This window comes from Macaca fascicularis, chromosome 3 (genome assembly GCF_037993035.2).
Source record: "Macaca fascicularis isolate 582-1 chromosome 3, T2T-MFA8v1.1".
NCBI classification, from domain to species: Eukaryota; Metazoa; Chordata; class Mammalia; order Primates; family Cercopithecidae; genus Macaca; species Macaca fascicularis.
Window position 1 is genome coordinate 180,488,577 of NC_088377.1, and position 288,358 is coordinate 180,776,934.

Below are 288,358 nucleotides of genomic sequence, written 5' to 3' on the forward strand. Positions count from 1 at the left end.
ATTACTACCACTACTACTACTACTGCTACTACTATTACTATTATTATTAGGATGTAACATGTTGTAATATATTTTACCAATTATTTAAAAATCATTCTAACAAAGCCACTTACTCAATTTTATTTCTCAATATGTTTTCGTTTTTAATCAAATCTCAAGTTACCTAAGGCCATGTATATAGTAAGAAGCGCAGATGAATGTGTATTCAGTGCTTTGACTGCAAAGTTAAGTTATTCCTATCCTATACTTTATTAGTTTTACCATTACTGCTTCTACTACAATGATGATGGTGATTATTAGGGGATGCCATATCATATTACATTCTAGCAATTACTTTTAAAACATTCTAGCAAAACCACACCACTCAATTTTATTTCTTTCTAATTTTTTGTTTTTAATGGACATCTTCATCTAGAGGGATGTTTTCAGTTACAAAGCATTTAGGTTGCACAACCCATTAGTTTGGGTAAGTTGCATAGTATCTTTGGGCAACACTAGTGGGGAAGCTCTATGTCTGGGTCGGCACATGTGTGTTTGGGGTGGGGTTAACTGTGAATTAAACATCACCATGTCTTCTGGGTTTCCACCTAATGTGTAAAGGGCTTCGATGCCCATAAAGCAGTCTAGCGTCATTTGCAATTAGACTTAGATTAGTCATAAATGTATACTGAAACTCTAGTGCAAAAAAAAGTTTTAAAAAAGTATAATTGATATGCTAAGGGAGAGGAGGAAATAGTATGATACAAAATGCTCAAGGCTGGGGGCGGTGGCTCATGCCTGTAATTCCAGCACTTTGGGAGGCCAAGGCAGGCGGATCACTTGAGGACAGGAGTTCGAAAGCAGCCTGGCCAACATGGTGAAACCCCATCTCTACTAAAAAACTATACAAAAAGTAGCCAGGCATGGTGGCGCACTCCTATAATCCCAGCTACTTGGAAGGCTGAGGCTAGAGAATCTCTTGAACCCAGGAGGGAGAGGTTGCAGTGAGCCAAGATTGTGCCACTGCACTCCAGCTTGGGCGACAGAGCAAGACTCTGTCTCAAAAAAATAAAAAATAAAATAAATAAATAAATAAAATGCCCATAAACCAGAGAAGGCAGAAAAGTGGGGATTACAAAAAAAGAGAAAGAAACAAAGGACAAGATAATTAATAGAAAATAGTAACAAATATAGCAGACATTAATTCAACCAAATAAATAATCACTTTAAATTTGTATGGTATAAATATATCAATTAAAAGGCAGAAACTATATGAGTGACCAAAAAAAAAAAAAAAAACAACTATATGTTATCTAAAAGAAACATACTTTAACTGTAAAGACAGATAGCTTAAAAGTAAAGGATGGCAAAAGATATACCATGCTAACATTAACCAAGAGAAAACTAGAGAAGCTAATATTCATTTCAGACCAAGCCAACTTCAGAGCAAGGAAATTTATCAAGGATTAAGACAGCCATTATATAATGATAAACAGGCCAGTTCTCCAAGAAGACATAACAATCCTTAATGTGCATGCAACTAACAACAGAACATCAAAACGTGTGAGGCAAAAACTGATAAAAATGCAAGGAGAAATAGACTAACCCACTATTATAGCTGGAGACTTCAACACCCCTCTATCATTAACTGACAGATCCACAGGCAGAAAATCAGTAAGGACATAGTTGGACTGAACAGCACCATCAATCAGCTGGATTTAATTGACATTTATGAAATACTTTATCCAGCAACAGCAGAATACCCATGATTCTCAGGCTCACATGGAGAATTCATAAGACAGACCACATTCTGGGCCACAAAACATACCCTAACAAATTTAAAAGAATAAATACCACCATGTCACTCAATCATTATGTTACACCAAATAACAAGACACCATTAATCTGAATGTATCTTATTTGCCATGGAGAATGAAACAGAGTTTATCTCTTAAAAAGCACAAAACTAAACAATTTGCTGTGAAATAATGTTTCTGCTACCTATTAAAAAAAAATCCCAAGGCTGATAAATCTAAAGAAATGGTAACATATTCACTGGGAATTATTTTTTTCCAGAACCAAAAAGGTTGTCAATTTTTGCACATCAACAGACTGACCTGAATCTTGGCCTGTGTCCTATGCTTTCCCTCCATTGCACAATAGGGAAATACTCTTGTTCCTCTGAAGGCCAGTTTCCCCGCTATACTCTGAATCCCAGTTCCTCTCACATTCTCCTTTGTCTTTTGCATTATCTGTAACCTCCCCCACTCCATGGATCACTCCCACTAGCACATACAATTCTCCGAGCTCTCTTTTTTTTTTTTTTTTTTTTTTTTTTTTGAGATGGAGTCTTGCTCTCCCAGGCTGGAGTGCAGTAGTGCGATCTCAGCTCACCGCAACCTCCACCTCCTGGGTTCAAGTGATTCTCCTGCCTCAGCCTCCCGAGTAGCTTGGATTACAGGCACCCACCACCAAGCCCGGCTAATTTTTGTATTTTTAGTAGACACAGGGTTTTGCCATGTTGGCCAGGCTGGTCTGGAACTCCTGACCTGAGCCAATCCACCTGCCTCAGCCTCGCACAGTGCTGGGATTACAGGCCTGAGCCACCGTGCCTGGCCAGATTTTTTTTTTTTTTTTTTTTGATATGGAGTCTCGCTCTGTCACCCAGGCTGGTGAGCACTGACATGATCTCAGCTCACTGCAACCTCCACCTCCTGGGTTCAAGAGATTCTCTTGCCTCAGCCTCCTGAGTAGCTGGGATTACAAGTGCCCACCACCATGCCAGGCTAATTTTTGTATTTTTAGTAGAGACAGGGTTTCACTATGTTGGTCAGGCTGGTCTCAAACTCCTGCCCTCGTGGTCTGCCCGCCTTGGCCTCCCAAAGTGTTGGGATTACAAGCGTGAGCCACCATACCAGGCTCAGATTTTTATTTTATTTTATTTATTTATTTTTTTGAGATGGAATCTTGCTCTGTCGCCCAGGCTAGAGTGCAGTGGCACAATCTCGGCTCACTGCAAGCTCCACCTCCCGGGTTCACGCCAGTCTCCTGCCTCAGCCTCCTGAGTAGCTGGGACTACAGGTGCACGCCACCACGCCTGGCTAATTTTTTTTTTGTATTTTTAGTAGAGATGGGGTTTCACCATGCTAGCCAGGATGGTCTCGATCTCCTGACCTCGTGATCCGCCCACCCTGGCCTCCCAAAGTGCTGGGATTACACACCTGAGCCACTGCACCCGGCCAGCAGATATTTTTTAACTTAGAACTTTAACTGGATTAAATAAAATTTTGTTGATTTTTGGCTCTGTGTTTTAGTCTGTCAATACCATTTTCAATTCTGTTCTGATTTTGCCATCCATCACAATCTTTCTAAAATTGTGAGACATCTGAAAATTCAGTAATTCTGAACCCAACGATGTGACAAGTATACAGATATTTATCCCAACTTCTGAAGTTCAGGGGCCAGTTACATTAGAAGGTGAAACCTTAATTATCCTGAAAGGGACTGAAGCGTGGAGGACTTTGTCACAGGCAAAAGCATACTTTTGGCCTTGCGCATGTCTGGGTCGAGGGGAAACTCACCCTTTGCCCTCTGAAGGTTCACTGAAAAATCAACTGACAAAAAGCAGATTATTAAGGACAATGACACACAAACTGATTAGCATGCACGGGGGAGGAAAATTACTCAGTGATTGCCATACCACACAATGGGTACAAATGGTTCTAGACCCTTCTTCTTAGAGGAAAGGGAGACGGGGAAGTGCAGGCCATTTTGGGGGGTAGTAAATGATTTTTAAGGGAATTCATTGGGCTTGAAGAACATACAATGGCCTGGGACAAGGTCTGTTGGGCCTGCGGAGCAGACAATGGTTTGTGTCAGAAGTCTGTCCAGTTGCATTGACAGACTTAGTCTTTCTTCCTGCGATATGAGTTCAGTTAACAAGACCTCAGGGAAGGGACCAGAGGTCACTTTTCTCTTTTTCGTAAGTCCAGATATTAGGCGGATAAGGGAACCTCAGAGAACAGCTTCATCCGGTATTTCGGGAGAGACGGATGATCGAGAGACAGGAGGCAGCGGGGTCAGAGAGAACTTGAGACCTCTTCTTGAGGTCAGCATGTCAGAGTGCCATATTTTGGGGTATTGGTTCCTGAGCCCCAACGCAGAAATATTACACTGGTGCAAAGTAATTGCAGTTTTTGCCACTAAAAGTAATGATGAAACTGCGATTACTTTTGCACCAACCTCATAGTTGGTAAGCTACTTCTGGTTCATTCCTGTCTGGTCGGTGGGTGGGGGAGTCACAGCGGGACACCAACCATGGCAGGAAATGCCCTCTGAGGAGTTGATAGGTGCCCAGTTAGCAGTTAAAGAGGGCCCTGCAGTCAAGGAAGAGACATTGATACAAACGTTTTCCACAAGGGTCCCTAAAAGGCAGTTTGTGAGCTGCAGTCTCACCGTCGTGCAGCATTAAAGACAAAGGCTCGAAACCAAAGGTCGCTTTCTGGACCCGACTTGCCTAGTCACGAAGTTCTCATCTCAGCTACAAACCCTGGGAAGCCTCTGCAAAATTCCATGAGCTGTATCAGGAGGTCAGTGGGGCACTGCCCCCCAACTGGAGTACAGGATAGGCACACAAGGGTGGGACTCCCTAGGATGCTCTAGCTGCCGGGCGCCATTTCCCTCCAGCAGTTAGAAAAACGGCTGCTAGAAAGCCCCAGAATAGCTTCTGATCTTTCTTTCCAGATTGCATCTCACACAAATTCTTATCCTTTTATCGCCACCCCACTGCCCTTGTGTACTCTGGAATCCAAACCAACAGCTTACCAGAAGGTTAATTAGAAAGAAAATCATCCCCATCCGTCCTGATTGCCAAACAACATTAAGTTGACTTAGATTTATTTATTATTTTAAAAGTTTTTTGTTTTTGAGCCAGGACCTCACTCTGTTGCCCAGGCTGGATTACAGTGGCACGACCTCGGCTCACTACAACCTCTGTCTCCCTGGTTTAAGTGATCCTCCCACCTCAGCCTCCTGAATAGCTAGGACTACAGAGGTGCACCACCATACCCAGCTAATTTTTGTATTTTTTGTAGAGATGGGTTGTCACTATGTTGCCCAGGCTGGTCTCAAACTCCTGGGCCCAAGTGATCTGCCTGCCTCCGCCTCCCAAAGTGCCGGGATTACAGGCGTGATCCACAGCACCCAGCCTTTAACTTTTTTTGAGACAGGGTCTTGCTCTGTTGTCCAGGCTGAAGTGCAGTGATGTAATTCTGGCTCATTGCAGCCTTCACTTCCCAGGCTCAAGCAATTCTCAGCCTACCTCAGCCTCCCAAGTAGCTGGGACCACAGATGTGCACCAATACGCCTGGCCAATTTTTTATATATATTTTTTAGTAGACATAAGGTCTCGCTATGTTGCCCAGGTTGGTCTCGAACTCCTGGGCTCAAGCAATCCAGCCGCCTTGGCCTCTCAAAATGCTGGGATTGTTTGTTTATTTATTTATTTATTTATTTATTTATTTATTTATTTATTTTAAAAAGACCAAAATTTACTAACATTTTAATGCCAGTGTCTCTGGTGGTAGAGTTATACAGGTTTTTATTTCTTTTATTTTTGCTAATCCACATTTTGACCAGGAAAGGAAGAACAAAAAAAGGTTAAGTGAATAGGATTTAAAAAGATATAATTCGGCTGGGCGCGGTGGCTTGCACCTGTAATCCGAGCACTTTGGGAGGCCGAGGTGGGTGGATCACCTGAGGTTAGGAGTTTGAGACCAGCCTGGCCAACATGGTGAAACTCCGTCTCTACTAAAAATACCAAAATTAGCTGGGCATGATGGTGTGTGCCTGTAATCCCAGCTACTCAGGAGGCTGAGGCAGGAGAATCACTTGAACCCGGGAGGCAGAGGTTGCAGTGAGCTGAGATCACACCACTGCTCTCCAGCCTGAGCAACAGGGTGAGACTCTGTCTCAAAACAAAACAAACAAACAAACAAACAAAAAAGATATAATTAGGCCAAATTGAAATTAGTGATGTTCTAATTTCAATTTGGCCTAATTACATCTTTTTAAAATTTAAAAAAAATTTAACTTTACTTCTAATTTGCATATTAAACTTATCTCACTAGGAACCCAGAAAGAACAATATCTGGGAAAAGTTATACCGAAACCCAAGCACACACTGGTTCTCAGCCTTCAAACCGGGGCAGTGATCACTCCTGTCTCTCATTTACAGCTTCGGGAGGATCCAAGGGGAATAGCTACTTCTGGATTCTGCTAAATACAGAGCATCCCTGCTGCTCTTCAAAAGCAGCCACAGTGCAGAGCTACTGTTGGAAAAAAAGACCAACACTCATTTGTTCTGAAATGCAGGAACCCTGTTTTACCTTTTTTTTTTTTTTTTTTTTTTGAGACAGAGTTTTGCTCTTGTTGCCTAGGCTGGAGTGCAATGGCACAATCTCGGCTCACTGCAACCTCCGCCTCCTGGGTTCAAGTGATTCTCCTGCCTCAGCCTCCCACATAACTGGGATTACAGGCGCCCGCCACCATGCCCAGCTAATTTTTGTATTTTTTGTAGAGACAGGGTTTCATCATGTTGGCCAGGCTGGTCTCAAACTCCTGACCTCAGGGGGTCCAACCGCCTCAGCCTCTAAAAGTGCTGGGATTAACGTCCTGCACTAATGTTTTCTTTGAAACAATCTTGGAATTTTAAAATGCTTAATGAAAGAAACCACTGATCTGGGGTATACTCTAATACTATATCCCAGAACGAAAATCCAATACAGGCATGCCTCGTTTGATTGTGCTTCACTTCACTGTGATTTACAGATATTGTGTTTTTCACAAATCAAAGATTTGTGGCAACTTTAAGCAAGTTTATTGGTGCTATTTTTCTTTCTCTCTCTTTTTTCTTTTTCTTTTTTTTTTTTTTTTTTTTGAGATAGAGTCTCACTCTGTCACCCAGGCTGGAGTGCAGTGGTGCAATCTCGACTCACCGCAGCCTTGATCTCCTGGGCTCAGGTAATCCCTCCTGCCTCAGCCGCCCCGAGTAGCTGGGACTACAGGCATGTGTCACCACACCTGGCTAATTTTTTAGTATTTTTAGAGACAGGTCCCACTATGTTGCCCAGGCTGGTCTCAAACTTCTGGGCTCAAGTGATCCTCCTGCCTCAGCCTCCCAAAGTGTTGGGATTATAGGCGTAAGCCACCATGACCAGCTCGGTGCTATGTTTCCAACAACATGTGCTCACTTCAGGTCTCAGTCACACTTTGGTTCTTCTTGCAATATTTCAAACTCTTTAATCATCTGTTATAGTGACCCGTGATCTTTGATCTTTGATGTTACTACTGTTTGGGGGCACCATGAACCATGCCCATAGAACACCACGAACTTAAAAACAATAAACGTTGTGTGTGTTCTGACTGCTCCACTAACCACCTGTTCCTCATTGCTCTGCCTCTCCCCAGGCCTCCCCATTCCCTGAGACACAACGGTATTGAAATTAGGCCAATTACTAACCCTGCAATGGCCTCTGAAGTGTTCAAGTGAAAGAAAGAGGTGCACATCACTCACTTAAAATAAACCAGACATGATGAAGCCTGGTGAGGAAGCCGTGTTGAAAGCTGACATGGGCTAAACCTCTTGTACCAAACAGCCAAGTTGTGAAAGCAAAGGAAAAGTTCTTAAAAAAAAAACGAACAGTGCCGCCGTAGTGAACACACAAAGGATGAGAAAGTGAAACAGAATTATTGCTCCTATGGAGAAAGTTTGAGTGGTCTGGATGGAAGATCGATCTGGCCACAACATTCCCTTCAGCCAAAGTCTAATACAGAGCAAGGTGCTCTCTAATTCTGTGAAGGCTGAGAGAGGTGAGGAAGCTGAAGAAGAAACGTTTAAAGCTAGCAGAGGTTGGTTCATGCATTTTAAAATTCCAAGATCGTTTCAAAGAAAATGCTAGTGCAAGAAGTTAGGAGAAAAACAGGGCTGGTTAATCCCAGCACTTTGAGAGGCTGAGGCGATTGGATCCCCCTGAGGTCAGAAGTTTGAGAACAGCCTGGCCAACATGGTGAAACCCCGTTCTCTACTAAAAATACAAAAATTAGCTGGGCCATGGTGGCAGGCGCCTGTAATCCCAGTTACGTGGGAGGCTGAGGCAGGAGAATTGCTTGAACCCAGGAGGCAGAGGTTGCAGTGAGCCGAGATCGCGCCATTGCACTCCAGCCTGGTCAACAAGAGCGAAACTCTGTCTCAAAAAAAAAAAAAAAAAGAGACTGGTTCATGAGGTTTGAGGAAAGAAGCTGTCCCTATAACATAAAAAAGTAAAGTAGCAAGTGCTGAATTAGAAGCTGCAGCAAGTTAACCATAAGATCTAACTAAGATAACTGATGAAGGTGGCTACAGTAGAGAACAGATTTTCAGACTGGGCATGGTGCCTCACGCCTCTAATCTCTGCACTTTGGGAGGCTGAGGCAGATGGATCAGGAGTTCGAGACCAGCCTGGCCAACATGATGAAACCCCGTAAAAAAAAAAAAAAAATTAGCCAGGCATGGTGGCACATGCCTGTAATCCCAGCTACTCAGGAGGCTGAGGCAGGAGAATCGCTTGAACCTGGGAGGCAGAGGTTGCAGTAAGCCGAGATTGCCGTTGCACTCCAGCCTGGGTGACACAGCGAGACTCCATCTCAAAAAACAATCAAACAAACAAACAAAAAAACCATACAGCAGATTTTCAGTGTAGATAAATAGCCTTCTATTGAAGAAGATGCCATCTAGGACTTTCATAGCAAGAGAGGAGAAGGAGAAGTCAATGCCTGGCTTCAAAGCTTCAAAGGACAGGCTCAATCTTTTTAGGGGCGAATGCAGCTGGTGAGTTAAAGCTGAAGCCAGTGATCATTGAGCATTCTGAAAATCCTATGGCTCGTAAGAATTATGCTAAATCTACTCTGCCTGTGCTCTATAAATGGAACAACAAAACCTGGATGACAGCACATCTGTGATCACATGGTTTAAAGAATATTTTAAGCCCGCTGTTGAGACCTGCTGCTCAAGAAAAAAAGATCCCTTTCAAACTATTTACTGCTCACTGACAGTGCAACTAGTCACCCAAGAACTCTGATGGAGATGTACGAAGAGATTAGTGTTGTTTTCATATGTAACACATATCCATTCTGCAGCCCATCAATCAAGGAGTAATTTCGACTTTCAAATCTTACTAAGAAATTCATTTCAGGCCAGGCACAGTGGCTCACGCCTGTAATCCCAACACTTTGGGAAGCTGAGGCAGTCGGATTGCTTGAGCTCAGGAGTTCCAGACCAGCCTGGGCAACATGGCAAAACCCTGTCTCTACAAAAAATGCAAAACAAATTAGCTGGGTGTGGTTGCATGCTCCTGTAGTCCCAGCTACTGCGAAGGCTGAGGTGGGAGGATCACTTGAGCCTGGGAGGCGGAAATTGCAGTAAGCAGCAATCATACTACTGCACTCCAGCCTGGATGACAGAATGAGACCCTGTCTAAAAAAAAAAAAAATTCATAAGGCTATAGGCTATAGCTGCCATAGATAGTGATTCCACTGATGGATCTGGGCAAAGTCAATTGAAACCCTTCTGGAAATGATTCCTCACTCTAGATGCCATTAAGAACATTCAGGCCGGGCACGGTGGCTCAAGCCTGTAATGCCAGCACTTTGGGAGGCCAAGGCGGGTGGATCATGAGGTCAGGAGATCGAGACCATCCCTGGCTAACATGGTGAAACCCCGTCTCTACTAAAAATACAAAATATTAGCCGGGCATGGTGGTGGGCGCCTGTAGTCCCAGCTACTCGGAGGCTGAGGCAGGAGAATGGCGTGAACCCAGGAGGCGGAGCTTGCAGTGAGCCGAGATCGCGCCACTGCACTCCAGCCTGGGCGACACAGAGAGACTCCGTCTCAAAAAAAAAAAAAAAGAACATTCATAATTAGCCAGGTGCCGTGGTTCACGCCTGAAATCCCAGCACTTTGGGAGGACGAGGCGGGCAGATCACCTGAGGCCAGGAGTTCAAGACCAGCCTGGCCAACACGGAGAAACCCCGTCTCTATTAAAAATACAAAATTGGCCAGGCAGGCATAGTGGCTTATGCCTGTAATCCCAGTTACTCAGGAGGCTGAGGCAGGAGAATCGCTTGAACCCGGGAGGTGGAGATTGTAGTGAGCCAAGATCCCACCATTGCACTCCAGCCTGGGCAACAAGAGCGAAACTCTGTCTCAAAAAAAAAAAAAAAAAAAAATTCATAATTCATGGGGGGAGGTTAAAATATCAACATTTATAGGGGTTTGGAAGAATTGATTCCAATCCTCATGGATGAGGAGTTCAATACTTCGGTGGAGGAAGTCACAGCAGATGGGGAGGAAACAGCAAGGGCACTAGCAGTGGAGCCTACAGATGTGACCGAACTGCTGCAATCTCATGGTCAAACCTCAACAGTTGAGGAGTTGTTTCTTCTGGATGAATAAAGACAGTGGTTTTCTGAGACGGAATCTAGTCCTGATGAAGATGCTGTGAACATCGTTGAAATGACAACAAAGGATGCAGACTATCCCACAAGCCTAGCTGACAAAGCAGTGGCAGAGTTTGGGAGGACGGACTCCAGTTTTGGAGGAAGTTCTACTGTGAGTCAAATGCTATCAAACAGCATTACATGCTACAGAGACACCTTCCATGAAAGAAAGAGTCCACTGAAGTGGCAAACTTCATTGTTATTCTATTTTAAGAAATTGTCACAGCCACCCCAACCTTTATCAACTACCACCCTGATCAGTCAGCAGCCATCAACATGGAGGCAAGACCCTCCACCAGCAAAAGGATTAGGACTCACTGAAGGCTCAAATAATTGTTAGCATTTTTAACGACAAAGTATTTTTAAGTTAGGGCATGTATGCTTTTTTAAAAAGAAAAACCAGAATGCTGTTGCATACCTAATAGGCCACAGTATAGCGGACACATAGCTTCTGTATACAGTGGGAAATCACAAAGTTCATGACTTGCTTTACCGCAGTGTTCTGGAACCGAATTTCCATGATCTCCGGGGTATACCTGTACTTACACTAACACGTATTTTCAAGATAATGATGGAACCAGCTACACCCAGGCACTCAGAAACAGCTTTACGAGTTTTCCAGATAGGTTCTGTGTCTTACACTTCTGTAATGCTATACTTTGGCACAAGTACAATAATAGTTCAGCAACACAAATGTGGTTTGCCTAGATTTGTGGCTATCATTTTTCAAGTCTTCAAAAGTAGATAAATCAAACTCACCCGCCCCCGTTTATTCCAGGATGGGCAGAAGGGTGTGGCAAGGAAAGTGCCGAGTTCTGTAGAGGGAGAAAGTTACTTAATAGGGCGCCATCCAACGAGAACTTTTCATTAATAATCTAACTCAGACACTGAACAAAAGGATCTCTGTTCTTGTTATTCTTTTCTTTTTACCTTAAGCTCTGCTTGGCAGGTGCAAAGAGGAAGAGGAGAGAGGGCCAAGAAATGCCAATTATGGCCCAAATCCATATTTATTTATTTATTTATTTATTTTTGAGACAGAGTTTCATTCTTGTTGCCCAGGCTGAAGTGCAATGGCGTGATCTCAACTCACTGAAACCTCTTGCCTCCTGGGTTCAAGCGATTCTCCTGCCTCAGCCTCCCGACTAGCTGGGATGACAGGCGCACACCAGCAAACCCGGCTAATCTTGTATTTTTAGTAGAGACGGGTTTCTCCATGTTGGTAAGGCTGGTCTCGAACACCTGTCCTCATGTGATCCACCCGCCTTGTCCTCCCAAAGTGCTGGGATTACAGGTGTGAGCCATCGCACCTGGCTATATTCATTTAAACTGGGGGTTCAGGCTCTGAGCACGGGACCAGCCTGCCCTTTCTTGTAAGCCTTAGCTGTTTCTAGTAACTCCCTGCTCTTCCGTCATTTCAAACCTCTTTACATTCAGAGCACATAACATCTTGTAGGGTCATGAGTTCTACCAGTTAGTTTCCACTATTTTTGTTGTTTTCCATCTAAAGTTAGATTAAAACATAACATAAAATTATTTAAACGGTTATAGTTATTTCTTCAGCTATGTATAAAATGTTAAAATATCTGACCATTGTGTGTATATTGTCTTTTTAAAAGATTTCTTTTCTGACCGGGTGCAGTGTGGATCGCACCTGCAATCCCAACACTTTGGGAGGCCAACGCGGGTGGTTCACTTGAGGCCAGGAGTTCGAGACCAGCCCGCCAACATGGTGAAATACCATCTCTACTAAACATACAAAAATTAGCCAGGTGTGGTGGCGCACGCCTATAGTCCCATCTACTTGGGAGGTGGAGGCATAAGAATCGCTTGAACCTGGGAGGCAAAGGTGACAGTCAGCTGAGATCACGTCACTGCACTCCAGCCTAGGGGACAGAGCAAGACTCTGTCTCAACAACAACAACAAATCCCTTTTGATAACTTATTTTTGGTTTTGGCAAATTTGCTTAGACTTTTATATAATATCCTGTTCTTAGTTCTTTTTAACCTCTTTAAACATCTAACGTATTATTTATCTCTTTCATACTGGCCTATTTTCTTGGATTTTTAGGTTTAAATTCTCCTTTTGGTTGATCCCACCAGCCCTCCTTCTTGAAGGTTTATTTTATGCCAAGACTTGCAATTATTAACTGTGGTTTCAAAGTTAGCAGCTTGCCCTGAGAAGTACTGGAGCCCCTGGGTTGTGGATGCACAGGACAGGACTACATGAGCCTCTGCAGAATGTCTGTGGGCTTTACCTTTGCCAGATTCGTGTTTGTTATTTTTAAATACTTTTAGATTTAGAAAAAAGATGCAAAAATGATTTAGAGGGTTTCAGGACACCTTTTACATAGCTTCCTCTAATATTAAAATCTCAATCACCATAATACAGTTAGCAAAACCAATACATTAATCTTTCTACGATACTGTTAACTATAGACTTTGTTTGGATTTCACATTTTCCCACTATATTCTCCTTTGTTGTTGCTGTCATTCCAAGATCCTATCCAGGACTTTGTGTCATTTAGTTGTCATATTCCACTGTGTTTTGAGTTCTTTTTCCAAGTTTTGTTTTTTGTTTTTTTGAGACAGAGTTGCACTTTGTTCCCCAGGCTGGAGTGCAGTGGCACGGTCTCAGCTCACTGCAACCTCTGCCTCCCGGGTTCAAGCAATTCTCCTGCCTCAGCCTCCCGAGTAGCTGGGATTACAGGCGCCTGCCACCATGCCCGGCTGAATTTTGTATTTTTATTAGAGATGGGGTTTTGCCATGTTGGCCAGGCTGGTCTTGAACTCCTGGCCTCAAGTGATCCACCCGCCTCGGCCACCCAAAGTGCTGGAATTAAAGCGTGAGCCACAGCGCCCATCTCCTTTTCTAAGTTTCAAGGGGTTCTTGGTTTCTTGGGTTTTGAAAACAACTCCAGGGTTATCCTATTACCTTTCAAGACTGTGTGGACTTTGGTCTTCTCATCTTTCTAAATTGTGAGGTACTAATCTTTTAATTCCAAACTGAATTTGCTCTTAGTGGATTTATCCATTTGCTAAGTGGGTAGCAGTCAAACTACACTGAGTAGAAAGGATTAGCACAGGCAAAAAGGAGTGAAAACAAGTCTGCAAATTCCACACACTGAATAGAATACCTTCAACTTAATTTCTTGGACAATGAAAGTGAGGCAGGAAAATGGGGTCTGGAGTAGGGGACATAAGGCCGAGTCACAGTTCAGCTATGAGAGGAAACATCCTCTCCATAGGGTGTACGCTGAGTAAATGACTGTGTGACTTTACTTAATCCTCTTCATTTACATAGGGTGTACACCAAGTAACCAACGGAAACCCCTAGAGGGTATTTAAACCCCCACAAATTCTGTAACCGGGCACTTGAGCCCCTATGCTCAGGCTCGCTCCCACACTGTGGAGTGTATTTTCATTTTCAGTAAATTCCTTCATTCTTTCCTTGCTTTGTGTGTTTTGTCCAACTCTTTGTTGAAGACGCCAAGAACCTGGACACCCTCCACCAGTAACAAAAGTACTAGGTGTTCTCACCAGAGGCATGAAATTAGAGAACAGAAAGATCATCTCATCCAACATTTCATGTTTTACAAATGAGAAAACTATCATGTTGCAAAGGAAATCAACAGAAAATATCACTTTGACACCAATTCATAGCATTTATTGACATTTCCATTTAAAACGCTAGGAAAGCTGTATAAATTGTAAACATGGAAACCAAATACTTGCATAAATTATTTCAAAAACTCTACAGCACATTAGAAAACAGTGCAGCTACTGAAGGAAACACAAAACTGACAAATAGAAGGGAGGGGCCGATTATTAAATCATATACCCATACTGAGATTTCAGTGCCTGTTTGAGACCAGCAAACCATGATTGTCAAGTTTAAGTTGCAGTATTGATGCCACAGGTGGCCTCAATTTGCTCTGCACATTTCGTACATTAACGCTCATAATATAGGGGTGAGTGTGCAGGAAGAGCCAGAAAAACATGGACCTTGACAAAGGACAGGGAGACAAGTCAGCACCCCAGGGCAGCTCTGCCGAGCAACCTTTCCTGTTAACGCTAGCCCGGGCTCCCTGCGTCCCACAGATGCTCCGGAGGAGGGCAAAGTCGAGGGCGTTCCTACTCCCCTTTTCTGAAACAAGTCCTCTGGTGCTTAGGGCAACTGAATGAATGAGTGGAGCCTCAATTCCTCTAGTATCTCCCTCTTCTTTCCCCACATTTGCAGGAGGAACAGTACAGGGTATGTGACTTGAACTAGGCCCTGTGCTATTCCCAACCTGTACACTTAGGGACTCGAGTTATGAATACTTGAAATCCGGTAAGTACAAGAAAGACTATTCGTGATGCTCCAAGTAGCTCAGAAAGGTTCTGTGTAATCACGGACTGCAAGAGACTCAAGTCACTCAAAATTTCACCTGTCCCTTTTACTATTCACTCTGTTTTTGTTTTGTTTTGTTTTGTTTTGTTTCAGAGACGGGACCTCACCCTGTAGCCCAGGCTGGAGTGCAGTGGCGTGATCATAGCTCACTGCAGCCTCCAACTCATTGGCTCAAGCGATCCTCCCGTCTTAGCCTTTCGAGTAGCTGGGACTACTGGCACATGCCACCACGCCCAGCTAATTTTGAAACTTTTTTTTGTAGAGACGGGGTCTCGTTATGTTGCCCAAGCTGGTCTCAAACTCCTGGCCTCAAGCAATCCTCCTACCTCAGCCTCCCAAAGCGTTGAGATTAGAGGCTTGAGCCACCATGCCCAGCCTATTCACTCTTTAGAAATGTGAAGTGACCCCTGAAAAACCTGGAGGAAGAAGGAAAAGTAAGGATCCTGGATAATTACCCTGTGGGAAGCCATTTTAACTATACTGCATTAAGACATTCATTGCTTCTGTCACTTTCTTACTGGCTCCTAACTTCGTTTCATGTTTCCAAAGGCATTTAATATTCTTTTCCTAAATTTCAATGCTGCTGTGTTTTAAGATAAATTATCAAGTCTACTGTCACACACACAAGCCATGGACTTAGCAATGTGCCATGATGTTGCAATTTTCAAGTCATCTTCAGAGTGGAGAAAGTAGTCCTATTTAAACACTGACAATCACCTCCAAGAATATCAAAAGAAACCTGAAATGCACACACTCCTCGTTCATTAGGTAACAAGTGTTAAGTCTATCATATTTTATGTTACAGCAGCTGCTCATAGAAACCCTGTTAGAACGTGTTAACATGTTAGATTCAATGTAAAAATGAAGTTCAGTTGACTATGCCATAGAAATGTGTTTTGTGTTCACATGCTCTGTCTGCTGGTACAGAAGTGGACTTCCTCCTGCTCCTGTCCAGGGCAAATGTGGATAAGCAGGCTCTAGCACTGGCGTTGGAACCTTGCTCCGCAGGTAGAAATGACCACGGTGAAAACTCCACTTGAGCTAAAGTTAGCGTGGGAGTTAAAACTGGAGTCCTCCTACCCCTGTGCCCAAAACCTTAACCAGCTTTCCTTCCAAACGACAAATTCATTCACGTCTGAGAATCTCGTGTGAAAGGGGTGAGAGAGACTTACATAATGACTAATTTGTGAATTACTGCCAATGCACTGCAAATCAGTGTCCAAGTGACTGGTTTGGTCACTGGAGCACTTACAAAGAGGTTGTGCAAATGAAGGAACTTACCCTGTCCACGGGAAATGAGAGACTCCTATAGCACAGAACTAACTGCTTGCTGGTTTGAGCCCAAAGCCTTTAGCGCCTACCTTCACCTGTGCTTTGCCTCACAGTCCACATGCCGGGAAAGATCTGGCCGGCAAACACCCACTGCTTAAAAGTCATCTGCCACCCAAATCAAAACGCTATGAAATTAATAAAATTTGGAGAAAAATGTGTAGGTAGCAGTAAAGCAGCTGAATATATATATAGAGATAACCCACTATGCTCCACAAAGGATGTGGCATGGCCAAATGGCTGCTGAGATCTGCTCTAAACAATGACCTCAGTGTCATTCTCATCATTTTCGTCCTCTTCCCTTGCCCCACCAACACTGGAGCAGCACTTCCTCTGTAGATCTTCACAGCCCTGGACATTTCCTTGCTGTATGACTGCAGAAGCATCCTCCCAGCACCTCTTCCTTCTCTTCTAAAACTCCCTCAATAGTGCAGACAGGGATTCTGTCCCCGTACTAAAGTGGATCAAGTTCATTTTCAGTGACAGCTTCACTCCATGCCTGCAGCCTTTCCCAGGCCCACTCTCAGCTCTTCCTTCCACGCCATTTGCCTGGGTAGCTGCCCTGCCTTCAAAGTCACTTCAGAAGTTGACGTCTCCCCAAGATACTGCATTTCCAAACACGCAATCTCCACAGCTTCTTCTGGGTGCCTAACGCATTTATGTATTTTGAATGAATTTTTTTCTTTTTGAGACACAGTCTTGCTCTGTTGCCCAGGTTGGAGTACAGTGGTGCATTCTCAGCTCACTGCAACCTCTGTCCCCCGGGTTCAAGCAATTCTCATGCCTCAGCTGGGACTACAGGCATGCGCCACCACAGCCGGCTAATTTTTGTATTTTTTTGTAGAGACGGGGTTTTGCCATGTTGTCCAGGCTGGTTTTAAACTCCTGATCTCAAGTGATCCACCTGCCTCGGCCTCCCAAAGTGCTGGGATTACAGGCATGAGCCACCGCACCTGACCTCTTTGAATGAATTTTATTGATGCTTAAACCATGTTATTTATCTGTATCTTCCATCTTCTACACCCACTCGTACTATCTTAGATTCTAAAATCTCAGAAGGCAAGGCTCATGTCTGCTGGCTTATTTGGTGCCAGAGACACCAGAAAGTCGGGAGCAGAAAGATGCTTAATAAATGCAATTTGAAAATTGGTGAAGGAAGTGAATTTAAAGCAAAATGGGAGTGAGGAAAATGAGTCACACCGAGCTTTCAGTTTTGCTCGTTACCCATGTGTGAACCCACGCACTGCAGGAGCGCAGCGCTTCACATCGCTCATCCCAGGGCGTCCACACAGACGCATGTTACATTTTCACAGTGCTTTATGCGCTCTCCTCACGGGACATCTGTACACATGATTACATTTGATTCTCACAACTAGGGAGCCTGGGAGGAGGCGGGGGAGGTCTGTTCTTGTTTGGCTGATGGGAAGAATGAAGTTCAGAGAAGGAACCAGACACAGTCAGTGAGTGACAAAGTAGACTCTGGAAAAAAAAGAAAATCATTTCTCCAAACATTATGACTCAAATTTACAGTTTGTGTTACCACTAGAACTTTTAAAATAGGAAAAAATAGACATAAAATTCAACTGTTCATTGTAGAGTGCTTCCATAAGTGGACTCCAAAGCCACACACTGTCAACACGAGGACCCTTCTTTTCAGTGGATGACATGAACTGAATGTCTGAAGACCGCTAGGGTATGGTGCTGCCCACACAGCTAGTTTGTTCTGAGTTTGGTGACTGGTAAAACTGTTGTGGCAGGCGTCGAGAGGAAGCAAATACAAACTGCGTGTGCTTTATGACCACCAACAGAGTGCTGGTGATCCGGGGGTCTGCTCACACCACACCACAACCACCGGCTGTTTATTATACATCATCTTTGGTCTTGACATCTGTTTAAAAGTGTATTGTTTCTAAGAATACAAATACAGTTACAATCCCTTTATGGTAGTTAGAAAGACATCAAAATTGCTTTTATAGTCAGCCCAATTTGAAACAGAGCCCTCTTTCTGCAACGCTCAAAGGAGGTCACCATTTTTAGTACACTCTGTGTGCAAGCGCGTATGGCCCCGAGCAGCACTGGGAGAGAAGGGGCCATTTATCCCATTTGCTGTCACACGATTTGAATTCATTACAAGGTGTCCATAATAAAATGCTGCTTGCATCTCTGAAATTCTTAATAAGATATTCAGGAAACCTGGTATTTTTGAGTGACATACAAAGAGAATCGTTCAGTTTGGGGACAGTCGGGTATTAAATCAAGACCAAGAGAAATTTTGTATTAAACCAAAACCAAGTCATCAAGCCCAGAAGGGGGCATTCTCTCCAATGCTCCTTGGAACCTCCGAGGATCGCCTGATAAGATGCTGCTGGTTCTTTATTTAACGTCCTTGAGAGATTTACTCTCCTGCACTCTTTCGCTTTCCGACGTGTCCAGATGAAAACTGGCTACATCTTAACTTCCCAGAACCAACTTTCCTCATACTGTAAGACTCTCAATCTGTACAACAGGCTTCATTAATGAAGGGCTGAAACATGGTTTTGAAATCCAGTGATTACACTCTGGAAACCCGTTTTAGCTGTTTCAGGGGTCTTAAAACTTGACACAGATACACAGGTTTTGATTAGTCAGAGCCCCAAATTTTAGCCCCTTATCTGTTATTTAATGAAAAGTACAGTCATGCACACATCAGGATGTTTTGGTCAATGACAGTCTACATATTGATGGCAGTCCCATAAGATTATAAAATTGTATTTTTACCATATCTTTTCTATGTTTAGATATGTTGAGATACACAAATACTTACCATTGTGCTCAGTACAGTAACAGGCTGTACAGGCTTATAGCCTAGGAGCAATGGGCCATGCCACACAGCCTAGGTGTGCAGTAGGCTATACCATGTAGGTTGTGTAAGTACATTCTAGGATGTTAGCACAGCAACAAAACAGCCTAATGACACATTTCTCAGAACGCGTCCCCATCATTAAGCAATGCATGACTGTCTTCGTTGATCTAATAAAAACAGGTTCATAGTGAAAGTCTCTTAGCTAAGCCTGCTTTTCTTCCGAGTTTCACTCAGGTACCAGAAAACAGAATGGCCCTTGCCACTGTTTTCTTTGCCATTATTTGGAAAGTGGGGGAAATGTTTATTTACATCAGGAGTAAATCTTAAGCGAGATGATCCCCTCTTAGGCCCAAAGAGCATAAGACAATTTTAAGAGCCACTCGACAGAGTAAGAGCACAATAAAATCAGAAATGAGACGCAACTCTCTCCTTTCCCTTGTGGTCTCAAAGCTCTTTTACATTTCTTGATTCATTACACAGAGGCTGAACTGAACTCAATTTCATTTCCAGGCTCTGAACACAGGGAATGTGACTGGTAGGGAGGTATGTGTAACAATGTGGTGGTGCTGGGAATTCTTAAATAACTTTTGCTTATGGAAGATTTCTCATTCAAACATAATCTGTGAACAAATCAACAGCAAAGTGGAAGAAAGGATCAGTGAGGACCTCTTGAAAGCCTCATTCTACAGGATTGGCCTGAGCGATGGGTGCTGACCTGGGACGTGACCAGGAGTTGTATATGCCCAATTAAGAAACAGCAAATACAATGAAGAACGTAGATCTCAACTTTGATCTGTATTTTGGATAACCAAATAAATATAAAGCTTTTTGCCCCGCTTTGGGAGGGATTTTTTTTTTTTTCTAGAACAAAATGAAACCTTCAACATATTCTTCCACTGAAAAAGCCAAAGTTGCGTTTCAGACATGAAGGTGAAGGGCCCTTGGAGCTTAGCACCAGAATAAGGAGGAAGAATGCGGGTGATGGCTTCGTTTGGAGTCATCAGGCTCTACAACCTATCATTTGGTTTCTCACTAGTAGCTTTTTAAAATTCCCAAACAGTCTTAGTATTCTCATTGTTAATGTTACTATTAAAATAAGTTCCTATGGAGTAAAAGAGAAAAATCAAGCTGTTAATAAAATGTCTTCAAACCTCTTTTCAGAAAACAAAGCAGCAGGTTCATTGTACACGTACCAGTCTCAATGCCACAGGAACGCTTGGTTCCTTTCATCCCTATGCTGTCTATAAGTTCAATCTCTGCCTTTAAAAAAGAGACGAATGCAGTCGTTTTGTTAGCTTAGGTTTGAGTTTTGTTTTTGTGAAGTGCTGCTGGCTTTTGGCCAAAATACGTACATTTCAACCGAACCCAAGTGGTCAACTGCCAGCCCAGTGAAAGGCTCGTGAGCTGTCATGTGACATATGGCATCTTCTAAATTGCAACTTGCTCCCTCCCTTAGGCAGGCTGCCCAGGAGTTGCTCCTTCCTCTTCCAAACACCCACTCAGTTGATTTCCTCTTGGTCTTGCTTCCACGGGAAGCGGATACTTGGCAAATCTGCGAGGCGAGGCCGATCAGCTATGGAAGTTCTGCACGGTGCTCTGTTTCTGGGAGAGCCGGAGGAGCTCCTCGCGGATCGCTTTGATGAGAGAGGCTGAGGAGTGGCCGGGCTGGAGGTCTTCCGTGGAGCTGGTGGGGTAACCCAGCCCAGGGCCCTGCAGCCCCCGGTGGGGGAGGTTTCCGGGAGGAGCTGAGGGCTCCCTGCTTGAAGTCCTTGGCACCTGAAATAGCGGTGAAGAAGAATACTCTTGATGTCCGAGCATGTGTGTCTGAAAAACATGGCAAACGTCACTGTACTTCCTACGGAAGAATAAGCCGAGACGTCAAGTGCAAACTGGCTTTAGGAAGGTTCCCAGGACCGCCCACGTCCATCCACCAACTCAGCCCTCCAACAGGGCCCTGCTGCCTATGCCGCAGGTGAGGGGTGAAGACACCAGGGGCTGGGGAGAACAGGAAGGGAGGGAGGCTGCAGTGCCCCATGAGGTGAAAGGTCGGGTGATATCTGAGAGCTGAAGGAGGTAAGCGGATCCACGCAAGGCTGACAAGGGGAACAGCTGCCTCTGCCCTGGACTGGAGCCCACGCAACCATCTTCCGCTTTATCTAGCTGCTGTCTCCTGTCTCTGTGTGTGTGCCTACTGTGGGCTCTGCAGAGCTTGTCTTTAAAAACTTACCTGCACTAAAGCATAAAATAGTTTTGCTGATATTTGCAGCATAAAGATTTGGCATTAGTTTCACAAGAATTATTACACTTTTCAGATTTTTTTTCATGTTTTTTTCCCTCCCAGTGGGAAAAAATGTCTCTTTGCATTTATATGTAAGAGTATTTAAATCTGCATACGAGAAAACACGCTAGGATCAAGTTATTTGTGAGCCAAACGTGGCATTCCAGCTCTAGGTTCTTTCTACGTTTCACTTCTCCAAAGAGTGACCGAGCAGTGCTCCAAAGTGGATGTGACGGGAAACCCTTAACACCCCATGCCAGGCACGGTGGCTCACACCTGTAACCCCAATCCTTTGGGAGACCAAGGAGAGAGGATTGCTTGAGGCCAGCAGTTCAAGATCAGCCTGGTCAACATAGTGAGACCTTGTCTCCATTTTTTCAAAAAAACAAAACACCAAACCAACCCCAAACACCTCATGAAGCTAAGCTGGGCAAAATGAAGGCAAAAAAAGAGAAATGGCAGCAAACTTAAAGCGGATAGCTGAGACTCTAAGTATAACAATGTCTCCTTTAGGGAAACGCCTTATTCTGAAGTTAATGTCCTTTCACTGAGTAAGGGCGTCCAGCCATGAAAGGAATTGAGTGTGTGTGTTGGGAAGGCACAGAAATGCAGCGGACGCTGTAGCGTAACGATCAAGAGAAAACAAAAAGTAATATTCTGGGTGGTATTTTCAAACTTCATTAATTTATCCCCCCAGGATATACAGTTCTTGAGAAAAGCAAATGAAAGCACTTGTAGGAATTACCGATGCTCATATTGAGTGAGTGAGTGAACAGAAGTCTCAAAAAGAAAACCTGTGCCTTAAAATATCCCCAACTGTGTGCTTATTACAAAATTACCTACGCATGGTCATAATACGAATGACGTTAATAAACCCACAGTGAAACACAAATGCTGCGGAAGAGCATGAATATTTATACAGCAATCTCACCAAACATCAACTCCAGAGTTGTCACCCATAGATTTAAATTTACTACTAAGCTTGAACTCTGCCTCGAGAAAAATTATACTTCCTAAAAGCTAGATGCTAAAAACTATAAGCCAAAACACAAGCAAGGCGGGAAAACGTGAGAGAAGTTAAAACTTTTTTAAATGTAGGTTTTAAAAAGGGACCCCAAAGCAGAAGCTGTTAAATTGAGGGATTATGTCTTTTTTTTTTTTTTTTTGAGACAGAGTCTCACTGTCACCCAGGCTGGAGTGCAGTGGCGCGATCCCGGCTCACTGCAACCTCCACCTCCCGGGTTCAAGTGATTCTCTTGCCTCAGCCTCCCAAGTAGCTGGGACTACAGAGCACACACCACCACACCCGGCTAATTTTTTTGTGTGTATTTTTAGCAGCGACAGGGTTTCACTATGTTGGCCAGGCTGGTCTCGAACTCCTGATCTGACTTGGCCTCCCAAAGTGCTGGGATTACAGGCATGAGACACTGCGCCTGGCCTATGTGTAAATTTTAAATGATGACCTGAACAGGAGATACTCACGGCCTCTCTTCGCCCTGCTTCGTCCTCCCCATATGAAGGCCAGCCTGGCCCCCCGTACTGGCTGCCTCTGCTTGGGGGGATTTCCACTGGCTGAGCTCCGATTCTGCTGGCAAGCCCCACCTGTGTCAGGTGCTGGATCTGGGAGCCTGGAAGGAACACGGTGGAGTGGCCTGGTCAACATTTATAGGAGAGTATGGCTGCCGAGGAAGGCACTGCCAGCTCTGATCACTACACTCCTTAAGGACAAGGGATCAGGACTTGGTACCAGTTCTGTCTCCAAAAATCTCACCTCAACTGCCATACTATCAGCATTTCCTGAGGGTCCCATAGGTAGGAAAATGTACCACGAAGCACCATGGACCAAGCAATAAAAATAAACAAATAAAAGAAGAAAATCCCATTGCAAAAAAGTCTGAAACAGAATTCTTGACTCCCTGACATTCATCCCTAAGCCTAAGCCTGTCCCCCATTTCGCCCTCCCCATTTCCACCCAGGGCCGTGCAGCCCTACTTGTTCAGATCTAAAAACCTATACTCTATGCCCAACTCCTCTTTCCTGCGTGCTTCCTACCAGCCCATCAGAAAGCCCGCGGGCTCCTCTCCTGAAGCACTGCATGAGGATGACCGTTCCTCCCTGTGATGGAACCACCATCCCGCCCCTGATGCAACTGTTTCCCCACGGGTTCCCCACGTCTAGTCATGGTGTATTCCCTCCAAAACACCCTGTCAGAAGACACTGTCAGCTCTGACCACTGCACTCCTTAAGGACAAGGGATCATGACTTGGAACCAGTTCTAGCTCCAGAATGGCATTTCCTAAGAGCAACAGACCATGAGCTTCTTGGTTCCTGGACTCTGATTTTCTTTTACTTCAGAGGCTGACAGAAATGCCCTTATTTTCGTGGCTAGACATTAGCACTGGGGATAAACGGCACCAAGAAGGCACTTCCATCCATCTCTGTGGCAGTTACCAACGAGGAACAGCTCATTTACTAAGAAAGGCGTGAAAGGTTTGGGAGCCACCATGAAGCTGAAGCCTGGCTCTTTCTTGCTTGTGGCTTCGAGATTCACAAGGAGCTGGATATACAATACGCTTATTTTTTTTTCCTTAAAAGGCAGGATATGTATCTATTTAAATCCAGCATATTAAAGTATATATTCATTATAACCCATATTGTGTCTGTAATGTAGCCACAATACAATTAAAACCACTCCCCCAGCCTCACTGGTGAGGTGAGCTGATGGCAGAGCCAGAGGACTCTCTAGAGCTAATTACCCTCCTACACCCAGACATCCGCAGCCTCCTGTTGCCATGGCAGCCAGGTAATACACAATATTTTTCTCCCACATCAACTTCTGTCATATGGAAATACACCTATACTGCAAATTAAGGGAGAAAAGTGATCCTTAAGCACTGTGAAATAGAATACTTATTTCCAAATTTGGAAATTTCTTCAAATTCACCAGTGATGCTCAGACTGGAACCACAAAGGCTCCAAGCGTCCACAGCTAAAGGAGGCACCTCCTCCATCTTTAAGTCTATTCCTACTCTAGTTCTTCAATTAACAACCTCAATTCTCTCAATTCTTTCTTTTAAGAGATGGGGTCTCACTATGTTGGCCAGGCTGGTTTTGAACTCTTCCTAGCCTCAAGTGATCCTCCCACTTTGGCCTCCCAACATGATGGGATTATAGTTCTGAGCTATAATTGTTGGTACCTGACCAACAACCTCAATTAATTAACCACATTGAAAAAAAAAAAGAACTCATCAATGGCTTTATTTGGATATTTAATGATAACTAAAAGTCAGGAAAAGCTGTCCTGGCTCTGGGCAGAGCAATGCACTCTACTGGAGCACCAGGTCAGTTACTGAAAAATCCTAACGGTATTAAAATAATCAGGACTGCCAGCACTCCTGGCCCAACAGATGTTGTTTGAGCAAATCTTGCAAAATGCTATAAGAGCAGCACAGTGTTCCCCATTTCCAAAGGCTCAACCAACTGCACAGGGAGAAAAGCACACCTTCTGTGTAAAGCCACTCCAGTAGCTGAAACCATCATTCGATTTTGTATCCTGTGTTGTTCACTTAACAATACAGCACAGGCTTCCTCCATGAGTCAGCATTGAGCCCAGCAAGCCCGCGTTTGCGTTCCAGCTCAGCCACCGACAAGCCACGTGACCCTGAGCAATGGGCTACAGCTACTGCTGAGCCTTGATTCCTCACCTCTCCAGCGGGATAAAAAATCTACCTCAGCCAGGTGCAGTGGCTCACGCCTGCAATCTCAGCACTTTGGGAGGCTGAGGCAGGCGGATCACCTGAAGTCAGGAGTTCACGATCAGCCTGGCCAACATGGTGAAACCCCATCTCTACCAAAAATACAAAAATTAGCCAGGCGGAGTGGTGCATGCTTGTAATCCTAATCCCAGCTACTCGGGAGGTTGAGGCAGGAGAATCGCTTGAACGCAGGAGGCAGAGGTCACAGTGAGCTGAGATTGTGCCACTGCACTCCAGCCTGGGCGACAGAGCAAAAACTCCGTCTCAAAAAAAAAAAGGAAAAAAAATCTACCTCAGAGGGTTATTTCAAGGATTAAAGACATAAAACAAATCAAGCATCAAACACATGGGAGGCAACTGGTAAATCTCAAATTCCCCTTTTCTGGCTTTTCATGACTTCTTCATCTTCAAGCTACAGGACTTACTCAGGGAGGCCCTCACTCCTTAGTATCTGAGGAAACTAACAATTCTTTGCTATTATGCAAACAATGCTGTGACAAGTATCTTGGCACATGTCGTTTTTCAATATTTTGGATTTTAGGAGAGTGAGCCTGGATTTCCAGAACTGGAATTAACAAATCAAAGGCTCTGTACGCCCTACTGCCAAACTGCCTTCCAAAAAGTTAATAATTTATGCCACCACTGAAAATAATAGTGACAACAGTCATGGCAGCTAATATTTACTGAAAGTTTATGCTATGCTAGGCACTATTTTGGGCACTTCTGTCATCTTCTTTTATCAGCTGAACAACCAAGGAGGTAGGTACGGATATTCCTAGTACACACAGATGGAGAAACTGGATGCTAACTTTACCATACCACATTATTATAAAAAGAATTTCATGACTGAAATGGTGCATTATGGTGTTAATTTGCAATTTTAAAATAATTTTAAAACTGGACCTTTTTCCTCTTCCCACTGACCTTTTCAGGTTGGCCCACTTAATTTATCTGAGGTATCTTCTACAATAAAAATACTTCTTGATCATGAGGTGCTGTAAATTTCTCCTAGGTACTCTATTTTCTTTTTTTGAAAATAACTGGCAATTTTCAGACAAATACATGTTTCATAATTTTCTATAGTTAAAAACATAATCCTAATAGATCTTAACATTTTCTATTATACGTTTTTACATAATTTCATCTAATAGAAATTTTAAAATAATTTCCTTTTGAATGTTTGATATGTATAATTTCTATATTTGTTCAGATTTTAAACTAAAAATTAATACATCTGAATTTTGCTTAGTATACATGCCAGGCAGGGAAGTTCAAATACCTAACATTTCGCAGGGGAATCAAGACTCACCACAAAGCAAAGCACCTGTAAAGTTCAGGAAAACCTAGAGGATTCCAGGATATATTATTTGTTTTGCTGAGTAACAGACAATGCAAAATAAAAGAATTTCCTAGAAAAGCCATAATGAAAAAATATCCACCAATTATTGCAAATTTGGAATTGGCTTAAACTACTTGCTTTTGTTTTGTTTTGAGATAGTTTTGCTCTGTCACCCAGACTTTGAGAGTTGTTCATTTCAAGCTGAAAAAAGCACCTTTTTGAAAACGAAATCTTGTTTTCATGCCATCCAAAGTGCTCAGACCTAGATCTTTCCATTTACAGTAAGGATTTGGAAACATTTTTCCTGGAGGAAGTGTGCCGTGAATTTCACATGAAGGGCCTGGTTCCAGAGCCAATCAGCAGACAGCAGCTTTAGGAGCTCGGCCTCTCTGTCTCCTCTCTCTCCACCTCCATCTCAGTCAGGATCTGAGGGGAAACAGCCCTGAACAGCGACAGAGACCACTGCAAACTGATACTCTGAGACACCTAAAATAAAATCTCTTTCAATTTAGCCAAAAAGTAAATGTCCCATAGCTCACAAATGGAAGCTAAACAACCACATATACCTGTGGTACCCCCGACAGGCCGAGGCCGGGCCACCGACGGCATCTCCTCCGAGTAGATCCCTCTGGCAGCAAATGGGGCTTCAGCAGACGCCTGTGGCTGCTGGGGGTCAGGGGGCACCAGCTCTGAAGACTGCAGCAAACCGGGGCCAAAACCTGGTCTGAAGGCAAAGCAAACCAGCACATCAGGACTCCACTGCACCCTGGCCTTGGTATTTCATGAGGTCCACCTCCAACCTCACAGAAGGTAACCCTTATTTGTCTACCTGCTTAGCCATTTCCTCTCCTAGAAAGGGAAGAGATGTTTCTCCCGCTCCCCGAGGGAAGGGACTTTTCTATTTGTTCACTGCCCTGCCTCCGGCGCTAAGAACAGTGCCTGCAATACAGTTGATGCTGACAAGGCCAGGGCCTGCTCATCACCAGCATCTGCCCAGTGCTGTGCTTCCTACCCCTGGCTGCACGTCGGCATCACCTGGGGGGCCTGAAAAAATCACGACGCTCACACTGCACCCCAGGCGAATTCAGAGGCACTAGGGGTGAGACCAACACGGCGGTAATTTTTAAAGCTACAGATGATCCTGCTGTCTGTCAAAGCTGAAAAGCAGTGTTCTAAAGCAGCGGATCGCAAACTTTTTTTTTATCTCCAGACCTCTTTTGACTCATAAAAATTACTGAGGACTCCCAAGAGCTTTTGTTTATGTGGATTGTATCGATATTTACCAGATTAGAAATTAAAATGGAAAAAAATGTAAATACTTATTTAAAAAATTTATTTACAAATAACAATTAAACTTATATATGAACATAATATTTTTTGTGAAATTAACTATTCATCAATCCTCCCTCAAAAAAAAGTAGTGAGAAGAGTAGCGCTATATTGTTCAAATTTCCTTAATAGAAGGATTCTCATAGAGTTTGCATCCTGTCAGTTGTTCAATGTTAGGAAGAAAATCTGGCTTCACAGAATACATAGTTGGAAAAGGAAGGAGTATTTTAAGAGCCTTTTCAGATAATATTTTTTAAATATTGCAGGCATTCTTCTTGATACCACACAAAAATTCAACAAGTGTTAGTTCCTCAGGGGTCAGTTGCAATATGGAATCTGAAATGATATTGGTGAACTTTTCATACTCTGTTACCCTAAAACCCACAGCTCCAACTTGCACTTTGAAAGGATCTCTAACCCATGCTTGATTTTATGACATCTGTCATTTGGAACATAGTTCACTGAGTTATGCAAACCTTCTCTATATTGTTACCTCTCATTTTGCAGTATCGAAAAATCTCTTTCATTAATCTTATCATCAAACTCATCCAGAAAAGTCTTGAGGTGCTAGGAAGTTGTCAAGTTCACAGTGGCAGGCAGACAAGTTCCCAAAATTCAAATTTTCACTTGAAAGCTCATTTTATCATTAGCAACAAATACTGGCAGTTGTTTTTCTTGAAGTGACAGGCTCACTTCATTCATTTTCAAGACAGTGTCTGCCAAACACCCGAGTCTGAATAACCACGTCTGCCAGCTGTTTGTTGAAGTAAAAAGCAAAAAAGCAGTTGGTTCAGTTCAGTCTCCACTCAAACAATGGGAGCAAGGGCTTCCCTTCAAAATTCCATATTCCACAGAAATGCTTTCTATGTATTTCCCCTTTTGTCACACAGACTACTAAAGACTTAAGGGTCTAGGTTTAATAAGAGTCTAGGTTTATGATTTTGACTACCTCACCAAGGACATGCTAACATAAATTTTTAATTAATAAATCACATTTTTAAAACTGTGATTACAGAGCCGTGAAGAATATGATGACTACTCATACAATTTGGTGGTACTGCATGGATCCATGCTAAAGACTAGCAGTATTGGCCAGGCGTCAGGGCTCATGCCTGTAATCCCAGCACTTTGGGAGGCCAAGGCGGACAGATCACCTGAGCTCAGGAGGTCAAGACCAGCCTGGCCAACATGGTGAAACCCCATCTCTACTAAAAATACAAAAATTAGCCTGGCATGGTGGTGCGTCACAAGTAATCCAGATACTCAGGAGGCTGAGGCATGAGAATCACTTGAACCTGGGAGGTGGAGGTTGCGGTGAGCCGAGATTGTGCCAATGCATTACAGCCTGGGCGACAGAGCAAGACTCCATCTCAAAAAAAAAAAAAAAAAAAAAAAAAGAAGAAGAAGAAGAAGAAGATTAGCAGTTTCACCCACCATTGCTTTTGCACTTCTGTACAAATGTCAATACAATGGAAAAAAGGAAAATAACATCTTAGTAATACTATGAAAGCTGTTTTGATCTCAGAGACCCCCCCCCACCAAGAAAGGGTCTCAAGCACTCTCCAGGAGTCTGAGAACCTCACCTTGAGAAACACTCTTCTGAAGAAATTCAAGAAAAAAAGATAATAGTCTGCTATAGTTCTTTGCAAACGACACGGAACCTGTAATTCACAGATGTAACCAGTTTGGTGAGAATGTAGGTTGACTTGCACTTATTCTCCAGTGTTGTTTCTAGAGTATATCTCATAAACTGAAACCCAGGCTACCTAGGTTACTCTCTTTAAATAACTGCTGTTGTTTTAGATTGGCCTCAGAGAGGGACGTGTGATATCCCTGACTTTATAGATCCAAGAGCTTTCCATGAGGCATGCTCGTCCTTCAAGACCTGTAAACTGGAGCCCACACCTCACCGAACCACAATCTCTGGACCATCCACCCACGAACTAGCTCTTGTCATTCACTTAATTCTCCCTACTTTCCCCCACCTCTCGCCAACATTTCCATCCGTTTATTCTTAACATGGTTTGCAATCCAACACTCTAAAATCCTTTAAAGTGGGTGTTTATATAATTTATCATCCACACCACAACACTTTTGAGGGTGAAAGCTATTAAAAATGGGACTAACCTGGGTAACTGGACAGGTCATGGTCCCCCATCTCTAACTTCTGCCCTGCATCACCTGAGCTTACCTTGCCAGTTTTACCTTTGCTGCTTTTGGACCACAGAGCTGTGTGGTAGGGGAGGAAGGCTGGAGAAAAGCAAAGCAAACCCCTCTGAAAATGATGATGGTTTAAAAAAAAAATAGAAAAAGTAAGTAGGAAGCAGATAACATTCTTACTTCGGTGTGACTTCTGGTCACTGAAGGGATGGTTGGCTTTGGTTTCTGAGATTCAGTCTGTTTTACTGCAATGACAGCTTTGTAATAAACCAATGTCCACACACAGCTGGTCGACTGGTCTGTTTCTCTAGACTCACAGCAATGCTGCACCATCTCCATCACTTGACAGCAATGTACAATATTTAGAATGGTCCTAACACCTCCTTTTTCTTTCTCAAAGTGTCTGGGCTATTCTTGGCCCTTTGCATTTCCAGATAAATTTTAGAATCCATCTGTCAGTTTCCACATATTAGAAATTACTGGGATTGTGAATGGGATTGCACTGAATCTACAAATCACATGGGGAGAAATGACATTTTTAAAATATTGAGTTGTCCAATCTGTGAACATCTTTCTTTAGAGGTCTTAAAAGTCTTTGGTTAGATTTATTCTGAGGTGTTTTATATTTCTAAGTGTTATTTTAAATGATATCTTTGAAAATTTTTTCTTTCCTGTTTGTTGCTTACATGCAGAAATAAAACAGATTTTCGTATACTGATTTTATATCCAGTTATTTTGAAATTTAGTTGGCTTGCTATTTAGCAATTCTGCTAAATTCCCTAAATTCTAACAGTTTGTGTGTTGACATTTTAGGATATGCTACTACCGAATTATATCATCTGTGAATAATAACAGTATTACTCCTTTCTTTGAATTCTTTACTCTTTTTGTGTTTTTCTTGCCTTGTTACAGTGCAATTTTGAGTAGAAGTCATGTGAGCAGGTATCTCTGTCTTGTTCCCACTCTCAGAGGGCAGACTTTTTCTAACATTTCACCATTCAGTAATATTTGCCAAGATACCTTTTATCAGAATCGAGAAGTTCGCTTCTACTCTTTGTTTGCTAAGATTTTTTACCATGACAGGATGTTGAATTTTACCACCTGCTGTATCTATTGAAATGACAAGATTTCCCTCCTTTATTCTCCTTAAAGTGGTAACTTACACTGCTCGGTTTTTAAATGCTAAATCATCCTTACACTGCCGGAAAGAAATCCAATGTGGTTGTAATATGAGATGCTTTTGTGTCTACTGCTGGTTATGCTCACTGATATTTAGTTTCAATTTTTTAATATCTATGTTCATGAGAAACTGGCCCCCAATTTCCTTTCCTGCAGTGTCCCTGTCCTTCTTGCCCTTGTCCCTGGTGTCAAGGTGATGTTGGCTTCATAAAATGAACTGAGAAGTGTTCTTTTTCTGTTTTTTAGAAGAGTTTGTTTAATACTGATACCTTTCCCTCCTTCAGTGTTTGGTAGAACTCACTGCTGAAGCCCCTGGGCCTGGAGCTTTGTTTGTGGGAAGTACTGTAATTATGATTTCCACTTTAAACATAGTTATATGACTATTCAAGTTTTCTCTTTCTAGGAATTTTTCTATTCCAGAAAAAAAACTTTTTTTGAGATAGGGTCTCACTGCATTGCCCGGGGTAGTTTCAAATGCCTGAGCTTAAGCAATCCTTCCATCTCAGCCTCCAGAGTAGCTGGGATTACAACCACGCACCACTGCATCCAGCCCCAAATTTATTAACAAAAACGGGTTCATAAAATCTCCTTGTTAATGTAAGATCTGGATTAACGCGCCCTTTTCATTCTTCTTATTGATAATTTGTTGCACAGATTATTTGATCAAACTTGTGAGAGTCTATCAATTTTATTAGTTTTCAAAGAACTAACTTTTGGTTTTACTGATCCTCTCTTAATGTGGTATTTATTTTCTATTTCATTAATTGATATTATTATTTTTAGTATTTCCTTCTGTCTACTTCCTTCACATTTAATTGGATCATCTTTTTTTACATCTTGAGGTCGATGCTTAGATCCACTGATTTTTCAGCCACTTTTCTTTCCAATATACGCATTTAAGGCAACACATTTCCCCCTGAACACTGCTATAGCTGCACCTCACAACATCTGACCTATTATATTTTCATTATTATTCATTTTAGGGTGTTTTGATTTCCATTTTGATTTCTTCAGTGTACTGCAGGTTACTTACAAGAGTACTAATTAATTTGCCATCAAAGATTTGCTTTTTTTTTTAACTTTTATTTTAGGTTTAGGAGTACATGTACAGGTTTGTTATATACGGAAACTCAAGTCAAAGGAGTTTGTTGTACAGATTATTTCATCACCTAGGTACTAAGCCTAGTACCCAATAGTTATTTTTCCTGATCCTCTCCCTCTACCCTCAAGTGGGCCCCAATGTCTGTTGTTCCTCTCTTTGTGTCCACGAGTTCTCATCATTTAGCTTCCACTTATAAGTGAGAACATGCAGTATTCGGTTTTCTGTTCCTGCATTAGTTTGCTAAGGATAACGGCCTCTGGCTGCATCTATGTTCCTGCAAAAGACATGATTTTGCTCTTTTTATGGCTGCATAGTATTCCATTGTGTATGCATATCACTTTTTTTTTTATCTGATCTGTCACTGATGGGCATTTAGGTTGATTCCATGTCTCTGCTTTAGAGAATAGTGCTTCAATGAGCATTTGCATGCATGTTTCTTCACAGCTGAACAATTGTATATATACAAAGGAACAATTATATTCCTTTGTATATATACCCATTAATGGAATTGCTGAGTCAAATGGTAGTTCTGTTTTTTTAACATCAATTAAATTCTATTTATTTAAATATACTAAGCAAAACACATTTTATGAAGCATTTTTTTCTGTGACAATTTGGTCTGTGCTGGATCCACTCTGTGCTGCTGTTTTCTGATGCCAGTTGGTAGTTCTGTTTTTCTGCCTTTGAGGAATCGCCACACTGCCTTCCACAATGGTTGAATTAATTTACACTCTCACCAACAGTTTATAAGCATTCCCTTTGCTCCACAACCTCACCAGCATCTGTTATTTTTGACCTTTTAATAATGGCCATTCTGACTGGTATGAGATGGTATATCTCATTGTAATTTTGATTTGCAGTTCTCTAACAATCAGTGATACTGAGCTTTTTTTCATATGCTCGTTGGCCGCATGTATGTCTCCTTTTGAAAAGCGTCTGTCTGTGTCCTTCGCCCACTTTTTAATGGGGTTGTTTGTTCTTTTTCTTGTTAAGTTCCTTACAGATGCTGGATATTAGACCTTGGTCAGATGTATAATTTGCAAATATTTTCTCCTATTCTATAGGACAGACAGCCTACAGAATGGGAGAAAATATTTGCAAACTAGAGCTTCTGCTGTGCAGAAGCTCTTAAGTTTAATTAGATCCCATATGTCAATTTTTGCTTCTGTTGTGATTGCTTTTGGCGTCTTCATCATGAAATCTTTGCTCATTCCTATGTCCAGAATGCTATTGCCTAGGATGTCTTCCAAGGTTTTTATAGTTTTGGGTTTTATCTTTTATTATTGGTTTCTAACTTAGTTCTACCAGGATTAGCAAATATACCCTGAGCGATTTCACTTCTTGAAGTTTGTTAAGATTTGTTATGGTCCAGCATATGGTAAATTTTTAAAATGTGTTTTAAAGGAAGATGTATTTTACAGTTGAGTCCAGGGTTCTATTTATGTCAATTAGGTCAAATTGATTAATCACGTTGTTCCAATCTTCTATATCCTTTCTGTATCTTTATATTTTTTGATGTGTCGCTTACAAGCCAAATATATTTTTAAATCAAATCTAATAACCTTTGTCTTTTAAATATCTAGTTGTTAACACTTAATGTAATTAATTCTAGATCTGAATTTAGATATCTACTATCTTATCTTTCTGCATGTCCTGCAAATTCTAAGTTCTTTTCTCTCCTATTTCCTACCTTCTTTTGTATTATTTTATTCTTCCTTACTATTTTATATTTAAGCATTCTCCTAGTGAGCCTAGAACTACACTAGAATCCTTCACTTATAACAGTCTAACATAAAGTAGCCCTTTTACATCTTCCTGAACAATGGACCTTAGTTCCATATTAACCATAAGTGTAATTATTTTAGAATCTGTGTCTGATAACTCCATTATCTGTAGTTCTGCTTCTATTGTCTATTTCTTTCCTTTTTAAAAAAATTGTATTTTTTTTTCTTATATGCCTGGGGGTGGGTGTGGGGGTGTGTGGAAGGGGGGCTACTGTAGCAATAATGTAAGGCCTAGAGTGATGTAATCTTCTTCTAAAAGGGATGTTCATTTGTTTCCGCCAGGGAGCAACCCCAATCAACTTTCAAAGCTGACCTTTACTTCCTGCAGGGACTGATCTGCTTATGATTCACCCTTATTCCTACAGCTAACCCCTAAGGGTACAAACTCAAAACCTTCGGGTGTTTACCAGGGTCTCCCCTTGTGCTTCCAACCCCATGAGTCTGACAAAGGCTCTGCCTGGCTTCCCAGGTGCTTCTTCTGGAATCCACAGATGTCCCTGGGGAAAAATTGGCCCAAGAAGCAGGGCTCATGCCTCTGAATTTCCTGGATCTTGGTCCCATACCGCTTCACTGCTCTGTTAGCTCTCTGGGGTTTTTAATGTTAATATCTTGTTCAGCTTTTCCAGTCATCCTCAGCAGGAGAGTTGGTCCAAATTACCTAGCCTGTCATTACTGGAACAGAACTTAAATTCCAACTTTTTTCCCCTCCTCTTCTAGTTAGATCAAGAGAATATACAACTCAGAGTTTTACATCTGCTTATATTAGCTAAAATTAGTGAGTTTATAAAGTTTTTAAAAACAGCCTATGTGAGAAAGTGATAATACATTTTGTTTTCAAAACCTTACCTTGGCAATGGACCTGTTGGGGGAGTCATTCCATAATCTTCATATCTCTGGAAGACATACAAAAGAAATTGAAGATTAATACTCAATACTTATTATAAAGTGACAACAGCAAACTTATAAATTCAGCTTTACAGGATCGACTTTCAAGAGAATTATTTTCTCATTAAAACTTAGCATGTTACTGGTACTCAAGTTTCAGTTTGAGGACCTGCACTACCAGACTTTAGAAAACACATAACTCATTTCTAGATCTTTCCTTCTTTTGTATATTACAACTACGAATATGAATAGCTGACAGGCTTTCTGTGCCTGCTCTTCCCTACAGATCCATCTGTATCTTCTGCTGCAAACCTGTATCTTCTGCTAAAGGGCCTCATATCTTTTGCTAAAAGGCAGGCCTGAGTGCCCATAATTAGCACAGTGACTCCAACCACATGGGCCACAAAGGTCAGCGAGACCCAGTGGTGCCCAGTACCTAGTCAAATACCTCAAGCAACTCAAGTATCAAATCCTGCCTCATGTTGTAGAATGCTGCAAAAAAAGAAAACCAGAAACGAGAGAGACTCTACAAGACCAAGGCAGCACCTTCTGTTTCTGACCATTTACTGGTCCCCAGGAGACCCAGCTATACTTTCTGCCCTTAAGTTCCATAACGTGCCCCCGTATCCTTCAATCAACTCTTTTTACTTGAGCTAATCTGAACTAGCCAAGTGTTCTTTGACTAAAACAATATGCCACATGATTTAAAGAAATACACATCTAAGAAATCTGTTGTATTCTTGGTGAAATCAATATATCCTAACCCTAATATACGTGGGATTCTTATTTCAACATTTCTTTTCAATAACTGTGAATTGTTCTTTTTGGAATTAGATATTTCAGAAGAACAGTAACTATGGGCAGAGTCTGTCCGGCTGCAGTCAGTTGGAACCAATGGTCTGTCTAAGTTAGGTCTAAGTCAGCCTTGCTTCTGAAGTTGCTACAACATGACATCTTTCTTTTTACAAGCTGTCATTTACCGAATTAGTATTTTGAGTTAAGCATTGTATGAGCATTAACCCAAGCCCACAACATCACTAAAAAGTACTCACTGCCTCTGTTTTATGAATGAAACCAACTCACAAAGAAATTAGGTGATTTCCTCCTATGTCTTTTGAACTCCAAAGACCATGCTTCTCACCAATCACCCCGCACCGCCCATGGTTTCCAAAACCAGACACTCTCCTGTGAACAAATATCTATTTTGTGAGGGAAAAAGTAGAGGTTTTGGAGTCAGACAGACTGGCTTAACATCCCTGGGCCTATTCCTTTATGCCAAGAGAATATAATGATCTCCACATTCATAGAGTTCTAAGGGGATTGTTAAATATGAAACTGTGGTCAGATTACTTCACCTTCTGACTCTCTCTGCTTCCATCCCCTTGGCTGTCATGTGGAACCTTGTGGAGTTCCCCAACTGAGGCACAACAAGGGAAAGGGAGTTATGGACGAAGGGAGGAAGAGAACGAAAAGAAGCTTCCATTCATTTTCCAAAAAGTTAAAGGGAAATCTGAGACTACATAGAGATTATTCACAGTGCTGGTGCTTTCGGCAGAGTGTGGGTTTTTAAAGCACATTCATATGCAAAATCTTAAAAAAAGTCAATGCTTACCAGTTTACCTACCAAAGTCTCAGGAGGTTTTAGTGGCATATTAAGAGAAAAACAATGAAAAATAGCTGTCCACTTATTATCTTTTGTATCTCTGTAGTGTGAGGATTTCAACTCTATCCTCATCAGAAAAAGAATGTCATATTTCTAAGGACTGCATGCCCTGATGAAAAGTTTAAAAAAAAAAAAAATCACAGAATTTATCTGATTCTGTTGCAGGATGGATCACACCTATATAAAAGTGGGGCACAAAATTGCATTTGAAGGTTTCAATCGGCTATGTATATAAAAATCCCACTTTAATGCATCCCTTTTTTCTATTCAGTATAAAACACAGGCCAACAGAGTGAGAAACGTAAGTGAGATGGTTGGTAGAGTTTGGGATAGGCCTGAGGTAAAGCAACCAGACAGTGAGGCCTGCTTGTAAAGTGTCTCAGCCCAGAGATTTGTACTGGCTACTCACAGGACTAGTCCAGAGACAGCTTACCTTCTCAAGGAAGCAGCTACACCAACTATCAACTGGCCTGACTCACTGATGCATAACTAACACACTTATCCTCACAAAAAAGGAGCAATGTCATCAGATGGCAAATAAAGGCTCATGCAGTAACTGAAGGCACCTTGAAATCCACATTCCTGTGGTTTTTTTTTTTTTTAACCAAAAAAAAAGCAAATAGCAGCAAATAGAGAGTGATCAGGCTCCCCTTGGCAACACTAACTTTATGATCCATTTATAAACACGCTAAAATTCTATTAGATATGCATGGATAAAGCCAATGATCCTGGTTTTCTACCAGATTAAACTGCTAGCATTCTCATCCAACTACATCAGGGTAACATCGAAAATCCACAATAAGAAAGCCACTGAATAATGGTGTTTATTTAAAAATCTTACTGTGGGCTTGAATTTATAAGGCATTATCAGGGAATCTTGAATCTGCAACACCTATGAACAGTGCACAAATGAGAGAAATAACAACACAAATCTGCCAAACTACACCACTGGCTTCTGTGGGTTTCCAGTTTGCAGAAAGCAGATCATGGGATTCTCAGCCTCCATAATTACATGAGCTGACACCTCATAATAAGTAAATTTCTCTCTCTCCCCCTCACTCTCTCCATACAAACACATATGCATACACACACACACACACACACACACAAACACTACTAGCTCTGTTTCTCTGGAGAACTCTGACTATTTTAAATAATAGACCCTACATGTGAATGGATAAAGAAATGTGGTATATTTGTAAATGGAGTACTATTATGTGCTGCTGTTTTCTTTGGGTCTATTATAAATAAATCTGCCATGATGTACAAGTCTTTGTATGAAAATATGTTTTTGTTTCTCCTGGATAAATACTTAGGAAGAGAAAGCTGGTTCATATGATAGGATATATGTTTAACTTTTTAAAGAGACTGCCAAACTGTTTTTCAAAGTGGTTGTGCTATTTTACATTCCCACCAGCAGTTCATAAGACTTCTAGTTGTTTATATTCTCAGCAACATAATTGTAGATTTATTTCTACATGCAGTTTCATCAGTTTTTGCTGAATGTGTTTTGCAGCTCTAATACTAAGCACATAAACATGTAAGACTTTGTGTCTTCCAGATAAACTGACCACTTTATTATGAAATGATCCTCTTAATCTTTAATAATATTCTTTACTATGAGCCCTATTTTGGCTAATATTAACATAGCCATTCCAGCTTTCTATGACTAGTGTTAGTATGGCATATCTTTCTCCAAACTTTTCTCCATACTTTTCCTTTTTACCTATTGGTATCTTTGTATTTAATGAAGGTTTCTTGTCAGCAGCATATACTTGGATCTTGCTTTTTATCCAAACTGACAAGCTCTGCCCTTTAATAGGGGTGTTTAGGCCATTCACATTTAATGTGATTATTGATGGGCTGGATTTAAATCAACCATCTTGATATCTGTTTTTAATTTTCCCCATCTGTGCTTTATCACTTTTCACTTCCTTTTCTGCCTTTTTTTTTTTTTTTTTTTTTTGAGACAGAGTCTCGCTCTTTCGCCCAGGCTGGAGTGCAATGGCATGATCTTGGCTCACTGCAACTCCGCTTCCTGGGTTCAAGTGATTCTTGTGCCTCAGCCTCCTGAGTAGCTGGGATTACAGGCACATGCCACCACACCCAGCTAATTTTTGTATTTTTAGTAGAGACAGGATTTCACCATGTTGGGCCAGCATGGTCTCGATCTCCTGACCTCAGGTGATCCGCCCACCTCAGTCTCCCAAAGTACTAGGATTACAGGCGTGAGCCACCATGCCTGGACCCTTTTCTGCCTTCTTTTGTGCTGTTTTTTATGATTTCATTTTGATTCCTTTGTTGGCTTATTAGCTAATAATAGGTTGCTTTATGGTTTATATTACGCATTTTTCACTTATTACAGTCTACCATTAAGCACTATTATTCTACTTCATGTATGGTATAAGAACATTAAAATAGAGAACTTCAATTTCTCCTTTCTTGGCATTTTGTGCTGCTGTTCTCATATATTTTACTTCTATATATGTTATAACTCCCCACAATATACACTTATTACCTTCATTTTAAATAGTCAATTATCTTTTTTAAAGTTTTAAATAATGAAGAGAGGATTTTAAAAAATAATTCCCCACATACATATTTACATTTCCAGTGTTTTTCATATATGTATGTAGATCCAGGTCTTCATATGGTATCATTGTACTTCTGCCTTAAAGACTTCCTGTAACATTTCTTATAATGCAGGTCAGCTGGTGATGAATTATTTCAGCTTTTATATGTCTGAAAACATTTTTATTTCACCTTAGTTTTTGAAAGATGTTTTTGCTAGATATAGATTCTAGGTTGGTCATTTGGTCCTTTCAGTTCTTTGAAGATTTGTTCCACTACCTTCTGGGCAATGAGATTTCTTCTGCCATCCTTATCTTTGTTCCACTGTATATAATGTGTTCTTGTTCTCTGGCTACTTTTAAGATCTTTTTCACTTGTTTTAAGCAATTTAGACTATGGCATTTTTGGAATAGTTTTCTTCATATTTCTTGCACATAGAGTTCACCAACCAATGGATCTGTGGATCTGCAGTTTCTACCAAACTTGGAAAAATGTTGGCCACTCTATCTTTTTAAAAACAATTCTATTGGGTATGTTTGAGGTTTACAACATTTTACTGGCTACATACAGGTAGTAAAATGGTTACTTACAGTGAAGTAAATTAACATATTTATCATCTCACATACTTTTTTGTGACAAAAGTAGCTAAAATTACTTATTTAACAAAATCCCCAATATAATAAAATTTTATTAACTATTGTCCTCATTTGGTACTTTAGATCCCTAGACTTGTTCATCCTACACATCCCCTACTTTGTATCCTTTGATCTCCATCTCCCAATTTCCTTTCCCCTCCCATCTGTGGTATTTTTTTTTTTTTTTTTTTAAGATTCCACATGAAAGTGAGATCATGCAATATTTTTCTTTCTGTTTCTGGCTTATTTCACTTAGCATAATGTCTTCCAGGTCCACCCATGTTGTAGCAAATAGGAGGATCTCCTTTTAAAGGATAAATAATATTCCATTGTATATATACACCACAACACTTTCTTTATCCATTCATCCACTGATGGACGCTTAGGCTACTTTCATATCTTGGTTACTGTGAATAGTGCTGCAATGAACATGGGAATGCAGATACCTTTACAAAGTGGTGATTTTACCTTCCTTGGGTATATACTCAGCAGAGGGATTGCTGGGTCATATGGCAGTTCTATTTTTTTTTCTGAGATGGAGTCTCGCTCTGTCGCCCAGGCTGGAGTGCAGTGGTGTGATCTCAGCTCACTGCAACCTCCACCTCCCGGGTTCACACCATTCTCCTGCCTCAGCCTCCCGAGTAGCTGGGACTACAGGTGCCTGCCACCACACCCAACTAATTTTTTTGTATTTTTAGTAGAGACGGCATTTCACTGTGTTAGCCAGGATGGTCTCGATCTCCTGACCTCGTGATCCACCCGTCTCAGCTTCCCAAAGTGCTGGGATTACAGGCGTGAGCCACCGCGCCTGGCCTGGTAGTTCTATTTTTAATTTCTTTAGGAACCACTACACTATTTTCCATAATGGCTGTACCAATCTACACTGCCATTAACAGTCTGCAAGAGTTTCCTTTTGTCTACACCCTTGTCAACATTTGTTATTTCTTATCTCTGTGATAACAGCCATTCTAACAAGTGTGAGGCAGTATCTCATAGAGGGTTTTGTATTGTTTGTTTTGTTTTGAGACAGAGCCTTGCTCTGTCACCCAGGCTGGAGTGCAATGACATGATCTCGGCTCACTACAACCTCTGCCTCCCGGGTTCAAGTGATTCTTGTGCCTCAACCCCCTGAGTAGCTGGTTACGAGCATGTGCCACCATGCCCAGCTAAGTTTTGTATTTTTAGTAGAGATGGGGTGTCACCATGTTAGCCAGACTGGTCTTGAACCCCTGAGCTCAAGCAATCTGCCCATCTCTGCCTCCCAAAGTGCTGGGACTAGAGGCATGAGCCACTGCACCCAACCTCATCGAGGTTTTAATTTGTATTTCCCTGATGATTAGTGATGCTGAACACTGTTTCATATACCTGTTGGCCATTTTTATGTCTTCTTTGGAAAAATATCTGTTCAAATCCTTTGCCCATTTTTAAATTGGATTATTTATTTTTCTTCTATTGAGTTGTAAGAGTTTCTAAAAATAAATTTTTGATACTAAGTCCTTATGAGATATGTGGTATATGAGTATTTTTTTCCAGTCTGTAGGTGGCCTTTTTCACTGAAACATTTTCAATGTTTTCTTTTGCTATACAGAGCTTTTTAGTTTGATGTGGTACCATTTACTTATTTTTGCTTGTATAACCTGAGCTTTTGGTGTGATAAGTGTGATATCCAAAAGATCATTGCCAAGGTCAATATCAAGGAGTTTCTCCTATGTTCTCTTCTAGGATTTTTATCATCTCAGGTCTTAGACTTAGGTCCTTTATTCATTTTGAGTTGATTTTTGTGTCTAAGAGTCCAATTTCATTCTTTTGCATGTGGAAATCTAGTCTTCCCCTTACCATTTACTGAAAAGACTATCCTTTCCCCATTATGTCCTCTTGGTGCCCTTGTCAAAAATTAGTTGACCATATACGTGTGGATTTATTTCTGGGCTCTCTAGTCTGTTCCATTGGTCTAGGTTTCTGTTTTTATGCCAGTACCATACTGTTTTTATTACTACAGCCCACTAATTTTTTTCTTCTCCAATATGTAATCTGACTTCAATCCCATCCAGTATATTTTTTCATCTCAGAGACTGTAGTTTTCATCTCTAAGTTTGACTTTTATCATTTAACATCTTCAATCCTTCTAGTTAATGTGTACAATCTTTCCTCTAGCTTCTTGAATCTATGGAACTCCATTATAAGAATTCTTGTGATATCCTGTCTACTAGTTCTTTCTTTTTCTCTCTTTTTTTTTTTCTTTTGAGACAGAGTCTTGCTCTGTCGCCCAGGCTGCAGTGCAGTGGTGCAATCATGCAATCATGGCTCACTGTAGCCTCAGCCTCCCAGGGTCAAGTGATCCTCCCACCTTAGCCTCCTAAGTAGTGCCCAGCTAATTTTTATATTTTTTGTAGAAACAGAGTCTCATTGTGTTGCCGAGGTTTGTCTCAAACTCTCGGACTCAAGCAATCCTCCTGCCTCAGCCTCCCAAGGTACTGAGATTACAGGTGTGAACACCACATACACCTTGTCTACTAATTTTATCATCTGTGTCATTTTCCTGCTTCTTTGCTTGTCTGTTTGATTTGATGCAGACATTATTAATTTTACCTTATTGAATGCTGCATATTTTTGTGTTTCTATATTCTTGAGCTTTGCTTGGGTTTAGATGTTATGGTTTTGTGGTTTTTTAGGTGGAACCAGAGCTGCTTTAAGTTGGAGCTAATTTTGCCTCATTACTGAGGCAAAACTCTTCCAAATACTCTAACTGATATTGCATGAATTATGCAGTTTCCACCAACTGTTGGAAAACGAACCGTATTCAACTGCTGAGCCTGCCATGACAAAATACCTTAGAAATGGTGGCCTAAAACAACAGAAACTCCAGCACTTTGGGAGGCCGAGGCGGGCAGATCACGAGGTCAGGAGATTGAGACCATCCTGGCTAACACGGTAAAACCCCATCTCTACTAAAAATACAAAAAATTGGGAGGCCGAGAAGGATGGATCACGAGGTCAGGAGATCAAGACCATCCTGGCTAACACGGCGAAACCCCGTCTCTACTAAAAAATACAAAAAACTAGCCAGGCGTAGTGGCAGGCACCTGTAGTCCCAGCTACTCGGGAGGCTGAGGCAGGAGAACGGCGTGAATCCGGGAGGCGGAGCTTGCAGTGAGCTGAAATCACGCCACTGCACTCCAGCCTGGGCGACAGAGCGAGACTCCGTCTCAAAAGCGATAACAACAACAACAACAACAGAAACTGATTTTCTCGTAGTTGTGGAGGCTGGAAAGTGTTACATCAACATCTGGCAGTGTTCAGTTTCAGGTGGGGCTTTCTTCCTGGCTTGCAGAAAGTTGCCTGCTCTCTGTGTCCTAACCTGGCTGGAGAGAGACCTCTGGAGTCTCTTCCTTGTCTTCTACAGGCAGCGGTTCTATTGAATCAGGACGCTACCCTTCCAGCCTCATTTATTCTTAATTACCTCCCTAAAGGCCCTCATCTCCAACGCAGTCATGTCGGGGGTTACGGCTTCAACATGTGATTTTGGGGGAGACACAGTTCAATCCATAGCAAGAGCTTATTCCCAGGTCTGTGTGAATTTTGGGTTCTGTGTGAGGGTTGTTTCCACTCATCTTTTTGGGGGGCTCTTTTGGGTAGTTTCTGTGTACCCATAAACTGATCAGTACTCAAACAAAGATTCTCTGCAGATGCCTAGCACCCTGCCCAGGGCATCTCTCTGCTCTCCTGCTCTCTCCCTTGTGAACTCCAGCTGCCTTTTCCTCCCCAGACTTCCAAACTCCATTTCTTCAACTCAGGGAGACCACGGAGCTCCGCCTGGGGTCCTACCTGCTGGGCCATGACTAGAAACTCCAGACGTAAGCTGGGGCAACTGGAGGGCTCAGTTCACTTCTCATTGATTCCTGTCCTTTCTTGCCTAAAGTTTAACGTCAAGTCACTCAGATACTCCTTTCAGTGTTTTCAGTTGTTTCAGGAAGGAAAGTAAACCCAGGCTCTGTTCCTCCATCTTGTCCAAAAGAAGCCTGTCCCATACACTTTAATTTCCGTGCCTCTGCTGTACTTCCCGCCACCTGGCACATCCTTCTTCAACTGACAACCACTAATTACCCTTTAGACTTCCACGGAGATGCTATTTTGTCCAGAAAAATCCTTCCCAAAAGACTTCAAGGCTCTGCTAGACGCCCCTCCCACATCACCTCCTCCGGCCATAGCACCTTCCACGCTGTACTGGAATTAGTTTCGATTGTCCAGACAGCCTCCACTGGAATGCAAGAACTGGGGGGGCAGGGACCTACACTGTGCACTACTCTATCTCCAGCACCTAAGCAGAGTACCCGCGACACAGCAGGCGCTTTGTAAATATATTTGAATGAATAAGCAAATGAGAAAACTTTAAAGTGACCCGATGGCAGCTGTATCCACATTTATTTTACCACCGAGGTTTGTCCTATACCATGCATTTCCTGAAATATTATCAACCACCAGTTGTAATTTTGAAGATATTTGTTGGAACAAGCTATATTTTAAAATTAAAAACAGTAATGATTCGATCGAATGATATTCCCACCCCACATGACAGCAGTTCCCCATACTGTAGGCTCTCAGCCTCCCATACCCTGGAGACAATCTCTTGCTGAAGGCTTTTACTTTTAAAATGTAAACCCATTTCAGAGATAAAAAAGTATTTTAGCATATGTTTATTGCCACCCAATTCCATGTAACAAGGTGGACCCAGTATAAACACTCCCTAATAAATTCATATTGTGACCCACTAGCTTCTCTCCAGAGTCAAATTTTGGCCAATCATTTCATCTGAAATCAGCAGAAAATAACGTTAGCTTTACTTTCTTGAGTTTTACTTCTTCTCCATCTCTCAGGAAGGTAAATTTGAAAGGACTAAGAAAAACGTAAGTGATCACAAAGGCAGATGAAATGCTGAAATGTCAACCTCCAAGATGGAAAGCGACATTTGAAAGTGGTTGTCACTGCCCAGATGGGGACTGGCTGCCTACAATCTCAGAACCTCAGGGGTCTCTCCAGTACCAGGTGGCCATACAGGAAACCGAACGATTTGGATACATTCTCAACTGCAACTTTTCTGGAGACATCAACAAGAATACATTTGACAGTTACCCCACCTCCATTCCGCGACACTGTTTTGAACCCAGAAAGATGCTTCCATAAAATCCCCCTCCAATCCTTCACAAAGCAAAAGCCCTCCTGCCTTGGCCTCCTAAATTGCTGGGATTACAGGCATGAGCCTGTAAACCTGCATAAATGGATACTTCCAACATTAAGAATTAATTTAGTAGAAGATAAAAACTAAGACCCATCATCCGAGTTTTAATTCTTATCAAATGCAACCGCAGTTTTGTGCGGAGCCTGAAAGTGAGGCAGTCAGGCAACAAAGCTTCAACATCTTGCCCACCAGAGAATTCTAGAAGGCCAGTACTTACACTGCAGGGGTTGTTGGCCGTCTGGGCTGGGCTGTAGAAGGACCCCCACTGCGTGGTTCGCCTCTCTTCCCGGGAAGGGGTGCTGTTTGTGGGCAGGCCAGGTGGGACTCCGGGGCCCACACCTGCGGCGCTGGCAGGCTGGCTGCTGGGGGCCACGAGGGCAAAGGCATCGTCCAGGAGGGAGTGCATGGTCTGGCGTGCCTCCTCGATGGACGGCTGGGGTGGGATGTACTGGGAGGCCGGGAAAGGAAGGGCTGGATATCTCCCCAGTTCCACCGAGGATGGTGTCTGCACATCGGCTGGGAGGTCAGGATCCGACTACAGTGGGAAATGGCAAAGGAAATATCACACACGAGTTTTTGTGGCAACCCTAAATGGTTTTCCTGACACTGAGGAAAAGTTCTACCGTTAAGAATTAAAAAATGACAGTTGAGGCTGCGCACACTGGCTCACACCTTTAATCCCAGGACTTTGGGAGGCCGAGGTGGAGAAGCACTTGAGGCCAGGAGTTCAAGACCAGCCTGGGCAACACAGTGAGACCCCATCTCTAAAATAAAAAATTAAAAAAAAAATTAGCCAGGTGTGGTGGTGTATACCTGTAGTCCCAGTTACTTGGGAGGCTGAGGTGGAAGGATAACTTGAGCCTAAGAATTTGAGGTTGCAGTAAGCTATAATCGCATCATTATACTCCAGCCTGGATGACAGAGTGAGCCCTTGTCTCACAAAAATTAAAAAATGACAGCTGAGGAATGTGCATTACATTTCACAGGAAGGAGCAGGGAGGCTTGAATCAGAAAAAAAATTGCCAAAATTCAACAATCATTTTTTCAACAACACTCAACTATTTACAAGGCATTTCAGCACCTGGAAGTGAACACTTTTACTGAAAGCCTCTAAACAGCCAAAAAACTTATTTCAAAGTTTATGTATTGAAAAACACTAGTAAATTTTTCATAGCTAGCAGTCAAAAAGTAGTCTATTGACTATCAGAAAATAGCCTTAAAAGATCAAAACTTTTAAAACTATGCATATTAAAACTATGTATGCGGGCTGGGTGCAGTGGCTCACACCTGTAATCCCAGCAACCTGGGAGACCAAGGCGTGAAGATCATTTCCAGGGAGGCCAGGAATCTGAGACTAACCTAGGCAACATAGCAAGACCCCCATCATTACAAAAGATTGCTGAAAAGTTAGTTGAGGGTGGTGGTGAGTACCTGCAGTCCCAGCTACTCGCGAGGCTGAGGCAGGAGGATCTCCTAAGCCCAGGAGGTCGAGGTTGCAGTGAGCTATGATTGCCCCACTGCACCCTAGCCTGGGCGACAGAGATCTAGACTCTTAAAAAAAAAAAAAAAAAAAAAAAAAAAAAAAAAAAGCCTCTGTATGTGTGTAAGCAATTATAGTGTCTATTTTATGAAAACTATTCAGAACCATTTGTCTTTAAAATGAACGTATCTCTGGATCACAAGAGTCATTAAGAAAGGTTTAAATTGGCCAGGCACGGTGGCTCCTGCCTGTAATCCCAGCACTTTGGAAGGCCAAGATGGGTGGATTACCTGAGGTCAGGAGTTTGGGATCAGCCTGGCCAACATGGTGAAACCTGGTCTCTACTAAAAATACAGAAATTAGCTGGGTGTGGTGGTTCATGCCTGTAATCCCAGCCACTGGGGAGGCTGAGGCAGGAGAATCACTTGAACCCAAGAGGCGGACGTTGCGGTGAACCGAGATGGCTCCCTTGCACTCCAGCCTCGGTGACAAGAGCGAAACTCTGTCTCGGAAAAAAAAAAAAAAAACAAAGAAAGGTTTAAATTGTGTTCTATACCTACTGTTTAAGAGGTAGAAACATAAGTAACAATAAAGATTTTTTAAATCTCATTTCCCAATACTGTTATGAGCAAAACACAGTCCTGACATATGCAGGGTAAACTGTGAGAGACAAAACCAGGAACCAACGAAGAAGAAGTCATCCTTTCTGGTCTCATAGGCTCCATGAGCGCAGACAGCATGACTGCAGCAGACACAGTGAAGAGAGAAGAGGTTCTGCCCGAGGGGCTGGGGACCCCATACCCTCTGTGAGGAAGGTGGGCAGCTTCTATCTAGAATGCTTCACTTGCCACGTGCCTGCAGTTTAGCCCAGCTGGTTGGATCACCGGACTTAAGGGGCCAAGGAAGACATTCCCTTGCCCGTCTGGATCCATGAGTCTATTACAAAGATAAACTACTCTACAGACACATTCTTAACCTTAGCCCCCTATCTGGAAAATGCTTCTATGGGTGATCAGTTATTATTCCTGCCAGCGTGAAGGGCAGTAGGTTCTTAACTCCAAACTGAGAGAGAACCATACAAGACTAGTAAACCCAGTCAGCCCACAGACAGGTTTTGCTTGGCCTGCACACTCTTTTAACTGATAGCCATTATTTTAAACATCTGAAAATTTCACAGTAACACTCAGATTTCTGGGTTCTCTTGACTGAGTCTGAAGCTCTGGCATGACCGGGCCCTCACTCCACACAGAGACCACCAACTGCCGTGAAGCAGCGACTGCCCTCGTGAGATGGGGTAGGCGCTCTTCTCTCCACGGCAGTCCCCGCTGGAGACCTCCCTCTCTTGCCCGTGACACGCTTGGGCTTATGAGTCCATTTCTCCCAAACTGCAACATCCCAGTGGAGGTTCCACTAAATGAGATTTGTCATTGAGAAATTCTAAATGAGAATCCGGGACTCCAAGGTGACCTCTAGTTGACGATGTCACCTTGGAGGGAACCTGTGCTCCTTTCCTTGTGAGGTGGAAAATGGTCCACAGTCACGCCCTTCTCCAATTCTTGATTTTTTTGAGGAGCAGATGAGGAAGACTGGTCAGCAGTGTACCACCAACCTACGGCTCACGTGTGGAAGGAAGGGAGGGTGTGTCTGGAAGAACTGTCTACTGGTAAGTAAGAGGGTTTCTCCAGAAACAGAAGCGATGTTCCTGGCGGTGATTCCGGTGGCTGCCTATGAGGCTCTACTGCAAGGAAGCAAGCAGTGTGGTGACACAAAAAACCGCAGGCACAAACTGAGATTCCACTGTGGGAAAGGACCTCAGACACTTGAGTAGAGTCCCCAGCGGCTATAACCACTGCCAATCTCATTCTCAGTGGCCAGAATTTCAGAGAAGACTAAACTCCTATACCCAGAGAGATGATCTGCCTATGGGAAGGACAGTCCCCTCAGATTCCCATTGGCCCCCATGAATCCTGCCAGAAGGCCAGAAGCTCCTGGGCCAGGACGCTTCCATTTCCTGTCCTTCACCTTCTTGTTTTCTCCTCATTTTGCAGGCAAGACTACAGAACTTGCAGGCCAAGAAGAGGATTTACTCAACTTCCTATATTCTAACATCTATATATAGACTATAGATGTTTCACATATAGATGTGTTCAGATACAGTTTATCTATCAGTCTTCAGAAATAAATGTGCATCTTTTTACTGTTAGTCATCAAAGTTACGGATTTTGGTGCCTATTTTGCAGTCCGTTGTGGGTGTTGTAAGAGGGTGTCCAGACAGCCTGGTTGTCCAGGACAACCTCAGTTTATGCCTGTTGTCCCACGGTAATGATTAATAGTATACCCCTTACACTTTCCAGTGTCTGGATTGGATGACAAATTACATCAAACTTTTTCCAGACAGTAAATACTTTAGGTTTCATGAGTCATATAATCTGTCACAGCTACTCAACTCTGCCTTGCAGCAAAAACAGTCATTGGTATCAAGCCAACAAATGGGTGTGGTTGTGTTGCAATAAAACTTTATTTAGGCCAGGTTTGGTGGCTCATGTCCACAATCCCAGAAATTTGGGAGGCCAAGGCAGGAGGATCACTGAGTCTAGGAGTTTTGAGACCAGCCTGGGCACCAAGGCGAAACCCCATCTCTACTAAAAATACAAAAATTAGCCAGGCAAGGTGGCATGCACCTGTAATCCCAGCTACTTAGGAGGCTTAGGATTACCAGAGCTTAGGGAGGTCGAAGCTGCAGTAAGCCGTGATTGCACCACTGCACTCCAGCCTGGGCAACAGAGCTGGAGTGTCTTAAAAATAAAAAAGTTAAAAGAAACTTACAAAAACATGCAGCTGGCTGGATTTCTACCGAGGCCTGAATTATAATGGTAACCCCCGTTACAAGGAACCAAGGAATATTTCTCTTGGCCTTAGGAGAACACACCCCTGAAGGAAAAGATATTTTTGAGGGGAAAGTGGAAAATTGAAGGTAATTCAAAAACGCATAGTACTTCCCCAGTATAGGCTTGAAGATGAAAAAACAAAAACAAAAAACTCTGTACATGTACCACTGATTCTAAAACAAAAGTTGAGGGGAAAAAAGATAAACTACCTAAGAAAAAATGAGCTCTGAGACAGGCATGATCTTTTAAAGTACGTGTTTCAGAATTCAAAATCTGAGGAAGATTTTTATTTTGGGGACATCTTTGAAAAAAGGAGCCACTGAAGGCAAGCACCCTCTGGGGTGGTGTCTTCCAAGAAGAGGCTGCTCTGCACCCACAGCAGGAGGAATCTCTGCACTCCCCGCTAAGGAAAAAAGAAAACGATGCAGCAAGCCACCGCGAAAGAAGGCTGATCTAGGGTCACCGAGGAAGGCGAATGAAGACAGCCAGGAGAACACAGGTTCGCCCCCATACAAAACTCAATCATTCAAAAAAATCAAAGGGAGGGGACTGAGAGGGCTCCCCACAGATTCCTTTGAGAGAGGAGCCCAGGTTGGCTAGAGAAGTGAAGGGGAAAAAGGGATGCTGTCCCTTCTATCTGTTAGTTCCACACCACGGCAAGTCTCCATTTGGCACAGACAAAAGCTCCGGGTGACAACCCTGGGGAGCCCTCCCCAGATCAAGCCAAACCCCACAGGTGTCCAATTACCCCCAGAACTCAACACAGCACAAGAGCGCCACCTACTGTAAGAGCAGCCATGCACTGCATTTAGAAAGTAACAGGAACTGCTCAATTCCTTGTACTGAGGAAGAGAGTAGTTTCATTTACAGACAGCCCAACTCTCTGAAATCGCCCCGATCCTCATGAGATCAAGAAGGTTGGTCTTTAGGACCCTAGAAATACCATACGTTCCTAAGGAAAAGTCTGGTTCTTTCAGATGATCATAATTCAGTTGTATTTAGGCTCCATCCCAGAATAATGTTTGGCACATTTGTGTAATTATATTTAGCGTCTTTAAGTGCTTGTTCTTTATATAATTTAGGAGAAAAATACAAAACTCAACTAAGAAATGACTGCTCACCATTTCTATGAGCTCTATCTAAAGCAATCACGTTCATTATAAACCCCTTCTCGAAGGGTGTGCTTTTCGCTAACGTGTCTCTAAACAAGGCTGGCTCTGTGAGTGCCTCCGGGAGGAGAAAGGGGCCCGCTGTGGCAAGGAAGGGCTCTCCTGGCACGGAGTTGAGGACACCCTATATTTCCCAGTGCTGCCGGAGTTAGCTGCACCTGGCTCACCCTCTCTGTCTTGGGGTATCTTTGTGTCTGTATTTCTCATGGGTGGTTAAGTGAGGCTGGTTCTCTCTCCCCTACTCAGTGCAGTCTGTGTGTATGCACCTTACCCTATCAATATCTGCCTTTAACACTTCAAGCAAATCTGTCTGGACCTCCTTTACTTTGGAAAAATATAATCCCCTATTTATTTATTTAGAGACAGGGTTTTGCTCTGTCACCCAGACTGGAGTGCAGTGGTGCAATCAAAGCTCACTGCAGCCTCAACTTCCTGGGCTGAAGCGATTCTCCCACCTCAGCCTCCCAAGTAGCTAGGATTACAGGCATGCACCACCACGCCTGGCTAATTTCTGTATTTTTTGGAGAGATGGGGTTTTGCTATATTGCCCAGGCTGGTCTCCAACTCCTGGGCTCAAGCAATCCGCCCACCTCAGCCTCCCAAAGTGCTGGCATTACAGGCCTGAGCCACCATTTATTATTTCTTAATTTCTATTAACCCCTTTCTCCCATAAAAGCAAAATATGTATAAGCAAATATGTTATCTTCTTAGCATTCCAAGGATAGTACAGGGAAATAAAACCCTAAATATCTCTCCTCTCACTAGGAAATCCAGCCGGGCTAGCTCTCAGTACAGCATAAGACTCCTGATCTCAGGGTCATGTCCTCACACCTGTAATCCTAGCACTGTGGGAGGCCAAGGCGGGTGGATCACTTGAGGCCAGGAGTTTGAGACCAGCCTGGGCAACATGTTGAGACCCCATTTCCTCAAAAATTTTTTAAATTAGCTGGGCATGGTGGCACATGCCTGTGGTCCTAGCTACTCAGGAGACTGAGGTGGGAGAATTACTGGAGCCTAGGAGGCTGAGGCTGCAGTGAGCCTGGATCACACCACTGCACTCCAGCCTGGGCAACAGAGTAAGACCCTGTCTCAAAAAAATAAAAATAAAAATAAGCAACAAAACCAAATAACCCTCTAACTAAGGAGAAGGAAAAAAACCTTGAGGATATTTCTCTTTGTTTTCCAGTTAACCTCAAAAAAGTCCCACTGTGAAGTCTGAGAGAACGGGGCTTACGTATAGAGAGGAAAAACACGGAGTGCATTTCCAGAGGTGGCACTCGGCAGCACCCTGGTTGACAGGACTCAACGCTCCCCTCAGAAGGGGTGGCACCCCACCCCACCCACTTCATGACCTAGAGGGCCCGGGTGCATCAGCCATCAGGCATCAGGCACCGACACCACACAGGGCGGCAGCCAGTGCTGCTGCTTCTCCTCCCCTTTCCGCGCATCTTTCTAGGAGCGGCCCCGCCCCGGTTCCAGAAGCCGGAGTCGGCAGCACGCACTGGGCATCCGATGTAGGCCGAGTTGTGGACGCCGGGGGGCCTCCTGTAGGTGCCGTCGCTGTCTGTGGTGATGAGCCGGTCCTTCTCAGCATCGGCAGGACAGCCGTTGACCTGGTGTTTCCGGCGAGGCTTGGGAGAACGTTTTATCCGTGAGCTGCCAGGAAAAAGAGAAATTATCTTCGTAGGAAATCACTATTTTTGCCACTGGCTTATCAACTAAACACTGAGTACCCTGAGTACCCAGGATGTGCTGGCCCCTGGAGACACCCCATAGGATATAAACGCCACGTACCACACAGTCTCTGCTCTAAGGAAGCTCAGAGCCTACCTAAACAGACCTATTAACCCACGTGGAGCAACACAGATACAAAGCCATTTGTAATCATGACATTATTTAACTGTATAGATGTTCAGAAAAGGAGAAGTCAGGGGGAGCTATTAGTCCCATGGGGCTAGAACTAGGACTTTATTTTATTATTCTTTTTCTGAGACGTAGTCTCATACTGTCGCCCAGGCTGGAGTGCAATGGCACAATCTTGGCTCACTGCAACCTCCACCTCCCAGGTTCAAATAATTCTCCTGCCTCAGTCTCCTGAGCAGCTGGGATTACAGGTGCCCGCCACCATGCCCAGCTAATTTTCATATTTTTAGTAGACACGGGGTTTCACCATGTTGGCCAGGCTGGTGTTGAACTCCTGACCTCGTGATCCGCCTGCCTTGGCCTCCCAAAGTGCTGGAATTATAGGCGTGAGCCACCACGCCTGGCCCAGAACTAGGTCTTAAAGAGTGAATGAGACCTGAAGCCAGGGAGGATGTGGGAAGCGGGTGCCGGGGCAGAAACGGCAGGCAGGCGAATGTTCAGGGGCTAGCAGGCCGTCTCCTGGGTGGCAGTTCTGTCCATGTGGCTGACCTGTGGAAAAGAGCTGGAGCGGAGGGGCTGGGCTGGCCTGCGACTGAAGCAGGTCCCACCTGGCAGGCAACAAGAGCCGCCTCTCTTGCTTTGAGCCTCCTCTCTGCTTTGAGCAGAGAAAGACATACATAAGAGCCATGTTTAAGGAAAACGCATCTATGTTGGGGACGGGAGTCTGGGAGACCAGAGGAAGGTAAGACCCCAGACCCTGCAGGCAGCTGTGAGAAAACCAACGAAGATCTGCTGGGCACCGGCCTGGGTGGCTCTGGGAGATGAAAATATTGGAGGTGACAGAGTGGGAGGTGAGGAAGAGCCAAGGACACCACAGAAAGGGCCGGTGTGGGAAGGAAAGGGTGAGTGCAGTTGTAGACAGGCTGAATTGGAAGAGACGATTAAATCCCCAGGAAATGCCTCGAGGCAGGCAGAGGGGCAGAGGTGAGAGAGCAAACAAAGCCGCTGCCTCCCACGCCAAGGTGACCCTCAGCCAGGGGAAGCCTTCCCAGTGGCCTCCACATCCTTCTGTGCATGAACCCCTTCAACTGTTTTCAGAGAGCTCCACGTGAACACGGATGGGGTCCTTCTGTCACAGGTCCTGCAGTAGCAGAGGGGCTCCTGTCCTGCTCCTGTGCCCCACAGCACCTCTGCACGCCCGCCCCAGCCGCCTAGCCGCAAGACCCCAGCCCACCTCTTCCTGGGCTCTATGAACACGGAGGGCACACTGGCCGTGGGGTCCAGGATCTTGTCGATCTGCATCTGCGCCCTGCGGTACACCCGGTGTCGCTCCTTGGTGTCACCCGAGGACAAGTCGTCCACCACCGGGAACTCGTAGTGCCCGCGGCGCTTGGCACGCAGGCGGATCTTGTTGCGATGGTGCTCGATCTCAGACTTGTGCCGCAGCGCAGTCTGAATCTGAGGAAGGGTGAGGGAGAGAAAGACAGCCATGGCGGTCCCGGGAGGCTTCCGGGACACACACTTTGCAAAGTCTTTATTTATTTTTATTTTTATTTATTTATTTGAGATAGAGTCTCACTCTTGCCCAGGCTGGAGTGCAATGGCATGATCTCAGCTCACTGCAACCTCCACTTCAAGAGTTCAAGTGATTCTCCTGCCTCAGCCTCCAGAGTAGCTGGGATTACAGGCAGGCACCATCATGCCCAGTTCATTTTTTGTTCTTTTAGTAGAGATGGGGTTTCTCTATGGTGGCCAGGCTGGTCTTGAACTCCTGACCTGAAATGATACACCCGCCTCAACCTCCCAGAGTGCTGGGATTACAGGTGTGAGCCACCATGCCTGACCAGCAAAACCTTTTAGGAGCGCCTTCCTGCTATGCTCCTCTCACCCACCCTTAACCTGCTGTCTGTAAGCTCCACGGAGTTACCGACAGGGCAACAGGCACAGCCCAGGGAGGAGCAGAGACCCTGCCATCCCACAAGCTTTACCCTCAAGCACTGCGTGGTGCACTGGAGTCTTGTCACCATCCCCCAAAGCAGGGAAAAAAAGTCACTCGAACCTTGGAAATTGGCCAGTGACAATTTTGAAGAGACATCTGATAACTAGAAAAGAATAAATATTTTCCTCCTTTAGAGATCTTTAAATAGGACTGACAGATACAAAGAAGATAATTACCTAATGTCACTGAAACAAGTTCCCTGGCATGAGACCCCCTGCCCCCAGAGTGGCATCCCCAAAGACGGAGACCTGAACTGGGTCGTAGTGTGAGGAGGATCAGAAGCTGAAGTGGCTCTTTCTGAGGAGGGCAGCCCTGGTCGGCCACGCTAACACTTTTCCGCATGTCTGCCACTGTGCCCTACAGTGTCCATGCACAGTATCTGATCTCCAACAAGCGTGATGTTTTACATTAAGAATCCTTGTCAGCAGCTTATGCCTTTAGTAACCAGTTGACACTGTACCTTGCCCTCATTTTCAAACACTGACCAAATCAGAGTGTGAGGTTTTTTTTGTTCTTTTTTTTCTTTTGAGACAGAGTCTCACTCTGTCACCCAGGCTGGAGTGGCAGTGGCGAGATCCCAGCTCACTGCAACCTTCCCCTCCGGGGTTCAAGTGATTCTCCTGCCTCAGCCTCCTGAGTAGCTAGGATTACAGGCACCCACCACCAAACCCAGCTAATTTTGTATTTTTAGTAGAGATGGAGTTTCACTATGTTGGCCAGGTTGGTCTCAAACTCCCAACCTCAGGTGATCTGCCTGCCTTGGCCTCCCCAAGTGCTGGGATTACAGGCGTGAGCCACCACGCCTAGCTGAGTTTTTAAATTAACAGACTTTTAAATAAAAGCAAATACCTCTTTGTTGATTTTATTGGTTTCTGCCACTCGGTCGGCTGGAGAGGGGCGCTGGACGGGAGGTGCCGGGATCGGCTGCATGGCAATGAGCTGGATCTTACTGGGGACCCGCCGGCTAGCCTCCGGGGGGCGGGAGATCCTGTCCACATGCTCGAAGATGGAGGCTGATGAGTGCTGCTCGTTTCCCGAACTGGGCAGTGGTGGCCCTGGAACAGAAGGAAAAGCAAAACATATACACAGAGTCATCTAAAGAAACAGCAAATAATCAAAATTGTGAATTATTCTTTAAAGAATCCTTGGACGGGCCTCTGACCAAAAATACATCCCCAATGCAGTAGCAGAGTGCTTGCAATTTCGCTCTCTGAGCTTAAATAGTCTGGGCTGTATACTGTATCCTCTCACTTCATTAAAAACTACAAGTACCCTGAGAAGAGATGGGAGGAAATCATGATGATACTGTGTCAAAAACTGCAGTGTTTCGTCTAACTGTGGTTCAAAATCTTCAGTCAGAAAGAATGTAGGACAGAAGGAGCCTGAAGGTGCTCAGTAGTCAATAAGCCATTCACAGAACTCTTAGAAAACACATTGATAGCAGCTCTGAACTATTGCTACCATCTGGGAGGGAGCTCGCCGGAGTGATACAAATTCAGTTGCCAAGGCAATGTCGTACTACAGAGAAAACAGAAGACCGGTACACGCAGACAGGTACCAGTTAACAATGGCCAATTCTGGCTTTTCAGTTCTGATGTGGAAAGAAAACGAAGTTGAAGACACATGAGAAGAAAAACCCTGTTGCTTGCAGGGAATTCGTTCCCACTTTATTTTTTTAATTTATTTTTTATTTTTTTGAGAGAGAGTCTCACTCTGTCAGCTAGGCTGGAGAGCAATGGCGTGATCTCGGCTTACTGCAACCTGTACCTCCCAGGTTCGAGTGATTCTCCTGCCTCAGCCTCCCAAGTAGCTGGAATTACAGGTGCCTGCCACCACGCCTAGCTAACTTTTGTATTAATACTTTTAGTAGAGACTGGGTTTCACCATATTGGCCAGGCTGGTCTTGAACTCCTGACCTCAAGTGATCCACCTGCCTCGGCCTCCCAAAGTGCTGGGATTACAGGTGGGAGCCACCGCGCCTGGTGCTAGTTCCTACTTTAAAAACAGGTGAAGAGTACATGTATAAATGGTTACATGGCAAATTTTAGGCCATGTATATTTAACCACAATAATTTTCTTAAAAACTAATCAGAACTGTGAAAAAAAAAAAAAAAGAAATTCAAATGCACCAAAAAAGACAGAAAAGAAACACTTAAAAATGTTAACAAAACCTGAATCTTCACATGATGGGCGATTTTTCCCAATGTCTTTTATTTTTGATAATGAGGATTTTCTGTAATAAGTATTATTTTTATAGTAGAGATAATCCTAACACACTTTAATTTTGAAAAGAGAAAGAGAAAAATGAAGATGGGCTGAGTAGAAAGAGCTAGTTACTCACACTTAAGAAGGTCAACTGGCCAGGCACAGTGGCTCATGCCTGTAATCCCAGCACTTTGAGAGGCTGAGGCAGGAGGACTGCTTAAGCCCAGAAGTTTGAGACCAGCCTGAGCAACACAGTAAGACCTTGTCTCCACCATTTTTTTTAAAATTAGTTGGGTGTGATGGCACACAACTGTAGTCCTAGTCACTCAGAAGGCTGAGGTGGGAGGATCCCTTAAGCCCAGGAGGTAGAGGTTGCAGTGAGTCGAGATCATGTCTCTGCACTCCAGCCTGGGTGACTCCAGCCTGGGTGAGACCCTGTCCTCCCCCTGCCCTCCAAAAGATAAACATCAATTGATGCCTTTCGTCTAATTAGCCGCAGTCACCTCTGGATGCTGCTTTCAAACAAATGGCCAGCAGGCTGACAGAGGGAATAAGCGCATGCAGAAACTGCTTCTAAACAAAAGCCTAACATTTGAAACTTCAAAGCATAAGTGAAAAACACAAAGGTCTCTCCTCAGTGTAAAAAACATAGATGAGCAAAGCAGTAAGAAGCAGTAGTTGATGTTTCATATAAGGAAAGCACGGCATTACTATGTAAGTCTGTATTCTCTCTCAATTTGAATTACATTCATTATCCCAAGCAATGAGAAGTTATTTGTCTGATTCTGAATGAATGATGTCTGTCTTAGCCAGGGGGCACCATTGTCTGGATTCCAGCTATGCTCAAGCTTTCTTTCCTGGCCCCACACCCAGAAGGAACCTGACTATCTGTGCATTTGTGCAATGGAAGCACAGCCAGGCACCACCATTCATCGGTGGCAGCTACTCAAGTTGCAGGCATAATGCCTAAAAGGAGATCATGAGCTTCACCAGACAGGCTAGCCCTGCTAACCCAGACTTATAGAGTAACAGCAAATGTCACAGAGGGGTAGCCCATTAAGCTACTGATACCTAGAAGTGGGATCACTTTCCTCCAGGGTGGCAGAGACCTCTGGGTTGCTGGGAGACAAAGGTGACAGGCATTTAAAAACAAAAAAAGGCCCCTCCCCACTAGACTGTCAGCCCTGCCTGGATACCACTGGAGCGGCAGCCTGAGACTGGGCTCCTGTCCAGAGCCTGACTCACCCCCTCCCACTGTAGTCACGGCCCTTGCTTCATCCTCACTGAACTGTTCATAGACTGCAACCAGAGAAGGAGGGGATGCATAGACCCCTGGGCCACTCTACACAGCTGAGGGACCAAGCAGAGGAGAGGAAATAAGAGGTGCAGAAAGTCTTCCAGCTTCCATACTGCCCAGAACCCAGTCCTTCGACATGGCTGAAAAGAGGGGCTTTTAATTTTTTTTACATATACATATAATATATATCACACATATATATTATATAATTATATCACACATATTATAATTATATATTTTCATTTATAGAACTGTATATGTAATATATTATATAATTAGTAATATATTACTATTATATTAGTAATTGTATATTACATATTATATACTTATATATCATATATTAATATATATTATATATTATTGATTGCTATACATTGCACAATTTTTCTAAAAAAAGCTCCCCGGACAATAATGATTAGTACAAAGTACAATGGACACACAGAGATTAATGCTGTATGAATCCTGCCTTAAGACAAGTAGGAACTTGGGATTAAAACCCCTTTCTTTTCAATTATTTTTTAAAAGTAATGATATAAATTTTACTATATAGTCAAGATACCTATTGTACCTCATGGTAACTATAATTAATAACAATATATTGTATACTTGAAAACAGCTAAGAGAGTAGATTTTAAGTGTTATCACAAAAAATAAGTACGTGAGGTAATGTATATGTTAAATGGCTTGATTTAGCCATTCCACAATGCATACACATATCAAAACATCACAATTTAGCCATAAGAAAGAATGAAATCCTGCCATCCGCAGCAATATGGACGAGCCTGGATGACATTAAGTAAATAGGCCAGGCACAGAAGGATAAACACTGCACTGTGCTCGCTCATATGTGGAAGCTGGAAAGTTGATCTAGAAGTGGAGAGTAGACTAGTAAGGTAACTTGAGGCTGGGAAGGGAAGAGGAGGGACAGAGACAAAGGTTGGTTAACAGATGCAAAAGCACAACTAGAGGCTGGACATGGTGACTCTCGCCTGGAATCCCAGCACTTGGATAGGCTGAGGCGGGAGGGTAACTTGAGCCCAGGAGTTCTAGACCAGCCTGGGCAACATGGCGTGGTGGTGTGCATCTGCAGGCCCAGCTACTCAAGAGGCTGAGAAGGGATGATCACCTGAGCCTGGGAGGTCAAGGCTGCAGTGAGCCCTGACTACACCACTGCACCCCAGCCTGGGCAACAGAATGAGACTGCATCTCAAAAAAATAAAAATAACAGTGCACAGTTAGAGAGGAGGAATGGGTTGAGCACCTATAGGCACTGTAGGGTGACTCTAATAATTTATTGTATATTTTCAATTAGCTTGAAGAGCAGATTTTGAATGTTCCCAAGGCAAAGTAATGATAACTTTCTCTGTGGTGACAGATATGCTAATTACCCTGATTTGATCATCACATAGTATATTCATACATGGAACTATCACAATGTCCCCCATAAATATTTGCAAGTATTATATGCCAACTAAAAATAATACAAGCAAAAAACATATCATGTTGTACACCATAAATGTATATGTTTTCTTACCATCAGTTAAAATATAAATAAAAATCTTAAAAAGAAAGAAAAAGGCTGGGCATGGTGGCTCATGCCTATAATCCCAGCACCTTGAGAGGCTAAGGCAGGAGGATCACTTGAGCCCAGGAGTTCAAAACCAGCCTGGGCAACATGGCAAGACCTCGTCTCTACAAAAAGTAAATAAAAAATTAGCTGGGGGTGATATGCTCCTGTAGTCCCAGCTACTCAAGAGGCTGAGGTGAGAGAACTGCTTGAGCCCAAGAGGTCAAGGCTGCAGTGAGCTGTGATTGTGCCACTGCACTTAAGCAAAATAAATAAATAAATAAATACAGTATATAGGATTGTACGGAATAGGATAATGTTAACAAAGCAAAATGAAAGAGAAAAGTTCAGTCTGAATTACTAAAATGTCAAAGCAAGAGAGCATTTTTAAAGAAATTATTTCATTATCTACAAGTAAATATAGTCAAACCATTTTTTTGTTTTTCCCCCTCGAGACAGGGTCTCACTCTGTCACCCAGACTGGAGTGTGGTGATGCAATGACAGAGCACTGCAGCCTCGACCTCCCAGACTCAAGCGATCCTCCCACCTCAGCCTCTTCAGTAGCTGGGACCACAGGCACACACCACCAGGCCTGGCTAATTTTTTCTATTTTTTGTAGAGGCAGAGTCTCGCTATGTTGCCCAGGCTAGAAAACTGCATCTTTACTAATGTGTGCAACCCACGTTAATATCCTGTGTGACAGCAATCACGTTTATCTCATCGTCACTGCATCACCAACACCTGACACACCACAGGCACTTAGCAAGCATTTGCTAAATGGATGACTCAATGACTGCGGTCATCTCCACTATGTTTATAAAATTTTACCTTGAAAAGATCTCTGAGAATCTGCCTTCATGAAAAGATGAGAATTATACTTTATGATCTCAATCATTTTATAAATGGTATGGTACTCCAAAATTACTTGAAAACCTTCATTGTTTCAATCTCATTTAAACTATTTTGAAAACGCTTTAATTTTTTAAAAATATGGAATGCTTCCCAAATACGCATGTCATCCTTGCACAGGGGCCACGCTCATCTTTGTTGCGTTTCAATTTTAGTCTATATGCTGCTGAAGCGAGCACTGCAAGCTCCTTAGCACATGCAAACGTCAGTGCCAGCTTGGTTTGCATGTGCAATTCTAGAATTTGGAATTTGTGGGATTCAGATGAACAAAGTTTTAACTACTTAAAAATCACACACTTGCACACGTGCAATCTAAGGAGAGCATAAAAGAATGCTGAGTATTTTGCAACGCTTACCTACTTGGTATATTCCTGATGATAAAGGGGAGAGAGAGAAAAACTACAATCATGCACAGACGCAGCAATGGCAGCCCATCTCCTACCTCATCTCTCCCTTCCCATCTTCACTAAGGGGAGCCAGTGGTTATGATGAGTTATTTTAAAGCTGCAATGGCTGTGAACACAGTGACGTTTGAGTAAATAATCTTTTAAGGGTTCATGGATGGCCATGAGGGTATGTGTCAGGGCCTAGTCACCTTCCAAAAACACTCAGCTGGAAAAGGAATAAAGCACAACCTCCAATTTACCAAAACTGAAACAACAGTCTTCTCTCAGCTTCCATTGCAAGGTGGGTCCTTAATACGCCACATGACCTGGGACAGTCATCAACAGCCTTGCCAAGAAGCCTAAAGAGGGCAGGTAGCTGTGCCACCCGCAGGAGTGAAAGGGAATGCTGGTCCCACAGCGACATGGAAGAGGGCTCCAGAATGGATCTCAAGTAGTCTCCCTCCCCACTCCCACCTCCATTCATTTGTACTTCATTGCGACTTTCAACAAAAGCAAGATTTTTATGTGAATTGTAAAATAGGCCGGACAGGTGGCTCACGCCTGTAATCCCAGCACTTTGGGAGGCCAAGGCAGGCAGATCACATGAGGCCGGGAGTTCAAGACCAGCCTGGCCAACATGAGGACACCCTGCCTCTACTAAAAATACAAAAATTGGCCAGGTGTGGTGGTATACGTCTATAATCCCAGCTACTCGGGAGGCTGAGTCATGAGAATCACTTGAGCCTGGGAGGCAGAGGTTGCAGTGAGCCAAGATCACGCCACTGCCCTACAGCCTAGGCAACAGGAAGAGACTCTGTCTCAAAAAGCAAAAAGTTTTAAAAAATAAAATAACGGAAAGCGAGGAGAAAAACTCAGAATATTTTAAAATAGGATATTTAAGTTTCTATGCAAGCAATAAAATACCTACATGGCAGCATTAAAGCTATCTCATAGCACCTTTCAAGAAGTAAACAAAGTTCTAAAAGTAAACTGATATTTATAGTGAGAAAACTATCTTTCTACAACATGAAAATAATGTACAGATTCTGGTATCTCTTCAAATTATAACAGCAGCATCTGAGCTTCTAATATTCACAAAATCATCTAATTCGCTTCTCTCCTTCACATTCAACTCTCCGTCCCAGAGCTGTGATGCTTACTACCTGGCTTCTGAGCCTATGTTGAGAGTGGTGTTTGATTTTTGTTATTCTTATAGAATATACTGGTTGTAATGCCATCAGACGGCGTTAAATGCAGGCACTGAAAGTATTTCTCAGATAAGCAACGAACAGAACTTGATAAAATCCAGAGCTCTTTCCACTCCCCACCAAATATTTCTTTCTGAGGATCAAAACGAGATTCTAATCCTGTCTATCAGAAGCAGTGTCTGTTACCATGGTGCTAAATAATTTTTAAGATTTTGAAAAACTACATACAAAGAAAAAACTCTTCCCTTTTTCTAAGGGGATGTCCTTAACATTACAAAAGAACTAAGTGGAAGGAGCTGGAAGGAACTGCAAGGACCGGCTGGTGCAGCCCCACAGGAGCCTTGAAGCCTGAGCCACCTGCGAGGCCACAAGCATGTCAGTGAGGGGAGACAAGGATGGGTTAGTGCAGCCCCACAGGAGCCTTGAAGCCTGAGCCACCTGCGAGGCCACAAGCATGTCAGTGAGGGGAGACAAGGATGGGTTAGTGCAGCCCCACAGGAGCCTTGAAGCCTGAGCCACCTGTGAGGCCACAAGCGTGTCAGTGAGAGGAGAGGCCCCTGGGCTTCTGTCTACAGTCTGTTCATTTCTAGAATACAGTTCACTCTGCACTGCATTTCCATACAGAGAAATGTATGACTAAATACTATAAGTATAAAAATTACTATTAAGCCGGGCGCGGTGGCTCAAGCCTGTAATCCCAGCACTTTGAGAGGCCGAGACGGGCAGATCACGAGGTCAGGAGATCGAGACCATCCTGGCTAACACAGTAAAACCCTGTCTCTACTTAAAAATACAAAAAAACTAGCCGGGCGAGGTGGCGGGCGCCTGTAGTCCCAGCTACTCGGGAGGCTGAGGCAGGAGAATGGCGTGAACCCGGGAGGCGGAGCTTGCAGTGAGCTGAGATCCGGCCACCGCACTCCAACCTGGGTGACACAGCGAGACTCTGTCTCAAAAAAAAAAAAAAAAATTACTATTAAAAATAATATCCTGGCCGGGCGTGGTGGCTCATGCCTATAATCCCAGCACTTTGGGAAGGCAAGACGGATGGATCGCTTGAGTCCAGGAGTTCAAGACCAGTCTGAGCAACATGGTGAAACCCCATCTCTACAAAAAGATACAAAAATTAGCCAGGTGTGATGGCATAGGCCTGTAATCCCAGCTACTAGGAAGACTGAGGTGGGAGGATAGCCACAGCCTGGGAGGTCGAGGCTGCAGTGAGCCGGGACTGTGCCACTACACGCCAGCCTCTGTGACAGAGCAAGACCCTGTCTCAAAAAAAAAATAGTAATAATAATATTCTGAGGCCTCCCAATTATCTCTGCATTACTGAAATGCAATCCTTAAATAAAAATAAACCTCCATTAAATACAACAGCTGTAGCAGCACATCTATTTAATACAACCTATTACACTAAAAACAAGCTACCTTGCTATCCCTCCAAAAAAATGTTCCCAAGTCTAAAGACTTGTGGGTCTCACTTTGTAACAGGGCATCAGTCTCAACAGTCATACCCTTTAGAACAGGAGTGAAGTTCATCTTATACCTGGCCTATGAAGCTGTATGTGACTCCCAAAGCAAACATGCTAAACCATCTGATCACACTAAACCACCTGCTGGAAGAAAGATCTAGGAACAGAACTAAACATAATGGACTTGGGCCTATGATAAACAAACAACTTTCTGACAGTGACAGCTGTGAATCCTTGAATTGCTTCCTAAGAAAGCTACTGAATCCTGGGGGCAGTTTTTGAGACTCTGGTTTCAGTGTGCTTCCTCCTTGACCTCTAGGGTGAGGACTCTAGAGTGAAATGAGGCTATTAACCTTAAGACGTACCCCAGTGAATCCCTGGCCCCAAAGCAGACACCAATACCACGTTAGATGGTGACAACTGGTGCTAAGAAACCACAGGAATGATGAATTTTCCATTTCTCAGATTTTTTTTTAAGGGTTTAGCATTTGAAGTAGTGTAAGGCCCTAGCCTTCAGACTCTCGTAGGGACTACTTTTAATGGGAAGAACCAGAAGAGTCACAGACCGCTCTGCGGGGCTCTGTGGGACCTGCCATCGTTGACGGCTCCCGGTGTCTTATCTCCTGCGTCCCTCTCGCTGGACTCTTCGCTGACCGTAGAGTCAGCATCTGAGGGAGAAACTCTGCAGACACAAAATGAATTGCAAACGTTAGAAACAAGAAAGAACGAAAAGGAAAAAGTCACATTAATTTATGTGTGGAAGTCAGGCTTCCAGGCAAAACCAGCAGAAATGGAACAGTCCAAAAAATTATTCCATAGCACAGCGTCTTCAAGGATGACATTAACACCACAGTCACCTCCTGAAGACAGATTAATGCGGCTTACTAAATGGCTCAGCAGGCTGCATTTCAACAAATGCTAGACAAGTGCCAGATAGGAAGAAGGTCCCACAGCTACCAGGGCTGAAGGTCCAGTCCCTGGCCCCTAGTCATTTCTGGACCAGCAGTCTGGGTTCAGCATGAGTTGGATCAAAGAGGACTGGGGTTCAGGATTGACTAGGTCTGCAGAATCCTCAGGATGCCAGGGTAGCTCTGCAGTCACCCCAAATAACTCCAGATCTTTGGAAGGTGCTTACACTGAGATTTGATTCTATATATAAAAAGCAAAGGTATCGTGGCACCCAGCTTGCACCAGGGAAAATTCCTTCATCAGTTGGCTCCGATTCCTTAGGCTCCCTGGCTTCAATGACAATGTGGAATGCCAAGACATTCTGGTGCCCAGAAAGATGCTAAAACATTGTATTAACCATGCAGACCACTGAGCTGTCATGACTAAATGTCAACGACAAGGCTACCAGGCAAGAAAAAAAAAAAAAAAACACTTAGCAAAATTTTACTTGCATATGAAATAATCTTCAATGATTCCATTTATTCTTAGCCTGCAAAATAATCAAATAGCATCTCTCTACATAACTCATTTTCTTTTGTAAAGATCATGTTCTGACATCTATTACATTCTTAAAACTAGGCCAGAACCCCTGGGGTAGGTTTTCCGATAAGACAGAAATCATGACATCGTTTCAAATGTTGGTATGATCACACACTTTCTTTTGCTCTTAGCAGGAAATCAGGATTTAGCGTTCCAAAGCTCAAAGAAAGGCTGACAACAGGAGGCTTCAGTAGCCAAAGCCTGATGGTGCTATGATGGAAAGTCAACTTAACGAACCCGACTCTGAACTCTGTCTTCTTTCACAGAGCTAGAGCCCTTCTCATGGGGTCAGAGGGTGAGGAGTGGCTTCCAGGTAGCTTGGAAAACTAATAAGCAATTCTCCGTGTGCTATACTTTGAGAGGAGTAATAGAAATAAATTGGGAAAGGGGAGCGAGGCAGGGAGGAGGCAGTGAAGAGTCTTGTGTGATATCCTGACAAAGGTGACATACATGAGCAGCCAGAGAAAAACAAAGCAAACACAGGAGGATGCGATGAAAGTCACCTGCAGACAAAGCAATGAAGTCACAGAAGCTGCTGGCATCCCAGGCATGGACACAGTGGCCCACAGGCTGAGCATGTACCATGTGCCGTGCACTCCTTCTATGTTATTTCTGATATTCTCTCCATGGGGCCTAGCATGCTCCCCTTGGGATATATACACACGAGCTGGCCAATCCCTAATCAAGTCTGATGGGGACCCTCAAACCATCACAGATAGTGATTCATGATCTTCAACCGTGTGGGGAAAGAAATCACACAGCCTTCTCTGACAGCCCGTGAGAGTGGCTTGGAAACACTATTGGGCTCATGTGTGACTTTGGGCAAGTCATCGGTCTCCCGGGCTGCAGACACATGCAGGGCTGCACTCACCATTAGCCCCTGTGGCATCAGAAACTCACAGCCTGATAACAGAAGCATGCTCTGCCACAAAGAATAATACAGAAAGCCCAATAATAACCTTCCTCTGTGACGGACGTTCTTGGAAGGGATCTTTGACTTGGGGCTTGGCACATCCCCATTTTCCGAGGGCGTGGTATGGTCCTTCAGAGGTCCTGGCAGTGGCGCTGGCTCATGAATAATCAAGATGTCGTCTTTATTGTGCTGACCCAGATGCTGCTTAGCAAAATCGAAGCCCTTCACACTTGGGATCTGCAGCTGAAACACACACACACAAACAAACAAGATTGTTAACCCGGAATCCAAGGCGGACGAGAGGAGCACAACTTCTGACCGAAGACTGTGCTGGCAATTCCACCACTCCAATCCAACAAGCATTGCTAGAACATGGACTGCGTGCCAGGTTCTGTTTATACCCAGAGTTCCGGGAGAAGACAGACACTTGTGAAAGATTAAACAAGAGTACAAGGATTAAATAGCCAGACCCCAGGACAACACCTGACCTGCTGTCACAGCAGCATACCACGTGCCATGTGGCAGGAGCAAGATATTCTTTATAGGGTAATGGGGACCAAAGCCAGGTCTTGAGAACAAAGAGGACTTGGAAACAGAAAGAGGAGGCTACAAAGAGCATGTTCTAGATGATATCAGGAAGCAGAGAACACTGAGGCCTGCGGAGAAATCACACTGGCTATGCTGGACGGGTCAGAGCGTAGGAGCATGAGAGAGAAGTCCAGTCTGTATATGGACGACTCCAAAAACGCCAGCTTCTGGAGCTGGCCCTCCGGGAAATCAGAACACCACAGGCCGATTTCTAAAATCCAAGCACACAGGACACCAAGGACACAGGAAGACAGCCTGGCCATGCCACGCGCATAAAATCAGACAGACATGAGCCCCAAATCTTAGCAGTGAACATGGGAAGGAATGAACAGCTCTAGGGATCAGGCAGAAAGACCCAGAAAACAAATAGACACGAGAGGCAAAGGAAGAGAAAGAAGTCAATGAGGACGTGAATTTTTGGGCAGGGCATCGTGAAGCATGAAAGTGACATTAAGGGAAAGAGGCAAGTTATATAGGAATGATGGCTCAAGACAAAATGACAGGTTTCATTTCAAACACACTTAATTTGAGGCCCCAAAGGATGTCAGCTTAGTGTAGCTGGAGGTGGGGAACCATAGCCTGGGGGAACGTGCAGGCTCAGATGTGACTTCAAGAACCACTCACATAAAGGTGACAGGTAGGGGAGTTGAGTTTTTCAACATAAATACAGATTCTGTGGATAAAGTGTTGGAGAACATCTAATAGTTTGGGGCTAAGAAGAGAAAAAGGAAGCAAGGAAGAAAATAGAATGTGATTTCAGAGAAATAGAATTTGGAAAGTTCCATGTAATAGAAGCAAAGGGAACAAAGAATTTCTAGAAAGAAGTGGTCAAAAGAAGTAATGGGGCACAAAACTGAAGGAAAAAGGGCTCTTCAAAAACATCCCCCACTCAAACCAGTGGATGCAGGATTCCTCTCCAGGGATCCGCAGCATTACCCCACACCAAACCCATGACAGACCCCTGAGGCTGCAACTAGGGATGCCAGGTCTCAGCTTCTAGTGCTGTGGTAAGATATTATGTCATCAAACATGCTATTTGTTGGCCAGGCGCAGTGGCTCACATCTGTAATCCCAGCACTTAGGGAGGCCGAGTTGGGCGGATCACCTGAGGTCAGGAGTTCGAGACCAGCCTGGCCAACATGATGAAACCCTGTCTCTACTAAAAAAAACGCAAAAATTAGCGGGGCATGGTGGTGCACACCTGTAATCCCAGCTACTCAGGAGGGTGAGGGAGGAGAATCACTTGAACCTGAGAGTAAGAAGTTGCAGTAAACTGAGATCATGCCAGTGCACTCCAGCCTGGGTGAAAGAGTGAGACTCCATCTCAAAAAAAAAAAAAGCTATTTGTTATTTTTCACATTTTCTTTTTTTTTTTTTTAAGACAGAGTCTGGCTCCATCAACCAGGCTAAAGTACAGTGGTACAATCTCGGCTCACTGCAACCTCTGCCTCCCGGGTTCAAGCAATTCTCCTGCCTCAGCCTCCCAAGCAGCTGGGATTATGGGTGCACGCCACCACGCTGGGGTAATTTTTTGGTATTTTTAGTAGAGATGATGTCTCACTATGTTGCCCAGGCAAACTCCTGATCTCCAGCGATCCACTCACCTTGGATGCCCGAAGTGCCAGGATTACAGGCATGAACCACAGTGCCCTTGGAAAGACTCTCCAAAGTATGCAGAAATGTGGACAATAACAGTATTTCTGATAACATGAAAAGTGCCACACAGTTTCCTTAATTCAAGCTTGCACAGCACAGGGAAATAAACTGCATAGCAATGGTCGTCCCAAGGGGTCTCCTCCATGGAATGCCAAAAGCAAACCGAAGCCCTCCCTCCTGGCCAGGCATATTCTACATCCACACGGTGACACTCTAAACACTTATCTGGTCTTCATCCCCGTTTCCTGGCGTATACCTCCTAAAATACATGGAGTCTCCAGAGGATGTCTTTTTGCAGGCTAGTGAGTTGACTGACAGTCAGCAGCCCCGAGGTAGCTGCAGGATGGGGGCTGCTCACCACAGAGCCCCAGGCATGATGCAAGGGTCAGGGCATTCAGTCCCACCCCCCAACCTTCAGGGAGGGGAGAGGGGCTGGAGGTTAGGTTGATCACCAATAGCCAATGGTTTAACCAAACAGGCCTATGTAAAGCAGCCTCCAGAAAAACCCAAAAGGGCAGGGTCCAGGGAGCTTCTGGAAAGCTGAACGCTGTGGAGGTTCCTGGAGGGTAGCACCCCCATGCAGGGCAGAGAAGCTCTGCACCCCCAAGTCCCCCCATACCTCACCCTATGCACCTCTTCATCTGTGCGCTTGCGCTTTGTAATATCTGTAAACCAAGAATAAAATCCTAAGCCCCAAACCTACTGAACAGGCCCCCTCTTGGCCAAAGGGACTTCAGAGAAACCTGAAAAACTGAATTATTGGCCATAGCAGGAAGGGAGGTGGGACATGCGTCATGACAGCCCCTTCCTTTTAGAGTTTAGGCAAAACTGAACAGCATTAATATTAAAACAGTATAAGCCTGACAGAACAGATTCTTTGGGTAATAAGATACCAAATTATAAACAAGACTAAAAGCCATGCAAAGGAGTGTTAAGTCACACCCTACAAACAAAAAAATTTGTTTAAATTTTTTTTTAAAATTAACCCGGTATAATGTGGCTTACTTTCTAACCTGACTCTGGTATAGCATCACATGGCAGACAGCAGACCCCTTATCTTAAGCAATCCTTTGAAGTGACTTTCAGTCTTTAGACAAAACTTAACTCTCTCAACCAATTGCCAACTAAAGAATCCTAAAACACACCTATGACTTGTAAGCCCCCTCACTTCAAGATATTCCGCCTTTTCAGGCCGAGCTTCTATATACTGGGTTATTTCTTTTCCAGTAACTCCTGTCTCCTTATAATGTTGATGTAGAGGGCCGGGCATGGTGGCTCACGCCTGTAATCCCAACACTTTGGGAGGCCGAAACGGGTGGATCATCTAAGGTCAGAAGTTTGAGACCAGCCTGACCAACGTGGAGAAACCCCATCTCTACTAAAAATACAAAATTAGCCAGGCATGGTGGCACATGCCTGTAATCCCAGCTACTCGGGAGGCTGAGGCAGGAGAATCACTTGAACCCAGGAGGTGGAGGTTGTGGTGAGCCGATATCGCACCATTGCACTCCAGCCTGGGGGACAAGAGGGAAACTCTGTCTCAAAAAAAAAAAAAAAAAAAAAGGTATATATGTGGAGTCCTGATAAGTAACAATGAGGAAGGGGTCCCAGGTAGGGGAGAACAATCGTTCTGAGAAACGGCTCATCACAGACAAACTGCTGGCACGACATCCTGTTCCCAGACGCCTCATTCTGCTCATAGCCCCAGCAGCATGACCCGTGAAACTTCCTTCCTGCCCCTGTCTCTTGCCCGACAGCCCCTTCTCTGCTGTACTGGCCACTGCACCCTTGCAACATTACCTTCATACTTTCTCTAATAAGTCTGCCTTTCGTTACCTGCGGCTGTCTTGGTAAATTCCTTTACCACCCACAATGACGGCCCCAGCCAGACGCAATGGCAACAGTATCAACCCTAATTGTAATCTGACCACCTCAGGCCATTTACTCACAGCTTCTTGGGTTTGTGCTTTCTCAGACTATGGTCACTCCTACTGGCTCAGAAGAAACCTCTTTAAGGTATTTTACAGAGTTTGGTTTTTCTGTTAACATATCTTTTGTGATAAACTGGTAAACATAAGTGTTTCTCCAAGTCCTGTAAACTGCTCTAGCAAATTAATCAAACCCAAAAAGTGATGGTGGGAACCCCAACTTCATTGAAGCCAGTTGGTCAGAAGTTCTGGAGATCTACACTTGTGACTGGTGCAGGTGGAGGAGGACTATCTTGGGGACTGAGCCCTCCACCTGTAGGATCTGAGGCTACCTCCCAGCGGACAGTGTCGGAAATGAATTCAAGGACACCCAGCGGATAAGTGCTGCTTGGTGTGTGAGGAAAGCCTCCACAAATTTAGTCACAGAAGTCTCCTGTGTTGACTATTGTTGTGTGGTGTGAGAGCAGAGGAGACATAGTTTGAGTTTTTCCACTCACATGCACACACCCCTGCAGAGTCCTGTCAGTCAAAAGACAAAAGCCAAACACATCTAAGGAGTGATTTTAGACAATATATTTAGCATAGACACAAAAGGCTTTGTCGTCTTTGTGCTAACTTTATGCACAAATGAGTAACAACATCAGTGGCTTAGGTTTGTGACCTAAAGTCTTTTTTTTTTCATTTGATGTGGTCTCGCTCTGTCACCCAGGTTGGAGTGCAATAGCACAGTCTCAGCTCACTGCAGCCTCAATCTCCCAAGCCCAAGTGATCCTCCCACCTGAGCCTCCCAAGGAGCTGGGACCACAGATGTGTGCCACCACGTCTGGCTAATTTAAAAAAATTTTTTTGTAGAGACAGGATCTTGCTACATTGCCCAGCTGGTCTTGAACTTCAGGGCTCAAGCAATGCTCCTGCCTTGGCCTCCCAAAGCGCTGGGATTATAGACGTGAGCCACTGAGACCAGCCTTAAGGTCTTTTTTAAGCTAAAATTATTGGATCAATAGGTAGAAGGAATGTCATCTGCAACAATGATTTGTGCCAGCAGAGGGGGACAAAACTTACAGTAAATACAGTTTACAAAAATGAAACAAAAGGCAAAAGCTGACTTCCTCTGTTTTCCAATTAATGAGCTCCTGTTACAGGAGTACACCACTCCCCTACTTCAGCGGTTCATGAGCCCAAGAACACTGTTTTGCAACTGACAGACCCAAACCTGCTGCTCCATTGCATGCCCCATTTATCATTTATTTAAATAAATGTATTTATTACAATTTTTTTTTTTGAGATGGAGTCTCACTCTGTTGCCCAGGCTGGAATGCAACGGTACGATGTCGGCTTACTGCAACCTCCACCTCCTGGGTTTAAGCAATTCTCCTGCCTCAGCCTCCCAATTAGCTGGGACTGCAGGCATGCACCACTACGTCTGGCTAACTTTTATGTTTGTTTGTTTGTTTTTAATTACAGATGGGGTTTCACCATGTTGGCCAGGCTGGTCTTGAACAGCTGATCTTAGGTGATCCGCCTGCTTCAGCCTCCCAAAGTGCTCGCATTACAGGCATGAGCCACCGTGCCCGGCCTATTTATTAAACATTTATTTAAATTAAATTTATTAAGTACTTGTGTAACTTAGTTACATTAATTAAATATTTATTTACATAAAATAAATTCATCATTAGATATTTCTTTAAATACATGTATTAAAAACGTATTTAAATAAAATACGTTTATTTTCTCATCTGTGACCCACGGACTAGCACCCTGAGTTTCAACTGGTCTACCCAAACCCCGGGGGGCAGACACACAGTTTTCTAGGAGTAGGCAGCCCTTTTACAGGGATCATTCCAGATGCACACCTCTGTACAAGCCCTCCCCACACGAGTGATCTTCCTGAGAGCTGTCCAGCATGTGCCTGTGGTCCGGGCAGCATGTTGGCTCCCCGTCACACCTTCCCTTTCCCAAGTCCTCCTACTTTACAGGAGAGAGGCCCGCCTGTCATCCATGCAGCAGCTTCCTGCGGTGCTCTGCCCAGAGATGTAGAAACCTCGGGAACATCAGATAAACTCACAGTTCAAAACGCCGGTCTTGGTCAATCAAGGCACGATAAACTTGCAGTATGGCTTGCTTTCTCTCTTAAAGAAATGAGAGAGAAATATAGCCAAGAAACAGGACAATTGGTTCCATGGTGGGAAAATGTGAACTTAGATACTCTGTAGAGGAGGTGGCAGCAGCAGCAGCAGCAGCAGCTGTGAGGGTTTCATTTCATAGCTTCCCCTCTGACATCTCCCAGCCATTGAAGAACAGTTCACTCCCGCAGAAGAATCCAAGAACAGGGAAGAGGATGGCAGTGAGAAATGCCAAGGGCACTGTCTGATTTCATCCGGGGGACAAACTCATGACAGGGCTCTGTGCTTTATCTATGTGACAACTGCAATGTTCAAGATCCGTTCAGCAGTGTGTGGGAAACCCAAGGGGCCACAAAGCACATGCTGTCCGCGAGCTCACCATCCTCAGGAACGAAAGCCTGGCAAGTACCCTCGTCCACGGGGACTCAGCTGGGGTCTTAACAACGTATTTTGGATTAAAAGGAAAAAGGGGTGAAAAGGTCCATGTTTACTTCTGAAAGATCAAAATTACAACTTCAAAAGAACAAATAAGGGAGAGCTGAGTTAATACTGTATACTGTCCTGCACACTTACTCACACTTGCAGGATATTTTCATTAACTTCTTTCAAATGATTGATTACTGGATACTGCACATCTGCGTCCAGATTGCCTGAATGCAAGTCACTTGTTCACTGGTCCATGACCCCCTTCTCTGCTGGTTTATCTGTTGTCCCTGTGTACTTAATGGATTTAGATTAACTACACAGCAACATGTTTAGATTCTACCACAATGCACTTAACAGCAATCATCTATGTGTCTTTTCTAAACCCCACACTTACTAGTCGAATATTTTTTTCTTTTGTTGTAAATTTCCACAAAGATTCAACTGCTCTCTTAAAAGCAAATCACTGATGTATGTATGGGTAGATGAAAAATTCGGCAGGCTAAGAGGTAACCCTCCTGCACATTAAAGAACCCGTTCCGTGTGATTAAGATGATTCCTTTCTCAGACTTTGACATGAGGTCCTAATTTATGAAATACGTAATTATAAATATTATTTTCATCTTGAAATGAAATATTAATCCATCTATATAATTCTCAAATGTCCATCTGTCAAGCCTTTTTCAGATGTCTGAGAAAATTGAAATTTGATGCCACTTATTCACAGCTGATGACAAAAATCCTAACAGGAGCAATTTCCAATTTTATGGGGTTGCTTTTACCCCAGCAGCACCTCATTAACATACAAGGTGCCTCTAAGTGAAAGAAAACAGATACAGTAAGAGTCATTTAATCATCACCTCCATCATTTAATAAACCTTGCTGAAATCCTTTTTGGTATACTTCCCAGTAAGAAAGTGAATGCCTCTAATGACTGGGCAACTGTTTTGTTTTGTTCTTAACAGGTTAGGTGGTTTGCTTTACCAAAACTGGAAAAGGAGCTACACATGGCCTCCCCCAAGCAGAGGTCTCCAAAGTGAATAACGTACAAATACAAACAGTATTGCCTCTATAGGGCGGTGTACGTAGCCCAAGCCTAGGCACCTAAATGTCTTCCCTCACGTACTCTCAGGGCCCATATAGGAAAGACACATGATAGTATTAATGAAAATGCTTCCTAAATGCCAATGTACCCTACAAATGATGCTGACAGCATTATTATTTCTGTTGATTGATGAAACATCGAGCAGCTAATATACAGCTAAGAATTCCAAGGCATCAATAGAGTTGTAAATAAGAATTTGGATACAATATTTTGTTAAGTTAACAACAAGATGTGGCACAGGGTCCCTCAAGAAATGTCTGATGGCCAAATGAATTTCAGAACGGTCAACGGAAGTACCAAACTTACTGGTTTTTATGGGTAACCAAGGAAAAGGCATCTGTCATAAATGAAATATACAAGTCCTGTGGGCTTACTGTTGATTCTGACCAACATCTTTAAATATATCCCTCCATCAGATCCTTGCACTTCTCACAAGCTGAGTGAGTCATCACCTTCTATACCAATAGAAATTTGGCAACCAATCTGTGCATATTAGCACAAAACAAAAGCCATCTACACACAGAAGGAAAACCTAGAGGGGAACACTGCCCCTCCTCCCTTAGGTAATTACCTCCTTTTGTCTCATCCCTACTTGCCAGATCACTTTTTCTAGTTTTTCCACTTCTTTTAAAATAGAATCTAGAGTTCAGTCTGGCTGGTATACAATGTCTCCAGCTCCCTCCCGCATGCAGCATAGGTTTAATCAGTATTTTATAAAAGAAGAGTCAAGATTAATTAGAGTGTTCAATATTCATATTAGGACCGAGTTATTTCTGAAGAAGGATGGCTCTTTTGTTCTTTCTCTCTTTAATATATCACAGAGGGAACAGGCCAGAGTGTCTGTGCCCCACCGGAATACGTCACCAATAAGCCAAGGAGACTGACTAGTGGGCAGGTCAGCCAAGGAACGAGAGAGACGCCTGACGAATGTGAACGCATGGGCCATAAATACAATACAGCCCGGGTGGCACAGGACGCAGTGAAGCCCGCAGTATTCGGGTTAGCCTGAGCCCCTGGGAAGGAGCAGTTGAGATGACAATAGAAACATGGAGCAAATCCCAAAAGTGTCTGAATAAAAATTTGCCATCATATAGAGTGCCTTTGTAAGCATTTATTACCTGATTGATGTCATTTGTGAAAAGTCACCACAACCGCCATGCTGTTTCCATTTAGGAGGTGAAGACAAGGCAAAGTTATTCCCATCTGTTTGTCTTCAGTATAGCCCCACACAGGGGCTCCCGTAACCCTGTGGTCCCGGAGTTTGGGAGAGCAGGGCTCCCAGATTCTCCCACCCACAGGCGACACCCGGCACGGTCGGCCAGCTGTGGGTGAACTGAGACCACCTACACGTTAGGTGTGACAGGGGAACCTTTGCAGAGAATCAAACAGCAACCGTAGGGAATGAGCTGACCTTGGCTGAGATGGAACGAAATGCTCACAGAGCCTCTTTTCAATCCACGGTCCACACTGCCTCCCAGAGGGATCGTTCCAAAAGCAAATGTGTTCAAGCTGCTCTCCCTGCTGCAAATCTTTCAATGGTTGCCCACTGCTTACAGCGTAATTTGCAATCCCTTCTATGTCCTGAAACCCTCCCCAGGGCCTGGCTCTCTGCCACCTGAGTTTCGGCTGTGCCCTTTTTTACGACCTTTGCTCCAGCTTCCTGAGCGGCCTGCCGCTCCCCCGCTGGGCCCGCCTTCATCTCCTCCACCGTGAAGCTTCAGCCCTGGTGTCACCTCCTCAGAGAAGGTGGAGGTACCCCACCACTGCGAGTGGGGTGCCCCCCTCCTCTGTGTTCTCCAGACATCCTTATACTCCTGGATGACTGCTTTTGGATGGCTCGTCCTTCTCCCTTGCTAAAGCCCTGGAATGCAGAGATTGCGTGCTATTTGTATTGGTAACTGAGCTGGATCTAGTGTGGCTCAGAGCAAATGCTCAGTGTTTGGTGAGTGACACCCAGTGCCTGAGACAGCTCCAGCCGGTTGCCCAAAGTGCTGCCCTTTAGAAGCAACCAAGGGTAGTCAGGAGCTCTGGTCTGACACCAGTAACGAAGTGTGGACTATCCCCCATCAGAAGGAATAAGTTTCCATGAGGCCAGTGGCATCCAGCCAATGCCATTCATGATGAAGAGGATCCAGGCTGGAGTTTTTTAGGCAATAGTAACAAATGATGACTCTAGTCTATAGATAGAGAATACAGATAAAAGAAAGCTACATAGGATTTTTTTCTTTATTACTGAAAAGAAGCAAAGGCCGTGCCTCAAAACAAGACAGAATGGCCTCTCCCTCCTATCATATTTCAAAATTAATCTACTCCCAGACAATCTGAAGAGGTTTCCTTCTCGTTACAAGGGGAAGGGGGGGTGTGGATTTTAGGTCAGCAGATTTATTGTTTCCAGATGTTTGCAGCTCTGGGATTTGCTGAAGGATTTCAGAGAGTAGTGCTGAGGCGCATCAGGAGGTGGGGAGAGCAGAACGGAGAGAGAGGCAACAGCCACATGAGCAGGAGACAGAGCTCTTGAAGCCATAGGGGAGGGTGGCATCTCTGCAGATTACCCTGAGGACGAGGCTAGAGGCCCTTTGCTATGGCCACATGACCTTAAAAGAAACATGTGTGAAGTAAAGACATTTGCTTTTAAACTAAATGAAGAGCATCATTTGCCCATTTTAAACACATGACAAAATCTATAGGGTGGGTTCCTATGCCAGCAAAACAAGACTGAGCTTCTGCAACACTGGCAAGGCTTCGCCCTCCTAACAGTGTCAGAAGACAGTCATTCTTTCGGAGAATCCTCCCTGCAGGCCCTTTTCTGTAAATCTGTTGTCAAAATGTATGGGCAGATCTTTGCAGCCCTGGAGGAAAAAGAGCAGCTCTAAGGGCTGGAAGTTCCATCTGAAACTCTGTCCACTTGATTTACAGCCACATCTGGGACATGAAAATGTTTAGGAAGTAAAAGTGAGAGAAGGAGAAAGCTTGGGGAATATTCCGTTTTGACCCCAAGAGATGCTGTCCTCTGATAGTTTACTGAAGTAACAGATAATAGATAGACTTCCATGGCAGTGTATACATAGGAAATATGGCCCATAAAAGACTTAAATACATAACCATCTACACTAGTTAACTCCCTCTGTAACAACATTCTTCACCAGAACAAAAACATTTCCAAACCTATTGTTGATCTTATTTCAATGAAATTCACACTATGGATCATTTAGTATACCCAGCACGTTTTTTTCCAGGTTTCCCCATGCCATTCACCAGTATAACAAGAACAAGAAAAGAACCTTAGCAGACTATGTAAATAATAAACAAAGATAGGTAACAAACATAATATTAATGTATAAGATGCTTTTAATGTACTTGATAGCCATAAGCTTGCAATTTAATAAAGATTTTGCATTTTTTGGTTAATTCATATGAAACAAGAAATTTTCTTTACTTTTACAAAAGTAAAATAAATTTTAAAGTAATGCATATTTTTTTTTCCATTCAACAGGTCTAGGTTTGTAATATGCAGAATTTTTCATACCAAGACAACCAAAATAAAGTTTAAAAATAAATAGGGCAATCTTTTATTCTTTGTTTTTTGACTTTTGCTTGTTTTTATCAAGCTTTTAAAGCAGAATGAGTCCTCCAAATCTGGGAGACCCACAGAGAGTGCGTGTTAATCCAGTAGACTGTTAATAACAGTGGACTGACTACCACTCCCTTGGTAAACACACTGACAGATACTTATGCTGTGCTAGTGAGCTCTCCTCTAGGCCTGGCATGTTTTTGCTCACACCAGGTAAGCTCAATGTTGACCAAAAGTCAATTTCTTTGGCTCTGAAACCTGACAGGACCCTTGAATACTATGGAAACTGTTGAAACATACGTGGGAAAAGAAAATTGCTATTTCTATAAAAACTTACGTTGAATGCTTTGGAAAGACATAGGAAAGACAGGTTACTTAAAAATTCTGCTGTCAAATTAGGTGTACGTGAATTAAGTCAAAAGTCTGCAAAGTTAGGGGATAGGGAGTGGAGGGAGGTATTAAAAAAATCGAGAGAACTTTGCATTCAGGTAGCGTTGCTCTTCTCTAAAGAAACCCAAACTGGAACCTGAAACTGACACATTATGGGTGTTGTTTATTTTAAGAAAGACCATACGTGATTCCTCTCAGTAGACCAACACTCAAAACAAAACAAGACTTGGGATATGTTGAAGGACTGACAAATAAATGCCCATTCATATATTTTAAGTTAAAATGTTCAAGGTATGAATTGTTCATTTCTAATGATCAAGGTGGATAAGTGGCCTTCCAAACATGGTGAACAGAAAATAAAGCAGCTGACCAATGGAGTTATACACGAAACAGATCAACAGATCTGAGAAAGTCTGCCTTGGCTCCTATCCTCTGAAAATGTCCAGGGGTAAAATAAATCAGAATTTGGCCTGGTGCAGTGGCTCATGCCTGTAACATCAGCACTTTGGGAGGCAAAGACAGGCAATCTCTTGAGGCCAGGAGTTCAAGACCAGCCTGGCCAATATGGCAAAACCCTGTCTCTAATAAAAATACAAAAATTAGCCAGGTATGGTGGCACATGCCTGTAATCTCAGCTATTCGGAGACTGAGGCAGGAGAATCGCTTGAACCCAGGAGGTGGAGGCTGCAGTGAGCCGAGCTCGCACCACTGTACTCTAGCCTGGGTGACAGAGCTAGACTCTGTCTCAAGAAATATAAAATAAAATCACAGTAGAACCCAGAGCGCACGTCATGGCTAAGCTTTTATACAGCTTCACATTCTTGGACTATATTTACTACCACAGAAGGAGGGTTTCAGGAAGCAGAAACAAAGGCAAAGGGATGCCACTACTAAAGCCAGAAGATTTCCATAAGAGCCCTCCCTCTCTCCCATCTTTCAATATCAAGAGCCCAAACTCATCCTATCCCTGCTTATGGGAACACTGGGGGAAGAGGCTGCCCCTTACCTTCTGACGCTGCTGAATGTTGGCCACAGTGTCAGGCTGAAAGTCCAGCTTGTCCGTGCGGCAGAGTTTCCAGTAGAGGATGACAACAATCACCATCACCACCAGCACCGGGATGACCACACCAACAATGACCCACAAGTTGTTGCTCTGGGATTCCGGAGACGGCCTCTTCACCCTGTCCACAGCTGCAGACAAAGAAGAAAGGTCTTTGAATAATTCCTTCTTCACTCATTTACTAGATTGCACGTATCTTCTACAAGAAACTCAGAAGTCCGTGACATTTCAGCTCAAGATAGCTGGTTCCAGGTTATAATCTCCAGATGACAGGAAATGTGACCAGCAGAGAAACACAACATACAACGTTACATCTAGAATACATCAGGGATTACAACAACATATGGATATATCCAAAGGTACATGGCTGAATTAATGGCAAAGCTCAATGAATTCCAGTTCTCCTGATTTCCAGTTTATTCTACTAGCTCACCCCTAACTTTTCACTGCAGGATCTTTCCATAGCAAAACTGGTTCTGTACAACTTTACACAGGCAGTTCTCTTCAAAGGCGGACAGAAAAAACAGCTGTGTCTCCCGAACACAGTCCTGCCCGCTGCATCAAGTACCGCAGGACTCAGACCCTCCCAGATCACATAAAGCACATGCATCTCAACTAGGAGTTTATGGAAGGAAACCCTTCCCCTCTTTCTCCCTTCCTCACTACTCCAAGTTTCTTGTGTTCACAAATGTTTATTAAGTGTGCTGGACACAGTTTGAAAGTTGGGACTTAACAATGAACAAGTGAAGTCCCTTGAGGTGCTTAGGTCCTAGTGGGGGAAAGGAAAAATGATCAAGTAAATGAATCACTGAATAATTTCATATCGCACTAGTGCCATACACAAAGCAAAACAGAGTAAGGAGACAGGACATGCGCACCAATGCAACTGGTCGCTTCCCCTTCAGCAATGAAAAATGACAGAGATGCTGATGTTCATAGCAGCACTATTCACGATAGCCTAAAAGATGAAAAGAACCCAAATGCCCATCCACAGAGGAATGAATGAACAAAATGTGGTATAGCCATACAATGGTGTATCATTCAGCTTTAAAAGGGAAGGAAATTCTATACATGCTGCTACACAGACAAACCTTGAAAACATCATAATGGAACAAGCCAGTCACGAAAGGACAAACAATGTATGATTCTACCTATATGAGGTACCTAGAAAAAACTCATAGAAAGCTTCTGCTTGGAATGATGAAGAATTCCGGAAATGCATAGTGGTGATGGTTACACAGCCTTGTGAATGTGCTGAATGCCACTGAAGTGTACACTTAAAGGGGTTAAATTGGTACATTTCTTGATGTATATTTTACCACAATAAAAAAAGAAGGGAGATGATCCTTATATTTTCCGAAATGAAGCTTCACTGTGTTAATTTGGAAACTGAAGTCCTAATAAGTGTCCCATAGGCACTGCCTTCACTGCCCCACCTGTGTCTCTCCCTAAACCTTTGAAACATGACTCATTGAAACGACGTTATTTAAGCTACCAGTTGAGGCGTTATTTAAGCTACCAGTTGCCAACTTTTACAGGAAGCAAATCTTACTCATTTTGGATCCACCACTCCCCAGCCTGCTGCCACACCCACCCCACCCGCCTCCACTCCTCACGGCCTAGGACAGTTGCACTTTAACTCCTCGGACACTTAATGTCCATCACTAGCTCTTTGCTTTGCACATGGTGCCTTATTGCTCATTTAAAATGCTTCCTGTTACATAAATGGATCATCCGTGAAGTGCTACACTTCTGCACTCATTCATCCGGTCTCGACGCCAAATCTTGTCTTTCCAAAAACGTCTTAGTTGTCATGGGCAGGGACTAAGTCTTATGCTCCTTTCACATCCTGTGATGGTTAACACCTGCTATGGGATCAAAAGGTATCTGCTCAAAGACGTAATAACACAAAGGGTTCTTGGTGCTGGTTTAACTTTGGGTTTAGACACCTGAGGGAGTGACGAGGGAGGGAGCAAGCATTCTAAATCAAATGCACCAGGGAGAAAAGCACAGATCAGAGCAGAGGCTGCATGGGATGTGGTAAAAAGCAACAAAGTGTGAAAAACTTGGGTTTTTTAATTTGGGCTGAATATAGTGAATATACGTAGCTCATTTTGCACAAAAGCAACAGACAATATAGAAGTAGGAACAGAATCAAACTGAGAAGCTGAGACAACTGGACACTCTTCTTAGTTCTTTTGTGGGTGTGGTTGTTTGTTTGCTTTTCTTTTTGAGATAGGGTCTCACTCAATCCCTCAGGCTAGAATGTGGTGGCACAATCAAGCTCATGTGCAGCCTCCCGGGCTCAGGTCCTCCTGCCTCAGGCCCCCAAGTAACTGGGACCAAAGGCACACCCTACCGTGCCCAGCTAGTTTATTATTATTATTATTTGTAGAGATGGGGGCTTGCTATGCTTCCCAGGCTGGTCTTGAACTCTTGGGCTCAAACGATCCTCCTGCCTCTATCTCCCAAAGTGCTGAGATTACAGGCATGAGCCACCGCACTTGCCCTCTTCTGACGCTAACCTAGGAAAACCCTGATGAGGCAGAGGTTGATCAAACTGGGCCCTGACACCAGTGTCCTGGGGCTGCCTTTGGGCTATCCCTGGTGTTGACTGAGGCTTCCTTCAATCACCAGCCTGGAGATCCCAGGATCTTTACCCATGTGGTTTTCGATACAAAACTGAGGAAAAGAGGTGCAAGATCAGATGTGAAAGGTGCCCGTATCCTATTGTAATTAACTGTTTAAAATGTCAAGCGCTTGGCTGGAGTAGGGCACGTGTCCTACAATCAGGAATAGCATATATGAAGAAATGTAACGAAGTGCTTTTGTTAGTTTGTGCTCACTGCTTTGGAGGAGAACACATCAATATATGATCGTATCTCACATACACAAACACAAACTGCCAATGGGTATTTGCTTAAACTCTCCCATCATCTTCCATAAAACAGAGAAATTATGCCCATCAGCTCTCATCTCAGTTGGTCTCCAGGGACAAGTATAGATTTCACAAGAACCTTCTACTATCAAGGATAATTTTAAAGCTATCATTTTTTTAAAAATTGTCTTTATCTCCTACATGTTCTCCGTATAGATTTTTCTGTATTCTCTGATGTCGAATTCCCTCTAAATGTTTACCTCTCCTTTTATTGCTGGAAGCAAGTTTTACCATTGTCTTACCAAGACTGCTTGCAGGATCATAAAGGAAAAACATCGACATTAAAAGAGGAGTCTGGGCCAGGCGTGGTGGCTCATGGCTATAATCCCAACATCTTGGGAGGTCAAGGTGGGAGGATCACTTGAGCCAGGGGTTCAAGACCAACCTGGGCAACATGACAAGACCCTGTCTCCACAGATAATAAGAAAAAAATAGCTGGGCATAGTGGTGGTGACTGTGGTCCTAGCTACTCAGGAGGCTGAGGCAGGAGGATCACCTGAGCCCAGGAGTTTGAGGCTGCAGTGAGCCATGATCAAGCCACTGCACTCCAGCCTGGGTGACAGAGCAAGACCCCTTCTCCAAAAAAGAAGAATCTGATTCATATCCTAAAGGACTATTTAGAAAAATACACTCTTCCATGTGCCTCCTTTTTGTTCATTTCTAAATACTCAAAATCTGTGAGGGGGGGCTGGGCGTGGTGGCTCATCCCTGTAATAATCCCAGCGCTTTGGGAGGCCAAGGCGGGCAGATCACAAGGTCAAGAGATCGAGACCATCCTGACCAACATGCTGAAACCCCGTCTCTACTAATAATACAAAAATTAGCTGGGCGTGGTGGTGCGGTCCTGTAGTCCCAGCTACTCGGGAGGCTGAGGCAGGAGAATCACTTGAATCTGGGATGCAGAAGTTTCAGTGAGCCAAGATCACACCACTGCACTCCAGCCTGGCGACAGTGAGACTCCATTTAAAAAAAAAAAAAAAAAAAAAAAAAAGTGAGGTGGAAAGGAAATTACTTACAGCAGCCAGGGCCAGGCAAGCAGGAGTGAAACCTTCCAACAATAATAAAGAAACATCAGAATACCTCTGTCTACACTGTGGAGTGGTGTGAGGATAGGTGGGAGAGAAACAGGACTGAAAAGGGGAAGGATCAAGGACTTCTTTGTGTTAAAAGACCCTGAAGGAAGCCAATAAATTCAGGGTGCACCTCCCAACTTCCTGCATGACTCACTGTCCCCGCCAATGTTCAAAATATGACATAGAAGATTTTGGAATAAATACAGAGCAAACACACTATTTTGCCTCAGACAAAATTTATAAAAAAAGCAGCAGTACAGGAATGAGGGACAGATATTAAAGTTGATGTACTATAAATCACTCTAACACCCCACCTACAAAATGCTAGGTAGAAAAAACAGCAGTGGAGGCTAAACCTACAAGCAATTGAAATCCAAATAAAGAAGGTCTTGGTGAATGAATTTTAACAACTGGCACTTCACCATCAGGGTTATACACACGTCGGAATGCTTTTACATTCAGAGCTCACTGTCAGAATGAGCCTGGCTTTGGAGCCCAGCACAGCCCAGATGACAACACCTCAGGCACTTACGCTGGGCAATGGCACCTTGAATTCGGTAACCCAAGATAATGGCTGCTCTCTGGAGGTCCATCTTGTTAATCAGGTCCGACGACTTGACTGCACTAAGTCTTTCTCCATCTTGATCCTCCACAAAGTAGATGAGCTGTACAGGATTGTCATCTCCCTCCAGCCTCGACACATTTACCACCTGAAAGAGCAGAAACCATTCACATTGCAGAAGCTCGTGTTTCTGGATGCCCTCTCTCAGGTTGCTGAACCCTGATTGTATCACTCAGGATTTATTCCAACCCTCATAATAAGCTCCGTAAGCCATTCGGGGGCCCAGAATCACCATGGTGCTCTCTGTTGATGAGAAGAGGGACAACGGAGAGTTCCTTTGTGTGGAGTAACACGTCGCTTCATCTCGCTCTACATCTTTTCTGGGGCAAAGGGGCAGGGAGGATGCACAGAATCAGGGCTGGCGAGTCCAGGTGGTCTAGAATCATCCCCACAATCTCTGACGTGCTGACCACGTCATAAGAGAGCATCATCCGCTCAACATTAACTATAGGATTAGGTACACCCCTGGTTCTCTGAAACTATTAATGGTTCTACCCAATCCTTTCTTCAGCCCATTGGTATTTCCTCCTCATTCTTCTAGGGCAGGGCTTCTCGACCTCAGCTCTACTGACAATCCCTTGACATGGGGTGCATTGTAGATGGTTAGCAGTATCCCTGCCCTCTACCCACTAGGTGTCCCCACCCTGCACCACCCAAGGTACAACCAAAAACATCTCCAGACACTGCCAGATCCACCCTGGAGGACAAAATCACCCCCACTCACCACTGCTCTATGGACAATAAACCTCATAAATTCATAATCTTGTGGGTCAAATAATACTTTGATCCATCCCAAAACTTCTCTCTCTGGTGTTAAAAGGCAGTCTTTTTATACCCTTATTTCAAAATCTAGCACACTTGACATATCATACCTTTTCATTTCACTCTATTTCTCTTAATAATATGCAACAATTTTATTGCCCCTTTAGACTCCAGCAAAACTCTGAACTTCCGTCCTGAGAAAAGGATCAGCGATGGGATGGCTCCGAGCTCCTTATTTTATACATGCCATTTAAATTGCTGGTCTCTACATCTGCCATTGGCAACATGCAGCTGCTACTTCTCTGTCCACATGTATGGATTTGTAACACCGCCCTGTGCTCTGGACACAGCTGCTGGACTCCTCCTCCACCATGGGAAACTTCCGGCAGATCAGCAATTTCATGATTTCAGTGTGAACTCCTTCTTCCAGATCGTGTCTAAAGATCCTTAACAACACACGTCCAAACCCTCTTCCCTCAACAATCTGTTCTTTATGCTTCATCCTGAGAAGGACTCACTGTCCTGCCCTCTGATTGCTATTTCAAAGCCAGTCTCCTGACCACTTGTTCCCCAACCACCTACTCCCTCCCTGACAATGGTGCTGCGATGATTAATTTTTCATTAGCTTCTAGAATGGAATGCTATCCAAGGACTACTGAAAAGGAAGTAGATTATATCCACCTGACTTTCTACCCATGTACCTCCTTACTCCATTTTAAAAGTTCTAATAAATTTAAAGAATATAGTTTCTTCTTCTAGAAATCACAGTCCCCAAAATCCAGTGATATCCACCTTGATTAAAGATTCTACAAGTCTATCTAGTGCTCTGGTTTGGATGTCGGAGCCCCTCCAACTCTCATGTTGAATTGTGATCCCCGATGTTGGTGATGGGGCCTAATGGGAGGTATCTGAGTCATGGAGGCAGATCCCTCATGAATGGCTTGGTGCTGTCCTCGAGGTAATGAGTTCTTGCCCTACTAGTTCCTGAGAGAGCTGGTGTAAGAAAGGGCCTGGCACCTCCCTCCCCTCTCTCTCGCTTCCTCTCTCACCATGGGATTTCAACACTGGCTTCCCTTCGCCTTCCAGCAAGAGGGGAAGCAGCCTGAGGCCCTCACCATGACACCAGCACCATGCTTTTTGTACAGCCTGAAGAACCATGAGCCAAATAAACCTCTTTTCTTTACAAACCCAGCCTCAGGTATTCCTTTATGGCAACATCAATGGACTAAGACATCCAGGTGGAAAGTAAGCCAGGAAAATCTAATCCCAGCATCTTTTCTAGACTACTGCCTATCAGATTCCTATCTGGAACACTTATAACCATGATATTAAGGAATCATCACCACTTTGGTTAACATTTTCAATTTCAAAATGTATCTTCTGAGTAAAATCACCTCTCTCTAGAAATTACATAACTAACTAATGTTGAAAACCACATGCAAAAAAATGCATAAAGAATAAAATGAAAATCAACTAAAATTCAACCAACCAAAGAAAATCACTGTAAACATTTTAGCATTTGTGTTCTCCTCTTTCTCCATGAATTCTATATTAACATTTGGATTACATGGAATACATACTTTGGGGCATCTCTTCACCTGAGTTTTGTTTTTGTTTTTGTTTTTTGAGACAGAGTCTCACTCTGTCACCGAGGCTGGAGTGCACTGGTGTGATCTTAGCTCACTGCAACCTCTGCCTCCCAGGTTCAAGTCATTCTCAAGCCTCAGCCTCCCGAATAGCTGGGATTACAGGCACACGCCATCATGTTTGGAAAACTTTTGTATTTTTAGCAGAAATGAGATTTCACCACATTGGCCAGGCTGTCTCGATCTCCTGGCCTCAAGTGATCCACCTGCCTTGGCGTCCCAAAGTGCTGGGATTACTGTGAGCCACTGCACCCAGCCCACTTGAGCATTTTTCTATATCACTCACTAATTTTTTTTAAATGACTGCATAAAATTCCAACACATAAAGATTTACTATAATTTTATTCACCCATTTCCCAATTGCTGGACATCTAGGTTGTTTCAAACATTTTCAATTTACAAATTAAGTTGTGATGAACAGCTGTGTAACACTGTACACAAATCCTTATCTACATCTTCATGTTTGGTCCCTCTGAGGGGGAAGAGAAGCAGAACATGGCTTATCAGCAATCTATCAGATGGCACATTGGCCTGTATGTGCCACTTTCACAAACCTGCATGCCTGCTAAGGGAGCTTGCATTCAAATTTAGCCCCGTATTATACACTTTCATGGTGTCCTGTAACTGTTTCACGGGCAGAAGTTAACTTACACTTAGACCTTGGGCTCTATGAAGCCAGGGATTGTTGAATAAGGCAAAGCTTTTATAATGCATTCTCATTTTTATTCTTTGTTGATACTTACTTAATGATTACTCTCAATCGTGATTAGTTTTTAAATTTCTCTGCAACTTACTGCATCTCGCAAAGGAACTATTTTAGTAACCTAAGGACTGCATTTCTGGGAGGGGGACAAAGAGTAATGATGAGAGGGACACATTGGTAAGAGGGCTAGAGGATGATGATGCAGTTCTAGGCAACACTTCCCCGCTCCCGCCCCCCACCCACAGCCAATGTCATTTGCATCTTTTTCTCTAATGCCTCTAACCCACCCACCTCCCTACCCTGCCTGCCAGCCCACACCCCCTGCTTCAGAGTTCTACCCTGCTTTCCTGTTTCTGAAATGCCATAGCTCTAAATATACCATTTTCGTAGTTCAGCAAGTCAGCAGTTGTTAAGAAAAAAATCCACATAATTCATATGGAGATGGAAATTAATGACAGCTCCCACCTCCAACTTTCTGTGAGTACGGGCATTTTTAAATGGGTCACGTTTCAATTCAAACAAATCTGTCTTTTGTAACCTGTTTGCCAGTTTACCAAGTAAAGAAGTTTTTAGGGTAATATGAGACAACCAGGTGTCTCCGGTGGTGGGCACCTGTAGTACCAGCTACTCAGGAGGCTGGGGCGAAACAATCACTTGAACCCAGGAGGTGGAGGTTGTAGTGAGTTGAGATCACGCCACTGCACTCCAGCCTGGGCGACAGAGCGAGACTCTGGGAAGGAAGGAAGGAAGGGAGGAAGGAGGAAGGGAGGAAGGGAGGAAGGGAGGAAGGGAGGAAGGAAGGAAGGGAGGAAGGGAGGAAGGAAGGAAGGGAGGAAGGAGGAAGGGAGGAAGGGAGGAAGGGAGGAAGGGAGGAAGGGAGGAAGGGAGGAAGGAGGAAGGGAGGAAGGGAGGAAGGGAGGAAGGAAGGAAGGGAGGAAGGAGGAAGGGAGGAAGGGAGGAAGGGAGGAAGGGAGGAAGGGAGGAAGGGAGGAAGGAAGGAAGGGAGGAAGGAGGAAGGGAGGAAGGGAGGAAGGGAGGAAGGAAGGGAGGGCAGAAAGACAAGACAGACAGACAGACAGACAGACAGAAAGAAAGAAAGAAAAAGAAAGAAAGAAAGAAAGAAGCTAAAGTGAAGAGAGGCTACAAACGGATGTAGGCAGTGTCATCCAAATGTCAACAGAGAATTCATGGGGAAAAAAGAATGGAAGGAAATATGCTGAAATGTTTAGTGATTTTCTTTGGTTGGTTGAATTTTAGGTGATTTTCACTTTATTCTTTCCACATTTTTTTTACACGTGTTTTTCAAAATTTCTCTAATTGGCTATGTAGTTTCTAGAGAGATGTGATTTTGCTCAGAAAATAAATTTAAAATTGAAATTGAAAATGTTAACCAGAGTGATGACTCCATAATACCATGGAAGCAGAGAAGATGAAATACTCAAGCAGAGGGCAGCCCAGCTCCCTCTATCTGATCTCCTGTGGTCTCTTCCAGTTGAATGATTTATCACTACAATGCTATCAATAATACTGACCATTCTATCAAACAGGCTACACTTTTGTTAATTAAAAACTACTATTTGATAAACGAGGTCCTGTGATGATATGGCAACCCAGTAAGACAATTCTGCTCTGCTCCGCAAGGTCTACTGTTATACTACTACTTACTAAGGGCTTGGTAAATATTTGTCTAGACTCCAGTTGAACTGAAATGCTGCCAGATTCAGTGTCTACCCAATATAGCAATCAGTGGAAATCAGAATTTTCTCATGGCACTTCGCATTTACATAAAAATACAAGGTTTTAGATGGAGTGTGCACTCACACACAAGCGCTGTCTCTCTCCCTCTCTCTCCCTCCCCTCCTCCTTTGATGTGGAGTACCTGCACCACGCTGTTCCCTGCAGCTACAGTGGCCCTTCTCCACATCCGCCTTCTGGTGGAAACCTCGCTGAGCAGCTGGGCCAGCTTGCGTTCCATCTCGGCTTGAAACACTTCATTCTGGAGTTGCTTCTCCACGACGCCCAAGAGAACTACATTTAAACGAAAACATACATGGCACCCAAGACAAGTCAGCAGTAAAAAAAAAATGGGGTGTGTGTGTACGTGTGCGTATGTATTTGAAATTAATGCAAGATTGCCATAAAATGCCAATCCCTAGACAGGAGACAGCAAAAGGAGAAAAAGTGATCATGAACGGGGAGAGTCCAGGAAATGCAGCCCGTGAGTCTTATCTAAGCTCCAAACTCTCAGTGTTACCCAGACTGGTGGCCAGAAGTCCCAGGAACTCGGCACGGTAGGAGCTTTGGCGTGAAGGGCGCCTACACAAGATCAAACATTTTGTCTGCACTTATCTCAACACTTCTGGAATTGGTGTGAGTTCATTGTCTTGCCTTGAGACTTGGACTCACAAACTAACTCGAAAAAAGGAAGCCTGCCCATCTTTAGTTATCTACTTCAGACAAGATGATCTCAACAGACAATCGCTTGCCAGAATGGTCTGGGAGGAAGGAGCATGTGCTTTTCAACCAGAACTGGTTTAAGTTTTCTTTGAGATACAACCATGGGCAAGTTACTTAATTGCTCCAGAAATTATATGGAAAAGACCGCTGATGGCAGCATGCAAAGCAGTGAGGCCTTGATGTGGGTGGGATGCTGTGCGTTCAGCAAGGAGAACTTGCAAGGTGCAGGAACCCTGTGAATGGCAACTATCACTACTCCACATGCTCTCTCGTGCCCAGCTAGTTCCTGTGCTGCATGCATGCTGGATGGCTGGTGAGTATGTAACTACTGTTCAGACTTTTGTGCACTAGGTTAGAAAGCCTTTAACTGCAATGCCATACCTCTAAATATCTGACCCAGTCCCCTAAGGAAAAAAAAAAAAGCTTCCTAGGTGCCAAGCCACCCTGCTTGTCCTTATTAAACTAAACAAATAACACTTTTAGAAAAGAAAATAAAAAGAGAGAGATCCTTGCTTCTGAACCTCACCCTGTTCTGGGTCAGAAGATTGTCAGTTCCTGTTAGACTGTGCCCTGAACTCGATGTATGAATTTTAAAGAAAGTCAGTCCTTTTTGTTCTATAACTCAGTGGGATACATTCCCACAGCCAAATTTGAATCCCTTTCTCATTCATTCTTTGCCAAGAATGTAAGGTACATTTTGCCCTAAATTTAGGAAACAGGAAAAGCAGCATCCTTCTCAATACGCCTGCATAAACTTCTTATCCTTACAGTTCCCAAAATATGACATAAGTTAAACATACCTGTTCGGACCCAGGAGGACTTCAGCAACTGAGATAAGTTGAGCTGTGGATACTGGAAGGCTACAAAAGGGAAAGAATTAGGGAAGGAGAAAAACCTCTGTAAAAAAAAAATTGCCATGTTTACAACAAAGTCCCAACACATTGTCTTTACTATTTAGCTCTAAATACGAAAGAACAAAATGTCCGATTAGCGTGAGGACATGGACAGTAGCAATTTCTGAACACATGAGTCTCAAGGAAAAAGAGAGAGACAAAAAGAAAGAAAAGAAGGGCCGGCTCCAGCCATGTCACAGGACACTGCTTCACAGAGAGGTCACCAGCAAGTTCTCCTTTGAATGTCACTGTTCCACAGCAATACATGTTCACACTGTGCCCCTCAGAGCCCTGGCTTTCCCAGCAATGTCTCAGGGTAAAATGACCACATGCATTGACTTGTCCAGGGCCAGCCAGTGTGCCCCACCATCCGGCATCCTCATTTTAGCCATACACACACTGAGCACAACTGAAAGCGGCTCTTTGTAAATAACAGCTTTATCTCTGTCATCTTTCATATAGAATAACTTCTATAAAGTTATTCTTTTTAATTTAATTAACAATACACTAAAATAACATCACGAATCATTAGGCCATTTGGTTGTTTCATTTTGAAAAACAATTTGAATTTTTTTGGCCTGACTTCAACTCTGGAATCTACTATTTTTTTAAAATAAATGTCTCCCCTTTCCCCCATTGCCTCCATTTGCATTATGAACCTAGTTGCTTCAGTCAGGAAGAAAGGTTTTGTGTTTTCGCTTATTGTTGTTATTTTAAAATTTACACAGTAAACGTCACTCTTTTCAGCATACAGTTTTATGGGTTTTGATAAATGCGTATATATTCACATAATCATCACCACAATGAAGATACAGAACAGTTTCATCACCCCCAAAACACTGCCTTCTGCAGAACAGTTTCATCACCCCCAAAACACTGCCTTCTGCAGAACAGTTTCATCACCCCCAAAACACTGCCTTCTGCTACCCTTTTGTAGTCAAACTTTCCTGCTGTTCTTAAGCTCTGACAACCACAGATTCATGCTCCCTCCCTAAGTTATGCGTTTTCCAGAACTCATGTACTTTGTAATAGCACCCCTCTACTCTCCGAATAATAAAGCCAGGCACAGTGGGTGAGCAGGGGTCTGCAGACCCATCTGGCCTGAATCTAATTTTATCAGATTTATATTCTGGCACTCAATCAGATATTTCGTTTGAAAAAAAGTGGTCCAGGTGAAAATACTCTGCGTGATACTAAAACAGAGAAGCCATGCCATTTGCATGTCATTACACATTTGTTCAAACCCACAGAATGCACGACACCCAGGATGAACCTCAATGTAAACTATGGGCTATGGATGATGATGATGCGTCAACGCAGGTTGATCACTGTAGCAAATGGACCACTGTCCTGGGGGATGCTGACAATGGGGGAGGTTATGAATGTGCGGAAGCAGGAGGCATACGGGAAATCTCTGAACCTTCCAATCATATCTGCTGTGAATCCAAAAACTTCACTAAAAAAATCAAGTCTTTAACTATTATTCTAAGTGAAGTAACTCAGGAATGGAAAACCAAACATCGTATGTTCTCACTGATATGTGGGAGCTAAGCTATGAGGACACAAAGGCACGAGAATGATACAATGGACTTTGGAGACTTGGGAGAAAGAGTGGGGGTGGGAGGGATAAAAGACTACAAATCTGGAGGAGCGTCTACTGATCGGGTGATGGGTGCACCAGGACCTCAAAAATCACCACTAAAGAACTTACTCATGCAACCAAATACCACCTGTACCCCAACACCTTATGGAAAAATAATTGTTTTAAAAATCAAGTCTTTTAAAAAACTAAAAAAATTTTAAGAAGAGGTCTTCCACCAAAATGCCCGCCATCACCTCCCCAGCACGTCTGAGAGGGCCGTACTCACGCTCTGCGATCTGCAGTACTGGGTATCCCAGATAGAAACTGAACTCCACCACACTCAAGTTCCGGAGCAGCTCGCTCACTTCTGATCCATTCAAAAATCCCTGTGTGCTTTTAACCGCAAAGATGATATTCACCGGGCCCCGCCGAGGAGTCACCCTGGAGGAACTGACGGTGATATTCAAGATCTGAAAGAATAAAGTCAGAATAAGCTTCGAAAATAAAACATCCTGCTGAAAGCTTAACCGTGATTTCTCTCTCACAGGTTCTCTCACCGGTTTTTTTAAAGGAGGTAAAGTTTTTAAAGGAAACATAACTGGCTTTCTAACCTGGTTCCCTTTTGTAGGAGTTTAACTGCTCAGTTTATTGAAAATGTTTCTTACATTAAGTGAAGAACTGAGCACATGTATAGCTCCTCCCACCCCAAATCCCACTGAAATAACAATAGGCTGAACAAAGGGGAAGAAATCCACAACAGCACTGAGAATGGAAGAAACCCAGAGATTCCGTCAAACCTCTGGGGGATGGAGAAAGGATGGGATCGGATTGATATAAACCAGAACAGAGAAAGCCAGGATCCAAAACACACACAAGCACGAGCTGCAGCAGAGCCGAGGGCCGCGCTCCCCAAGAGGACCAGGAGGGGCCTGTGGCAGAGATGAGCGGGAATGAGGCCAAGAGCAGGCTATGCAGCGGCAATCAGTATAATTAATTACATGCTGTGCCAAAGAGCTGAGGCCATTGCCTTCCTCCTCTGTCCTTCCTAACTGCCACACCCAGGGCAGCAGAGGTGCTAGCAGCAGCCAGGCCCTCACCCAGAACAAGCCAAAGAACTGCTCCCTGGGGAAAACAAACCCCTGCCTAAGAGGACTATGCAGGTCTGGGCCCTAACCAAGAAGGTCGGCAGAGGCTAAGATAACTCCCGTGCACACCAGAGACAAAGAAGGAAAGAAAATGAATGAAAACGCAGCTGGCTCTGCCCTAAGACACACACTAAAGTGCCCCATCCCCCAGGAAGAGCCTCTTTATCTAGACGCTGGAAGGAAGGGGTTGCCTGTCTGCTTGTCTCTGACCACACACGGCACCCAGAGAGAGGCCCACGCTGACATACTCCGCCCCGGACCCAGCGCTCCAATGAATTTTCCCCCCAGGAGATGGAGCTGACGTAGAAAGAGATCCCCACAGCTCAAGGGGAAAGCTGTGCCAGCTACTAAAATGAACAACTTGGTTCTTCATTCCTAACAACAAACCAACAGTCTCCAGATTTCCAGAAACTAACAGCACAAAAGCAAAGCACCGAGATCAACACGCAGAGCAAGGAGTGCGGAGAAAACAGGAATGACTTAGGAAACAGAAGACGCATTTTAACAATTCTAATTAACATCCTCAGAGACTTTTAAGGCGACACTGCATCATTGCAGGAAAGCCTACAATGAAAATGGAGCAAAGAACAATGAACAAAAAGCTAAAAAATTCAATAGAGGGATTGCATAACATAATGCACACAGCTAAGGACTCAATTCATGACTTGGAGGACAACATTTTGTAAATCTGTAAAAACAGAGAATAAAGAGATGGAAAATATGAGGAAAAAATAAGAAACATGGAAAGTGGATCCAGGAGCACCAAAATCTATTTTGACATCCATTTTGGAAAGAGAGAGGAAAGAATATACAGGGAAAAAAATCAAAGAAATATAAAAACATCAGCCGTTTCCATACAATACGTACAACGCCTGTTCTTAGTAGCTATCTGGAAACAACAGTATAGGCAGGCATTCCCCCATTGGATATTGAGGTTGATACCATTCCTTTCTAGGTAATTCTTGAATTTCCTGAATATGGTCATGTTTCTTCAGCTCACCATATCTGAGCTCCCTGGGTATCAGCTACTCTGCAACCCTCAAAGAGGCTCAGCCCACGCACACCATGCCGACCCTACGCCACAGGAACAGATCAATCCCGACCCACGTAAACTGGGTTTCCGCCACTGGAGGGAATAAGAGTTAAGCACATCTTAAACAGTGTGGAACAATTTCCCCTTTAAGGGCTAAAGCCTTCTGCTCTGCATTCAGTGGTATTCTCACCTGCACAGTGAGGTTATACGTTCCCTGGTGGTGTTTCCTCACTTCAAAGAGAGCTGTCATTAGGCCTTTCTCGATGCGCTGGGTGAAGTTGCAGAAGCCAGTATCCACACTCGGAGGCACGAACTGAAGTACTGAAAAGAAAAGCAGTCAAAGTCCCACGAATGAGGTGTCTGTGTTTCTGAAGTATTAAGGAATCAAGAGAGAGAAACATAGTATCTAAATCAACTAATTCCTTCACAGCATGGGATTAAGTACTGTGATGTACCATTTCTACATATTATCTCATGGAAATGTAAAAAGCAACTTTGCAGTAAATGAAGACACGCAATGTGAAGGTGACTGGTATCATTTTTAAATGAAAAATATCTAAGATAAGAATTTGAGTATCAAAAGACACGACGGATGGAAACACTTCAAATATATATAAATTCATTGCAGATGAATTCTTGAATATTTATGGGTGAAATGACAAGACAGCTGGCTTTGCTTTAAAACACTCTAGTGTCCACAAAAACGTTCATGGTGGATTGATGAAACGAAATTGGTGATGTTGATAATTTTTTTTAAGTTTAACCATGGGTATATGTAGACTTAGTATGTTATTCTCTCTACTTTTGTAAATGTTTGAACATGTCCACAATGAAAAGTTAAATATGATATTTAGAAATTACTGTTAACAGCCGGGTGCAGTGGCTTACGCCTGCAATCCCAGCACTTTGGGAGGCTGAGGCAGGCGGATCATTTGAGATCAGCAGTTCAAAACCAGCCTGGCCAACATGGTGAAACCCCATCTCTACTAAAAATACAAACATTAGCTGGGCGCGGTGGTGGGTGCCTGTAATTCCAGCTACTCGGGAGGCTCAGGCAGGAGAATTGCTTGAGCCCAGAAGACAAAGGTTGCAGTGAGCAGAGATTGCACCACTGCACTCCAGCCTGAGCAACAGAGCAAGACTCCATCTTCAAAAAAAAAAAGAAATCGCTGTTAACTTCATATACATTTTAAAGTCTTTATCTTTTAGAGGCTATATAGGCTGAAATATGTGTGGGTGAGATGATATGATGCCTGAGATTTACTTTAAAATAGTGCAAGAGGAGGGGAAGTAGACGGTAGATGGGGGTGTGGCTATAACAAGACTGGCTAGGAATGGAAAAATGGTTGAAGATATACAAGAAGTACACGGTGGTCTGTTAAACTATTCTACGTACTTTTGTATGTGCTTGAAATTTCCCATAATTATAAACTTTTAAAAATTAAATAATAAGGTCGGGTGTGGTAGCTCACACCCACAATCCCAGTACTTCGGGAGGCCAAGGCAGGAGGACTGCTTGAGCCAGGAGTTCAAGACCAGTCTGGGCAACTTAGGAAGACCCCATCTCTACAAAACATAATTTTTCTTAAATTCTTTTTTTTTTTTTCTTTTTGGGATAGGGTCTCACTCTGTTGCCCAAGCTGGAGTGCAGTGGCACGATCTCGTCTCACTGCAGTCTCCACCTCCTGGGTTCAAGTGATTCTCCTGCCCCAGCCACCCAAGTCGCTGGGATTACAGACATACGCCACCATGCCTGGCTAATTTTTGTATTTTTAGTAGAGATGAGGTTTCGCCATGTTGCCCAGGCTCGTCTCAAACTCCAGAGCTCAAGTGATCCACTCGCCTCAGCCTCCCAAAGTGCTGGGGTTACAGGCGTAAGCCACCGCACCTGGTCTAAATATTTTTATTTTTCATAGAGACAGGGTTTCAACATGCTGCCTTGGCTGGTCTCAAACTCATGAACTCAAGCGATCCATCTGCCTCAGCCTCCCAAAGTGGTGGGACTACAGATGTGAGCCACCACACCTGGCCTAAAAAAGACTTTTAAAAAAATTAGCCAGGCATGGTGGTATACACTTTTAGTCCCAACTATCAGGAGGCTGAAGCAGGAGGATTGTTCGAGCTCAGGGGTTCAAGGATACAGTGAGCTATAATCACACCACTGCATTCCAGCCTGGGTGACAGAGTGAGATCCTATCTCTAAAAATCATCATCATAACAATAAATTCTAACAATGATTTCCAATATTTTAGAAATATAAAAAAAAATGAAATTCTTTTTACAAATAAAAACAACTATACTGAGTTGTCTCACCTGTTTGAACTTGGAACCTGGACTCTGGCACAAGGAAAGAAGGTTTCACAGACAGGATTAAAGGAGTCTGGTCACGCACAAGCTTACTGTTTATAAGCACATTTATGACTGATATTGCCGTGTAAACAAAAGGACCGGATGTTACCAGAAAAGTGAAGTCAGTAAATAGTTCATAAACCTAGGGAAATAAGAAATACAAAGACAATTCAAACTTAAAGGAAGTTGTGTTGGATAGAAAAATAAAAAATTATAAATAAACTAAAAAAACCAGTAGTTTCGAATGAAGGAGTGGTGCATCACGGATAATCAAAATTTTATTTCAGTTACTGCTTTTACTCTCTGCCAACCTTTGCACAAAAAGCACAAAATTATGAGAGCAGCAAGAAAGAAGAGTCAGAAATATGAACTGAATAATGAGTTACAGGGCATTCAAGGTGTTTGTTGTATTTAAAACACATAGAAAGGGGTACTTATCCTATTGAGCAGCACTGTCCAAAATAAATATGCAATTAAAACATTTCTAGTGGCACATAAAAAAACATAAGAACAAGTGAAATTAATTTTAAATACATTTTACTTAATATATCTAAAATATCATTTCAACATGAAGTCAATACAACTATTGACTATTAATGAGACTATTAATGTGACTAAACACTATTAATGAGACATTCTACACTCCTTTTTCACTGCATTTTTGAAGTCTGGTATGTATTTTCCACCCACAGCCCATCTCGGTTTGGATGAGCTCCATTTCACTGCTGCATTGCCACGTGTGGGGCGCGGTTCTGGTTCTGGATGGCTCTGCTCTAGAAGGACTGTGGCTTTCTGGGATCATTGAGAAGTGGGACCAGCATGGGATCCAGTCTAAAAGATTTGGATCTCCATCTCTATCCCACCAAATGTCCAGAAAGATGCACCTGTACTCACTCTAACATCTCATTTAAACACGAATCCAAGTCCTTTTGTGTGAATCAAGGGAAGTAAAATCATGAAGGCTGTCACCCCAGACTGCTGCCTCTGGTCTGAGAGCCCTTTGTTCCAACTCTGCCAACACATCCCCTAAAGGACTAACCCTGACCTCATGTGGGATCAGGAAAGACCTCCCCAGCGCAGTGACAGTGGAGTGGAGATCCAGAGGATGAGCAGGAGTTAACCAGGAACAGATGGGGGGAAGAGAGGAAAGAGAAAGAGTCCATGGCCATAATCACCTGCCTCTAACCTGGGGCTCTCACATCAGCCTCAGGCCCACCAGACATCACACACTCCTGAGCCGCCGGGACTCACCTTCAGTTCCACTGCACGGTTGAAGTGAATCCTCAGTACTTCTTTGATTGCTGTAATGATGTACTCCTGCACAGCTCTTCTGGCCAGCACTACAAATGAAAGCAAACCACCAAATGCATTTTCATATCATTACGAATAACAAACACATCAGACTTCTGGACCCTAGCACTGTGCCAAAATGCATTAGCTGCTCTAAAAGTCTTCTTGTAAAATAAAGGCCAGACCAAGACAGAACAGGGGTTAAGGATCTAGTTGCTGCTAACTACGGCAGTGGGGACCTAGAAGACACCAGGTCAACTCTGCATAGCATCAGCTCAACACACTAAGAAAACCCTCTCTGCCCCAGATAGGTTAGATCAGGAATCAGCAGTGATGACCCAGCCAGGGGACAAGGAGCTTCCAGTTCTCATTTTCACCTGGACAAATTCCAGGCTGTCTCTCAGCTATGTCCCTGACAACAAAACATGAGGCTTTAAAAGCTCTCAGAAGTAATGTTTTTAAAGGCCTTAAGATGTTACTCAACAAAACCAGATGACATTTTCCTCTGTAAAACGAGGTCTCCTATCCCAATGATTCAAGGCAAAAGTGAAGAGTTTTTACCACTAATAATGGGGAAAAATGAGTTCCACAATTCCCACATATTAAAACTTTATGTAGGAAATAAAATAATTCTCATAACCAAAGTCCGGTTCTGTTTGTTTTCATATTTTAAAAGTTCCATTTAAAAATCTATACTAGTTAAGCCTGTCTCTCAGTGTTTAGTAAGCTTGTTCTTCTTTTTCCTATTTTTTCTCTCCCCTTCCATCAACTTCCCATAACGCAGAATTAGAATACACTTGATATTATAATTGTTTTCCATTTCCTGATTTTAATTTTTTAAACTGGAGATAGAGAATCACTCTGTATTCTTCATTCTTTAAAAAGCAAATGTTTAAGTTATATTTGATTGTTTTTTCCCAGGAATCAGTGATCTGAATTTTTTTTAAAGGTGGGCGGAGGCTTCTTTATTAGTTCATGAGACCACTGGAACAAATCCACAGCCCCCAACCACCTTGCTGAGTCACACCAGCAGCCAACTCCACATGGCCCACGTAGGCTCCAAGTGGGTTGGACTATGCCATAGATCTGAAAGGGAAAGATAAAATGAGTAGGAAGAGAGGGGGAAGAATGGAAAGAAAATGCCTTATTTAAGGAAGTAAATGAAGAGGGACGGAGAAATGAGGGAGGGAGAAATGAGGGAGGAGGGAGACAGGAAGGAAGAGGGGACAGAAAAGGAGGAGAGAGGGAGAGGATGGGGAAGGAAAGAAGGAAGGAAGGGAAGGAGGAAGAGACGGAGGGAGGGAGGCAAGAGCTAAACTTGGGGGAAATAAGAGGCAGAATGGGAAGTCAGAAACAGAAAACCCCTGAAGAGAAAAGCAGGAAGAACACGTTGTAAACAGCCCCACATCACTGGTCCAAATGCCACTCTGCAAAGTCCTCATAGCCACCACCATGACCTCCACTTTCTCTAGGGAATCTGAGAAAGCTATAAAACTGCAACATTAGGATATGAGGACATCACTCTTTGGGAAAAGGGATCATCAGCAAACAAATATCCTACAGATCTTTTCCTAAATGAATGTTTCCCAGAGCTAAGAGAAGAGAGGTGACAGAGACTTCCAAGGCAGCACACGGTCAGAAAGGCCCTGGGTGCAAGCGCAGCTCACACCTCCCAGGGCGCGTGCAGTCAAGTGCTTCCTCCCCCATTACACACCCCCGGCACCCAGAGTGGCTCTGCTTTATCATCACAGAGCACACGTGAAGAATCCTTTCAGGGGTACGCAGAGTCACCTCAACCCCCTCGCCGCACTCTCTCACTAACAAATAACTGAAAAGGACAGCAAGTTCCAATCTAAGCGAAGATGAGAAATGAGCCGATACTTCCTCTGGGTCAAAGGTACCACCGGGAGGCACTTATCTCTGCTAAAAGACACAATTTAACAGCATGAACACCTACACACAACTCTGGACATTTACAAAAACTGTTCAAGTGTACTTACAACGGCTGAATTTTACTCCAAAAAGCTGTTAAAAATACATGGATGCCTAATACCCACAGCAAATGTCATTAAGCGTACACCACATACGAAAGTTAAATCCAGCTATGAGGACTCCTAAAGAAGCTTTCAGTAACTCTTTAAATAAGCTGCTTACAACTGACCACTTTGTAACAATTTTGTATCTACTTTGTAATAATTTTGTAAGAAGGAAGAAAAGTATCATGAGCACGAGAAACTCTTTTCCCTCCTCCCTGGACTACTCTAATCTTGAGATTCAAGTTCATGATTTTGTTCCAACCACATTTCCAAGCATAATTACCCGCTCCTCCCATCACTACGCCTAATCTCCAGCCATGATGACTGTCTCCTCCCCCAGAAGACACTTTCTCTTCATCCCCAGATGACGACATTCTACTCTTCCTTTTGTGGGAATCTCCAATTTCACATTCTTCCAAACCAGCTCTGGTTATCCCAAATAGCCACTCTTGGAGAACTCCACAGAAACCGCTGTTACTCTGTGGCTCAGTACCATCCTTCTAGTCCCTGAGCTGCTCACGGGAGGGCCGTGTCTTACCCATCTGTATATCCCTAGAAGCTTCCAGAAGCACCTCACACATACTAGGTGCTCAATCATTACTTGTCACACGGAATAACGAATGCTTCCCTTTGGCGTGTAGGGAGCAAAGGCTGTCCTGACCTCATTCTCCAAAGCCATTCCCACTGGTACGATGTTGATCACTGACGCGTACCTGCCATCAGGATCCTCGCTCCCACCTGCTCAGAGGGATGGGGCACTGTCACAGTGAGCAGAGGCTCCCAGCCGCCCGCCCCGCCCCGACCACAGGGAGGAAAAGACCCAGCGTGTTCTCCTCCTCCTCCCCCTTCCACATTCTCTGCTCCTCTCCTTTCTGGTCCACTCCACCCCACTCCTCCTCTACCTCTTCTACCATTTTCATCCCCTGTGTCATTTCTGTCCTCCACTACTACCAAAATCAAAACAGAGGACAGGCTGCTCGCCAACACCAGGCTGTGGTTCAGCACACAGTCATGGCCCTTGAGACCACACACACTTGTCATCTCTCATGAGGAAAAATGCAGAGACCCTGACCAAGCGGGCCACCATCACAGGATGTTACCCTTGAAATAAGTCTACCTGTCAGGCACGCCCTCGGGTGGGCGCCAGCTTCACGTGGCCAGAGCAGCCATGCAACTGCAAGGGAAGCTGCTGGCCGGTCTGCTAGCAACCCAGGCTGCGGTGGGGAGGAGACCAAAGGCTGAGACTGGATTCAGAGGATATTTAGTCACTCAACTTTTCTTTCCTCGGGACCCAAGGAGCATTTACAGGGAGCTATGAGAGCAAAGTGCAGTCTCCTTTCGAGGAAAAGTAAGAATAGTAAATGAGTAAGAAATTGCAAGGGTTGCTCTTACATAGTTGCCCAACTCATTGCTTGAATTAAACAAAAAATATTTTGTCTAAACTATGTCATCCATGCACCTACTTGGTTATGGTAAGACAAAGATCCTTCCAAGGCTTGTTTAGTTCTTGTATTTGTTCTAATATTTGTTCTCCTTGCGGCTGCTGACTAATACACATCATCCCGTGCGTGCCTCTGACGTGCTAGGCAGGGGCTGGGTGTTCTGCAGGGACTAATGCATTTACATTGGAACAATAGCCCAATGAAACAGGTTTAACTAAGCTCCTTGTTTAATGGGTGAGGTAGCAGATGATTAGAGAGGATAAATAACTGTCCTGAGAACGCGCAGGAGGTAAGCATAGGAGTGCTACCTGGGAGTTAACCGAGCCCAGCGCCTCTACTCTTAACCACGAAGCTCCAAACCTCCCAGGCAGTGCACACAAGCTCCTTAGAAAGACTGCCCACCCCAGAGAGGCGGCAGGAAGCTGGCCCTTACCAGTTGTGATCAGATAGGCATCGGGGACTGTGATATCACAAACATATGGCGGCTTGGAGGTGGCCAGTGTTGGCGTGTCAACTGTTGCTTCAAGAGTGAAGGCGGTCACGGGATGCAGGGACGGCAGGGGAGGAGCAGCGCTGCCCTCTGAGGGGCTCTGACTTGCGGTGTCGCTCATCAGGGTGGAGTCGAGGGGACCACCAGTGGCAGCACCGGGGCTGGCTGTGCTCACTTCCGTGGAGGTGTTCAGTGGCACCTCTGTGGGTGTGAGTGATGGGCCCATGACGGTCAGCTCTGTGGGCAGAGGGAAGGGGGTTGCTTCAGAAACAAATGAGGATCCTGATGGCAGGTACGTGTCAGTGATCAACACTGTACCAGTGGGAATGGCTTTGGAGAAAGAGGCCAGGACAGACACATGACCGTCTAGATCACTGATTTGGTCGTCAGGAGGTGTCAGAGTTGAGAACAAAGAAGACTCAGTTAAAATGGGCGCTGTGTGCACAGTGGTCAATGGTGATGTTGCTTGAATCCCAGCCGTCAAAATGTCCAAAGACTCGGAGCTGGGGGGCACCAGTGCGGTGACTGCGGATTCGCGGGAAATGAGTGAAGACTCAAGATAGGAGGTAGTTTCAGTGAAAGCTGAGGTAAAATGAGCTTCTGAATCCCTCAGTGAAACCACAGACGCTTCAACAAACTCGAGAGAATCAGAAGGGAAGCTTGACCACGGTGACGCCCCAGAACGGCTAGGTAGGAAAGTGACAGTGTTTAAAGGCAGCTGGGAGCTTGGCTGGAGCTGCGAAAACTCAAGATTTGAGGAACTAGGAAGAGACAGCTGAGACGACTGCAGACCACTAGAGTTGAACAACGTAAATGTCTCAACCAAGGTAGAGAAAGACTGAGACGTGAAGGGAGACAAGTCACTCGGCATCGGAGACAGAGACGCAGGCGCTTCCGAAGGCGAAGGGACGGAGCCGCTGAGTTCCAGCGGGGGTGTTGAGTAAAAGCTGGATGCAAAATCCAAAGCACCTCCGGGTTTATGCTCAGAAAAACTGGAAGGTTCTTGGTCAGAGAAACGTGAAGACTCCACTGAAGGAAGCAGACTGAAAGGCATAAAAACACTCGGGTCTCCGATGGCAGGCGACGGTGTGTTTCTGTTTGCTATGACAGAGAAAGATGAGTCAAGGAGAATGCTGGTGATGACGGAGAAAAATGCAGTGGTCACATGGGATGGCATCACTTGGGTTTCAGCAACAGACGAGGAGCCAGCAGTAGGATCAAGTGATGCTGGCACAGAGAGGCGGCCGTGGGCAGGGGGAACCTGTGTGGCTGTAACGCTACTCATATCCACCTCGGCAGAAATGCCAACACTCGTCTCTGAGATTTCCATGAATCTAGAAGAAAGTGGGACCATAGGTCTGGAGGGGAAAAGCGTATTAAATACTTGAGGATCTTCCTCAAATTCAGAGAAGTCTGCTACGACGCTACTCATTAGAGAGACGCTGCTTTCTTCCAGCACGGTCATGGACAGAGTCTCGGCACCATCCCCTGATCCCACGTCTTTCTCCATGAGGCTCGTGGCCGGAACTTGCTGAGGTGAAGGCACAGTGCAGGCCGCGCACCACGTGTATGGTCTGAATGAGGACACCGGGCTCAGGATATGAGTGTTGTCCACAGGACCGGGGAGGGCCGAATTGCTAAGCAATTCTGATGTCTTGCTGGAGTCGCTAGGGAGAAAGGGGTTAGACGAAACATCAGTTGGTGGAGCAGAGAAGGACGCAAACGCAACAGGAGTTGAAAGCAACGCAGAATGTGTCCTGCTGAATTCAAGGGCTGCGTGCGATGCAGTCACAGTAGGGTATGCTCTTGGAGAGATGGTTTCTTCTAGGCTTTGACTCAACATGGCGGTCACATCAGGGTATCTGTCTGCACTTGTGGCCCAAACCTCCTCTGGAGGTTGTGAGACCTCCCCCAAGGAGGGAAAAGGTATAGTAATGCCATCACCTAACGGCTGCGGCACTAAAGACCAGGAGCTAAAAAAAAGGGTGGTTTGCACACCCTCTGTTAGGGAAGCCACAATCCCTGGCAGAGTCCTGCTTGATAAATGACTGTAAGCATCAGTAGGATAAAGCACCAAATTCCTGCCAGGAGTTGGAACGATGCCCTCAGAGGTGCGAAAAGCTGACCGAAAGGTGTGGAAAAGACTGGCGGACTCAGCATATGCCGCTGGTTGTTGCGTTGTGTTCTGCCAGCCCGATGTCACTTCTTCATCTTGTAAAGAAACCATGGGTAATGATGGAGTGAGCACAGGTTCTAACGCTTCCCCGGGCAGCCCCGGTGGGCTGACTGTGATATACTGTATTGGAGAAACCATCCGTGGAGTGGTCCAGTGAGTATCCGGCAGAAAGTTATCCATCTCATCGTCATCAACAGCCACCTCATTACTCGTCACTGACACGTAAGTTGCCACAAAGATGCTGTGATCTGCTGTACTTTCAGTCTGTTTTCCTTGGCTAAAAAAGGCTGTATCAAAAGTAGCGGCAGATGGCGGGGCTGTGACATGGAGAGGACTGCTGTACTGGGACCCGGGAGCGGTTTCTGTTAAGGCCACTTGTGCAGCGCTGTGTCCAGTGCTTTTCTTCAGCACGAGCTCCACGGAGTATAAAGAAAGGTTGTGCTGTTCCGGAGAGAGCTCATCTATCAAGAAAATCAGAGCTGGGTTAGTGCAATGCATTGGAAGTCATACAGCTAACGTTTTGTTTCAGGCATGAGAATTTACTCATTCAACAAACATCCATTCACCATAAATATCCATGAATCACCGTCAGAAGTTAAACAGCTAGCTGGAAACCAGAAATTGACAGAATTACCATCAGGACAATATCTGCAAATATTCCCAAACTTGGGCACTGTTTTTACCTAAGCTGTGTGTGTGGGGTGGGGGGGCACATTTACATAGTTTTTCCCACAGAACCACAGGATACTGGAAACAGAGGCGGCTGTTTAGTCCATTTTCTCTCACTTATGACATGAGGAAAGAGAGGTTTCCAGAAGGTAAATAATCAATTATAAGACCACCCAGAGTGGAGCTGGAATCTGAATATAAGGCTTCCTTGACTCCAAAGCCTGTGTGTTTTCTCTTCGGTGGTAGGAGCTGGCTGCTACGAGAAATGAACACAACAACTCATTGCACCTCTCACTACCAAAGTAAGAGAGTTCCCCAGTTCCTCAGCTGTGCTCCCCAACACAGTTGCTGAGGCTTCCACATGAAGGCCCCAGGCTTCCTGCAGGCTCAGCTTTTGCCATTTCCTGCCCCACTCTCAGGCCTTCCCAGCTATGCTCTGGCACCTGCAGTGCCCCAAACGCAAACACTCCCTGGCCTCCATGGCTGTGTCCATTCTCAGCCCCGCCTGGAATGCCCTTCCCCGGCTCTCTATATGGATGGATCCTCTCACCCCCGCCTGGAATGCCCTTCCCCAGCTCTCTATATGGATGGATCCTCTCATCCCCGCCTGGAATGCCCTTCCCCAGCTCTCTATATGGATGGATCCTCTCATCCCCGCCTGGAATGTCCTTCCCCGGCTCTCTATATGGATGGGTCCTCACCCCCGCCTGGAATCCCCTTCCCCAGCTCTCTATATGGATGGATCCTCTCATCCCCGCCTGGAATGCCCTTCCCCAGCTCTGTATATGGATGGATCCTCTCACCCCCGCCTGGAATGCCCTTCCCCGGCCCTCCATCTGGATGGCTCCTTCTGGCCCTTCAGATGCAGCACATATACGAGTTTCATCCTCGATGCTCTGAAGCTAGATTGGCGCCTCTCCCTAGGCTTCTCCCTGCCCTTATCATGCCCACTGAAATGAACTATCTGCTCACTAGATTCTGGGCTTCCTAAGGACAGGCATTGTTTACCTGTCTCCCCAGTGCCTAGCACGGTAAGTGATCTACAGCAGGAGCTCAACTGACATCAGCTGGATGGATGGATGGATGGATGGATGGATGGATGGATGGATGGATGGATGGATGGAATCCAAGGATACCAAGTTCTGACAAGTGCCAACATTATCCCATCATCCATTCAAACTTTAGTATTCCTTAACTTGTGACTGCTGTCATCATCATTTAGTAAGTTGAGGCCTCTCCACCGGTAATTCAGGTATGACATAGCCTAGAGAAACAGGACAAGTGACAGCCCAGCCACTAATGACAGTCCAGGGCCCAGGGACTGTCCTCTGCAGCCCAGGCTGGGGACTGAGCAACTATCAAAATCCGTAACAACACCTCGTTTCTCTAATCCCAACAGTCTATCAGAACACACCTTTGTGAAATGGCATAAGGATAGTCTTGAATTCATTCTATTTTTTTTAAGTAAGTCATTTCTATTCTATTTATAGCAATATGGCAGACTACAGATCTCGAAACTCTCCACTTCAGAACATTTAAGATTGCTTAATAAATGTTTAAAAACCATCTTCTAAGTGACTGGATGGCCTGCAAGACAGTAAGGGGAATGTGCTGAATGTAGGAATAAAACAGGAGCTGCACGAGGGCAGTGACTGAGGACCCAAGGCAGGTACTGGACCAGCTGGCCAGCTGTTCAGGCCACAAGGGGACTGAGAGACAAGTGTTACCCTAGACAAGGAAAGAACCCAATTGAAGACCATTTTCCAAAACTGGTGACCCAGGAAGTATCATAATCTCGGAGAAAGAGTGAGTTAGGAAGAAAAATATCTACTTTTCAGAAGACAGCAAAAATAGTATCAGCTTCCAATAGTGTCTGACTTGAGAACACCTTGGACTGACTTTCCCTTTTCCCTGTTGAACTCTCCTCAGTCTCTCACTTCTGTTCCTCAGGATCATGTCCTAGAATAAAATATGCACACAAACCCATGTCTCAGACTTTGCTTTGTGGGGGAAAACCCAGGTTAAGACACTGCTATGACTTATGTATTATGTGCTCCCAATATTCCTATGTTGAAATCCCGGGATCTCACAATATGACCATACTGGGAAACAGGGTCAGTGGAGATGTAATTGGCTGAGATGCGGTCATACTGAAGTTGGGTGGGCCCTCATCTAATATACTGGTGACTGTATAAAAGGCAGAGAAATGTGGGCCAGGCGCGGTGGCTCACACCGGTAATCACAGTACTTTGGGAGGCCAAGGAGGACAGATCACGAGGTCAGGAGTTCGAGTCCAGCCTGACCAACATGGCAAAATCCCATCTCCACTAAAAATACAAAAGTTAGCCAGGTGTGGTGGCACACACCTGTCATCCCAGCTACTCAGGAGGCTGAGGCAGGAGAATCGCTTGAACCCAAGAGGCAGAGGGTTCAGAACCAAGATCATGCCACTGCACTCAAGCCTGGGAGACAGAGTGAGACTCCATCTTAAAAAAAAAAAAAAAAAAAAACGGGCAGGAACTGGACACAGACATACACAGAAGGAGAACACCATGTGACGATGAAGGCAGAGATCACAACAATGCACCTACAAGGCAAGGAATATTAAAGATTGACAGCAAATCACCAGCAGCTAGGGGAGAGCCCTGCAGCAGATTCTCCCTCACAGGCTTCAGAAGGAAGCCACACCTTGAACTTGGACTTCTAGCCTCCAGAACGGCGAGAAAATACATTTTTGCTGTTTAAGCCAAACAAGAGAAAAGTATATGTCTCAACTCTGACTTTGTATAACTATTGTGTGAAACATCGTCCCGAGTATGGAACCTATACTACTTGTATGGTCCTAACAACTGTGTGCTTACAGTCATAATTTAAAGTGGGCCAGGTCTCCAGCACCTGTCAGAAAGTAACATAAATCACACCCAGAAGAACACACTCACAGCCGGGTTTCAAAGTCTTCCTGCAGCTACAGTTGCAGAGCACAGAATTAAAAATTATAAAATACATAGGAAACCAAAGTACCATGAACAAAAGTCAAGAGAAATCCCATGAAAAAAGTATTTTTTAAAAAGGCCAACTAGATTGAATCAGATCTATAAAGACTTTGGGTATCAGAATTATGAGACCCATTTTTTTAAAGTTATATTTAATTCATTTAAAATAATAAAGACTGAAAACATGAGTAACGAGCAAGACACTATACAAGTTGGCCAGAAATATTTTTAAAACATTTAGAAATAAAAATTTTATAATTAATAAATTTTAAACTCAATATACTCGTAAAACAGCAATTTAGACAGTGCTGAAGCAAGATTTAGTGAACTGGGGGATAGGTCTGAAGAAATTACTCAGAAAAGGGCACAGGAAAATAAAGAAAAGTGAAATATTAATAAAAGAAGCTAAGAGACATAGAAGACAGAATAAGACAGTCCAACATACATTTGATCAAAGTTTTAGGAAAAAAATAAAAGGGAATAGGGTAGATACAATATTCAAAGACATAGTGCTAAGAATTTGCCAAAATTAATAAGAGGCACGAACCATTCAATTCACAAAGACCAAAAAATCCCAAGGAGGGTGAATTAAAAAAAAAAAAAATCCAAACCTATACATGTGATGATACCACAGACCACAGACAAATTGTAAAACCAGTCAGAGAAAAAGGAAACAGCAACCAAACAAGCAAAAAATAACTGCCTGACAGAATTAGAAGCCAGATGACAACGAAACAAAATCCTCAAGTGCTGAGAGAAACTCTCTGACATCTCAGAGGTGAATAACCAGGAAAACTCTCTATCAAGACATTTTCAGCTTAACAGTGGTTATACTAACAGAAGACCCTCAGTAAAGGAGCTTCTAAATAAGGATATCCTTCAAAAAGAAGCGTTATTATCTCAGCAGGAAGATCTGAGAATAGAGAATAAATGATAAACATATGGCCAGACGTGGTGGCTGACACCTATAATCCCAGCATTTTGGGAGGCCAAGGCAGGTGGATCACCTAAGGTCAGGAGTTCGAGACCAGCCTAGCCAACACAGTGAAATCCCATCTCCACTAAAAATGAAAAATTAGCTGGGTGTGGTGACACACACCTGTAGTCCCAGCTACTCAAGAGGCTGAGGCAGAAGAATCGCATGAACCCGGGAGGTGGAGACTGCAGTGAGCTGAGATCATGCCATTGCACTCCAGCCTGGGCAACAAAGCAAGACTCCATCTCAAAAAGGAAAAAAAAAAAGATAAATATATGGTTAAATCTAAACAAACAGTGATGGTATAAATGAACAATAATACTCCTACGTAATTTGTGAGTTTACAGAAGACACATTATATGGAATTAAAAGTTACACATAGAAGCTATAAGAGGGACAGCCAGAGGTATTGTTGACTCACTAGCAGAGATGGAGATCAAAAGTTAAGACAAAATTCTGTGAATAGATTTTTGTTTCTATATACCAAAATTTGTAAATAATATTTAGTGCCATAGATAAAGTATTTCTAGCTGGTTCTCCTAGCATCTGAAAGTCACCAACTTAAACCATATATAAATTGCTTAAAGGGTCATATTCCTTTCTACATCATATGCATTTTTTAAATGAATAAATAATACAAGAAGGATTTTTTTAATCAGTATTTTAAGTTGTTTCATAGCAATATTATACAGCATTTGTTGTCTTCCATACAACCTGGCTGTAGGATTCCTTGCCTAAGTGATTGTGTTACTTACCTGTCACGTCCCAAGCACAGGTAAAAGAAAACACAATACTTATGATGACCACAGTAAAATAGCAGCTGTTCTTTTTTTTTTTTTTTTTTTTTTTTTTGATGTTCTTTTCTACAATAAAGGCTTACAAGTTATAAATATAAGAAGAAATAAAATAACGGTTCTGTCAAATTGTGTATCATATAAATCTGAACGTTTTCCTAAGGATAAATCATTTTATGTGTCTGTTTTAAAACTGCTATGATATAATTTGTTTTGAAATATTAGATCTGAACAAGGAGCAAGTTCCCTTTTAAAACAAATCACAAATGCATTTGGAAGTGAACCGGAAGACTGCAAGAGATAAAATAACCAGGAAGAGCAACGTTTAGTGGCTAATTTATGAACCTGAGTATCTGATGCAAGCTAGAATTCAATCAACTCTGCCTTCTAAGGACAGGAAACGGGGAGGGCAAAGTGGCCAAAGGGACAAAAAAATCCTCCTGACTAGAACATGATGGCAACAAAAACTTCGTATTAAGAAACGGAAGGTGTGCCAAGCCGGGATGCTTTTTTTTTTCTTTCTTTCTCTCTGCCAAGCCCTAGGAGGGACAAAGCAGCTGCAATGCCAAAGGGAATCACTTCTGCAGTTAACTCAGGAGGAGGCTAGGAAACCCAGGCGAGTCCTCTCACAGCATAAAAGGCCTCAGGGACTCTAATTTCAAGCCCTGGAGATCAATTTTCAAGCTCTGAAGAGTAGGCTCACAAAAGAGGGAAAGGTTCTCTCTTGGATGACAGAGAAAGGAAAGGGGTTGGGGTGAGACGGGTGCTTCTCAGACTGTGACGCCCTCCTGAATGACGCCGGACCCTGGACTCCTGCACTGCTCCCGGCTGACCCGGGTCTGCCACCCAGTCCAAGTAGCCAGTACTGAGGCCTTTTCTCCATCTAGGCAGCAAACCCTTGTTCACAGGGAGCCTACCAGGCACCTGCACCTCGCCCTGGCCAGGTTCCAGCCATGCTGGACATCACAGCGGGAAACTGTCCTGAGCTCTCACCGCCAGGCCACAACGACTCCATGATTACACAGTAGTGAGGAAGAGGCCCAGCTGTCTCCAAAACTTGTCTGTCTCAGACGTTCACAAGTAAGACGAAGTGGTAGCCTGACATTTTTTTTTAAGTCTTGTTTTTCTATCTGGAAATCTTTCTGAACCATAGTAGTCAATCATGGAATCACGTACTTTTCAAGCTTAATAGATCCTTTAGGACCTAGGCCAATCCCTCATGGTGCAAATAAGGCTCAAAATAGCAACCCACAGGGTCAGCACAGAAACAGGCAGGTTCCTGCCTTTGCAGGGGCTGAAGGCTCTTCATACCACACTGTGTTTTATCAAATCAAGCCACTGAATTAAAGTTGTTGGTGAGGAAATTTAGTTAAAAAACACGCTAAATGGCCAGGTACTAGTGGCTCACCCCTATAATCCAAGCACTTTGGTAGGCCAAGGCAGGAGGCAAGTGAATGGCTTGAGCCCTGGAGTTCACCAGCCTGGGCAACATAGCGAAACCCCGACTCTACAAAAAATCAAAAATTAGCCGAGCATGGTGGCAACCACCTGTGTGTGATTCCAGCTACTTGAGAGGCTGAGGTGGGAGGATCGCTTGAGCCCAGGAGGTGGAGGTTGCAGTGAGCTGAGATTGTGCCACTGTCTCCAGCCTGGGCAACAGAGCCAGACCCTGTCAAAAAAAAAAAAAAAAAAAAGACTAAACTATCTTAGACTACAATTGAGTTGAAAGCACTTGCTAAATTCTGTTACTAAAACTTACGGGCAGGCACATGTTGTGGACTCTGAGGCCCCACAGTCCACCTGGGGACAGCTCACAGCTGCAGGCACAGACGCTGGGAAAACACCTCCTCCTCTGAGAACTGGCCTGGGAGGCCCAAGGGACAGCAGTGTCAAGCGTCGCTAAAGAGCTTTCATCCAGACAGAAACATTATTTTTGCTTCCTTGCTAAATTGTGGAGTTTCTAAAACATGATGAGTCATCTCAACTCTCTGTGGATATGAAATCTGCTACAAAACAAGGGCTCCTGGCCCCAGTATTTCCAAGAGTTTACAAACAAAAGCAGTTGATTATTTAACCACTCCCCAACTTCACAAATCTCCAGCAACTTTTTTCTTTTTTCTTTTTTGTTGAGACAGGTTTTGTTGTGTCACCCAAGCTGGAGTGCAGTGGTGCAATCTCGGCTCACTGCAACCTCTGCCTCTTGGGTTCAAGCGATTTGCGCCTCAGTCTCCAGAGTAGCTGGGATTCCAGGCACCCACCAACATGCTCAGCTACTTTTTATATTTTTAGTAGAGATGGAGTTTCGCCATGTTGGCCAGACTGGCCTCAAACTCCCAACCTCAAGTGATCCGTCTGTCTCCTTCCCCCAAAGTGCTGGGATTACAGGCATGAGCCACCGCACCTGGCCAACTTCTTATTCTTCTTCTAGTTCTCAGGTTGTCCTAGGCAGATTTTTAGTGCTGTTACAAAAACCATCCTTTCTCCTTCCCCACATTCCATTTATCTTCCTGGTTTAGAAAAAAGTGTCTTCCCCTTGTTTCTCCAACACAAAATGTATACTAATATCTTCTATCAAGTTACTTCTCCAACTGGTACTGGTTTTATCATCAAATATTAAGTAGATAATACTATTTATAAATATATATACATATATAAGTTATGTAAATAACACAGATAACACCTGAGTACCCATCACCCAGTTTAAGAAAAGTATTACCCTTACCAGCTGGAGTACAGAGGTACAATCATAGCTCACTGCACTCTTGAACTCCTGGGCTCAGGCAATCCCCCACAGCTCAGCCTCCCAAACAGCTGGGACCATAGGCTTGTGCCACTATGCCCAGCTAATTAATTTTATCTTTCTTCTGTAGAGATAAGGTCTCACTATATTGCCCAGGCTAGTCTCAAATTCCTGGCCTCAAGCAGTCCTCCTGCCTCGGCCTCCCAAAGTGAGCCACCGCACCCAGCTATGAAATGTATTTCCTATATAGTAAGACTTGAAAGTCAAAATTACTCTTGATCCATGAGTTGCAGAATGGATGTGTGTTAACAGGCATGAAGGCAACTTTAATCTCCTTGTCCATCTCGTAAGAGTTCTTGGGTGACTAGGTCCACTGTCAATGAGCAGTAATAGTTTGAAAGGAATCTTTTGTTCTGAGCGGTAGGTCTCAACAGTGGCCTTAAGTTAGTCAGTAAATCATGCTTTATACAGATGTGCTGTCATCTGGGCTGTGTTGTTTCACTTACAGAGTGCCAGTAGAGCCAACTCAGCATAATTCTTAAGGACCCCATGTTTTTCAGAAGGGTCAGTGAGCACTGGCTTCAGCTTCATTGGCCCCTAACAAGAGAGTCAGTTGTCCTTTGGAGCTCTGAAGCCGAGCATTGACTTCTCTAGCTGTGAAAGTCCTGGATGGCATCTTCTCCCACTAGAAGGCTGCTTCATCTACACTGAAAATCTGTTGTTTAGTCTAACTGCCTTCACCAATGAACTCACCTAAATCCTCTGGATAATTTGCTGTTATATCTTGTACTTCTATGTACGGAGACAGCTTCTTTCCTTAAATCTCATGAACCAACCTCTGCTAGCTTCAAACTTTTCTTCTGCAGCTTCCTTACCTTTCTCAGCCTTTAAAGGATCAGAGTTAACGCCTTGCTCTGGATGAGGCTTTGGCTTACAGGAGTGTTGCAGCTGATTTAATCTATCCAGACCATTCAAGCTCTCTCCATATCAGCAACAAGGCTGTTTTGCTTTCTTATTATTCATGTGTTTGTTGTGGTACTACTTTTAATTTCCTTCAAGAACTTTTCCTTTGCATTCACAACTTGGCAATCTATTTGTTGCAAGAGGTCAGCTTTCATCCTTTTTTATGGCTGCATAGTATTCCATGGTGTATATGTGCCACATTTTCTTAATCCAGTCTGTCACTGATGGACATTTGGGTTGATTCCAAGTCTTTGCAATTGTGAATAGTGCCGCAATAAACATACGTGTGCATGTGTCTTTATAGCAGCATGATTTATAATCCTTTGGGTATATACCCAGTAATCGGATGGCTGGGTCATATGGTACTTCTAGTTCTAGATCCTTGAGGAGTCGCCATACTGTTTTCCATAATGGTTGAACTAGTTTACAATCCCACCACTTTGTAGGGACGTGGATGCAGCTGGAAACCATCATTCTCAGCAAATTATCGCAAGAACAGAAAACCAAACACCGCATGTTCTCACTCATAGGTGGGAACTGAACAATGAGATCACTTGGAGTCGGGAAGGGGAACATCACACATCGGGGCCTATCATGGGGAGGGGGTTGGGAGGAGGGATTGCATTGGGAGTTATACCTGATGTAAATGACGAGCTGATGGGTGCTGACGAGTTGATGGGTGCAACACACCAACATGGCACAAGTATACTAATGTAACAAACCTGCACGTTATGCACATGTACCCTAGAACTTAAAGTATAATTTAAAAAAAAAAAAAGAGGTCACCTTTTAGGCTCCCTTGGCTTTTGACGTGTCTTCCTCACTTTATCATTTCTAGCTTTTCACTGAAAGTGAGAGACAAGTAACTCTTCCTTTCACTTGAGCACTTAGAGACCATTGCAGGGTTATAAACTGGACTACTTTGAAAATTCTGTGTCTCAGGAGACAGGGAGCCCTCAGGAGAGGGAGAGAGACATGAGAACGACTAGTGAGTGGAGCAGTTAGGAGACACACATTTATTAAGTTTGCCTTCGTATATGGGCAGAGTTTGCGGCCCCTCAGGACAAATTACAATAGTGACATCAAAGATGACTGATCACAGATCACCATAACAGATATAATAATGAAAACATCATAAATGTGAGAATTACCAAATTGTGACAGAGACATAAAGTGTCGATAGACTTACCTGAAGAGGGCTGCCACGAGCCTGCCGTCTGTAAAAAGCGCAGTATCTGCAAAGTGCAATAAAATGGGGCAGGGGTACACCTGTGTTTCGGATCCTCGTATCTTAGGTCAGTTATAACTTCTCCAGTTCATAGTTTGTTGTTTGGGTTTTTTTACTGGCGTCTTTGATGAACAAAAGGTCTCAATTTTGGCTGGGCGCGGTGGCTCACGCCTGTAATCCCAGCACTTTGGGAGGCTGAGGTGGGTGGATCACCTGAGATCAGGAGTTCAAGACTAGCCCGGCCAGCATGGCAAAAACACATCTCTATTAAAAATACAAAAACTAGCCAGGCATGGTGGCGGGTGCCTGTAATCCAGCTACTCGGGAGGCTGAGGCAGGAGAATCTCTTGAACCCAGGAGGCAGAGGCTGCAGTGAGCCGAGATTGCACCACTGCACTCCAGACTGGGTGACAGAGCAAAAGTCCTGTCTCAAAAAAAAAAAAAAAGGTCTCAGTTTTAATATGGTCAAATTTATCAGTCTTTTGTTGTTGTTTGAGATTCACCTGTATATATTTTAAGATGGAAGGTTTAAGAAATCATTTCCCTCACTAAAAGGCATTATGTTACTCTTCTATCTTGTCTTCTAACAGTTTTAAGGTTTTTTTTTTCACATTTAAGACCACGTGTTCCTGGAGGTGTGTGGGTGGGGGAGGCGTGAGGGGTGTGTGTGTGTGCAGGAGACGTGAAGGCAGACAAGAGTGTCCTAACCCACTGTTACTCACGGTGTGATCCACAAGCTTTTTGTTATGGGTCTGCAATGAGACAAGGTTCTTGAACCAGTATGGAAATCAACATACTGCCTTTTCAGAGACTAGGCCATGCTCAAATTAAAAATTAAAATTATAAAAACTAGACAGCATGCTATATGAACAGTCAATTCACACTCTCATGTAAGTTCTTTATTTTGTCTTAACTGGAAAACAACAGTTTGCAGAGTGGCACATTCTGAGGTACTATGTGGGCAAGGGATGTGGGATCTGCCCACGGTCCCGGAGTGGGAGGCAGAGGGGCAGTACTGGGAACGCAGCCGACTGGAGAACACAGAGGAGACCAGCATGTCTGGAGAGGAACAGAAAAAAAAAGTTCTTAAACTCCAAGGTAGAGTCAGAGAAAGGCAGGAGACCATACCATGCAAAGCTTGGAAGGCACAATGCTGAGGACACTCGGCAAATGCAGTGGGAAGCCAGTGAAGAAGCTATTTAAAAGCATGGGAATGACACGATCTGAAAAATGGTTTTCAAAAATCCCTCTTGCTGCTGTGCGCAGAACAGGCTAATGGGGGCAGGAGGAGATGTAGAGAGATCAGTTATGTGGTCACTAGAGTTGAACTTAAGACGACAGCGGCTCAGAGTGGTATATTTAGCACTTTGCTCCTCAGAGTGTAGTCGGCAGACCTTCAGCATCAGCCGGGAGTGTTTTGGAAATGCAGCATCTCAAGCCCACACAAGACCCTGCGGAATCAGAAACTGCTTTTACCATGACCCCCAGGTAATTCACGCACCCATTCAAGTTTGAGAAGCACTAGCCTGGGATTTATTATAGGGAAATTCACATGGTGATATCAAGCATGCAGATGAATATCCAAGCCTGAGATAAACCTGCAAACGTGAAGAAGAGAAGCCAGGGAGACAGAGGAAAACCAGGAACGGGAGGTGACAAGAAAACAGAAAATCGGTTGGTACTGGGGAAGGGTCGCTGTGCTGAATGACCCCGAGAGATCAAGCACGTGCAGGCTGGAGAGGCCCTCCTGGCGTGTACGTTTCTCGTGGTGGCAGAAGCCAGGCTGACTAGTGAAGGGCAGATGAGGAAACGCGAGCTCCACGCAATCAACTTCACAAGCAGCTTCACTGCATGAGATAGGGAAGGGAGGTGGGACCTGGAGGGTCTGGGGAAGCTGCTTGGTTCTGAGACGAGAGAGAAGAATCACCGAGGAGTTGGTTAAAGATGCAAGTTTCTAAAAAGGCGAAGCAGCTAATGCAAAATGTTTCCTCTAATCATGAGGAAGCATCAGATAAACCCAGGACCAGGGATGTTCTACAAAAGATCTGATTTTCAAAAATGCCAAGGTCATAAAAGGCAAGAAAAGACTGAGGAACTGAGCAGACTGAGGAGCCGTGACAACTAAATGTGACGTGCAAGTCTGGACTGGACTCCAGAACAGAAGTGGTAGAACTGGTGAAGCCCTGTAAAGCCTGTAGTTTCACTTGTGGCATTGAACAAATGCAAACTTCCTAACTGTGGTAACTCCACTACGATCATGTAAGATGTTATTATTAGGGGAAGCTGAATGAAGGGTATATGGGAACCCTGTGCATTCATTTTCCAACTTTATGTCTAAAATTCTTGCAAAATAGGCCAGGCGTGGTGGCTCACACCTGTAATCCCAGCACTTTGGGAGGCCAGGGCAGGCGGATCACCTGAGGTCAGGAGTTCAAGACCAGCCTGGCCAACATGGCAAAACCCCATCTCTAATGAAAATACAAAAATTAGCCAGGCATGGTGGCACGTGCCTGTAATCCCAGCTATTTGGGAGGCTGAGGCAGGAGAATCACTTGAACCCAGGAAGGGGAGGTTGCAGTGAGCTGAGATTTTGCCACTGTACTCTAGCCTGGGTGACAGAGTAAGACTGTCTCAAAAATAATAATAGTAAAATAAATAAAATACAATTCTTGCAAAATAAAAATGAAAGTAACTCGGGTTGTCATCAGGAAGCAGTGTATGGGTTTTTGTTGTTGTTGTCGTTCTTACTGTTGTTTTGGAACCTATAATTGGAACCAAAGGGTGACTCAAATGATATCAAAAGGGTGACAACACTGCTGATAGAGTAATGCAAAAGAGATGACGATACCAAAGACGAAAGGACCAGTGAGAAGCCCACAGGGCTGAGAAGGAAGGAAGGAATGGAACCCGGAGAGGAAGTGGACTTTGATCCTCCACAAGACACAGGGTCCCTGAAAATTACTACCATGGAGGGCAGACTGAGAGTGAGTTCACAGACCAGGAAACTTTACAGATTTATTTGTGAGGATTTGTGGGAATTCTGGTTAGAGGGCTTCTCTGGATATAGTATTTCCTATTAAAAACAAACAAACAAGCAAACAAAAAACAAGTCCAGGACATCCACTGAAAATAGGGAGTGGTTGAGGGATGGGGCGGAGCCCACCAGGAGAGCAGAGAATTTGTGAAAGACCTGGAGGAGCAGGGGAGAGGGCATCATCCACAGAAATGAGACAGGATGGCCATGCTCTGCCTGAAACTAGAAGGCAGGTTTCCCATGTCCATGGGAGGAAAAACTGCTATTCCCAAATCAGTGTTTTAGGCTGTAGTTGGATATGTTTTAGTTTTAGTTCTGTGTCTCGTAACACAGAAAATATCAGCCTGGGAGTGAATGGAAAGGAACTGACTGCGCTTATCCCCACTGTTCTAAGTTCACGAATATTCTTAAACTTCATTTTGAAGTCTTCCTTTGACATCCTTTGTTTCTTGACTTTTAGTAGGTCACAGATAACATTAAAATGTTTGAATTACCATAGGTCACATCTTTGATTCCTGACTCAAATAAGAGGCACCATGGTGTAATAATAGAGAGTGCCAGAGATGAGAGCTTGCAGGCCTCGGGCCACATCCTGGCCCACCTGGAGGAGCCATTTCACATTCCTGGGTCTCAGTTCCTTCATCCTCTAACAAGATACACTGTCCCTGAAAATTACTACCTGAAAAATGGGTGTTGACATCTGACTTCCCAAGTGGAAGGAAAATAAGACCCTATGTATATGCTATGAGGTTTTCTCTAACCCTCAAACCATAAGGGGTTCCCCCAGAAAGGGGAGCCCCCAAATGATAAATGGCCATGATATTGGTAGTGGGCAGCTTCAGTTTTAGCTGGAAAAACACCAGCTCATAAAAAGCACAGTTCTTCAGCACTGGCAAAATACAATCCCATCCAGAGAGGGATAATGGGGCCAAAGTCTCCAGAACATTCCACAGAGAACAGAACTGGTTGCTGTTCTATCTCCAACTTGCTCAGTTCCCCTGGAGAAATCCCTCGTAATTAGTCATCCCTTCCATTTCCTCCTCTAAAGATGGGACACGGATAACAATTAGTGACCTCACCCAAACATAAAGAGAACTCATGTGGAACTTCAGAAAACAATGACTGCAACCAAACAATACTGAAATACTAATACTGCAAGGTTTTTAAAAAATTCAACTATTCTAGCTAAAACATCAGTTTAGGCTTCATGTTGGGGTTTAGGGACTCTACCTCTGTGCATGATTTTCTCATGTGAGGAGCTAAGGATATTAAAATGTTGGTTTAGTTGAAGGCAAGGTCCAGAGGATTTATTAGAAGATGTTCTGTTTTGCTTTGTTTTGCTTTATTCTTTCCTAAATAAAATGCAATCCTCTTTCACCAACCTAGAAAGCAAGATTGTCAGCACTTTGAGTAACCAAAACAAACTAAACTAAATAACTCAATTCACTAAGAACAAAGGCAAAAAAATTTCTCTGTCAGCCATCTGTTTCTAAAATAATTTAATTTAAAACACAGTCTTGTAACAACAGGGAAAAGGACACCATGAGCTTCCAGATTCTTCTGTCTCCTATTACACTCAGAGCAGGAGTGGCACACGACGTCCCATGACTAAGCATGAGCAGGCACCTTCCCTCCCAACGGCAGGAGCCAGCAGCAATGAACATCCACACCGATGCCCAAGCAGCCAGGAGACACCACTGCCTCCCTGGGGGGTATTAATTCCAACAAACAGTAAACAGCTTATGTGGCAGGCTCAATGCCTTAATTCAGCTCTAAATTAAGCTTTTATTTTATATCAAGGGATCAGGAGGCTTAAGAGAGAGAGGGGTCACGCCGGCTGGAGGCAGCAGCAAGGACAAAGGCACTATGTCTGGACAAAGTGGGATGTGTCTGCAGTGGCTGGATTTGGTTGGAGAGAATAATACTGGAAAAGTTGGCCCAAGAGTGTGAGAATCTTGGCAGACAATAGGAAGGAATAAGATATTCTGAGCAGAGCGGCTTTTTGACCAAAGTTATCCTGCAGAAAAATCAATCTGGCAGAGCGGAAAGAAGCATAAAATAGTGCTCCATGATACACACAGATACGCACGGTCGATGGGGCAAGGAGTGTGATCAGGACAGTGAAGGGAACAGAAAAGAAGTTCCAAGTCAGAGAGACTGCACTAAGGTAAAAAAGATGATAAAATTCAGCAGCCAATGGAAGGGACGGGGAAGACAGAACAAAAAGTCAGAGGTGATTCTAAATCACAGTTGCAACTGTCCACTAGGCAGTTCCACTTGAGTATCCAACAGGCTCTTAAAAAAACCCTGACCCTCCCCCATATGCCACTTAATAGCTCATGCCTATAGCCAGGTCCTGCCAGCGCTGTGGACCCTCACACACTGTCCTCCCCACCACCACCAATTAATTTAGGCCTTACAATGACCCGCTCAGAGCCCTGCCTTGCACAACTTCTGTGAGAGACAGGCTTTCCAGGACATGGAAGCACAGGAGGCAGAGGTGTCCTGAGACCATGGATGCTGCCTGCTTCCTCGCTCACTCTAGGTTCGGTTCAGGAACCAGGAGAGGCCACAGCATCTACAAACATCCTTTCAAATGGCTTCTATAGTGTTTCTTGGGTGGTGTCTTAAGCCCCATATGCAAAGGGTGGCAGCACTTCCAGCATGACAAGTTCCCACCTTGTCCAAACAGTGTCACTAGAGATGTGTGAGCCCCCCACACACACACCCCAAACCCTGGCGCTGTGGGCCAAGGGAAGGTGTGCTGAGAAGCCCTGTAAATGCCCTGGCCCTGATCAGAGGTGTGTGTTCCTGGTCATGGTAATCAGTCAGGGCTGTGGTCTCTCTCTCTACGAGCCATAACCCACCCTAAGTTCTGCAGCCTCCCCTAGCCCCTCCAATCTATCTGGAGTTTTCTAACATGCAGAGCTAATCAATCCATTCTGTATATATGAAGTTCATCTAAAAGAAAAGAAACAATCCAACTATGTCACCCCATTCTCAAAATCCTCCAGTGGCTCTTAAAAGTCTTCAGAAATCCAAAGCCCTCAGCTGAGATACAAGAATCTTCAGCTCCCTGTTCCCACCTGTGCCATTAGTATTACCCTCCCCTACAACCAGCCCATGCCCCAGCTATTCGACGTGCTCTCTGACCACCATGCTTTTGCAAAGATTGCTCCCTTTACTGATACCGGCCCCTCCTCCTTCCCGTAACTCCTGTCACACCTCAGAATCCCCTTTTCTATCTTCCGCAGAACCCTGCATGTGCTTCTCTCGTGACACTTAGGTTGTATTCTTGGCTTACTCATTACTCACTTGCCCCCCAACCCCACCCCAAATCATGAGCTACTTGAAGGAAGAGGCTGTGTCGCATCAGTGTGCCTCCCATGTCCACCCCAAAGACTAACACATCCATTCATTCATTCATTCATAAGTCCAACAAACACCTACCGGTCATGTGAGCTAAGTGCAGGGTATGAGGTGTTAGCCAAGATGGAAAGGTCTCCTGCTCACAACTTTATGGCTGAGAAGAGGAGACAGACAAACAATAACGATGAACAGAGAAGACTGGTAAGGAAATAAGCAAGATGCTGTGATGGACAGCAAGGAAGGTCAGGAGAGGATGAGGAACGAAGACAGAGAGACAGGAAGGCTGCTCCAGGCAGAGGGGGTGGCGAGTGCAGTGGCCTGAAGCAGGAAGGAGATTAACAGATGTGGAAATGGCTCCTACGAATGGTGCGGGGTCACCAAGGGCAGCCTGTCATTTGAGGCTCACATGGAAGGTGAGGAGCCAACTCGGGGTGGATGGAAATGTGACTCTAGGGTTTGAGAGAGAAATCTGGGCCAATGAGCGAGATTGGTGATTATCTGCAGAAAGATGATCATTGGGGTCAAATGATACCATCAAGGAAGGTGGTGGGAGTTTGACTTCCAAGCCCTCCAGGGACACATTCATTTAAGGGTGTTCTGTAGCAGACAGGAGGGGCCACCTTTAGCAATCACACTGCTATAGTCTGAATATCTGTGTCCCCCTAAAATTTGTACGTTGAAACCTAATCCGAAGGTGATGGTATTAAGAGGTAGGGCCTTTGGGAGGTGACTAGGTCATGAGGGCCCCACCCTCATGAACAGGATTAGTGTCCTTCTAAAAAAGGCCCGAGAGAGCTTGTCTGCCCCTTCTGCCATGTGAGGACACACAGAAGGCGCTGGCTATGAAGAACAAGCCCTCACCAGAAACCGAGCCTACTATGATCTTGATCTTGGACTTCTCAGCCTCCAGAACTGTGAGTGATAAATTTCTATTGTCTATAAGTGACCCAGTCCAAAGTATTTTGTTACAGCAGCCCAAACGAACTAAGACACGTACCAAATTGAGTTCTGGTTACATATACTTCTGTAATCTAATTCAGTCAAGCACACACATTACTCAGTCTCATTCTTACCTTATTTCCATTCATTGGTAATCTTTCTCAAACCCCCTGTTCTGCCTGCTTATTGGTATGAAGGGCCTACTGATTAGCAATTATCCATAGCATTAACTCTGTAAGTGTCTATAATTATGACTTATCTTGGTTTATTTGAGGGCTCTGTGGGACTCCATGACAGGGAATGACAGGAAGTTAATGTAAATACTAATTTGACAAGAAACTAACCAGATCAAATCTATAGATAAGCCAGAAGGCAATTTTCTAAAACTGCAGTCTCTTCCATGTAGAGTTCTATGCCTGTTTTTGCTATTACAATAAATTGTTTAAATGATGCCAAACAACCCAATTTTGGCATTTTAAACTTTTTACTATAGGCCAGGCACAGTGGCTCACGCCTGTAATCCCAGCACTTTGGGAAGCTGAGGTGGGTGGATCACCTGAGGACAGGAGTTCGAGACCAGTCTAGCCAACATGGCGAAACCCTGTGTCTACTAAAAACACAAAAATTAGCCAGGCGTAGTGGTGTGTGCCTGTAATCACAGCTACTCGGGAGGCTGAGGCAGGAGAATAGTTTGAACCTGGGAGGTGGAGGTTGCAGTGAGCTGAGTGAGACTCTGTCCCAAAAACATTAATTAATTAAATAAACTTTTTATTATAACATTTTCAGACATACACAAAAGTGGAAAGACTGAAACCCATTACTCAGCTTCGACCCTATAAACATTTTTTTAAAACACAAATACAGCAAATCCCAGACATCATTAATTTCTACAAATACTTCAGCATCTCTGATAAGGACTTTAAAAAATCATAACCACAATATAATTATCACACCCAACAAAATTAAAAATAATTCCTAATATCATCTAATTATGTATTTCAAACTTGGTTTTCCTTGGTGGCCTCAAAATATTTTTGTATAACAGTGTAATCGCTTTTTTCAAACCAGAATCCAAACAAGGTACATACAATGTTTTTGGTTCATGTGTCTCTTAGGTCTCTTTTACTTTATAATAATTTTCTCCTCTTTTTTCCCCCTTTTTAAAGCTCTCACTGTTTACTTGTTAAAGAAAGGTCATTTGTCCCTGTAGACAGTCCATGTTCTATATTTGGCTGACTATATTCTCATGGTGTCATTTAACATGTTCTTCCCTCAAATTTCTTACAAACTGGTAGTTAGATCAAGAGGCTTCATTAGATTCAGAACCAGTGTTTTTGGCGAGAATACTCCCTAGGTGGTCCTCTGTATTTCCACCGTATCACAGCAGGAAGTGCCTGGTTTCTGGCTGTTCTATTCTGAGTGATACTAAAATTTATCAAGGGCTTAAGAGTTGACAGCCCTTTTCATCCATTACAAGGCTCCTTATCATCCTCTTTACGTAATGACTAAGCAGTCACTGATGATCACTGCCTCCATCCATTATTTCATTAGGAAGGCTGGGTTTTTTAAGCCTGCATTAATTAAAGATATTCCAGCTGGGCGTGGTGGCTCATGACTATAATCTCATCACTCTGGCAGGCCCAAGCAGGAGGATTGCTTGAAGCCTGTGGTTTGAGACCAGCCTGGGCAACATAGCAAGACCCCATTTCTAAAAAAAAAAAATTATTTAAAAAATTAAAAAAATAATAATTTAAAAAGATGTTCCAACACTCAAATTATAGAAAGAATAGTAATTTGGGGTCTGGAACAATAATGTTATTTGTGTTTTGTAAGAACATTTAATAAGTCACCAGATTAGGAGTTCAATACAAAGATGCTGATTTCTGTACTGTTCTTTAAAAAGACTGCACACAAATCACTGACCCTGTGAATGTATTAAAGTCCCCCGCCCCCGCCAAAGTTCACCGTCCCATAAAGATAGTAAAGAATAAGGCAGATCTTGGAAATTATGACACTTAAGAAGGAGGGAAGGAGGAAATAGAAATGTCAGAATACCTGGAAGCAGTGCATTTATTACAGCACCTTTCCAAAGAACAGATTAAGAAGTACTGAAATAACTTTAAGACACGATGGTTAAACAGTTTCAAATTCCTCTTCTTCCTATACTAGAGTTTCTACAAAACGGCAAAAAATAATCTGAATCCTTTTCTCCCTATCCCTTACTCAGGGAAGTGTTAATAAACAGTAAAATACCTGTACGAACAGAAGAATCCTCCTCCCTTCAAAAGCAGAGGCTAGTTAATGCCTTCCGCATAATCACTTAATGAACCTGAGAAACCCTCTATTAATAGCCAAGCCTCACGGGTACCTACACTTCCCCCTGGGTTAGAGCACTTCCACTCAGGAAAGCGGTTAGCGCTCTGCTGAACTGAACTGCCCAGCCTGCTGCAAGAAGGTAGGGAAGGGAAGCAGGAGACATCAGGGATAACCTTCAGGGACCAGTAAGATGAGGGAGCCTAAACTCTTCCAAAGAGGAAATAAGGAAATGTTTAAAAATGGTGCAATGAATGCCACTGAATGGTATGCTTAAAAGTGATTCAAATGATAAATTTTGTATTATGTATATTTTACCAAATTAAAAGTCACGATGCTCAATTTTTATAAGCTCATGTGGCCAACAGCCACCCTCTCACAGGTGCTATGATCCATTATTCTTCTCACGTCATTGGTGAAAAACCCGAGGCTCCAAAAGATTAAGTAACTTGTTCAAGTCCCACAACTAGCAAGTGGTGGACCCAGTATTTGAACCTGGATCCATCTGCCGCCAAAACCCCTTGCTCTGGGCACAGCACCATACTGCCTCTCTGAACAGGTGCACTGAGAGCTTGCAAAAGAAATTTCCAGATTATCATTCTTGAGCAGCTCTGTACAAACATTTTCATAATTGAAGGCAAACAAGAATTCTAAGTATTAAAAACTGCTTCCCAATTTGAAAACTCTGCTCACTGCATCTCAACACAGGCCCATCAACTTCAGGAGGTTTAAACAGCATGTAAAAGAGCCAGATGGTGAAAATAATATCTCGGATGCTAAAGCCAGAGAGGCATGAGGCTAGCTCCTGCAATCAGCTCTGCACCATGACCACATGGGGATGCTGCCACAGAAAGACCTGGAACCTGGTTCCAGTGGCTGAGGCCCACAGGGAGACTCAAAGAGGAGAGGTATGAAAAGATGGGGACTGTCCCAGGCACCAGCCTTCTCAGGCACCGCACTGGTGATACATGTGCTCCCTTACCTGCAAAAGTAAGTGGGAGGCTGGGCGCGGTGGCTCACGCCTATAATCTCAGCACTTTGGGAGGCCGAGGTGGGCGGATCACAAGGTCAGGAGATCGAGACCATCCTGGCTAACACACTGAAGCCCCGTCTCTACTGAAAATATAAAAAAATTAGCCAGGCATGGTGGCGGATGCCTGTAGTCCCAGCTACTTGGGAGGCTGATGCAGAAGAATTGCTTGAACCCAGGAGGTGGAGGTTGCAGTGAGCCAAGATTGTGCCACTGCACTCCAGCCTGGTGACAGAGCAAGACTCCGTCTCAAAAAAAAAAAAAAAAAAAAAAAAAGAAGTAAGTTGGAGGTTGGATCAGAAGCAAGAAAATTCAAGCAACAAACACAATGGACCAAAGACCTGCCTGCTCCCCCCAGCAACCTACTAAGGGCTGCCTGGGCCTCGAACAACCAATGAGCAAACAATGTGTGTCCCTGCAGACAGTCTGCCCTCCACCGCAGAGGAAGCAAAGCTAAGGCAGCTTGCTAGACCCACATGAGAGGAGGAGGGAAATAATCGCAGATCTCCTTATTTGTGACAACAGTGGCAACAATGACTCCAGAGTGCTTGCTCTGTGCCCAGAAGTGTCACAAGTCCCCTTCGAGTCCCACAAAGCCCGATGGTGAAGGCACTGTTCTCGTCTCCATTTTACAGCAGGGCAGGCAGCACGGAGAGGTCCGGTTTGCCCAAATCCCTGCCAGAGAATCTGGACTAGAGCCCTGGGCTGTCTGCCCCCAGCACCCACAGTCTCAGTCACAGCACATGAAACTCATGCCTGTGGAGGAAAATACCACCCAAATGAACAACTTTTCAAAAATTATTTATTTCCCTTATTATTTTTATAATTGACAAAATAAGCTGTATATGTTTATTGTGTACAACATAATGTTTTGAAATATATATACATTGTGGCATGGCTAAATCAAGCTAATTAACAAACGCATTACCTTACATAGCTTAGTTTTTGTGGTAAGAACATTTAAATCTACTGTCTTAGCATTTTTTTTTTTTAAATAGAGACAGGGTCTCATTACGTTGCCCAGGCTGGCCTTGAACTCCTGGGCTCAAGTGATCCTCCCACCTTGCCCTCCCAAAGTGCTGGGATTACAGGCATGAGCCACCCAGCAGGCCTCTCTTAGCATTCTTTTTTTTGGGTCTATGGCCCCATTTTTTAGGATTACCATATATTGTTATTAACTGGTAACTATCATCACTACGTTGTACAATAGATCTCTTGAACTTACTGCTCTTAAGTGAAATTTTATATCCTTTGACCAACATCTCTCCAGCCACCCCAGCCCCCACACCACCCCAGCATCTGAATAACTTTTCACTCAAAAGTCATATAATTGCCAAGAAGTACATGGAAGGATGCTTAATATCATTTGTCATCAAGGAAATGCAAATCAAAAGCACAATAAAATGCCAATTCATACCCATAGGATGGCCATATTTTTTAAAGTGAAAAATAAGTGTTGGTGAAAATATGAAGAAATTGGAACCCTTAGACACAGCTGGTGCTTCCACTGTGGAAAAGAGTTTGGCGGGGATCTGGTCTCTCAACAAGTTAAACATAGAATTATCACACAACCCACTAATTCCACTCCTAGCTATATCCCCAAAAAAAACACTGGAAGCAGGCGTTCAAACCAAAACTTCTGCTTGAATGCAGCATTATTCACAAAAGCCAACAGATGATATCAACCCAAATGTCCACCAACTAATGAATGGAAAAACAAAAGGGGATATATCCATAAAATGCAATACTATTCGACCACAGAAAGGAATGGAAGACCAATGCATAGTTCAACACAGATGAACTTTGAAAACATTATGCTAACTGAAAGCAGCCAGACACACAAACAAACACATACTGTATGATTCCATTTACATGAAATATCCAGAAAAGGCAAACCCACAGAGACAGAAAGCAGGTTAGTGGCTGCCAGGGGCGAGGAGGGTGCACTGGACCCCTGTCCACTGCACTCTGTCCAGCCAGTCCTGTGGCTGCACACTACTGTGGATGTACTTACTGTCACTGAATTGAACAATTTGAAATGGTTAAAATGGCAAATTTTATGTTATGTATATTTTACCAAAAAACAATTTAAGATAGTCAATTGAAGGGGTCAAATACAAAAACCTCCTAGGTCCAGTTAAATACCCTTATCCCAGTTTAAATTGAGAAGCTATTATTTTTCTAAAGTTCGCTTATTTTCTACCGGTATAGTGTCTCTCAAAGAGGAGTCCTGCTCTCAGAATCACCTGGGGATCTTCTTAAAAAATGGATCTCCAGGTCTTTCCTCAGACTCTGAGGGCGTGGGGCCCATGAGTGCACATTTTAACACTCACCCCAGGTGTCTTAGCGCCAGCCACTGTCTAAGACATCTCATCCCTGTCCTTCCAGGCAGTTCTCAGAGCTTCTTGAAAGGAGGGTGTTAATCACTTCCTTATTAACGCTCCAATCCAGGCATGCTGACAGCTGTTGTCTAAGTACTACCTCTGGGCCGTTAGCATCTGCTGTGTTCAGCTCTCAGCTGCACTTTGCAAACCAAGCCCCTCACCTGGCAGAAGCTGACCTTGACCCCACTAAGTACTTTGCAGCTCTATACCCACACAGGTGATTATTTGCTTTTGCGTTGAGACTTTTTGGCTCTCTGTGCTCGTATTTCATCTATCAACGTTATGTATTTAAAGCTTGAAGTCACATGTGCCATCCTGCCCAAGACTGTAACTTCTGACTACCTCTACTTTAAAACCACAATGCTAACACATTTTTTATAGGCATATTAAAATCATCCTTTAACACAGACCACTTTAAAATTAGATTATGAAAGATTAATTTTTTTCATATAATGTAGCAATTTAAAAAATATATCCACAATGGCTGAGCATAGTGGCTCACGCCTGTAATCCCAGTGGTTTGGAGGCTGAGGCAGGAGGATGGCTTGAGCCCAGGAGTTCAAGGCTGCAATGTGCCATGATTCTGCCACTGCACTCCAGCCTGAGTGAAAGGATGAGAACCTATATCAAAAAAATAGAATGTCCACAATCGAGATCAACAGGAAGCTTGAAAAACAATATGTTCAAGAGGGTTCTCTCAACTGAGCTTACAAGTTCCCCTTCCCCCTTTTTTCCTCCCCCACCTCTTTCTCCACCTCTAAGCTCTCTCCACCGTTTGCCTGCCTCTCTCCAGTCCCATGTTCTTACTGCCTCTCATCTGCTCCCTTTTCTCCTTAACTGGTTTAACATATCATAATAATATGAAGTCACATAATATATTACATTCATTGTTATATTTACTGAGTGAGGCTTTTTATTCTCTGCTTTTAAACACTGGTTATAGTTTTCTCTTTAAAACATTGTTTTCTGCTTGTATGTAAGCCTTAGTTGATTTCTGCAGAGTAATCAGAGGCCTTTAAGAGAAAAAGACTCTTGATTACTGACCCTATTTAGAGAAGAAACACAGGGCATCTTCAGTGAAAATTTAAACCACTCTACTGTCATGGTACAATTACTCTTTCTTTTGCTTGGCTATAGGGAGGGAAGGAAAAGTCTCACAGACTAAAGATATTCTAAAACAGAATTTTTTTAAAAAAGGCCTGGCCGAGCACAGTGGCTCACGCCTGTAATCCCAACACTTTGGGAGGCTGAGGCGGGCAGATCACTTGAGTCCAGGAGTTCGAGACCAGCCTGAGCAACACGGCTAAATCCCATCTCTACCAAACATACAAAAATTAGCCTGGTGAGGTGGCGCGCGTCTGTAGTCTCAGCTACTCAGGAGGCTGAGGTGGGAGGATCGCTTGAACTCAGGAGGCAGAGGTTGCGGCGAGCCGAGATCACGCCACTGGACTCCAGCCTGGGCGATGGAGGCATCTAGAGACCCCCAGATCTTTGGAATCCCTGACCCCACCCCCTGTCTGTAATGCCTGTCCCCAAACTATGATGACAACAACAAATGCTCACAGGCATTGCCCAGTGCCTCTGCAGGTGAGACTGCCCAACTGAGAACCTCCGAAACTCACTGCAGCTTTACTGCATGGCCTGGAAAGAGAGGCTGACGGCAGCAGGTAAACAACCCCTGGTCTCCCAGCAGCCCCCACTGCCAACAGGTGCAGAAAAACCACAGTAGAGCATTCACTGGGATTTTATCTACCTCCATGTTCTCACCATGCAAGATAATAAGTAAACTCTAGCTCCCTTCCATTGTAAGTCCATTAGTGTAGAACCACTGTTCATCCAGTTGAGCAGCTGAGTTTCTTGGGTAATTTGCAGCCCCATGTTGACCAGCTGACCCAAGACGAAATGGTAACAAAATAAGCTACCACGGAAAACAACTTACTAGCATCCATGATGGCTTCTATGTACTGAATGCATACTATGTGCCAAATTCTGGGCGAAGCACCTTCCGTCAGTACATCACTTAATTTCCCCAACCACCCACTTCACAAATGAGGAAACTGAAGCTACAGAGGTTGAAAAACCCGAAAAGGCTGAATGTTAGTAAGATGTGGAGCTGGGGTTTGCATGTACCTGACCCCACCAAGCAGCCAGCCCAGGGGGTAGTCTCACACTGCCTGGGTCCATACTCCATTAATAAAAAAATTCCCAAGCACACCTCCACACACACACTTTGCTTTAAAATTATACAGACAGACTCCTGTTTTCATATGAAGAATCTTACAAAACATACACAATACCAAGTTTTAAAAGAATGAAGAAAACATGCAATAAATAATCTCATAATTATACTTGCTAACATCTGAAGGCGAAACAAAACTTTTCTGAGATTCCTTGTTAGTAACTGTAGATGTAAACTACACTTCCAGTCATTTTGATGCATCTGAATCTCAATATTCAGGGGCCACATTTTTTTTTTTTAAGACAGGGTCTCACTCTGTTGCCCAGACTGCAGTGTAGTGGCACCGTCTCGGCTCACTGCAAACTCTGCCTCCTGGGCTCAAGCAATCCTCCCACCTCATCCTCCCAGGTATATCTGCGACTATACGCATGCATCACGACACCAAGCTAATTTTTGTATTTTTTGTAGAGATGGGGTTTCGCCATATTGCCCAGGCTGGTCTCAAACTCCTGAACTCAAGCGATCCACCTGCCTCGGACTCCCAAAGTACTGGGATTACAGATGTGAGCCACTGCACCCGGACTCAGGTACCAGCTTCTTATCACATCTGATTAATCTCATGGGAGGAATTGTGCCCCCCAAAAAAGGTATTTTGAAGTCCTAACCCCTACTATCTCAGAATGTGACCTTACTTGGAAAAAGGGCCTTACTAGAGGCAATCAAGGTAAAGTGAGGTCATTGGTGTGGGCCATAATCCAGCAATGACTGGTGTCCTCAAGTAAAGGGGGGAATTCAGACACAGAGACAGACTCGCATGGAGGGAAGATGGTGTGAACACACAGGTTGAAGACAGCCATGCGGCTGGGGTGATGCAGCTACAGGCCAAGGAGTGCCCAGACCTGCCAGTAAATGCCCAGGCCAGCCAGGCAAATGGAAGAAGCAGGAAAGAATCCTCCCTGGAGACATCAGAGGGAACATGGCCCCTCCGACACCTTGATTTTGGACTTCTGGGCTCCAAAACCGTAAGAGTTTAAGCCACCCCATCTGTGGTACCTTGTCACACAGCCCTTGCAAACCAATAGATACTGTCACTGTTTTTATGGGGTAATGAGGTTGACCTCTCCCTATAGCCAAGCAAAAGAAAGCGTCATTGTACCACGACAGTGCAGTGGTTTACGGGGACTATACTGTTTTTATGGGGTCATGAGGTTGACAAAGAGCTGATACTAGGAGTAAGAGCTGTCATTTCTTACCTGTTTGTGTTTGCACTATTAAAACTATCTCTAATCTACAAGTCTCCACCCTCTCGAAAAAATTGTTTTGAGCCGTTTGTCTACTAAGGGAAAATTTATTTATATAAAACCTGGAATTATTTCTATAATTTGAAAAATCACTTAACAGAGCAGTCATTACCTTCATCTACCCCAAGTCACTGAAAGATAAAAAAGTGACAAACTCACCATCAACCCCTCCATGTCATGGGATTTGTCTGTCCTCAGGACACTTTACTCTTCAATGTGACACGAAATGTGCTGTCGTATAGACCAAGTGATAATGTCAGGATCAACCCACATATTAGGTATTAGTAAAATTTAATTTTTATTTTTAAATACAAAATCAGTACTTTTTAAAGTAAATGGAAGTTCTAATATGTTCTTCCCATGCCCTACTACGGAGACCAAAAGCCTATATTCTGCTGTCTCTCGGCAAAAGGCTAGTAGACAGGGCTCCAATGCCAGCCTGCAGGACTCCACAAACACCTAAACCAGCATTCAAGCGCCAACCACCTGAGTGGACAAAGGTCCAATCTGGCTCAAGCTTAACAGCAGAGTACCAGGAAATGTTTGCCTCAAGGTTAAAAAATTCCTAAAGTCACCAAACAGTAGTGTGGCTTCGCATGAGTGCAGACCCCAGGAGCACTAAGGACCTGCGACAGAACCCAGGACTGCCTATGACACGCCAGGCTCTCGGAGACCCACAGGTGGGTCACACACTTTAATACATCTGAGCCAACCCCAGCAGGGGCCAGGCGCAGTTCACACAATGTCATGAGAGCAGTGAATACACCTGACTTCAAGTCAGTGCCAAGCCCCACAACCTTCCTAGTCAGTGCCAAATTTTCAAGAAGATGGCTGAGGCCACCTTCTTTCAGATCTGCACAGGAGCAAGTTGCCCCCCGGCACCACAAGCTAACACTGGGTGGTCTCCATTGTGTTAAAATGTGTGTATGGCAGGACTGCATGTGCTGATTTAATATTTCAGCTGGGGAATGGCAGTAACTGGAAGGGGACATGAGAGTTTCTGAGGGGCAGGTCATGTTCTGTTTCTTGATATTGGTGGTGTTACACAGCCATTCAGTTTGTGAAAATCCGTTGTATACTTATGAATACTCATGTATTAATACATTCGATCTTTTACTATAATTGTAAAAAATTTCAGAATATACATAAAATTTCAAAAACTAAGTATCTATCAAATTTGCAAACACACATCTCACAGATCTGCCTAACGAAGTTTGAACGCCACTCAACTAAGCTGGTCAGAAAAGGAAAGCCTGCCTCTAATTTCCCTTCCAGCCTTCCTTGTCTTTCAAGAAAGGAGAAGGAGTTGAGAGCCTTCATTTAAGCGTGCAGTGAGATGAATTCCTGAAAAGCTGTGTGGAAACCCACCTCTGGTATACAAATTCTATTAAGGCGGCTTAGGGGACTCTTGTCATTTAAAGACTATTTGGTACAAGAATAATCACTTCAGGTTTATCTTCCACGCTCAGGGCAACCCTCACATAAGTCTGGTTTGCTGGAAAAGGGACGCATCTTCCATGCTGCTCCCAGGCACCACTGAGAGCAAAGGCGGCCGAGGCCCACCAGCACTGGCCCAGTCCCGCACCTACGTCTTGGTAGGAGGGTTCCCACCTCATTGTGGCTCCAGGGCTCTGGACCTCCCCACGGGCTGAAACCTTTCATCAGACGCTCTCTCTGCCCTGCTGAGGTTATCAGCATCATGTCACGAGGTCCCCAACCACCTCGCCATACTTTTCATCAGACGCTCTCTCTATCCTGCTGAGGTTATCAGCATCATGTCACATGAGGTTTCCGACCACCTCGCCCTCATCTCAGCCCAGCTGTCACCAGTTACCTCCCTACCTACTCCTTCATCCCTAAGGCCAGGCCCGCCCTTCCCCTCCCCATCCTATGCACCCTCTCTTCTGGTTTTTTTGTTTGTTTTGTTTTGAGACAGAGTCTTACTCTGTCGCCCAGGCTGGAATGCAGTGGTGCGATCTTGGCTCACTGCAACCTCCGCCTCCTAGGGTCAAGCGACTGTCCTGCCTCAGCCTCCCAAAGTGCTGGGACTACAGACGTGAGCCACCATGCCCAGCCGCACCCTCCCTCTGGAGGAACCTGAATTCTGGACAGGGCATCACACAGGATTCAGGGTTCACAGACACTTCCCTCCACCCACGTCTTTGCCTCTCTCACTTCTTTAGATCTTCTCTCTCACCTTCAAACATCAGTGGTCCTCTCTCCCTAGCACAGTTTCTCCTTGACCCTGCTGCCGCCCTGCCACTATTTCTTTTCCCTTCCCTTCCTTGGGCATCTCCTTGAGTGCACAGTTGCCATCCCCTCCCCACATGTTCTCTCTGAATGGTCTGCACACACAGGCTGGCCCTGGTACCGCCTATGTCTGTCTCTGCAGTTCAGCGAGCTGCTCCCCAATCATGCTGGCTTAAGCTATAAACCCACTTGTCAGATGATGACACCTGCTTTCCCCACAAAACCAGTGATTTAAAATGAGCACAGATTCTTATAAAGTACCCAAAACTTAACCAGTCACTCCTCTAAGATCATTCAGGGACAATCTGAGTTCATAAAAATGCTAATGGGGCAAATACTCCTGAACCAACAGAAATTCTATACATCATGATGAGAAAACTATATAAGAAAAGAACATAATACAGATGTCTAAGCAGCAGCCAGGGGTTTAAAAGCACTTCATAAATGACCATTAAAGAGTTACCTTTATAAATACTACGGAATGCAACTGCTTGGTTTTAACCAAATAGTCTGGCTCCAGTGCGTTAACTAAAGAAATACTCAAAGAATCGCCTCTGGAATCGAACAATCTGGATGGGAATCTCCATGAATGCTGGGTTAACCAACCCTGTCCTCGGTGATTCTGTGTATAAAAGGAGGAAAAGAACACACAGGGTGGTGATGTGGACTGCACAGGTGAACGCACAGAAGGCACTAACTCTAGCCGCAGGTCAGAGCCCCTGGCACTTTACCCATGCCTGGATCCACCTCCAGAGGTTCTGACTCAGTGTGGCTGAGTATGGTCTAGGATTTTAGAACTTCCCAGGTGATTATAATCTGCACAAGGTCAAGAGCCACCAGACTGACATGTGGCAAAGCTTTCAAAAACAATGCCAGCTGTTCATGTGATTATTAATAACATGGCCTGGAAAAATAAGAATCCAGGATTCTGGATCTAAACAAGATGAGGCACATCAAAGAAATCAGGCTAAGGCAAGAGAGCGGTATACTAATAATCAGGAACCCTAAGGGGAAATGGGTTTGAGAGCACAAACAAACATGTTTTCTTGTTCCTGTTCTTCTCAGCCAGTAAAAATCAGGAAAAATGTAGTTCCCAGAAATAAAGTGAGGACTCTGCATATCAAATGGTGCTCATAAAGGTCACTCATCTCAATGCAGTAGGAGCTGTGAAGGGCTGATGTGAATTCCCAGGGCCTGAAGTTCTAACCAGCTGCTAATACAATAATCGCCTAACGATGCCTCTTTAACAAAATATGCATACTCAAGTCTAAAAATGTATTTTTCATGCACTGAAATTTGTACTTGGCATTGGAGACACTAGCTCTGGCTCTGATCACTTGTTACTTTGTGATCATCTTGAGATTTTTAGATCCTGAGGAGGTGTTCTATCTAGAAGGTTCTAGAAGACCTTTAAAACAAGCATCACCACCCCTAATGAGTGGAAACCCTTGGTAAGTAACATCCAATAAGGAGAAAGCCTGGCAAGGAGAGGCCTGGAGGCAAATAAGGAGCAAGTGAGTCTAGACTGAATATTCAGAATATTCTCCTACCACCAAGTGATGGAGTCATCCGTAAGGACAAATGAGTTAGCTCACTTTTAAGATGAGAAGTGATCACATTTTGTTGTTTCAAAAGCCTGTTCCAAATCACTTGTTTTAAAAGAGGCTGTAGCCAGGCACAGTGGCTCATGCCTGCAATCCCAGCACTTTCGGAGGCAGAGGCAGATGGATCACCTGAGGCCAGAAGTTCGAGACCAGCCTGGCCAACATGGTAAAACCTCGTCTCTACTAAAAATACAAAAATTAGCCAGGCATGATGGTGCACACCTGTAGTCCGAGCTACTCAGGAGGCTGAGGCACAAGAATCACTTGAACCCGGGAGGTGGAGGCTGCTGTGAACTGAAATCACACCACTGCACTTTGGCCTAGATGACAAAGCAAGACTCTGTCTCAAAAACAAACAAACAAAAAAGATAAATAAAAGTAAGTGCAGCTTCATCTCTTCTTTTTAAGCACAATAATCATAGGAACAAGCAATGATAAAAATATGCAATTATAAAAAGATACATTTTTTAAGAAGTGTCATCCCTCCTATATAAAACACTGCCAAAAAAAAGTACACAAAAAAGCTTTAAAATCTACAGCAAAAAAACAAAATATGAAAGAAAACAGGTAAAATAAAACGAGCGAAGCTTCCTAAAGAAAGAACATATATTACAAGTAAATGTGCTGAATTCAAAAAGGAAAGCTATGTGATCCACATTCCCAAGCAAGCAGAGACTCAACAAGAATTTAATTGGAAATGTTTAAGTAATAAAATGTTAAGGTCTTTTCTTGCCATGCTTATAAATGTTCTCATCTATCTTCCATACAATACAAATATATACATAATAAAATAAACTAAACAAGCACTTACTTCATATCTATTGTGATTCATCCATTCTAAGACCTTTTCTTTCACATTTTAACATATCTGAAATCAGGGTGACTCTATAGTCATTGGTGCATATGATTTAAATGGCAGTATTTTTTCTTCACGATCTTTCACAAAAGTACAGAAAATAAATGGTGTATCACACTACTGATGGCATCTTAGTTTCAATGAAATATTATGTTTAGTAATCAACAGTAATATTTCTAGGTGCAAAATGTTAGCAAGGGGCTAGTAAGCTATTTAAGGAGAAAGAACATATGCACCAAAAGTTGGATTAATAATAAAAATTGGCTTCTAACAACAGCAAATAAATATACAGTGGTAGACAGAAATTGCTGAAAGAATATGAAGCAGAGTGCATTCGTGCAATTTAATTCTCTTGGTAAAAATAAGAGCTAAATTTTGCTCTGAACATGGCCAGAATTTAGAAAATTGAGGAACCTGGTCAGGCACTCCCTTTGGGGAAAAGAGCATAAGTAAGATATTAAAGAAAGAACAGAAAGCCTCACGGGGCTTGGCTACATCGTAGTGTAGGCCATTCCTGCAGGGACACAATGGAGATTGGGTGGGTACTGGGGTTAGACTACAGAAGACCTGAACTGCCAAACTAAGCAGCATGGATTTTATCGAACAAGCTGGCATCCTTAACAGCTACCCCCTGCCAAAGGGCAGGCTCTCTACAATAGCCTGGGAGAACTCCTCAGGCTCCTGTTCTCTGGCCAAAAAAGGCCTGGTTCCTCCTCCTTGTCTGTCAGATAATTCCTCCGCCTCCGTGGCACCCCCTCCCAACAATGCCACAGGCAGTTTTCCACTTGGGTCACCCCTCTGGATGTTGTCTCAGACCACCCTCCAGGCTCACGGAAGCCTCTGCCGCTCCTGGAGAGGTACCTGGCCCACTCAGAGCAACTGAAGCTTCAAGAGAAGGGTGCTTGTGCAAGAACTGCAGGAAGATTCCCATACTGCAGAAGAAACTGAATGATCTCAGATGAGGTGGGGAGGACCAAAGAGAAGGCAGGGAAAGAAAAGCAGCAGATGTGAGGGGTATGTGGAAGGGGAACCCAGGGACTGAGGATAAGGGGGATAGGGAGACAGTAACGTCCTGGGGCATGCAAGCCACACTGCCCAGGAGGCTGCTGGCACCACAGAGAGCAGCAGGCCTCGGATTAAGTCCCCCCACACACAGCCCTCCTCTGAAGCACCCTCTAAGGACTCTGCTATGTCTTCATTCAAACACCGATCGGTGTACTACTATGTGCCAGAGAGGAAGATTCAGATTTCGAGGAAACAGAGGTGAGTCAAACACTGTCCCTGACCCCCACTGTCCACAGTCTGGTATTAAAAACAGAAGTGAACAATAAATCACTGTAATTCACAATAGCCAACAGGCAGAAGCAACTCACCAACTGTCCACTGGCTGATGAATGAATAAACAACCGGAGGCACATACCCACAGTGGAATATCACTCAGCCTCAAAAAGGAAGGAAATTCTGACATGCGCTACAACATGAGTGAAGCTCGAGGATGTTATGCGAAGGCACAAAAAGAAATACCAGATGATTCCATTCATAGGAGGTACCTAGAGGAGTCAAATTCATAGAGACAGAAAGTAGAAGGGTGGTTGCCAGGGGATGGGGGAGAGGGGAAATGAGGAGCTGCTTGTGGGTACAGAGGTTCTATTTTGCAGGATGAAAAGTGTCGTGGAGATGGATGGTGGTGATGACGGCACAGCAGGGTGAAAGTATATCACGGCATGAAAATGTTTACAATACAATGAAAACTGCAAGATGTAAATTGTATACATAGCATGATCCCATTTTATGAAAAAAGTGAAGTCTTGTATACATATTTTGAAACACTAGGAAGATGCATATCAAACTGTTTATGTAATAGCTATTGTTATTGGCAGAAATAAAGATGATTATTTTCTACTAAATATACTTCTGTACTTTCCAAAGTACCTACAAATGAGGATCATTTATAATTAGAGACAAACTCTTTTTATCCCAACAGAGAGGGAATCAACACGCAGGGAACTCAGGCACTGACAGCACTGAGGGTTTTCTGTTTTGGGGGAGGCGGTTTGAGACGGAGTGTGGCTCTGTCGCCCAGGCTGCAGTGGAGTGGTGCGATCTCAGCTCACTACAATCTCCACCTCCCGGGTTGAGGCAATTCTCCTGCCTCAGCCTCCCAAATAGGTGGGACTACAGGTGTGCACCACCATACTGAGCTAATTTTTGTATTTTTAGTAGAGACAGGTTTTCACTATGTTGGCCAGGCTGGTCTTGAACTCCCGACCTCAAGTGATCCACTTGCCTTGGCCTCCCAAAGCCAACACTGGGTTTAAAATGACAGCTAATCACCCACAGGGATTTAGTTCATGGAACAGGTCTGGGATGAAGATGTAGTTCCAGGTTCAACCACATGGAGGTGACTCCTGAAGCCAAGAGAGTGGTTATGGTCTTCAAGAAACGAGAGAAGGTGTGAAAAGGCATTCTGAGTTAGGATTCAAGAGAAAGCAGCTAAGGGGCAGAGAAAGATAAAAAGAAGCCCAGCTTTACGAAGCAGCTTACAAGTCCAGGGAGAAGCCACAGTACTGAATTCAACAAGTGATACGGTTTGGTTGTGTCCCCACCCAATCTCATCTTGAATTGTAGCTCCCATAATTCCCATGTGTTGTGGGAGGAACCCGGTGGAGATCACTGAATCGTGGGGGTGGTTTCTTCCATACTGTTCTCGTGGGAGTGAATAAGTCCTGCAAGACCTGATGGTTTTATAGGGGAAACTCATTTCGCTTTGCTGTCATTCTCTTGTCTGCCGCCATGTAAGACATGCCTCTCACCTTCCGCCATGATTGTGAGGCCTCCCCAGCCACATGAAACTGTGAGTCCATTAAATATCTTTTTCTTTATAAATTACCCAGTCTCAGGTATGTCTTTATCAGCAGTGTGAAAACGGACTAATACACCAAGTTGCTATTGATTCTATTCAATCATTCATATAATCATTTACCTATTAAATTGTTAACTCATAAAAGCATTCCTTTCTACGCCCACCCACTTAATGATTCAACCAACATTTACTGAGGGCCTACTCTCTGCCAGGCCCAGTGCTAGGTGGGAAGACTTTAAGAGTGAATAAGGCACAATCTCTGTCTTCAAAAAGCTAGTTAGGAACAATCATAACACAGTGGTAGGAGTTACAATAGGGACGCGCAGGGACAATGAGCATCCAAACCATTCTGGGATTTCTAGAAGTCTTCCTGAGGGAGGTACAGAATCAAGCAAATGAGGAAGAGAAGTGCATTCCACGCAGAAAGAACAGCATGTGCAAAGACACAGGGGCATAAAACAGTTCAACGCAGTTCCCCATATGGGGAATGACCATACTGCCAGAGCAATATGGTAACGGAAGAGACAGGCAATGAGGCAGGAGAGGCGAGAGGAGGCTGTTGCAGATCAAGAAAAACAAGGATTGAACAAACCAGAGACACTGCCATGTGAGGCACCACACGGTCCTAATCAAGCGAACTTAGTGAACACACTGGCAAGGAACTGAGCCGAGGGCCCAGCAACAAGGGAACAAACAGAAACCCAAAGTCAAATCCTAAATCTTGGGCTACTACTTTCTTCTTCTTCTTCTTCTTTTTTTGGGGGGGGATGAAGTCTCACTCTTTGGCCCAGGCTGGAGTACAGTGGAATGGTCTCATGGTCTTGGTTCACTGCAACCTCTGCCTCCTGGGTTCAAGCAATTCTCCTGCCTCAGCCTCTCGAGTAGCTGGGACTACAGGTTCATGCCATGATACCCAGCTAATTTTTGTATTTTTAGTAGAGACAGGTTTCGCCACATTGGCCAGGCTTGTCTCAAACTCCTGACCTCAGGTGATCTGCCCACCTCAGACTCCCAAAGTGCTGAAATTACAGGTGTGAGCCACTGCACCCAGCCAACTTTCCTAAAAACATGTACCTGTGGACCCAACTGGTGTCCCAGGGTCATTTGCTGCCACCTCCTTATCTCTGCTGTCCCTTATTCTCTCTTTGTCCACTTCTACTCAGCCTTCCTCTCCAAGCAACCTTGCATTTCGCTATGGGTGCAGACTCATGAGTCATTGTGTCTGTATTCATGCACACATTTCCTTGTATGTGCATCTCTGCATATATTGTTGTTAACCTATACGCTTGTACTCATGCATCTATGTTTGTATTTTCCTGTGACAATGTCTGTGAATACATATTTGTCTTTCCTTGTCTTTGCACGACTGTCATCCTCTGGATATATGCACGTTAATGATTATGCATGTGCCTGCGTGTGTATGCTGAGCATAAGTGGGCATGTGACTCACAGGCGTGGGCCACAAGAGGGGACATCTGCAGGTTCAGCCTGCCTGGCGCCCACCCCCACCCCAGTCTTGCCTCGGGTACACTCCTTCCACCATGGCACCGGATCCACAGGATCCGTCACTCAGGATGCTCATTCTCTCCTGACCAAGGGATGGGCAACTATCCCAAGCCCCAGGCTCTCTCCCAAAAATTTGAATCTCAAACAGAATGACTAAAAGGCTGAAATTCATCCTGTTGGCTATGCCCTAAAGGAACAGTCTTCAACTCCTACAGCCTGGATCCCCAAACTGCAGGCCCTGAGGCATCTTGTCAGGGCCACAGAAGTGGAAACTGACACATATATGAATATTTATATAACTTCCCAGCTGAAAAGTTCTATGACTCAGGAGCTTAACAGTCTCACATACATCCCATGATGACAGCCTTGCCTGGGACTGTCATTTAAATCTCTTTCTCTCCCCCAGTTTAGCATATTACTATCCCACTGTCTTCACCCAGGCTGGAGTGCAGTGGCACAATCTCGGCTCACTGCAACATCCACCTCCCAGATTCAAGTGATTCTCCTGCCTCAGCCCCCCGAGTAGCTGGGATTGCAGGCAGCCGCCACCACATCTGGCTAATTTTTATATTTTTAGTAGAGACGGGGATTCACCATGTTGGCCAAGCTGGTCTCAAACTCCTGACTTCAAATGATCCGCCTGCCTCTGCCTCCCACAGTGCTGAAACAAAAGTTCACACACATCCTTTTTTAACCAAATGACCTTAATACAATTCTAAAAATCTGCTGTATATTAATTCATTCCCTCTTGACAATCAACTAAACATCAAGACTTAAATAATACCACATATCATGACCATACACAACTAGGGAAAGTACCATTTGTCTACACATACATGCATTCATCTCTCACGCAGTACATTGTGTTGGACATTGTGGAATAAAAAGATGACGCTAACGGGGCTCCCATCATTAGAAAAAGGGAGTGCGGGTTTATGGCACAGCAGCCCAACCTGCATAGGACAAAAGGTCTTTATGTTTATTTCCCAGAAAAAGCCTGCAAATAACCTAACCCACATTTTACGAATGGAGAAAAATGTCAACTTTGTTATAATCATTTTTAACTCTGACTATTGGTTATCAATTATTTCAGCACGAAATATGTCTGGAAAGTTTGGTCATAATTAGAATTTATTTAAATTTACATTAAGTTAGAAACATTACTTTTTTCTGGATTAGAAGATCCATTCACAAATCTCTTTATAAATGTAAGCAGATTTAACTGTCAAAGAGGTATAACTTGATACATTCCTAAGAGCAAAACTGCTGGGGCAAAAGGTGTAAACCTAACTTCATTTGTGAGCATCAGAGAGCAACTATGCCTCTTAATCCCACCCGACCCCTCTTTAAACAGCTCTCTCAAAGCCTAACAATTTTCAATGCCAAATGTCACACCTGTGTGGGATCAGGTCCATTCCCAGGACTGGAAAGCAAAAGACAGACTACTGGTCCCTTAACACGAACAAGCTCTGAAATGTGTCAAAAAATTACTCCAACATAGGGTGAATCAAACAGGAATTAGAGTGACAACCGAACTCCAACTGGTCAAAGGCTGACCGGGCCACTGAGGTCCAGGAGAAACAGAATTTGTGCCCTGGAGCAGAGGAGATAGTGTAAATACTGTGTCAAAAAATATACACTAGGCTGGGCACAGTGGCTTACACCTATCATCCTAGCACTCTGGGAGGCTGAGGCAGGAGGATCACTTGAGGCCAGGAGTTTGAGACCAGCCTGGGCAACATAGTGAGACCTCATCTCTACAAAAATAAATTTTATTTTATGTATTTATGTGTTTATTTATTTTGAGATGATGTCTCACTCTATCATCCTGGCTGGAGTGCAGTGGCACTACCTCAGCTCACTGAAACCTCCTCCTCCCAGGTTCAAGCGAAACTACTGCCTCAGCCTCCCAAGTAGCTGGGATTACGGGCAGTCGCCACTATGCCTGGCTGTTTTGTATTTTTAGTAGAGACGGGGTTTCACCATGTTGGCCAGGCTGGTCTCAAACTCCTAACCTCAGGTGATCCACCTGCCTCAGCCTCCCAAAGTGCTGGGATTACAGGCATGAGTGACTGTGCCCAGCCACAAAAATAAAAAATTTTTAAATACATGCTAAAATGTTTCCAACACCAGCAAAGGGCTGAACCTCCCAGACACGCCAGGCTGGAGCCCAGGCTGCCACGGCAGGCACCTCACAGAAGTGTATCTGCAGCCACTGGGAGTAAGGCTGCTCTTTCCATATTGCACGTGCTTTTCTCAAGAAACACTTTCTAAGGCTCTGTAGGACTAGAAACACATGTGGTAGTGTCTTCTGGATTTTCCAAAGAGATCAAACTATTATGAAGCAAAGTCTCCAGGAACATAAATGATGAGAATGCTCGGAAATTCTAAAAGCACTGCAAACTCCACACAATGTGGGCCATGAAAAGAGACGAATGGGACACTAAATGTGTCCTTCCCCCATGGCCTCATAGCCTCTCCCTGTGCAGTTCTGACGGAAGGGCCCCTTGCAGGCCATCAGACAGTACAGCCCAAGGAGCAGGAGCCATCTGTCCCTCACTGGGATCTGGGTGACGGTCAATGCCCACATCCTCTTGCCCACCAGAGTCGGGTCTCCTCTAGGCACACACTGGGTGGTTAAAATCTCATTCTAAGTTGCTCCTGTTGTCCTCGGAGCAGTCTCAAGACTTGAAGTTTGGCACTTGGAAGGCACCCAATTAAAGGTCAAAGTACATAGGAAGGCTCCACGCCAGGAGATCTTGGCGTTCTTCTTTTGAAGTCTATGACGGAAACGCTGCATTTTGAAAGCTACTGGGGGAAGTGTTGTGGGACTGAGGCAAACACAGCAGCTGGGCAGAAAATAGATCTATTAGACTCCTACTGTGGGCTGAGAGAGCCACTTTGGGATCAGCCCCATGATGCGCTCTCCCTACCCCAATACGAGGCTATCACCCCCTCAACAGGGACCACGGGAGGCTGCTGCTGTACACAAAAGGTCCTCACCTCCCCCAGGCCTGGCCCACTCAACAGTCCTTTCACAGCCTCCTGCTCTGTTCCTTCTTCTGTGATCCACAGATACTATAATTATAAACTACTTTTTTCATGGAAACTGACCTGCTCCTGCCCTATCTCACTTAAGTGATGACCATGCCACCATCAAAAAGAAAAATGTAGCCAGGCACAGTGGCTCATGCCTGTAGTCCCAGCACTTTGGGAGGCTGAGGCAGGAGAACTGCTTGATCTCAGGGGTTCAAGCCTGCAGTGAGAGATGATCATGCCACTGCACTCCAGCCTAGGTGACAGATACAGGCCCTGTCTCTTAAAAAAAGAAAAGAAAAGAAGAAATAAAGAAAAAAGCTACCAGACATCAACTTCCTCAATAGCATCGTTCTCCCGCCCCCTTACCTGCATGCACCCAAACCTGTAGCCATCACTCCCCGTTCCCACCTGTCTCAGTGGAAGAGGCGCCATTCTCCCTGTGCAAGGATGCATTGGAGTGTGAATCTCTCCTCTCTCAGTTATCAGCTATGTGACCTAAGGTGAGTTACTTCATCTCCTTATAATTGTACTGGATAGGGTTATCAGGATTAAATGGCTTGATACAATTAATACATAGCAACTCCCTAGAAGAATGCCTGACATAAGCGCACACTAAATTTTAGTTACCTATTATGTCTATTATGATGATCATTTATCCTAGTCTTCTCTGAGAGCTTTCTCAAGTAATTCTATCTTTTCTCTCCATTACCTTCAAACATTTTGTGCTTATGATAGCTCCTAATCTCCAAAGACAACCACCATCAATGTCAATGTCTATGCTATTTCACCACCCATCAATGGGTAGCCCTATTTCCTCCTGCCCCTTGTAGATGAGCCTTGTGATTTTCTCTCACCAGCAGAATGCAGCAGAGACAACTTTTGAGCCCCGGATCTTAAGAGGGCTGCTAGCTCCTGTTTCATTCCCCTTAGAAGCCAGCGGCCCCACATGAAGTCCTACCATAAGGAAATCCAAGCTGGCCACCTGGGAAGAGAGAGGGAGGGCATGTGGTGGAACACCAAGATAGGAGGGGATGTGAAACAGCCTCAGCCTTCCAGCCCAGTCCTGGAGCCAGCTGAATGCAGCCAAGTCAGTGACCCCAGCTGAGTTTCATGGAGCAGGAGAATTACCCATCCAAGACCTGTCCGAATTCCTGACCCGCAGAATCATGAGAAATGATAAACCATTACTGTTTTAAACCATTCCATTTCGGGGTGATTTGTTATGCGCAATAGATAACTGAAATGAGGCTCCCCTTTAGCATTAAAAGAATGTTCCATCTCATATCCATCTTCAAACATTCCCCACAGTTCTGCGGTCCTACATCCACCAACAGTTACTGCCCTCTTTATATCATCGCTGCAGTCCTCTACAGTAGCCCTTCACATGCCACTGGATAGTCATTTATGTACAAAACTACTTCCCCTTGTAGACGGAGTTGCTAGAGGGCCACGACTGATTGCCGTATTTCTCTTAGTATCCCAACATCCAGCACGGTGCTCAGCACATGGCTGTGAGTGCTCCATCAGCGTTGGCTGAGTCATGCAGACATGTGGGCATGGAACCACCACACAACTGGTCTGCCTGCAGGCATGCCTTCTGGCACTGGCAAACCCAAAACAATGATGGAAGAACGAAAAGCAGGATCCAGGCAAGCACACGTCCCAGAGCCAGACGAGATGCAAAAGGTACAGGAGAGAGACGAAGGGTAAGATCTGCCAGTGAGACTCAGAAGTCACACGCGGAAAGCCATTGAGTTTTGGAGACTGTTTCCACAGCACTGCTGGTTTATCCGGACTGATAGGGTACACATTCTACAGGTATATCTTGTTTTCCTCTCGGGGGGACTGAATACAATTGGAAGACAGAGTAGAGGAACCGAAGGCTGTCAATAAGTAAACTCAATCTAAACTACAACGAACAAAATAGAACAGTTTCAGGATTTCTGGGAAGTATTCAGAAGGTTAAACTTTATACCAGATCTAGGCAAGAACTCAAGGCGTTAATACACTGTGTTTTATGAAGAACCAAAAAGGCTCAAGAGGCACATAAAACAAACGAAGTAGGACAGCCAGCTGTAACGGTTAGTTTTTGAACAAGGTACTTATTTTAAGGCATCGACTTCCTCCCACCAAAATTTCAAAGTAAATAAGAAATTGATTTTAAACCAGAGGTATACACTAACTTAATTAACAGAGAAGATGTACGACAACCACACACTTGGCTGTCAGAAACAAACAACAGAAAAAAAGCATAGTCAACACAAAGCAAAAATGGTATCAAAACCACAAGGAAATGATCCAGGACGTGATAAAAGAGGAAATGCGGTAAGAAAATGTCACTCAGTATTAAGAAAAATATTATCCTCACTGGTGGAGAAAATGGAATATGGCTCATCATGGAATTTTAACTTTTTGAGTTTTATTATTATTAAAATGTTAAAATAGCATCTACTGTGGGCTAGGCCAGGGTGACCAGATGACTAGGCCAGGGTGTGACTTCACAGTTGGGGCTTCTAACAGGGACAGGGAGCTGGCCAGGGGCCACAGGTGGCTCTGACTGTGGCTCTGTCCACAGAGCTCACTCTGCCCTGCAAGCAAAGCCTGTGAGTGGGCACTTCAACGGGAGGGACCACAGAGTCATTCTCTAACCCAGACCCCGAACAGAGAAGACCATGGCTGGGGGTGCACATGCCCACCCCCAGGGTGGGAAAAACTCTTGCTAGCTGTGTGACCTTGAGCAAGTCAATGAACTTCTCTAAGCTTTATTTTCCTCATCTGTAAAATGGGGATCCTTCCAGTACCGACCTCATACAACTGCTGCAGAGATTAAACAAGAGACACCGTGCCGTCTCCTCACACAACGTTCGGCACACAGCACGCACTCTATAATTGTGGGGTATTATTACTATTCTCAGCTCAGCCTTGAGACTGCTGCAGGAGACGACCAGAGAAAGATGTGCAAAGAGAACCTCATTTAAAGGCCCAAATGCCAATGAACAATCAGAGAAATGCACCTTGAATGGAGACACCCTTTACCTATCAGTTGGGCAAAGACAATAAAGACTGGTAACAGCCTGTATTACGGAGGAGAGAAGCAAGCTGGCACTCTGATGCATTGCTAGAGAGAATGTGGACTGCTTCAGCCTTTCTAGAGAGTGATTTGGCAATATGCATCAAAATTTAATACATGCATACTGCCTAGTCCAGCAAGTCTATTTCTGAGAATTTATCTTAAGAAGTAATTGGAAAAGTGTGTAAAGATGTATACACGATGATGCTCATAGCAGTGGTTTTTTTCCTTTTTTCCTTTTTTTTTTTTTTTTTTTTTTGAAACAGGGTCTTGCTCTGTTGCCCAGGCTGGAGTGCAGTGGTGCAATCTCGGCTCACTGCAGGCTTAACCTCCTGGGCTCAAGAGATCTTCCCTCTTTGGCCTCCTTCAGCAGGGCAGGAGCAGAGGAATTACGGAGGCGGTTGCTAATTTTTTACATCGGGGTTAGGGACGGCCTCCCTGATAACAGGAGATTTGAGCAGAGAACTGAAGGAAGGGGAGTCAACTGTGTCGATCGTATCTGAGATGAGAAAGTTCTAGGCAGAGGGAACAGCAAGTACAAATGATTGCAATGAATGCAAATCGTTTTTATAAAGCCAATAAAGATATTGTATCCTCAAACTACAGGTGCGTACCACCATGCCAGACTAATTTTTGTATTTTTTGTAGAGATGGGGTTTTGCCATGTTGCCCAGGCTGGTCTTGAACTCCTGGGCTCAAGCCATCTGCCCACCTCAGCCTCCCACAGTGCTGGGATTACAGGCGTGAGTCACCATGCCCGGCAATATTTTCTTGTAATATCGAAAGCTGAAGACAATACAATTACCCATCAACAGAGAACCAGATAAATGAAGTGTGGAACATCCACAGCGTCGAATAAAATCATGGTGTGGATCTGTATTTCCTGACAACTAAAGATTCTGTGATAAAGTGTGAAGCGAAAAACAGCAAGCTGCCGAACAACACGTAGAATATGATGCCATTGCTTTCTGTGTATGCGCCTGTACCTGTGAAAACAGTCTGAAAGGAGAGACACTAAAATGTCACAGCACTTGTCTGACTGGTAGGATTTGCGGTGATCCTTGCGTTCTAATTTACACCTTCTTTGTACCACCTGACTTTACCGAATGTGCAAGAAATTTTACATTGTAAGTCTCATCACGTCACCCTCTGATCAAAACCCTCTATGATCCTCCACCCCAGCACCCACTTCCCTTCACACCTGAGTGCCTGCTGCCTCTGGCCTCCACCCTCTGTTTTGGGTGCACAGGCCTCCTCTGCCTCTCCCAACACCAGGCACACTCCTGCCTCAAGGCCTCTGCACTGGCCACATCGTTTGCTGGGAACACCGTTCCCCACCAATACCTGCTTGTCTTGCCCCCTTGTCTCCTTCAAATGTTAGTTTAAATATCACTGTTATGGATTGAATTGTGTGCCCCCAAAATTCCCACGTTGAAATCCTAACCCTCGAACCTCAGGATGTGACCTTATGTGGAAACAGGGTCATCAAAGATGTAGTTAAAATAAAGTCACACTGAAGTAGGGCTGGGCCCCTATCCAATACGACGGTCCTTATAAAAAGAGGAAACTTGCACGCACACACACAGAGGGAACACCATGTCAAGACGGGAGTCACACTGCCATGAGCCAGGAACCACCTGTATTAGTCAGGGTTCTCTAGAGGGACAGAACTAATAGGATAGCCATATATACATATACAGAAGAGTTTATTAAGGAGTATTAAACTCACATGATCACAAGGTCCCACAATAGGCCAACTGCAAGCTGAGGAGTAAGGAAGCCAGTCCAAGTCCCAAATCTGAAGAACATGAAGTGCGATGTTCAAGGGCAGGAAGCATCCAGCATGGGAGAAAGATTTAGGCTGAGAGGCTAAGCCAGTCTGGTATTTCCACGTTCTTCTGCTTGCTTTTATCCTAGTCATGCTGGCAACTGATTAGATGGTGCTCACCCAGATTAAGGGTGGGTCTGCCTTTCCCAGTCCACTGACTCAAATGTTAATCTCCTTTGGCAACACCCTCACAGACACACCCAGGATCAATACTTTGCATCCTTCAATCCAATCGAATTGACACTCGGTATTAACCACTGCCCCACCAGAAGCTGGGAGACAGGCCTGGAAGAGACCCTTCTCTAGCACCTTCACAGGAAGCACAGTGCTGCTGACACCTTGATCGTGGACTCCAGAACTATGAGACAATAACCTTCTGTTGCGTAAGCCACTCAGAGTGTGGTACATTGTTATGGCAGCCCGAGCAAATGGATCCAGCCCCATTTTCAACAAGGGTCCCTAAACGCCCAGATCAAAACTGCAACTCATCAGTCCAAGCTGTTTATCTGCTGCATTTACACATGACACCTATCACGGAGTAACACATGATGTCATTAACTTTGTCCACTGATGCATCCCAAGGGCCCAGCACAGTGCCTGCACAGAGCAGGCACTCAAAGATTTGTGGAATACATGGACAAACGACACTGAACTACACAGCCCTGGTGGGGCCTACAGTCCAGTGGAGGAAGGCAGAATGCACAGACAAATATGTAGAAGACGATGCTAAGTGTTATGGAGAAAAAGAGCAAGCAGGAGCAGAGGAATTACGGAGGCGGTTGCTAATTTTTTACATCGGGGTTAGGGACGGCCTCCCTGACAACAGGAAATTTGAGCAGAGACCTGAAGGAAGGGGAGTCAACTGTGTCGATCGTATCTGAGATGAGAAAGTTCTAGGCAGAGGGAACTGCAAGTACAAATGATTGCAATGAATGCAAATCGTTTTTATAATCAGGAAAAAGCCAGTAAAGATATTGTATCCTCAAAAGGCATTAAGATACTGAAAAGCCCAATTCCAGGGTCTAGGAAAACCACCTAATTTTTCAAATTCCTAAGACTCTATTCAGGCCCAGGCTGAAAACTCCAACCCATTCCTGGAGCCGCCTTCCCCAGCCCAGTCTCCCAGCCCGTCCTCCATCAAACAGCTGTCCAGAAGAAAAAACACTCAACACTGCAAGGATGGTGAGGGGAGGAGAGGGGAGGTGAGGTGAGGTGAAGCAGCCCGAGGGTGGAGAGGCCCCGAGATCGTTGCTGGTGCTACAAAGCCAAGGACAACAATCCTGACCACTATCCTGGCCACCAGTGGCTGACCTGCCCCCCAACCTCCATTCAGATCCGGCCTGTGTTGGCCTGCACAGATGCCCCTCTATCCCAGCCTGTCACCTGCCTCCACTGCCAGTTCCCAAAGCAAGCACCTGTCATGGGCTCCTGCTCTGCACCAAGACCACTGAGGCTCCCAGCTCTGAGCAATGTCCACTCCTGCTTCCCTACCAGCTAGTTCCCACTCCACTGGGCATGGATGAAGCTGGAAGTCATTATCCTCAGCAAACTAATGCAAGAACAGAAAACCAAACACCGCATGTTCTCACTTATAAATGGGAGCTAAACAATGAGATCACATGGACACAGGAAAGGGAACAACACACACCGGGCCCTCTCGGTGGGTGGGGTGGGAGGAGGGAGAGTATTAGGAAAAAGAGCTAATGCATGCTGGGCTTAATACCTAGATGACGGGTTGACAGGTGTAGCAAACCACCATAGTACACATCTACCTATGTAACAAACCTGCACATCCTGCACATGTATTCCAGAACTAAAAATAAAAACTAAAAACATAATTGTGGTTAAAAACATAACATAAAATTTACCATCTTGTATTAATGTTAAACAGAAATTTTTATTTAAAGGCAATTCATTGCAGCAGCGATATATATTTTTAAAACGAAACAAACTAGAGGTCAGATAGTCAACAGAGTTTATTTTTCAACCTATCTAGTACAGCCAAAGTATAAAAAGCTAAAAACCTTGTGCTCCAAAGCCAGACGTGGTGGTTCACGCCTGTAATCCCAGCACTTTGGGAGGCCGAGGTGGGCGGATCACGAAGTCAGGAGATCGAGACCATCATGGCTAACACAGTGAAACCCCGTCTCTACTAAAAAATACAAAAAAAAAAAAATAGCCAGGAGTGGTGGCGGGCACCTTTAGTACCAGCTACTCGGGAGGCTGAGAATGGCATGAACCCAGGAGGCGGAGCTTGCAGTGAGCCGAGATCACGTCACTGACCTCCAACCTGGGAGACAGAGCAAGACTCCATCTCAAAAAAAAAAAAAAAAAAAAACCTTGTGCTCCAATAATATTTTCTTCTTATTATTTTCTTTAGCATCCTTTTTTTAACTTTATTTCAGGTTTGGGGTATAAGTGAAGGTTTGTTATACAGGTAAACAGGTGCCACAGGGGTTTGCTGTTCATATTATTTCATCACCCAGGTTTTAAGCCCAATACCCAATAGTTATCTTTTCTGCTCCTCTCCCTCCTCCCACCATCCAACTCAAGGAGGCTCCAGTGTCTGTTGACTCTTTCTGTGTTCATAAGTTACCATTTAGCTCCCCCAAATTGACCATCATAACCATTTCTAAGTGTACAGTTCCACAGTGTCGAGTATATTCACATTGCTGTGCAACTGATAGCCTCAACTCTTTCATCTTGCAAAGCTGAAACTCTGTCCCCATTAAATAAAAACTTTCCATTCCCCCTCCTCCCAGACCCTTGCCATCCTTCTACTTCCTGTCTCCATGGCTTTGACTACTCTAGAGACCTCATATAAGTGGAATCCTACAGTATTTGTCTTCTCGTGACTGGCTCATCTCACTTGGCATAATGTCTTTGAGGTTCATCCATGTTGCAGCATGTGTCAGAATTTCCTTCCTTTTTAATGCTGAATAATATTTCACTGAATGGCTAGACCACATTTTTAAAAAATTATTTATTTTCAATTTTGTGGGTACATAGTTGGTATATATATTTATGGGTTATATGAGTTTTGTTTTTGTTTGTGTTTTTGTTTTGAGATGGAGTCTCGCTCTGTCTCCCAGTCTGCAGTGCAGTGATGCGATCTCGGCTCACTGCAATCTCTGCCTCTCGGGATCAAGCAATTCTCCTGCCTCAGCCTCCCAAGTAGCTGGGATTACAGGCCTGCACCACCATGCCTGACTAACTTCTGTATTTTTTAGTAGAGACGGGGTTTCACTGTGTTGGCCAGGCTTGTCTCAAACTCCTGACCTCAGGTGATCTGACCACCTCAGCCTCCCAAAGGGCTGGGATTACAGGCGTGAGCCACCGTGCCCAGCCCATGAGATGCTTTTACACAGGTATGCAATGCATAATAATCACATCAAGGTAAATGGCACGTCCACCCCCTCAAGCATTTGTCCTTTGTGTTATAAACAATCCAATTATACTAGCTGTTTTTAAATGTGCAACTAAATTATTTTTGACTATAGTCACCCTGTTGTGCTAGCAAATACTAGGTCTTATTCATTCTTAACTTTCTTTTCCTTTTTTAAAAATTTTCCTTTCCTATATAAAAGCAACTTATTCATTCTATTTTTTGTACCTATTAACCATCCCCACTTCCTTCCAGACCACAGTTTGTTTATTCATTCATCTGTCCACAGACACGTGGGTTGCTTTCGCCTCTGCCTCAGCTTTGACACCCTTTTGCTTCAACTATCTCCAAGCACTTTTGTAATTCTTGGTAGTCAACGACCCTAACACCTGCTAACACCAGCTCAGGGAACTCAGGACCGGACTTAAAGGCCTGTGACCATGCTCAGGGCAGGGGCGGTTCTCTGAGCAGCACATCCAACCAGGCACCAGCTCAGCTCTGAACCCGCTACTGCTCCTACCCTCAGTTTTGTCCGATGACTTGAGATCTGGGCTGCATTTTTATGAGCTATGGACTCTCCACTAATTAGAGAACCAAAAATCTTTGAAATACACCCAACTTCAATGAGGAACTGCACAGTTCTGAGCCTCTCAAGCTTTGGCGTGCATACAAGTCACCTGGAGATGCTTTCAAAAAGTCGATGCAGTAGGTCCGGGGTGGGGTCCAACATTCTGCATTTCTGACAAGCTCTCAGGCTATGCTGATGCTGCTGATCTGGGGACTACACTTGGAGCAGCAAGGACCTGGCAACCTCCCGCCTGCTCAGACCTGTCTCCTGGGCTTTGCCCAAGTTCCCCTGGAAGCTGGCTCCATAAGATCATCTGTTTTGCATGTTTGGGGCTTCCCCCTTTGAAAGCTCCCCAACAGTATTTACCCAGTGTTTTAAAGTAGCTCTTCAGACTGTCTGGCTCCACAATTAATCCGAGCACCCAAAACAGTAAGTGAGGAAGGGCTCCTTCCTCAGCCCAAACAAGAGAACAAAGAAGAAAGAAGAACAACAGGAGTTTTCAAGTGACTCCAAAGGATTGGGAACCACCAGGAAACCACCAGGAGCGAGGAGCCTTCCCAGCTGCCCCGCCCTCGACACAACACCCTGGGACCGCTGTGGCCTATCTTCCGCCAAGGCTCTGGGCCACCCAGGCTGCTGGAGGGACAAGCAGAGCATCCGCCTGGACTGCGACCAAGACTGGCCTTCCAACTTCAACTGGGCCCTTGCCACTGCCTGGCAATTCTTCCACTCATCCATTCTCACTCTCCTCTGGAAGCCAGTTGTGTTTGCTCAAGCTCCCAATCCCCCCACGCTGTCGTCCTCTCTCCAGATCTGCTCGCCTCCCACCCTCCACGAATAGACCCGCACTCCCCCATACATCTCTGTCCCCAGACAAGCCACCTGTTTCTCCTTCTGTTTTCCTCCTCTCTCAAATGAACCCCTCCACTCTTGCCCTAGATCCCATCCCTTCCAAGCCCCCAGGAGCCTTCACTCCTGCCCTCTCTGTCTCCCTTTCCAACCCCACCCTAGATTGGCTTCTTCCTAGTCCTCACCTGCACAGATGGCCTCTACCTTACCACTCCCTCTTCCTACGTTATTTCACTCCTTGCGCACACACAGCACCCTTCATTACGCAGAGGCTGGCCCTCTGAGGGGCTGAGTCCTACCCAGTCAGCGGCTATCTGTCACAACAAAACCCACCCCCTAGGGTTGAGAAATCATCTTGCAGCTGGACCTCAACCTCGAGAGGGCAAAACTCAGCCTCCAAATCACATTACTTCCCTTCTCTTCCTTGAAAGATCTTCTTGGCCCCTTTCAGTACTAATATGTGGAATATTCTGCACCTTCCGTGCTCATTTGCCCACATCCTAGACCCCCAACTCTTGCCCTGTACACCTGCTATCTGAGCGCACAGGGTTTGACTCAGACTTGGAGCATAATGAAAACCATGGGGGCCACTGCAGACAGTCAAGCCAGGAGGAAGTGACGTGACCTGTTCCTAGCAGGCCCTTCCCGCTGAAGGTGGAGGATGAACTGGGGGAAGCGAGAGTAGAAGTGGAGGCCGCGATAGTCACCTAGAGAAAAGAGGATAGGAGCTTGAATGAGGGTGGTGGTGGCAGCGATAGTACAGTGGATAGATTCAAGAGGGACTTCCTCCCCTCCCATGCACAGTCCTCTGGGAACTTTCCTTCCCTCACTGAGGGGCTGGTGCCTGGCTCACAGCCCTTTCTTCCTCTCTCCAGGCAAGTTCAGCATCCACAGAAGTTATTCACCCTAAAGCCTTCCTCCATGTTCCACGTCAACAACTCATTCCCACCGCTACACCCTACCCTGCTCATTACCCAAGACCAAAACTAGAGATGATCCACTTCTGAACCTCGGCACAAGGACACCCAATCCCTCCCGCCCTCTCCCACCTCTCTCCCGCCCTCTCCCACCTCTCTCCCAACACCTGCCTTAGGATCTCAGCTGCACCCCTCCTCCCAGTCCCTTTCCCACTGCTCCATCCACGGTTCACCTCCTTCCTCACCCAGCCTAGACCCCATGCTACCTCATCCAGACCACCTCTTGCCAGCTCCTTCAATCCCCTTTGGCTCTTCACACCTGCCCTGTGATTCCCCACCCCTGACTCAGGCCAATGGCTCACCTTTCCCAGACACACTGGAACGTCAAGTGCTAGAGGACAAAAATCACATGGCGGGTTCCCTAACATCACCACAGATACCCCCATTACCTTGGACTTCACTCCCAACCTTCCACCAGTCCCTCCAATTCCTTCTCCCAATATGACTTCTTCCTAACTCTTCTTAGGGTGGTCCTGCCTGCCCACGTGAACTTCCTCACTTTCGGTAAATTAGCCATCAGGTCCTTCCTTCTACTTTCTTAAATTTTCAACCACTGTTTTTGTTTTGTTTTGTTTTGTTTTTTGAGATGGAGTCGTGCTCTGTCACCCAGGCTGGAGTGCAGTGGCGCAATCTCGGTTCGCTGCAACCTCTGCCTCCCAGGTTCAAGCGATTCTTGTGCCTCAGCCTCCAGAGTAGCTGGGATTACAGGTGTGTGCCATGACACCTGGCTAATTTTTGTAATTTTAGTAGTGACAGGGTTTCACCATGTTGGCCAGGCTGGTCTCAAACTCCTGACCTCAAGTGATCCACCTGCCTGGGCCTCCCAAAGTGCTGGGATTACAGGCATGAGCCACCGTGCCCAGCCCAGTCACTGTATTTTTACTGACTCTTGAAACCTACAAACACAATCAAGTCTAAAACATGTTTTTAAAACTTCCACCAACTCTCCTGCCACCATTAAGTTATAGGGAGTAACTCAAACCTCACCAGGCCTAAGAATAACATAAAGAGCTTGTGGAACGTTTCAAAAATAGAAATCCTCAGCCATCACCTGCATCAGTAGACCTAGCTTGACCATGAGTTGGGTTTTTAACAGGTGATTCTGATCAGTTGGCCCTCATCCCATCCTTCAAGGAACAGCTTGGTAGAGTAGCATTTGACATGATGGATCACTCACCTAGATGAAACCCTCTCCCCGTCTCCCGGCTCTCACAGCACTATTTTGTCATGATGGTCAGTTTCCTTTGTGTGCTCCTCTTTGTCTTCCCCTCTCCTTCATGCTAGTTTCAGGGTTTCTGTCCTTGGCCGCCTTGCCTCCTAACTCTCCATGCTCTCCCCTCATTAGTGTCTTCCATATCTATGACTTCAACTACCATCAAGTGCAACATTTAACAAGCTTTTTTTTTCTTTTAAGTTCTTGCGGCCGGGCGCGGTGGCTCAAGCCTGTAATCCCAGCACTTTGGGAGGCCGAGACAGGCGGATCACGAGGTCAGGAGATCGAGACCATCCTGGCTAACACGGTGAAACCCCGTCTCTACTAAAAAATACAAAAAAAAACTAGCCGGGCGAGGTGGCGGGCGCCTGTAGTCCCAGCTACTCGGGAGGCTGAGGCGGGAGAATGGCGTAAACCCGGGAGTCGGAGCTTGCAGTGAGCTGAGATCCGGCCATTGCACTCCAGCCTGGGCAACAGAGTGAGACTCCGTGTCAAAAAAAAAAAAAAAAAAAAAAAAAGTTCTTGCTCTGTCGTCCAGGCTTGAGTGTAATGGCACAATCCCAGTTCACTGCAGCCTCAACTTGCTAGGCTCAAGCAATCCTCCTGCCTCAGCCTCCCGAGTAGCTGAGACTACAGGTACATGCCATCATGCCCAGCTAATTTTTGTATTTTTTTGTAGCGACAAGGTCTCACTATGTTGCCCAGGCTGGTCTTAAACTCCTGAGTTCAAGCAATCCTCCTGCCTTGGGCTTCCAAAGTGCTAGGAATACAGCCATGAGCCACTGCACCCAGCCTAACTTTTTTTCTAAGTACTGGATCTGGGATAGATATTAAAAAAAAAAAATGAATGAATGTACAGGTGATAGTCAACAGTTAACAGCAGTGGAGCATGAGCACTGACAGTCGGAAAGGGAGCTATTCTAATTTTATGAGCAAAGGATCTGAACAGACATTTCTCAAAAGAGACACACAAATGGTCAACAGGTAAAGAAAAATTGCTCAGCATCCCTAATCCTTAGGGAAATGCAAATTAAAACCACAATGAGCTAGCACCTCACACCTGCCAGAATGGTCCTTGCCAAAAAACTAAAGCAGAGTCCTTGAGGCGCCTGCTGTGCTGAGCGTTAACCCTTCAGTCGCTGGATCTCAGTGAGGTGGAAGGTGGCCGTGGTCCTTGGGAGAAGAGTCCTGAAAGATGGCAGGGAGGCTTAGGGTACTTTGGGGTGGGGAGCAAGGAATATTCAGTATAGCAGCTATTTACCAACTGCTATGGTAGTATCTCAGTGGTTTGGTTTTGTTTTTTGAGACAGAGTCTCATTTTGTTGCCCAGGCTGGAGTGCAGTGGTGCGATCTCAGTTCACTGCAACCTCTGCCTCCCAGGTTCAAGCCTCAGCCTCCTGAGTAGCTGGGATTACAGGCACCCACCACCATGCCCGGCTATTTTTTTGTGTTTTTAGTAGAGACGAGGTTTCACCATGTTGGCCAGGCTGGTCTCCATCCAACTCCTGGCCTCAAGTGACCCTCCTGCCTCAGCCTCCCAAAGTGCTGGGATTATAGGCGTGAGTCACCGCATCCAGCCTGTATCTCAGTGTTTTAACAACCAAATACTTGCAATGAATGAAAACAGCAGGTCTAGGGGACCATTCTAATCTAGTTGCCTGGTCAAATAAAATATGGCTCTTGCGTACTATTCACACAGACTTAGTCCCAAAAGCAGGTGTCTCTCAACGTCTCTGGAGATTTGTATAGCTCCAGAGTTAGTCCAGGCTGACTTAGCCTTCAATGTTCCAACAATACCTATTCCCAGAAGGCTGGAACAGGAGGCACTTTACCTCTTAGCCCAGTGCTTCCCGAACTTCAATTGTGTGTGCAAAATCACCAGGGGGATCTTGTTAAATGCAGATTCTGATTCAGAAGGTCGCGGGTGGGCCCTGAGATTCTGCATTTTCTAACAAGCTACCAGGCAGTGATGATGCTGAGAGTGTGGGGACCACAAGATTAGATTTTCACTAATGAGAAGTAATTGCCTGAAGCTAACAAAGGAGATGGAAAAAAGAAAGAGACAAAAAGAAAGAATAAGAGAAAGCAAAGTATGTGTCCTGAGTGTATGGATGCAAGAGGGAAGAACAAAGGGAATTTTTAAAAAGAAGAGCCATCTGCAATGGTAAGAATGAGCTGCCTTCAGCAGGTCACTGGCCTAGAACATCTACCAGGCAAGGAGAAATGACACTCACAACAACCCAATAGAAAAAGGACAGATGCTGCTTATAAGTAAGTGCATTCCAAGACATCCAAGATGTTGACTTGATATGTAGAAGCTACAGGGAGAAATGAGCTACAAGGAGCTAGAGGGTTAATGAGATTAGCGCTAATCTCATTAACTCTTTCTTACACTGAGGAGGAAACCCAGGACAAGGTAACTTGTCCACAGTCACAAAGTTACGGGCAGAAATGCACACACCCAGGTTTTCTAACTCACCTTTTAACAAATCCTGCTGCCTAACAACAAGAAAAAGAAATCACATTGTGAGCTCCAGATGAAAGGTGGGTGGTCACAACTTGAAAACAAATTAGATCAGTTAGAACAGTGTCTTCTATCTGGGAAAATCAACCTAGTGTAATTATAAAGACAGTAATTAGCTGCCTCTATCATTCAGGGCACTGATAGAAAACCTGTGGCTCCCAGGTCCCTAGTGACTTTTAATAACTCCCTGGCTGGGTTCTGTTTTCAGAATTAAGTGAGGCACTTCCTGACAAGGGCTGCAGCAGCTCTTCCCAAATGGGCAGGAGTGAACATTGAAAATGCATTCCTCTGCACCCTTTCACTCCCAACCCAAGCAAACACATATAACAAAAAATGGTTATTTTATTTTGAGACGGAGTCTTGCTCTGTCATCCAGGCTGGAGTGCAGTGGCGCAATCTCAGCTCACTGCAACCTCTGCCTCCCAGGTTCAAGAGATTCTCCTGCCTCACCATCCCAAGTAGCTGGGATTACAGGTACCTGCCACCACACCCAGCTAATTTCTGTATTTTTAGTACAGACAGGGTTTCATCATGCTGGCCAGGCTGGTCTCGAACTCCTGACCTCAGGCGATCCACCTGTCTTGGCCTCCCAAAGTGTTGGGATTACAGGCATGAGCCACCTCGCCTGACCTCAACATAACGATTTTACACTGTTCTAACAGTGAAAAGACAATTCCAAGATATTAAATGGTAGTCTCCCTCCTCCAAGGTTTCGTATACCAGAGGACAACTGTGGTTTGAAGATATTTTGAGGTATTCTGAGATACAGCATACTCATGTTTTACTACAGTAGACTTAGAACTGTTCTGTTTTGTTATTATTGTTAATCTCTTACTGTGCCTCATTTTTAAAGTAAACTTTATTGCAGATATGTACATACAGGAAAAAACCATGGTATATACAGAGTTCAGGACTACCCAAAGTTTCAGGCATCCGCTGGGGGTCTTGGACCACATCCCTTGCAGATAAGGAAGGACTTATATATCTTCAAAATACTGTTAATTTTCAGTTACTGGGTTTACAGTATCTGGATCAGTGGTTCCAATGCTCAGTGGCTAAAAATGAGCCGTGAACTTACTAAAATGAAGATTCCCAGGCACTGCCACCAAAGAGTCTAATTTAGAGGTTAAGGGTGAGTCTTAGATATCTAAATTCTTAACAAGCACCCCCACATCCCTAAATGATGTTGATGCAGGAGGCCTAGGGGCCACACTTTTGAAACATTTAAGTATTTGTTTATAATATACTAAACTACTTACAAAGCATAAATATTCACCTAGAAATGGCCAATAATAGCACATTAAGATAAAAATTTAACACACCATAAGCATAAATGCAATAAAAAATTACTAAAAGAACAAATGGCAGATCTTGCTAATCAAAATAACCAAAAACTTCTACATTTCAAAATTACATAAAATTTAAAAGAAATTCCTTTGGAAGGGGGAAAACGCAACAAACAGAAGGAAAAACGGTTGCTATCCTTCTAATACATAAAGATTTAAATACGTATCTATGCCACAACAGGTAAATAAATAAAAATACAGAGAAAATTCAGACTACATATACAAAATAAAAAATAGCCAACTCTAAAGCAGTAAAACCCTACAGGTTAAAACAATGTATTACAAATTTATTTAACAAGGCTTTTAAAGTAACATTCAATGCCAGTGATGAAGTGAAATACTAATGCAAGTGATAATGGAAGGCCCCTGCGTAAGCTTCAAGGGCTTATGTCAGCGTTATAACTTTCAAAAATTGCTTCATTCAACAATCACATACTGAGTAACTACTAAGTGCCCAGCATTTTGAACAAAACATGCAGAAATCCAGCCTGGTGGGCCTTACATTTTAATCACATTCCCTTAATACCCCTTCCACAAATATATACTCAAGAAAATACAAACACACAGAAAGAAACATACACAAAGCCTTGGTTCTTTTTTTTTTTTTTTTTTTTTTTGGAGACAGAGTCTTGCCCATTGCCCAGGCTGGAGTGCAGTGGCACCATCTCGACTCACTGCAACCTCTGCCTCTCGTGTTCAAGCAATTCTCCTGCCTCAGCCTACCGAGTAGCTAGGATTACGGGTGCGTGCCACCACGCCTGGCTCATTTTTGTATTTTTATTAGAAGCGGGGTTTCATCATGTTAGCAAGGCTGGTCTCGAGCTCCTGACCTCAGGTGATCTGCCCACCTCAGCTTCCCAAAGTGCTGGGATTACAGGCATGAGCCAGCACGCCCATCAGCATTACTTACAGCAACCAAAAAAATGGAAATAAAAGAACAAATCATTAGGATAGAAAACTGTTTCCAAATAAGATTTAATGAATGGAAAAATGCTTAAGTTAAATGTAGAGTGGAAATGGTAGTAAATACAATTGTGCATATAATTCTTTTTTTAACGTTAACAACAAAAAAAGGACAAAATTACTTAGTGTTACCTATAGGCTGTGAGATTATGGGTGACTGGTTTCTGTACCCTTCAGTAATTTCCAAATTCCCTACAAAGCCATCTATTTCATAATAACTATTACTTTTAAAAAACTTATCTCTGAATAAGGTGAAGAAACATGATTCTTTGTTTTTATATTGTGGATGGCTAATCACTTAAGAGCAATGCGTTCAAAAGTAAGTCCAAAGTATTACAAGTTGTTTCCACAACAGTCAATGGTTAAGACTAAACTAGCAAATTTTTTTAAGACCAACCCAGATGTCCATCAGTGATAGACTGGACTAAGAAAATGTGGCACATGTACACCATGGAATACTTTGCAGCCATAAAAAAGGATGAGTTCATGTCCTTTGTAGGGACATGGATGCAGCAGGAAACCATCATTCTGAGCAAACTATGGCAAGGACAGAAAACCAAACACTGCATGTTCTCACTCATAGGTGGGAACTGAACAATGAAAACACTTGGACACAGGGTGGGGAACATCACACACCGGGGCCTGTCGTGGGGTCGGGGGAGTGGGGAGGGATAGCATTAGGAGATATACCTAATGTAAATGACGAGTTAATGGGTGCAGCACACCAACATGGCCCATGTATACATATGTAACAAACCTGCACGCTGTGCACATGTACCCTAGAACTTTAAGTATAATAATAATAAAAACAAAAAATAAAAATAAAAAAACAAAAACACAATCAAAATGCTGAATGAAATAGAAATAGACAAGAAATCGATACAACATAGAGATTTAACCAAAGACTGTAATAAGGAGGCCACCTGGAAGGTGGACTCTACTGAACAAAAGTTAGTAAGAGAAGCCAGCTGAAGGAGATAGCTAGCTTTCAGCCAGCCACGGAAGGGAATGCTGCCTCACGGAGGAAATCCAAAACAGGGCTAAGCCATGCCATTTTCTGACTAGCACTGCTTATTCCTTAGAAAGAGAACCAACCACCATAGCAGTGTTCAGCAAAGCTTTCTTATCTTCCAAATCTCCTGGTGAAAATACCATACTCAGGACGGGGAGGGTGGCCCAAGCAACTGCAATGCACCCTCTTCCCAGGATCCACAGCACCACCTAGGCGCCCTACACACCCCCTAGCTACATCAGGAAGCCACGCTCCACCAAGATGGTTCCTCACAGTCTTCAAGAAGTAGATGGGCTCACCCCCAGCAGGTCATCCATGAGGAATCCTGCCTTTCCTGTCCGGGAATGGTCTGTGCAAGGATTTGTACTTCCTTCACTGCTCTGTGTTTCCAGCTGGATCCTGGAGCACAGGAGCTGTGCCCTCCACTTCTTAGTTCCTAGTCTATGAGCCTGGCAGCGGCTGAAGCCAATATACAAACTAGTGAAAGGATGAAATCTCTGTTTCCATGATGTCAGCTCTAGAATGGAAATATAATTAATTTCATGTCTCCAGGTTGAATATTTGTATCGGGGTAGAGCGGAAGCAGGAAAGGACTTCTAAAGAAGAGAAAGGGGTGGGCAGTACCAACAGCTCCACTATTTAAAGTTACCAGAAGAAGCACTTATATTCTCCACAACCTTTGCAGTATACCCAGATGGCCACATTCATATGGGGAAGCCATCAGGCACAGAAGGGAAGCGTGTCATAGATTCTGAAACCAAACCAACCTAAACTCAAAGCCTTAGTTTCCTCATCTGTAAAATGGGGATAACTATGCCTAACTCACAACGTGATTGGATCATGTATATAAAATTCAACACCTGGCACACAAAAAGGCACTCAGGAGATGGAAACCATTTATCTGCTGTGTCCTATGACAGATGAATCCACAAGTATCAGATGGGCTCTCTTTGTTGACTAAAGCCAAGAGACCCTTCACAATCATCTCCTCTCCTCTGGACACATAGGGCTGGAACTCGCAGGAGCAGGACTGAGACAGTAGGTTCTAGGTTACAGTAAGGTGTTTGCACTAGCTGTATACTGCCTAAAAGAGACTCATTCTGTCACTCCAACCCTGGTTCCACCCAGCTATGGGAAATCTCTGCAGAGGCTTCAGGTGTGGATATGTCTATGGGCCAAGAGCGGGTGTCGGGGGCGGGGAAAGTGATGACTGTGACCTTGAGCAAGGCGCTTCTCTGCCTTAGTTTCCTCTCTGGTAAGCAGAGTGGCACCGTTCCATGATCACTGAAGTCCTCCCTGTGCTTCTATTGTACCATCCCCTTTAGGGCACTGGTTATAATTCTCACAGGTCCAAGGGACACCTTCAAATGCGTTCCAATTCCTCCCAGCCACTGAGCAGCCCTTTGGCCCTGCTCCCACGAGAAGGGAGGATTCGGAGCAGCGTTCACGGCTTTCTGTTTTTTGTTCTGTGTGCAGCAGCTCTCTACCCCGAGCTGCTCCTTCCACCTTTCCTTTTCCGCCTCGAAGTGGTCAAGTGCCTGTGCTGGGGCAATCGCTGGCCTGCAGTGTCAGCTCAGAGACGGTTTCCAGACCATCCTGTGTACAGGCTCAGGGTGGACAAATAAACATTTTGGAGAAGCAATAGGAATTAAATCATTTCTTCCAAAACAAAACCCTCATGCTTCTTCATAAATCATGCCTCTTCATTCCATACTGATGAACAGTCACTAAATTGCATCTGTTATAAAAACAGCCCTTACTCCTTTCAAGCCCTGACACTTAAAAATCAAAATATTTTCACACTCCATTGTACTAATAATGCCTTGCAGAAGTAATACCAATAGCTATTTCCCTGGAAAGATCCGTGGCCAGGGCGCTTTCCAAGAGGTTTTCTTTGAATGTTCTTTGTGTCCTGCTGCACGGGGGGACACGGCCGGCCGGCCCGCATCTGGGGGACGCTGGGCTTGTCCCGGTAATGCAATACTCTTCTAAAGCACACCCCGAATGCACCCCTTCGCCCCGACAATAAAGTATCTCAAAACATTCGATATGCCACATCATATAGCCTTGACAAAAAAGCACTCCGGTGCCTGCATTCTGCAGGAAACACCAGGCACATTCTGAGATGAAGCCACCAGACCCGCTTCGGGCTCCATGGACAAGAGAATAGCTTTGCAGACCCCTTAGCAAGACCGGCCAGAAGCCGCTCGCTTGTTTGTTTTAATTATTTATTTCCCCCGTGCCTTTATTTGCTGGGCCCCAGAAGAATGGCAAAGCATCTTCCAGAAAGGACGGCGAGGGAGCTGGAGAATAAAAGAGGATGGGCGGGGAAAGTCGGGGTTTTGAAAACAGCAGCGATAAAGGCAGGCGGGGTCGCGGCCGCGTCCCGAGGGTCTCGGCGGGGCTTACCTGGGGCGCACGAGGCCGGCCGGGCCAGCAGCAGCAGCCAGAGGCCGGGGAGCAGCAGCCCCGGGCGGCGGCGGCGGGCGCGGCGGGCGGAAGGCCCTCGGCCGCTCGGCCCCGGGGCCAGCGCGACCCCGGCGCGGGGCTTCCCCTCCATGGCCGCGCCTCGGCGTCGGCGCCGCGCCCCCGGCATTCCCGGCCGGCGCCCCGGCCCGGCCTCGCGGCTCAGCGGCTCTCAGGTCCGGGAGGGGCGGCCGCTGCGGCTGCGGCTGGGACGGGGCGCCGCGCACCGGCGCGGAGGGAGGCCGGCGAGGCGGGGGCGGGCCGGGCCGGAACCGCGGACAGGGGCGCCAGCCGCACGCCCGCCTCGCCGCTCCGCCCCCTTCGGAGCCTCGGAGCTGCTGCCCGGCAACGCGCGGGCCCGGGCGCGGGGCGGCGAGCACCCCCTCCCGGCCGGCTGGGCGCCTGCCTGCCTGCTTGCCGGCGGGGCGACCGGGGCAGCGTGCGCGGGGCTCGGCGCGGCAGGGGCGGCGAGGCGGTGCGGCCCAGCCCTCTCCTAGGACCCGCCTCCCGCTGGGAGCACGAGGGGCTCTGGGGGCCTGGGCCCGGAGGTGCCGCCCTGACCCGCACCCAACCCCGGGTCCCGCCGCGCGTTCCCCAGGGCGCCCGGAGGCGGGTAGGCCGGCAAGCCCGGGGAGGGGGCCTCTCGCCGCCCTCGCTCCTCCTCTCCCGCCGATTCCGTGCGGGCAGCAGGTGTGTGGGGCGCCGCGCTCTCAGGACAGCCTCGGGGCCAAGGAGGGGACAAAGCCAGGCAAAGTCGGGCTCCTGCGGTAGAGCCCAGCGTGCAAGGCAGGGGCGAGCAGAGCGCACGCAGCTCTCCGCCGCCTTCCTGCCTTAAGAAGGTGCCGCCACCGCTGCGGGTCTTCGAGAAGCGACCCTGCCCTCAGGGCCTGGGAGGCCCTCGGGACCCTGCACTTAGCAGGCCTTGAGCAGGCGGCTGCTGAAGCGAATGGGCGTGGAGCTGCGGAAACCCGCGTGGCCAGGCCGTTTTAGGGAAAGTAGCGCTCCTGAAAGGTGGAGAGAATGGCCAGAGAGCGTTTGAGGGTTGGATTCCCCGGGGCAATGAGGAACGGGAAGAAGGGAGTTGACATCTGTCAGGTACCTACTGTGTGCCAGGCACGTCACTCTGAAGATGCCCCGTGGCTTCAGGGTCTAGGGAGGAGGAATTGGGGGTTTTGAATCATTGCATCCCGCTGGCATTCTTGCACCAAGCAGATATTAACGGTGTGTATGTGGGACACTATCTTATTGTCCAAAAAAACTATGGCAGACAGCGGAAAATGTGAATCATTACACTGACCGAGGGATCCTGGTGGCTATTCAGTCGGGTTCCCCTGCCAGGCCTAGCCCTTGAAGGAGCTGCCCAGCCTTGCAGCTCCAACTCGTCTGGACTCCTTGCCCTTGGCGAATAGTTCTTCCTAAGAATAGGACAGGGGCACTCTTCTGTAAGTACCCACCTGGTCCTTACAGGTGGGAACTTGAAACCTGGTAGTTTCAAGGAAAATGAGAATAAAGGTTAAAAATAGCTTTTGTTGATGTTCCTGGTATTTTTACACGTTATTATGACACACCCCCCCCCCCCAATCACACAGCCCCAATGTTTATTACAGTAACCGCTCCTGTCTCCCAAAGAGAGTTCTACCTGCGCACCCAGGTAAGTACCTAAGAGAGACTACCCAGATATGTCTGGTCCCAGGACACCATCGCCATAGATCTGGGACCTCTTGTTCACACACTTCTCTTTGTTCTCTGAACTCTATATAACAGCACATTTGACTGCAAACCACTGCCTTATGCAACTCTTGAATGGTCTTGTCCTGTTGTGTTATCTTTTATGAATTTATGCTTTGCACACACATCCCCCACCCCACCTCCAATAAATTAATATGAAGTTCGAATATGGTGCTATCCTGCTTAGGATTTCTCATAGCCCCAGTAAGCCCTCAGCAGACACTCGTCGGTTTGAGCCAGAGCATGCATTCCCCCAGTGAAGAGGTTCCATCTTCCAATTTGGCCGCAGCCTCCTGCAAGCTGCCATCTGCACTAGACCCATTGGTATCAGAGAAAAAAGGCTCCCTCGGCCGTGTGCGGTGGCTCACACCTGTAATCCCAGCACTTTGGGAGGCCAAGGCAGGCAGATCACCTGAGGTCAGAAGTTCAAGACCAGCCTGGCCAACATGGCGAACCCCCGTCTCTACTAAAAATACAAAAAAATGTACCCGGGCATGGTGGCACGTGCCTGTAATCCTAGCTACTCAGGAGGCTGAGCCAGGAGGATCACTTGAACCCCGGAGGTGGAGGTTACAGTAAGCCGAGATCACGCCACTGCACTCCAGCCTGATGCCAGAGCAAGACTCCACCTCAAAAAAAAAAAAAAAAAAAATTAGAAGAAGAAAAGAAAGAAAGGAGGCTCCCTCTCTATTCTCTGCCAGCTCAGAGACAATAAAGTGTTTGCCCTGCCATTAAGAGATTGACATCAGTTGGAAGTAAAAATAAAAATTGGAACTTTGAGATAATAGAAATGACTCGTGGACACCACCTCTCTAAGGAAACTGAGGTCCCTAGGGTCCCTTAGTCTCCCAGCTCTGAAGGCATAAAACAAAATCTTACCTCTGCTGGGATTTAAGGCATTCTGCCTCCGTGTCTGGGAAAATGTCTCTAAGGCTCTGACAGTCCAGCTGGTAGGTGGTGTGACTCTGCAGACCCAGAGGGGATGAGTGGTCCTTGGAGGTAGGGGAGTGTGTGCATATGTGTGTGTGTGTGCAAGATTTAGAAGTCAATTTTAGAGATTATCTCATCCAATTCTCATAGATAAAGAAACAAGCCAGAGAAATTAGTTTATTTCCATGAGACTCACCTCAAACTGGAATTGTCATCTCCAGTTAAACCACACACCCTCCAGGGGAGGGGGAAAATGAGTCTGGGTCCTCAGTAGGCTTACAGTCTGGTTTGGGGACAAGGAGAGATAGGCTCAGTACTATCCTTAGACCTAGGCAAAGCGGGCCCTACTCTGGCCTTTTCCAACTGCACCTCTGTCGTCAGGACAGAGCCCGTGAAGCCCAGGAAGCACTCTCACCAGCAGCCCATCTTCCCATGCTCAGGTGCCCAGGACCCCAGAATCCTGCCCATTTCACCCCAGGCTCATCTTCAGGCCTATGTGGCCTCTTCCTCAAGTCTGTTCTCCCAAGGCTGCACCAAGGGTGTGTCTGGTCCCAAGGGGTAGTTGTTTGCTGGGGAGTGGCAGAACTTATGTAGGAGGGGTCTCTAAAGATGTGCACATGAAGTGTATAGGAATGAAGCAAAGGACCAAGGGTGGGAAGAGAAGATCGGGCACACGCCATATTCACATGGCAACCTGGCTGCCATGTTCTGCTCACAACTGCAGGAAGTCTGCGAATCCTGCCTGTGAACCGGCCTAACCATTCTGAAGCCATATATTTGTTAAGGTAGAACAGACATATTTAATAGTTCGCTTGCTTGGCATGTAACTTGCTGATGAAAATATGGTAATCAAGTGAAAATGGCCAAATGTGAAATGGGCTGCGTGAGCCCCTATTTGTACTCTTGACCTGGGCCCCTCAATTATTAGGGGTGGGTCTGGATAAGGATGGGACAGAGGTACTGAAGTTAGAGGATGGCTGGAAGTCAGTAGAGGGTAGTGTGAGAGTCCTGCAATAGGAAACAGGACAGCTGAGTTCTGTGCTCTGCTTTGTCACAGAAAAGTTTATGAACTTGAACAAAATGCTTTACTCTGCTCTCAAACCTCAAATGTTCTTATCTGATGACGGGCTTCACATGCCTACCTTGCTTAGCTGAGGGTTCTTAAGAGAATTATACAAAATAAGCTGAATGTTCACAAAGATCATTCATTAAATTCAATGATTATTTTTTGAGCATGTGCCATATGCCAGGCACTGCAGTGGGCACTGGAGGTATAACAGTGAACAAAACAAAGGCCCTTCCTCCTGGAACTTATGTTCTAGTGAGAGGAGACAGGCAACCAGTGAGTGAGCATTCAGCTGATGACAGCGATTTGCAGAATAACAAAGACAGAAAAGGAGTGAGGGAAGGGTCAGTGTTACCGTATTAAATAGAATAGTCAGGGATGATCACTCTACTAAGGTGACATTGGGCCATGGAGATAGCTGGGGAAGAGCGTGTCCGGCAGAGGGAACAACTGTGCAAAGTGGAGAAGTAGCCAGAATAAACATTCAAAAAAGATGTACTGAGTCCCTACTTAGTAAGTGCCCCATAGAGTCATGTGCTAAATGGTCAGTAAGATTAATTAGGCCGGGCACGGTGGCTCACGTCTGTAATTCCAGCATTTTGGGAGGCTGAGGCAGGTGGATTGCTTGAGCCCAGGAATTTGAGACCAGCCTGGGCAACATGGTGAGACTCCCATCTCCATGAAGAAATCCAAAACATGAGCTGGGCATGGTGGTGTGCACCTGTAGTCCCAGCCACTCGAGAGGCTGAGGTGGGAAGATCGCCTGAGTCTGAGGAGGTCGAGGCTGCAGTGAGCCGTGTTCATGCCGTGCACTTCAGCCTGGGCGACAGAGCTAGAACCTGCTTCAAAAAAAAAAAAAATTAAGTATCTACAGTTTTTTCAAGGAGCTCACAGTCTTATGGGAAAAAAAATTTTTTTAAACCTATATATTACAAAGCAGAACATGACAAATGTCCGAAGGAAGTTATAAAAAAAATTCAAAGAAGGAGAAATCATATTTGGCACAGGAGATCAAGCAAAGCTTCAGTGTAGTGTTGCATCGAAGCTGGGTGTTAAGGGGCCCCTAAAAAATGAAGAGGACATGGACAGCAAAAGAGAACAGGACAGGTGTTCCAGGTGGAGGGAACAAACAGTACAAAAATATAAAGGCAGGAATGCATGAAATGTATCTAGCTGATGGCCAGATCAGCTACAGCAGTGGTTCACAATGCTGACTGCAAATTAAAATCACCTAGACACCACAAACAAAACACAACAGAACACCCCCAGGCCACACTTCAGACCAATAAAATCCAAATCGCTACAGACAAGGCTTGGACAGCCCAGTCTTTTAAAATCTTCCCAGAATTCCGATGTGTAAGAACCACTGAGCTAGAAGTCTCAGAGTCAGGCCTTATAATCACTTACTAAATGTAGTAAGACATACCGGACCTAGAGAGGTGCAGCAGAGAAGAGAGAAAAGGGTAGCTGACATAGGACAAGGAGAGCTTAAAGATCTGGCTGAAGGGATTGGACTTAATTTTGTAGGTGATGGTAGATCACATTAAAGATTTGTTGAGATATTATTAGAACTAAGCACAAGAAGGATTACTCTATTAACATTATATAAGATGATTTGGAAAGAGAAAAGACTAAAAATGAGGAGATCAATTAGAATAATTTTTTTTTTTAGATGGAGTCTAGCTCTGTCACCAGGCTGGAATGCAGTGGCGCAATCCGAGTAGCTGGGACTACATGTGCACACCACCATGACCAGCTAATTTTTTTGTATTTTTAGTAGAGGCGGTTTTTCACCACGTTGGACAGGCTAGCCTCAATCTCTTGACCTCGTGATCCACCCAACTCAGCCTCCTAAAGTGCTGGGATTACAGGCCTGAGCCATGGCACCTGGCCAGAACAAGATCTTAATGCTACATGCGTGAAGTATCAAGGATCAAAACACTTTTCACCATCAAATAGACAAAGCTTTTAAAATTTTGATTATATTCATTTGTGCAAGAGTATAGCGAAATAGGCACTCTCAAATTCTACTGGTATAGCCATTTTGGAGGATAATTTGACCTTATCTATTAAAATGTAAAATCAGCTTACTTCCTTTTCCTTTTTTATTTTTTCAAGTCAAGTTTAATTCAGCCAGGCAAATTTCATCAGGTAATTTAATCAGAAAAAATTCACCTTTTTTGGCTAGGCACCGTGACTCACACCTGTAATCCCAGCACTTTGGGAGGCCAAGGTGGGTGGATGACGAGGGCAGGAGTTTGAGACCAGCCTGACCAACATGGCAAAAACCCATCTCTACTAAAAATACAAATATTAGCCGGGTGTGGTGGTGCACGCATGCCTATAATCCCAACTACTCGGGAGGCTGAGGCAGGAAAAATAGCCTGAACCCGGGAGGCAGAGGTTGCAGTGAGCAGAGATTGCACCATTTCACTCCAGCCTGGTGACAGAGCAAGACTTTGTCTCAAAAAAAAAAAAAAAAGTTCGCCTTTTTTTTTTCAGGTTTTTAAAATAATCTTTATTTTTTAAAAGTTAATATGTACAATTTAGGAAACTGAAAAACACAAGAAGCAAAGAACAAAGCCATCCACAATCATAAGCAGTTTACAGTTTGATGAAAATTCACCTTTTAAAAGTGTTCAGTGAGTTTCTACAATTCTATGAAATCCTATAACCACCACCACATTCAAGGTATAGAACATTTACATTGCCCTTAAAGTTCCCTTGTGTCAGCTTGCAGTCTATCCCCTACCCTCCCCATGACAGCCACTGATCTGATTTCTGTTTCTACAGCTTTGCCTTTTCCAGCATTTGATATAAATGGAATTATATAGTATGTAGCATTTTGTGTCTGGTTTCTTTTACTTAGCATAATGTCTGAGATTCATCCAAGTTGTTGCATGCATCAGTAACTTGTTCCTTTCTATTGCTTAGTAGTATTCCATTGAATGGATATACCACAATTTGTCCAGTCACCAACTGATGAACATTTGGATTGTTTCCAGGTTTTTGGTCATTATGAATAATGCTGCTAAAAAACATTTGTTTTCAGGTATTTTGTGTGAACATATGTTTTCATTTCTCTTGGGTAAATACCTAGGAGTAGATTTGCTAAGTCGTGTGATAAATGTAAATTTAACTGGGTGGCGTGATAAATGTAAATTTAAACTGCCCAACTGTCTTCCAAGGTGGGATATATTTTAGATCCCCACCAGCGATGTATGAAAGTTCTAGTTGTGCCACACCTTTGTTAGCACTTGGTTTTGTCAGCCTTTTTAGTTTGAACCATTCTAGCAAGTTTCTAATGATATCTCATTGTGCACTTAATCTGCCTTGTCCTCATGACTAATGATATTGAACACTCTCCATGTGTTTATTTGCCATCAATTTGTCTTCTTTGGTGGCATGTCTGTTCAAATATTTTATTCTTTTTACAAATGGATTGTCTTCATGTTACCAAATTGTATATTTACATATTCTAAATACAAATCTTTTATCCGATGTGTGTTTTGCAAATGTTTTCTCCTAGTCCATAACTTTTCTTTTCATTCTCTTAATGGCATATTTCAAAGAGCAGAGGTTTTTAACTTTGGTGAAATACACTTTTTTATTACTTTTTTCTTTTTTGGTTCATCTTTTGTGTCCTAAAAAATATTTGCCTAGTTCAAAGTCACAAATATTTTCTCCCATGTTTCCATCTGGAAACTTAATGTTTTACCTCTTATGTTTCAGCCTATGATCCTTTGAGTCAACTTTTATATATTTTGTGAGATTAAAAGGTTGAAGTTAATTTTGTGTGTGTGATGTCTAGTTGTTATAGCACCATTTGTTGCAGATTATCCTTTTGCCATTGAATTGACTTTATACTTTCTCAAAATTAATTGACTATGTATGCGTGGATTTATTTCTAGACTTTGTATTCTCTTCCATGGAAGACTCACATATTGCATGGGGATGGGGGAGTAAGATACTGTATAATATAATCCCACTAATGCAAAAAAAAGTGTGATTGTGATTGTAAATCCACTTTTTAAAAAAGTATGAGTGTAGGCCGGGCGCAGTGGCTCACGCCTGTAATCCCAGCACTTTGGGAGGCCGAGACGGGCGGATCACGAGGTCAGGAGATCGAGACCATCCTGGCTAACACAGTGAAACCCCGTCTCTACTAAAAAATACAAAAAACTAGCCGGGCGAGGTGGCGGGCGCCTATAGTCCCAGCTACTCGGGAGGCTGAGGCAGGAGAATGGCGTGAGCCTGGGAGGCGGAGCTTGCAGTGAGCAGAGATCCGGGTGACAGAGATCCAGCCTGGGTGACAGAGCGAGACTCCGTCTCAAAAAAAAAAAAAAAAAAAAAAAAAAGTATGAGTGTAAACAGTCGTTGCTACTGGGAAAGGAAATCAAGTTTGGAGAGGAGTTGGGGAGTGAATGTATGAAGAGGAAAATTCACTTTTTACTCCATATAATCATACACCTGATCACAATATTACATGTGATTAATACACATCATATCATCTGAACTTTTTCTTTATTTTTCATTTATTTAACTCCACTCCTGTGCCAGATAAGATATCATTTGAATTTTGACACCAGCATATACTGCTTTTGTATTTCAAAATTTTTCTAAATAAAAACTTTGTGGGTTTGAATGGAAATTAGAAAATGATGAGACACATTCTGAATGCTAAATCAGTTGGCGGGATACGAGGAGAGGAAAGAATGAAAGATGATTCAGAGGTTTTGGACCATCTGTGGAAGGATAGGAAAAAAAGGAATTCAGCTGGAAAGCCTGGGTTAGAAGCAAAGATGGAGGGTTGGGTCCTGGGTGTGTTGGCTGTGAAGTGCTGGACCAGTACCAGGGAGCTGTGCTGACGCCAGCGACGGTGAAGGTGAGCTGAGGGCTTGGGAGATGTGACTGCAGATATGGAATCATTCGCACAGCATCATTAGCTAAAGATGAGAGTGTAAATGACTGCCTAGAAAGAGAGGGGAGAAGGCAAGAAAAGAGGGCCAAGGAGAGCCCTGGAGAAAGACCTTCGTTTTGGAAAGGCTAAAGAGGAGTCTGTGAAAAAGGCAGAGAAAGATCTAGAAAGAAAGCAGAGACGTACAATGGAAATGTGGTGTCACCAACAGCCTGGGAAAGAAGTTTTAAAATAAAGAGGACAGTCAATGTCAAGGACAACAAAACTGAGAAGACCTCTTTGGACTTGCAGATGCAGTTGTTAAAAAGAGACTTTCCTTCTGTGCCTGGTTCATTTTGTCCTCCAGGTTCATCCATGCGGTCTCAAATGACAAGATTTCCTTCTTTTTTTAAGGCTGAATAGTATTCCATTGTGTCTATATACACCACATTCTCTTTATCCATTCATCCCACGATGGACATATAAATTGATTCCATATCTTGGCTTTTGTGAATAAGCTGCAATGAACATGAGGGTGCAAATACCTCTTCAACTCATTTCATTTCCTCTGAACATATACCCAGTAGTGGGGTTGCTGGATCATAGGATAGTTTTACTTCAAATTTTTTGAGGACCCTCCATACTGTGTTGAAGTGAAGGGGTGGCAGGGGAGGAGAGGCAAACAAAAAGGGATAAAGAATGAGTGGGTTAGGAAGTAGTGGAGGCCACAGAGGATGGCAGGTAACAAGGTTGAGATATTTTTTAGGATAGGTAAGACTGAACATCCTTGTAGATTTAAGAGGTGTCCAAAGACAATGAGAGAATAAGATGCAAGAGAGGGATCATCAATAGAGCAAATTCTCAGAGCTAAGAGCAGATGGAATCAACAGCAACAGGTCATTCTTTTGAAATGGCAGCTTCGGCCAGGCGCTGTGGCTCACTCCTGTAATCCCAGTACTTTGGGAGGCCGAGACAGGCAGATCACGAAGTCAGGAGATCGAGACCATCCTGGCCAACATGGTGAAACCCTGTCTCTACTAAAAATACAAAAATTAGCCGGGTGTGGTGGCGGGCCCCAGTAGTCCCAGCTATACTCGGGAGGCTGAGGCAGGAGAATTGTTTGAACCCAGGAGGCGAAGCTTGCAGTGAGCCGAGACCGTACCACTGAGCTCCAGCCTGGCAACAGAACGAGACTCCATCTCAAAAGAAAAAAAAAAAAAGATATGGCAGCTTCAGCAGCCCAATGTCCAGTATCAGGAGAGTGGCTTGATGGCTTGATAAAATCACAGTGCAGTAACAAGTGGGAATGTTATACTTCTGTGACAAAACATAGGAAGTGTTTGGGTTATAATGTTAACTGGAGGGAAAAAAAACAAATATAAAATGGTTTATGAGCTAATAGAAAACAATATGTAGGACTGAGAAATAACTGCGCAGTACTTAAACTTGTGGTATTAAGATAATGGGATTGTGGGCATTCATTCTCTCCTTTGATGATGATATTATATTTGTCTTTTCAATAGAAAATGTTTAGAAGAACGAACAATCTTCTTCCAAAAGAAGAGAGAAAGGACAGATTAATCAAGGTAAAGTCCTTAAGTGATCTCTAAAATGATTTCTTCCTTTTCAACATCAATGTCTCAATGTCAGATGGCAGAATTTGGACTAAAACACAAAAATCCTAAAGAGGAAAAGATAGCATGAGCTAGAGTACGTATGGAAGGTTTCACAGAGTACATGCGGCTTAACCTGGGTCTTGAACAATGAGAACAATGGGTAGCATTTGTTAAAGGAAGGAAAAAGAAAAGGGAGAGAAGGGGGTATTATAGAGGAAAGCAAAGGCAAGAAGGTAGAAATGGACAGAATGTGACCTCGGACAGGGCTGCTTAACTAGAGGAAAAGTTATTTGGAGGAATTTGAAGACAAAAGAGCAAATAAATAGGATAAGGTCAGATTTAGACCTGCCATGAGTTAGACCACGCCAACGACTGCCATGATCTAAACTAAGTAACTACCTCAGTCTACCTAAATCACTAGGGAAGACTTTCTGCCTATCGGAAGGGAAGCCTATGGAGAGAGACACATCCTGAGTGCCCACGACCATGGGTAAAACATTTAAACCAGGATCCGTGGTTGGATGAATTGGGCTGGAGACGTCTACTCCTCCTGCACAATCTGGTAGCAATAATGGCAAATAAGAGTGTTCTTGAGGCAGATCCCACGCCTTGCCTCCCTGTCTACTGCAGTTTTTCTCACCTCCTTTGTCTCTAAGCCCCCGCCCCGTAAGACACAAGCTGCTGCAGATCAACTGGCTCAATCCTCTGCCCACATTCTCCATGGTCATTTCCTGCTATAGCCCCAAACCCACGGGCAGCTCTCCCGAGGCATGCCAAAAATCCACATTAGAATCACGGCAACAGTTGGTGAAGGTTATTTTTAGAGTCACCCTCATTCTCTGGCATTATACTAACTCCAACTCACATATGACTGTGTTCTAAAACTCATCGACTCTGGCTCAAACTCAGAATGAGAAGAATGATAATAATCTAGGTCTTCTTGCTCTTCCATCTTGTCATGAGTTTCCATCAATTACATGAACAAAGCCAAACCCACATGAACTATACATCTGTCGCAACTTCTCTGCTTCTCTAGAACACCCTTCTCGCCCAAATCCCCAGAGACAGAATCTTCCTAGTATGGAGACATCTGCTCTGGGGCCTCCTAGAGTTGTGGGCATCACTTCTGCAGGAGGCTATACCTGATCTCCTCAGAGTGCCCGAGATACCTGTCACTGCATTTACTGCATGGAGTTAAAATTGGCCACGTGGAATTAAATCTTCATTGTCTGCTCCCCAGTAGATTATAAGTTCCTCAAGGGCAGGGACCTTGTCAGTTTTATCTCTTCGTTCCCCAGTGCCTACTGTAATGCTTGGCGGTCATAGGATTCCATTAATATTTGTTGAATGAATAAATGAAAGTACGTACAAGAACTAAGCTCCAAGCTGGTCTCTTAGCCCTCATCCTACCAATCCCTGCCTCCTAAGGTGGTGAATTAGCCTAAGTGGGGAGCCTGAGCTTGCCCATAGTTCTTTGCTACCAAGGCCAGGAGGGAGGTACTGTGGCATCTGCGTATCCATCCTGGCACGGACACAGTATAACGTCTCAAACTTCCGAGAATGCCAAGAAATGTGGGATTCCTCTGCTACATGCTATGAAACCAACCAGAGATTGCTTGAGAAATATTAAGGCCGCCTCAGACATGACATTTGCTTGTCCTTGTGCAGAGTTCAGTACACTATGGTAATTGGCACCAGCAAACACTTATTAAATTTAGTGAACTAAGGCTCTCCACAGAAATAAAGGAAGAACATCTCCGCCCTTTAGGAAATGACAATCTCCAAACCATAAAGTGTGTTTACCAAAATTGAATTTTATAGACTCTTGGATAAAAATTGTGAGAACCTGAATGATAAAATTATCCGCCCACAAACAACTCTGTGTGGAAGTCATCCACCATTTTAAAGAGAAAATTAAGAAACTTCTAGACTGGCACTGCCCAGAATAACTTCCTGAGATGATGGAACTGCTCTATAACCCTGTGCTCGCCAATGAAGCAGCCACTAGCCACAAATGGCTATTGACCACTTGCAATATGGCTGGTGCAACTGAAGAACTGAATTTTTAATGTCATTTAATTTTAATTAATTTTAATTTAAATATCCACATGTGGGTAGTGGCTACCATATTGGACTGTGTAACTCTAGACCATGAACAAAAGTATGATGGCTGCCGTGTGGAAAACTAAATACAGAAACTGCCAACATATGACACATGATTCAGATCCAATCACAATTGCTGGACTTGTTTCATGATAGGCACTGATGTCTATGGCAAACACAACTCTCTAGACCGGACCTGTGAAATGAGAATAATACAAATAATAGTAACTACCTCATACCTGCCTCAGCTTAACCAGCACTGTGTCCTTGTAACCTTCTGAGAATCAACTTGAAATTCACAGTTTGGGTTTGCTGGGCAGTCTCTGCCTGACATATGGGCCAAAATCGAACTCAGCCACCATCGCATGTGGCCACGGCAGATGTCTGAGAAAGTCCGCAAAATAAAAGACATCAGCAAATAAAACATCCGCAGTGAAAACGAACACTTCATAAATATAAAAGCAAACTTCCAAAGCTCCCCGCTCACCCATCAAATAAAATGCATTGCTGAGCGTGCCGGTCAAAGGTTCGCAGACTCCTGCAGGGAAGGCCAGCCGGTGGGACTGTCCTTCCAGGCACTGCCCTGGGTGTCCCCGTGTCCCCGTGTCCCTCCCACTTCACCCACCCTACAGACCCCGTGTCCTCCCTTCACCTACCCTGCACCCGAAGTGCTCCTTCACCGCAGCCTGCCATGTCTGTCCCACTCCATCCAAATAAGTAATTTGTGTTGGCCTCTTCTTTCTTAGAGCTTACTAGAATTTAATTTTTTGAACCCAAGAATCAGAGGTTGCAGTGAGCCAGATCACGCTACGGCATTCCAGCCTCGATAACAGAGTGAGACCCTATCTCAAAAAAAAAAAAAAAAAGTACACCATGCCTTAGCAGTGTCTATAAAGTATTCTTCTGATGTTCACTGTTTGCTCTGTTGACATGATGTAATACATCCAAAGTTTTCTTTTTGATCGGTTGGTCTTGTATTTGGAGATAAGTTCTTTCAAGTCATGGTATGGTATCCAATGTAGGGGTTGAAAACACTGGGTTTAGATGAAGACAGACCTGACTTTGAATATAATTTTACTATTGACTAACCATGTATCTTTAGGCATAGTTTTTTTTTCTAAGCTTTGATTTCCTCATCTTAAAATGGAAATGTTAATACCTTCTTCATAGTGTTGTATGAAAATAAGTTAGATAATCAGTTAAGTTTCCCAATACAGTAATTGGCATCTAGTTAAATATACAATGATGGTTATTATTGCTCAAGTCTTTGCTGAAATTTTATTTAAGAATTTTGCAACTGTGTGTGTAAATGAAATTGGCTTCTAATAGAAGTTTTAAGGAATCTTCCTTCTCAGTGTTAATAATAGCACTTATTTAACTCACAGAATTAATTTGGGATCATGCCATCTCTCTCGTTTTTCTAAAAAGAACTGTAATTTTTTATTACACATTGTAGACAAAGCTGAATATACAGAGAAGCAAAATTATGAATATTAAAATGAGCCATAATCTCACCACCTCCAAAGAAGTGTTGTTAACATTACATTCGTCCAGATTTTTTTTTCTTTTTCTTTTTCTTTTTTTTTGAGATGCAGCCTTGCTCTGTCACCCAGGCTGGAGTGCAGTGGTGCGATCTCGGCTTACTGCAAGCTCCACCTCCCAGGTTCACGCCATTCTCCTGACTCAGCCTCCCAAGTAGCTGGGACTACAGGTGCCCGCCACCACGCCCGGCTAATTTTTTATATTTTTAGTAGAGATGGGGTTTCACCATGTTAGCCAGGATGGTCTCGATCTCCTGACCTCATGATCCGCTTGCCTCAGCCTCCCAAAGTGCTGGGATTACAGGCGTGAGCCACCGCGCCCGGCCTCGTCCAGATATTTTTAATGTATAAATTCACACACACACACACACAAAATGCTGACAGACAACTGTGATCAGACTGTACATAAAGTTTTGTTTCATTCAACAATATATTATGAACATCTTTTCATCTTAATAAATAATACTTCCAAAACTTACATTTTAATGGTGGCATGTATTCCAAGATATGAACCTAATGTAAGTTGTTTTGCAAATTCCCAAGTGCTAGACATTGAGGTGGTTTCCAATATTTTACCATTATAAGCAATGCCGTGGCAAACATTGTGCCGGATCTTTTGAATAGCTTTCGGTCCATCCTCTCCCCTTCTCCACCATGTTGTTTGATTGGGGAGGCTGATCTTTACATCACTGGGTTTCCTTGATCTCTGGCTTCTAGTAGGTTTGGCCAACGGGAGGCACCAGCAAGAAATTCAAGGATAGGAAAAAATGGAGATCAGGATATTTCTGCCCCAAGCTCGCTCCCCAAAGGGCTACTGATTGGCTGTGTCCTTGAACTAGATGCTACCACACCTGGTTGGAGGTTCTCTCCTACTGCTACCCTCCCTGGGTTCGTGTAACAGCTCCCTACCCCTGCACCTTCATGCTTACAGTGGTAAGGTATCCCTCCTGTTCCTAGCCCCAGAGTACTCCACCATCCTTTCTTGATTTCCTTTAACCCTGCCCACACCTTTATAAATAGTCCTTCATTAAATTCACTTCACTTTTCCAGTTTAAGTGTGCCATCTGTTTCTTGCCAGAAAATATAAATAACTTTGTAAGTAAATTTCTCTACCTTTTTTTGCTATTAGCATAGAATACATTTCTGCAACTGGAATTATTTGATCACACAGCATGTGTACTTTTAAAACCTTTTCTAATATAGCCAACTTGTTTTCCAGTATACGTTCCTCCAACAGTATATGACAGCACCAGCCGTCAGGCCCCTTGTCCAAACTAGGTATTAATAATTTTATTTTCATCTTTTTCTGTGTTCATAAACATTTCTATAATACGGGGATCATCTCATCTCTGAAAGTGTGTGTAGGAGGGAAGATTACCTATTAATTATCGCAGTCTATTTTTTTGGTGTTTCTTGCATAACTTTCTCAGTATTTTCCTCTGCTATGAGCTATTACAAATTGACATGCTGGCCCACACTTGGCCTCTAAGAATTCATTAAAATTGGCCAGGCATGGTGGCTCTTGCCTGTAATCTCGGTACTTTGGGAAGCTGAGGTGGGAGGATGACTTGATCTGAAGAGTTTGAGGCCAGCCTGAGCAACATGGCAAGACCTCGACTCTACTAAGAATCATAAAAAGATTAGCTGGGGCTGGGCGCAGTGGCTCACGCCTGTTATCCCAGCACTTTGGGAGGCCAAGGCGGGTGGATCACCTGAGGTCAGGAGTTCGAGACCAGCCTGACCAACATGGTGAAACGCCATCTCTACTAAAAATACAAAAAATTAGCCGGGCATGGTGGCACATGCCTGTAATCCCAGCTACTCAGGAGGATGAGGCAGGAGAATCACTTGAACCCGGGAGGCGGAGGTTGCAGTGAGCCAAGATTGCACCATTGCACTCCAGCCTAAGCAATAAGAGTGAAACTCCAGCTAAAAAAAAATTTTAAAAAAAAGATTAGCTGGGTATATTGGTGCACACATGTAGTACCAGCTACTCCAGAGGCTAAGGCAGGGGGATCGCTTGAGCCCAGGAAATAGAAGCTGCAGTGAGCCATGATCACGCCACTGCACTCCAGCCTGGGTGGCAGAGTGAGACTCTGTCTCGAAAATAGTAATAATAATTCATTAAAATGTTAGCTGATTTTATCTTACCTATTTGTATTGGGCCTTCTCTTTCCCCTCCCTTCTGCCAAAGGCAAAGACGTTTATGTGTCACATCTCTCCTTGCAGAGCTTTGTCACTCTTTGGATTTCAGTGAACTTGGTTGCCTTGTAACCGCAGCTTATTGATGGATGCAAGAAAAGTTATGATTTTGTAGGTTATCTGGCTTTTTCTTGTGACTTCCTACATTTGGAGCTGAAGTAAAACTTCCCATTTAATTTTTTGAACATGTAATTAAATGTGAACATTTTAATAAAAATAAAACACAGAACTATATTTGATTCCACATTCAATATGCATGCAGTTGCTAATGGAAGAAATTAATATCTTACCTCTCACATGTTACATGGAAAACTACTTACATAAATATTGAAGAGTCATATGAATTGTTTCTTAGTGAAAAATGTTCCCCAGACACCGTGTGTACTTGCAGTAAATACTGTTCAATTTGTGATTACCTCTGGAACTACTGATTCAAACACAGAAACAAGAAAGGAAATGGACGCTGGAAACTACTGGAGAAAGATACTTCACTCGGCAAGAATCTATTGCATCTATGCTATCTGAAAGGCATGACTTGATGAGTTAATTTGCCTTTGCCAACCTACATGTTTCCACCACTGAAATCCTCTGCAAAGTCCAAAACCATGTCTGTTTCCAATGCTGGCAGTGGTATAGCCCACAGACTACAGAGTATTCAGAAGCAGTCACGTTTGGTTTTGAGGACACAGGATAAGCAGAGTGGAGAAGCATTTCCCCGAGGCTTGAATGGTATAAATCCTGACAGCGAAGGCCCTCCAAAGCAGAGACACAGGGCAGGGGCCCCTCTTGCCCAGGTCTAAGGGCAGTATTGATCTGACTCATCTCTGTTCTGATGATTAAATGAGGTAGTATATCTAAAGGACTTCACATAGTACTTGTCTCCCAGTAAAGCTACAACAGATGAAAGCTATTATAAACATGTCATTATTTCTTATCATTGATGTCTATTAGCTTGAAGTATCGTAAAGATACTGATTTCAGTCCCTCTGGCTTTTATTTGGATTCCAAGGTCCAAAATAATTATATTTGTTATTTCTTTAAATGTTACCAACCCCTTCTTAGTTGTATAAAGTATTCCTTATTAGTGTCAAAGTTCAAAAATTAAAAACATGTATTCAGGTTCTTTGTTTTAATGTTATGTTTGTTTGTTTTTCTCCCTGAGACTGGCTCTGTCGCCCAGGCTTGGAGTGCAGTGGCATGATCTCGGCTCACTGCAACCTCCGCCTCCCGGGTTCAAGCTATTCTCGTGCTTCAGCCTCCCGAGTAGCTGGGATTACATGTGCGTACCACCACACCCAACTAATTTTTGTATTTTTAGTTGAGACGGGTTTTCACCATGTTGGCCAGGTCAGTCTCGAGCTACTGACCTCAAGTGATCCACCCACCTTGGCCTTCCAAAGTGCTAGGATTACAAGTGTGAGGCACAGCACCCGGCCAGGTTCTGTTTTTTAAAATGATAAGATTTGATATGATCCTGGGTACACCTTTGAATTTCAGGCTCAACTGATTTTTTTGTTTCCAATTCTAGGAAATGGTCTTCTATTACAATCCTGGGTAAGCTTCTAGTCTATTACTTGCTCGGAAACTCCTTATAATGTACATTTGTATGCATTTCTGTGCTCTGTTGCCTAGGTCAGTAATTTTGCTGGTAATATCATCATCATTTTACTCAATCCTTCTGCATCTTGGATTTGTTTTTTTCAATTAAATCTTTGGCATTGCTGCCTGGCTATACTGTAGACTCGATACATGGTTTTAGACTTTCATTAAGCATTAAACAAGTATTATCTTAATCCTGATAGCACTTACAGATACATTGAAATACTTTTCTTCCTAATCTGTTTTTTCTCTAACATCTTCATGAGATCTCAAGCAGTCTTAAAATTCTGCTTGGAATGTGTATTTCTACAATTGGTTTGCTTTGTCTTTTCATATTATAACTTTTCAAATTGTCTTAGGATATTTTTCCACTTTCCTTGTTATTCTGTGAGTGTTTTTTTCTCCTGATTTTTGATGTTGAATTTTTTTGTTTCATTGGCATTTTAGATGATTTTGTCAGTTCCAGCACATATCACATACATTAAAAAATGTGTGTACAGGGCCGGGCACAGTAGCTCACACCTGTAATCCTAGCACTTTGGGAGGCCGAGGTGGGCGAATCACAAGGTCAGGAGATCGAGACCATCCTGGCTAACACAGTGAAACCTTGTCTCTACTGAAAATACAAAAAACTAGCCAGGCATGGTGGCATGCACCTTTAGTCCCAGCTACTCGGGAGGCTGAGGCAGGAGAATCACTTGAACCTGGGAGGCGGAGGTTGCAGTGAGCCAAGATCACGCCACTATACTCCAGCCTGGTGACAGAGCAAGCCTCTGGGTCAAAAAAAAAAAAAGTGTTTACATTGTACAGGTCATTGATTAAACCTTACAGATAAACTGAGAAAATGTACATTTACATTTAGGGTATCAACTGTGTTAGAAACCCTCAATGCACACGCATAACCTTAAGATTTAAAAAATAATGAAAGCAGGCGAGGCACAGTGGCTCACGCCTGTAATCCCAGCACTCTGGGAGGCTGAGGTGGGTGGATCGCTTGAGGTCAGGAGTTTGAGACTAGCCTGACCAATATGGTGAAACCCTGTCTCTACTAAAAATACAAAAATAAGCCAGGTGTGGTGGCGGGTGCCTGTAGTCCCAGCTACTCAGGAGGCTGAGACAGGAGAATCGCTTGAACCTGGGAGGCGGAGGTTGCAGTGAGCCGAGATCGTGCCACTGCACTCCAGCCTGGGCGATAGAATGAGACTCTGTCTCAAAAAATAAAAATAACAAAAGCAGAGTCATTAATTTATTGGTCTTCCCAATGATATCCTAATTAGTTGTATCAATATCTTTATAAAACACTTGAAAATTAAATAAAATTTGAGCCAAGAAGCAAAGTTTAGCAGTTAGCTTCATTTTGATGAGGCTAATATTAAGTAAAATGTTGCAGGTTCTTTTCAAGAAAATATTGCATTGTCTCTCTACCTCACATGATATTCTTGGGCAAAAACTTACCTTCTTTTATATAAACTATAACACATGACAGCTCTGCGTTGCCTTGGACCACTTATTTCCTATGCAATATTAAAATAGTTTAGTCTTCTGAGAACAGGTGGCATTTATCCAGTTTTATGGATGACAAAATGCCTTTTCTTTTCAAGAAAAGCCTTGGTTTCCTAAGATGGCAAATGAGAACTGGCTTCTTGTGCCACCTTCTCATACAGAATTTTTTTCCTACTGAGAACTTCCACCAGCAACTGGTCGGCTATTGGGTTGATCTGGGTCCTATTGTGAATATCCAGATCATCATGCTCAGTAGGCAGAGACTGCCAGCATAACCAGAATTTTATTATTTTATGTCATTAAAAAAATTATTTTGTATGTGTTGATCAAAGCAATCCATGTTAGTACTTAAAAAATATATACCCACAAGCCTTTAGCAAACATCATCCAATAATACTCTATGTTTCTTTTTGTTTTTGAGAGAGTCTCACTATGTTGCCCAGGCTGGAATGCAGTGTCACGACCTCAGCTCACTGCAACCTCCGCCTCCCGGGTTCAAGCGATTCTCCTGCCTCAGGCTCCCGAGTAGCTGGGATTACAGACACACTCTACCATGCCTGGCTAGTTTTTTGTATTTTTAGTAGAGACAGGGTTTCACCATGTTGGCCAGGCTGGTCTTGAACTCCTGACCTCAAGTGATCCACCCACCTCAGCCTCCCAAAGTGTTGGGATTACAGGCATGAGCCACAGCGCCCGGCCTCTTTAATTGTTTCTTGCTTAAGGCCGTTGACATTGTCAGGACAGAGAGGAGCAGTCTTTAGCACCACCGTTGATTTTCATCAGCTACATTGCTGAAACATTCTGGTCACAGCTTTTCTGATTGCGTTCTTACCCATTTCTGTATTCCAATATCAACTATTAGCATTGTCAGTCCAAAGTTATTTGAGCAACCTCCATCCCTGTCACTATTTCATTTGGTTTGCATGGGTTTTCTAAATATATTTCTATTCTATGTGATTTTACATGCTTAAAGATTCCCTAACCATGTAAACACATTTTTATAACTGTACACCATCAATTTCTTATTATTAGGGTATACTCAAACTTGTTGTTTTCCCTTAATCTGTGTCTCCCTCCTCTTTTACATAATGAGTTTATCTTGCCAATACTCCTGATTCTAATATTTCGTTAATATTTCTAGTCCAGAGCCTCCTTCCCACATCCCTCATGCTAGCTCTAAAATCTTTTGTTTATTCAGATAGTCGATACTGCATTGTCTCTCTACCTCACATGACATTCTTGGGCAAAAACTTACCTTCTTTTATATGAACTGTAACACATGACATCTCTGCGTTGTCTTGGACCACTTATTTCCTATGCAATATTAAAATAGTTTAGTCTTCTGAGAACAGGTGGCATTTATCCAGTTTTATGGATGACAAAATGCCTCACAGATAATTTTTTTTTTTTAAGACAGTCTTGCTCTGTCACCCAGGTTGGAGTGCAGTGGTGCTATCTTGGCTCACTGCAACCTCCACCTCCTGGTTTCAAGCGATTCCCCTGCCTCAGCCTCCCAAGTAGCTAGAACTATAGGCGTGGGCCACCTTGCCTGGCTAATTTTTGTACTTTTAGTAGAGACAGGGTTTCACTGTGTTGGCCAGGCTGGTTTCGAACTCCAGACCTCAAGTGATCTGCCCACCTTGGCCTCCCAAAGTGCTGGGATTAACAGGCATGAGTCACCATGCCCAGCTGATTTCTTGATCCATCAAAAGTTACAGAATAAATTGAAGGCAGAACCAGAACCTAAACTCAGAGTTCCAGTCCAGTGGTCATTATATAAAACTATACTGCCTTCTACCCCCTAGGTTTCTTGGTAGGTGAAAGTATCAAACTTGCCCTGTGCCAGAGAAGTTAGCTTTCTTTATCTTTACTAAGTTTGTCCTAACCAGAGGGAGAGGGAAAATACACACAAACCACAGAAAGGCTTTTCAAAGGACTCTCACAGTTGATTCCTTGAATTCTAAAGATCTTCAACCCACATCTATCTGAAAAGGAAGAATTTGGTAATTTACTTCTACAAGCACTGTACAAAAGTAGTCATTTCCCTAAGTTTTCACCTACTGAGAATTATTACTATTATTATTATTTAGAGATGGTGCCTTGCTCTGTCACCCAGGCTGAAGTGCAGTGGCTGCTCACAGGCACGATCACAGCTAACTGCAGCCTTGAACTCCTGTGTCCAGTTGGTCCTCCCACCTTGGCCTCCCAAGTAGCTGGGACTACAGGTGCTTGCCATCACACCCAGCTAATTAAAAAAAATATATATATATTTTTAGATGGGGGTCTCATTATGTTGCCCAAGCTGGTCTTAAACTTCTGGCCTCAAGAAATGCTCCCACATCAGCCTCCCAAGTAGCTGAGATTACAGACATGAAACATGACATCTGGCTCTAATATTTATTCTTTGTTCTAGTTACTTTATGAATTCATGTGGAATGATTTCAGGATAAATTGTTAAGTGAAAAAAAGTATGGCCAGACATGCTGGCCCATGCCTTTACATAATCTCAATGCTTTGGGAGGCCAAGGCAGGAGGATCACTTGAGCCCAGGAGTTTGAGACCAGCCTGGGCACCATGGTGAAACCCCATCTCTATTTTGAAAAATAAAATAAATGAAAAGGAAAAAGGAAAAATAAAGGAAACAAGTAAATCCCAGCACTTTGGGTGGCCAAGGCAGGCAGATTGCTTGAGTCCAGGAGTTCAAGACTAGCCTGAGGAACATGATGAAACTCCATCTCTACAAAAAATACAAAAATTAGCCAGGTGTGGTGGCAGGCACCTGTGGTTCCAGCTACTTGGGAGGCTGAGATGGGAGGATCACTTGACCCCAGGAGGTCAAGGCTGCAATGAGCCATAATTGCACCACTGTACTCCAGCCTGGGTGACAGAAGGAGACCCTGTCTCAAAAAAAAAAAAAAAATTATCATTCTCTACAAAAAGAAAACAATGTGGTTTTGGGGTGAGTTAGGGGGCAGTAGTGTTTTGTTATTTTTTTTAAAAAAATCCATTCCAGGGCTAGTACAGGGAAAGCACAAATAAGCCTGAAACATCTCATGTCAAAAAGTAAAGACATGCCCAAGGAATGATGGGGACCTGTCAAAAGGACACAGGAGCTAGCTAGGAGAGACTTCCAGTGGACGAATAGAAGATAATCTATGCATCAAAAAAATAACAATAGTGTCAGAGGCGTGTGAACCAGAGCAACTCTATCTTGAATAGGAGCTGGGTAAAATGAGGGTGAGACCTACTGGGCTGCATTTCCAGACCATTCAGGCATTCTAAGTCACAGGATGACGTAGGAGGTTGGCACAAAATACAGGTCATAAAGACCTTACTGATAAAATAGGTTGTAGTAAAGAAGCCAGTCAAAATCCACCAAAACCAAGATGGCCACAAGAGTGACCTCTGGTTGTCCTCATTGCTACACTCCCACCAGGGCCATGACAATGTACAAATGCCATGGCAACGTCAGGAAGTTACCCTAGATGGTCTAAAAAGGGGACGCATGAATAATCCACCCCTTGTTTAGCATATAATCAAGAAACAACCATAAAAATGGGCTACCAGCAGCCCTCGGGGCTGCTCTGTCTATGGAGTAACCATTCTTTTGTTCCTTTACTTTCTTAATAAACTTGTTTTCACTTGACAGACTCACCCTGAATTCTTTCTTGCATGAGATCCAAGAACCCTCTCCAGGGGTCTGGATCAGGACCTCTTTCCTGTAACATCTTTCTGGCGACCACAAAGGGACTAGAGTACAGAAACCCCTGATCCAAAGGCTAACTTTGGGTAAGTGTTGGGGTCCTGTAACATCTTTCTGGTGACCATGGAAGCAACTATATTACAGAAACCCCCAACCCAATGGCTTACTTTGGGTAAGTGGCAGAGTCTGGTAACAACTTTCTGGTGAACCCTGAAGGGATGATACTGAGGAGAACCCCCCGACTCAAAGGAAATAGACTGCAGCACTGACTGGACAACTTTGGGTGACTGGTGGGGTATCCAGATAAAGGATAGGATTGGGTTAGAGGCCCAACTTAGGGGAGTTACAGTGTCTCCTAGGACAGAGAGGGTTCAAGGCTCCTCTCAATAAAAGGCAAGGATGCTTGACTGACCTGAGGTTATCAGAGGCCCAACTTAGGAGGGTTAGAGTCCCTTCTAAGATTTAGGGGATTAGAGGCCCCTCTCAGTAAAGTCCCTCTCGGTAGGTAAAGTCCTTTTGGCTAAGAATGGGTTTGGCACTATGGGATGTTAACTGCTATTCTCCTTGGATTAATCTGCCTTATACTCTTTGCAAATGGCTGTGGGTGACAGAATTAGGCATGTACAGGATCGTAGGACATGGGGAGCTTTTTCCTCCCTAAAAGGGGACACTTGAGAACTGGTGGGACTGCTGGAAAAGATCCCTTCACTGCCGACAAGCAGCAGCCTGAACTTTTCAGTGTCAATGCAATAGGTGGGTCTTTCTCTGGCTTCTTTGAGCGCCTTGACTTTCCCACCTTGCTTCGGGCAATGCTTTCCTCTCTCTCTCTCTCTCTGTGCACACTGGTTGAATAAATGGTAAATAATAATAATAATAATAAATAAATAAAAAATAAAATCACTGTTTATCTCCTCTGCTGTGAAGTTTTCATTAATGGGAAGGAAAAAAAAAGGATGTATGAAGCTAGTCTTAAGCCATAGCAAATCTGTTGTGTGTCTTTTCTGTATTGTTCTGTCATAAAGAGGGGTAACTTAGGATAGAACACTGGCTTAGGACACCTGTAAGCCCACTTTTCAAAACAGCCCAGCAAACTGGTCAGTTACAAACTTTGCTGCAAGTCCCTGAAGATGAGGTTTCCTTCCTGTCTTGTATGTCCTTGGGAGCTCGACCTTGTAACCATGCGGCCATGTTTTCTCTTTTCACAATGGTGTCCCGGGTTTAGGGTTCAATTCCCAGCTTAGGGAATGATCCTTTACCTTTTGTCTGTCTGTGTATTTATATGTGTTGTGTGTATAATATAAAAGAGCTTTAATTAATTGGTTTAATAATAATAAGAGCTTAAATCAAATATTTTGTCAGAAAAGTAAAAAGTGTAATGCCTTTTAGTTAATGTGACTTAAGTAATCTTTGGGAAATAAAGACAATTTTAAGATTATTGGTAAAATTAAAATATCTTCCAAATGTAAACATTTGGTCTAAATTGTGCAGGTCCATTATTAAGTTTGCTAAATGCTTTAAGGTTATAAACTGCTTCTTTAACTTTTGAGCATTAGATTCTAGATAAGGCCTAGGACATGTGGAGTTAGCCATGACCCCTGCCTATGCTGGAGTCAGCCCTTATTTGCACTTCTGCCTAGTGTGTCCTAGGTTAGGCTCCACACATAGTACACAATTAAAATTGCTACTTACCAAAGTTTGTTACCAACAGTAAAAGTCACTAAGGGTTAACATTATAACATGTAATTGAGACAACTGAAGAAACAGTTTTACATGCAAGGTGTGTAAAGAAAGTGAAATGTGTTTTTGGTAAAAGATTGTAAGAAGTCATGGGAATGTGGATTTTTTTTCTTGCCTAGATTAAAAGGGTTAAAAGATTGTTTTAAGTTAGATAGAAAAAATCTAAAGGTTTAGACAAGTTGTGAAATGTTTATGAAAAATTAATCTTGTGAAAGAAATTCTGTGTGTGAACATATTGGTTAAAGTTAAAGGGGTATTATTTGGTTTTTCATAAATTGAATATTGGAATAAAAGCACAACAGGTTTTTCTTAGTGCAAAAACCTGCTTATGATCTGCTCTTTTACAAAAATTTGTAAAGGGTTATAAAAGATTTATGAAAATCTTACCTTATCATCAAACTGATTAAGATTGAATACATTTGTCTTTAAGGTTTCATTAAGAATTGTTTGACATCAACAGTGCACTAATGCAATAGTGACATTTGGCTTATTTGGTATAAAAATTACAGGGAGCATTATCAAATATGAAATGGTATTTGGCTTTCTTTGGGCTATATTTGTATAAATGTGTTATTAGTATATGTTCCCAAATTATGGGAAACTCCTAATTCTGATATGACTTAGTGTATGTTATTAATAATTATAATTGTTACATAAAATCATTGTATGCTACAGAGGTAACAAAATTTCTTTGTCAATCATGTTTTTGACTATGGCTGTCCTAAAATATTTTGTCATCCACAAACAATTGTTGTCTTGTTTTAATCCTCTTTAGAAGGTGGTTTATAATTGGCTGTTGGACTCTAACAGGTGTTCTTGAATGCAGGTTTCTAATAACTTTGGAAATTGTGACATTAGAATAGAGGAAACAACTTTCAGAACTCTCATAGAGAGCTAAAATGTTCGTGAATATCAAGCAAGACTGGAGTTAACTAAATTAACTGAACCAACTAAAAAAATTTAAGTAATCTTTTTAACTTTGCTTAAAGCATTGCTGATCTTTGCTTTCTTTTTCAGAGTCAAGGAAACTTTTCTTTTGAGCTATTTACAGCTTTTAGCAATTGAGTAAAGCATACTGCTATGAACAAAATTTGCAGCACATTTGTTTCTCTCTCCCTAATTTCTCCAGAATTTAGAAACTATTTATGAGTATTCTTAATTTAAGGCAATAGTTATTTGCATAAGTGCAGTAAGAATCTGCTTTCTTTTGTAACAGGACACAATTGGAAAAATTGGTTATTTTACCAAGGTTTTGACTGGAATGGTGTGCTTTTGTTTAAGGAATTAAACTTGACTTACAGAGCCAATAAAAGCTCCCTTGGGAAACTGGCCTCATACCTTGCCTGCACATTCCCTGTACAGGGTTTCTGACCTGTGGTAAGTAAAGAATGTCACTTTCTCACAGGTCCAGGAGCCCCAGGCTATCTTGGGACCTCAAAAGGAGAGGCATTTACTCAGCTCATAGGTATTTGAGAGTACACACCCATGGCTGAGCTTGGCTCTAAAAAAGTCTTATCTGAGATTCCTTCTATGTAACAGAGTTCCATCAAAGCCAATTTAAAAAGAGCTTATGTGAAAAATACTCTTGCTGGACTTCATACACATAATCAGGCCAAGAATAATAAAACAAATCAGTCTTGCCATAATTTGTCTTTAGTAAAAATGGGAAACTGGAGAGAGAAAAGTTATGTTTCAAAAACTATGGTATACTTGTTATTAAATTCTAGTCTCATCAGTTGTTTTTAAGTTTGTTTCTGCAGTTTAGGCTAACCTTGCTTATTCCTGTGAACCAACTAGTGATCTCTGACTGCTGCTCATAAGAAACAAGAGGGATGGGTAATGTAAAACTCTGAATCAACATTTCAATTCTGGGCATATATTGGAATTAGCTAGCAACCTCCTATCAACTTGGTTCCAATAGTTGCCCAGTTCATGGAAAGCCTTCTAATTTAATTTACTTGGGATTATTTTACTTAACTTTTGTGGGATACGTTGCTGTTGTACTGTTTGTGTAGGAATGCAGGACAAGCTTACTGAATGTTTTCTTTTCTTTTCTTTTCTTTTTTTTTAGACAGAGTCTCGCTCTGTTGCCCAGGCTGGAGTGCAGTGGTGCATCTCGGCTCACTGCAAGCTCCACCTCCCGGGTTCATGCCATTCTCCTGCTTTGGCCTCCCGAGTAGCTGGGACTACAGGCGCCCGCCACCACACCCAGCTAATTTTTTGTATTTTTTTAGTAGAGACGGGGTTTCACCGTGTTAGCCGGGATGGTCTCGATCTCCTGACCTCGTGATCCACCCACCTCAGCCTCCCAAAGTGCTGGGATTACAGGCGTGAGCCACTGCGCCCGGCCTGAATGTTTTCTTAAACTGAACACTTATTAATCTTCCAGATATCAACCCTTGTCAGAAGTCAAGAGTTATGAATGCCCCTCACCGTACTGATGCTTTCTGACTGAGCTCCTCTCTACCCTGAATACAAGAGACCACAATAATTAGGCACGTATGTCATTGCCCCTATTCAGTCTCAAGAAGTTACAGAAGATGGATCGCCATCCCTCTGTAACCCTTGGGATTAAGGGTTCTCTTATAAAATAGAGGGGAGAAATGTCAGAGGTGTGTGAACCAGAGCAATTCCATCTTGAATAGAAGCTGGGTAAAATGGCACTGAGACCTACTGGACTGCATTCCCAGACAGTTAAGGCATTCTAAGAAATAGGATGAGATAGGAGGTCAGCACAAGGTACAGGTCAAAAAGACGTTGCTGATAAAACAGGTTGCAGTAAAGAAGTCAGCTAAAACCCACCAAAACCAAGATGATGACAAAATGACCACTGATCGTCCTCACTGCTACACTCCTCTCAGTGCCATGGCAGTTTACTAATGCCATGAAAACGTCAGAAAGTTATCCTATATGATCTAAAAAGGGGGAGGCATGAATAACTCACCCCTTGGTTACCATATAATTAAGAAATAACCTTAAAAATGGGAAACCAGCAGTCCTCAGGGGGATGCTCTGTCTATGGAATAGCCCTTCTTTTATTCCTCTACTTTCTTAATAAACTTGCCTTCACTTTACTCTATGAACTCACCCTGATTTCTTTCTTGCACGAGATCCAAGAATCCTAACTTGGGATCTGGATTGGGACCCAATGGATCTCCATCCCTCTGCAACCCTTACGATTAAGGGTTCTCTTATAAAAGGGAGGGGGAAAATGTCAGAGGTGTGTGAAGCAGAGCAACTCCATCTTGAATAGGAGCTGGATAAAATGAGGGTGAGACCTACTGGGCTGCATTCCCAGACCATTAAGGCATTCTGAGTCACAGGATGATATAGGAGGTCGGCACAAAATACAGGTCATAAAGACCTTACTGATAAAACAGGCTGTAGTAAAGAAGCCGGCCAAAATCCACCAAAACCAAGATGGTGACAAAAGTGACCTCTGGTCATCCTCACTGCTACACTCCCACCAGGGCCATGACAGTGTACAAATGCCATGGCAACGTCAGGAAGTTACCCTATATGGTCTAAATAGGGGAGGCATGAATAACCTACCCCTTGTTTAGCATGTAATCAACAAATAACTACAAAAATGGGCAACCAGCAGCCCTCGGGGCTGCTCTGTCTGTGGAGTAGCCATTCTTTCATTCCTTCACTTTCTTAATAAACTTGCTTTCACTTTTACTCTATGGACTCACCCTGAATTCTTTCTTGCATGAGATCCAAGAACCCTCTCCAGGGGTCTGGATCAGGACCCCTTTCCTGTACAATAGTAAAGGATTATAACCACTGAATAAGGAATCCATGAGTCCACGCTGATATTTAAAAAATAAAAAGGGAAAATTATTCTCTTATAGTAGAAAGCCAAACAATAAAAGTAGAATAAAGTATGGAATTGGAAAATTACCACTTGGTAGCCATCATCATCACTGATTCTGGCAGGAATCATCAATAGATGCTGAAACTAATGGGTGACAGTTTGAAGAGTAACAGAATTTTTATAATGTCTTACTTTAAGACTTAAAGTATTGCACCAGAAGGGACTTTTTAATGTATACTTGAACTATCTGATTCTCTGAAAAAGCAACATGGAAATCTCTAGAAGGCACTACGGACTGGGTCAGATGGGTAATGATACTAACAGAATCTTATCTTGGGACTAGGTACTTGGCATAGGGTAGACAGGCAAAGAAAAAGGATTAGAGCCTGTTGAGAGTGACTGAACCTTAGGCCTCACTGGCAATAGGGGAATGGCAGAAAAAGATAGTAGTGAAGAAAGCAGGCACCGAAGTTAGATTTCTGTGTTCAAAGTCCATCTCCATCGCACATGAGGTATGTGACCTTATATGTACTATAAACATTAAAAAAAAATTTAAGCACCCCCCCACTACAACCGACTGAATGAACCCTTTCTATCAGCCAAGGGGATTCCAAAGTAAACCTAAAAAACTAGTTCATGCCATGATGATAAGTAAGGTGAGTGGGGGGTCAGACATGCCTCAGTATACCCTCCTCCCTTTGGAACTCAGGCACAACTGACCAGTATTAACATGAAAACAGAGATCTTAAGACTGACAAAACAGACTCTCTGTAGCAATAAGATACCAAATTCCAACATGACTCTATTATAATCATGACAGACAGCAGGCCCTGAAAAGAATTATTTTACCTCAAAACATTATATATATTATATATAGTTTTTTGAGATGGAGTCTCGCTCTGTTGCCCAGTGTGGAGTATAGTGGCATGATCTCAGCTCACTGCAACCTCCATCTCCCAGGTTCAGGCAATTCTCGTGCAGCCTCCCCAGTAGCTAGGATTACAGGTATGCAACACCACACCAGGCTAATTTTTGTATTTTTAGTAGAGTGGGATTTCACCATGTTGGCCAGGCTGGTCTTGAACTCCCGACCTCAAGTGATCCACCTACCTCAGCCTCCCAAGGTGCTAGGATTACAGGCATGAGCCACTGTGCCCGGCCTCCAAAATATTTTTCTTTGACTTATTTTGAAATGGCTTTGCAAAGCTGTCTCTTGCAGGGGAAATTTACATTCTGTAGAGAATCCCCTTCCCTCTCCAGGCGTCTTCTGACACTGAAGAGATGAGCTGACAGTCTAGCACTTTTTAAAGATCTGAATAGGAAACATTAGCTATCTATTTATTGCCTGTAAGGGTGGCCACCTATGAGACCTATGAGACCTTATCTACATAATAAGACCTTTGTCTCTACAGCCCCTTATCTTAACCTAGGCATTCCTTTCTACTGATTCCAATATTTTAGATAATACCTCTTTCAACCAATTGCCAATCAGGGCCAGGTATGGTGGCTCACATCTGTAATTTCAGCACTTTGGGAGGCCAAGGCAGGAGGATCACTTGAGCCCAGGAGTTTGAGACAACCCCAGGCAATCCAATGAGATCCCATCTCTACTTAGAAAAGAAAAAGGAAAAGAAGAAAGAAAAATCAGCCAGGCATAGTGGCACACACCTGTAGTCCCAGCTACTCCAGTGGAGGAGGTGGGAGGATTGCTTGAGCCCAGGAGTTAGAGGCTACAGTGAGCTATGACTGAACCACTGCACTCCAGCCTAGTCAGCAAAGCAAGACCTATCCCCCCGCCAAAAAGCATTGCCAATCTGAAAATCTTTAGAACTACCTATGACCCAGAAGCCCCTCCCCACCCCTTTTGAGTTGTCCCACCTTTTCAGAACAAACCAATGTACACCTTAGGTATACTGGTTGATGTCTGTCTGTAACTTCTGTCCTTCTAAAACATGTAAAATTAAACTGAAACACAACCACCTTGGGCACATGTTCCCAGGACCTCCTGAAGCTGTGTCACAAGTCATGATCCTCACATTTGGCTCAGAATAAATCTCTTCAAGTATTTTACAGAGTTTGGCTTTTTGTCTACAGTACCCTGTGCCTCAGTGTCCTTATTTGTAAAATGGGGATAATGCTAATAGTACCTTAAATTATACCAGGTGGGTTCTCATATTTAAATGAGATATATATAGTATCAGTTAGCTTTTGCTGTGTAACAAACCACCCCAAAATTCAGTGGCTTAAATCAGTTAGCATTTATCATTGCTCACAAAGCTACAGGCCAACCAGGCAGTGCTTTTGATCTTGGATGGGCTTGCTCATGCACAAAATGGTCAATTGCAGGCTAAGTAGGCAACTCTGGTAATTTTGGCTGCTCTCTCTCATGTTTGGGGGACAACAGGCAAGAGGCTGGTATAGGATGGCCTCCACTGGGACAACTGGACTGTCCTCCATGGGATTGTTACTGGAGAGGGGTCCTAATCCAGACCCCAAGAGAGGGTTCTTGGATCTTGTGCAAGAAAGAATTCAAAACAAGTCTGTAAAGTGGAAGCAAGTTTATTGAGAAAGTAGAGGAATAAAAGAATGGCTATTCCATAGACAGAGCAGCCCCAAGGGCTGCTGGCTGCCCATTTTTATGGCCTCCCCTTTTTAGACCATATAGGGTAACTTCCTGAAGTTGCCATGGCATTTGTGAATTGTCATGATGCTGGTGGGAGTGTAGCAGTGAGGACAACCAGAGGTCACTCTGGTCGCCATCTTGGTTTTGGTGGGTTTTAGCTGGCTTCTTTACTGCAAGCTGTTTTATCAGCAAGGTCTTTATGACCTGTATCTTGTGCCAACCTTCCATCTCATCCTGTGACTTAGAATGCCTTAACCGTCTGGGAATGCAGCCCCATACTTCTCAACCTCATTTTACCCAGCCCCTATTCAAGATGGAGTTGTTCTGGTTCAAATGCTTCTGACAGGATCTCATGTCCCACAACAGGCTAGTCTGGGTTTCTTCATATGGGGTTGAAGAGAATGACTGGAAGTGTGCAAAGATTTTCAAAGGGGCTGAGAACTGGTATACCTTCACTTCCCCTGCATTTTGTTTGTCAAAAGAAGTCACGTGGCCAGCCCAGATTCAACGAATGAGGAGAGAGACTCTATCTTTTGATGGGAGGAGCTGCAAAGTCACATTGCAAAGGATGTGGATACAGGGAGAGGTATTGAGCCATTTTTGCAACCAATCTGCTATTATTACAGGTGTCTCATACAAAAGGATGGCCAGGCAGCAAATCCACGGCCAAGTGACCACCAGCATATCACCTGGTACTGGATTTGAGCAGATAGCTAATGCTAAGCCCTGCCCAGGAAGGACTGAGGTATTTAAAACATTGTATTAACTAAAGTGTTTTATTAGTTTCTGTGGCCAGGCACAGTGGCTCATGCCTGTAATCTCAACACTTTGGGAGGCCAAGGCAGGTGGATCACCTGAGGTCAGGAGTTCAAGACCATCCTGGCCCACATGGTGAAACCCCGTCTCTGCTAAAATTACAAAAAATTAGTTGGGCATGGTGGTGGGCACCTGTGATCCCAACTACTTAGGAGGCTAGGGCACAAGAATCACTTGAACCCGGGAGGTGGAGGTTGCAGTGAGCCAAGATCACACCATTGCACTCCAGCCTGGGCAACAAGAGCGAAACTCCATCTCAAAAAAACAAAAAAAAAATTTCTGTACCTGAAATTTTATCATTGAGGCCTTGTTGACTGGAAAAGGACTGCCCCTCTCAGGGTTATCAGATTCCCAGCGATAGAAAATAACTCCTTCAAAGGCACCTTTCATTGGAGTAACCAATCCTTCCAGCCCCCAGCTCCTTCCAGCCGCATTATTGGGCTCTTATACTGCAGGACACTATCCCCCTGCCCTAATCATCCCAAAGCAAGCAGCAGACAGCCTGAGGCAGATGCTATACCACAGAGCCCACAGTTACTATTCAAACTAGTGAGGACTAAGCTTTGATTGTTTTATCTAGTCCAAATGCCTATATAAGGGGTCTGGGGAGTCATGCTCTACAAACCGTAAGTTCTCATCAGATGGGTTTTTTAACCTGTATTAGTCTGTTTTCACACGGCTGATACAGACATACCTGAGACTGAGAAGAAAAAAAGGCTCAATTGGACTTACAGTTCCACATGTCTGGGGAGGCCTCAGAATCATGGCAGGAGGTGAAACGCATTTCTTACATGGTGGTGGCAAGAGAAAAATGAGGAGGAAGCAAAAGCAGAAACTCCTGATAAACCCATCAGAGCTCATGGGACTTATATACTATCATGAGAATAACACGGGAAATACCGCCCCCATAATCCAGTTACCTCCCCTTGGGTCCCTCCCACAACACGTGGGAATTCTGGGAGACACAATTCAAGTTGAGATTTGGGTGGGGACACAGCCAAACCATATCAGATGGGTTTTTTTTAACCCTATATATATCGTGACTTACTTTCCAATATGACTCTGGCATAACATTACAAGACAAGGAAGAAAATCAAAATATTTTACCCCAAAACATGTTTCTTTGCCATATCTTGAAATGGCCCTGCAAAGCTGTTCTTTGTGGGGGGGAAATTTGCATCTGTAAACAATCTTTATTAACATAGCTAGATCTTTTTCTTCCAGGCCCTCCCAATTCTAAAGAGATTAACTAAAGTCTAGGACCTTTTAAGGGTCTGAATAGGAAACACTTGTCATCTATTGTCTCTAAGGGCAGCCACTGTAAGACTTCAAAGGGACCAGGCTTGGTGGGTGGCTTGTGCTTGTAATCCCAGCACTTTGGGAGGCCGAGGCAGGCAGAGCACCTGAGGTCAGAAGTTTGAGACCAGCCTGGCCAACGTGGCAAAACTCCATCTCTACTAAAAAAATACAGAAGTTAGCTAGGCGAGGTGGCAGGCGCCTGTAATCCCAACTACTCCAGAGGCTGAGGCAGGAGAATCACTTGAACCTGGGAGGTGGAGGTTGCAGTGACCCAAGATTGTGCCATTGCACTTCAGCCTGGGTGACAAGAGTGAAACTCTGTCTCGAAACAACAACTTCAAAGGACCTTTGGTCTCCACAGTCTTTTATCTTAACCTGATCATTTCCTTTCTATCAATCCCAGGTCTTTAGATAAACTCAACCAATCGTCAACCAGAAAATATTAAAATTTACTTGTAGCCTGGAAGCTGGAAGCCCACTGCCTGCCCCTGCTCTTTGAACTGTCCCTCCTTTCTGGACCAAACCAATGTATTTCTTAAATGTATTTGATTGATGTTTCATGCCTCCCTAAAATGTACAAAACCAAGCTGCACCCTGACCACCTTGGGCACATGTTCTCAGGACGTCCTGAGGGCTGTGTCACTGGCCATGGTCATTCATACTTGGCTCAGAATAAATCTCTTTAAATATTATACAGAGTTTGACTCTTTTCACTAAAACTAGCCAATCTTAAACCTGCCTAGCCTGCTTATCCTGACTCACCCATTTCTTCTCTCTCTCTGTGTGTGTCTCTCTCGTGCCTGTGACCTTGGCGTTCTCTTGTGTGGCCTTGCACAGCATGGCATGCTCCCCTCCTCTTGGGAGCTATAATAAACTGTCTTTTCCGTGGCAATCATCTCCTAATCTTTTGGCCTCATCAACTCTGAATAAAAACAAAACCAACATCTACATGTTAAAACAGGTACTGTTTGCCTTGTACGCAGGAACAGTTATAGGGCTGGTTAGGTCTTCACTCGGGCAGACCAATGAGTAGACTTCAGTTGTGGGTGGCAGAAAGAGATGGTCACTTCTGATAGAATAAGGGCTGAGCACAGAAGGCAAACAGGGTCAAGTCTGATCCACCGGCAGACTCAAGACTGACACAAGAAACCATGGGCAGGATGAAACCGGTAGTCACTTGTTTGAATAAAAGTCATCCAAAGAAAAAAGTCAGGAATGAAGCTTAGGCTGAAGAAGCAGAGTACCGTACAGCATCAGGGGGCAGTGGCATGGATTTCGCTGTGGAGTAATTTCACTTATTCTGGTGAGTTGCTTCCTTCTCTCTGGAGACTTAAAATTGGGTATGGCTATCAGCAACTTGTACTGTGAGACCAAAGCTGTCAGAATTAGAGCAGAATGGCCAACATGGACTGAAGCAAAAAATATAAGGAGGGAGTTGGCAGGTAAGCAAAACTGGGGGCAGTTATGTTTAGCATATTAGTAGAATCAAGATAATCCAGAGGGGAGAGAGGGAGGAAGATGAGCAGCATATATGGGCATCTATAGTTCCAACTCCCAAAATAGGTAACTCAGGTTATGACTGCTCCCATTACAGAAATATTCATAACATTGTTCCACCAATGATGAGTACCTTCAAGGCACTTATGTATTTATAGATCACTAGCTGCTTGACAGGGAGGCCATGGGACACAGAAAATTAAAGTGAATATGTTCAATACACGCTAATCCCAAAGATCAGGTAAAAATAAAAATAGAACATTTCTGAATAGGGGAAAAAATAGAGTTTGATTGTCTTAACACCCAGCGTATACAAAGTGTATACAGTTATTTTGTAATGTAGAGTTATCATGAGGAAGGTGCAGAGGAGGTTCTGAACAATCTGTGATTGCTACATGGGTAAAATACTCAGATGTTTATAAGACATCTAACCTGTTTTGTTTTTTTCCCCACTTGTAGTAGAAGTTTTGGTAGCAAATATAAGCCTTTCATCTGTCAAATATACAGATTTCTTAGGGCAAACATAAACTTCTGCCTCTTTTCAGGGGCAAAAAAAAAAAAAGAGAGAGAGAACTGTGCCTACAGCTAAATTGATGATTCAGCTCCAACCCCTCCCAGCCATACATATGGGATGCTCCTGGGGTATCAGCAACCATGGTTGGAATCCACCCCTCAGGGAGGCTGACCTTGCTTGGTGTAACTCATGGGGCTGGAACAACTGTCTTCATCCACATTGATAGGAGAGGCAGCAGCAAATATGTTCTCAATGGAGGAAGTGCCAGATTTTGTTATTTACAAACTCCAATGTGGAGCAGTGGGAGATGGACAAAGCAACTCTCTTACGTGGAGATCATGTAGCAGCAGCAGTTCACCTCTAAAATTCAGCTAATATTTTCTTTCTTGCTATAGAACAGTGGGCAGGGCCAGGTGAACCAGCACCATAGGCAGTGACGCAGTGGTTAGGAAGTCCTTGGAAGTGCAAACCTTCTCAAAAAAGTAGATGGCAGTGGCTGGCACACATGGAGGTTCAGGACGGGACAGAAGAGAATGCTTATCACAAAGCTGGTGACAGAGGAGGGGCTGAGGCGGGGCCGCTGTGCAGGTCCATGATGAAGTCCTTTTGATGTCGAACCACTGGCATTCAGCAGTGATGAAGATGGTGTCTCAAGAAGCTCTGGATCTTGACCCGCCATCTGCCAGCTGTCCCTGCCTTACTTTCTTATTCAGAAATAGAAACATAAGCCCTATAGTGAGCCATAGTATGGGAAATGGTCAATGCCACTTCTTCCATGTGGGGTGCCATTGACCCTCCCTCATATTATGGTTCCTTATAGGACTCTGTTCTTTATAGAACATCCTGTAGTGATTTAAAGGTGGCTCATGCTGGTAATTCCAGCACTTTGGGAGGCTGAGACGGGCAGATCACGAGGTCAGGAGATCTAGACCATCCTGGCTAACACAGTGAAACCTTGTCTCTACTAAAAACACAAAAAATTAGCTGGCTGTGGTGGCACGTGCCTGTAATCCTCCCTGCTTGGGAGGCTGAGGCAGGAGAATCACTTGAAGCCACTACTGTGCTCCAGCCTGGGCGACAGAGTAAGACTCTGTCTCAAAAAAAAAAAAAAAAAAAAGAGAAAAAGAAAAAGAAAGAAAGAAAAGAAAAAAGAAAAAAAAGTAGCATCTATTTCTTTATTGTCTTCATAATATGAATGAGTAATATCCATTCCCACAGGAGGTGGATGGCATCTTTCCTGAGAAGCGGGCACTAGAAAATAGATCAGCCATGCAATGGACTCTTAGGATGGGATCATCCCCAGCAGGGCACTGGAAGCACTGATTTCAACAAGGTAAGGCCAAGTTGGATTGACGAATACCGGGAATAGGGCATGATTTGTCTGTTTATGTTTTGAGCATCTTCTGTTTTGAGTGTTTTTCCTGCTAAAAATAATGCATGCTCATTGCAGAAAATCTAGAAGGTTCAGAAGGGTGTGAAGAAACACCCCATCCAGAAATAAACACTGTTAATATTTTTCCTATTCAATTATTATTTGAAGTCAGATTGAAGATACGATTTATTTTGGTTTTCTTTTCCCCATTAAAAAATACCGCAAGAGGCTGGCATGGTGGCTCAAGCCTGTAACTCCAGCTCTTTGGGAGGCTGAGGCAGGTAGATCACCTGAGGTCAGGAGTTCAAGACCAGCCTGGCCAACATGGTGAAACCCCCGTCTCTACTAAAATACAAAAATTAGCCGGGCCTGGTGGCGCGCGCCTGTAGTCCCAGCTACTCAACAGGCTGAGGCAGGAGAATCGCTTGAACCAGAGAGGTGGAGGTTGCGGTGAGCCGAGATCCCACAACTGCACTCTGGCCCGGTAACAAGAGCAAAACTCCATCTGAAAAACAAAAAAAAATCTTTTTTGTTTTGTTTTTGAGACAGATCTTGCTCTGTCGCCAGGCTGGAGTGCAGTGGCGTGATCTCAGCTCATTGCAACACCTGCCTCCCGGGTTCAAGCAATTCCCCTGCCTCAGTCTCCCGAGTAGCTGGGACTACAGGTGTGCACCACCATGCTTGGCTAATTTTTTGTATTTTAGTAGAGACGAGGTGTCCAAGTTGACCATGTTGGCCAGGATGGTCTTGATCTCTTGACCTTGTGATCTGTCCACTTCGGCCTCCGAAAGTGCTGGGATTACAGGTGTTAGCCACCGTGACCAGCCAAAAACAAAAAAAAATATTCTAAGAGTGTTTAGAAAATCCTTACTTCTTTTTGAAAGTAAGAATGGGAAATGTGTGTGTGATGATGCTGGCGTGCCAAAGCAATGAAACGGCATAGGCATTTGTCATTGGAAATCCTCACGTGTTGAATAAGTTCACCTCCTCTGAAGTGGAGCCCATCTCCCACTACAGAAGCTGGAAATTCCAGAGACTTTCTCATCTTTCCTCACGACTGGGGCAGAGTGACATGATATAGACTCTACCCCTCAATGCTGTACCCAACAATGCTGTACCCCAAACAGTCTCACTTTCAATCAGAAGCTGGGAATCCAGAGAAACAAAGACTGTACAGAATGGTTTGGACACTGGGTGGCAGCAGTTCAGCTTTCAGGATGCAACACCCCTGCTGCAGGCAATGCCGCCTGCAGCATCCCATTGGATGTCTTAATGGATCGGTTCTTAAGCACAACTTTGTTCCAAGAGCACGGTCTCTGAGCTTTCCTCTACAGCTCTGCAGAGTCTGTGAGCTACCCAATATTCTTTTAACAAATTCCTTCACTTGCTTAAACCAGAATTGCTTTCTACAGGCTGCAACTACAACCATTGACTGAGAAAGTATATGATCGGCATGTTTAGCCCTATTTCTGTTACTTTGTTTTGGATGCTCCACTTTGTTGTCATCGTTGTTGTTTGCTTATTCTTTTTGTCTTTTAGACAAATTGTATTTTATTTTATTTGATTTTCTATAATCACTTAGGCAGTGGCACCCTGTTTTTAATTATCCTTAAGGTCATCAAGTATATTCTGAAACACAATGTATTTTTAGTTATCAGAGCTAAATGAACACTTAAAACATTTTTCTCTGGCTGGGCATGGTAGCTCACACCTGCAATCCCAGCACTTTGGGAGGCTGAGGCAGACGGATTGCTTCAGGTTAGGAGTTCAAGGCCAGCCTGGCCAACATGGACAAACCCCATCTCTACTAAAAATACAAAAATTAGCCGTGTGTGGTGGCACATGCCTGTAATCCCAGTTACCAGGGAAACTAGAGCACAACAATCTCTTGAACCCGGGAGGTGAAGGTTGCAATGAGCCAAGACCGCACCACTGCACTCCAGCCTGGGTGACAGAACGAGACTGTCTAGAAAAAAAAAAAATTAAAAAAATTAAACATCAAATCAAATAAAAATTCTTCCCTAAATACAATGAAAAAATGAAAATGAAAAATGAGCTTCTCTCCGGGGAGGCAGAGGTTGCAGTGAGCCAAGATCGTGCCACTGCACTCCAGCCTGGGTGACAAGAGCGAGACTCCATCTCAAAAAAAAAAAACAAAAGAGCTTTTCCTTTTCCAACACACACCACCACACACACACACACACACACACACACACACACACACACACCCCACTTCCCAGGCTTTGCCTAATTCAATCAGGGATTATAAATGTTTGCCACGATGTGTCAGCTCACCTCCTCAACTCTGCTTCAAAGCAAGTCTGCATTACTGCAGAAATGAGGCAGCACAAAGAATGTCTCAGCTGTGCCCCATACTGTCCCAGGAACCCCCCTCTGTCCTGGGCATACGGGCATAGTTGGTCACCCTGGCCTAAGCCATACCCCAGTCTGAAGGATTGTTGGCTCTGCCCCTCACCCAAGCTGTACCTAAATTAGGAGCTTAGCGCTGGTCTGGGTTCCTCTGGCCAGAAACCCCAACTCTGTGGTGTCTTGGTTGACCTCTGTTGTCAACACATTGGCAATGTTTGCCGCTTTTTGGTTGAGACAACAAAAGTCCACCATCAGAAATTCTACAGCATCCTTAAAGGGAACTCTGCCTCTCCAAGGCAGCACAAGAAAGGCCACCTGCCTGAGCTTCCTCCTTGGTGACTGCATTATGTTGAAAACATTCACTGCCCCTTCCTGAGGGCATATTATTGTCCTTGTCCATTGACATTAAACTTGGTCATGTAACCTGCAGTGCCCCTCCATGTAGGATTATACATCCCCACCCTGTTGAACACAGGGTAGCCATACGACTTTCTTTGGCCAGTGCAATGAAAACAGAAGCTTGAAGAGCCAGCTTGTGGTCTTCCCCTGCCAGGACACCAGCACTGGTCCCGGTGGGGGATGCTCAGTCAACCTGCCTCTTAAGTGAAAATGACATGGAACAAAGCTGAAATTGACTACAATGTTGTTATTAAGCCATGAGATTTGGGAGTTGCTCACTGCTGCAAATAACCTATCTTCATCTTTACAGTCTGTGTGAGCCCTTATTGTCCCTGTATCTTTCACTTAGAAAGGCACTGGACTCTCTTCTGAGTCTTTTTTTTTTTTTTTTTTTTTGATACAGAGTTTCACTCTTGTTGCACAGGCTGGAGTGCAATGGCACAATCTCCACTCACCGCAACCTCCACTCCCGGGTTCAAGCAATTCTCCTGCCTCAGCCTCCCGAGTAGCTGGGAGTACAGGCTTGTGCCACCACACCCAGCCAATTTTGTATTTTCAGTAGACACGGGGTTTCTCCATGTTGGTCAGGCTGGTCTCGAACTCTCACCCTCAGGTGATCCGCCTGCCTTGGCCTCCCAAAGTGCTGATATTACAGGCGTGAGCCACTGCGCCCAGCCTCTCTTCTGAGTCTTACGTGGATAAGACGGAGAGAATGCCAGGCTATACTGTCAGAGGAGCTGTGATGGGGGCTCTCCTCTAGTCTCCATTACCCAAACAAGTAACAGAACAATCCGCTCACGTTTTCTGGTTTGATTTTATGAACCTGTAGAAAAGTTTGAGCCAAAGGAAGGTTTTATCTGAGGCTTTCCCAAGTTTATCTTGAAAGTAGGTAGAGTCAACTCAAGTTAACAGACATTCCTTCATTAAACTGAGAGCTTGCTATATATGCCAGACGAGGCAGCATCTCTTCTGAGTAAACTGAAAATGTATCTAGGAGATAAATATCTGAGAGTGAGCACCTATGAGGCACCATGAGAATAAAATAATACTTTTAGAAGGCTAATGTGTGATCAGTTCACCAAAAAAAGTAACAATGCAAACATAAATCCAAAACGAAATCTCAGTAAAGACAAAACATCAGAAAATGTACATAATTTAATCATGTTATTGTATAATAAACATTAAAATATAGCTCTGGTTGTGTAAGTCAGTCAAAATCAATACAAATGTATTTTTCTAAATATCTGTCCAGAAGAACCCCTTAGGAAACAAAATATATTCTGTGCCTTTCCTGGGAATGTGCTTTCTAACACAGGCTATCGAGTGTACTGAGATAGGCAATTCCTATGCTGACAATGAGTGTAATATGGTACAGCTATTCTGGAAGATAGTTTTGAAATTCTTTTTGAGTCTTTATGCTATTCATATCTTCTGGCACAGTATAATCACATCTAAAAAATTGTTCTAAAAAATAATCAGAAATTGGCCGGTGGTGCACGCCTGTAATCCCAGCGCTTTGGGAGGCCAAGGCAGGTGGATCACCTGAGGTCATGAGTTCGAGACCATCCTGACTAACATGGTGAAACCGTCTCTACTAAATACAAAAAATTAGCTGGGCATGGTGGTGCATGCCTGTAATCCCAGCTACTCGGGAGGCTGAGGCAGGAGAATCACTTGAACCCAGGAGGCAGAGGTTGCAGTGAGCCAAGATCATAGCATTGCACTCCAGCCTGGGCGACAAGAGCAAAACTCCCTAACAAAAAAAAAAAAAAATCAGGCCAGGCGCGGTGGCTCACGCCTATAATCCCAGCACTTTGGGAGGCTGAGACGGGTGGATCATGAGGTCAGGAGATCGAGACCATCCTGGCTAACACGGTGAAACCCTGTCTCTACTAAAAATACAAAAAATTAGCCGGGCGTGGTGGCGGGTGCCTGTAGTCCCAGCTACTCTGGAGGCTGAGGCAGGAGAATGGAGTGAACCCGGGAGGCGGAGCTTGCAGTGAGCCGAGATCGCGCCACTGCACTCCAGCCTGGGAGACAGAGCGAGACTCCATCTCAAAAAAAAAAAAAAAAAAAGTCAGAAATTCAGACAAAGATTTATGTACCATTAATAAGATGTTACAAACAATAAATATCCAACAATAGAACTATTACTAAATAATACTTCAAAAATATAATGAAACCATCACATGTAATTGTAAATGCTTTCAATTACATAGGGAAATGTTTACAAAATAATATCAATCCCAAATGGCATAAAATTGTATATATAGCATACCTTCAATATTTAAGGATATATGCATAAAAAAGACTAAAAAAAGGCTGGGCCTGGTGGCTCACACCTGCAGCCCCAGCACTCTGGGAAGCCGGGACTCCACCTGGGAGGCAGGTGGATCACTTGAGTCAGGAGTTCAAGACCAGCCTGGGTAACATGACAAAACCATGTCTCCATACAAAAATACAAAAAAATTAGCTGGGTGTGGTGTCACATGCATGTAGTCCAAGCTACTCAGGAGGCTGAAGTGAGAGGCTGAAGTGAGAGGATCACTTGAGCCCAGGAGGCAGAGGCTGAAGTGAGCTGTGACTGCACCACTGCACTCCAGCCTGGGTGACACAGAGAAACCCAAAAGGAGAGGGCAGGGGAGGGGAGGGGAGGAGAGGGGAGGGGAGGGGAAGGGAAAGGAAAGGAAGGGGAAAGGAAAGGGAGAGACAGACACACAGAGAGAGAGAGAGAGAGAGAGAGAGAGAGGGAGAGAGGGAGAGAGGGAGGGAGGGAGGGAAAGAAAGAAAAGAAAAAAGAAAAGACAGTATTAAGAGTGATTATACAGTGATATTATGAGGGGATTATTACGTCTTCCTTCATACATTCCTGTACTCTTCAAAATTTCCACAGTGACATAGTCTTATATTTTCAAAAAATAATTTTGGAAAAATATTCCTAATAAGAGAGAGAGAAATTCAAAAATATAATAATACATTATTTTTTAAATAAAAATGGCATTACAAATCAATTTACAAACACTCCAGACAGTACCGAGAATAAGATTTATACTTTGACCATATGCCAGTAAAAATAAAAAGGAAATTACTACATATACACATAAAATATAAATGAATTTTATTTATGAAAGTATAGATGTACAGCAAATAGGAAAGATAATACATTAAAAGAACATATACTATAACCAGGCAGAGTTTTATCTCAGGAATTTAAGGAAGTTTTAATATTACAAAAACTCTTATTTTAATCATATTAAGCAATTTAAGTGATAAAAATATGATTGTATCAAAAGACACCAATTCCTTTTATCAAGCTTTTAGCTTCCAACAAACAAGAATAGAAGATGTTATTTCTGTTATCCTAACAAAGAACATTTGTTTAAAACCAACAATTAACTTCATATGTAATGAAGAAATATCAAAAAAACATTACAATTTTATGAAACACAAAAATAAAATAGAAATACCTATGATTTTATATTTAGAAAAAGCAAACACACCATCTAAAACTGTTAGAACAAAGACAATCACCAAAAGATACATATTTTAAAAGTTAATAGCTTTCTAATAATAGAGATTCCCATACTGACAGCAACATACACATATAAAACAGCCAAGAAAGAATTAAGGTATATATAAAACCTAGACAAAAAGAAGAACCAAGTAGAATGAAAAAAAAATCAAGAAACGTGATAATAATGGAGACTAAATCCCTCAATGGAAAGAATTACTATCATAAATGTAAGTCTGAAAGAGTTAACTTTAGATGTAGACAAGTCAAATTGAAGCACTAAAAAGATGTTGACCTGATAGAACACATTCCTTAGGGGGAAAAAAGATTTTTTAATATTGGAAAAAATATGGCTAGGCATAGTGGCTCATGCCTGTAATCCCAGCATATTAAGAGGCCAAGGCGGGAGGACTGCTTGAGCTTAGGAGTTCAAGACCAGCCTGGGCAACATAGTGAGACCTTGTCTCTACTAAAAACCTAAAAAAATTAGCTGAGTATGGTGGCATGCACCTATAGTCCCAGCTACTAGGGAAGCTGAGGCAAGAGGATGGCTTGAGCCCAAGATACCAAGGTTGCAGAGAGCGATAATTGTGCCCTGCACTCCAGCCTGGGCAACAGAGCAAGACCCTGTCTCAAAAAAATGTAGGAGAAGAAGGAAAAACAATGAACACCAATATGCTACTGATTCACACGGATTCAAAGACAAAGTATAATCCATTATATGGCAAAAAAAAATATGTCTTCACTACTAAGTGTTACAACTACCAAGAATAAATAATGCTTTGCTCACAGCTAGGGAGTAAAAACACACAGCATTGCAACATAAAGTAAGTGCTATGCTAGGCCTGTGAGAATGCTACAAGAGCCACCTCTTTTGGAGTCAAGAAAGGCCAACCTGGCATTTTGAAGAATCCAATTTTGCCAGGTTGTGAGGTAGGAAGGAGGAAGAAGGAATGACACTTATAAAAGAGGGAACATCAGGCTGGGTGCAGTGGCTCATGCCTATAACCCCAGCACTTTGGGAGGCCGAGGTGGGCGGATTACCTGAGGTCAGGAGTTCAAGACCAGCCTGACCAACATGGTGAAACCCCATCTCTAGTAAAAATACAAAAATTAGCCAGGTGTGGTGGTGCACACTTATAATCCCAGCTACTCGGGAGGCTGAGGCAGGAGAATCACTTGAACCTGGGAGACACAGGTTGCAGTGAGCCGAGATCATGCCACTGCACTCCAGCCTGGGCGACAGAGTGAGACTCCATCTCAAAGGAAAAAACAAAAAACAAAAACAGGGAACATCATTTACAGAGAATCACAAGACGAAATAGCACATTCCAGAAATTCCAAGTAGGTCAAGTATATACAATGTTGGTCTGCATTTTAAAAACTCGACTAAAGTCAACATTCAATCAGAAAATGTCTCATAACAATCTGAATTTCTGGCTTCTTTTTAAAAAACTGGGCAATATGACAAAGTGGGCCCACATTCCCACATGGATACAAGAGGCAGGCATCCCTTTTAGATGGGACAGTTTGCCACAGCACTTCTCCCTTCTCCCACTTCTCTTGCATCCAGTTCACTTCATCCATTTAACTCACCTTTCTAGTCCCTGCAGGCGTCTGAATTTAGGAATACTACCCTACATGATGAGGACCAAGGAAGGTTTCAGCAGGAAAAAAGCCGTATGATTGGGTTTGCTTTCAAAACATCAGGCAGCCAGATGGAAGGCTGGAGAAGTGAAGAGTGGCACGGAGAACAGTGAAATCCACAAAAGCCTATTCTATTAAAGATTAAAATGGGGCTACCATCACTGCAGTGGGAACAGGGCACCTTTTACCAAAAACTCCCGAAACACATGTCTTGAAAACCACGGAGTTTACGCATCTGTGGGATATATGCAGGAAGGTGATGAGGGTTTGAAACAAGGCAGTAAGTACGGGGTGGAAAGAAAGGGGCAGAGAAGGATAACTATTTGAAAGGCTTATGAGGGGAAGAAACTCTCCAACACTGGGTAACCAATTTGACAAAGGGAACAAGGAGAAAGAAAAGTATAGGACAATTTACAGCTTTTTGCCTATGCCATTAGGTAGATAGTGGGGACATTCAAAAATAAGGAAATAAAAGGAGGAACAAGACTAGAGGGAAATTCATAATTCAACTTAGAATATGTTGAATTTGTAGAGTCTACAGACATGCGACTTTACATCAAAAACCCCGATAAATTACCAAAGAAAACTCTTCTCCAACTATAACGCAGTAACTTTCTAACAGCCGAATCATGAGTGAAAATCAGAGAAAGACAGGTACGGTTATATAAAATATTTTACAGAATGAATGAATACCAACAGAACTAAGATTAAAGTAGACTATTATAGAATTGAATAAAATACTACAACAAAGATGACAGAGGACCAATAACTTCACATATAAAAGCATAATGATAAGATATAAAAACAGAACATAAACAAGTAAAGGTCCACCAAGTCTCTCAATGTAAAGGAAATGCATTTATACCCTACACTGTTTCCATTAAAAATTTAAGATAGCTCACTACAAAAATAGTGAATGATTAGTAAACAGTAATCAAATAGTAAAATGATAAGTGTAAATAATAGTAATAATTAAATGTAAAATAATTTTTTTACTTATCACCAGAAGAAATCTGGACTAGAAAAAAAGAAACAAAATATGCAGAGCATAAGGGCTTTCAGAAATATTGCTGACAATGAAAGTAAAAAGGTCAACACAAGTGGGATGACTCTTACTATCCATTAGGAGAAAACACAGCCATTTCTCACTTTAAAAAGGACGCTTTTGCTTTTCCCCGAATTGAAGAGATAGCATTTCATGATAAAAATTTCTCTACATTAATTTAGCTTTATGAAAACTTATTACATTGTCTCTGTTTCTCAAATGTTATGTTACTGCAGGACAGTTGAATTTAAAAAAAAAAAACAACAACAATCTACACAGTGACATTTGGGGATAACTACAATAAACAGAACAAAAAATTTAATTTCATAAAGCTGCTTCTTGTGGTACCCCTTGATGAAGATAAACCACAAAATATTGAAATGTAACTCAATGAACATAGCTAGATAGGTGGAGAGTAGGAAGGAAGGGAGAAGGGAGAAAGGGGAAAGGGAACATGAAATGCGTGAGGTATACAGATGTCTGATGGTCCATCCTGAGCCACAGGAAGAATGGATACAATTTAAAGGAATGGATAAACTGCCCATCCTTCAAACTATAGCAACTGGGCTTTGGTAAAAGTTCAATAAGAGATGAAGAGTAGAAAGAGTCTCACGCCTGTAATCCCAGCACTTTGGGAGGCCGAGGCAGGCAGATCACCTGAGGTCAGGAGTTCGAGACCAGCCTGACCAACAAAGTGAAACCTCGTCTCTACTAAAAATACGTAATTAACTGGGCGTGGTGGCACATGCCTGTAATCCCAGCTACTTGGGAAGCTGAGGCAGGAGAATCGCTTGAACCCAGGAGGTGGAAGTTATGGTGAGCTGAGATTGTACCATTGCACTCCAACCTGGGCAACAAGAGTAAAACTGTCTCAAAAAAAAAAAAGAGTAGACAGAGTGAGGTAGAAGTCTCTGGAGAGAACCCAAAGGTTATATACTCTGTACTACTGGCTGAGGATGGACCTACAAAAATTGAGTATCATCCAAACACAGTATTGCTGAGGTCCTTTCATGAAAATTGTGAAGTCTCATTAAAGGCTGTCCCACATCAGCATAGATGAGGACCCCATTAATAAGAGGCCAAATGTAAAATGAAAAAATAAGGACAATCAGAAAGCAGACACCAGAAAACTATTCACTCATATATATATTTTTAAAAATGCAAATGACAGTATCCCTTAGCATCTATAAGCTAAGCAAAAGTAAAAAATAGCTGGAAAAATTCAATATTCTGCAGATTTTAAGACAGGAGTTATACTTGTTAGAGGCTGGGTGCAGTGGCTCACGCCTGTAATCCTAGCACCCTGGGAGACTGAGGCAGGCAGATTGCTTGAGCCCAGGAGTTCAATAATAGCCTGGACAATATGGCAAAATACCCTCTCTACAAAAAAAATACAAAAAACTAGCCAGTAGTGGTGCATACCTGTAGTCCCAGCTACTTAGGAGGCTGAGGTGGGAGGATCACCTGAGCTCAGGAAGTCAAGGCTGCAGTGAGCCGAGATCACGTCACTGCACTCCAGCCTGGACAACAGAGCAAGATCATCTCAAAAAAAAATTGTTAGAAAAAGGCAAGTAGTTAAATAAACTATGAGATATTAATGTATCTGTGCAAAAACATGATTATGTATGATGTGAACAAATATAGAAAGATGCTTATGAAGCAATATTAAGTAAAAAAAAAAAAAAAAAGTGTGCAAAGTACTCTATGATTGCCACAATATAAACTGACAGAAAAACTATGGTGGACCACACAAGTCAGCAGAGCTCCATCCACCCAGCCTGAGGAAAGCACCTAGGAGCTACAGGTAGAAGCTGCCATCTTTAGCACTTGCCCTGGCCTGGCCCCATCTGCACTCAATTTTAGCCTCTTTGCCTGCTCAAACTCCAACCCCATCCCCAACCACCCATGCCCAACTGTATTCTTCCAAAAGGACATTTTCTCCTTTTCCATCTTCTTTACTTCTCACAACACACTGTGAGGTAGATGTTATTATGACCATTACAAATCTATCATTAAATGAATGAATGGTTACAAATTAAAGCTAAACAGAAGGCTTGTTTTCAGATCTTCCAAGCTGGACAAGCTTCTTCTTAGTTCACTGACCCCCTTTAAGGTTTACCTGGGCAGGGCTTCTTAGCCGACTGAGCAGGGACAGAAGCCAGAGGACCGGCTTCTGCGGCTCCAGCCGCGTGCACTCCTTGCTTCTCAAGGCCTTGTGAATGCTCAGTAGAAGGCGATGAATTATCTACAAAGAGGAAAGGGGTAAGTTTTCCTATGATACCCCAAGTTTCATTTTATGTTGGGAGCAACAGCCCAGCTAACCAGACATCAGACAAGACTCTCAACACCTGGATTTGGAGAGTTCATGTCTTCTGGGTTTTAAAAAATTCTGTGTGTGTTTGTGTATAAAAAATAGAGAGAGAGAGAGAGAGAGAGAGAGAGAGAGAGAGAGAGAGAGAGAGAGCGGAAAGTCATTATGTCACAGGAGAGACTCACCAAGCAAAACCAGATAAAGACAGTGACAGGCCCTAGACACAGCATAGGGTAGAAGGTACCTGCCAACCTGCCACCACTCACGGTTCCCTAAACAGCCCTGACACTGGTATATGCAGAGCCCTCCCTGCCTGCACTCACTACGTCTGACACTGACATCCCAAAATATGAAAAGCTTAGCATGGCAAAGGTTTGGCAACTCCACTTTTGGTGATTTACCTTTCCCAACAGCAATTCTCCTAAGCCTACCACCCACTGATTTTCAGGTACCAGCAAATGTAACGGAATAAGTAACCGAATGCATTATAATTAAAATAACACCAAATCACACTTTGCAGACTTTAAAAAACTACTAAAGGCCAGGTGCAGTGGCTCACGCCTGTAATTCCAACACTTTGGGAGGCCAGGGCTGGAGGACTGCTTGAGCCCAGGAGTTCAAAACCAGCCTGGTCAACACAGCAAAACCTTGTACCTACAAAAGAAAAATTTAAAAAAAAAAACAGCTGGACATGGTGGCATGTGCCTATAGTTCCAGCTACTAGGGAGGCTGAGCAGAAAGATCACTTGAGCCCAGGAGTTCCAGGCTGCAGTGAGTCATGATTGCGCCACTGTACTCCAGCCTAGGCAACAGAGCAAGATTCTGTCTCCAAAAACAATAACAAAAATTACTGAAAGACTATGGGAATATATTTATAATGGGAATATGCAATATTCCTAGCAAGATGAGAAAATATGTTGTATAAAGTAGAAATTTAAGATATTAAATTAACATGTACTTTGAGCACAACTGGATTCGTGTTTGTATATAACAGAACTAAATGGACTATAATAAAATTGTAACAAGTATAGTAGATTAGAGTGAGCAAAATCATATACAATTTGCATTTCCAGTTGCTATTTTCCAAATTGTTCTACAATGTCATCAAAATTACTTAAAAATTAACAAAGCCAAAAATTCTATTTATGAAAAGAAAGTCATCCCTACATTAATCTTACTTTTCTAGTCACTGGTCCATCTCCTTCCTCTTTTTCCTAACCACGTTGTTAAAACTGTTCTACTGGGCCAGGCGCGTGGCTCATGCCTATAATCCCAGCACTTTGGGAGGCCGAGGCAGGCAGATCATGAGGTCAAGAGATTGAGACCATCCTGGCCAACATGGTGAAACCCTGTCTCTACTAAAAACACAAAAATTAGCTGGGCGTGGTGGCACATGCCTGTAGTCCCAGCTACTCAGGGGGCTGAGGCAGGAGAATCATTTGAACCCGGGAGGCAGAGGTTGCAGTGAGCCACGATCGCGCCACTGCACTCCAGTCTGGGTGACAGACCAAGACTCCGTCTCAATAAAAAACCTGACATCCAATTTACCAACAAGCTACTGTTCAATCACTTGGGTAGATTTTAGTAGCTGGCAGTGACAGTGCTAAAGATAAACTCCATCCCTTTCCTCCTTTGGTTAGGATCACCATTCTATACAATAAAATGTTGCCTGTTCTAAATTTTCCCAAGAACAAAGCTGAAATTAACATAGGAACTGCTTTGCCCCCCGACTCACTTTCATGTCAGTGTTCTTATTTCTTTACAGTGAAGCAGCCCAAAACTGTATCTCTGATACTTCTCTGTCCTCCTTGGATTTTCCTACCTGTATTTTCAAGCATCTTGTGCAGCTTCATATGCTTGTAGGTGGAGATTATCTGAAAATTAACAACACTTGGAATATTCAGTCCTTGGTCCTGCAGCAGCTTCAAGGATGCAGCATGGATAAGCTGATGGGACCGTTTGCAGGTCTGGAGTTTGCACTCTCCCTTGACAAAGGATTTGCACACGTGAAACTTGTTGCATTTATCCTTCAGGTTGCAGTAGCCATAGAGGGCTTCCCCTTTGTTGTAGAGCAAACAGACCTAGTACAGAAATGAGGCAACACCTGAAACACTAGTTTTCTTTTATTTATTTATTTATTTTAGTTATTTATTTATTTATTTTGGGAGATGGAGTCTCGCTGTGTCACCCAGGCTGGAGTGCAGTGGCACCATCTTGGCTCACTGCAACCTCCATCTCCTGGGTTCAAGCGATTCTCCTGCCTCAGCCTCCTGAGTAGCTGAGACCACAGGCATTCACCACCACAGCCAGGTAATTTTTGTATTTTTAGTAGAGACAGGGTTTCACCATGTTGGCCAGGATGGTCTCCAACTCCTCACCTCAGGCGATCTGCCCGCCTCGGCCTCCCACAGTGCTGGGATTACAGGTGTGAGCCACCACACCCGGCCAATATTAGTTTTCACTCCATCTTTCAAGCCAAAAACTATAGCTTCTCTAACTAAACTAAGACTAAATGACTCCTTCTGATCACCAGTGGCTGTTAAAGTCTTGGGGTGAAAGCCTGATGATAGCGCAGTGGTGCTAACCATACTCCAGCTGCTGTGGGTACTGGCTGCTCGTGACTCACAGTTGCCCCTCTCTTACTTTACACTCTCAGCTGACCTGCCCTCTGCCCCCAAGGCCTGTAGCCAATGAATGACTTAGACAAAGCTAAAAAAATGCTGAAGTGCCTCAAAACTAGACTCAGTGTGATCTTTGTTCCACAGCTCCCCATGAATCAAGTCAAGACCAGACCTAATGTGACTGTAGCTTTTCCTTCCTTAGACCCTGCTTCCCTCTCTCCCATACTGGGTTTTCCTGAAAAGCCCACCCTCAAAAAAACTCACATGCACCTCAGTCTCTATCTCAGGCTCTGCTTCCAGGGAAACCAATTTCAACAGGTGGCACAAAGATATAATTTATGATCCAGACAAGGGCATTTTTAGGGTGCAAGGGAGCACTATTAATAATCACCCTGGGACAACTCAGACAAACTGGGTCTATCCCAGACACACCAAGACCACACTGAAAGGGAACTTTATAATGATGGGATCAGGCTGTTGACCCTGAAACCACGCATCAGTCTTAGCCTCTCACCCAAGGATGACATCATATGCCTCCCGATGTGATGCAACAGGAAACAGAACTGTCCAGGTTTTACTATGAACATCCGACATCCCCAGAAACCCCTCAGTCCCAGGCAAATGGGATGGTGAGTCACCCTAACAATGCTGCACATGTAAAAAAATTCCTGCTATAAAATAAATCCTGGCCGGGCGTGGCGGATGATGCCTGTAAATCCCAGCACTTTGGGAGGCCGAGGCAGAAGGATCACCTGAGGTCAGGAATTCAAGACCAGCCTGGCCAACACGGTGAAACCCCAACTCTACTAAAAATACAAAAATTAGCCGGGCATGGTGGCACACACCTGTAATTCCAGCTACTAAGGAGGCTGAGGCAGGAGAATCACATGAACTGGGGAGGTGGAGGTTGCAGTGAGCCAAGACTGTGCCACTGCACTCCAGCCTGGGCGACAGAGCGAGACTCCGTTTCAAAAATAAATAAATAAACAAAATAAAGTAAAATAAATCCTAAACCTGACCAAAATTTGAGGGATACAGGAACATGTTAAATACTACTACAGGAATGTAATCAGTCAAATCTAAAATATGGGAAATCCTACAAGACACAGACGACCTGGTTTAAAACGAAATAGCATCCTATTTATAATTGTGATGCCAATTTTCTAAAATAAATTCATAACTTTAATGCAATTCCTACCCTTCTCAAAGAATTCCTTTAAAATACTTTTAGGAATTTAAGTGATTCTAAAGCTTATCTGGAAAAGGAAACACGAATTGATTAAACAAGCAAACAAAATCAGCCAGGCACAGTGGTTCACGGCTGTACTCCTAGCAGTTCGGGAGACCAAGGATGGCAAACCGCTTCAGCCAAGGAGTTCGAGACCAGCCTAGGCAACACAGCAAGACCCTGTCTCTACAAAAAAATTTTTAAAGTAGGCGGGGCACACCGGCTCACACCTGTAATCCTAACACTTTGGAAGGCCAAGGCAGGCAGATTGCCTGAACTCACGAGTTTCGGACCAGTCTGGGCAACATGGCGAAACCCTGTCTCTACTAAAAACACAACAAATTAGCTAGGCATGGTGGCACATGTTTGTAGTCCCAGCTACTCGGGAGGCTGAGGCACGAGAATTGCTTGAACCTGAGAGGCGGAGGTTGCAGTGAACTAAGATCACGCCACTGCACTCCAATCTGGGTGACAGAGCGAGACTATCTACAAAACAAACAAAAACAAAACAAAACCAAAAAAAGTATCTGGAGGCTGGGCACTGTGGCTCACAACTGTTATCCCAGCACTTTGGGAGGCCGAGGTGGGCGGATCATTTGAGGTCAGGAGTTCAAGACCAGCCTGGCCAAAACGACAAACCCCATCTCTACTCAAAATACAAAAAATTAGCTGGGTATGGTGGCGAGCGCCTGCAATCCCAGCTACTCAGGGGTCTGTGGCAGGAGAATCGCTTGAACCAGGGAGTTGGAGATTGCAGTGAACCAAGATCACACCACTGCACTCCAGCCTAGGTGACAGAGCAAGAGTCAGTCTCAAAAAACAAAACAAAAAAAAAGTAGCTGGGTGTGGTGATGAACACCTGTAGTCCCAGCTACTAGAGAGGCTGAAATGCAAGGATTGCTTGAGCCCAGGAGGTCAAGGTTGCAGTGAGCTATGATCAGCCTGGGCAACATGGCAAAACCCTGTCTCTGCACTCCAGCCGGGACAACACAGCGAGACCATGTCTCAAAAAGAGTAAATAAATAAACTTTAAAAATGAAAGATAAACTACTTTAGTATGATAGTGGTTCAAGAATTGGAGATCATGAAAAATAGATCCTAGACCTACTCCAAATATTGGAACAGCCTGTTCCTTACAGATTTGTTAGAATTAAGGAGAATAGGGATATGTAAGTCAAAGGGAACAAAGTTTCAATTAGACAGGATGAATTTCTGGAAATCTACCGTACAGCATGGTGACTGTAGTTAATAATAACGTAATGGCCAGGCACAGTGGCTCACACCTGTAATCCCAGTGCTCTAGGAGGCCGAGGAAGGCGGATCATGAGGTCAGCACATCGAGACCATCCTGGCTCACATGGTGAAACCCCATCTCCACTAAAAAAAATACAAAAAATTAGCTGGGCATGGTGACAGGCGCCTGTAGTCCCAGCTACTCTGGAGGCTGAGGCAGGAGAACAGCGTGAACCCGGGAGGCGGAGCTTGCAGTGAGTCGAGATCGCGCCACTGCACTCCAGCCTGGATGACAAAGTGAGACTCCATCTCAAAAAAAAAAAAAAAAAAGAGGCCGGGCGCGGTGGCTCAAGCCTGTAATCCCAGCACTTTGGGAGGCCGAGACGGGCAGATCACGAGGTCAGGAGTTCGAGACCATCCTGGCTAACACGGTGAAACCCCGTCTCTACTAAAAAATACAAAAAACTAGCCGGGCGAGGTGGTGGGCGCCTGTAGTCCCGGCTACTCGGGAGGCTGAGGCAGGAGAATGGCGTAAAAACCCGGGAGGCGGAGCTTGCAGTGAGCTGAGATCCGGCCACTGCAATCCACCCTGGGCGACATAGCGAGACTCCGTCTCAAAAAAAAAAAAAAAAAAAAAAAAAAAAAAGAAAAAGAAAAGAAATTTAAAAAAAAATAACATACTGTATACCTAAAAATTGCTGTCCTTACCACACCCAAAAAATAATAGCTATGTGAAGTAACGGTATGCTAATTAGCTTAATCATTGCAATCAATTCACAATGTAAATATATTAAAACATCACATTATACACTGTAAATATAAAATTTTTGTCAACTATACTTCAATACAGACAAAAATTTGATAGAATTCAACTGTAAAACTACGTAAGCCTGGCCAGGCAGTGGCTCACACACCTGTAATCCCAGTACTTTGGGAGGCTGAGGCAGGGGGATCACTTGAGGTCAGGCATTTAAGACCAGCCTGGCCAACACGGTGAATTGCTGTCTCCACCAAAAAGTACAAAAATTAGCTGGGCATGGTGGCACATGCCTATAGTCCCAACTATTCAGGAGGCTGAGGTAGGAGAATCACTTGAACTCAGGAGGCAGAGGCAACAGTGAGCCGAGGTACTTCTGGCCTGTGTAACAGAGTAAGATCCTGTCTCAAAAAAAAAAAAACAAAACAAAACAAAAAAAAAACTATGTAAGTCTGATGTTTTCTTGTGCAAGCCTTCTAATGCTTTGAGGTGTGTTTAATGCTTTTATTTTAAAATTTTTTATGAGACTATTTTGGCTTTCCATTTCTTCTTGAACCCATTTTGACGAGCTATATTTTTCTAGAAATTTGTCCATTAATGCACCAGCATGAAACTTATTTGTCTACTGTCTTTTTTATTGAGAGAGTGGTAAAAGCAATCATCAGGCATTTCATACAAGAGATGTGAGGCACCATTCATGCCTCATGCACTGTGTTTTTCCATGGTCCCTGCTGTCTACATGGTCACGTTTTGTGCCATATGTCACCTACTTCCAGTCCCAGGTGATGGGAACAAGTGGAGGCAGGGGGGAGGCTCCTGTTGTTAGTGCAACCAACCCCTCAGCTGCTCACAAAACACTTAAGTAGTCTAATATGACAAGGTGAGGCTGGGCCCAGGATACACCCCAAAAAAGAGCACACCAAAAAAAATTCGATAGATTTGACAAAATAAAAATACTAAACTTCTATAAATCAAAAAGTACATAAAATTAAAAGGCAAATAGCAGCAGCACCACACCTCCTCTCTGAGAGAGGAAGGACTGGACCCAGCCTCATAGCTGCAGCCACCCTCCTCACCCTTTCTGCCAATAACCTGCTTCAGCTACTGCTTGGATCTATTTCAGGCAACATGGTTGGCTGGAATGCATCTGGCTCAAAACCATGACGTACCAGACTTGGCTTCAGTGCTCGAAGAAATGAAACAGGTTACGCATGTCAGGAAGAAACCTCCTTGTTCCTGAGATCAACTCCAGGACTGCCTTCGGGGTACAGATTCTGCAGCCTTGAGGGCAGCCTCTGCCACCTGCACCAAAGGCTCCAGCTCCTGCCTCCAGTCTTGTGGCTATCTTCCATTTTAGACTCTGAAATGCCTTAGAGTTAAAATCGGGCCACAATTATGAACTATCCTCTGTTTTCTCAACATCTTCCCTTCTTTCCATCCCTCTTCTGGCCAAGTAGAGGTGTCTATGACAGCATCACTGTGCTAGATTAGAAAATCTTACTTTTAATTGGTGGTCTTTTTTTTTTTTTTTTTTTTTGAGACGGAGTCTTGCTCTGTCACCCAGGCTGGAGTGCAGTGGCCGGATCTCAGCTCACTGCAAGCTCCGCCTCCCGGGTTTACACCATTCTCCTGCCTCAGCCTCCCGAGTAGCTGGGACTACAGGCGCCCGCCACCGCGCCCGGCTAGTTTTTTGTATTTTTAGTAGAGACGGGGTTTCACCGTGTTAGCCAGGATGGTCTCGATCTCCTGACCTCGTGATCCGCCCGCCTCGGCCTCCCAAAGTGCTGGGATTACAGGCTTGAGCCACCGCGCCCGGCTTAATTGGTGGTCTTAATTGATGTTCCAATTTTCTCTTTGGATTTGTACTATTTTGTTTTTAAAACTTCTTTGTATATGGCTAAACCCAAACAAACATACTATTTTGCCATGATAGCAATTATAAAGGGTACCTTTAAAGCGTGTGAAACTGAATCATGTTGCTTCAAAGCAATTAAAATATCTAAAGCCAAAAGAAAAGTAAATGGGGAAAGTACTTGTAACGAATGTGACATGAGGGTGATCCTCGGTGACTCACCTCTGGTAAAAGACAAGGGTCATTCTGCAAAAGCAGGATCCGAAGCTGGGCTTCATTGAGACCAAAAAGTCCATGGTTTTTCAGCACCTGCATGTTGACAGGTGTGTGGATATCATGGGAAAGGGTACAGGTAGACCTAAAAGAACAAAGTCCTCGGTCAGATGCCCAGGTGAAGAAGGACCAGTCTGTCCAATTCCTTGCCTTGAACAGCTTTCAATTTATTTAATACATGTGAAGTTGAAAAATTTTCATGAAACCGGGGATAGCATGGCCTAATAAGCACTGATGGAAAATAAGAAAGTTGGGTTGAAGCAACTCCGTTCCCAGGGTCATTTGAATTTTCACTAGGAATGCTTTGAAGCCAAGGATTCACTTCGCTTCAGGATGCACTTCGCACTTCGCCTGAGGATGCGCATCTGTTCTGTAGGCGACTGTACCTGGCCTTCTCCCTGGCCTTCTCCCCGGCCTTCTCCCCGGCAACAGCTGCCCACCCCAACTGTCCACCAACGATAAAAAGAAAGCGCCCCTATCCCCAGCACCGCTTTGGCGGTGTGTGTGGCTAGAGACAACCAAGGAAAATTCGGGGATGTGAAGCACAGCCTGGGGTCAGGAGGCAGCCCCGAACCCCAGCTCTGGCAGTCAGGAACCACAGGGCCTCACCCAAGCCCTCCAGCCCTGTTTCCTGGGGTGGGACTGGCTCAGCGCTGTTAAACCTAGAGGGCGCAGACCTGCTTCTGCAAAAGTGTGTGGGTATGGGGGAACGGGCGATTTCCGGATAAAGAGTCCAGGGATCTCACGGGATCCTCAGACGCCCCTTGCCCCCCACCTCCCGCCAAAGATCACCGGAGTAAGTGAACTCCAACGTCCCAGTCCGGATTTAACCCGGCCGCGTCGCGCAGGATCCGGGGGGCGGGGGCAGCAACTTTTCCAGCGGGGGCGGTAGAGCCGTCTCCATGGAGAGGACCTTCGCGCCTTTCCGCACAGCTGCTGGGAGTGCGGGGGAGGCCGCCCCGGGAAGGGCCTGCGGGAGGGGGTCGTCCAGCCCCGCGTCCCCGGCCCCGGCCGGGACGAAGCCCCGCTTCCCGTCGCTCCCGCTTCCAGCCGGACGGCCAGGCCAGCGGCCAGCGCCCACAGTCCCCCCCGCCGTCGCCTTCTCACCAGCAGTCCCGGTTGGGGCACTTGCCCAGCATGTGCCGGCGGCAGAAGTGCAGCTGGTCGCAGGCCTGGCACTCGCCGCGCTGGTAGCGGGCGCAGAGGCGCACAGAGGACACGGCCACAACCCTCCAGGCGGAGGTGCCGCCACCGCCCACCGCGCCGGCCGCCGCCTCGGCCTCCGCGTCCCCGAGGCCCTCCTGGGTCTCCACCTCCTGCAGTAGGAAACGTTCGGGCCCGGCGCGCTGCAGCACGTCCCGGAGCCTGGCCTCCGACAGCTCCACGTGGCCGCGCAGGTCCCGCAGGAACATGCGGCCGCCGTGGGCGCACAGCACCTTGGTGAGGAAGGAGCACACCGTGGGCTCCGCCATGGTCGCTGGCGCGGACCCTGTGCGCGCGGCGCCGAGAGAGAGCCGGGGCGGGCAGGCTCCTCCCAGTCACGTCCACGATTTCCAGCGAACATTCCGGGGATGGGCCTGGGCCTGGCGAGGGGTGGGCCTGCGGGAGGCCGGGCGAGGGGCGGCCCCGGCGCGTGGAAACAGAGTACGGGGCCTGCCGATCCCCTGGACGCGGACTCTGGCGGGGACAGCGTTGATGGAGCGTCTGCTGTGCCCGGGCGCCGTTCAGGGCGAGGCCTAGCCTTGAAGAGCTTGTATAGTGGGAGTCACAAAGGACTCGCCAAGAAGTAAGACAACAACTGGTAGTGCTAGGGAGGCCTTCGGAGAAGGTGAAATAGGTAAAAAGTGGTAGGTGGTGAGTGGCCGGGCTGCTTCTGGGGAGGTGGCCACTAGCCACATGTGGCTGCTGAGCACTTCTGGGATTTGTTGTTGTTGTTGTTGTATTTTTGTTTTTATTTTTATTTTTATTTTTGGAGACAAGGTCTCACTTTATCGCCCATGCTGGAGTGCAGTGGCGCTATCATAGTTTGTTGCAGCCTGGAACTCCTGGGCTCAAGCGATCCTCCCACCTCAGCCTCCTGAGTAGCTGGGACCAAAGGTTCACACCACTAATTTTTTTGGTTTTTGTTTTGTTTTGTGGAAACAGGGGTCTCCCCATGTTGCCCAGGCTGGTCTCGAACTCCTGAAGCGCTCCACCTGCCCCCGCCTCCCAGAGCACTGGAATTACAGGCGTGAGCCACCCCGCGGGACTGCTGAGCTTTATTGGAAAGTGGCTAATCCGAATTGAGATGTGATGTAAGTGTGAGAAACACACACTAGATTTTGAAGACTGAGAATGAAAAAAAGAATGTAAAATATCTCATTAACTTTATATGAATCACATGTTAAACTGATATTATTTTGGATATATTTGGATAAATAAAATATTACGACAACTTCATGTGTTGCTTCTACTTTCCTAATGTAGCTACGAGGAAATTTTAAATTGCAAATGTGAATTACCTTATTTTTGTTGAGCGCCAGTCTAGACCTGCCTTAAGCATCCATGCTTTTTGTCCAACACCTTGCTTGTTTAATGAACATTTGTTGGGCCAACTACTAACGCAGTGACAGTACAAAGATGAATCAGACCATCAGAGAACTCAGCCAGCTTAGCTGCTGTTTTACAAGGTGCTTGTGAGGATTAAATGCATTAATGTCGTGTGATGTAAAGAAGCTGGAGAGGAAGACAATTGGCCAGATGCCGGAAGACCTACGCTGCCATGCTGTGAAATACGGACTTATATCCCGAGAACTTTGGGAAGTCACTAAAGGATTTTCATCCGGGAAGTGTGGATGTCTCCTGAATGCCACTCAAGGTGTGTCACTCAGCTCTGAGCTTTAATGTCTTCTCTTCAGCAAAACCTTTCCTGACCTCTCAAATCAAAAGTAGCTCCCCAGTCTGCATGGAACTTACCACTGATATTTTTCCTGTTTATTGTTTTATATATTTGGCTATAGAATTCAGGCTCATGAAAGCAGGAACCTTGTTTTGTTCATTGCTGTATCCCTACCACCTAAAATAGTACCTGGCCGTATTGTAGGATAGGTGTTTTAGAAAAAACCCTGGCAGCAATGAGAAGAATGGATTTCTAGAAAAGCAAGACAAGGTGGGGAATAACAGAAAATAAACAGGATTTGAGGGACTACAACCCCAATATTATTTATGTTGAGTTTGCAGTGGACAACCCAAGGTAAGATGCTCAACAGGCAGGTGTATTCGGTATACAGGTCTAGACCTTGAGGGACATGAGAAGGTAAGGGATGTGGATTTGTGTTACATCAGAGTGTTAGGTAACTGAGAGTTGATAAGATCACCTGGCAAAAATGGAGAGTGTGAAAAAGCGGAGGTGGGGGGAAAGAACCTTGGCAAATACCCACATTAAATAAGCAAGTGGGGGAAGAGAAGAATAGGCAGTAGCCTGCGTCCCCTTGGCACTCAGTATTTGTTCCTGAACTCGCTGCCTAAGCTTTTTCCAACAGGAGCAAGCAGCCAGCAGGAAAGGCAGGCTACAATTACCAAGGAGCCAACACCTCCAGGAAGAGCCCTCATCCAGGGATGCTGGGGAGTTGTTGGTTTGACGATGCACTCTCAACCCCAAAGTTGGCATGAGGATTATTTTAAACTAAAGATATTTAAGATTCAAAAGAGGCAAAAAGAAGCCTTCTCGAAGCTTCCTTTATTTCAGTAAAAGCAGAAGCTTCTGGGAATGAGGCTGCCATTCATCTCCTCTCCAGGAGTTTATGAACATAAAATAGAAGACCATGTGCACCTGCATAAACAAACATGATCACAAACTTCCTTATCTCCCTTCGTTCTTCCCGCAGGAGTCTTTTTGCCCCCCCCCTCCCCTATTAAGTTAGGTAAATAAATCATCATCACTTCTTTTGTGCACTGCCGTATGCATATATATTTTTTCTCTTGTCAGTTAAATTTGCAGCCCCTCAGAACTGAACCTAAGAGGGTTCAGGAAAAGTTTTTCCTCCCCAGCGATGGATCAAACAGCCCAACTCATTATTCCTCATGTGGAACCACTTGGAGGTGTACATTCCATGGTGTCCCAGTGTTTCCTCAGTGGAACTGAACCCGGGTTGCCCACAGCCACCCCTGCTCATTAGCACTCCCCTTACAGTCTTCCTTTCCCTGCCCCACCTCCCCATTCCCCTGCCAGTGTTTCTTAGGATCTCCTCCCAAGTAAACTGCGTGCATTCAATCCTTGTCTGATTGCTCCTGAGGGAACATAGCCTAACATATAAACTGATAAGGAGAGGTTAGAGAAAAATGAGAGTCATTCATGGACACGCAGAGGAGAGAGTTTCAAGGAGGAAGTGATCAGCATGGTGAGATACTACAGGGAGGAGCTTTCCGACAAGGGAAAGCTTGTAGGCAGTGATAACCTAGGCAAGTTTATTTCAGAGGAGTAACGAGAAAAGGTAGATTTCTGTAGGTTAAAAAAAGAAGAAAGGAAAAATTCGGGACTTTAGACTACTTCTAAAAGTAAGTAAGGTAATAATAAGAGGAAGACACGAGACTGAGAAAGGTATTTTATTATAGGAGAGACAAGCATAGTTACATACTGAGTAGAAAGAGCCAGCAAGGCCGGGCGCGGTGGCTCACGCCTGCAATCCCCAGCACTTCGGGAGGCCAAGGCGAGCGGATCATGAGGTCAGGAGATCGAGACCATCCTGGCTAACATGGTAAAACCCCGTCTCTACTAAAAATACAAAAAATTAACCAGGCATGGTGGCAGGCACCTGTAGTCCCAGCTACTCGGGAGGCTGAGGTAGGAGAATGGCGGGAACCCGGGAGGTGGAGCTTACAGTGAGCCAAGATTGTGCCACTGTACTCCAGCCTGGGGGACAGAGAGAAACTCCATCTCAAAAACAAAACAAAAAGAAAAGAAAGAGCCAGTAAGAAGGGAAAGTTGAAAATAAAGGAGGCCAGGCGTGGTGGCTCATGCCTGCAGTCCCAGCACTTTGGGAGGCGGAGGCAGGAGAATCACTTGAGCGCAGGAGTTTGAGATCCGCCTGGGCAACATGGTAGAACCCCATCTCTACTAAAAATGCAAAAATTAGCTAGGCATGGTGGCATGTGCCTGTAGTCCCAGCTACTCAGGAGGCTGAGGTGGGAGGATTGCTTGAGTCTAGGAGGTCAGAGGCTGCAGTGAGCCAAGATCGTGCTACTGTACTCCAGCCTGGGCAACAGAAAAAAGATAGGAAGGAAGGGAAAGGAAAGAAAAGGAAGAAGAAAAAAAGAAAGAATATAAAGGAAAGGGGAATGGTAATCTGTGGGGAATGTCCATAGGCAGTGAGAGAGAATGGGAGACGTCAGAGGAACTAACGTCCTCCAGGAGGGGAGATGCTTCTTCCATTCACACAACAGGAAAGGAGACAAGGATTAGAGCATCTATTTGTTTTGTTTTGTCTTTTTAAGGCAAGACCAAGAATGGGTGGTGGAGAGTCACTTGAGGAGACCATAAAGGCTTGACAAAGCTGACTTGTGGAATGGGGAGAAGGCTGACAGGTAGGACCAGTGGGTATGGGGAAGGCCTTGTCAAAGCCACAGATTGGTAGTGGCATGGATCCAAACAGTGCTGCAATTCTCCTAAAAGCTCTCAAGGTGTAAGAACAGAATTTGATTGATTCACTGTTAGGTTTTGCCAGTGGATGAGACTTAAGGTCCAAGGTTCTGGATGATTGAAAGTATGAATTCAAAGAGTGATCGGGGGCTGGGTGCAGTGACTCATGCCTGTAATCCCACCACTTTGGGAGGCCAAAGCAGGTGGATTACCTGAGTTCGGGGATTCAAAACCAGCCTTAGCAACATGGTGAAACCCTGTGTCTACCCAAAATTACAAAAATTAGCCAGGTGTGGTGGCACATGCCTGTAGTCCTAGCACTTTGGAAGGCCAAGGCAGGAGGATCACCTGAGGTCAGGAGTTCGACACCAGCTTGGGCAACATATTGAAACCTCATCTCTACTAAAAATTAGCCAAGCATGGCAGTGGGTACCTGTAATCTCAGCTACTCGGGAGGCTGAGGTGGGAGAATCACTTCAACCTGGGAAGCGGAGGCTGCAGTGAGCTGAGATCTCACCACTACACTCCAGCCTGGGAGACAGAGTGAGGCCCTGTCTCAAAAAAAAAAGAGAGAGAGAAGAAAAGAAATAGTGGCCAGGGGCTGAACAATGGGCTGGAGACTAGGTAAGGGAGGAGGGAAGACAGTAAGGGGCTGTATGTGAGCAGAGAGAGATGATGTACGAAATGTAGGAAGGCAAGAGAGCTAAAAAGCAGGCTGGGGTCAGAGGTAGAATATAGAGGTTTGGGATTTCAGAAAGAGCAGTTCTAGACCAGATATGGTGGTTCATGCCTGTAATCCCAGCACTTTGGGAGGCCGAGGCAGGAGGAACAATTGAGGTCAGGAATTCAAGACCAGCCTGGCCAACATGTTGAAACCCCATCTCTACTAAAAATTAGCCGGGCATGGTAGCAGGCGCTTGTAATCTCAGCTACTTGGGAGGCTGAGGCAGGAGAATTGCTCAAACCCCAGAGGCAGAGGTTACAGTGAGCTGAGATCACACCATCACTCTCCAGCCTGGGAGACAGAGCAAGACTCTGTCTCAAAAAGAAGAAAGCAGTTCTAGACTAATTCTGACTGATGACAGTGGGGTGATCGATGTTGATTCCCCGAATAGTGAGGACAGTGAAGACAAGTGTTAATGACATCTAAGGCTAGGGGTGTTGCATGGGTTGACCACAGTGAATACTGAAGGAAAAGGGGGGATTTTGTGTGGAGAGGAAGACTATGAGGCAGAGTGTGGAGAAGACTCCAAGAGTAAATGCACGAGTTAATGGGGGAAGGGTGGTCAGGTAAGAGAGGTCAAGACTGTTCCTACAGATACACACTTAACCTGCAGACTCCGCAGCTGAACTTCCGGGTTTAGAATCTTGGTTCTGTTACTCAGTAGCCGTGACACCATGCACAGGTTATCTGACTCCTCAGCAGAGGTTTAGATCCTGGAGTCAGAGTGTGTGACATTTGAATCTGGGAATAAATAAGACTATTCATGGGGAAGTGCATAAAGGGGTAAAAAGATCCCAGAGCAGACTGTTGAAGCGTGTGGATTTTTCAGGAAGAAGAGGGTGACATTAGACGCCGGGCAGGTTCACAAGGGAATGGAAAGAGAAAACAGGAGGTTGAGATTGGGGGTGGTATTTTAGAATTGGAGCTTTTAAGACTTAAGCACTTCCTGGAACGTTCTGATGTCTCCTCCCACTGATTCTGAAGCTCATTCTCAAGCTTATGGTCACTCAGGCATGCATGTGTAGCACAAGCTTTGCAGCCAGTCACTCTGGGGACATACACTGATATCACTGTTATAAATTCATCCGCTCTGGTCTTAACCTTCTAAATGAAGCCTGCCTGTTATCCCCTGAACTCTTTCCAAAACATGTCCCAGAACATGGCCCCCATGGCGCTGGACACACACACTTAGCACTCAACTAAGTATTGCCTTTCATGGCAGTTCTCTTTACAGTAGCTAAGGTATGAGGGTATGAGTGGAAAGTGGTTGCTATGTAGCTTCATTTCTTTTTTCTTTTCCTTTTTTTTTTTGAGACAGAGTATTGCTCTGTCACCCAGGCTGGAGTGCAATGGCAGTCTTGACTCACTGCAACCTCCACCTACCAGGTTCAAGCCATTCTCCTGCCTCAGCCTCCCAAGTACCTGGGACTACAGGTGTGCGCCACCACGCCCAGCTAATTTTTGTATTTTTAGTAGAGACAGGGTTTCACCATGTTGGCCAGGATGGTCTCAATCTCTTGACCTCGTGATCCACCTGCCTCAGCCTCCTAAAGTGCTGGGATTATAGGCGTGAGCCACTGCACCTGGCCATAGATTCATTTCTACCAAATGCTGGACTGAGGAATCCACCAGAAACTAGATAATGGCAGGTTTACTTGGGTGCACTATGACAAAGTAAATATACTCATAGAAAAAAATAATCAAAAAACTCCAAGATCTGCTCATGCTTGGTTTGATAGCATTTTTGCGTGTTTGAATCCAGGTGCTTTGACAGCAATGACTTTGCTACACCATGCTTTATTTATATTGAGGTCCAAGTCAAATGGCAGTTTTACCTTCACTTTATTAAATCTCTACTGCCATAGAACTTGCTCTCCCTCTTCATTTCCCTCACTCTCTCCCTGCTCCCTTCCCACTGAAAGCTTTGTGATTAAAAAAGATAATGAGGCCCGGTGAGGTGGCTCACACCTGTAATCCCAGCACTTTGGGAGGCCGAAGCAGGTGTATCACCTGAGGTCAGGAATTCAAGACCAGCCTGGCCAACGTGGTGAAACCTCATCTACACTAAAAATACAAAAATTAGCCAGGTGTGGTGGCAGGCGCCTGTAATCCCAGCTACTCAGGAGGCTGAGGTAGGAGAATTGCTTGAACTCAGGAGGCGGAGGTAGCAGTGAGCCGAGATTGCGCCACTGCACTCCAGCCTGGGTGACAGAGTGAGACTCCATCTCAAAAAAAAAAAAAGAAGGTAATGAGTAGGGAAGGGCTTTTGAAGGAGGAATGGCTGATACGGTAATTCTGCTTATCACCATTTATATTTTTAACTTTTGTGCCTCAGCCTGGCCCTGTTCACATCCCTGAGACCAAAGGAAGAAAGGTATGTTAGCAGCTTTCAGCCCTTCCCTCTCTGATCCCCAGACAAAAGATGTGGGGGCCATCACCACCACCGTGCCTTGCCCAGGTGACTTGGTCATTGAGCCCTGGAATGATAAAGCTGGAAGGGGCAAAACTCATCATCTCTCTCCCATTGAATAACTGGTGTCTGCAGTTGATGATGTTTTTGGAGATACCTAGAAATAGATCAAATAAAGGCAATAGAACCAAATTATTTAACTCTTTTTATTAGACAGTTCAAATTAAGCTTGAAGAACAAGAAGCAATACAACTCAACTATTGAAATATAAATAGTTGAGCTTAATTTATTCAACAAAATTTACCCAATATATCAGTGTACAAAGCATGCTGCTGGGCTGAGCATCAGGCGTGGCACAGCGAACAAGACAGACTGACTCACCCCTCAGGGGGCTTACATTCTAATGCGGAAAGCAGATAATTTCAGTTTGGATACATAATACAAATTATCAAAGCAAGGCGCCAAGTATTTTAAAAATAAGGAGTTCGGGAGGCAAGTATCTGACCTATTCTATAGAAGGACTCCTTAGGGAAGTAACAGTTGAGCCAATCTAAGGATGCTAGATATTCGCTAGGTCAGTGGAAAAAAATCTGTGGTTCTCACTATGGTCAGTGGGTTGTTGGTGGTTTCATAATAACTGGGGACTACTCCCGGCACTGAGTGGATGCAGCCAGGGAGAACGATGTCCTGCAGTGTGTGGGTTAGTGCCACACAACGAAGAATTATTCTGTACCCTGTACGACTGTCTAATGTCCTGCTGGACATTTATGTAGGACCTACAGCTTGTCCGAGAGAGTAACTCATCTGTTTTCTCTGAGACAATCTGTAATTTGTCTTGTCCTATTATCTTTAAGTAAGGTAACTTCGCTCTTTCTTTTCCCATACACAGATTATGTATATGGTCTGTTTTGACTTTACCCTAACACTGGTTTTCATTCTAGTGTCCCCCATCCCTCTAGTTTCATTTTCCTGTACTTGTTTACAGGAAGTAGCCGCTAATCGGCTCTTAAATCCAAACCTACTCATTACAAGGAAGAGTAAACATCTGTCTGTTTCAAACAGCGGAGTCATGCCTGAGCATTTACATAATGAAATTCATCTTCTTTTCATTATAAATTTATTCTTTTCTATTTCTCCTTAATAAGAGAGTTAGGGCATTAAATTGATTTTTTAAGAAATTCATTGGCCGGGCGCGGTGGCTCAAGCCTGTAATCCCAGCACTTTGGGAGGCCGAGGCGGGTGGATCACGAGGTCAGGAGATCGAGACTATCCTGGCTAACATGGTGAAACCCCGTCTCTACTAAAAATACAAAAAATGAGCCGGGCGTGGTGGCGGGCGCCTGTAGTCCCAACTACTCGGGAGGCTGAGGCGGGAGAATGGCGTGAACCCGGGAGGCGGAGCTTGCAGTGAGCCGAGATCACGCCACTGCACTCCAGCCTGGGAGACACAGCGAGACTCCGTCTCAAAAAAAAAAAAAAAAAAAAGAAATTCATGTGTGTAAGTAGATTGTATTATCTATGAGTCATTTCAGGACAGCAAAGAGAATGTTACAAAATATCTGCTCTGAAAAGGGTGAATAGATCTGATAGGGTTTGTGGTTGTCACCATGACTGGGCGTGGGGGTGGGTGCGCTACTAGCATTTAGTATGTGAGAGCCGAGTATGCAGAACATCTTGCAATACATTGGACAGTTCCTCACAATAAGAAATTATTCTGCACCCTATACGAATTTTGAATGTCTCACCAGACATTCATGTATGACCTATAGCTCGTCTGCAAGAATATATCCTCACTTTCTCCACTTCGACAATCTGTACATTTTCTTGCATAGTATCTTTATTTCAATAAAGGTTATTTCGTTCTTTCTCTTATATACAAATAAGTATTGTCATATGCAAAGAAGTTACTGTATCCCTAGTTTTTATTCTAATGTCCACCCGTATCCCTGCTTTTACATTTTCCCGCATAGGGACTGATCTCCTACCTTCTAAGTTCAAATTGATGCATTATAAATAGTTGTAAGCATCTGACTACTCCATTAGGTCTTCAATTACAGTTTTACCCAAGTTAGGTACCTTTTTTTTTCCTCTTTATGTTAATATTAGTTTTATTTAATTTTTAATTTATTTCTAAAATTGTGTGTAGGTGGAGCATATTACCTCTGAATTGGATTTGGAGGATAATAAAGAAGATGTATTTGTATTTGTCATTTAGAAAAAAAAAGGCAGAAATGCCCATTGAGAACCACTGAACTAGCTAAAAATGGGAACCACAAAACTGAAAGAAAGCCAGAGTGGCTTGTGCAGAAGAAACTAAATGATAGAGGGGTAGGGGAGGGAGAGATCACATGGGGCCATGACAGCAGTTTTGAACTTTATCCTGAAGACTTGATTTATGTTTTGCATGTGCATTACTAAGTAAATTTTAAAAAATAAAACCTTCTTGCTCTGAAGAAAACACAGCAAACAACTTAGAAGGGGAACAGAGATATTTAAGAGGTAAAACTAGATTTAGAAACTGCTTAGATGTTTATCAGGAGGGAGAGGAAGGAGTCAAAGATGACTTCCGGATTTCTGCTTGAGCCAATGGGTAGATGGTGATGCTATTCACTTACATACAGATCCTGGGAGAGGAACAGATTCATGTGAGGGAAGTAGATGGAGAGTTCCACTTTGGACATGTTGAATCAAAGATGCCTGTGAAATATCCAGCTAGTGGTGTCTAATGGGCTGTTGGAAAGAGTTGGACAAACTGCGCCCCTACAATGTGAGGGTCAAGTTCAGAAAATGAACGCTCCAAAACGAAAGTTACCATGAAAGAAATAAGTCAATGAGAATAAGCATTTGTGGTAACCCTCCCAGCAAATAACTCTACTCTAAAAAATCTCTCTCTAATTTTTTTACTGGTGGAGCCGTTTAAGCCAAGGAGTTTGGAGATCTCTGTGATGATCCAAAATCTGGCTAATATAAAATCAACTCTGATGCTAGTGAAATCTGACTTATAACATGTCTGCTAGAAGAAATTACTACAGGAAACTTTAGTGACTGGTAAGGAATGTTGAAAAGGGAAAATCAGAAGGAAAAAGCTGGTTCATAAGAAGGAAGGAAATATTGGTCCAAGCACGTCAAGGGCTCTAAGTAAAAACCGATGGTACTACAATTCCATATCATCCATTACATTAGGAAAAAGAAGCTCCTGGTAAGCACAGGGCCTCTTTGGGATATTGTTCTTTGTTCTGATTCTGTGCTCACCAGGAAACAAATGTCATCCCCGTCGGGGGCCCGTCCTTCAGTAGGAATGGCCCTGCTCCTAGGTTCTTGGCTCATTTGCCAAGACTACAATAGCACTCGCATTTATCAGTTATGCTTGTGTGAAGCTGGTTATTGCAATTCATTGTTCTCAAAATACTTTCATGAAAAGCCTGACCCGAGAAAAAGCCTTCTCTGTAATCATATTAATTAGAACATAAATGTCTACTTTGCCATAATTATACAAAGAGCCCAAATGGGCAATTAACTCCAGTTGGTTGCTTCTCTCTGAGCCATACTTGCCAGCTCTTATTACCGCATTCCAGAGAGAGTCAACCTGGATGGAGTTGGTCCCCTAAATAAATGTAGCGATAAAGAAATGGGTGCTCCAAATCAGTTTCATCAGAATGATGAGGTACAGTACTGCAGCTATGTCTGCAATAGCATTTCAACTTTACTTTTTTTTCCCTAGCATGTCCTTAAGGATTTTCTTCCCAGTTTTTCATAATCTTTCTTCTAAAGCTGTAATGTCTTATATCCTTAATAGGCATGTTTAGATTTCTCCCAAATTTTCCAAATTAACTTTCTTTCAATGTAACCAAAACAAAACCATGGCATACAGTAAACTAAAAGGGTAGACAGGAGGGAAAGGTTGCTGCAATTACAGAAAATTTAGAAATCAAACTTTACCAGTTACATCTGAGACAAGACAAACTTTCCAACACATTGGAATCATCAGAAGGACTTTAAAAAATACGACTGCTAGCAGGGCGTGGTGGCTCACGCCTGTAATCCTAACACTTTGGGAGGCCAAGGCGGGCAGATTGCCTAAGCTCAGGAGTTTGAGACCAGCCTGGGCAACACAGTGAATTCCTGTCTCTACTAAAAAAATACAAAAACTTAGCTGGGCGTGGCAGTGTGTGTCTGTAGTTCCAGCTACTCGGGAGGCTGAGGCAGAAGAATTGCTTGAATCCGGGAGGCAGAGGTTGCAGTGAGCCGAGATCGTGGCACAGCACTCCAGCCTGGGCGATGGAGTGAGGCTCCATCTCCAAAAAAAAAAAAAAAAAAAAAAAAAAAAAATACAACTGCCTGTCGCTGAAGCCCAGAAATGATTTCATTGGCATGGGGGGCAACCTGGGCATCAGAATTTGTTTAAAACTTCCCAGATGATTCAAATGTGTAGTGAAGTTTGGGGACCACTGATCTAAGGCATTAGATAACTGGGCAGGAAAATATAAAACTTTAACTCCTGTCTGGGGCAATTTAGTTCTGTAAGGGAACAGAATGGTTATGGCATCCTTCTGACGCTGTATTCATCGGTTCTAACTAATCACGCAGGCTTTGTCTGCATCAGTATATTCAATCACATATTGTGGGTAAATCTGATCTTTCTCAAAGATGACAAAAACGGAGGGATTCAACCTGGTATCCACAAAGCTGTTGTATGGCTGAGGAGGGCTCATGTACGACACATTTCCTTCAATAAAATTTCCAACCAGAACTCGGGCTACAAACATAACGATGTTTTTGGCATCATATGGGCAATTTTTGTGGGAATAGATGGCATCTTTTGCAAAGTAACTTCCTAGAAAGAATCAGAAAGAAAGGTTAAGACATATTATAAAAGAAGGTATGCAGTTTATAAGATTAGTTATACATAGTCAGATGGGCGTGGACTAAGCATATGTCAATAATACCTTACTGATACTTATAAACTTTTCTTTGCACTTAAAAACATGTTCATGATGCAGGCAAACTTAAATACAGTATATAACCCTATAGAAATGACTGAGGAATATTTGCTACAGTGCAGAGCTCATGCTGATAGTGTGAACCATTGGGTGCAATGACCAAATGAGAATGACACAGTGGCCCAATTCATGCAGTTCACCCAGTGTGAACTGAATTGAGCCAACTTGGAACTGATGAGTCAGTTGATGCTTTGTCCTCTCTAAAACAACCTCAGATTATGATTGCTGCTTCCATACACAGCAGACCAACAATTTCCTGCCAAGTTAAGATTTTTATTTTTATCATTGTCAAGTGCTACTCTGGGCAGGTGCAGTGGCTCATGTCTGTAATCCCAGTATTATGGGAGGTTGAGGCGGGTGGATCACTTGAACCTAGGAATTTAAGACCAGCCTGGGCAACATGGGGAGACTCCATCTCTACAAAAAATTTAAAAATTAGCCGGGCATGGTGGTGTGCACTTATAATCCCAGCTACTCAGGAAGCTGAGGCAGGATTGATTGAGCCCAGGAAGCTGAGGCTGCAGTAAGCTAGAATCACACCACTGCACTCCAGCCTGGGAAACAGAGTGAGAATCTATCAAAAAATACAAATAATATTTTTTAAGAAAGCTACTCTGTCATTTTTTTTTTTTTTTTTTTTTTTGAGACGGAGTCTCGCTCTGTCACCCAGGCTGGAGTGCAATGGTGCGATCTTGGCTCACTGCAAGCTCCGCCTCCCAGGTTCACGCCATTCTCCTGCCTCAGCCTCCCACGTAGCTGGACTACAGGCGCCCACCACCACGCCCGGCTCATTTTTTGTATTTTTAGTAGAGACGGGGTTTCACCGTGTTAGCCAGGATGGTCTTGATCTCCTGACCTCGTGATCTGCCCACCTCGGCCTCCTAAAGTGCTGGGATTACAGGCGTGAGCCACCGCGCCCGGCCAGGGCTACTCTGTCATTTTAAAGACCATGAGTAGATATTGCCAACTCCAATTTCCATGCAAGAATCAATAAGTAAAATGAATTTATCTGTGGTAACAAATGTTTAATATACTTTGCATTTACTTTGTTTTTGTTCTTTTTACCATTTTATAGTTAGATGTTTCAATTCCAGAAACATTGCTTATCCTGAATAGGTCAGATACTAGATATTCTATGCACATAATGTTCTACTATATTTAAAGTGAAATATGGAAGTCTACCTATACTGATCTACCACATCCAATCCCACCCCTCTTCCCAAAACAGTTTATGGCTGGTGGGAATTCTTTCACACCTGTTTCTATGCATTCACATACATATATGTGCATATACTCTAATATAGTTTTATGGTGGTTTATTTGTTCATAGATAGGATCATAATATATGAACTGTTCTATTTGTTCATAGATAGGATCATAATATATGAACTGTTCTACAACTTTTTTTTCCACTTTAGTCCTGGAAGTCTTACTATGTCACTACATTCAACTCTCTCTCTCTCTCTCTCTTTTTTTTTTTTTTTTTTTGCTGCTGTTGTTGTTGTTGTTTTTGAGACGGGGTCTCTGTCGTCTGTCGCCCAGGCTGAAGTGCAGTGGTGCAATCTTGGCTCACTGCAGGCTTGACGTCCTGGGCTCAAGCAATCTTCCCACCTCAGCCTCTAATTCTAATTGGTATGAGGCAACAGCTCGTTGTGGTTTTAATTTGCATTTCCCTGATGATTAATGATGTTGAGCATTTTTTCATGAACTCATTGGCCATTTGTATTTCTTCTTTTGAGAAATGTCTATTCAAGTCTTTTGCTCATTTTTGAAACTTTTATTTGCACGTATTTTATGCTGAATTTATTCCTGTGCCATAAGTTTTTGCTTCTTCAGTATCTTCTGGGATAGTTTTTTCTTCCGGGCACCTCCTCTTCTGGTTTAAGAACACGGTGTTCTTTTTCAGTGAAGATTGTCTCTATATGGCAGGGGGAGCTCAGGCATGAGTTAATCCAACCATGAGCTCTGGAAGTCAGGTGGCACATCTTTGGTGCTTTGTTCACCTGAATATCCTTGATGACCAAAGAATCTACAGCTCAACCCTTAAGTTCAGCATTACTCTCTGCATTTTTAAGTGTGTACATCAAAAATTCAACTCTTTTTGGGTCACCAACTGTGTGACCAGCCCCACTGTTTGGCCTGGGCACTCCTACCAACTCCACCCTTGGAACGTTGGCATGATACACATTGTTTCTATACAGCGACATCTTTCGGACACTTGCTGGCTTTTCATATAGGCATACTCTTGATGGCCTGGGCAGTCTCATGGGTGTTCTTAAAGTGAACATGAAGATTTGAACCTCTTTATTTGCATGATTTCATGGAGTTTTCTGGGTCAAGTGAACAGCGAACCATTTCACAGATCACCTCAGGCCACTTATGGGAACAGCTTGCGCATTTTAAAATCGGGTTGTTTGTTCTCTTGCTGTTGAATTGTTTGAGTTCCTTATACATTTTGGATATTAATCCCTTATCAGATGTATGGCATGCAAATATTTTCTTCCACTCTGTGGGTTTGTCTGTTCACTTTGTTAATTGTTTCCTTTGCTGTGGAGAAGCTGTTTAGTTTGATGACATTTGTCGATTTTCGTTTTTGTTGCATCAGTTTTTTTATAACACACTTATGTAATCTGGAATCTGTATTTTCTTTTTTTTAAATTCCCTTTATTGTGTTAAGAAACTTCATTTCTATTCCTACATTTCTAAGTGCTTTTTTTTTTTCTTTTTTGAGACAGTTTTCCTCTGTAGCTGAGGCTGGAGTGCAGTAGCAGGATCTCGGATCACTGTAGCCTCCCCTTCTTGTGATCAATCAACTCTCGTGCCTCAGCCTCCCGAGTAGCCAGGACTACAGGCATGTGCCACCACCCCTGACTAACTTTGTATTTTTATTAGAGAGGGGGTTTCACCATGTTGGTCAGGCTGGTCTCAAACTCCTGACCTTAGGTGATTCACCCACCTCAGCCTCCCAAAGTGCTGGGATTACAGGAATGAGCCACAGTGCCTAGCCTAACATTTCATTTTTTAGGATAAATATTTGTTTGGATTCTAACATAGGATAGACCTGTAAGAAACTGATGGGTTTTAATTTCACCTGTTATATGTCACTCAAGATGGTTACATTTCCCATTTCCTTCAAACACTTCTAGGTAAGTTTCACTGATACATTTAAACTTAATAAACTTATGAAATCTCATCAGTAAATTCATTCCCCAGCTTGAAACCTTTCATTAGTTTCCCATGCCCTTACAGTCAAGTTTAGCTCTTTATGGTCATATCTTGTACCACTTCTCCCTTCTCCACTATGTGGTGACTCTACAAGGCAGGGGAATCCTACTCTAGCCCAATCTTTGGGAACACCTCTCTAGCTGGGTTAGCTGTCCACAGGACCTGTTCTTTTTTTTTGAGATGGAGTCTTGCTCTGTCGCCCAGGCTGGTGTGCAGTGGCACGATTTTGGCTCACTGCAACCTCTGCCTCCCGGGTTCAAGGGATTATCCTGCCTCAGCCTCCCAAGTAGCTGGGATTACAGGCACATGCCACTGCACCCAGCTAATTTTTGTATTTTTAGTAGAGATGGGGTTTCACCATGTTGACCAGGCTGGTCTTGAACTCCTGACCTCAAGTGATCTGCCTGCCTCAGTCTCCCAAAGTGCTGGGATTATGGGCGTGAGCTACCACACCTGGACCTATTATTTCTCTCTATAGCAGCCCGACATTTGCAATCATTTAATTTTTTTTTTTTTTTTTGAGACAAAGTATAGCTCTATTGCCCAGGCTGGAGTGCAATGGCAAAATCACAGCTCACTGCAGCCTCAAACTTCGGGCTCAAGCAATCCTCCCACCTCAGCCTCCTGAGTAGATGAGACTACAGGCATGTGCCACCACGCCCAGGTAATTAAAAACATTTTTTTGTAATTAAAACAAAAAATTAGGGTCTCGCCATGTTGCCCAAGCTGGTCTCCAACTCCTGGGCTCAGCCTCCCAAAGTACAGGAATTACAGGTGTAAGCTACCATGCCTGGCCACAATCATTTAATTAATTACGAACTTGCTCACCACTGTGTACCCACCATCTAGTATACAGAAGACACTCAAAAATATTTGCTGACTGACTGATTGACTTCTTGCCTTTTGGGGCAAGAATTGAATTTAATCCTAGTTGTATGAGTTGAATTCACTTTGAATCTGTGATAAACTATTACTTATTTCCTAAAGATGAGTGATTTTCAGTTTGGTTTGTTTGTTTTTAAAAGTTGCATGCAGGCCGGTCGCAGTGGCTCATGCCTGTAATCCCAGCACTTTGGGAGGCGGAGGCAGGCAGATCACCTGAGGTCAGGAGTTCTAGACCAGCCTGACCAACATGGAGAAACCCCATCTCTACTGAAGATACAAAATTAGCTGGGCGTGGTGGCGCATGCCTGTAATCCCAGCTACTTGGGAGGCTGATGCAGGAGAGTCGCTTGAACCCAGGAGGCGGAGGTTGCAGTGAACTGAGATTGAGCCATTGCACTCCAGCCTGGGCAACGAGAGCAAAACTCTGTCTCAAAAAAAAAAAAAAAGAAAAGAAAAAGAAAGAAAAAAAAAAAAAGAGTTGCATGCATCACGCCTGAAATCCCAGCACTTTGGCAGGCCAAGGTAGGTAGATTATTTGAGCTCAGGAGTTGAGACCAGCCTTGGCAACATGGCGAAACTCTGTCTCTACAAAAAATGCAAAAAAAAAAAAAAAAAAAAATTAGCTGGATGTGGTGGCACACACCTGTTGTCCCAGTTATTTGAGGGGCTGAGGTGGTAGGATCACTTGAGCCCAGGAGGTCGAGGCTGCAGTGAGCCAAGATTGCCACCCAGCCTGGGTGACAAAGTGAGACCCTGTCTCAAAAAAAAAAAAAAAAAAAAAAAAAAAAAATTGGCATGCAGGAGTTTAGGAGCAAAAAGAAAGAGCTATAAAGATTTTTTGTGTGGGCACACCTGTGACACTTCAGACCCAGGTGACCCAATGTGGCCTAAGATGGAGAGAGGTCTCTTCTCCCTCTCTCTAATTAAAACCAGTCTGTGACAACTGAAGCTTCAAATAGCTTTGCAGGCAGGGACATGGGTTCAGAAAGAGCCACAGCCAGAAGTGAGTAGTAATGGTGGACAAGACCAACAGATGGAGTAGTTTACTAGCACGTACGAGGACTTTGGTCAGTCCCAGAAAGCAAACAGAAGACAGGAGTGGGACTAAGGTCCAGCAATCAAGCTTCAAGCCAACTGATTCACTCTCATTTCAGCATTTGATATTACCGTGAGCTTATTATCTCTCCAGGACCACTAGAGCCTGGACACTCTAGTTAATACAAAATAATTACATATACCTCCTAATAGAAGCTCGTATAAAGCCTGAGTTATGATTCTACTAGTGCGTCTCTATCCCGGCACTAACCTTTTCCATATTTGGTTTCATGAGTTTCATGCAGGGTCCAGTCAAAATTATTCGCACAGATAGATTCCACATAGGCACGACTTGTCGCGTAAAATAGGAGGCTTCCTTCTTCCTTCATCTGTGATTTCTTCCTAATATAGGAAACGTGAGACTTAACACTGAGACATCCCCTTCCCACTCCAGTTCATAACATTAATCCCAGCTAAAGTCTAATCATCTAAAAATCTCATTCCATCTGCTTTCACAGTGGAGCTACTAACTTTAAGGCAGCAGCTGTACAATAATAAATTTATGAAAACTTTCAAAAGATAGACACATGAAATCATTGAATTGTAAAACAGTAAGGCTGAGAGAGAGAAGCCGGAGTTGATACAATGAAAGAAAAAGACTACAGCCTGAAGGAACTGTTGACTATTAAAATAAATCAGTGAATATAAATCTCAAAGGACGGATGTTAACTAATCCTTTCCGGTTTTATGCAAAGAAACATGATAACGTGGCCACCAACCGTGTAAATTTATCCAGGAGCTCTAGGTTCTCGATCTTCTTTATCTTTTCAATCTTGAAATTCTTCATGGAAGCTTTAAAATGCTCACTTACTTTGACATATTCCGGATGTAGATGATGGATCTCTGATAACTAATAAAGTTTAAAAATATATAAATGTGAAATAGGTAACATTTAAAGCATGATACATCCACATATGTGCCCCTCTATGCCATCAAGTATTGTTACCAGGGTTCTTTCTAACAGCAGATAGGATGAGCTGGCTCAGGGTTCCCACATCTGCCAATTCATTCCCGTCATTAACCAGACAGGCAGCGGGCCTGTCTGTCCAGGCCAACTGAAAGCTAGCAAAGCACTATGCCTAAGGGAAAAGGGAAGTCCCCAGCAGTATGATTTAGTCCAGTAACCTCTTCCCAATGCGGGGCAAGAGGAATTGAGGTGCCATGCAGTCCAAGTAGACCAGCCTGCACAACAGCTGAAGCCAGCATGGGGAGGCTAAGCTATCTAGGAAAAGTTGTGTTCCAACTAGGTTAAGTGACAAAGTGAGGCACAGTTTGTTGGACTCCCATAGAAACTTGTTAATTGTAACTAACGGACAAGTCACTTTTACTCCGTGAGTTCTAGTTTTCTCGTCCATAAAATAGATGTTAATATTCATCTCATATGACTGTTGTGACGATCTGCCCAAATGAGACTGTGTGTGGCTGAACTCTGGAAACAGTGAGGTGCCCTATGGCACTTAGGTGATCTCTGGGAAAGAGAACCATTAGATGTCTGCCTTCCAACCTTGATCTAAGAGTGTTTTGTTGTTGTTGTTGTTGTTGTTGTTGTTGTTGTTCGTTTTTTGGAGACGGAGTCTCGCTCTGTCACCCAGGCCGGAGCTCAGCGGGCAGGATTGCAGTGGCGTGATCTCAGTTCACTGCAACCTCTGCCTCCCGGGTACAGGCGATTCTCCTGTCTCAGCCTCCCAAGTAGCCGGGACTATAGGCACACGCCGCCATGCCCAGTCAATTTTTTTGCATTTTCGGTAGAGACGGGATTTCACCGTGTTGCCCAGGCTGGTTTCGAACTCCTGAGCTCAGGCATTCCACCTGCCTCGGCCTCCCAAAATGCTAGGATTACAGGTGTGAGCCACTGCACCCGGCCGATCTAAGAGTTTTGCAGGAGCAATTCATTCATCCAGACAAACACATACACTTGTAGCAAAGTACTTTTTCTAACTTTTAATGTATTCATCCACCAAACATGTAAAAACCAAGTACCTTGTATTTATTTGAGGATAGGAAGCAAAGGTCCTCCTGAGGAAGAAAGGTCGCAGTTAAAGACACTGACGAGGTCTGTGCTGGCTGACGGCTACAAATAAAGAGAAAGAAATCACTTAACTCTCTGCTCCACAGGTCCAAGTGACCTTTTCTCTTAACTTCCAGCCACTAGGCCAAGGATGCCTAGAGAAATACACAATATTTATTTCTGTATTTTTGTCTGGACTATATCCTCGCATATTCCTGGTATAGATGTACCAGTAATCATGTCTTTTAAAAATGCTGCAACTATTCATAATCGGTCAATTAAATGCCATTTTCCTATTGATTTAAAATGTAAAAACATCTTTTTCATATTTCGGCTCAACTTTCAAAGGTCCTAACGTGTTAGCATTAAGCAAATGTGTCTTACAGCTTCTTGGTCAAAGGATAAACAATTAAATACATTAGGAATTTAGAGGAAAGAATTCTGCCTTTCCAGTATGAACTATATTTCAGGGTAACCATACCTGAGAAATAATTCTTTTTTTTTTTTCTATTCCATAGAACCTAAAGCTACCAGAAAAATTCTTCTTTATAGATGAATCGCACTAATAGCTGCAAAAGAGTTGATAGAATTAGAAAACCACCATTTGGCAATACCTAATGACATCATGGTTCTAAACAATCATTATCATTAGCTACTAAAACCATTAAGTGAAAGATTAGATGAATAGTATAGTGGAATGATCAGACTGGAATGTCCTGAACCTACTCTGTGATCTCCATCACTAAAAATAGGACAATCAGACACTATATATCTCTTCAGAAGATGGGACAGGATCACTGGTACAAAGCCATCAATTGTATAGTATACTTGACTCAAAACTGAACCTAAATCTAATCAGTTCTCTAAATCTAATGGTCAATTTATAGAAATTACACATCATATGACCCCACAAGGAAACAATTTGCTAATTTGTTTTGAGACAGAGTTTCACTCTGTCACCCAGGCTGAAGTCCAGTGGTGTGATCATGGCTTACTATATCCTCAGCCTCCTGGGCCCAAGTGATCCTCCCACCTCAGCCTCCCAAAGTGCTAGGATTCTAAGCGTGAGCCAGCATGCCAGGTCAATTTGCTATATTTTGAATTTGGAAAATTCTATAGGTCAAATCACCTAGTTGTTGTTTTTATTGTTGTTTTGTTTGTTTGTTTGTCGGTTTTTTGAGACAGAGTCTCACTCTGTTGCCCAGGCAGTCGTGCAAACACAGCTCAACCTCCTGAGCTCAAGCGATCCTCCCACATCAACCTCTTGAGTAGCTGGGACCACAAGTGTGTACCACCACACTTGTCTAACTTTTTAAAAAGTTTTTGTAGAGATGGGGTCTCACCATGTTGCCCAAGAGGGTTTTGAACTCCTGGGCTGAAGCAATCCTTCTGCCTCGGCCTCCCAAAGTGCTGGGATTATAGGCATGAGCCACCACACTAGGCCTAACTAGTTTCTTAAAAAATGAAATTGCATGAAAAAAGTAGAGGAGGGGAAACTGTAGCAGACTAAAAGATGTTTATGACACAAATCAACCAAATGCAATGTACAGACCCTGCTTAGATACTGATTGCAACACATCAACTCTAAATAGTCATTGTTTAAGACAATTGGAAAACATAAAACGTGAACTGGGTATTAGATGATATTAAGGAATTATCATTAACTTTGTTACATAGGTTAATGATATTGTATAATGTTTTTTAAAACCTCTTACCTGTTAGGAACACACCTAATACATATACAGGGAAATGATAACATGTATTGGATTTACATTAAAATATTCCAGCAAAAGAAAAAAAGTTAGGCCAGGTGTGGTGGCTCATGCCTATAATCCCAGCACTTTGGGAGGCTGAAGCAGGAGGATTGCTTGAGATCTGAAGTTCAAGACCAGCCTGAGCAACATGGTGGGACTCCCCCACTCATCTCTAGAAACATTTTTAAAAAATTATCCAAGTGTGGTGGTGCATGGCTGTAGTCCCAGCTACTCGGGAGGCTAAGGCATGAAGATCACTTGAATCCGGGTGGTTGAGGCTGCAGTGAGCCACGATGGCACCACTGCACTCTAACCCGCGTGCAGAGTTCCATTCTTTCTCAAAGAAAAAAAATGTTGAGAGGTGACGGTAGTAACAATATTGTTACTACTACCACAAATCTGTTACAAAGATAGTAAAATATTGACAGTGTTTAAGTTAGATGACAGGTACACAGGGGTTTGTCATCAATTCTTTGTACTTTATGTTTGAAATTTTCCATGATCAAAACAATTATATTTTTAAAAATAAATGCTTGAAGGAAAAAACTCTTTCAAGAAGAAGACAACTCATTAGAATGACAAAGATTGGCCCCAATTTATCTCTATTTTAAGGTCAGGTTTCCATTCTGGATTTGTATAACGCGGGATAGATTGCATGAATATGTTGTAAACTCTCATGAACAGTGACGTGTGCTATAGTTCACTTCTATATCCCACTGTAGTCCAGGATAGTACGCCAGCCCTTATTCTATCCTACAGCAAGTGTGTCTCCTTGGGCTGGTGAGAGCAGGATTAAAGTTGGTTCTCTGCATGACCCACTCCCTCCAACCCTCCCTCACTAACATGTTTTTCTCAATTTTTTTTTATTCATGTGGCTATTTATTATCACTATGTGCCATGCATTATACAACATATTCCAAGACAGCCTGGGCAACATGGAGAAACCATGTCTCTATTTAAAAATACAAAAATTAGCCAGGTGCAGTGGTGTGCACCCATAGTCCTAGTTACTTGGGTGGCTGCAGTGGGAGGATCACCTGAGTCCGAGAGGTTGAGGCTGCAGTGAGCTGTGATTGCCTCACTGCACCCCAGCAACCTAACCCCCCAACCGAAAAAAAAAACAAAACCACCAAAATATTTCGAGAGCTCTGAGGAGCTGATAATTGAGATTGGTGGGCAGGGAGGGAGAAGGGAAGAGGAAGGAAGGTTGTGCTAGAGACATTTACACGAGTAACTGTATTACAAGGTAGAAGTGGGTAAGTACTATAAGGGAATCTCGAGTGTTCCTGGAGGGCACAGGAGAATTGGAGGAGAGTCACAAGGAATGTTATAGTATGGGAAGGTGGCATTCCAGCTAAATCATGAGGGATGCTGTATTCATCTGAATGATGGGAAGGAGTATTTCTGGAAAGGGGAAGAGCAAATGGAGAAGCATGAAGCAACTCTGACATATGGAAGTTCTCGAGATTGACAGTGGCTGACTACAGGAGCTCTCTGGAAATGCCACAAACCAGTTTTTTCCCCTAGAAATATACGTGCACAGAAAGAACCATCCAGCTTGGAGTCAAGGTCTTCTATACTTTCCATAGTTCCTACTGTCCAGAAGGGCCATAAAGCATGGTCTCACTAGTTGAGACTAATTGGGAATATCTGAATTGTTAAAAAATCAACATTACCGGAACTTAAAAAAAAAAAAAATAGGCAGCTTTGTTGCTTTAAGGAAAGACAGTTCCAACACACTATTGTGAAGACATCCTGCCAGAACCATTGTAACAAATGGAAAGCAGCTCTGATGATCTCATTCATTGGCTGAATGTGAACAGCCCTTCCCCATCCTCCTACTCTGCCTTTTCTTCCCCCATCTAACATTTGTCAGGAACTGAAACAGTTATTGCCTCATCCACCAGAATGTAAGCTCCAGTAAGGGCATGAGCTTCACTCCTCTCTTCCCGAAACCCTGAAATATTCTTTTTACTTTATTCATTTGAATATTTAAACTACAGAAAGGGACCAAGCACAGTGGATAATGCCTGTCATCCCAGCACTTTGGGAGGCCAAGGCAGGTGGATCACCTGAGGTCAAGAGTTCGAGACCAGCCTGGCCCTCATGGTGAAACCCCGTCTCTACTAAAAATACAAAAATTAGCTGGGCATACTGGCGGGCGCCTGTGGTCCCAGCTACTCAGGAGGTTTAGGCACGAGAATCACTTCAACCAGGGAGGCAGACGTTGCAGTGAGCTGAGATCGTACCACTGCACTCCAACCTGGGCAACAGAGTGAGACTCTGTCCAAAAAAAAAAAAAAACTTGCTGGAAGGGACTTTAGATAGCTACATCAATCAGATTCTAATTCTTGGGAAATCAACTTGAGAAATTCAGAGAAAATTAGGCAGTTAGTGGCAGAAGATAAGGCTGAAGGGATATGCAGGTTGGAATTATGAATTAGAATTAAGTCAACTTAATTATATATAGTTACTAAGTCTATTAATAGCAGGGGAATAAAAATAATAATAACCAGAAGAGTTTACATTTACTGAACACCTGATGAGTGTTTGGAATGTGTTACCCAAGCAGCCGTGAGGAAGGTATTATTATTATAATTTTTTTTTTTTTTTTTTGGAGATGGAGTCTTGCTTTGTCGCCCAGGCTAGAGTGCAGTGGCACAATCTTGGCTCACTGCAAGCTCCACCTCCTGGGTTCACGCCATTCTCCTGCCTCAGCCTCCCGAGTAGCTGGAACTACAGGCGCCCGCCACCACGCCTGGCTAATTTTTTTGTATTTTTAGTAGAGACAGGGTTTCACCGTGTTAGCCATGATGGTCTTCATCTCCTGACCTCGTGATCCGCCTGCCTCGGCCTCCCAAAGTGCTGGGATTACAGGTGTGAGCCACCGCGCCCGGCCGAGGTAGGTATTGTTATTAAGCCCATTTTACAGACAAGAATATACAGAGTGATTCATTTGTCCAAATCCACACAGCTAATGGGTGGCAGGGTGGAATTTGAACCTAGGTGAGCTAGATCCAGCGTCCAGGCTGTTAACCTGGTCCCAAGAAAGAATCTTTGACTCTAGGCTGCTCCAGTTCAAAAGCAGAATTGGAAGCAGCTCCCCTTCCTGAGGCCCTGATACAGCTCAGTTTCCATTCTTAGATTCTTGCGAGTTGTTTTCCATATGACCTCAGAGTTATTTATCTTTTCAGTAACTTCCCTTTTTCATCAAATAGCTTGAATTCTTACAACCAAAGAACCTAGTTAGAACGCCTTGATTTTATACTTCTCTTGAAGCCTATTTTATATAATCACACATCACCCAGAAAAAAAATATCCAACTCCAAAAATGTTCATGAACAATGTAGAGTTTACTGAGCAGTTCACAAGGAGAGTTACAACGAATCCCCCACAGCAACATTTCCTTTAAAATCCCTTCAATCAACATTATCTGTCTTCGAAGCCTTTGCTCTAACAGCTAGCTCATCCCTTTTTTCTCTCTCTCTCCGCCCCTCATCCTCTATAAATCATGTAGGAAAACAAGACACCCAAAAGGATTCACAGCAAAGCCAGGCATGGTGGCTCACGGCTGTAATCCCAGCACTTTGGGAGACTGAGGTACGAGGATCGCTTGAGCTCAGGAGTTCGAGACCAGCCTGGGCAACAAAGTGAGACCCCATCTCTAAAAAAAAAAAAAAGAATCCACAGCAAAACAAAAACCTAGTACATATGATTATTCCTTAGGCATGCCACATCAATCCAGCTCTTCACAGCTGGAGAAGCTAAAGCCCAGAGTATTTAAGAGACTTGCTCAGACTTCCCTTTCAGAAAGAAAATTCATTTTCTGATCTAGTATCCTTTCAGTCACACCACGCTGCTTAACAAGCATCTTACTCATAGAGAATGCAAATGGAAACTGCAGAGTAATGCAAGCAGGAACTTTTCAGGGAAACAGGCTCCAGATTCACGAGTGACTTGGTGAGCCCAGGGCATGACCATCTCAAGCATCTGTCAGCAAACAGCTGCTTCAGAACACTTACTCTGGCCCTCTCTTCATCTGCTGCACATCCCACTGAGACACAAATTTTGGTCTTCTGATGACATCCTTTTGAGTTTTGGAAGCTTTGTTTGTCTGAATCATCCCTTTGGACAGAAAAAAATAAATAAAATAATCAAGATCAGTTCTAGAAAATGACTTCTTGTTATTTTGCAGAGGCTATTTACACAGCAAATATTCGAGACTGACCCGTTTGTATACGAATAGAGAAAATCCTTTGGGATGAGAATTGCTTGCAGTAAAAGACTTGTATCCTTCACTGCCATTAGTAGAAGGCTCAGAAAGCAAAGGAGTGAATGAATATTCAGGAATTAATCTAATCTTTAATCCAAGTTGCATGGTAAAAGAGGAGAGATGGGGCAGCCAAATAACAAGACGCCATCCTTGCAAGCTTCCCTGCACCAGACATCAGTGATTGCGGGTTGGAATCTGGTAGCTGTCTTGAAGGGTTCTCTTCTACATCAAGTGTGAAATATCATTTTCAATTCATGCTGTAAACCTCAGTCCAAACTGCAACCAGAGTGATCCCTTCAAAAAGTAAATCATAATACATTGCTAGTGAGAGTGTAAAATGAAACCACCACGTTGGAAAACAGTTTGGTGGCTTCTTATACAGTGAAACATGCACTCCTATATGATTTAGCAATCCCATTTCTAGGTGTTTACCCAAGAGAAATGAAAACCTCTATCCACCCAAAGACATGCATATGAATGTTCACAGCAGCATTACTATGATAACCAAAAAGTAGAAATAACCTAAATGTCCATCAGCTGGTAAACAAAGTATGGAATAGCCTTACAATTACTTATTACTTATTACTTATTACTTATTCCTCAGTAATAAAAGAGGAACAACTACTATACATGCAGCAACGCGGATGAGTCTAAAAAACATTATTCACAGTGAAAGAAGTCAGCCACGTGCAACAACATACCTACTGCAAGCATTTATTAATATCAAGTTCTAGAACAGGTAAAACAGGGACAGAAAGCAAATCAGCAATAGCCTGTGAGGTGGATAAAGTGAGGTGTATATGGTGTTGCTGGGGAGACTGATTGCAAAGAGACGTAAGGAAACTTTTGGGATTGATGGAAATGTTCTATATCCTGCTTAGGGTGGTGGTTACATGCATTTGTCAATACTCATCCAACTGCACTCTTAAAATAGGAAACAAACATAAACCACACACACACACACACACACACACACACACACACAAATAGGATCATACCACAACACTGCTCAAAATCTTCCCAGGGCCTCCGCCTAATAAAATATCCAAGTTTCTATCTCTGCTCTCATCTCTTACAGACCATCTACCTGTTCCGCGAAACTTCAAGCTGGTCTGTACCTTCCAGCCTTAGCCTTAGTTCTTCCTTCTCCTGGAGCGCCCTCCTTCCTACAGGCAGAGGCTGCTCTATAAAAGTAAGTGCTGTCCCACTGACTCCTCCATTCTCTGGCTGCTTCCTGGCACTGTTTCATTTTCTCAGCAACTGTTACCACTTTTTGATATGGCCCGACTTGTTTACTTGATCATTGTCTCTCATCACCCTTTTGAATATAGGCTCGAAGAGCAACTTCACCACTGTATCCCAGCACCCACAGCAGTAGCCAGTACACAGCTGGCACTCAGATACTAGCTTAATGCATTACAGAATACAGTGGCAGTCTAGTTAAGAAATAGACAAAGGCGGCTGGGCGCAGTGGCTCACGCCTGTAATCCCAACACTTTGGGAGGTTGAGGCAGGTGGATCAAGAGGTCAGGAGTTCAAGACCATCCTGGCTAACACGGTGAAACCCCATCTCTACTAAAAATACAAAAAATTAACCAGGCGTGGTGGCACACAGCTATAGTCCCAGCTACTTGGGAGGCTGAGGCAGGAGAATCGCTTGAACCTGGGAGGCAGAGGTTGCAGTGAGCCAAGATTGCACCATTGCACTCCACCCTGGCGACAAAGCGAGACACCATCTCAAGAAGAAAAAAAGAAAAAAGAAAAGAAAAAGCCATCTGGAACACTATAAACTGCTCTGAACTGGTTTATATGAACCAATCAAACAGAAGTAGCTGGAAAAATTACTCTAGATTCAGGAACAAAGTCTATTGGCTCTCATCTCTCCACCACCCTTTTAAACCATAAAAACAATACAATACCACCTAAGAATTGTTTGTAATTTAAGTCATTTTTAATTCTACCACCCAATATAATAGATTTTAATTTTTCATTATTATCTTCCAGTCTTGGCCCACATGCATGCATTGCTGCAATCATGCACATTGATTTTTGGTTGTGTTTTTTTAACTTTCCTATTTTAAATATAAACAGAAAATTTCAGAAACATAAATTTGGGGTTCTGGCTGAGCACTATGGCTCATGCCTGTAATCCCAGCATTTTGGGAGGTTGAGGTGGGAGGATCGCTTGAGCTCAGGAGTTTAAGATCAGCCTGGGCAACATAGTGAGACCCCCATCTCTACAAAAAATTTAAAAATTAGCTGGGCATGGTGGCATGCACCTGTACTCCCAGTTAGTTGGGAGGCTGAGGTGAGAGCTTGAGCTGGGGAGGTTGAAGCTGTAGTGAGCCGTGATGGTGCCACTGCACTCTAGCCTGCGTGATGGAGCGGGACCCTGTCTTAAAAAAAAAAAAAAAAAAAAGCGTTCTGCCTTTTTCATTTAACAATACCAAATTTTGCTTTTCCTATCTGGTTTTCATATCTAAATCTTTAACAAGTGCCAAATACGCCACTGAAATTTAATACCCTAGTTTATTTAGTCACCACTGTACTGGTACACACAGACTGGTCCTACTTTTAGTACTGTAGGTACTGGTATTGGTCTAGCATTCTTCAGTCACACCATGCTGCTTAACAAGCACCTTACTTTATGCCTATAGCTTTTTCCCCCCTTCTTCTAGTGAATTATTTCCTAAGAAAGGCTCCTGAGGGAATGAAAAGACAAACATATTAGCAAATTTTAATGTTACTTGACATGTACTGCCAGACTGTTTTTCCAAATACTTGGTATAATGGTCCTTGTAAAAGCTACATCATCTAATGCCCACTAAGTGGTACAGGATCCAACTGCAGGTACCATCTGGGAATTCAGGGACCTAAGAAAGGCTCCTTTACCTCTTCCAAAGCACCTGCAGGTCCCAAAAGGGCAAGTACTTGATCATGTGCAGGGGGTGCCTGATGGGATGGTACCTTCAGAAGGAGGGCAGTTCCTGCCCTGATATCTAACTAAACACAGCAGGTAGATTGGCAGCAGCTCACCAGAAGACCTTTCTACAGTGGCTCCAATAAACATGGTGGAAGGCAAAGTACTTTAATCAATATGATGATGGAACCACTGACCTAGACGATAAAGCCTAAAAGAAACAGCAAGTTTCTAAAACTCTGAAGGTATCCAAAAGCCCAAGGCCTCTACTGTAGTCACCAGCACCTGAAATATTGCCTCTGTCTGGGCATCTGCCCAGCCAGAATCAGAAACAGCATAGCAGAGCTGGAAGTACCCCCAAGACTACTTAGTCTGAGCTCCTGAATTTGCAGTTGAGAGAAGTGCGCCTAGATAGGCCAGGTGCCCCTCCTAGGGGAGCAGAGCAAGTGTTTGTCAGAGCCAGAGCTCTAGAACTCAGGTCTCCTGATGGCCATAGCTTGCACTCCCCCGCCTTGCTAAATCTTGACCTTGACCCTGGCCATAGCAATGCATACCCACTCTGCTCCCACTCCCACGTGTGCACTGCAGGCAGATTTCAATGACACACCACACTGCCAAACACAGAAACTCACCTTGGAAACTCAGCTCATAGTTCCGTGAGCCCGCCTGAAATTGCACAACTCCCCTCGGACAGGATTGATAGAGAGACTCCAGGTATAAAGAGTCGATGTTTGAACTTTTCTGATTGTCTTTCTAATTGGAAAAAATAAAATAAAAGGTAAAGAGTTCAGGGTAGGTTTTTAGGAAATCTCTACTATTACATGATTTCATTTTAGTAATGGGATGTGAACAGGAGTGCATTTTGCTTCCCAAACCAGATTGTAAGAGCTTCCAGCTCAGGGCTATGTCACAAACTTCTGTGGTCTTCTCCATCATAGTACCTAAGAGTCTATCCTGCAGAAACTCACTACACGCTTGGGGGATGCCTGAAAAATGTAGCTTTTTGCAATACTCTTTTACAGCAGCCAAATGTACAGAGCAACTTGCATCCCCTCTTTTGTGATGCTGCATCGGCATCTGCCATCTAACAGAATCTGACACTGACTCTTACATGAAATAGAACATTGCGGGCTATTCTAGCCACGCACAGTTTACAGTTGTCATGAGGGGAAGTAAAGAAAGACCATCTGCTCTTCGTCCAAACTCCAATAGTTGCAGTGTTCAAATATAAATAACCGAACCCTCTCCTCTGTCCTGAACCAGAGTAAGTAAATAAAATTGGCCAAGCCTCCTGCTAGCCAGCTAACTGAAAATGCACTTGGATTTGCCACTAACAGGAGCTATAATGAAAGGGATGAGGCGGCTGGGTACTGTGGCTAACGCCTGTAATCCTAGCACTTTGGGAGGCTGAGGTGGGTGGATCACGAGGTCAAGAGATCACGACCATCCTGGCCAACATGGTGAAACCCTGTCTGTACTAAAAATTCAAAAATTAACCGGGCGTGGTGGCGGGTGCCTGTAGTCCCAGCTACTCGGGAGGCTGAGGCAGGAGAATCACTTAAACTTGGGAAGCGGAGGTTGCAGTGAGCCAAGATTGTGCCATTGCAGAGCCTGGCGACAGAACGAGACTCCATCTCAAAAAAAAAAGAAAAGAAAAAAGAGAAGAAAGAGAAGAGGAAGGAAGGAAGGAAGGAAGGAAGGAAGGAAGGAAGGAAGGAAGGAAGGAAGGAAGGAGGGAAGGAAGGAAGGAAAGCAGGAAGAAAGGGAGGGAGGGAGGGAGGGAGGAAGGAAGGAAGGAAGGAAGGAAAGAAGGAAGGGATGAGGCATACCCCGCAAATGTAAAGCTATAATCTCTAGTCTCAAAGCATATAGAAAGCATGCAAACATCAGAATGGGTGGTAAAAGGGAAATGAGTTGATTTTAGCAAGGGGGCAGGCTAGGCCACTGATCCACTGCCCTCATTCCAGCGGCCACCCTGGCCAATCAGGGGAGACTAGATGTACACCCCTAACAGCAGGGGTTCCCTGTATATAATGGTGAGGAGACACTTGTTTCCTGTGATTTAGAACAAAGGAGTTAATGACAGCAAATTTTTCCAGGCAGCCGTGGTGGGGAGGGGCTCACAGTTCCTTTTTTAAATGACATTCCAGACTCTTGGGCTTTCAGCTAGACCCACACCCCTTCCTCTTCCCTAATGGAAATGCCTGCTGGTTGTAAGCAGAGGGCAACAGAATGAAAGTGTCTAAGGAAAATGTCCTGGACAGAGAAAGGCCTGAGCTGGGTCTCTTTATCCTGGAGTGGAGCATGGTGGGACCAGAAAGCAGTGTTCAAATATTTGTACACAGGGCAAAGTGGCAATAAACTTGAATGTGTTTCAGGAGGTAGAACCAGTACTAAGGGTGGAAGGGACAACGATGCTGACTTTAGCAGAATGTTCTAACTTACAGCAGCCAACAATTAATTCATATCATGAAGATGCTTGTTGCCACAGCTGTGTGGATAGTATCTATCAGAGCGATTGTAAAAGAGATTGCTGCTGTGATTCGATGGTGCCTGGTAAACCCTATGCCTTCCTCGGGCAAAACACCTCTGGCATGATGTGGGGCGGGTGGAACAGCTTTGGCACCTTGATATCCCCTGGTTTGACCACTAACTGAATCGCTTCCCAATTTCCCATCCCTACAGCTGAAGCCCTGTATCCATCCACTGCCTGCTCAGCTCTGTAAAACCCACTCTGTTCCTCACTTAAAAGGCCAGAGACTTTCAAACTTTGACATACATGTGAGTGCCCCAGAGATCATATTAAAGTACAGATATGATTCTGGGAAGTTGGGGACAATTTAGATTCCATACTTCAGTCAGCTCCTGGGTGATGCTGAGGCTGATGCTGCTGGTCTGTGGACCTCACTTTGACTAGCAAGGCTCTAGGGTCTAGACCAGTGCTGTTCACTAGAACATTCTGTGGTGATGAAAATGTTCTCTGCGCTGTCCTAGATGATATGTAGGGGAGGCAAAATTAATTTCTTTCTTTCTTTCCTTCTTTCTTTCTTTCTTTTTCTTTCTTTTCTTTTTTTTTTTTTTTTTTTTTTTGAGACAGGGTCTCCCTCTCCCTCTGTTGCCCAGGCTGGAGTGCAGTGGCACAATCTTGGCTCACTGCAACCTCCGCCTCCTGGGTTCGATTCTCCTGCCTCAGCCTACTGAGTAGCTGGGATTTCAAGCGCATGTCACCACACCCCAGCTAATTTTTGTATTTTTAGTAGAGATGGGGTTTCACTGTATTGATCAGGCTGGTTTCGAACTCCTCAGGTGATCTGCCTGCCTCGGCCTCCCAAAGTGCTGGGATTACAGGTGTGAGCTACAGCACCCGGCCAGGGAAGCAAAATTTCACCTCTACCTTTTACAGTATTTTGGCTGGATCTGAGCGTTAAATTGACATAAGACCACGATAGGAATGACAGTGGAGACTCAGGATAGGGCAGGTTGGGAGGCGAGTAGATGATGAAAAATTACTTAATGGGTACAGTGTATATTATTCAGGTGACGGACACCCTAAAAGCCCTGACTTTACTACTAGGTAATCTATGCATATAACAAAACTACATTTGTACTCCATAAATGTATATACAAAAAGACCAACAGGAGAAAAGCATACACGTTCATCTAATACAAGTTTTACATGGCATAGGAGACTTCACAAGAAAGTGAAGACCCAACGCTGCAGTTAGAGACAAACACTTGTATTGAATTAGACAAAGAGTCATAGATGATGAAAACGGGATGAGGCAAAGGGGCTTTGGCTAGGGAAGTTAATTTGGTGGAGAAGTGTCCAGGAGGATGAAGATTTGTCTAATAGGATTTGTTTGCACAGGTTTCCTGGCTTTGATGATAAGAATGCTACTTTCATTCTGGTATAGGGAGGATCTCTTTCTTTCTTTTTTATTATTATTATTATTTTGAGACTCAATGAATCTCTGTCACCCAGGCTGGAGTGCAATGGCATGATCTCAGCTCACTGCAACTTCCACCTCTTGGGTTCAAGCAATTATCCTGCCTCAGCCTCCCGGGTAGCTGGGATTACAGGCATGCACCACCACGCCTGGGTGATTCTTGTATTTTTAGTAGAGATGGGGTTTCGCTGTGTTGGCCAGGCTGGTCTCCAAATCCTGACCTCAAGTAATCAGCCTGCCTCAGCCTCCCAAAGTGCTGGGATTACAGGTGTGGGCCACCATGCCCAGCCAGGGAAGAACATCTTTCACATAGGAATTTCATCTCCTGCTTTTAAGTAACAGAAGGTCAGAGTGATCATCTTGCACCTGCTGTTTTTCAAGTGCTTTTAACTCAAAATAGTCAATATGCCAGATTGGCTTTTTTTTTTTTTTTTTGAGACAGAGTCTTGCTCTGTCGCCCAGGCTAGAGTGCAGTGGCGCAATCTCCGCTCACTGCAAGCTCCGCCTCCTGGGTTCACGCCATTCTCCTGTCTCAGCCTCCCAAGTAGCTGGGACTACAAGCGCCCACCACCACACCCGTCTAATTCTTTTGTATTTTTAGTAGAGACAGGGTTTCACTGTGTTAGCCAGGATGGTCTCGATCTCCTGACCTCGTGATCCGCCTGCCTCAGCCTCCCAAAGTGCTGGAATTATAGGCATAAGCCACTGCGCCTGGCCCAGAGTGGCATATTTTTAACTCCTTCAGTAGTCAAGCTATATGTGGCTATACAACACTGAAAATGTGACTACAGTGACCATGGAACTGATTTCTTAATTTTTTCTGTGTTTAATTAAAGTTTAAAATGAAATTGCCACATATGGCAAGTGGTTGTCATACTGGACAGCACAGGGCCAGTAAGTCAGTGTCTGGGCATCTGTACAGCCTAGCATGGCTCCACTCTGACCTTCTCTAGCCTTGCCCTCACACTGCACTTGTCATGTTCATGAACGCTGATAGGTGGTAAAGTCCTCCAGGGTAACATTTCCCCTTGGTTTAGTCCACATCAGAGATGAGTGTCAGGCACTGCTTGCTGTATAGGCTGGTTCATTCAACCCTCGCTATTGTAAGACTAATAGGACAGCAGGAACATGCCCATGTCATGGGTATGTTATGGTCAAGAGGTCACACAAGTGGCTGGTGGTCCAGAAGCAACTCTCAAAGTCCCTCTCTCGTTTCTGTGTGCTGTCTGGGTCAATTACCAGGTGTTTCTATTGTAAAGGTATCGTAAGGTATTCTTGTAATGATGAGTCTTTTTTGGTGGTATCTGAAAATCAGTCATATCTGTGCTGAGCTGGCCCCAGTTCTTTGGCAATCCTAAGCTACAGTTGTCCCATACTCTTAAGTGACAGATAGTGACAGCCCTGCAAGATGTCTCATTGACCTTTTAGCTACCATTAATTTAATAGCCATCATGTGTCCTAGAGTACAGTACTATTACTCCAGGTCTGAATAAATGAATAAATCATACAGCCGCCAATTATTTATTCCCCACAAGACTTGAATCTATGTTTCAGTTGCAGTAAACGGGCCTTAGCTTATATCCTGGGTGTCAATGATTGCCTCAACCTTGGCTTTTCTAGAGCTGTGGCTTGTCCTCGCTCTGAGAGGGTCTCTCAGGCCATAGCCTCCCGCTGTTTCTCAACACCAGCTTCCACAGCTGCTAAGCTTAGCTACTTTGCTGGTAAACATCTTCGAAGACCTGAATCTGCACTCCCTACCTGGTGCACATCCAATGACTCCCAGGCTCTGCCCTCCTGTCAGCCCTGCTATCACTCTACCCTACACCATTCCTGCCCAGCTGCCCATCGATTCAATCATCACTTCTCCTAATACCACACCCTTTCCCTGCCCACCATCTATGTAGGTATGAGTCCTGGTTAAGTACATCAATTTCCGTAAAAGGATATCTATTTTACCTCCCAGAGAGCTCATAATCAAAGCATATGTACCTACTTGTTGGCAAAAATTTCTACACCTCAAGGTCCCCTTAGAGAGGTTCCAACCCAGGACTCTTAGTTGCCTGACTTATTCAAAATTCAGTTACAAGAAATAAAAGCTATGGAGCACTGGCTGAAGGCTACACAGTCCACTCTTTTCTCTAAATATTTTAGCCCGTACACTGGCTCAAGGCAGGTCACCAAAGGGCTGCAAACTTGGACTATAATGTATTGACCCACGAAAGAAACCAGGTTGCTCCTGATATGTGGGGTTCAAATCTCCCAGAAACATTATTTTAATTTTACTTGGATTCCCAGCAAGGAAAACATTAAATCCAGGACCTGATTTTTCCTTTTTTTTTTTTTTAATAACTAGAGCCAACTCAGTTTATGTAATGATGGGTCTTATTAGTATGATAGTAAGAGTTCATTCACATCTTCAGTGAACATCCAACAGACCCACGTCACATTTAATGAATACAATATTCACGTGTTTGCAGATTGAATGTTACATTCTAAAAACTCTACAGTTTTCATGGGAATCCAGAATATAAAAATAAATAAAATAAAAACTCTACAGCTAACACAGACTAAATGTCCCAGAAAGAACTTTGTATTAAAAAACTCAGGAAGGGCTGGGCATGGTGGCTCACGCCCGTAATCCCAGCACTTTGGGAGGCTGAGGCAGGCAGATCACCTGAGGTCAGGAGTTTGAGACCAGCCTGGCCAACATGGTGAAACCCCGTCTCAACCAAAAATACAAAAAATTAGCCAGGCATGGTGGTGGGTGCCTGTAATACCAGCTACTTGGGAAGCTGAGGCAGGAGAATTGCTTGAACCTGGGAGGCAGAGGTTGCAGTGAGCCGAGATCACAACATTGCACTCTAGCCTGGGTAACAAGAGCAAAACTCTGTCTCAAAAAAAAAAAAAAAAGCTCAGGAAGTTTCTTGATGTTTTATTAGGGAACATGATTGAACTTGTGTAAATTTAAATTTAAATTTAAATACTCTCTTTCCCCCGAATAGTTCTTTTTGGTTCTTGAAACTTTTTTTTTTTTTTTTTGAGTCTTACTCTGTCACCCAGGCTGGAGTGTAGTGGCACAATCTTGGGTCACTGCAACCCCTACCGCCTGGGTTCTAGCGATTTTCCTGTCTCAGCCTCCCAAGTAGCTGGGATTACAGGTGGGCACCACCACGCCCAGCTAATTTTCTGTGTGTATTTTTAATAGAGACATAGTTTCACCATGTTGGCCAGGCTGGTCTTGAACTCCTGACCTCAGGTGATCCACCCGCCTTGGCCTCCCAAAGTGCTGGGATTACTGACATGAGCCACCACGCCTGGCCTCCTGGAACCTTGATGTAACTAGAATGCAAATGTTTGCCAACCTTTCCCCTTTATATCTTACTGAAAATTCCAATTATTTGATATAAAAAAATCAAGACCTATAGCTTATTTTTATTTTAACCAAGGCTAATTTGGGTTTATAATTTTATTTCCACAGGTGCCTGACAGAATCGCTTATTTGACATCATCCTTGGCTTGAGCATACAAAGAATCTGTGCAAAGTTTAATATCATAGGCGTTTTCACACACACGGGAGTTTCAGCAGAACTCTGTTCTGCAAAGATGCTACATGGGCCACCACAGGAGAGAGGAGAGCAACAAGGAGGGGCCCAGGAGACCACTCTGAGCCCCTATCCTATTCCACCAGGGCAGCCCTGCTCTACTCTCATTGGCTCCTTTAAGGTCTTTGAAAGATGGTTTGATAAAATGTATCTGCTGCTAAGACAGTTTGGAAATCAACATGCAGACATTCGAATTCATGGTAGGGCTGTTTGTGGTTGAGGACCTCACCACAGCACACAGGGTTCCTGCCATGTGGCCCACTATAGGAGGTGTTTTTCTCAGGCCTCACTAACATAACAGAGCAGTGCCTCTCCCAAGTATTTGGTTTGCTTTGGCAGTTAGGCAGCTCAGAACCAAATGTATAACCCACTGATTGTAACTATTAGTTCAGTGCAAAAGTAATCACTGTTTTTGCTATTAAAAGTAATTACCACCAACCCAAAAGTAATTTTACACCAACCTAAATATGTAGAACCTTACGCTGCCATTTCTTTGTCCCTGCATTATCTTTTTTTTTTTTTTTTGAGATGGAGTCTTACTTTGTCACCCAGGCTGGAGTACAGCGGTGCAATCTCGGCTCACTGCAACCTCTGCCTCCAGGTTCAAGCAATTCTCCTGCCTCAGCCTCCCGAGTAGCTGGGACTACAGGCGTCCGCCACCTCGCCCGGCTAGTTTTTTGTATTTTTTAGTAGAGACGGGATTTCACCATGTTAACCAGGATGGTCTCGATCTCCTGACCTCGTGATCCGCCCGTCTCGGCCTCCCAAAGTGCTGGGATTACAGGCTTGAGCCACCGCGCCCGGCCCACCCTGATTTCATTACCTGCTTAAGGTCTGCTTTCTTTCTCTCTTTAATCTATGAGTTGAAGGGAGGAAGGGACACTGAGACAGAAGGACAGAAGCTCTGCTTATCTAAACTTCCATCCCCTATTACTATGCCCCCACTATGGGTCAGCCTAGAATCTTCTAGTTCCAGTCCTTTAAGTCCATCTAAATCCAGACTCTGACTGAAGAGTAGTGACTATCTGTACCAGATGTGGTTTCACTGCATTAGTGAATTAACACATGCCCTGGTCTAATTAACCATGCCATCATCCATATGGTCCTTTAAGTTCTCACTCTCGCCCTCTTTTCCAGCTCAAAGCAGTAGCCTCTGTATATCTATGCGTTTATACATAGAAAGCTATCTCAAGGTTCCACTCTCCCCTCTGATGGTGAGGAAAGAGGGAAGTGCAGCTGACACGTCTCAAGTGATTCCTTAAAAATAATTAATAGGCCGGGCGCGGTGGCTCACGCCTGTAATCCCAGCACTTTGGGAGGCCGAGGCGGGCGGATCACGAGGTCAGGAGATCGAGACCATCCTGGCTAACACGGTGAAACCCCGTCTCTACTAAAAATACAAAAAATTAGCGGGGTGTGGTGGCGGGCGCCTGTAGTCCCAGCTACTGGGAGGCTGAGGCAGGAGAATAGCGTGAACCCGGGAGGCGGAGCTTGCAGTGAGCCGAGATCGCGCCACTGCGCTCCAGCCTGGGCGACAGAGCGAGACTCCGTCTCAAAAAAAAAAAAAAATAATAATAATTAATATATGGCCAGGCACAGAGGCTCACGTCTGTAATCCCAACACTTTGGGAGGCCAAGGTGGGCAGATAACCTGAGGTCAGGAGTTCAAGACTAGCCTGTCCAACATGTGAAACCCCATGTCTACTAAAAATACAAAAATTAGCTGGGTGTGGTGGTGCATGCCTGTAATCCCAGCTACTCGGGAGGCTGAGGCAGGAAGATCGCTTGAACCCAGGAAGTGGAGGTTGCAGTGAGCCAAGATTATGCCATTGCACTCCAGCATGGGTGACAAGAGTGAAACTCCATCTCAAAAAAAAATTAAAATTAAAATTAATATATACTTTAATGTATGACTGCAACTGGAGTGCATGCTTGCTGAAAAAATATTGAATATAGCTGTGTACAAAGTAAAAAAATACCACTTCCTCTCCCACACTCCATGGGTAACCACATAGGCGTCAAACATTTTATTAATAGTGTTCTTTTTATTTTATTTATTTATTCATTTATTTTGGAGACAGAGTCTCACTCCATCCCCCAGGCTGGAATGCAGTGGCGCAATCTCAGCTCACTACAACCTCCACCTCCCGGGTTCAGGAGATTCTCCTGCCTCAGCCTCTGGAGTAGCCAGGATTATAGGCACATGCCACCACGCCCGGCTAATTTTTGTATTTTTAATAGAGATGGGGTTTCACCATGTTGGCCAGGCTGGTCTCAAACTCCTGACCTCAGATGATTCGCCTGCCTTGGCCTCCCAAAGTGCTGGGATTACAGGCGTGAGCCACCGCGCCCAGCCAATAGTGTTCTTTTTAAGTTGACAAGTTTAAACAAGAGCCCTCTACAAAGAGGAACAGTGCTCACCTCTTCTCCATACTGAATCCATGTGCCAGATTCATTCTTCCAATACCAAATCCATTTGGTGGTGAAGACAGAATTGGCTGGCTTGGTGACAGAAGAAGGAGTGGAAAGGCGTCGGATAGGAATGAAATCACAACTCATTTCCCGAAAATTGATTGTATAACTTCCTACAGAACAGCTGAGAGAGAAAAGTATTAAGTTAACATAATGTTTCATAGACCCCTGTTTTCTACAATCTCGTCTTCCCTAATGAGAGCGCAGAATTAAACTTTCAGGGCTAAAATAGACCTTCAAGTTTTCTTTCCATAGCTCCAGGTCCTATACATAAAAGAAACATGGAAACGCAGAGAGGAAAAGGAAAGTGACTTGCCTGCACCACATAATTAATGGTGTCACATGGTGCATTCTTCCTTCAGAAAAATCCCAAAATAAAACTATGCCCACAAAACTCCTGATTGGCTCAATGTTAGAAAGTAAGTTAGAAACTCACGTTTGGTCCATTTTTTAAATTATTTATTATTATTTAAATCGTTATCAAAATGTGGAGACCGTTGTGGAAATTTGGCAAGGTTAAAGTTATTTTCATAATAACATTAAACATTATTTGCGGCCGGGCGCGGTGGCTCAAGCCTGTAATCCCAGCACTTTGGGAGGCCGAGACGGGCGGATCACAAGGTCAGCAGATCGAGACCATCCTGGCTAACATGGTGAAACCCCGTCTCTACTAAAAATATAAAAAAAAAACTAGCCGGGCGAGGTGGCGGGCGCCTGTAGTCCCAGCTACTCGGGAGGCTGAGGCAGGAGAATGGCGCAAACCCGGGAGGCGGAGCTTGCAGTGAGCTGAGATCCGGCCACTGCACTCCAGCCTGGGCGACACAGCGAGACTCCGTCTCAAAAAAAATAAATAAATAAATAAAAAAAATAAAAAAATAAACATTATTTGCTTTTTTCCTTTCATTCTCTCATGAATACACGACAAAATTTTCCAGAGGCTATACAATATATGATTTCACAGCAGATTGAATAAGGAAGCAGATATGAGAATCTAGTTTCTTCTATCATGCCAGACATTATTTTGCAAAAATATAAAATTCCTCTCAATAAATTTTTTGTTTTGGAAAACAGTTATTTTATAATTATCCATATAAATATTATATATACATATATAAATACACACAGTTATATATCTGGGTATGTATATTAAATGGGCATACATGAGTATGTATATAGTATTAAATATAGTTACATGAAACATTTCATTATGTTAACATATAGCAAGCTTATTCTTATTTTTAAGTGAATCAAATATGTAATTGTTCTCAGTTTTAATTTTTAATATGGTAAATATTGATAGCTATATTCCACATAAACAGAAATTCTTTGGGATCCTGAATACATTTTTTTTTTCTTTCGAGACAGAGAGAGTCTCGCTCTGTTGCCTGGACTGGAGTGCAGTGGCGCAATCTCGGCTCACTGCAACCTCTGCCTCCTGGGTTCAAGCTATTCTCCTGCCTCAGCCTCCCAAGTAGCTGGAATTACAGGCGCCCACCACCACGCCCAGCTAACATTTTGTATTTTTTTTTAGTAGAGACGGGGTTTCACTATGTTGGCCAGGCTGGTCTCAAACTCCTGACTTTGTGATCTGCCCGCCTTGGCCTCCCAAAGTGCTGGGATTACAGGCATAAGCCACCGCGCCCGGCCTTGGATCCTGAATACATTTTAAGTGTTGAGGAGTTCTCTGACCAAAAAGTTTGAGAACTGCTGCTCTAAAAAAAGACCTCTTAGATCAGTGGTTCTCAATCAGGAACGATTTTGACCTCCGTGGATATTTTACAACATCTGAAGACATTTTGGGTTATGACAACCAGCAGGGCTGGTGGGGGGTGGTGCTTCCTGTCATCTGTGTTTTGAGGCTAGGAATAGCGCTAAACAGCCCTGAGAGCAAACAACTATCTGGCCCCAAATGTCAGTAGTGCTCAGGTAGAGAAACCCTGCTCTTCACTTGCCTGGGGGCGGAAATAGAGACATAGCAACAAGAAAATAGCTGATGTCGCCCTCTAGTGGTAAAAATGCAGCAACACAGAATTCCCACCCCCAAATCACTAAATTCTCATATGATGAAAAGTAATGTAACTTTTCCCCCTAAAGAATTTCCTTGTTAAACTGGGATGTTTCTTATATCCTTGCACACCATAGATAAATATGGTCATATGGGTATCACCCATTTCAGCTCTTCCAGAAGGAGAAATGTTTTTACTTATTTTTGAGACAGGGTCTCACTCTGTCTTCCAGGCTGGAGTGTGGTGGCACAATCACGGCTCACTGTAGCCTCTACTTCTTGGGCCCCAGTGATCCTCTCACATCAGCCTCCCGAGTAGCTAGGACCATAGGTGCATGCCACCATGCCTGGCTAGTTTTTGTATTGTTGGTAGAGACAGGGTTTCATCATGTTGCCCAGACTAATCTCAAACTCCTGAGCTCAAGTGATCCTCCTGCCTCAGCCTCCCAAAGTGCTAGGATTATAAGCATGAACAACGATGCTCAGCCAGAAGCAGAAATGTAAGGTACCCTCTTAGACAACTCCAGGCTAGAGAAAATAGCAAACATAAGGAAGGTATTAAATGCTAAAGTCCACAACAAAATTCCACACTAAAACTATATGAAATTATTCAAATCATGTTTTTAAACTATGAAGTTAAGCCAAAGGCTCTTTCATCCTAAATCATTTAGTACTTTTAATAGTTCCGTGATGAATTGATCAGGATACAAACCAGCCTCTGCATTGTGTTTTTCTGCAGGACACAGACAACTATCAACTAAACAAATAATCATGCCACCGTTTGATTCATTTGAGTTAGCAGACATTCCCAGGATCTCTAGTATTAGCCAGGCTCAGTGTGACCTCAAATCCACCCAACAGTGTTTTCCCTTCATTAACTTGGCAGGCACTTGCCATTTTTATCTCAAGAAGTATCTGGAATGGGATTCTGATGGAAGAGTGTTTTTTTCTTTTTCCCCTAAGAATAGCACTAATGCTTCCCTTTGATAATGTTGGACTCTTGAAAGCCAGAGTACAGTCACCAACTTACACGTGGATTCTGGGGTCAGAGTAGGCTTCCTCGATCATCTCCATGGGCTTGAAGTCCGTCCAGGTTTCACCAATAAACATCTGCCACCGGTAAGGCAGATGGAAGTGGACTTTGCTGCAGCTACCTACAAAGACAAAGAGGGGGTCTGAGGGACTGTTGAGCGGGGATTCTAAACAATTCAGTCAAGTTCACTGCCAGCTTTCCCCATCCATTCCTGCCTGCCCCCTGCCAGACAGGTCCCATCTATACCTGCTGACATTGCCGTGTGTCCATTTTCCAGGTTCCTTCATTACCTTGGAGATGCATCAGAAAACAAAAGTTCAGGCCAGGTGTGGCGGCTCACGCCTGTAATCCCACCACTTTGGGAGGCCGAGACAGGCAGATCAATTGAGGCCAGGAGTTCAAGACCAGCCTAGCCAACATGATGAAATCCTGTCTCTACTAAAAATACAAAAATTAGCCAAGCATGCTAGTGAGTGCCTGTAATCCCAGCTACTTGGGAGACTGAGGCAGGAGAATCACTTGAACCTGGGAGGTGGAGGTTGCAGTGAGCCGAGATCACTCCACTGCACCGCAGCCTGGGTGACAGAGTGAAATTCTGTCTCAAAAAAAAAAAAAAAACACAAAACAAAACAAAAATTCTCCACTACCCCCAAAGTCACTCTATCCAGATAGAAATATGAGGTGGCCGGGCGCAGTGGCTCAAGCCTGTAATCCTAGCACTTTGGGAGGCCGAGACAGGCGGATCACGAGGTCAGGCGATCGAGACCATCCTGGCTAACACGGTGAAACCCCGTCTCTACTAAAAAATACAAAAAACTAGCCGGGCGTGGTGGCGGGTGCCTATAGTCCCAGCTACTCGGGAGGCTGAGGAAGAAGAATGGCATGAACCCGGGAGGCAGAGCTTGCGGTGAGCTGAAATCTGGCTACTGCACTCCAGCCTGGGTGTCAGAGCGAGACTCTGTCTCAAAAAAAAAAAAAAAAAAAGAAATATGAGGTAATCAGAAATTTAGTTACCCTTTCTGCACCCCCCCAAGTGTATTAAGCCAAAATGCTCTCCAGCAGAGGCAACAGCCTGTATTTCCTTGAAGCCCTGGCCTACAGTTCATCTCTTCCAGAAAGATTCTCCTAACGAATCTCACTCCATCTCCATCTGACTTGTATTTTCTGCATTCCTTTAGCCAGTACCCAATACTCAGTTGGGGGTTAATTTTGTATACGTTTTTACTTACTGCACACAGTTTTCTCATTTGCGGATTTTTTGTTTGTTTGTTTTTGTTTTTGTTTTGAGGCAGAGTCTCACTCACTCTGTCGCCCAGGCTGGAGTGCAGTGGCGCGATCTTGGCTCACTGCAACCTCCACCTCCCGGGTTCAAGAGATTCCCCTGCCTCAGCCTCCCGAGTAGCTGGGATTACAGGCCTGTGCTGCCACGCCCGGCTAACTTTTGTATTTTTAGTAGAGATGGGTGTTCACCATGATGGCCAGACTGGTCTTGAACTCCTGGCCTCAAGTGATCTATCTGCCTCAGCCTCCCAAAGTTCTGGGATTACAGGCGTAAGCCACCGTGCCTAGCATTTTATGGATATTTTCATGCCCTACCTTAATTACAAAGTCACTAAAGAGAAGGCTGCACTATGGTTTAGCTTACATCCCCTTTGCATATTTGGCACAGGGCTAGGCATAAAAAAGATACCCATTGCAGAAATGCCGGCTAAAGAATGAATAGATGTTATAAGCTACAATACAGGAAGATAGAAAATAGTTCTGTTTTTCAAAATTTGCATTATATTATGTTTAAATTGTTTTGAAATACTCAAAATAAAGATGTGTGACAGCTCTAAAACAAACTAACAAAAAAGACAAGTTTAGACACTGCAGGGACACCCATAGAGTGGCCCCACTTGAGACTTGGCTGATTGAAAAGTACATAACCACTCATTATAGTCCACAACTCACACTTGTTAGAATGGCTGCTATCAAAGACAAACAGTTACTGGGCGCAGTGGTTCATGCCTGTAATCTCAGCACTTTAGAAGGCCGAGGCGGGTGGATCACTTGAGGTCAGGAGTTCAAGACCAGTCTGGCCAATGTGCCAAAACCCCGTCTCTACCAAAAATACAAAAGTTAGCCGGACGTGGTGGCACACGCCTGTAATCCCGGCTACTTGGGAGGCTGAGGCATGAGAATCACTTGAACCCAGGGGGCAGAGGTTGCAGTGAGCTGAGATTGCACCGCTGCACTCCATCCTGGGTGACAGAACGAGACTTCGTCTCAAAACAAACAAACAAACAAAAAAGGCAAACAAATACACACAAAAAGAACAAGTGTTGGTGAGGATGTGGAGAAATGTGAACCCTTGTGCATTGCTGGTGGGAAAGAAAAATGGTACAGCCACTATGAAAAATAGTTCCGCGGCCGGGCACGGTGGCTCAAGCCTGTAATCCCAGCACTTTGGGAGGCCGAGACGGGTGGATCACGAGGTCAGGAGATCGAGACCAGCCTAGCTAACACGGTGAAACCTCGTCTCTACCAAAAAAATACAAAACACTAGCCGGTTGAGGTGGCGGGCGCCTGTCGTCCCAGCTACTCGGGAGGCTGAGGCAGGAGAATGGCATGAACCCGGGAGGCGGAGCTTGCAGTGAGCTGAGATCCGGCCACTGCACTCCAGCCTGGGCGACAGAGCGAGACTCTGTCTCAAAAAAAAAAAAAAAAAAAGTTCCGCAAAAAAAAAAAAAATTAAAAGAAGTACTGTATGATCCCCCAACTCCACTTCTGTGTATATATCTAAAAGAATTGAAAGCCAGGTTTTGAGAAGACATTTGCACACCCATGTTCATAGCAGCGTTATTTACAATGGCCAAAAGGTAGAAGCTTACAGAAAAGTCCTTAGGTTACTCACCATTAAACGGACAACCCTTATACAGATGGTCAAGACAAATTTCCTTTGAGCCATGATCATCCACCCTAGAAGATGTGGTACTTGTGACATCAGATAAAGAATCTATGAAACAAAAAAGGATGCATGTATGCTGATTGTAATGTTTAAACCAAAAATCAAGGCACTTGGTCTCACAATGGGAAAGAATATCTGAAATGCAGGCCATGTTCAAGAAAATTCTTATGATTTATGTGTTTCTCATGAGTGTCTAGACAGCCCCTCCATAAAACAAAAATGTGGACCTCAGAGTCCTGTGAAAGTTGTGTTTATTTCTTAAATCATAGTTGAAATATTCCTATTGTCAGTAAATGTGGCAGCTTATTCCCTGTGGTTCTACTGGTTGGTCGTTCCCTGTCTTCACTAGTCAACCTCCTCACCAGACCACCCCTTAACCAAAACCCTCTAACTCTTTACCCTTTAAGAACTGGGGAACATGGAAGGAAAACCCAGCAGCCATAGCCACTCTGCTGCAGACTCGAGACACAGGGGTCCGTTTGTCCTTCAGTGACTTACACTGAGCAGAGCCTGTTGTCTTCCTTGTGAGCTCACTGGCAGGGGAAACAGGAACCTGGGTGCAGTTCTGCCCCTGGGCCCTCCATACTGCAGCTCTGTTGCTTGAGGAAAGCGCAGCAGGTGACTGAGGCAGAGTGCTGACTTGTGCAGAGGCAGTGGATTCCCCAGGTGTGGTGGGGACCAGGCTCCTCAGACTCTGACTTCCAGAACGTAACTTATCTTTCTCCACCATGACTGCCATTGTGAAGCCAAAACCAGTGGCACCAGTTTTTTCTACGTCAGTAGTTTTATCTGCCACTTGACTAGAGCCATTTGGTGTATCGTGAACAAATGCACTAGCCCCAAGTTTCTTCCCTTTGTATTTACCATTAACAAGTGCCACTCTTGGGCCAGCATCATCTGTGATTCTGCCAGTGGCCTGAACATCTCGGGAAGCAGGTCCAGCATCCTGAGTCCTAGGTGTTGATATTTCTCTCTGACTGCTGCTTGTGCTTTTGTAATTTAAGGATCTGGTAGAAGTTGTATCTGTGGCCACTCCATCAGCATTATTATTAAAAAGAGGGCCAGGCTGGACGTCCTGAGTTCCACTTTTGCCATTGATGTTCCTGTAGTCTGAGGAAAGCAAGCCTGCGCCCTTTCTGGTGGTCACAGCTTCAGGTGTTTGCAGAGAGCCAAGAGAAGAGAGGGCGGCAGGCAGCGTGGGAGGAAACACGGCCTTTCTCCTGGCGCCTTGGTCGTTCGTCCAGGATGTGGGGCTCTTCCACTTGGGGGCTGGTGTTGAATTGGAAGCAAGGTAAGTGTTGCCTGGATTTCCATGCAAGAGGTCCTCTTGACTGCCGTTCTCTAAAAACCTCCGGCTTGCTCCGGCCTGACTTGTTCCTCCGAGATCGGTAGCCTTGGACGAGCCTGAGGGAGGCCGAGCGCGATCCTGACTCCCCAGATACGTGAACTTGTGGGTGAGATCATCCACAGGCGTGTCCTCCAGGGAAGCCCTGTGGCTGCTCGGATCTGGACTAGGCGTGCAGGACCTCTCAGCAGACGCTGAAGCAGACGCAAGAAATTCTTGGCTGCCCTGAAAGAACCGATCTCGGCTTTTGCTTCTAGCCCTATACGCCATGTTTCTACGATGTGAAGAAGGAGCTAGGGGAGAAAAAGCCAAAATGAAACAAAGTAGTGAACACTGGAGTTAATGTAACTGAGTTCCTACCACCCTTCCTCCTCTTTGCTTTTCCAGCCTTGCTATCCAAGTGCTATCAAATTACTTGGCCTAATCTGATGTGTAAAAATCTTGAAGATGGGTGGTTTGACGTGTAAAAATCTTGAAGGTGAGTGGTTTGACAATGACGGGAAATTTTTTTTTTTTTTTTAAGAGATGGAGTGTTGCTCTGTTGCCCAGGCTGGAATGCAGTGGCCCGACCACAGCTCACTGCAACCTCGAACACCTGGGCTCCAGCGATCCTCCCGCCTCAGCCTCCTTAGTAGCTGGGACTACAGGTGCTCACTGACTGTGTCAGTTGATGAAAGAATCCTGACATTCTGCCTGCACGGCAGAGCATGTCATTCCATGGCCTAGGATGATAGTGAGACCCAGGCTCTCTTCTGGGACTCAAAGTAGCCCCCAAACCCCAAAACTTTTAGGTGGGGCTGTCCACTATCTCCTGGTCCTGAGTCAACATTCACCACTGTGGTCAATGGAGAGAGACAGATTAGGGCAAATCAGAGAAGATTTTCCAGAAAGCATTCAATTTTGCCCATATTGTGATATGGGTGTACCTGGCTATTGACAGATTCACAATGCTTCAAACAAACCAACAGAAAATGAAACCACAGTCTAAAGGCCTGACTTTGTTTAAGCCGGAAATTTTCCTAGTTTTCTTCATCCCACTCCATAAGGCCAAAGTGTATCAGAAGTCAACATCGACAAAGCAGTGTGGCCTGGAGGGAACTGGCCTCCCTCTAGAAATTTGACAGGTCACACCCTCCTGGAAGCAGGGAGGAAGGAAGGAGTAGGGTGTGTTTGTGAGCACGTGTGGAGTGTGTGTGTGGCGTGCGTGCGTGTGATGTTTATGTGGGGGGTGTGTGTGTGTGTGCTGGGGGTACATGTGGAAGACGCGCATGTCTGTGTTTGAGGCACATGTGCACGTGTGGTGTGTGAATGTGAGGTGAGCACGTGTGCTCGTGTGTGTGTGAGTTGTGTTTTTTGTGTGGAGAAGGGGTAGAAGAGACGTTTTTTCTCTTCCAAACCCCAGGGGGCAGCAGTAATGTAGTAAAAGCAAACACCCTCCTCCTGTCAAGAAAAGGCTTCACTCGGGAGATTAACTAGAAGTGAAAACATATACAGATCTTTCTCATTCACAGTAAGTTTACATTGAGAAGCTACCACCAAAACCCATCCCTCCAGACGTTCCCCTGTTCCGAGGCCACTGTAGTGTGGGAGAAAAAACATTAGATATGGGATCAGAACATGCACTCTGCTACTTTCTAGTGGTGTGAGGTCTTGAAAATGTTACCTTTTATTTCTTCATTATATTATCCTTCATTCGTCTAAAAATGAGCTGAGACTGCTTGCAATAGAAGTTTCTTAATATTTCTGAGTCTCAGTTTCTTTTCCCCCTTAAGTAAGGCTAATAAATGACATATCTGCCTTTCTTTGTGGTTTCACTGTGAGGAACAATGATGAAATATTTATTTGGGGTGAAAGTCCCTTGTAAATGATAAACCATTTCCCAAATATAAGGAAATTTAATTGTTCATTACTTTGCACAGAATCTTAGAATCATGTATTCTATCTGCTTTATAAAATTCACCTTTTCTACATCCACTTCATAAAGACATTAAAAATGAATGTCATTATATAATATGAAAATGCTTCAGAAATAGGAGCACTTGGCTGGGCACAGTGGCTCATGCCTGGAATCCAAGCACTTTGGGAGGCTAAGGTGGGTGGATCACTTGAGGTCAGGAGTTCAAGACCAGCTTGGCCAATATGTTGAAACCCTATCTCTACTAAAAATACAAAAATTAGCTGGGCATGGTGGCAGGCACTTCTAATCCCAGCTACCTGGGAGACTGAGGCAGAAGAATCACTTGAACCCAGGAGGCGGCCATTGCAGTGAGCTGAAGTCACACCACTGAACTCCAGCCTGGGTGACAGAGTGAGACACTGTCTCAAAAAAAGAAAAAAAAAAAAAGTAATAATAGCACTTCATACTCCTTAGGATGGCTATTATTTAAAAAAAAAAATCAGAAAACACGAAATGATAGAGGATGTGAGAAATGTGAACCCGTGTGCATTGCTGGCAGAAATGAAAAATGACACAGCTGCTACAAAAAAAGGTATGATCATTCCTCAAAAACTTAAACATAGAATTACCATGTGATTCAGCAATTCTACTTCAGATTATACACCCCCAAAGAACTGAAAACGGGGTCTCAAAGTGGCTTCTGTGCACCATATTTACAGCAGCATTATTCACAATAGTCAAACTGGAAATGACCCAAATGTCCATCGACAGATGAATGAATAAAAAATATATAATTATATACATACAATGAAATATTATTCATTCTGACATATGCTATAACATGGATGAACCCTGAGGTCATCCTGCTAAGTGAAATAAGCCAGTCAGAAAAGGATAAATATTGTACGACTCCACTTATATGAGGTACCTAGGGTTGTCAAATTCATACAAACAGAAAGCAGAATGTTAGTTGCCAGGGGATGGGGAAAAGAGGGAATGGGAGTCATTGTGATTTTTTTAGAAATTTTAAAATACTGGGTTTTTTTTTTTTTTTTAAAGAAATGGCACTGAGGACCATAAATTAAATTGTACATAGTTTTGCATCAATAATAAATTTTCTGTATTAATTGTCTTGTGAATATGTAAGAGAATGGTCTTGTTCTGAGGAGATACATGCTGATATATTCAGGTGTGAAATGTCATGATATTTGCATATATCAAATGCTTTAACCACCAAAATGTTCTACGTGTGGAGCTGTATGTATGTATAGATAGAAAGTGCTAAAGCAATTGGGACAAAATGTTAACAGCTGGTAAATCTAAACAATTTTATGTTTGCTTCTTTTCCTTAAAAAAAAAACCTTTAGGCCGGGCGCGGTGGCTCACGCCTGTAATCCCAGCACTTTGGGAGGCTGAGGGGGTTGGATCATGAGGTTAGGAGATAGAGATTATCCTGGCTAACACAGTGAAACCTCGTTTCTACTAAAAATACAAAAAAAAAAATTAACCGGGTGTGGTGGCAGGTGCCTGTAGTCCCAGCTACTTAGGAGGCTGAGGCAGGAGAATGGCGTGAACCCGGAAGATGGAGGTTGCAGTGAGCCAAGATCGTATCATTGCACTCCAGCCTGGGCGACAGAGCGAGACTGTATTTCAAAAAAAAAAAATGCTGGGCGCCGTGGCTCATGCCTGTAATCCCAGCACTTTGGGAGGCCTAGGTGGATCACAAGGTCAGGAGATCGAGACCATCCTGGCTAACATGGTGAAACCCTGTCTTTACTAAAAATACAAAAAAATTAGCTGGGCGTTGTGGTGGGCGCCTGTAGTCCCAGCTACTCGGGAGGCTGAGGCAGGAGAATGGCATGAACCCGGGGGGTGGAGCTTTCAGTGAGCTGAGATCCTGCCACTCCAGCCTGGGCGACAGAGAGAGACTCCGTCTCAAAAAAAAAAAAAAAAAAAAAAAAGCTTTATTAATTTGTTTTTAGGAAAATGATACACACTTTTTAAACCTGGGGGGCTGGTCGGGCACGGTGGCTCACGCCTGTAATCCCAGCACTTTGGGAGGCCAAGGCAAGTGGATCACAAGGTCAGGAGTTCAAGACCAGCCTGGCCAATATGGTGAAACCCCATCTCTACTAAAAATACAAAAATTAGCCGGGCGTGGTGGCAGGCACCTGTAATCCCAGCTACTTGGGAGGCTGAGGCAGGAGAATTGCCTGAACCCGGGAGGCAGAGGTTGCAGTGAGCCAAGATCGTGCCACTACACTCCAGTCTAGGTGACAGAGCAAGACTGTGTCTCAAAAAAAAAAAAAAATTAAACCTGGGGGGCAGCAATAGTGCTAAGCATAAAAATTGAATTGCAAACATTGCATGTATACTACCATTATAATTATGTAAAAATGGTGTATGCATATGCATGAAGTTTGGAAGGGAAAATGAAGAGTTTTACGTGGCAAGGTAGAGTTTTTATGGCAAAGTTTTTCTTTGTTGCGATTTCTGCTGATTTGAAAGTTCACACAATTGGCCGAGTGCAGTGGCTGATGCCTGTAATCCCAGCACTTTGAAAGGCTGAAGCAGGGAGATCATCTGAGGTCAGGAGTTCAAGGCCAGCCTGGCCAACATGGCGAAACCTTGCCTCTAATTTATACAAAAATTAGCTGGGTGTGGTGGTGGGCACCCGTAATCCCAGCGACTCCGGAGGCAGAGGCAGGAGAATCACTTGAACCTGGGAGGCAGAGGTTGCAGTGAGCTGAGATCATGCCACTGCACTCCAGTGTGAGTGACAGAGAGATACTCTGTTTCAAAAAAAAAAAAAAAGAGTTCACACAATTGGAAAAGAAAAGGCCTTTACCTCTGGGTCCCGGGGGATTCTTCTGCATATGCTTGCTGTTGCAGATGTCCTGGATATTCTGCACCACGTCGGGGTTCAGCCCGTGCTCCCTCATGATGGCCAGCACCTTTCTGTCCATCAGGTTATGGGACCGGAGGCAGTTGGGAAAACGACAGTTGCCTCGGGTGAAGTGGTCACAGATGTGGAGTCTTGAACACGGTGGCTGCTGGTTACAAATCTGCTGCCGACCCTCTCCCTTATAATTTTTGCATATCTACAGAAGGGAGAAACAATAGCCAGAGTCAAAACACCTTCTTGTATCTGCCAAACATTAATTAAGGCAAGCTCACGTGTGCAAAAATCTCTGAAGCAAACAGAGATATACCAAAGGAGGAAAAATACACGCATATTCTACAATCTTTGATGAGTCACATTCAATTGGTGATTTACTTGGGGCAGAAGAGGCCCACAGACTAACTAAAAGATACTGATGAATTTGAAAACCCTCGGAAGAATCAATGTAAACTGGTTAGCTACAAAAAGGACCCAAAGTGAGCCCTATATCATGAAGGAACCCAGCATAGGAAAGCTCATCTTTGGTTATCAACTCGCTTTGCAATGAAAAGGACACATGGAGCTGGGTGCGGTGGCTCACGCCTGTAATCCCAGCACTTTGGGAGGCCGAGACGGGCGGATCACAAGGTCGGGAGATCGATACCATCCTGGCTAACCTGGTAAAACCCCATCTCTACTAAAAAATACAAAAAACTACCTGGGCGAGGTGGCAGGCGCCTGTAGTCCCAGCTGCTCGGGAGGCTGAGGCAGGAGAATGGCGTGAACCCAGGAGGCGGAGTTTGCAGTGAGCTGAGATCCGGCCACTGCACTCCAGCCTGGGCGACAGAGCGAGACTCCGTCTCAAAAAAAAAAAAAAAAAAGAAAAGAAAAGGACACATGGGTCTTAGCTGCAACTGTTTGGAAATCTAAAATTTAGTCTCTGCTAGGCAGAATGACATTTCTCAAAAGATTGCCTAAAGAAGATAAGTTTTATATTTCCATCTAAATACATACATGTATGTGACCAGTTCTGAAGGGATGTAGTTCCTACTGGAAAGAGGGCAGAGAAAATACTGCAGCTGAGGCCAGGCCATATGATACAGAACTGGAGGATGCTGGTTTTAAAATCTGAGGCCCTGGAAGCAGTTGTGTGACCTCAAGAGACTCCTTACCTACTCTTAGCCTCTGTTTCCTTTGCTGTAACAGGAGAAAAAGATTTGTTCTGTCTACAAAAACAAGTTGTTAAGCAGACTAAATAACACAATTTGTAAATGTGTTATGGAAAATATAAAGTGTGATGCAAGTGTTTGAACCATGAAATGAGGAAACCAATATAATTAGTAAGAAACCTGAATTTCAGAGATTTTAATGAGTCATTTCTATAGACTCTGAGCAAACCAGATCAGTATCGTTCACTGTGATCTGTCTAGATGGCAAAGCCATGATTCAACCCCCACTAGCAATGATTTAGCCACATGGACAATCGCTAAAACATGATTCAAATAGATATAGGCAACTGCTATCAAGTCTATTATCCAGATTCTAGACTCTAGACCAGCGATTCTCAAAGTATGGTCCCTGGACCAGCACCATCAGTACTACCTGTAAACTTGTTAGAAATGTAAATCTTCAGGCACTTGCCTATATCCATAGAGTCAGAACCATCAGAGGTGGGGCCCAACAGTCTGTTTTTTTTGTTTTTTGTTTTTTGTTTTTGAGACGGAGTCTGGCTCTGTCATCCAGGCTGGAGTGCATTGGCCAGATCTCAGCTCACTGCAAGCTCCACCTCCCGGGTTTACGCCATTCTCCTGCCTCAGCCTCCCGAGTAGCTGGGACTACAGGCACCCGCCACCTCGCCTGGCTAGTTTTTTGTATTTTTTAGTAGAGACGGGGTTTCACCATGTTAGCCAGGATGGTCTCGATCTCCTGACCTCGTGTTTCGCCCGTCTCGGCCTCCCAAAGTGCTGGGATTACAGGCTTGAGCCACCGCGCCCGGCCAACAGTCTGTGTTTTAACAAACCTTCCAGGTGACTCTGATGTACGCTAAAGTTTGAACTGTAGCAAAAAAGCACTATTAGCAACTTCACAAATAATGTTTTGGTAACATTCCTATTCCCACGCTGATATTAAACAAGAATGCTCCTGCCTTCATTAGGCCAAATGAAATCATTTCTTCCTTTAATAAGCAAATTTCAATTGTACAAGTTTATATACCAGGCAGTCAGGTTTGCCCGATCTTTTTATGTTCTCACAAGTCGAAGCAAAATGAAAAAGTGTGAATATGTAGTTGTTTTTTGTTTTTTTTTTGAGACAGAGTCTCGCTCTGTCGCCCAGGCTGGAGTGCAGTGGCCGGATCTCAGCTCACTGCAAGCTCCGCCTCCCGGGTTTACGCCATTCTCCGGCCTTAGCCTTCCAAGTAGCTGGGACTACAGGTGCCCGCCACCTCGCCTGGCTAATTTTTTTTTTTTTCTATTTTTTAATAGAGATGGGGTTTCACCGTATTAGCCAGGATGGTCTCGATCTCCTGACCTCCTGATCCGCCCATCTCGGCCTCCCAAAGTGCTGGGATTACAGGCTTGAGCCACCGCGCCTGGCCTGAATATGTAGTTTTTTAGGGATGAGTGTGTGGCTTCCCACTGGTTACCTCCAGTATTTTAACACTGTGACTAACACTTGCACGTGCTCTTAAATATTAGTTGAACAAATGCAAAACAACCAATGAAGTGACTGGAAACATTCCACTGTGGTCCCCATCTCACACCCCCTAAACCACAAAGCTGTTTCTCTGCACTGCCTCTTGCACTTAGCCCCTCTCTTCCTCCTCATCCCTTCTGATAAAATCCAAATCAGTCAGGTTTGGTGGTTCAGGCTGGGCATGGTGGCTCACACCTGTAATCCCAGCATTTTGGGAGGCTGAGGTGGGAGGATCACCTGAGGTCAGGAGTTTGAGACCAGCCTGGCCAACATGGTAAAACCCTGTCTATACCAAAAATACAAAAAATTATCCGGGTGTGGTGGTGCACGTCTGTAATCCCAGCTACTTAGGAAGCTGAGGCAGGAGAATCGCTTGAACCCAAGAGACGGAGGTTGCAGTGAACTGAGATTGCACCACTGCACTCCAGCCTGGGAGGCAAAGTGAGACTCCATCTCAAAAAAGAAAAAAAAAAAAAAATCCAAATTGCCCAAAACAACAGCTGCAAATCTGCAGGGATAATTCCTCCATTTTTAGAGAGCCATCCTGGACCAACTCTTCTTGAAATTAGCTGAACTCTGGCTGACTCCTCCTGCTAAAGCCCTATGAAAAAATTCCATGCTACTCCCCCAAGTTAAAACACTCCTTTAGAGCCTTCTCTTGCCCAACATTCTTGAACAAAACTTATGCCAACAATACTAATTCATGCTAACTCCAGAAACCAGCTCCTCAGACCTCTAGTTCAGGAAATAATGCAGTCTCCCAGTCCAGAATCTTAACTCTCACAAGTGGAAAATGGCAATTAAATTATTAGCTAAAAATAAGCTTCAGGTAAGAACCTCCCCACCCCACCCCACCCCACCCTCTAATTGTGGGTACTGAATTCTAACAATGGAAAGGGAGCCTTGGGTGACGCTGACCTCTTCTTTGCACTGTTTGATGAAAGCATGATGAGAGCATTTTCTTAGAGGGACCCTCACAGCACTGTGGTCAGTGGGCTCTTCTGGGATCCCTTAACACAACAGTGCCTTCTCTTAGGTTCATGTCTGCCGACCTCCTCCCTAGAGAAGGGAACTGATATGGTTTGGCTCTGTCCCCACCCAAATCTCATCTTGAATTGTAGTTCCCATAATCCCCACATCTCATGGGAGGGACCTGGTGGGAGGCAATTGAATCATGGGGGCAATTACCCCCATGCTACTGTTCTCATGATAGTGAGTTCTCACAAGATGTGATGGTTTTATGAAGGGCTTCCCCCTTTGCTTAGCACTCACTTCTCTTGCTTGCCGCCATGTAAGATGTTCCTGTTTTGTCATCCACCACGATTGTAAGTTTCCTGAGGCCTCCCCAGCCATGCTGAACTGTGAGCAATTAAACCTTTTCTCTTTATAAATTACCCAGTCTCAGGTATGTCTTCATACCAGCATGAAAATGGACTAATACAGGAAGAGTGTCCTTATTCTCCAAGGACTCAACATAGATGTGTGGCCCAATGTTAAAAGTACCTGATGCTTTTGAAGAACTGAAGCAGGGATCAGACATGATGAATGGCCTTTCCAAGCCTCCAGGTTAACACTAGACTAAGGATAGACCACAAAATACCTTCTCTCAAGTGTCATGGCAAGACTCCATCTTGTCATTCCCTCAATGAAAGGAAAAGGATGGGATGTCTCTGATCGTCAGTAGGAGCTTTAACAGGGCTGATGTATAAGGCATTTTTCCCATGCTGGTAGTGATGGGGAACTGGGCTAGTATCTAGGCCAAGGCCCATAGATATCCCAAGATAAGACCTTTAAACCTTGGACTCCTGGAAATGAGACAGAGAGAGACAGAGAAAGAGGGAGAGAGAGAGAGAGAGACAGAGAGACAGAGAGAGAGAAAGACAGAGAAAGAGGGAGAGAGAGACAGAGAGAGAGAGAAACAGAGAAACAAATCCAAGTATCTAGACAGAAGAATGCATGGGGCTGGAGAGAAAATGGGGTATATTTTCCTCCCCCCCAACCCCCAACAAGTCTTTATAATGTGTCTTGCACTCATATCTCTCCTGAGCTCAGTGGCCAACTCAAAATCACTTCTCATGTTATAAGTTTTTTAAGTTCTTAGGGAAACACACTGAGCTCAGAGTCAAAAAGTGTTTAAGCCTCCAGAAGTCCCCAACAGCTATCTCACTGTATATAAAAGTGCATCTGAGCTGGGTGCAGTGGCTCACGCCTGTAATCTTAGTACTTTGAGAGGCTGAGGCAGGAGGATCGCTTGAGCTCAGGAGTTCAAGACCAGCCTGGGCAACATAGTGAGACCCTGTCTCTACTAAAATTAAAAAAAAAAAAAAATTAGCCAGTTATGGTGGTGCATGCCTGTAGTCCCAGATACTTGGGGGACTGAGGTAGGAGAATAACTTGAGCTCAGGAGGTCAAGGCTGCAGTGAGCCCTGATCATGCTACTGCACTCCAGCCCAGGTGACAGAAAAAGATCCTGTCTCAAAAAAAAAAAAAGTGCAAATGAATTTCAATTTTACTTACATTTTCTCCATCCCTTCCACTCACCCATTATGTTTCTATGCCTCTCTTTAACTGTGAGGCTAACTTCTCTATTCATGGATTTTATTGGACCAGAAACCAGTCTTTAAACAGTATTCTCTGATCCTTAAGTCTATATTCCTGAGTGGAAGAAACTGTTAATGGTAAAAGAAACTCCCAAGTTTTAGGTAGACACATGGTTACCCAGATAGAAACTACATTTCCCAGACTCCCTTTCAGCTAAGTGTGACATGTAATAATCTCTGGCCAATGTGATTGAGCAGATGTGCCATAAACAATGTCCATGTCACATGTTTTAAAAAAGGAAACTGCTTGCCTTCCATTTACTTCCTCTCTACATTTCCACTGGCTAGAAAATGGTGACAGTGAGTACAGACTCACTGTACACGGAGATGGAAGCCACATTTTTGAAGATAACAGAGCTGACCTACTGACCTGAGTCCCTTGATGACATCATCAAGTCTAGCTGCCTGACAACTCAGGCTACCCCCATCCACATCCAGGAAAAACCAAGAGTTGGCAAACCTTTTGCATACAGGATCGGATAGTAAATATTTTAGGCTTTGTAGGCCATTCTGTTTCTGCTGCAACTACTCAACTCACCCTTGCAGGGTGAAAGCAGTCATAAACGAATAGGTACGGTTGTGTTCCAATAAAACTTTGTTTATAAAAACAGGCTGGGTGCAGTGGCTCACACCTGTAATCCCAGAACTTTGGGAGGCTAAGGTGTGTAGATCACTTGAGGGCAGGAGTTCGAGGTCAGCCTGGCCAACGTGGTGAAACCCCATCTCTATTAAAATATAAAAATTAGCCGGGCATGGTGGTGGGCACCTGTAATCCCTGCTACTTGGGAGGCTGAGGCAGAAGAATTGCTTAAACCTGCGAGGCAGAGGTTGCAGTGAGCTGAGATCACGCCACTGCACTCCAGCCTGGGTGACAGAGCAAGACTCTGTCTCAAAAAAAAAAAAAAAAAAGGTGGCGGGCCAGCTTTGGCCTCTGGGTTATAGATTGCTGACTCCTGACCTAGATTATCAAGTGATAGAGAAACTAAATTACATTTTATTTGAATCACTGCGTTTTGAGGGGATATCTGTTACAACAGCTTAGCCTACCCTCATCTTCCCTGCCATCTTCCCAACCTCACTCCAAAGTCCATCTCCTCCAAGAAGCCACCTTGATTTAAAGCATCAAGTAGTCTGACTACTATCAGATCTTCAGCTCATACTTACTCACACAGGGTTCCCTTGCAGCCCAGTGGAAGAGGTATTCCAGACTCACATTCTTTTAAAACCTCAAATAGGAGAGAAATTTCTGGGATCTCTTAAGTCACTCAGAACAGCCTCGACTGCCACCTGCAGAACCCTGGTGTTAATTTTGAATTTTCTCTGCTCCTGCTCCAAAATATCTGTGACACAATACTGCCAGCAATATTCTCCCTCCTTAAACTGAGGAATCACAACTTACCTCAGGCATAAAAAAAGGATCACTTTGGAGGAGGAGCACTGCTAATTCCTCTTTGTTAAGTCCAGAGAGTTCGTGATTTTTCAGGACTCTGAAGTTCTCTTCCGAGAGAACCTCATGAGAATATTTGCATAAGTTCCTGGAAGAAAACACGACAATGGTCAGTATTTCTACTCCACAGATGCAAAGAAACAGAAATCAGCCATAAAACTTTCAGTCAGCAAAGACCCATGCCCATATCCTTTGATAACAGAAACGGGTTGGTTCTGCTTAAAGAATACACTTCATTATTTTTTTTTTACTGTTTTTGTTGTTGTTGTTGTTGTTGTTTGAGACAAAGTTTCGCACTTGTTGCCCAGGCTGGAGTGCAGTGGTGCAATCTCGGCTCACTAGAATCTCCACCTCCTGGGTTCAAGCGAATCTCCTGACTCAGCCTCCCGAGTAGCTAGAACCACAGCCATGCACCACCACACCCGGCTAATTTTTTGTATTTTTAGTAGAGATGGGGTTTCACCATGTTGGCCAGGCTGGTCTCGAACCCCTGATCTCAGGTGATCTGCCCGCCTCAGCCTCCCCAAGTGCTGGGATTACAGGTATGAGCCACTGCACTTGACCAAAAATACACTTTTAGTAAAATAAATTCATGAAACAGGTAGATGGGAGTATGGTGTATCTTCTTCAAATACATACATATATCTGAGTTTAAATTATTGCAATACTTCTTTAAACAGCATTTCCTCTAGTATACATTAAGTCATTAAGTTATAATTTGTGTATAGCTCAGAAAGGTCAGAAGAGGAAAAGATTGGCAAAGAAACTAAAACAGATCTATTAAAAATGATTGCCTATCAAGAAAGAGAGAACAAATTATGAAAACACATCCAGGACTGCAGTAAAAATCAATGGGACAAAAGAATTCCATTTATCTAATCTTTTCATTATATAACATTGCTCATTGCTGTATCTCTTGTATGTCTTATATACCAATGTACATACTTATTTGTGACTACAAAGGAATAGAACAAGCTCTTAATTGCATGTTTCAAAAAAACTCTACAGAAAAAGATGTAACATCCCTTCACCTTGAGACTTTAATGATTTAGTTCAACAATGTCAGTAGAACTTTCCATGATCATGGAATTGTTGTATAATATAAACTTTCCTATATGGAAGCTATAGATGGAAGCATGATGGAGCACTTGGTTTAATCACATTAAAGTCTGAGAAGCACTGATTGAGATCACTGAGAAACATTAGTAGCACTTTTGCTCTTATTAGGCAAACATAATTTGACAGTTATCAATGTCCATACAACAAACTCATTCCACATGTTTTTCTTTTTGAGGAGACAAGGTCTCACTCTCTCCCCCCAGGTTGGGGAGCAGTGGTATGATCAGGCTCACTGCAGCCTTAACCTCCCCAAGCTCAGGTGATCCTCCCACCTCAGCCTCCCAAGTAGCTAGGACTATGGCATGAGCCACCACACCCAGCTAATTTTTAAATTTTTTGTGGAGACAGGGTTTTGCCATGTTGCCCAGTCTGGTCTCAAACTCCTGGGTTCAAGTGATCCAACCACCTCAGCCTCCCAATGTGCTGGGACTACAGGCATGCCAAGCCTCATTCCACTTTTTTTTTTTTTTTTTGAGACAGAGTCTCACTCTTGTTGCCCAGGCTGGAGTGCAATGGCGCGATCTCAGCTCACTGCAACCTCCGCCTCCCAGGTTCAAGTGATTCTCCTGCCCCAGCCTCCCAAGTAGCTGGATTACAGGTGCCCGCCACCTTACCTGGCTATCATTCCACCTTTTAACTTAAATATTCTACGGGTGATAGTGTCAAAATCCTTAGGCTTATGGCCTTAGTAGTTATTAATATGACCACATATTAATATTTTCTAGTTTTCACCACAATTATCAAGTTGTCAGGTAGTTGGGTAATGCCCAGATTTTCGCTAGTATAATGTGGCTAGCATTACTTTTTTACAAATAACCTTTCTTCTTATACATTATTTTCCTGAGAGTTATTCCTTTGGGCATATGGCCTTAAAGAAAACAGTAATTTTCTTGGCAGCTTGTGTTTCATTTTGATCTACTGTTGTCCAGAAAACACAACAGCAATCTAGGAGTGTGCCTATTTCCCATACAAGCACATTTGCATTGGATTTTGTCATTATGCTATTTCAATAGATAGGAAACACAAGTAATTCATATCAAAGACTTTTTTTTTTTTTTTTTTTTTTTGAGACAGAGTTTTGCTTTTGTTGCCCAGGCTGGAGTGCAGTGGCACAATCTCAGCTCATTGTCACCTCCATCTCCCGGGTTCAAGCGATTCTCCTGCCTTAGCCTCCCAAGCAGCTGGGATTACAGGCATGCATGCGTCTCCATGCCCAGCTAATTTTGTATTTTTAGTAGAGATGTGATTTCACCATGTTGGTCAGGCTGGTCTTGAACTCCTGACCTCAAGTGATCCACTCGCCTCAGCCCCCCAAAATGTTAGGATTGCAGGCATGAGCCACTGCACCCAGCCCTAGCCTACTGCTTTAATACTAGCAAAATTAATTCACCCACCACAGCTGGATAACTATTACATATATCCTAATTAGTTTAACTTTTAAAAGAGATACTTTCAATGTTAATTCTTTAAAACATCTGGAGATTATTAGGCTGGGCGCGATGGCTCACGCCTGTAATCCCAGCACTTTGGGAGGCCGAGGTGGGCGGATCATGAGGTCAGGAGATCCAGACCATCCTGGCTAACACAGTGAAGCCCCATCTCTACTAAAAATACAAAAAATTAGATGGGCATGGTAGCGGGGGCCTGTAATCCCAGGTACTCGAGAGGCTGAGGCAGGAGAATGGCGTGAACCTGGGAGGCGGAGCTTGCAGTGAGCCGAGATTGTGCCACTGCACACAGCCTGGGTGACAGAACGAGACTCCGTCTCAGAAAAAATAAAATACAATAAAAAATAAAATGAAATAAAAATAAAACATCTGGAGACTGTTATAATAAATGACATCAGAGGACATAAGTGTTTTATATCAACTTTTCTCAATTATGTCTATTAAATATGATTCCTTTCTTATTTTGTTATCCTAGACTTTTTTTTAATTAACTTTTTATCAAATTTAGAACCACTGGGGCTGTGCATGGTGGCTCATGTGTGTAATCCCATCACTTTGGGAGGCCAAGGCAGGAAGACCACTTAAGGTCAGGAGTTTGAGACCAGTCAGAGCAAAACAGTAAGACCCATGCCTCTACAAAAAATTTTAAAAGTTAGCATAGCATGATGGTGCATACCTGTAGTTCTAGCTACATGGGAGGCTGAGGCGGGAGGGTCACCGAGACTGGGAGTTTGAGGCTGCAGTGAGCTATGACTGTGCCACTGCACTCCAGCCTGGATGACAGAACAAGACTCAGTCTCTAAAAAATAAATAAAAAATTAAAAGAAATAAAAAATTTACAAAGAACAATTGTAATCCCTATTGTGTTTTTAATCAATCTACTGTTCTGCTTTGAATCCTGTATCATACAATTTATCATATCATATTAATTTTTTTTTTTTTTTTTGACACAGGGTCTTGCTCTGTGCCCAGGCTGAGAGGCAGTGACGCTCTCTTGGCTCACTGCAACCTCCGCTTCCTGGGTTCAAGCAATGCTCATGTCTTGGCCTCCTGAGTAGCTGGGATTATAGGCATGCGCCACCACCCCTGGCTAATTTTTGTATTTTTAGTAGAGAGGGGGCTTCACCATGTTGGCCAGTCTGGAACTCCCAACCTCAAGTGATCCACTTGCCTAGGCCTCCCAAAGTGCTGGGATTACAGGTGTGAGTTACCGTACCGGCCCATAGCATATCAATATCATAAAATTTAAATGTCCTTTGTTAACTTTTTTTTTTTTAATTGATGTAGTTTTGCTCTTGTTGCCAGGGCTAGAGTGCAATGGCAAGATGTCAGCATGTCAACTCACTGCAACCTCCGCCTCCCAGGTTCAAGCAATTCTCCTGCCGCAGTCTCCCAAGTAGCTGGGACCCACCACCACGCCCGGTTAATTTTCGTATTTTTAGTAGAGACGGGGTTTCACCATGTTGGCCAGGCTAGTCTCGAACTCCTGACCTCAGGTGATCCATCTGCTTCAGCCTCCTAAAGTGCTGGGATTACAGGTATGAGCCACCACGCCTGGCCCTTTGTTAACATTTTAAATATACTTTAAATATTAACAGTAATTTTTCATATCATTGGCTTACACCTTTTCAAAAAACTCTTTAGTGTGCTTAACTATTCTTTTCTTTTCTTTGATCCTCCATCCTTGGCCTCCCAAAGCACTGGGATTACACATGTGAGCCACCACACCCAGCCTACTATTTTCATTATAAAAATTTTATTAGGGAATAAATTATCTCAATTTCCATAAAACAGTACACTGGGAATGTAATTTCTATTAACTCCATAAATTAGATTGGATATTAAGTATAGCATGTTAACTTCATTAAATCTTCTGATTCTGGAACAGAAAATATCTCTCCATTTATTCTGTTTTTTCCTATTGTGAATTTAAATTTTTCTTTTAATGGTTCTCCTTCATTTCCAAAATATTGAATATCATCTGTTGCACTATTATTATTATTATTATTATTATTTCTTTTTTTTTTTTTTGAGACGGAGTCTCGCTTTGTCGCCCAGGCTGGAGTGCAGTGGCCGGATCTCAGCTCACTGCAAGCTCCGCTTCCCGGGTTTACGCCATTCTCCTGCCTCAGCCTCGCGAGTAGCTGGGACTACAGGCGCCCACCACCTCGCCCGGCTAGTTTTTTGTATTTTTAGTAGAGACGGGGTTTCACCATATTAGCCAGGATGGTCTCGATCTCCTGACCTCGTGATCCGCCCGTCTCGGCCTCCCAAAGTGCTGGGATTGCACTATTATTTTTTAATTGTCACTGGTAAATGCAAAATGATCTTATTGAAATTGATGATTTTTTGAAAATGCAAACATCTAGGTAAAAGTTATTCTCTAAGAATTAATCTTTAAAAGTCACTTATTCAATGCTATTGTTTGTGTGTAAATCGTTCTGCAACTCTCCAGGTTGCCTTCAGATCTCACAGCATAACCTCATATGAAAAAAATAGAGAACCAAGGACTCTGTCAACCAGGAGCGGAGCCCTTGAAACCCAGCCAGCCCTCCGCGTACCTTGCCTCCTGGAGAAGTCAAGGCCAGTCACTCAGGCTCTAGCGACAGCCTCTATCCTTGCCATTCTCCCAGGCAGGCCCTCTCCTTGCTTTCTCCACCCGGTGACCCTGGCTTCCTGGCACTCCTTGATAAGGTCGACCTCTGCTTTTTGGTCCTGCACTGTGGTTTCAGATAACCAGTCCCCGCCAGCCCCTACCCAGAACCCTCAGCAGCTGGGCTAAGACTCCACTTTATCAATCCCGGAGGAAGGACTCCTACAGCAAGAAGGGCCTTTGAAAGATAATCCCCTCCAGCCAGCCAGGCGCGGTGGCTTACGCCTGTAATCCCAGCACTTTGGGAGGTCGAGGTGAGCGGACCACGAGGTCAGGAGATCGAGACCGTCCTGGCTAACAAGGTGAAACCCCATCTCTACTAAAAATAGCTGTAGTCCCAGCTACTCAGGAGGCTGAGGCAAGAGAATGGCGTGAACCCGGAAGGCAGAGCTTGCAGTGAGCCCAGATCGCACCACTGCACTCCAGCCTGGGCGAGAGAGGGAGACTGTGTCTCAAAAAAATAAAAAAAAGAAAGGTAATCCCCTCCAGCCTCCACCTCAAAGCAGAAATCCTCTCTGGTGGATTGACCAGATGACCGTGAGCCTCTTTATCTCACAAGGATCTTACCTCATTGTGCTGATGTCCATTTAGCCATTACCATTAACGTTTTCTTTTTCTTTTCTTTTTTTTTTGAGACAGGGTCTTACTCTGTTGTCCAGGCTGGAGTGCAGTGGCACAATCATGGCTCACTGCAGCCTTGAACTCCTGGGCTCAAGCGATCCTCTCACCTAGGCCTAGGTGCTGGGATATAGACGTGAGCCACCATGCCACCCTAATATTCTTCTTGATATTGAGCTGAAAATGACCTCACTGAAACTTCCCACCACTAGACAGGTTCTGCCCTCTGGCTCTGATGTATTTAGCAACTTGTTAGTCAGAAGGAATTAAGAATCTTTGCTTCCCCTTTAGCTCCAGCCCAGATGTCCTAAACTTAAAGCCAAGCCTACGGCACCTGTGCAGATCACGGCGAGATGCAGAATTTTTCCTGTCCTGTGCTAGATGAGGAGTGTGGCACTTCCAAGGTCCCTGAAGTCAGCACTTCCTCTAAATAACTAAAGGAAGCCAGGTAGCCTAATAGGGACCCCTCTGCCTGGAACCCCAAGTGTCCAGGCTTTTCCAAAGCTACCCAAGGTGCTTCTGTCTGAAAGAAAAGTCAAAGCTAGCCCATGCTGCACTGGCTGGGGTCCCTGGCGCTGCCCACCTGGGGGCCTGGTTTTCTTTTTCATTTTTCATCTCCATCCTCAGGCAAGCTTCTTATTCCTCTAGATTCTGTGATTCTCACCCTGAACCCAGTCTCGACCTGCAACATCTCTGTCTCGACTGGGTCTGACCTGCAGCCCCTTCCCTGGCAAACTCTGCTTCGTTTTCCCACATTCCCTAGACTTCTCCCCAGTGGCTTCTTAGGGGCTTTTTCTTTGCCCTAATTTCAGGATATTGATCATGTAATACCTAACCTTGTTTTTAGACTCTCCCTTAATCACCTAGCCTTGTTTCCACATGAATAGGCTCTCCCTTAGCTGACAAAACCGGACAAACTCCATTTGGCTCCTTCATTTACAAGACATCAAGGACTCCTTACCCACCCCCTTCCTCAAGGAGTTAACTTGTGTAAGCTGACTCTCAACATATCAAAGAGTCCAATTCACTGATAAGGTACTGAAGCAAGCAATGTCCCAAGTTTCCAGGATTTTGCTCATGAGGTAAGACCGTAAAGCCCTGAGTTTGTGTGTGGCAGAGCCCCCACATCTATCGCCTTATGATAGATGTAGAGCCCCTGCACTTGGAACTGTTTGTTTCCCTGTAACCATTTGTCTTTTTAATTTTTTTGCATGTTTTTACTTCTGTAGAATTGCTGCAATTAAGCTCCCCCTCCCCTCTCTAAACTAAGGCATAAAGGAAAATCAAGCCCTTTCCTCGGGGCCGAGAGAGTTTCGAGCGTTAGCCGTCTCTCGGTTGCCGGCTAATAAAGGACTCTTAAATTCGTCTCAAAGTGTGGCGTTTCTCTCTAACTCGCTCAGGTACAACACTCGCTCAGCCACGAAGGTGGGGCAGTTTACACTTCCCTTCTATCTGGTTTAAGCACAGAAATTAACATTTATTACGCATTTACTAAGTGACAGGAACTTCACCTCTGTTATTTAATTTAGTAGTCACGATAATCCTACTTTGGGAATATGCCTGATAAAATGAGAAATCAAAGGTGACTGAGATAAGAGGAAGATCCAGTAATGAACAGGTATCCCAAAACACAAGCAAAAACCTAAGCTGGGAAAATGAACAAAAACAGATCTGAAACCTTTTCAAACCAAAAAATATTTAAATCGGCATCCAGAATGATTTAAGCCACTGTTCCCACACTATTATTTAAGCAGGGTGCAAGCAGAGATCGTGGACATAAATCACATAAAGGGTGTGGTAGGAACACAGTATGTGATAGGCACTACTTGTTGTGATTAGTGTCAGGCCTCTGAGCCCAAGCTAAGCCATCATATCCCCTGTGACCTGCACGTACACATCCAGATGGCCTGAAGTAACTGAAGAATCACAAAAGAAGTGAAAATGGCCTGTTTTTGCCTTAACTGATGATATTACCTTGTGAAATTCCTTCTCCTGGTTCATCCTAGCTCAAAAGCTCCCCCACTGAGCACCTTGTGTCCCCCGCCCCTGCCAGCCTTTGTAATTTTCCACTACCTACCCAAATCCTACAAAACAGCCCCACTCCTATCTCCCTTCGCTGACTCTCTTTTCAGACTCAGCGCGTCTGCACCCAGGTGAAATAAACAGCCTTGTTGCTCACACAAAGCCTGTTTGGTGGTCTCTTTACACAGATGCGAGTGAAAATTAATGTTGTACAGACAAGCTCAGCGGCGTGGGCCACGATCAGAGCGTGAAGGGGGTCATGTGTAGGTTTCAGGTGGCAGAACCTTCCTTCCGACTTTCTTCTGATCACTCTGTCCCAGCTCCAGATGCCTAATATTGGCTAGTGGGCTTCGGCCAGGAAATAGTGTGAAAGTCTCCCGTGGCCCTTTGGGGTTTGCTAAGCTAGCGATGCTGAAAGTTTGGTCCCTAGGCCAGCATCATCAGCATCACTTGGGAGGTTGTCAGAAATGCAGATTCTCAGGCCCCATCCCAGACATCCCAGGGTGATTCTCAATCTTTTAGCATGCATCAGCATCACCTAGACAAGTGGTCCGTTAGATTCCTGGGCCCCACCCTGCAGTCTGTGAATCAGTAAATCTAAGGGTGGAGGTCAAGAATTTGCATGTCTAACAATCTGGTTTTATGAACATACTTGGAGTATAGGCAGCTCAGGGTCACCTCCCCAAAAAAGACAACAGGTCCTACAGAAGGTTGGTTAGAAGCTGTGGGAACTCCCCTCTCGCCAGGACAAAAAGAGCTCTCCTACAAATTATTATGAATTTCCCAGGACAAAACAAGCGTTTGCAGAATGCTACCCACATTTGAAGCAGATAAACCTCAAACAAACGGGACAAGTTGCGGTAGGAGGTGATAACTTAAAAAAAAAAAAAAAAAAAGAGCAAAGACATCCTTGAAAGACGCAGAATTGTCTCTCTTTAAGGAACTCAAGCCAAAAGCCTAAAAACAAATGACCTTTTCACTTTTCTCTTCCAGCCACAGAACAAAATGTTATTTTAGCCCAGGCAATAAGTGCTCTCTCTCACCACGGGTGCAGCCTAAACAACTAGCCTGCACAGTGATTCTCATTCCTGGCTACACATAATAATCAACTGGGCAGTGTTGAAAATACCCAAACCTGGGCCCCGCCCTGGAGACTGGCTTCATTTGACTGGGGTGGGAGCCCAGGTGACTCTAGTGTGCAGTCAGAGCTGAGTATCACTGGATATGCTTGTCACATTCAATTCTGGGTTAGATTCTTGAACCGGATGTTCACCTCTGAGTTCTTGCACTTCACACATCGGTAAACACAGGGCTACCTCTGACTCAACAGACCAAAAAGAGACAGTAACCCGAGTCTTTTTTTTTTTTTTTGACAGTAATTTATATTGAAGTACTCCTTCCCTTTCCCTTCTCTCCTTCATCCCCTCTGCTCCCCAACACCCAATAGGGTTGACAAAAACAAAAAGACTGCTGATTTGTATAGAAAACAGGAAATCACTCACCATGATATAAGCCAGGTGAAAAAGGAACCAGGACGTGTGAAAGATAAAATCTAGAGAACATTGAGCTAAAGAATAAAATGTCATCAGTCAAAACCAACCCTAACGAAATACTATTTTAAAGCCACGAGATTCCTATTCCCCATGTTTGTACTTCTGATATTCAAGATTAAATAGCCATGTTATTAGAGGGTAGGGATGGTTCACTGCCTCTAGACCCCCTAGTAAGATGGAGGAGAAACAGAATAGACCGGACGAGATCACATGAGCAGGGTAAGAAAGGATGTGGGGAGAGACAGAGGGTGGAGCCGAAAAAAATGAGCTTGCTTTAACCACAACTGTATTACCCAGAACACACCAGGCACAAAGAGAGCCCCGGCTCACTGCAGAAGATGGTGATCCTAAGGCTGAAGCCACGGCAAGCCCCAGCCTGCACCGAGGGGGAGGAAAGCACCGAGGGCCTTGCAAGACTGGGCAGCAGAGGAGGCCGGGCCTGCTGAGGACGGGGGAGGCAGGAGGCCAAGAATCTGCACATATCCGACGATTGTACCAAGAGTGAGACAAACAGCGCGGGTGCCACCAAAAAAATAATCTTTCTGTTATTATGGACGGTCTCTCCAGTCTTGACTTCTCTAGTCCCCTAAGTTCATGGTTCACAAGCTTTGCTGCCCATTAAAAACCATCTAGGAACTTAAAAAAAAAAATCCCAAAGTTCCAATTCAAACCATAATTAAATCAGAATGTAGGAGTCAGGCATCCATATTTTTTAAAGGTTCCCTAAGTGATCCCAACACGTAGCAAAGTTTGAGAAACATCGCCCTGGGTCCACATCAGGACTGAGAAAAAGGAGAGTAGATGGCCGGAGGTGGTGGTGTTACTGCCAAAATCTTTTTTTTTTTTTTTTTTTTTTTGAGACAGAGTTCCAGTCTTGTTGCTCAGGCCGGAGTGCAAAGGCACGATCTCAGCTCACAGCAACCTCCACTTCCCGGGTTCAAGTGATTCTCCTGCCTCAGCCTCCTAAGTAGCTGGGATTATAGGCATGCACCACCATTCCTGGCTAATTTTGTATTTTTAGTAGAGACAGGGTTTCTCCATGTTGGTCGGGCTAGTCTCAAACTCCTGACCTGAGGTGATCCACCTGCCTCGGCCTCCCAAAGTGCTGGGATTACAGGCATGAGCCACCGCACCCGGCCACCAAAATCTTGATGATCAGAGAAAGTAGTTCACACAAGCCTCCTCTCCTCTCACAGGCTGGCTTCTCCCCACCACTCGCCACAATACTTCCCAGCGTAAGTCCCTCTGAAAGTTAAGGAATACTAACCAGAGAGAGATTAATTAACTGGTTGACAGTATTTCAGGATCCTGTGAGTGACAGAGGAAGGGGCAGAAGCCTCTAGAATAATCTACCGTTTGTGACACAAAGTATGTGCTCAATAAATATTTGTTGACCTGGTGCCTAGGATGCCAAAAGTTTCCTATGTCTTTTGGTCTATCACATAAAAGTAATAGAACCCCTAATCTCTGAGAAAGATCACTTAAAGAAAAATATTTCATTCATTCTGCACTAAAAAATTCATTTCTTTTACTCCCTCAAACTCGAAAGCCACATAAAACTTTGCATTTGCAGTCTTCCAGGAAGCTACCCCTAAGGAAATACATGTTTCTGAAAGTGTGGTTTGACCCCTGCAAATGGATTCTTTAGGATGGTATTTAAAATGCAGATTCTGGGGCGCAGCGACTTACATCTGTAATCCCAGCAGTTTGGGAGGCTGAGTTGGGTGGATAGCTTGAGCTCAGGAATTCAAGACCAGCCTGGGCAACATGGCGAAACCTTGTCTCTATTAAAAATACAAAAAAATGGC

General features: G+C 44.1%; 3 protein-coding genes, 2 long non-coding RNA genes and 1 other non-coding gene across 16 annotated transcripts in view; 1 reads left to right on the plus strand and 5 right to left on the minus strand.

Annotated features, from left to right (window-relative positions):
* Positions 1-17,056: 17,056 nt before the first annotated feature.
* On the minus strand, positions 17,057-162,795 carry KIAA1549 (KIAA1549 ortholog). Of its 6 annotated transcripts, none has more exons than XM_045388284.2 (20): positions 162,487-162,795; positions 101,080-103,773; positions 97,130-97,218; positions 95,843-96,020; positions 93,720-93,850; positions 91,638-91,821; positions 89,677-89,736; positions 88,299-88,447; positions 83,219-83,396; positions 78,622-78,806; positions 65,878-66,074; positions 63,997-64,112; positions 55,238-55,443; positions 53,624-53,847; positions 52,029-52,182; positions 45,207-45,524; positions 34,846-34,892; positions 27,012-27,169; positions 22,834-22,979; positions 17,057-20,849 (listed from the first exon to the last, which is right to left on the minus strand). In XM_045388284.2, the coding sequence occupies exons 1-20, from the start codon at positions 162,671-162,673 to the stop codon at positions 20,643-20,645; spliced, it is 5,808 nt and encodes a 1,935-aa protein (XP_045244219.2). In that variant the 5' UTR covers positions 162,674-162,795; the 3' UTR covers positions 17,057-20,642. The 6 variants fall into 6 exon arrangements, with proteins under 6 accessions (XP_045244219.2, XP_045244218.2, XP_073892181.1 ...); XM_045388283.2 differs by having other exon boundaries at positions 17,057-20,897; XM_074036080.1 differs by lacking the exons at positions 93,720-93,850; positions 95,843-96,020; positions 97,130-97,218; positions 101,080-103,773; positions 162,487-162,795 and adding an exon at positions 92,350-92,713.
* Positions 60,443-60,546, minus strand: LOC123572584 (U6 spliceosomal RNA). The gene has a single exon (XR_006697152.2). It is a non-coding gene; the product is annotated as a U6 spliceosomal RNA (small nuclear RNA).
* On the minus strand, positions 114,553-123,327 carry LOC135970257 (uncharacterized). The gene is made up of 2 exons (XR_010585879.1): positions 123,271-123,327; positions 114,553-114,734 (listed from the first exon to the last, which is right to left on the minus strand). It is a non-coding gene; the product is annotated as an uncharacterized lncRNA (long non-coding RNA).
* A 42,177-nt stretch (positions 162,796-204,972) lies between the features above and the next one.
* On the minus strand, positions 204,973-219,844 carry ZC3HAV1L (ZC3HAV1 like). Its single transcript, XM_015448113.4, has 4 exons — positions 219,461-219,844; positions 218,303-218,438; positions 212,212-212,470; positions 204,973-210,323 (listed from the first exon to the last, which is right to left on the minus strand). The coding sequence occupies exons 1-4, from the start codon at positions 219,823-219,825 to the stop codon at positions 210,187-210,189; spliced, it is 897 nt and encodes a 298-aa protein (XP_015303599.1). The 5' UTR covers positions 219,826-219,844; the 3' UTR covers positions 204,973-210,186.
* A 1,234-nt stretch (positions 219,845-221,078) lies between these two features.
* Positions 221,079-255,824, plus strand: LOC141409936 (uncharacterized). Its single transcript, XR_012432920.1, has 3 exons — positions 221,079-221,210; positions 223,826-223,915; positions 255,690-255,824. It is a non-coding gene; the product is annotated as an uncharacterized lncRNA (long non-coding RNA).
* ZC3HAV1 (zinc finger CCCH-type containing, antiviral 1) overlaps positions 227,297-288,358 on the minus strand; it is a 73,606-nt gene continuing 12,544 nt past the window's right edge. Inside the window, exons 1-13 of one of the 6 annotated variants that reach the window (XM_065542631.2) lie at positions 282,925-283,060; positions 277,090-277,225; positions 270,364-270,616; positions 264,772-265,911; positions 264,220-264,321; positions 261,321-261,444; positions 258,235-258,409; positions 248,897-249,017; positions 245,094-245,196; positions 239,290-239,380; positions 238,029-238,159; positions 237,521-237,651; positions 227,297-231,938 (exon numbers count right to left, since the gene is read on the minus strand). In XM_065542631.2, the coding sequence (XP_065398703.1) occupies positions 231,676-231,938; positions 237,521-237,651; positions 238,029-238,159; positions 239,290-239,380; positions 245,094-245,196; positions 248,897-249,017; positions 258,235-258,409; positions 261,321-261,444; positions 264,220-264,321; positions 264,772-265,911; positions 270,364-270,616; positions 277,090-277,225; positions 282,925-282,944 (2,790 nt within the window). In that variant the 5' untranslated portion in view covers positions 282,945-283,060 and the 3' untranslated portion in view covers positions 227,297-231,675. Of the gene's footprint in view, positions 231,939-237,520; positions 237,652-238,028; positions 238,160-239,289; positions 239,381-244,403; positions 245,197-245,417; positions 245,639-248,896; positions 249,018-258,234; positions 258,410-261,320; positions 261,445-264,219; positions 264,322-264,771; positions 265,912-270,363; positions 270,617-277,089; positions 277,226-282,924; positions 283,061-288,358 lie in introns of those variants that run through there. The other 5 variants (XM_005550902.4, XM_015448114.3, XM_065542632.2 and 2 more) reach the window with 5 other exon arrangements.

Bases quoted from the DNA above. Each gene is read 5' to 3' on its own strand.
- KIAA1549 (XM_045388283.2), bottom strand. From the start codon at position 162,673: ATGCCGGGGGCGCGGCGCCGACGCCGAGGCGCGGCCATGGAGGGGAAG. The intron at 55,444-63,996 runs GTCTGTGACTCT...CTTCTGTTCCAG, and splicing joins CCACAGAGCCCCGCAGAGCG to GGCCACCACTGCCCAGTTCG. The intron at 27,170-34,845 runs GTAAGGTTTTGA...CTTTGCCTTCAG, and splicing joins CCAACAGGTCCATTGCCAAG to ACCAGGTTTTGGCCCCGGTT.
- ZC3HAV1L (XM_015448113.4), bottom strand. From the start codon at position 219,825: ATGGCGGAGCCCACGGTGTGCTCCTTCCTCACCAAGGTGCTGTGCGCC. The intron at 212,471-218,302 runs GTGAGTCACCGA...TTTCTGTACTAG, and splicing joins ACCCTTGTCTTTTACCAGAG to GTCTGTTTGCTCTACAACAA. The intron at 210,324-212,211 runs GTAGGAAAATCC...TCCTCTTTGTAG, and splicing joins CAAGATGCTTGAAAATACAG to ATAATTCATCGCCTTCTACT.